A 252,046-nucleotide genomic window follows, 5' to 3' on the forward strand; every position below is an offset into this window, starting at 1 on the left:
TCAACCTTTATTCACCCAATCAAAAAGTCAGCCAAAAGTTGAATTTCCAATGTGTTATCACTATGCTTTCAAACATCTAAAAGCACAAGCAAATTCCAATGGAAAAACAATGTCTCATTTTTGGTTTAGTTGTCACTCAAATATCTATCACTGCGTTTTCAACCATTTAAAAGCACAGAAAAGTTCAAATGGGAATACAATGCCAGGTATTTTGTTAATTTACACAACAGATCACTGTGCTTCATCTGATAGCAGAACAACCCTGCCCTATGGGTCCTGGACTTTGACGGGCTGCCCCCAGATGGTGAAGGTAGGAAACAACATCTCCACTTCGCTGACCCTCAACACTGGGGCCCAAAAGGATGTGAGCTCAGCCGTCTCCTGTACTCCCTGTTCACCCACGACTGCGTGGCCATGCACACCTCCAACTCAATCATCAAAGTCTGCAGACAGCACACCAATAGTGGGCTTGATCACCAACAACAACGAGACAGCCTACAGGGAGGAGGTGAGGGCACTCAGAGTGTGGTGTCAGGAAAACAACCTCTCACTCAACGTCTACAAAACAAAGGAGATGATCATGGCCTTCAGGAAACAGCAGAGGGAGCACCCCCCTATCCACATCGAAGGGACAGCAGTAGAGAAGGTGGAATGTTTTAAGTTCCTGGGTGTACACATCACAGACTAACTGAAATGGTCTACCCACACAGTGTGGTGAAGAAGGCGCAACAGCGCCTCTTCAACCTCAGGAGGCTGAAGAAATTTGGCTTGTCACCAAAAAACCCTGACAAAAACACAATCGAGAGCATCCTGTCAGGCTGTATCACAGCCTGGTACAGCAACTGCACCGCCCTCAACCGCAAGGCTCTCCAGATGGTGGTGCAGTCTGCACAACACATCACCGGGGGCAAACTACCTGCCCTCCATGACACCTACCGCACCCGATGTCACATGAAGGCCAAAAAGATCATCAAGGACAACAACCACCTGAGCCACTGCCTGTTCAAACGCTATCATCCAGAAGGCGAAGTCAGTACAAGTGCATCAAAGCTGGGACCTAGAGACTGAAAAACAGCTTCTATCTCAAGGCCATCAGACTGTTAAACAGCCACCACTAACATTGAGTGGCTTCTGCCAACATACAGACTCTAATCTCCAGCCACTTTAATAATTAAAAATTGGATGTAATAAATGTGTCAGTAGCCACTTTAAACAATGCCACTTCATATAATGTTTACATACCCTACCTTACTCATCTCATATGTATATACTGTACTCTATACCATCTACTGCATCTTGCCTATGCCGCACGGCCATCGCACATCCATATGTTTATATGTACATATTCTTATTCATTCCTTTACACTTTTGTGTATAAGGTGTTAGTGTAATTTAATTATGCCAATGTGCTTTCATCAATTGAAAACCCTTAATCTATTTTATGAGAATTTCTAAGATTCTTGTTTGCATAAAATAGACGCAGACCAGTCTTTCAATAATAGATAACAGAAGTAAGTTCATTCTAACTTACCAACACACTCCCAGGTAACTTTTGACCCCTCAACGTTATCAATCACCACTCAACTGACAGTTTTAATTAACAGAAAACCTAGGAATGCACTCACTGCCTTATCTAAAAACCCCAGAGCTAAGTTTCTGTAGGTTAAACGTTAGGTTAACGACCTTATTTGTTTACACAGTCCCCAACCCATTCATTTCTTCCTAGTTGGAATGGTGTTCATTAACTTTAATTACTCCTTGTCCGTGTCACACAATCCCTTCTTATGAACTCATATTGTTAATCAGATATAATAAAACAGAGTATAAGTTTTACTTAGTTACAGTTCCATTTAAAATGATTTGTTCAGTCATTTAATCATCATTTTCCCAACAAAGGTAGTTGTTGTGAAATTGTTAGATTACTTGTTAGATATTAGTGCATGGTCGGAACTAGAAGCACAAGCATTTCACTACACTCGCATTAACATCTGCTAACCATGTGTATGTGACAAATAAAATGTGATAAGTGTCTGCTAGAAAAAAGTGCAATTAAAGTGGCACTTCAATCTCCTTTTCATCTCATTTAACGACCAGTTTAACTCAACAAAGGGCACATCTCAATAGGTGGTTCAGGTACAGTAAGTCACAAGTGGGGGGGGCTTTCCTCTTTTGTTCTCTATGATTCCTCTATTGTTCCTCAAGCAAGGGGGAGGCCGATGAAATCACGACTTCCCAACAAACCAACTGCTTGAGTGCTGTCCTACTTGAAGTTTGCAGATGTGTCTATAAAACACTATTTTGCTCCCACATTTTTTTTGTTAAGCTTTAGCGTGTGTACATTATTGTATTTATACTTAGGGTATCGCTTTTCAACAGGAAAAGTTCCAAAATCACTGGAGGACAAACTGGAGGAAAAATCAAGCCCAAAAAGCAACTTTATTACTGACAGAATTATGTTTACTTGAGGCCATACAATGTGACTGACTGAGGCACTTGAAATTCCATGACATCAAAAATATTCTACGTTAATGTTTTGAAAAAAAATAGAGCTGTTCGAACAGCCTGATCTCACCTCAGAATATCCCTATTGTCCTGGACATACTGCATTATACAAGAAATACACACCTTTCCTCTCTGGTCATCATGGAATTCCATTTTGTCATCATAAAATAAAAATAAAACAATACCTATGACTGCTCTACCAGAAAACTTAGTCACACATTGTGGAAGTGAGGTTGTTGTGACCTTAGAACCAGAGCCAAAAGAAGAGATGTCTTCCTCGTTGGTTAGGATGATAAAAAGACTATCACAAAGAAGGAAGGATGGGATGACTGCATGACTCCAACACCATCATTAAATTTGCAGAAGACACAACTGTGGTAGGCCTGATCACCAACAACAACGAGACAGCCTATAGGGAGAAGGTCAGAGACCTGGCCGTGTAGTTCCAGGACAACAACCTCTCCCTCAATGTGATCAAGACGAAGGAGATTGTGGACTACTGGAAAAAGAGGACCGAGCACGCCCCCATTCTCATCGACGGGGCTGCAGTGGAGCACATTGAGAGCTTCAAGTTCCTTGGTGTCCACATCACCAACAAACTAACATGGTCCAAGCACACCAAGACAATAATGACCAAACCTATTCTCCCTCAGGAGACTAAAAAGATTTGGCATGGGTCCTCAGATCCGCAAAAGGTTCTACAGCTGCACCATCGAGAGCATCCTGACTGGTTGCATCACTGCCTGATATGGTAACTCCTCGGCCTCCGATCGCAATGCACTACAGATGGTGGTGCGAACGGCCCAGTACATCACTGGGGCCACGCTTCCTGCCATCCAGGACCTCTATACCAGGCGGTGTCAGAGGAAGGCCATGAAAATTGTCAAAGACTCCAGCCACCCTAGTCATAGACTGTCCTCTACCACACGGCAAGCTGTATCGGAGCGCCAAGTCTAGGTCCAAGAGGCTTCTAAACAGCTTCTACCCCCAAGCCATAAGACTCCTGAACATCTAGTCAAATGGCTACCCACTATTCACCCCTCCCCCCAACTGTCACTCTGTTGTAATCTATGCATAGTCACTTTAATTAACTCTACCTGCATGCACTGTACATACTAGATCAACTAACCGGTGACCCCACACATTGATTCTGTACCGGTACCCCCCTGTATATATATATATATATATATATATAGTTATTTTTTTACTGCTCCTCTTTAATTACTTGTTACTTTTATCTCTTATTCTTCTGTATTTTTTTAAAACTGCACTGTCAGTTAGGGGCTCGTAAGTAAGCATTTCACTGTAAGGTTGTATTCGGCGCATGTGACAAATAACATTTTATTTGACGGCATGGGGGAAGGAAGGGGGGGGGGGGGGGGGCGTGGAGGATGAATCACACTCCATGACTCAAATTATACGGTCTGAAAGAAAAGGAATTTCCTGCTTCCTTGAATGCCTGTCAGATCTCTATGGGGAAGAAGGCATGGGGTGTGGTGGAAGATGAATCATTCTCCTTACTTTGAATTTAATGGTCTGAAAATAAGTTCAGTGTGAAGCTACTTCCTTGAACGCCTACCGTCCTCAAGAAACTGTTGAACTTTTCCTGTTGAAAAGTGATATCAAGTATAAATACAGTAAAGTATGGTTGAGCAAAACAGTTTCTTAGAAAACTGGAAACTTCAAGTGAGATGCATTCAAGGAGTTGGTCTGTTGGGAATCTGGATGTCATCGGCCTCCCCCTTGCTTGAGGAACAATAGAGAACAAAATAGGAAAGGCCCACCCTCCAGCATTATGCAAAGAATGGTTACAATTACTAGAAATATTAATCCACTCTACACACACAATGTTAAGCAGTGAACTTGAAAAAAAGACAGGTTTCAATGTACACTGAAAAAAAATAAACGCAACAATTTCAACCAAAATAATATTGCCGTATTGTTCAGTCTGCAGAAATGTCCTTCTTTCATGTTGTCATGTTCGTTGTATGGAGGAGACCAAGGCGCAGCGTGGGAAGCGTACATACTTCTTTTATTAAAGAAAGACCACTGAACAAACTATCAAAATGAACCGTGACGCTAATATGCATCGTGCAGACAGACAACTAAACATAGACCAAGAACTCACAAAATACCCAAGGAATATGGCTACCTAAATATGGTCCCCAATCAGAGACAACGATAAACAGCTGCCTCTGATTGCGAACCAATCTAGGCAACCATAGACATATAAACACCTAGACTTACAAAAACCCCTAGACATACAAAAAACAAAAACTAAACAAACCACCCTCGTCACACCCTGACCTAACCAAAATAGTAAAGAAAACAAAGATAACTAAGGTCAGGGCGTGACAGTTTTATTGTTCAGTCTGCAGAAATGTCCTTCTTTCATGTTGTCTTATTGTTCCGACTGTAGAAATGTCCTTCTTTCATGTTGTCTTATTGTTCAGTCTGTAGAAATGTCCTTCTTTCATGTTGTCTTATTGTTCAGTCTGCAGAAATGTCCTTCTTTCATGTTGTCTTATTGTTCAGTCTGTAGAAATGTCCTTCTATCATGTTGTCTTATTGTTCAGTCTGTAGAAATGTCCTTCTTTCATGTTGTTTTATTGTTCAGTCTGTAGAAATGTCCTTCTATCATGTTGTTTTATTGTTCAGTCTGCAGAAATGTCCTTCTTTCATGTTGTCTTATTGTTCAGTCTGCAGAAATGTCCTTCTTTCATGTTGTCTTATTGTTCAGTCTGCAGAAATGTCCTTCTTTCATGTTGTCTTATTGTTCAGTCTGCAGAAATGTCCTTCTTTCATGTTGTCTTATTGTTCAGACTGCAGAAATGTCCTTCTTTCATGTTGTCTTATTGTTCAGTCTGCAGAAATGTCCTTCTTTCATGTTGTCTTATTGTTCAGTCTGTAGAAATGTCCTTCTTTCATGTTGTTTTATTGTTCAGTGCCTGACCACATTCACACATTATGTGTAACTCTGTACAGTCTTTGCATCCTTACTAGCTTTCTGACATTAGTGTGTTCCCACTGGCACTGTTTAAAAATATTGTGTCCATATTAATTAGCATGTGCCTCAATCCCACTGAACTCTGCTGTCACCTGTCAATGTGTCTGCTAGAAAATGGTGCATTTAAAGTGGTACTCCAGTCTCCTTTTCACCTCATAGAGCTGTCCTAACAGCCTGATATCACATCAGAATATCCCTATTGTACTGGACATACTGCATTATACAAGAAATACACACCTTTCCTCTCTGGTCATCAGGAAATTCCATGTTGTCATCATAATAATTTAAAAAACAATACCTCTGACTGCTCTGCCAGAAACCTTAGTCACACATTGTGGATGTGAGGTTGTTGTGATCCTTAGAGACAGAGCCAAAATAAAAGAGATCTTCCTTGTTGGTCAGGATGATAAAAAGACTATCACAAAGAAGGAAGGATGGGATGGCTTGGGGGAAGGAGGGGTGGGGTGTGGGGTGTGGAGGGAGAGGATGAATCAGTCTCACTAACTTGAATGTTATGGTCTGAAAATAAGGAATTGCCAGTTTGATGATACTTCCTTGAATACCTGACAGTTCTCTACGGGGAAGAAGACATGGTGGAAGAGGATGAATCATTCTCCTTACCTCAAATTTAATGGTCTGAAAATAAGTTTCCAGTATGAAGCTACTTCCTTGAACGCCTACCGTCCTCAAGAAACTGTTGAACTTTCCTGTTGAAAAGTGATATCCCAAGTCTAAATACAGTAAAGCATGTTTGAGCAAAACAGTGTTTTTTAGACGACTGGAAACTTCAAGTGAGATGCATTCAAGGAGTTGGTCTGATGGGAATCCGCATGTCATCGGCCTCCCCCTTGCTTGAGGAACAATACATTAACAATAGAGAACAACCTCAAACCTTTTTGCTCTGTGAACTGTGGCCTCTGGCGAAGGGCGGGCGGGGGAAAGGAGGGCAACCTCCCCAACTCCGCCTAGCCACTAGCCTCTGCGTAAAACAAAAAAACAAAAGAGTAAAACTCTTAACAGTGGATCACTTGGCTTGTGCGTCGATGAAGAACGCAGCTAGCTGTGAGAACTTGTGAATTGCAGGACACATTGATCATCGATACTTCGAATGCTTTGCCATCAATCGGAACCCCTGGATTTCCGCGACTGGGCCTTCGTCCCCCTAAGTGCAGACCAGGACGGCTCGGTGGGAGTGTTGAGGAGGGACCTCGGCTCTCTCTCCCTGGTGCGCCCCTCCTTTCCCTTCCCGCCTCGACGGGAGGCGCCCACGTTCCCCGCATGGTCGACCCTAAGAGGGTTTTATATATACCGGTGGACTCTGTCTCAAAAGAGGAAAGGCCCACCCCCCACTTGTACTATGCAGAGGTGACACCACAGGTTCAGAAGTGGTGTGGCAAAATGTATATTTTATTTTCTGAGGGCTTGAGTTTTTCCTGATCTCATGTTTAATTTTTGATTTATTTAACTAGGCAAGTCGGTTAAGAACAATAACTCTTATTTACATCCTACGGGATGGGGCTGGGATTAAAAATAAAAATATATATAAAATATAAATATAGGACAAAACACACATCAAGACAAGAGAGACAACACAACCCTACATAAAGAGAGACCTAAGACAACATAGCAAGGAAGCAACACAACATGACAACAACATGGTAGCAACACAACATGGTAGCAGCACAAAACATGGTACAAACATTATTGGGCACAGACAACAGCACAAAGGGCAAGAAGGTAGAGACAACAATACATCACACAAAGCAGCCACAACTCTCAGTAAGAGTGTCAATGACTGAGTCTTTGAATTAAGAGATTGAGATAAAACTGTCCAGTTTTAGTGTTTGTTGCAGCTTGTTCCAGTCGCTAGCTGCAGTGAACTGAAAAGGTGAGCGACCCAGGGATGTGTGTGCTTTGGGGACCTTTAACAGAATGTGACTGGCAGAACTGGTGTTGTATGTGGAGGATGAGGGCTGCAGTAGATATCTCAGGTAGGGGTGGAGTGAGGCCTAAGAGGGTTTTATAAATAAGCATCATCCAGTGGGTCTTGCTGTGGGTATACATAGATGACCAGTTTACAGAAGAGTATATGGGTGCAGTGATGTGTCCTATAAGGAGCATGGCCTCATGACCTGGTCAGGTAAAACTCTGGGTCCTATTCATAGGCTATGACAAAATATTATTACCTGTGCTATGATTATAGGGCTGGGGTTTTTCTTGTCGGGTCATGTGAATTGGAAACACTCCTGGCCTAAGGTGGATCAGACCATTTCAAACGACCACAAATGTTATTATTCATTCTGAAAATATATTTTTTTAAAGCCAACTTCAATGGACAACATACTCTGTAGTTTAGTGAACTACTATAGCAGGGCTGAACATTATGCAAAGAACGGTTACAATGTCTTTAAATATTAATTTCACTCTATACACACACAATGTTAAGCAGTGGACTAAAAAAGACAGGCAGGTTTCAATGTAAACTGAACAGAAATATATAAATGTAACATGCAACAATTTCAAAGATGTTACTGAGTTGCTGTTCATGTAAGGAAATCAGTGAATTTAAATACATTTGATCAGAAAACCAGTCAGTATCTGGTGGGACCACCATTTGCCTCATGCATTGCGACACATCTCCTTTGCATAGAGTTGATCAGGCTGTTGAATGTGGAATGTTGTCCCACTCTTTTTCAATGGCTGTGTGAAGTTCCTGGATATTGGCGGGAAAAGGAACATGCTGACACATCGATCCAGAGCATCTCAAAGGGTGGTGACATGTCTGGTGAACATGCAGGCCATGAAAGAAGTTGAAAAATGTTCAGCTTTGTTTCAGAACATTCAATTTGGCAATAGCTCTTGTGGAAATTCCTGCAGTCAGCATGCCAATTGCATGCTCCCTCAACTTGAGACATCTGTGACATTGTGTTGTGTGACAAAACCACACATTTTAGAGTGGCCTTTTATTGTCCCCCAGCACAAGGTGCACCTGTGTAATGTGCATTCTGTTAAATCAGCCTCTTGATATGCCACACCTGTTAGGTGGATGGATTATATTTGCAAGGGATAAATGCTCACTAACAGAGATATAAACTAATTTGTGCACAATTTTAGAGAAATAAGCTTTTTGTGCATATGGAACATTTCTGGGATCTTTTATTTCAGGTCATGAAACATGGGACCAACACTTTACATGTTGAGTTTATAGTTTTGTTCAGTATAGCTGTTATTGGCAGAGAATTCTGGAACTCTTTCTTATTGGTCTATTAGTTAATTTACCACCTGGCAGGCCAAAACTCCATCCCACCAAAAAAGGCTGAAATAGATGGTTGCGGTGGCACCTGCCTGTAATCCAAGTCACTGGGAGGCTGCGGTTGGTTTAATTAAATTGAGATGTGGGTCGAGGTTATATTAGAGTTTAGAATGTTGAGATGTGGGTAGAAGTCATGTTGGAATTTAAACTAGGATTGTTTCAAAGTATGTATTGTAGGTATGCCGTGAATGGCCTCACGGTTGGTGAAAGGAAGGTGAGCACATGGCTAATTGCGCTGTTTGAGCTAATCAATTAGATAAACAAGAAGCAGGTAACTGATGTGGGTAGAGATTGTTAGTTTAGACTGTTGAGATGTGGGAAGAGGTTACGTTAGAATTTATACAGGTATCATATCGACTAATGTAATATAGGTAGGCCATGAATGGCCTCATACCAGTACAGTAGGTGTCAGTGTATGCACCTAAAAGTTTGATGCAATCCGCCAACCAGATCAAGAAGAATAAGCTGAAATTTCAGGCCTTTCAAACACCTCTTACACTCAAAAGGCATTATCATAATTTTCTCAGTATTATTCCTAACTTGTAGTGTGGAAATATATATGCTGTATATATAAAACACATAAAAAATATAGTTTGACTGAACTGGGACTTTGAGAATGACATTTGCACCACAAACATTTGTGAACAATCACCAGCAGTGGAAATAAAAATAATATGCCTGTCACGCCCTGATCTGTTTTCTTTATTATTTTGGTTAGGTTGGACTAGGGTGGATATGTTAGTTTTGTCTTGTCTAGGGTTTTTGTATACCTAGGGGTTTTGTAAGTCTAGGTTTATGTATGTCTATGGTGGCCTGAATTGGTTACCAATCAGAGGCAGCTGTTTATCGTTGTCTCTGATTGGGGACCGTATTTAGGTAGCCATTTCCGTAGGTTATTTGTGGGTTCTTATTCTATATTTCGTTGCATGTCTGCACTATTCATATTAGCTTCACGGTTTGTTTTTGTTAGTTTGTTCAGTGTATAATTTGTTTAATAAAGAACAATGTACGTATACCACGCTGCACCTTGGTCTCCTTACGACGAACATAACAATGCCAACATTACTTGGCCTCCCTTAGCCTCAGCAGATCGTTTTAATCTTTATCCTGTGCTAAATATATTTATTCAGTGAGTCTAAATGTTTAACGTTAGCTAGCTAGGCTACTACAACTAACGCTAATAGTTTTGTTAACTAGTTATAAAATGGCTCCTTCTAGCTAGTTTTAGAGGACAACTAAACTGCTTTTATTAACACACAATCTTGTTTTCCATGAAAATGTGTCTCTCACGAGGCAAGCAATCAGGAGAGGGTTGTCACTAGTAACCACAGTCAGTGCAAAATTGGTTAACTTAAAATTGCTTCTGTCTTAATTCAAGGTTAGCAGTGTGGTTAGGGTCAGGTTTTAATCTGATTTTAAGAGCAATTGCCATAATTATGAAGTTGTGGCTGTGGTAACTAGTGACGACCGGAGAGGAGCCTGAATGAAGAAAGAAACCAAGTTCAGAGTTAATGGGAGAGGGGATATCTAATCAGTTGCACAACTGAATCAAAGAGTTTTTATAACTAATGCATTCAACCGAAATGTGTCTTCAGCATTTAACTCAACCGCTTTGATTAACCCAACCACTCTGATTAACCCAACTGCTCTGAATCAGAGAGGTACAGGGGGCTACCTTAATGGACGTTAAACAATGATGTGCTGGTTGTTGAGAGACGTGGTTGATTAGGCTCTGTAGGCTTTAGCTAGGAGACCAATAACGTGAAATCAACATTTCACCATGTCATTGGATTCAGGTTAAAAGTTGACTCTGCAAATCCAACCAGTTTTACACCCTGATTGTTGTTGAAATGTGGAAACAATGTTCAAGCAGTTTTTGCCCAGGGGGCAGTCTCAACCTGCCCGGGTGCCATAAATTGTCCATCTTTCACTTAAACAATGGGAATGAACCAGAATGATCCATTTTAGGCAACACCTACTGGAATTCCTTACAGTTTTGTTTTCAGTGAAAAACCTTTAGAACAGGCTCAACTTGCCTAACTGCTCAGGTCACTTTCCCCAGGCAATAGGGCAACCTTTAGTCCGTGCTACAACTAAGTTCAGCTACCTCTGCCATAGAAATAGAAGGAACAGAGCGGGCTTGCAACCTCTAACCCTGGCACTTTGACTGGTAAAGTCATGGGTGCACACGCAATGGTGCCCGTGCAATCATTTCCATGGTAATGTAGAATGTTCATTAAAATTATGTTAACTGATGTGACTCGTGGAATATAATGTATTTTTTCTAATGTCAGTTGAGTTTAATCAACAAATCACATTACATATTGATGGGTACACTTTCTGCTTTTACTTCCTGCTTTGCTTCAATGGCAGCGTTTCCCAAACTCCGTCCTCACAACCCCAAGGGGTGGAAATGTTGGTTTTTGCCCTAACATCACACAGCTGATTCAAATTACCAAAGCTTGATGATTAGTTGATTATTTGAATCAGCTGTGTAGCGCTAGGGCAAAAACCAAAACGTGCACCCCTTGTACCGAGGGCCGAGTTTGAGAAACCTGTCCTATAGGTACATTTGCAATTATGCCATCATTTGATTAATTATCTTTATATGGCCTCTGCTTTATGAATACAGGGCATTCCTGGCCTCCTCCCCTACTGGCGGCAGGTAGCCTAGTGGTTACGCCTCGAACCCACCTACAGTGTCATTGCACCAAACGCTATCCAGCACAGTGGAGGCTGCTGAGTGGAGGACGACTTCTAATAACAGGCTGGAATGGAGTGTTATGATCCGTCCTCCCCTCAGCAGCCTCCACTGACACAGCATCATCTGGATATGTGTTTTCAACAAAAGTTCAACCTTCACCTTCTGCTACCATTTCTGTCAGGCCGTCTTCACATACAGTTTGATGTAATCGTTGGATAAATCCAAGGTTTTCACCACACGGAACGCACTGCAGCGTTCCAGGGGAAATGAATGTACCTCTGGTGTGCCAAATTGCAAAGATAGTGTCGTGTGATCGAGGCATTAGAGCATTGGGCAAGTAACCGAAAGTTGCTAGTTTGAGTTGCTAAGCCAAATAGGTGAAAAATCTATCAATCTGTCCTTGAGCAAAGCACGTAACCCTAATTGCTCCAGTGTTGCCGTCAATAATGGCTGATCCCTGGCTGTGACCCCATTCTCTGTAGGATATGCAAAAAAGCATTTCCATTTCACACCGGGTTAATAAGGAATGGGCACAACATGAATCAATGTAATCCCTGGGATATGAGTCCAAAGGTTGACCCAGCATGGGCAGGGAAGAAATGAGGTTCCAAAAACAGGCAGTTAAAGGCAGAACTGTTTTTCTGCTGTGCTTATTTTATATGGCTGTTGTAGCTGTTTCACTGAATAGAGAAGAGGTGGGCCTGTCTACTGTAGTAAAACGACTACTACTTTATCACAAGTAATAAAATGACATGTCATCAAAGCTCAGTAAAAGCAATAAATGCAATATCTCCAGAGAGATGCTGAGTGTGCCTGCAGGCTGCAGGTAGGCATATGTGTTGCAACCAATGTTCCCTAAAAAAATGTCAAATTTCAGGTCTGCTGAGTGCAAACTTCAACACTGTGAAAATGCAGCTGTACCCGCTTTAAGATCAGTTTTAACAATGGCCAAGTTACTATGGCTATTTGATCATAATGTAGGCCTTCTAGATTGGCCTACCATCAAAAACAATGGAGAAAATGCCTCCCATAACATTTTGACATGGAAATAGCTGTTCTATCATTCAGCCTACAGTAACAGACAATGTGTGTTGTTCAATGTAGGCCTACATTCTGAGACTTTTGAAAAAAACATGCAGGGCTTGACATTAACCTGTTTATCCATTTGTCCTTCAGACAAGGTGACTGTTGTTATTGTTGTTTGATGCAAGAAACCACTTTACAAAATAAAATGCATTATTATACCCATACCATTGTTACAGAAAATCAGACAAATTACCTGGCTATCAGCGGAGCCTTGTCTGGCAGCAAAACAGATAATTTAGCCTCATTTACTGCCTTAAAAAAACATAGCTGATATGGCTGACTTACTTAAACAAATGTGGTTTCTACTGACAATTGAGATGTACAAACTATGGCATTGAGATGTACAAACTATGGCATAAGGGGTACAAACTATGGCATAAGGGGATGACGAGCGGATAAGAGGCAATCCGTAATTTTGATTAAGACTTTAATCGAAACAGGGTCTTCCCCGCCTGCCCTGAATGATGGTTCGCCACTGAAATTATGATACACTGGTTGCAACAGTGTAGTTCCCACACTTGCGCCACTACAGCGGGAGCTGCTCACGTGACGCAAATATTGTCCTCCTATTTGTTTGCTTACGTGCCTCTACTGCCACACCTTCTTACTCGGAGAGATATATTAATCTGTTGGCCATTTGAGCTCCAGTCAGTTAGTTAGGAATACACATCTCCATAGGACTTTACGCATCTAGGCTTTTTAATGACTAACATGGAGGAGCAACGGTATCCGGTTAATATCCGACTGATTGGAGTAATGCACAAGGAGAAAAGCAAAGTATGGATACTTGATGCATGTAATACTACTGCTGCTGTTATGGGATATTTCTCCAGATTTCTGCATGAGATGTTCAACTATTGTTTATGCCTGTTAATTAATCATTTCCCGAAAATTGTTGATTCTTTTTTGCTGTATTTTGTGAGTGCAATTAACTAAAACCTTTATTTTTGAATTTGACAGCAATGATTTATACCAAAGATTTAATTGATATTTATAACTTATTTCAAATGTCCAGATGTACATGACATCGGTGCTTTGGTCAGATCAGAATGACATCATTGTTTACAGAACCTTCAAGGACTTCAAGACACTTAATGTAAGTTACATCATCAACTACAATTCAAATTGTCTGATCTAATGTAGGCTACATAAATGCAAAATATAATATGGAGCCATGCTTTTCTTACTTAGGCCAAACTTTTTATCCAAAACAGGAACAAATGAAGAAGAAATTCCCACCTGCGAACCCACTTAAAAAATCGGACAGAATTATTCCTAGATTTCGAGGTAGGCCTATGTTTTACTTTTAATATCACGTTGCCGGTTGATGTCTATCATTTGTATCCTTTATATAACTAATAAGTCATTAATTAGTAATCGTCGTATATTCCTTCGTCAGACTGGAGGATGAAGATTAACACAAAGAATAATGGTCCAAGCAAGTCGGTGGTCCAGCTCAAGTTTTTGGAGAAATACTGCAGCGAGCTCCTCAGCTGTGACCCGCGCGTCTCACAATGTCCTGAACTCATCCGGTACTTCCACCCCAAGGACCAAGATCTACAGCCAGAGTTTGCCAAGAATAGGTAGATTATAGTGAGAATTATGCACATTGCTTAGGGAATACCACTGTGTCCTGAGTATTACGCGCAGTATTACGCACAAGTGGATCAACTTCAAATCCAGTGTCCCGTTATGTTTTGGTGATTTAATTCAGTACAATAAATAGTCATACATTTACAATGTGACTTCCTTCCTCAGTATCATGATCATGCCTTCAGAGGATTCCGCTGGACATGACAAGAGTGTCAACATTGGAAACGTTACGCAGCCGTTCGTAACAGAGGCATACCGGTGCATGGCACCTTATGAGACCAAAGACACCAAGAACCGGCCGTTCAAAGTGGCCGTGGACGAAAACTTGGACGTGCTCATCAAAGACAAAGCAGGTGAGAGAACGTCTGCTGTGATTTGCCTTCCATAAAGTATAATGAACATGTATTTTCCTTTGTAATGAACATGTAAAATCGCATCACTTTTAATCACGAATGTATTGATTCTGTGACATGTAATGGGTTTGAGAGAGCTGATCATAAATGTCCATCACCAGTCTAACCCCTCTTCCTCTGCTCCCAGGCTGGTGGCTGGTGGAGAATGAGGACAAGCGTATGGCCTGGTTCCCTGCTCCATACCTGGAGAAGGTAGAGGGGAATGAGGATGACGATAGTGACGAGTCCTATGGAGAAAGTAAGAGACCATCATCTCTTATCCCTGACACATATGTATTTATGTTTTCTATAGCCTGGGAAGGGATCATCAGGGGATCATCTGCAAAAATGTTCACATCAACAAATCTATAAAACATTCACCTATAGCTGATGCACCAGCGTCGAGACATATACACTGCAAATACTGTACTGTGCATGTACTGCAAGGTGTGGACCCCCACTGACAGTATATTGCCATATATTGATGTTGCACCCATCCTAACATTCTGAATCGCCCACAAATAGGTGTGCTGTACAGTGCTGTCAGAAGCTACAAAGCCACAAATAGAGACGAGGTGTCTATGGACATTGGCTCAGTGGTGGAAGTCCTGCAGAAGTCTGACAATGGCTGGTGGCTGATCAGGTATGTTACTGAACAACACCTGTCTGACTAAACAGGAAGAATACAGTAGCTATAGCTGTAAAAGAGAAGCATGACTTCCAGACTGTCGGAACCATGGAATCAAAATTATTAGAACTCATACTAATTCTATGGTCAGATGACAGCAAATGCATTGAGAGAATGGAAATTGAATTGGAATTGAAAGTCATGGTGCAGACAGACATGCAGAGTATCATCGCCCGTCCATCAGATATCATGCGGAAACAACAACGCTGTAATTATCTCACTACATTACAAGTTATCATTAGTTGATTCTGAAGAACCCAATACCAGAGATAGCTGAGCCATTGTCTGCTCAATGCTCTTTTGAGACAACCTCTCAGCGTGTTCTGCCCCTATCATTAGAAAACAGTTGGTAGCTTCCCCTTGGAAGTTGACGTGACTGAATTACTTAGCTGTTATCTTTTCACTGAATCAAATCCAAAGATTCTCTTGACAATGGCCGTGTCCAAATACTCCAAAATATTATTCGATAATTGGCTTTAACGTTCCGAACCCTCATTGATTTGAATAGTATCAGAGATTTTTTTTTAAAATCTTGTATTCTTTTGAACTTCACAACATGAATTGGGGTATTTAGAGTACTATATAGGTAGAGAACATTGAACAGAACAAGGACATGTCAATAACCTCATTTTGACAAAAATGCAGATATAACCTCCCAGACGTCAGTTCAACATCTAGTTTTGATTTACATTTGGTTGATTTGTCATCTAATGTGAATTCACCAAAAAATGGTTAAACGTTGGGTGAAAAAAATGCTAAATTCCCTCATGTTGACTTTTTTCAAATCCAATCAGTTTTCCATGTTGATTGAACGTCATCACATGGAATTACGTGGAAGCAACACTGATTCAATCAGTTTTTGCCCAGTGGGTTATAATCTCAAATTCTCAATTTGTTTCTTACTGCATACCTTTTTACTAAACAGTACGTTCAAAATAGTATGTAGTAAGATTAGTACACAGTATGCAGTTTAAGTAAGTAGTAGCCAAGCCAGATTTCGGACACGGCCATTGACTTGTCAATTTAAGTGAAAGCTAGACAGACAAAGGCCACAGACTTGTCGTCTATCATTACCTAGGATAACATATTGTACCAAGGCTTTGACAACATTGTGATTTCTGATATGAAATCCAAACTCATGTCAGTTTCCAATTTCTTCTTTCTCCTCTTGACAGATACAACGGCAAGAGCGGCTTCGTACCTGCCATGTACCTGCAGCCCTACAACAACCCCCGTGTCCGCCTGGCGGCTCTCAACCTGGCCCAGCTACAGGTCCACAGCTCCAGCTCTGACCACACGCTGGCCGGACACTCCCACGAGCGCAGCCATTCCCAAGGCAACATCCTGCAGCCGCCCAGCTCCCAACCTTCCACACCAAATCAGCTCAAGCCTACCGACAAGCTCAAGTCTCATTCTTTTAATGTTCTAACTGTGCCTCGGCTTAGCCCTTCACCTGTGATGGTCACCACCCCCGCCCCGGCATACCCTAGCAAGGGCACTCCAATGCCTACTATCATGGTGGAGGTGGATGGGGAGATGGATAGACGCAAGCGCAGCCTCGCCGGCAGCATGGGAAGCGAGGGCAGCATGGGAAGCGAGGGCAGTGACTTCAGCGACGACCTCAGTTCGTCATCCTGCAGCTCGTCCCTCAACCTGAGCCGCGCCGACATGGACGAGCGTCTCCGGCGCGCCCGCACACCGCCGCCCATGGTGGCCGACCGTCTCAACCCCGACAGCGGCGTGTTGGAGGGGAGGATGGTCCACGGAAGATCTGACCCAAACATGTTCAAGATGGCCCCAACCACCCCCAAGGTGCCCCCCAGGCCCAGGGTGCAGGAGATCCTGACACGCTGCACTACAGTCACGCGCAAGAACGCCTCCAAAGCCAAGCTGTCGCCAGCGCCTGCTGTGATACTGAGCCGCTAAATTGGAGCAGTGTTGACCCAAAATGGTGGTGGGTCCACTGATCCCACTGATGAGTCATGGGTAGCCAGTTCCTCCTTAGCCTTTTAAAACCGAGGGTGAAGACTGGGTTGTGGCCAGGACATGTGGTGTGGTGTCTTGATGGATTCCAGGAAGAATCTAAAGGCTTTAGCACAGAAAGTCACTGTACTAGAAGCCGGACTGTGGGACTTATCCGTTATGAAGTTACCTGAACATGATTACACTGTGTTTTAAAGTGTTTAACTGCCTTGGGGCTGGTCATGTAACCATGAGTTGTGATATGGGAGGAAGAATCATACGTTACTGTAATACTCTGAGTCACATATTGAGTCTTTATTTTTTTAATGTGGAAGTTTACTTCTTGCTCTGTTCGTCAGGCCTACTTCCATGCACCTGGAGATGGATACTGATAGCTGCATTGTAAACATTATTTTAATGCTGTCTATTAATTCAGGATTTATTTTGTGGATGAACAAATATTACGGTTAGGGGTTTACTGTCATTTGTCTACATTCCTGTTTTAATGAATAATTTCTCTTCACTTAATGTGAAGTCAGGTCATATACTGGTATAATTAAAATATACACTTTTGTGAATAAACATTCAGTAGCAATTTAGATAGAAAAAAATAACATTTTCTGTGATTGTCATGAATCTTCTAATAGAATCTTCTGTCTTCTATTAAATCCTAAAATGTGTTTTCATAGTTTCCACTGTATAGTCTTTTAATCTATAGATCTCTATTTTTCCATACTGGAAAACTGTTATTAGCAACTATGGTTGATTCCATATCATATTGTACTGCAAACTGCAACAAATTGTAATACATTATTATACTAAAATAACATCTTGTACTGCAAAAAGCAATAAATTCTAATACTAAAATAACTTGTCCGCCTCTTTGAATGGAGAAAATATCCTGATTTAAACTTAACAGGATGTTGTGTGTGTGGCATGCCGAGTGGTTCCATCTCTTTTCCTCCATAGCAAAGCACCCAATTTCTCTCTCTTGGAGTCACCATTTCTATCCACCGCTAGCTTACTATGAATTGTACTCTCATACTGTTAGAGCTCTGAGTCCACTGGTTTATACTGTTAGAGCTCTTTGAGTCCACTGGTTTATACTGTCAGAGCTCTCCCTGAGTCCCACTGGTTTATACTGTTAGAGCTCTCTGAGTCCACTGGTTTATACTGTTAAGAGCTCTCTGAGTCCACTGGTTTATACTGTCAGAGCTCTCCCTGAGTCCCACTGGTTTATACTGTTAGAGCTCTCCCTGAGTCATACCAGAGATCCCAGACTTTAATCAAATGTGACAGACAGATAACAGGGTGACAATATGCTGGACCAGTCTAATAATGTGGCAAAGGAATGAAGGCTTGACCTTTTCACCCTTTCCTGTGTCGTGGTTTATGCTCCTATGGGAATTTTATGTTAAATAAGTTAAGTCTTCAAACACTCTTTTACATGAACATATTGGTTGATGTTTAAAATGAATACAAACTTGTTAAAAAAAAGGAGCACAATAAATACAAGGCATACATTTTATTCCAGATGCATTTGTAATCATGACAAACAAAATGTGTTGTTTATGTGGAAGAGCAGGACTGCACAACAACATACAAATATAAAAATTCACAAGCACTGGTTTCTGTTGAAGAATGGGGAAGAAGTTACAGGTAGAGCCTCGACAATTTCTGACCTCTAGTAGCAGGCTTCCACTAGGTACCAGTAGCAGGCTTCCACTAGGTACCAGTAGCAGGCTTCCACTAGGTACCAGTAGCAGGCTTCCACTAGGTACCATTAGCAGGCTTCCAATAGCACCCAGAGTTTTTCCCGATGAGCTAACATGGTCAAGAAAAACTTGTGGCACTATTTATGAAAAATTACACGGTTTTCCAAAATGGCTGCCAGCCAGGCCTATCAACCTCAAAACCAGTTTATTATAAAAGGTCGTTCAGGACCTGCTTCTCTGTCCGTCAGTGTCTATAAAGCCACACTGTTGCTCCAGGCAGTGGTCCATGCTGAAGGAGACTCCCGCGGGTTCACACTCATGGAATCCTTAGTGGGCTTGATGTCAGACAGTCTGCCATCAGCTGATGATTGCCTGGAGGGGTGGAAGGGACGCTGCAGACAGGAGGATCTCAGCCTCTGTTTGGTCTCCTCGGTCCTTCTCTCTTGAACTCTCCTCACTGCCAGAGTGATGGTTGCCATTTTTTTTCCCGTTCTGTCCATTTTCTTCCCTTTGTCCCCTGACTGAGGCTTTCCTGGTGATACTGACTTCATCATCATCATCATCATCCTCCATGTTGGCCGGGCAGTTGGTATCTTCCTCGAGACCATCGTCCTCCTCCGCCTCTCCCTCATTCCATCTCTCCTCTCCATCCCTCTGTTCCTTAGTCCCATCTCCACCCTCACCTGGTCGCTTGTCAATCATGAACAGGGGGTGTGGCACCTGAAGAGAGGCGGTGTCCATCTCCTCATCCTGCGAGTCCATACTGTAAAAGGATATGACATCACACATCAGCAACAAACAAAGGAGGTCAAATATCCATATAATTCACGTGTCCCACAGACCCATGTTTGCTCTGCCGTATTTCCTGAAGCTGGACTCTAGCTGGATTCTTATTGGGTCTTAAGACCATGTTGAAGAATTAGGCTCTGCTGCATACTTCCTATCACATCATACATTAGGGTACTGCAGAAGACATCTTTATGCTTGACCCATGACAATGACTTAAAATAATAATTCTTCAAACCTGACCTACAGCCTCATTCTTCCAGATGTTTCAGTGTTGATTTATTGGAATTTACTCTCCATGGTACAGTATGTGATTGTACAGCCTCTGATTGATCTCCTGCTGATTCCAGTACCTGGTTATCGCTGTTAACATTCCTCAATCAGTTTGTTATTCATCATTACAGTGCTGACAAAGCTTATAAACTTTGTCCCAAATGGCACCATATTCCCTATGTAGTGCACTACTTTAGACCAGAGCCCTAGTGAAAAGCAGTGCACTTGTATATAGGCAATAGGGTGCCATTTGTGAAGCAGCCATAGAGAGGGAATGTGGTTTCAGAATGAAGTCTACTACAGTACTTACAGTAAAAACATCAGTTTGGTTACACAGGTATTGGTCTCAAACCACAGATATGTGAAAGTCATCTCTCTTGCCCAGATACATTCCTATGAACGACAACAGCCATTGTTCTAGACTCAGATTAGATCTAGAGCAACCTTCGCGTGGCATACTGTCAACGCTGATAGGTCGGATGACTGCGTCTTGCTACGAAGTTACTTAGAAGGCTACAAGGAAACATGAAATCAAACAATTGAACATGTCTTTCACTTCAGAGAAGCGAATCCTAACAATTGCTTAAGTCGAATTTCCACTTCAGTCAAAGCAATGATATTGATGGAAGACTAAGTGAAACACACTTAAGTGTATGTTAGAATCTGTTTTAGGGCGAATCCTGTCATCGCTATCAATCCCTATTAAAAGAAACTCGAAACAATGAAATGTATGTGTTTTTTATTCTGAATCTTTCTAAAAGCAATGTATTTGAAAAAACATTTGAAAGTCATTAGGCAAGGCTGTGTAGTGTTAGTATAAGCCCTGGATTGTGATTGGTGGGTGTTGTGTTTAAGGCCCTCCCCTGGTCACCCTCACCTGGCTGGAGCTCCTGTCACTCTCATCTTCTGCCACATGTAGTCCAGGAACATGGAGGCTTGCAGCAGACGGCCTATCCTTTGCATGTGCCTCTCTGCGGGGACAAAGTGTCAAATCAAACAAGGGAACTGTATCAACAAACACGTAAAGATGCGCACACACAATCAGCAGACACCATCACACACACAATCAGCAGACACCATCACTAACACACAATCAGCAGACACCATCACTAACACACAATCAGCAGACACCAACACACACACAATCAGCAGAAACCAACACACACACAATCAGCAGACACCATCACACACACAATCAGCAGACACCATCACACAATCAGCAGACACCAACACTAACACACAATCAGCAGACACCATCACACACACAATCAGCAGACACCATCACACACACAATCAGCAGACACCATCACACACACAATCAGCAGACACCATCACACACACAATCAGCAGACACCATCACACACACAATCAGCAGACACCATCACACACACAATCAGCAGACACCAACACACACACAATCAGCAGACACCATCACACACACAATCAGCAGACACCATCACACACACAATCAGCAGACACCATCACACACACAATCAGCAGACTCCAACACACACACAATCAGCAGACACCAACACACACAATCAGCAGACACCAACACACACAATCAGCAGACACCATCACACACACAATCAGCAGACACCAACACACAATCAGCAAACACCAACACACAATCAGCAGAAACCAACACACACACAATCAGCAGACACCATCACTAACACACAATCAACAGACACCATCACTAACACACAATCAGCAGACACCATCACTAACACACAATCAGCAGACACCATCACTAACACACACAATTAGCGGACACCATCATTAACATACACAATCAGCAGACACCATCACTAACACACAATCAGCAGAGACCATCACTAACACACACAATCAGCAGACACCATCACTAACACACACGATCAGCAGACACCATCACACACAATCAGCAGACACCATCACACACACAATCAGCAGACACCAACACACACAATCAGCAGACACCATCACACACACAATCAGCAGAAACCAACACACACACAATCAGCAGACACCATCACTAACACACAATCAACAGACACCATCACTAACACACAATCAGCAGACACCATCACTAACACACACAATCAGCAGACACCATCACTAACACACACAATCAGCGGACACCATCATTAACACACACAATCAGCAGACACCATCACTAACACACAATCAGCAGACACCATCACTAACACACAATCTGCAGACACCATCACTAACACACACAATCAGCAGACACCATCACTAACACACACGATCAGCAGACACCATCACTAACACACAATCAGCAGACACCATCCCTAACACACACAATCAGCGGACACTTTCTCTGGCATCAGTGGTTTGATTCCTTCACTATTATTCAGAAATTAAAACATCATACATCATCTGCACAGAGGTAGTTGTCACGTCTGGCGTGAGTCTATACATCAATGTGACTAACACACACACCCCACCTCACCAGTGTAAGGTATGAGTCCCTCCAGGTGTGCACGTGCTCCTTGGTACTGGAGCAGCTCTTCAGGGGAGAGGTGTGTGAGCATCACCTGGATCACAGCCTGGGCGTCCAGACAGCTCCGGGCATTGGTGTTCCACACAGCACAGTAGCGCAGCATAGACTCTGGGGGGGAGGGGGAGTAGAGAGAGTCAAGGTTAGGATTACACGGACCATTACCATACCCGTGACTTTATCACGGGCCATTACCATACACAGACCTTTATCACGGGCCATTACCATACACAGACCTTTATCACGGGCCATTACCATACACAGACCTTTATCACGGGCCATTACCAAACACAGACCTTTATCACGGGCCATTACCAAACACAGACCTTTATCACGGACCATTACCAAACACAGACCTTTATCACGGGCCATTACCATACACGGACCGTTACCATACACAGACCTTTATCAGGGGCCATTACCATACACAGACCTTTATCACGGGCCATTACCATACACAGACCTTTATCACGGGCCATTACCATACACGGACCTTTATCACGGGCCATTGCCATACACAGAGCTGTATCACGGGCCATTACCAAACACAGACCTTTATCACGGGCCATTACCATACACAGAGCTTTATCACGGGCCGTTACCATACACAGACCTTTATCACGGGCCATTACCATACACAGACCTTTATCACGGGCCATTACCATACACAGACCTTTATCACGGGCCATTACCATACACAGACCATTACCAAACACAGACCTTTATCACGGGCCATTACCATACACAGACCTTTATCACGGGCCATTACCATACACAGACCTTTATCACGGGCCATTACCATACACAGACCTTTATCACGGGCCATTACCATACACGGACCTTTATCACGGGCCATTGCCATACACAGAGCTGTATCACGGGCCATTACCAAACACAGACCTTTATCACGGGCCATTACCATACACAGAGCTTTATCACGGGCCGTTACCATACACAGACCTTTATCACGGGCCATTACCATACACAGACCTTTATCACGGGCCATTACCATACACAGACCTTTATCACGGGCCATTACCATACACAGACCTTTATCACGGGCCATTACCATACACAGACCATTACCAAACACAGACCTTTATCACGGGCCATTACCATACACAGAGCTGTATCACGGGCCATTACCATACACAGACCTTTATCACGGGCCATTACCATACACAGACCTTTATCAGGGGCCATTACCATACACAGACGTTTATCACGGGCCATTACCATACACAGACCTTTATCACGGGCCATTACCATACACAGACCTTTATCACGGGCCATTACCATACACAGACCTTTATCACGGGCCATTACCAAACACAGACCTTTATCACGGACCATTACCATACACAGACCTTTATCACGGGCCATTACCATACACGGACCATTACCAAACACAGACCTTTATCACGGGCCATTACCATACACAGACCTTTATCACGGGCCATTACCATACACAGACCTTTATCACGGGCCATTACCATACACGGACCATTACCAAACACAGACCTTTATCACGGGCCATTACCATACACGGACCATTACCAAACACAGACCTTTATCACGGGCCATTACCATACACAGACCTTTATCACAGGCCATTACCAAACACAGACCTTTATCACGGGCCATTACCATACACAGACCTTTATCACGGGCCATTGCCATACACAGAGCTGTATCACGGGCCATTACCATACACAGACCTTTATCACGGACCATTACCAAACACAGACCTTTATCACGGGCCATTACCATACACAGACCTTTATCACGGGCTATTGCCATACACAGAGCTGTATCACGGGCCATTACCATACACAGACCTTTATCACGGACCATTACCAAACACAGACCTTTATCACGGACCATTACCATACACAGACCTTTATCACGGACCATTACCATACACAGACCTTTATCACGGACCATTACCATACACAGACCTTTATCACAGGCCATTACCAAACACAGACCTTTATCACGGACCATTACCATACACAGACCTTTATCACGGACCATTACCATACACAGACCTTTATCACGGACCATTACCATACACAGACCTTTATCACAGGCCATTACCAAACACAGACCTTTATCACGGGCCATTACCATACACAGACCTTTATCACGGACCATTACCATACACAGACCTTTATCAGGGGCCATTACCATACACAGACCTTTATCACGGACCATTACCATACACAGACCTTTATCACAGGCCATTACCATACACAGACCTTTATCACGGGCCATTACCATACACAGAGCTTTATCACGGGCCATTACCATACACGGAGCTTTATCACGGGCCGTTATCATTTGGCTCCATCACTATATTGGATACCCACCAAGCACAAAACGTTTTCAGAATGTTCTGCAACGTAGTAAAAACAGTGTTTTTTTTGGACCAGCTTAGTATATCCCAATCCTTTCTGACCTCACCTTTCTGGTCCTGACGCAGCTTCAGCACAGTCTTCTCCAGCTGCTTAGCACCATCTTCCCCCTGGCGGATCGCTAGAGGCCACACAGGAAAGTCACGAGGTCACAGACAGTACACACAGAGTAACCCACATCAGATATAGAAGCCTATGATCCTGGCACACATAACCTAAGTTCAATGGCCAGTCTATTAAAGACTTACATAACTGCAACTTTCCCTACAAACTGCATTACTTTTGACCAGAGGTCTATGGTGAGCAAAAGTAGTGCACTAGATAGTAAATAGGGTTCTATTTGGGATGCAGCCTTGTACGCATCATCATGACCTAAGTGACCCATCCTGTCTACAACCCCATTCTAGACCCTCTAGTGTCAGTATGACGGTCCATTGTTATGCCAATACAATGACCTCTGACCAATCCTTCACGGTCAAACATGGAACCCTAGTCACTCCCATACAGTTATTTTAATGGATTTTAACACTAGAAGTGCCGAGGCAGTCATTTTAACTACATATGAATTTAAAGTGTGTATATACATATGCCATTTTTAAAGCCATTACCCTTCAGTTCTTGACCTGTCCTAAATAAGTATTTTTAACACACGTATGTTATATGTTGTTAGAGTTTCAATATGTTAAACAGAATGTGTTCGAAGTAGTTATAAGAGGACATGTTGTTTTGGAGCTGCACTAGTGTGTTGACTATATACACATGATGTTCCCAACACCAAAATGCCTAAACACTGAGTACGTGAACACTCCTGTGTTTATAAACTGTACCTTCATTTAGCTCAGAACCTGATCTCTCTCAGGCCATGTTCAATAGGCACGAGACGGAAGGAAACGGTCCGAAATCGGAACTTGTAAAATGAGAAATATAATTATTGTTGTGCAACGTTTTGCCCTAATGAACACCACCCAGTCTCTCTCATCCATGATCAATACAAGGAATGTCTAAAACAAGTATATCTTCTTTGTTTCGATAAACAAACACTAAAGTGTACCTATGCACAACTATATATGTTTTGGCTCAGAAGAAGGTAGGGAACATAAAGGCCTGGAATGTGGGCAGAGTGATTTGCTCCATTTAGTCTATTTGCCTCGAAGGCCTTGGTGTCAGACTGTCAGTGGACCTGTCTGTATGCAGGTCACGTCATCCATTAACTTAATGACAGAGAGGTTTAGAGAGTCTGAACTGGTTACTGAGTAATGTTTTTATTTTTTATTTAACCTCTATTTAATTTATTCTAGGCAAGTCAGTTAAGAACAAATTCTTATTTTCAATGGCGGCCTAGGAACGGTGGGTTAGGGGCAGAACGACAGATTTGTACCTTGTCAGCTCGGGGGTTTGAACTTGCAACCTTCCGGTTACTAGTCCAAAGCTCTAACCACTAGGCTACCCTCGTTATGTAGAGTTTCTACACTAGTGCCTGGAGGACTGAGGGAGTACTACAGAGGAAACAGTAGGATAATAGGTAGTGACAGGGTGGAAGGTGAGTGACAACATTAGCAATGTGGAATCCAGCAGCTATTTCTGGAGATGTGAGGAAGAATCTGGATGATCAACATGCTGTATGTACAGTGTGGAGAAAACATGTGAGAGACTAGAGACAGAGGGTAGAGAAATGTACCTTTGATGACGTGGAAACGGTGTGTGTGTGGATGTGTAGTAGGATATAGAAGAAGCGAGAGTGGACAGAATTATACCTTTAATGACTTTGAGCACAGTGTGTGGCTGGTCCAGGGAGATGGCCAGGCCCAGAGCCTTCAGGTACTTCTTCTCATGAAGCAGGTTAGACAGCTCCTGTTTCCTGCACAACACAACAACACACCACTACATCTGAAAGTAGAAAAAGAACGGGGCTGCGTTCATTACGCACAAAACAGGACTGGGACAGTGAGGGACCACCTGGATCTGTCCAATAAGAAACGCACATCTTTGTTTCCCACAGCAAAACGTCTTAAAACGTTAACGTGCCCTAATAAACACGACCCAGAAAAGACGCACAAACACACGCATGCAACTCCTATGGTCATTGTCATATTATTTCTCTCTCTGGCATCAGTGGTTTGATTCCTTCACTATTATTCAGAAATTAAAACATCATACATCATCTGCACAGAGGTCAGTCCATAGGAGTTGCTGTCTTCTGCTAAATGTAAAGGAATCAGATGAAGTGGCGGCGTGTATAGTGTATGAGAAACCAGTGGTGGGTGGACAGTCTTATCAATCCCCGTGGTTATCCTTACATATGGTTCCAGACAACAGGTCGTAACTTTTAAAAGGAACACTAACAGGGGGACCAAAGGGAAGACAACATTTCTATGTCTGGACCTCCACCACCGTGTGTGTGTGTGTGAGAGTGAGTGTGAGTGTGAGTGTGAGTGTGTGTGTGTGTGTGAGATTAGAAGTATGTAAATAGGACATGTTATCCACCTGGACTTCTGACCTCTAGTGTGGTTAGGCAGTGGGCAAACATTGGTCTAACAAACCCTTGATCTGTAGATATTTATCAGCTGTTGGAAGAAAGAAAATGGGTCATAGTGGTTAAACTCAGAATACTAACCCCCTCACCAACCATGACCCTAAACTAAACCAATGACCCTAGTTTAACCACTGACCCTAAAGTGAACCACTGATATTAAAATTAACCAATGACCCTAGTTTAACCACTGACCCTAAAGTGAACTGCTGACACTAAAATGAACCACTTACCCTAAACTGACCACTGAAAGTAAACCTAATTCCAGTTCCAAATTGTCCTCATTGAAAAGCATTGAACAATTGGAATTTCAGTGCATTTGCTGAACCACCTACATTTAAAACCTATATGCCCTGTATGTCCCAATAAAAAATCAAACCCTGAACCTTTGTCTGTCAGCACAATGCTCCAACCAACTGAACCATCTGTACTAAAGGTTGTTTTAATGCCCAGTTGATATCTGTATTGAAGGTGAAGGATGTTTTAATGCCCAGTTGATATCTGTATCGAAGGTGAAGGATGTTTTAATGCCCAGTTGATATCTGTACTAAATGATGTTTTAATGCCCAGTTGATATCTGTATTGAAGGTGAAGGATGTTTTAATGCCCAGTTGATATCTGTATCGAAGGTGAAGGATGTTTTAATGCCCAGTTGATATCTGTACTAAAGGATGTTTTAATGCCCAGTTGATATCTGTATCGAAGGTGAAGGATGTTTTAATGCCCAGTTGATATCTGTATCGAAGGTGAAGGATGTTTTAATGCCCAGTTGATATCTGTACTAAATGATGTTTTAATGCCCAGTTGATATCTGTACTAAAGGATGTTTTAATGCCCAGTTGATATCTGTACTAAAGGATGTTTTAATGCCCAGTTGATATCTGTACTAAAGGATGTTTTAATGCCCAGTTGATATCTGTACTAAAGGATGTTTTAATGCCCAGTTGATATCTGTATTGAAGGTGAAGGATGTTTTAATGCCCAGTTGATATCTGTATTGAAGGCGAAGGATGTTTTAATGCCCAGTTGATATCTGTATTGAAGGTGAAGGATGTTTTAATGCCCAGTTGATATCTGTATCGAAGGTGAAGGATGTTTTAATGCCCAGTTGATATCTGTATCGAAGGTGAAGGATGTTTTAATGCCCAGTTGATATCTGTATTGAAGGTGAAGGATGTTTTAATGCCCAGTTGATATCTGTATCAAAGGTGAAGGATGTTTTAATGCCCAGTTGATATCTGTATTGAAGGTGAAGGATGTTTTAATGCCCAGTTGATATCTGTATTGAAGGTGAAGGATGTTTTAATGCCCAGTTGATATCTGTATTGAAGGTGAAGGATGTTTTAATGCCCAGTTGATATCTGTATCGAAGGTGAAGGATGTTTTAATGCCCAGTTGATATCTGTATCAAAGGTGAAGGATGTTTTAATGCCCAGTTGATATCTGTATCAAAGGTGAAGGATGTTTTAATGCCCAGTTGATATCTGTATCAAAGGATGTTTAATGCCCAGTTGATATCTGTATCAAAGGATGTTTAATGCCCAGTTGATATCTGTATCGAAGGTGAACTCACTTGAGTATCTGGTCTTCCTGCTTCGCCTGCTCCTCTGCCTGCTCCACCTCGGTCACATCCTACAGGGGAAAGGCACACACAATACATTTATCATCTCACTCATTCAATTTATACAACAACATAACTGTCTGGCTAAGTAACAGTTCTAGATTTGCCCTACAAATATACCCCCAGTTTTAAAGACATATAGCATCTAGTTTAAAACTTAACCTGAATCACTAGAAGACCTAGGATGGGTGTGACAATAGTTGGAATAGTTAGAGTACCAAGACACTCACTAAGCAATTTACATTAACTCAGTATTCACACCTTTCATTAATCCTTTTCATAAAGATCTGAAACGCAATGGATATCACGGCCAAGTTCAAATTCCATTCTGGTGTCATTTCTGAATCGTTCTTGGCATGAAGTGGCACACGAGGCGTTGCCTGGTTTCATTAGCTTCGAGGAACACTTATGTAACAGGCTGAGTTCCCATCTTTCATAATACAGGCAGGTATGCAGCATACAAGAGGATGGGTGACCATCTCCATGACTAGTATTTACCACTGCATCCTGGCAGATGGAGGTGTTATACAGACCGCATGAAGACCTTTATTTACCACTGCATCCTGGCAGATGGAGGTGTTATATAGACCACATGAAGACCTTTATTTACCACTGCATCCTGGCAGATGGAGGTGTTATATAAACCGCATGAAGACCTTTATTTACCACTGCATCCTGGCAGATGGAGGCGTTATACAGACCGCATGAAGACCTTTATTTACCACTGCATCCTGGCAGATGGAGGCGTTATACAGACCGCATGAAGACCTTTATTTACCACTGCATCCTGGCATATGGAGGTGTTATACAGACCGCATGAAGACCTTTATTTACCACTGCATCCTGGCAGATGGAGGTGTTATATAGACCGCATGAAGACCTTTATTTACCACTGCATCCTGGCAGATGGAGGTGTTATATAGACCACATGAAGACCTTTATTTACCACTGCATCCTGGCAGATGGAGGTGTTATATAGACCGCATGAAGACCTTTATTTACCACTGCATCCTGGCAGATGGATGTGTTATATAGACCGCATGAAGACCTTTATTTACCACTGCATCCTGGCAGATGGAGGTGTTATACAGACCGCATGAAGACCTTTATTTACCACTGCATCCTGGCAGATGGAGGTGTTATATAGACCTTTATTTACCACTGCATCCTGGCAGATGGAGGTGTTATACAGACCGCATGAAGACCTTTATTTACCACTGCATCCTGGCAGATGGAGGTGTTATATAGACCTTTATTTACCACTGCATCCTGGCAGATGGAGGTGTTATATAGACCACATGAAGACCTTTATTTACCACTGCATCCTGGCAGATGGAGGCGTTATACAGACCGCATGAAGACCTTTATTTACCACTGCATCCTGGCAGATGGAGGCGTTATATAGACCGCATGAAGACCTTTATTTACCACTGCATCCTGGCAGATGGAGGCGTTATACAGACCGCATGAAGACCTTTATTTACCACTGCATCCTGGCAGATGGAGGTGTTATACAGACCGCATGAAGACCTTTATTTACCACTGCATCCTGGCAGATGGAGGTGTTATATAGACCACATGAAGACCTTTATTTACCACTGCATCCTGGCAGACATCATCTGCACAGAGATAGCGGTCACGTCTGGAGTTACTATGACAATAGGAGTTGTCTTCTCCTAAACATCAAGGAATCAGATGAAGTGGTGGTAACATACAGCACATGATACAGGACACACTCATTACCACATCAGCTTTTCAGTTGATGTTTCCTTAAGGTACAATTTCTGTAGAATAACCACAGCCATGAGGTCAGCAATGCTTCCAAATCATCATCATGAAACCTGTCACCAATGCCTAGGGGAGTTATACCCGGAAATGACATTCAATTTCTGTAGAATAACCACAGCCATGAGGTCAGCTGGGTGGCAATGCTTCCAAATCATCATCATGAAACCTGTCACCAATGCCTAGGGGAGTTATACCCGGAAATGACATGGTACTCACTGAGGTTAACAGGAAGTAATGCAATGGTATGAGCTCTTTCCATGACATAGACTGAAGTGAAGGTTAGTGTTTGATAAGATTAAAGACTCTCTCAGGGAACCACTTCACTCCCTGCTGGCTTCAATGCTTCCTCTCTCTGTGCATCTCCTCTTCCTCCTTCATTACAGCCTGACTCACCACCGTCTCACTACAAAGAACATTTATTTTGTTATGAGAACTTATAGTAGCCAATCTTTTGATTATAGCTAGGTTCATTTCAGTCAACTACTCCTGCTGGGGGTCAGGCTCTGTTCAACATTAGCTTCTAACTTCATCCTTCTAGCCAGCTAGCTACCTGGCTAATAACCAGAGCCCTTGCGCTACATAGCAGGCTAGACATCTGACTGAAGTATCAGTGACTATTTACCAGTTGTACACTCATTCTCTGAGAGGCAGCGAGGGGTTGTTTGGCAGGTGTCTGTTGACACGGCAGGAGTTGAGGGATGATAAAATAATTTCCACTGTCAGCAGTCTCTCCGCTACGTGCCACTGTAGGTCTGGGCTGAGGTAGTTGATTTCACCTCTCAGCCCATGCTATGTCGTGGGTAGTGTTTCCCGTTGGACAGAGTAGTGAATGAATGCACTGCTAACAAGGCAAATCTGGGGGAGCAGGCGAACATAACGAGCATAATGCATCATTCATGATTCCAGTCGTTCTCCCGATAATGACATTTTTTAAAAAGGTTATCAAACGCTATTTCACAAATGAAAAGGTGCGTAAACAGTGTTTGGATCCCTGGTTGGATCTGGCAAAACCCAGTCAATATCTTGCCAGGCAGGGTTGAATCGACTTTTGCCTGGCATTTTAGCTATGTGACGTTTGGTGGCGTCTAATCAGTCAGCTCTGTACCTGCCTGGCTAAGTGGCAGTGTTCATTTTACCTTTATTTAACTAGGCAAGTCAGTTAAGAACAAATTCTTATTTTCAATGACGGCCTAGGAACAGTGGGTTAACTGCCTTGTTCAGGGGCTAACAGAGTTGAACCATGTCAGCTCGGAGATTCGATCTTGCAACCTTTCGGTTACTGGCCCAGTGTGGGTGTAATGACAGAGCTCACCTGGCAACCAGAGCACGAGACACGTATGGAAATAAAACTCGGTAGTCTGCCTGGAAATTAATTTGCAAGACCAATACATTTTTCCAATATGTCATATTTTCAAGGTATTCCAGTACTTCAATTTCAGAGTGCCAAATTCATGTACTTTAAGCACCTTGTGTGAACCTTGTCGGACTCAGCCAGGACACAGGAAATGGAGCTGGCAATGCTCCTATCACAGGTTTTTATAGGGGCAATACAGCTGGTTATCTACTAATTTACAGGTTAGAGTCTGACTAATAGCATTTCTAGTAATTATATTTCTATGGTGTCGGTATAGGCAGATACGTCTCATTCTAAGGCCTTGTCCCTCATGGATCTACCCCAGGCAGATACGTCTCATTCTAAGGCCTTGTCCCTCATGGATCTACCCCAGGCAGATACGTCTCATTCTAAGGCCTTGTCCCTCATGGATCTACCTATCTAGACTTTGAAGCACTTTGTAACAACTGCTGATGAAAAAAGGGCTTTTGAAATAGATTTGACTGACTGACTGGTTGGTTGGTGGATTAATTGACTTACAGTATATGTACTATATTAACCAGGTCATAACGTGGTTTCCAACTGGACGAGCTTTACATGCATTTCTAATTATTCAAACTCAAGGGCCAGTACTAACCGTCCACACAGTGATGTTGGAGTCGGCCGAGGCGGTGACAACACGGTCGTCCTTCCTGGTGGCGTGGAGACCCCACACCTTGTCCTGGTGGGCATCCAGCGTCTTTACACACTCGTTGGTCTTGATGGTCCACAGCTTGACCAGCCCATCTGACCCACTGGAGAAAGAGAGACAGAGAGGAGGGAAGAGAGAGAGAGAGAGAGAGGAGGGAAGAGAGAGAGAGAGAGAGGAGGGAAGAGAGAGAGAGAGAGAGAGAGAGGAGGGAAGAGAGAGAGAGAGGGAAGAGAGAGAGAGAGGAGGGAAGAGAGAGAGAGGGGAGGGAAGAGAGAGAGAGAGGAGGGAAGAGAGAGAGAGAGGAGGGAAGAGAGAGAGACAGAGAGGAGGGAAGAGAGATAGAGACAGAGAGGAGGGAAGAGAGAGAGAGACAGAGGAGGGAAGAGAGAGAGAGAGACAGAGAGGAGGGAAGAGAGAGAGAGACAGAGAGGAGGGAAGAGAGAGAGAGAGAGACAGAGGGAAGAGAGAGAGAGACAGAGGGAAGAGAGAGAGAGACAGAGAGGAGGGAAGAGAGAGAGAGAGAGAGAGGAGGGAAGAGAGAGAGAGAGAGGAGGGAAGAGAGAGAGAGAGACAGAGAGGAGGGAAGAGAGAGAGAGAGGAGGGGAGACAGAGAGGGGGGAAGAGAGAGAGAGAGGAGGGAAGAGAGAGAGAGGAGGGAAGAGAGAGAGAGGAGGGAAGAGAGAGAGAGACAGAGAGGAGGGAAGAGAGAGAGAGACAGAGAGGAGGGAAGAGAGAGAGACAGAGAGGAGGGAAGAGAGAGAGAGGAGGGAAGAGAGAGAGAGAGGAGGGAAGAGAGAGAGAGACAGAGAGGAGGGAAGAGAGAGAGAGACAGAGAGGAGGGAAGAGAGAGAGAGACAGAGAGGAGGGAAGAGAGAGAGAGACAGAGAGGAGGGAAGAGAGAGAGAGACAGAGAGGAGGGAAGAGAGAGAGAGACAGAGAGGAGGGAAGAGAGAGAGAGACAGGGAGGAGGGAAGAGGGAGAGAGACAGGGAGGAGGGAAGAGAGAGAGAGACAGGGAGGAGGGAAGAGAGAGAGAGAGAGACAGAGGGGAGGGAAGAGAGAGAGAGAGAGACAGAGGGGGAAGAGAGAGAGAGACAGAGAGGAGGGAAGAGAGAGAGAGAGAGAGAGAGGAGGGAAGAGAGAGACAGAGGAGGGAAGAGAGATGGAGAGGAGGGGAGACAGAGAGGGGGGGAAGAGAGAGAGAGACAGAGAGGAGGGAAGAGAGAGAGAGGAGGGAAGAGAGAGAGAGGAGGGAAGAGAGAGAGAGGAGGGAAGAGAGAGAGAGGAGGGAAGAGAGAGAGAGGAGGGAAGAGAGAGAGAGGAGGGAAGAGAGAGAGAGAGGAGGGAAGAGAGAGAGAGAGGAGGGAAGAGAGAGGAGGGAAGAGAGAGAGAGAGAGAGGAGGGAAGAGAGAGAGAGAGGAGGGAAGAGAGACAGAGACAGAGAGGAGGGAAGAGAGAGAGAGACAGAGAGGAGGGAAGAGAGACAGAGACAGAGAGGAGGGGGAGAGACAGAGAGGAGGGAAGAGAGAGAGAGAGAGAGAGGAGGGAAGAGAGAGAGAGAGACAGAGGAGGGAAGAGAGACAGAGAGGAGGGGAGAGAGAGAGAGAGAGAGAGAGGAGGGAAGAGAGAGAGAGAGAGGAGGGAAGAGAGAGAGAGAGAGGAGGGAAGAGAGAGAGAGAGACAGAAAGGAGGGAAGAGAGAGAGAGACAGAGAGGGGGGAAAAGAGACAGAGAGGAGGGAAGAGAGACAGAGAGGAGGGAAGAGAGAGAGAAACAGGGAGGAGGGAAGAGAGAGAGAGACAGAGAGGAGGGAAGAGAGAGAGAGACAGAGAGGAGGGAAGAGAGAGAGAGACAGAGAGGAGGGAAGAGAGAGAGAGACAGAGAGGAGGGAAGAGAGAGAGAGAGAGACAGAGAGAGAGAGAGACAGAGAGAGAGAGAGAGAGAGACAGATAGGAGGGAAGAGAGAGAGAGAGAGACAGAGACAGAGAGGAGGGAAGAGAGAGAGAGAGACAGAGAGGAGGGAAGAGAGAGAGAGAGAGACAGAGAGGAGGGAAGAGAGAGAGAGAGAGACAGAGAGGAGGGAAGAGAGAGAGAGAGACAGAGAGGAGGGAAGAGAGAGAGAGAGACAGAGAGGAGGGAAGAGAGAGAGAGAGGAGGGAAGAGAGAGAGAGAGGAGGGAAGAGAGAGAGAGAGGAGGGAAGAGAGAGAGAGAGGAGGGAAGAGAGAGAGAGAGGAGGGAAGAGAGAGAGAGAGGAGGGAAGAGAGAGAGAGAGGAGGGAAGAGAGAGAGAGAGGAGGGAAGAGAGAGAGAGAGGAGGGAAGAGAGAGAGAGAGGAGGGAAGAGAGAGAGAGACAGAGAGGAGGGAAGAGAGAGAGAGACAGAGAGGAGGGAAGAGAGAGAGAGAGAGAGAGAGAGGAGGGAAGAGAGAGAGAGACAGAGAGGAGGGAAGAGAGAGAGAGACAGAGAGGAGGGAAGAGAGATGTGGTTTAAGGGAAAAAACAGTATAACCAACACTTGGGATGTGATATTGGCATGCTACCATGAGAATTATGGAAGGATAAAAAACACAAAATAGTGTGTGTCGTACCTTGTGAGAAGCTGAGTCCCTCTGCTCACAAAGATGAGCTTCAGCACAGAGGCATCGTGGCCTTCAAATGTCTACAAGACACAACATGTCACACCAGTTTCACCGTCAGAGAATGCCCAGATATAACTTAAATTGCTTCCACCAGGGCACGTATTCAAAATGTGTCAGTGAGTAGGAGTGCTGATCTAAGATCCTCACTGTCCATATCTTATTCATTACGATCTAAAAGGCAAACCTGATCCCAGATCAGCACCATGAATACGGGCCCACGCCACACGTGCACTTTGAGGAGGTTGGCATTTATTGTGATGACTCATGTACTGGGCAGCTCTGCGGGGTAGTCACTAGCTGGCACCGCCACAGACAAATCAGATTTTAAACCTAACCTTTTTACAATATAGCCAATTTTTACTTTTACCGCTGGCCCATCTAGCGGAAATCACTCTGTTCTGCCTCCAGGACAAGACTGATGACAATAAACGTCAACCTGCGAACTTTGAGGCCATTCATTTGTGACAGAGCAAAAGGCTATATTGGATTTCCGGTGAGAGGTTAATTAAAAAGACTAACGGTTGTTTTAGATAACATTTGAGGATACTGTACATAACAAACCAAGGCACGTCATTTCATCAGGTTCTGTTGTTCCTGTGTTCCAGAACAGTTCCATACAGGAGACCATGACTGTTCAAAGAATGTGTCACCCACAAAGGGCAGAAAGGATATCGTGGGAGGGAGCCACAAGTTGAACACAACCTCCCTCCATGAGCCATTATATTAGTGCATAAAACTACTATGTAGTGATAACGTCATCGACTAACAATTGTCACGATCACTCACAACTAACATTCAATACATATTTCATTTGGTTTTAAATGGTTTGACGAGTGTTCGGGAGTGCCAAGGTAATGGAGGAACTAAAATGGGGATAATTATCTCATACCTACTGTACGAGGGAAATGAGCAACTGATGAGCAACGTAAAACATGTCCATTCTTACAAATAAAATAATTACTAACACGTCACAAAAACACACACACACGCAAACTAGCAATCATACACGCAAACTAGCAATCATACACGCAAACTAGCAATCATACACGCAAACCAGCAATCATACACGCAAACTAGCAATCATACACGCACACCGCTACCTCCACCCTCACCACCCCTAACCCACCTTGAGGCAGCTGAAGTCCTGGAGGCTCCAGAGCTTGACGGAGCCGTCGGCTGAGGAGGATGCCAGCACCTGGTCCATGGGAGAGAACTGGACACACCAGACCCCCCGGCGGTGGCCCCGGAACACCCCCAGGAGGGCCAGGTCAGCCCCGGGGGCCCCCAGGGACCAGAGCTTGGCCAGGCGGTCCTGGGAACCAGACACCAAGAGCTTGTCGTTGGGGGACACTGCCACGCTGTTCACATCCTGGGGCGGGAGGGGGAGAGACAGAATGAGAGAGAGATGGAAGGTTATGGGGTCAGTGGGACAGAGCAGAGATGAAAACAAAGGTGAAATTACAAAGTGACAGATGACAAATAGAAAGTGGGGTTAAAAGAAGTAGAGAGGGGTTGGAGAGGAAGGGGGTGGGCAGGGGGAGAGGATGGGGAATAGGAGGGTGAGAGACAGGGAGGAACAAGACCCACCAAACACATAGTCCTTACTTCCTTCTCAAGTATACATTTCACAGAACAGGCACCCACGTTATACATAGAAACCTCAAACCATCTGTGTTGTGAGTGCATTTGTATGACAACAATAGTTCATACAGACAAAGGAGCCCACAACAGGGGACTTTGACATCCTTATGAGGAAAGCCTTATATTCCCATCACAGTGAACAAATCAAGCACCTGAGTCACCAGACAAACAGTCTTCTCACTACAGCGTATCTGTCTGTTTACCGACCAGTATGGTGCACCTGTGGACGTGCTTCTAGACACGCGTTAGTGTGTGTACATGCTTGTGTGTCCTTGTGTTTGTGCGGGTTGGTATTTGTCTGTACAGGTATATGTCCTTGTGTACATGCTTGAATGCATGTATGTATGTATGTATGTATGTATGTGTGTACAGTTGAAGTCGGAAGTTTACATATACTTAGGTTGGAGTCATTAAAACTTGTTTTTCAACCACTCCACAAATGTATTGTCAACAAACTATAGTTTTGGCAAGTCGGTTAGGACATCAACTTTGTGCATGACACAAGTAATTTTTCCAACAATTGTTTAGACAGATTATTTCACTGTATCCCAATTCCAGTGGGTCAGAAGTTTACCTGTGGATGTCTTTAAACAGCTTAGACAATTCCAGAAAATTATGTCATGGCTTTAGAAGCTTCTGATAGGCTAATTGACATAATTTGAGTCAATTGGAGGTGTACCTGTGGATGTATTTTAAGGCCTATCTTCAAACTCAGTGCCTCTTTGATTGACATTATGAGAAGATCATAAGAAATCAGCCTAGACCTCAGAAAAAAATGGTAGAGCTCCACAAGTCTGGTTCATCCTTGGGAGCAATTTCCAAAAGCCTGAAGGTACCACATTCATCTGTACAAACAATAGTACGCAAGTATAAACACCATGGGACCACGCAGCCATCATACTGATCAGGAATGAGACGCGTTCTGTCTCCTAGAGATGAATGTTCTTTGGTGCGAAAAGTGCAAATCAATCCCAGAACAACGGCAAAGGAGCTTGTGAAGATGCTGGAGGAAACAGGTACAAAAGTATCTATCTCCACAGTCAAATTAGTCCTATATCGACATAACCTGAAAGGCCGCTCAGCAAGGAAGAAGCCACTGCTCCAAAACCACCATAAAAAAGCCAGACTACGGTTTGCAACTGCACATGGGACAAACATCGTACTTTTTGGAGAAACGTCCTCTGGTCTGATGAAACAAAAATAGAACTGTTTAGCCATAATGACCATTGTTATGTTTGGAGGAAAATGGGGGAGGCTTGCAAGCCGAAGAACACCATCCCAACCGTGAAGCACGGGGGTGGCAGCATCATGCTGTGGGGGTGCTTTGTTGCAGGAGGGACTGGTGCACTTCACAAAATAGATGGCATCATGAGGGAGGGAAATGATGTGGATATATTGAAGCAGCATCTCAAGACATCAGTCAGAAAGTTAAAGCTTGGTTGCAAATGGGTCTTCCAAATGGACAATGACCCCAAACATACTTCCAAAGTTGTGGCAAAATGGCTTAAAAGACAACAAAGTCAAAGTATTGGAGTGGCCATCACAAAGCCCTGACCTCAATACTATAGACAATTTGTGGGCAGAACTGAAAAAGCGTATGCGACCAAGGAGGCCTACAAACATGATTCAGTTACACCAGCTCTGTCAGGAGGAATGGGCCAACATTCACCCAACTTATTGTAGGAAGCTTGTGGAAGGCTACCCGAAACATCTGACCCAAGTTAAACAATTTAAAGGCAATACACTCAATTAGTATTTGGTAGCATGTAAACTTCTGACCCACTGGGAATGTGATGAAAGAAATAAAAGCTCAAATAAATCACTCTACTATTATTCTGACATTTCACATTCTTAAAATAAAGTGGTGATCCTATCTGACCTAAGACAGGACATTTTTACTAGGTATGAATGTCAGGAATTGTGAAAAACTGAGTTTAAATGTATTAGGCGAAGGTGTATGTAAACTTCCGTCTTCAACTGTATGTATAATGCTTGAATGTATGTGTGTGCGCGCGCGCGTCATACTTTGTCGTGTGCCTTCTCTGTGACCCGGGCGGTCAGCTGGAACATGTCTCCGTCTGTTTCCGGGATGGTCTCTGGGAGATCCCACACCTTGATGGTGCAGTCCTGACTACCAGACACCACAAACGACTCCTTCATCCTGAAAGAGAGAGAGAGAGAGAAAGACCGATGTAGGATAAGAATGAAGAATTAGAATGTGCACAAGCATGAGTGTATGGATGATTAACACATTGGATATTGGCATTCCCAATACAGGAGAAACGTGCATCCACTGTGGGCCTCCAGGGTCAGAACTGAGGAGACCCTGGTGTGTAGTGGTTTACCTGGAGCAGGTGATGGAGCCCACAGCGTTAGCATGGCTGCAGCCCTGGGCCACACAACACACCTGACCACTGTCTGGATCCTGTCTCCACACACGCACTGACTTATCCTGGGGGGAAAGAAAGTACAAAATATATTATATGTGAGAGAGAGAAAGCGAGAGAGAGGGACTTATCCTGTACAGAGAGAGAGGGGACTCTGGTTAGAAGGAGTGTGTGTATTATGTGTGTGTTTGTGCTGTTTTGCCAACTGGCATCAGTGGTTTGATTCCATCACTATTATACAGAAATTAAAACATCATACATCATCTGCAGAGGTCATTGTCACATTTGGCATAACTATGACCATTGGAGTTGGCAAAACGGCACAAACAGATCTGGGACCAGGCTAGGGTTCAATAGTATTGATTATATGATACTGGTTAGTAGGGTGTGTGTGTAGGTATGCATGAAGGTGTTTGTGTAAGTGTGGATTTCATCCAACTCTGTGGTTAACTCATGTTGACGAAAGGTTGAGGAGAGGATTCCATTCGTAAATGAGGAATGGTGAACATTCCTGATGAAACAAGGAAACCGTCAAGCTGTAGCCTCACCTTTGCACAGCTCACAAACAGGGACCCTTTCTTGAACACGTCGAGTGACAGGACGGTATCTGTGGAGGAGAAAGGAAAGGTCAACCCTTCTGAAAGGTCGAGCCAGGTGATAAAAGAGCAACTCAACGTCAGTCAAACCAGACCGACCAGTTACCAAGCTATCACGGTCTCTAATCCTGAATGGCAGAAACTGTGTCTGACTGCTCAGTTTATCAGGCTTCTTAAGCATCTTGTAAATACCTTCACAACTACAATTGAATTAGAATCCCTCCAATCGCCATGGTTTAGAAAGACTTCCATGGTTTACATACTGTATATGTTACATGCTTGCAGGGTGCAGATATTCTACAGACCGGCTGCAGGGTGCAGATATTCTACAGACCGGCTGCAGGGTGTAGATATTCTACAGACCGGCTGCAGATATTCTACAGACCGGCTGCAGATATTCTACAGACCGGCTGCAGATATTCTACAGACCGGCTGCAGATATTCTACAGACCGGCTGCAGATATTCTACAGACCGGCTGCAGATATTCTACAGACCGGCTGCAGATATTCTACAGACCCACTTCAGGGTGGAGATATTCTACAGACCCACTTCAGGGTGGAGATATTCTACAGACCCACTGCAGGGTGGAGATATTCTACAGACCCGCTGCAGGGTGTAGATATTCTACAGACCGGCTGCAGGGTGTAGATATTCTACAGACCCACTTCAGGGTGGAGATATTCTACAGACCCACTGCAGGGTGGAGATATTCTACAGACCCTCTGCAGGGTGGAGATATTCTACAGACCCACTGCAGGGTGGAGATATTCTACAGACCCTCTTCAGGGTGGAGATATTCTACAGACCCACTTCAGGGTGGAGATATTCTACAGACCCACTGCAGGGTGGAGATATTCTACAGACCCACTGCAGGGTGGAGATATTCTACAGACCCACTGCAGGGTGGAGATATTCTACAGACCCACTCCAGGGTGGAGATATTCTACAGACCCACTGCAGGGTGGAGATATTCTACAGACCCACTGCAGGGTGGAGATATTCTACAGACCCACTTCAGGGTGGAGATATTCTACAGACCGGCTGCAGGGTGGAGATATTCTACAGACCCACTTCAGGGTGGAGATATTCTACAGACCGGCTGCAGGGTGGAGATATTCTACAGACCCACTGCAGGGTGGAGATATTCTACAGACCCACTGCAGGGTGTAGATATTCTACAGACCCACTGCAGGGTGGAGATATTCTACAGACCCACTGCAGGGTGGAGATATTCTACAGACCCACTGCAGGGTGTAGATATTCTACAGACCCTCTGCAGGGTGGAGATATTCTACAGACCGGCTGCAGGGTGGAGATATTCTACAGACCCGCTGCATGGTGGAGATATTCTACAGACCCACTTCAGGGTGGAGATATTCTACAGACCCACTTCAGGGTGGAGATATTCTACAGACCCACTGCAGGGTGGAGATATTCTACAGACCCACTTCAGGGTGGAGATATTCTACAGACCCACTGCAGGGTGGAGATATTCTACAGACCCACTTCAGGGTGGAGATATTCTACAGACCCACTGCAGGGTGGAGATATTCTACAGACCCACTGCAGGGTGGAGATATTCTACAGACCGGCTGCAGGGTGGAGATATTCTACAGACCCACTGCAGGGTGGAGATATTCTACAGACCGGCTGCAGGGTGGAGATATTCTACAGACCCACTTCAGGGTGGAGATATTCTACAGACCCGCTGCATGGTGGAGATATTCTACAGACCCACTTCAGGGTGGAGATATTCTACAGACCCGCTGCAGGGTGGAGATATTCTACAGACCCACTTCAGGGTGGAGATATTCTACAGACCCACTTCAGGGTGGAGATATTCTACAGACCCACTGCAGGGTGGAGATATTCTACAGACCCACTGCAGGGTGTAGATATTCTACAGACCCACTGCAGGGTGTAGATATTCTACAGACCCACTTCAGGGTGGAGATATTCTACAGACCCACTGCAGGGTGGAGATATTCTACAGACCCACTTCAGGGTGGAGATATTCTACAGACCCACTGCAGGGTGGAGATATTCTACAGACCCACTGCAGGGTGGAGATATTCTACAGACCCACTTCAGGGTGTAGATATTCTACAGACCCACTGCAGGGTGGAGATATTCTACAGACCCACTGCAGGGTGCAGATATTCTACAGACCGGCTGCAGGGTGTAGATATTCTACAGACCCACTGCAGGGTGGAGATATTCTACAGACCCACTTCAGGGTGTAGATATTCTACAGACCCACTGCAGGGTGGAGATATTCTACAGACCCACTTCAGGGTGGAGATATTCTACAGACCCGCTGCAGGGTGTAGATATTCTACAGACCCACTTCAGGGTGGAGATATTCTACAGACCCACTTCAGGGTGGAGATATTCTACAGACCCGCTGCAGGGTGGAGATATTCTACAGACCCACTTCAGGGTGGAGATATTCTACAGCTGCATTGCAAGGTGCCGTTTGTGGATCAGCGTTTCACACAGCAACTCTGCCTCCTGCTGGTCAATCTTCAGAACTTCTATTCAGTGATGTACTAGATCATTTGGGTGAAATATTAACTATATGTTGTTGGCATTAATGTTACAACTGGGCTAAAGGGAGCTGCCAGATTCAAAAGAACAGAACCAGACACTGAGAACGTTTATTCTCAGTTTCTAACCTTTTAAAAATGTGAATTAGGTTTCCATTCCATCTTCCTACCTGGTGACCACCCCATACAGACAAGCAGAGAGGTGCTGCCCTCTGTTGGTCAGAGGACTCACCTGTGTGTCCGTAGAGGATCTTACAGCTGCTGGTGGCCAGGTCAAACACCTTGAGCTGGGAGCTGTTGGTCGCCACGACAATGTGAGTGTCACCCTTGCCCAGAAACTTCACATCCAGGACCTCATCGTTGAAGCCAACAAACTGGAGGTGGAGAGAGAACATTAGAGAATAACACCAGCAACACAAAATCAAGGCTCTTGATCAAAATAAACGATTGGTAATAAACGGTGAAACCATCTGAATAATAAGAACAATCCTAACGTCCCTTCCCCCCACCCCCACTCCTCCTGTTGCTGTGTGGTGAAGGAGGGCAGCTGGCAGAGACCTTGTTATCAGTGACCCACCTGTTGCTGTGTGGTGAAGGAGGGCAGCTGGTAGAGCAGTATGTTATGTTCTGCTGTGACTGTGGCCAGCCTTAGGGAGGAGGGCAGGGGGAGGCAGTAGGTGAGGCTCCGGGGGTCTCCATACTCCTCTCCCCCCTCTTCGGAGCCCCCCGCGGAGGGAGCGGAGGGGAGCGTCTGGGCGAACACACAGCGGGCCGAGCTGGCATCCCACACCCTCAGCACACCTGGAGAGAGAGAATCCCTTTAGTGAGGGTCTTTGATTGGGCTTGCTCCCTGTGTTGTTTTGGCTCTCTGATTGGCTGCTAAAACTATACACTAGTCTTATTCAGTATTATCTAGCTATATTGGTGGGCAGTGGGCCGACTCCTCCACATGCATCCACCATCTAGCCTGGGGATTGGTGGAGTAAGAGAAGACACTGATCTGAGTCAGCTTTGCATTTTCCCCCACTAATGGTTAAGGTTAGCGAAGCTGATCCTAGATCTGTACCTAGGGGCAACTTCACACAGGAGTGGGCCTGTAAGCATATACCTTTGCTGCCTGCTGTGATGAAGTGGATCTCTTTAGTTTTCACCCCGATCTCAGAGAAATCTTCGTCCTCAGGGAGCAGCACAACACTCTCCACAGCCTGGCGAGGGAAGCAACGCATTTCATGCAATTAGGCTGATGATACACCAATCAACTTTTAGTTGCAAAAGCCATTCTAAAACAACTCTGGAAGAAAGTAGAGTATGAGAGTTTACCTCATAGACGGGCACTGTCCTCCTGGCAGTCCTGCTCTTCAGATCCCACACTGTGCAGATCTTATCCCTGCCAGAGCTGCAATCAAACAACCATCCAACATTCAGCTAGCTCGCAATGAACTGATCATCTGTGATGAGGTCTAAAGCTATGGTTTTTAACCTGTGGTCTGTGGGGGTACTGCAGGTGAGACGCAAAATAAATGTTCAAAAATAAAATCTGCGACTCCACGAACGGTGGTCCTCAAGAGCTTAGATGGTGGTTTGATGGTCCCCGGAATGGAAAAGGTTTGGAACCTCTGGTCTAGAGTAGTTCCAAACACTAAATTGATGCATGAATTGAATATCTTGGACAACACTACACCAATAGCTCACAATGTTGTTTTGGCTATGATAGGTAGGTACTAGGTATAGCCTGGTACCAGATCTGCAAGTGCCGTTTTGCCAAATGGCATCAGTGGTTTCTTTCAGCACGATTTTTCAGAAATGAAAACACAAACAGATCTGAGACCAGGGTATGATAGGTGTCAGAAGGCAGGTTTCCATTGACTCAGGTTTATTCAACAATAGCAATGTGGCAAAACATATATATTATTGCGACATGTATAATGGAAAGGGCAGATATGAGACATTCTCTGAAGATGAACCAAAACAAATATCAGTTTGACTGGGATAGATTGTTCTTTATTGCAACAAATTATGGAAACGGTGTTTTTTAAATAAAAGAAGATTGACGAATAATTCCGAAGGTACTTTTTTGGTTTGACGTCATTACGTCCAGTTGTTTTTAAATCGACACAAGATAGTTAAATGGAAACGCACCCTAGCAGGCAATCATCGCATCTATTTTCTATGTAAACTTTCTAAATGTCAACAACAAAAAGGTGAATGGAAACCTAGCCAGAGAGTGGTAGGAGCTGTCAGCTCAGCTGTCCTACAGTAATAGCAGGTTTAGATCTAGGTCTGCTCTACTGTAAAGCTCTTTCTAACAACTGTTGATGTAAAAAGAGATTGACTGATTGTTACAGTACCTGACCATGGAGGCTCCATCAGGAGTGAAGGCAAGAGAGGTGACAGGGCTGTAGTGGCTCTGCAGCACGCACAGACACTGGCTGGAGCGCAGGTCCCACATCCTGATGCCACAGTCTGACGCAGAGGAGAAGAGCTGCAGTAGACTTATGTCTGGGTGGAACTCCACCAGGCTGCAGGGCAGGAGGAGGACAACGTGAGTGTTTGAGACCATTGCCGTCAGACTGCGCTTAATCACTGATCTACAAACCACATTGCATCCATAATAACTACTCATTATATAATTAAGAATAACAATTATGTGGCTTGCCTTGATTAAACTGATCCCCTCAAACATGCTGAATCATAATATCAAATATTAATTTCCACACGTCAAACTAGCAACTAGATTTAAGTCATGTCTTGTTGTCAATGTATCAACTTATCGAAGGCACCTACATCTACAAGGGTTTGTCCAGTTTCTGAGGAATAGATCTAATTTATAAACCATGTGATAAATTGACCCGCAAATTCATAAAGCGTCTCAGAGTAGGAGTGCTGATCTAGGATCAGGTCCCACCCCTATTGATGTGATCTTATTCATGATCTGAAAGGCTAAACTGATCCTAGATCAGCAGTTCAGAGTAAAGAGGTAACTTACTGTACGACCCCAGAGGAGCCCTTCAGGTTGTGCGTACAGTACTGCTTCACCACATCCCACAGCTTTATGGTGCCATCACAGCCTCCTACACACCAACAAGATGACAGACTCATATTACAGACAGGAAGTACAAGGTGAAATCTCAGAGTACCCATTTAAAGTGGGAGCATTTGATTGATTGCACTCAATGTTGTTTTGGGTATAACAGGTAGGTACTAGGCAGTGTTAATTTCGTCAACAAAAATAGTGACTAAAATATTCCTCAAACACCTATTTTTCAGTGGCAATTGGCGAGACTAACTGACTAAATAGATCCAGAAAAAAATATAACTCAACGAAAATGATTTATCATCTCAGTTGACTAAAACGAGACAAGACTAAATTCTCTCTGTGACTAAGATCGGACTACTAAGATAACTGGACAAGAGCTTTAGAAAGATTGTGCTTATCACTGAAAAGCTCTCAATCAATTTTAGCTAGATGTTGCTACTCTTTGGCTCTCTGCGCTTATGTGTCTGATTGCACATGACATACAAAACAATAGCTATGTAGGCTAAATTAGGAATTTACATGGCCAAATAATTGTTATACAGCACATTCGGCAAGTGACCTTTTCCACATGTTATAGTCTTATTCTAAAAATGACTAAATAAAACATCTCAACAATCTACACACATTACCCTATAATGACAAAGCGAAAAGGGTTTAGAACTGCTTGCTAATATTTACATAAGTACTCAGACCATTTGCAATGAGACTCGAAATTGCACGTAGGTGCATCCTGTTTCCATTGATCATCCTTGAGATGTTTCTACAACTTGGAGTCCACCTGTGGTAAATTCAATTGATTGGACATGATTTGGAAAGGCACACACCTGTCAACATAAGGTCCTACTGTTGACAGTGCATGTCAGAGCAAAAACCAAGCCATGAGGTCGAAGGAATTGTCCATAGAGCTCCAAGACAGGATTGTGTCGAGGCACAGATCTGGGGAAGTGTACCAAAATATTTCTGCAGCATTGAAGGTCCTCAATAACACAGTGGCCTCAATCATTCTTAAATGGAAGAAGTTTGGAACCCCCTAGACTCTTCCTAGAGCTGGCCGCCCAGCCAAACTGAGCAATCGGGGGAGAAGGACCTTGGTCAGGGAGGTGACTAAGAACCCAGTGATCACTCTGACAGAGCTCCAGAGTTCCTCTGTGGAGATGAAAGAACCTTCCAGAAGGACAACCATCTCTGCAGCACTCCACCAATCAGGCCATTATTGTAATGTCCAAACGGAAGCCACTCCTCAGTAAAAGGCACACAACAGCCTGCTTGGAGTTTGCCAAAAGGCACCTAAAGGACTCTGACCATGAGAAACAAGATTCTCTGGTCTGATGAAACAAGGGTCAACTCTTTGGCCTGAATGCCAAGCGTCAACACTGGAGGAAACCTGGCACCATCCCTACGGTGAAGCATGGTGGTGGCAGCATCATGCTGTGGGGATGTTTTTCAGTGGCAGGGACTGGAAGACTAGTCAGGATCGAGGGCAAGATGAACGGAGCAAAGTACAGAGAGATCCTTGATGAAAACCTGCTCCAGTGTGCTCAGGACCTCAGACTGGGGCAAAGGTTCACCTTCCAACAGGACAACGATCCTTAGTGCACAGCCAAGACAACACAATGTCTGAATGTCCTTGAGTGGCCCAACCAGAGCCCAGACTTGAAACCGATCTAACATCTCTGAAGAGACCTGAAAATAGCTGTGCAGCAACACTCCCCACCCCAACCTGACCGAGCTTGAGAGGACCTGCAGAGAACAATGGGAGAAACTCCCCAAATACAGGTGTGCCACGCTTGTAGCGTCATACCCAAAAAGACCAGACGCTGTAATCGCTGCCAAAAGTGCTATAACAAAATACTGAGTAAAGGGTCTGAATACTTATGAATATGGAATGGTTCAGTTTTGTATTTTTAATACATTTGCAAAAATTTCTAAACCTGTTTTTGCTTTGTCATTATGTGGTTTTGTGTGTAGATTGAGGAATAAAAACGATTTAATCAATTTTAGGATAAGGCTGTATCGTAAAAAGTATTTTTCTGAATACTTTCCGAAGGCACTGTCTACTTATGTTTGTCATTTTTCTGCTGTTGGGAAGAGAATGACGTCATACAGAAAAATGTTGGTAGGACAAGGCTGTGTTTGTTTGTTCACATGGAAGTCAGTGATTTATGTTTACTGTAGGTTTGAGGCAATACAAATGTGATGTGACAAAATGAAAGGGCATTTAGTGGACTAAAATGGCCCACTGTTTTAGTTCTTTTGACAATAATTAGACTACAACATTATTCAAATGGTAAAATGTAACTAAGACAATTATATTTTAGTCAAAATGACTAAGACTAAAATACTCTAAAAGATTGCCAAAATGAACACTGTTACTAGATATAGCCTGGTACCAGATCTGTAAGCGCTTTCTTGCCAACTGGCATCAGTGGTTTCTTTCAGCACGATTATTCTGAAATTATAACGATATACATCATCTGCATAGACCAGGCTAGGGTTTGATGGGTGTGGGACAGATCTGGGACCAGGCTAGGGTATGATGGGTGTGGGAAGTTATCCTATGAGGTCGATCCGCTCACCTGTGGCCAGGAGCGTGGCGGTGGGGTCAAAGGTCATGCTGGCAATGGGCACATTGTGGATGGCCCTCCAGGAGCGTGTGCACTGGGCTTGCTTCCAGTCCCATTGCTTCAGCAGCAGAGCCTTGCTGGCTGTTACCAGGATCTGGGGAGGGAAGGAGGAATGGATGGAGAGAAAGGGTGAGGGGGGAGGAAAGGGGAATAAAGATGTCCCCATGCTTCCCAGCTGAAACAGTTTGGTAGAGTTTGTGCATATATTATGACAACATTTTTGTGACGTTTTTGTTCATTTTGCACTTCAGTAGTCTTTTTTTGGGGCTGTTCGGGCACACAACATTTTTTCTGGAGGCAAGCTGAAGTTCGGAGGTGAAGTCTTCAGCCCTTCGTCGATGATCAGTCAAGAGTAGGGATTCTTCAAGAAAGTCTAGTCATTCAAGGAGTGACGACTTGTTTTCATGAAAAAGGCGACAGCCGAACTGAAGCACGCTGATGCCTTAAGGTAGTCAAACTAAGTACCGAGTGTGACACTAAGGCTGTGTTTTCACGGGCAGCACAATTCTGATATTTTTTAAGAGTAAATTGGTTTCTTGACCAATCTGATCAGATCTTTTTAGACCAATTGGGCAAAAGATCAGAACTGGGCTGCCTGTGTAAATGCAGCCGTAGGTCTGGAACAGACCATCATATTATGTCAAATGTTTTACCTCATCATCAAGGCTGAGGGCGAATGATGTAATGTCCTCCTGATCATCCTGCAATTACAACAGTGATGGAAATGAAAATCTGTACAGACATTAAATGAATGTCTGAACTAGCTGCACACAAGTGTTGAGAGAGAGAGAGAGACAGTCTCACCTGTTCAATACTGTGAACAATCTTCCCTGTAACGATTTGCAAGACGTTGACACGTGTGCCACACGTACAAAATATGAATTTCTCATCTTTACTGATCTGTAACGTAGGAAAACATATTGAAATACCATAACATATCTGTCAACGGTATAGCTAGTTAATTATTGCTACAGTAACGTTAGTTGGCTAGCTAACTGTTTTACAGATGGAGGTAACTATCAGTGATAAATAACTTACCTGTACTTTTCCTCCCTTGTAGAATGGTTCGATAGTGCTGGAAACAGCATAGCTACATGAAGAAGAAAAAAAAACAACGGCAATTTAGCAAGAAGATAGCTAACGCCGGGCAAATCTGAGCTATCTAGCTAGCTGGCTATCCACGTGAAGTGCGTTCGACTTACTTGGTCTTGAACTGGAGATTGCTTTTTGCCATCTTGCTTTGGAAGACGTGAGTAAACCCCCACAATTTGCAGTTTAAGGACAGCTGAACTGATTTAGATCACTTGTTGTTAGAATTCATTAGCTTCGATCAACAAAATCCCCACATGTGTTGTTCAAGAGGTGGCTTTCGGTCTCTCACATTGTACGTCATATGACAGCGAGCGTGGAAAAAAAACGCACGACAGGGTGATTGGCTAGAATGCACAGCCGAACGTTTTGGGCTTCTTTGCAGTAAGAAGTTCACCGAGGAAAAAACTCGATACATGTTAAACCATTTTATATTCTATGTGTTTTCTGCACCATACACAGAAAGATAAAATTATACTGAATATAAATGTATACAAATATACATAGGGTGCATTTCATTGATGTAATACAAATAAAATGATGAACAAACTGCCAAATGTCCCACACCTGTAACCGTTGACAATACAATCGAGAAGAGATGATAATAGAGAGTAAACACCTATTGAAAACGACAAAAAAGTTATTATTCACAGCTAGGGGACTGACGACTGGTGCTAGAACAGGAGGGAAACGACACGGTCTATTACAATTTAGCCCAGTTCCGTGCTTTATATAATTTAGAGGTTTTTGAATATGTCAGTGCGCATGGTCACTCCTTTTTGTTACGACAGGAATGTTCATCTGTGTGTGTGTTCTCTGACTTGCCTCCATGAGTGTGTATGATACGTTAATAGACAACAGGAATGGATACTTGCTGAACAGAGGTGATTATTATGGTGAGTAAATAACTTAATAACTATATTTGTAACTTGAGCAATCAAAGGTTTAGTATGTTATTGACAATAGGTGTAAATTATTTATCAAATATTTCTGTTATAATATAAAATGTTTGTATTATTTCATGGCTATGTTGTTTTACTATTCGTTTTGATTTATAACTCTTTACAAAGATTGAACGGCATTTGTCAAACTGTGATGTTTGCGGGGCAGACATTCCCTTTTCCTTATGTTTAAAAACAGAGCCACTACCAAAATATACTTGTGCTCTGAAAGCCACTACCAAAATATACTTGTGCTCTGAAAGCCACTACCAAAATATACTTGTGCTCTGAAAGCCACTACCAAAATATACTTGTGCTCTGAAAGCCACTACAGAAAAGATTGCAAGGGGTGGGGGTTAAAAACACACTTTTTTTTTTAATCAGTCATGACATGCTGAACATTTAAAACGTTCTTAATTATTTCATGTCATTCCTAGTTATGAGAATAAACAGAACTGGGTTTTTTTTAGTCACATGGTCTGTCTCATATTATGACGTTCCAGAAGAAGTCTATTGTCACTGCTCATGGGTGACACTGAATTGTTGACATTATTATGGGCTGGTGGTGGCCCTTTCTTTAGGCTAAATATTCATTATTACAAACCAGAATTATATACTTTCTCAGATTGTAACATACATACTTCTGTATTCTGCTCTAGTCTCAGTGCACTTTTGTGCTCTGGATAAAATAATCTGTGAAATGCATTTTGCGTTAAAAAAAGAGAGAAGAAGAACCTATCAATATAAAGTATAAATAAAGTAAAGACACTTTTCTGTAACTGTTGTGTTCAGGCCGACCCGGACATGTCTTCGCAGAGTGGAGGTCATGATGTGGAGCTGTTCGTAGAGACCCCAGACTATGACCTGATCTGCACCATTTGCCAGGGGGTCCTCAGGTGCCCAGTAAGAGCTGCATGCCACCACATCTTCTGCAAGAAATGCATTTTACAATGGCTGAAGAGGTACTGCCTGTGCCTCATCACAAGAAAACATTATTGCGTCCACAGATCATGGTTGGATGAAGAGACAGTTTCCCAGACAGTTTCTCCATTGAAATAGCTTCATAGTCCCACTGTCCCAAAATGTCTAAAATTCACATTGTCGTAGTATAGGCCTATAGTAATAGTTATTAGTATATTTGTTACTACTGTAGCCTAAATTTAAACCGATGATGACAATTTGTGAGTGAAGATGATTCATTATTGTTCTTGAGGTGCAGACAGCAGACCTGCCCCTGCTGCAGAAAGCCTGTCAACCAGAGCTTGATATTTGTGATGTTCAAGCTAAGCAAGGTGATCGGTCGCCTAAAGATCAAGGTAAGTAAATGTTTTGATAGAGAAAAAACACACACTTGGAGCAACCTAATCTCTTGCAGCAAACTTCTGCTTACTTGCCCCATGGGTGTGTTCATGCTTAATCTCATAGAGCCAGATGCGTGTGCCTCTGAATATTGCATATACTCCGACAGACTGGCACACAAGATTAGCACATGCTAACTTGGTAAGTAAGTATTAATGGATCATCAGATACTCTTGTTAAAAGCTGGCATTAAATATGTAACAATCGCTTTGTTAAATAAAAAGTTACTGAAAAGTCACCAGATTACTCTTTGACCAAATTGAGATCAGGAGCATCCTGTTTCCATTGATCATCCTTGAGATGTTTCTACAATGTGATTGGATTCCACCTGTGGTAAATTCAATTGATTGGACATGATTTGGAAAGGCACACACCTGTCTATATAAGTTCCCACAGTTGACAGTGCATGTCAGAGCAAAAACCAAGCCATGAGGTTGAAGGAATTGTCCGTAGAGCTCCAAGACAGGATTGTGTCGAGGCACAGATCTGGGGAAGGGTACCAAAAAAATTCTGCAGCATTGAAGGTCCCCAAGAACACAGTGGCCTAGATCATTCTTAAATGGAAGAAGTTTGGAACCCCCTAGACTCTTCCTAGAGCTGCCCGCCCAGTCAAACTGAGTAATCAGGGGAGAAGGGCCTTGTTCAGGGAGGTGACCAAGAACCCGATGGTCACTCTGACAGAGCTCTAGAGTTCCTCTGTGGAGATGGGAGAACCTTACAGAAGGACAACCATCTCTGCAGCACTCCACCAATCATACCTTTATGGTAGTGGCCAGACAGAAGCCACTCCTCAGAAAAGGGCACATGATAGCCCGCTTGGAGTTTGCTCAAAGGCACCTAAAGGTAATGAGAAACAAGATACCATGGTCTGATTAAACGAAGATGGAACTCTTTGGCCTGAATGCCAAGCTTCACATCTGAAGGTAACCTGGCACCATCCCTATGGTGAAGCATGGTGGTGGCAGCATCATGCTGTGGGTATGTTTTTCAGCGGCAGGGACTAGGAGACTAGTCAGGAAAGATGAACGGAGCAAAGTGCAGAGATACCTGATGACAACCTCTTCCAGAGCGCTCAGGACCTCAGAGTGGGGAGCAGGTTCACCTTCCAACAGGATAACGACCCTAGGCACACAGCCAAGAAAACATAGAAGTGGCTTTGGGACAAGTCTCTGAATGTCCTTGAGTGGCCCAGCTAGAGCCCGGACTTGAAAACGATCAAAGATCTCTGGAGAGACTGGAAAATAGCTGTGCAGCGATGCTCCCCATCCAACCTGACAGAGCTTGAAAGGATCTGCAGAGAAGAATGGGAGAAACTCCCCAAATACAGGTGTGCCAAGCTTGTAGTGTCCTACCCAAGAAGACTTGATGCTGTAATCGCTACCAAAGGTGCTTCAACTAAGTAAAGGGTCTGAATACTTATGTAGATGTGATATTTATTTATTTTTATTATAAATGTGCAAAAATTTTGAAAAAACAGTTTTTGCTTTGTCATTATGGGGTATTGTGTGTAGCTTGATGAGGGGGGGGGGGGAAACAATTTAATCAATTTAGAATAAGGCTGTAATGTAACAAAATGTGGAAAATGCCAAGGGGTCTGAATACTTTCCGAATGCACTGTACTCCTTACCCTTTGACCTCTGCCCTTCTCTCCCCCATCTTTTCCCCCAGTGTAAAAACAAGGTCCGTGGCTGCCCGCATACCTTAGCCCTGTCAGAGCAGTACTGCCACAGCATGAGCTGCCTGTTCGAGCTCATTCCCTGCCCCTACCAGGGCTGCCGTGCCCAGCTCCTCCGCAGGGACCTGGATGCCCACGCCAGGCACTGTGAGCACTGGAGCCAACCCTGCCACATGGGCTGTGGCACTGTGCTGTCCCACCGCACCCAGGCCAAGCACAACTGCTACAGGCAGCTGAGGCATGAGTACGAGGCCAGGCAGAGGAACCACCGGGCCATCGCAGCAGCCCTCCAAAGGAAGATGAGGAGGATGCAGAGCACCATGGCCGACATGAAGAGGCAGATCGGCCTGATCTGTGAGAGCCTGGAGGTCATGGACGAACTGGAGGAGGTGGAAGAGGAGGACCTGGGTGAAACCAGTGGGAGTTTCAGTAGCAGTAACAGCAGCTCCTGAGTCCTGATGCAATGTATTTATAAAAATGACTCCCACACACAATTATCTCTGACACTTGAACTGTTTAGGACTATGCAGATTTTAATTTTATTCCTAGCACTAAGTATGAAAGACCTGTGGAAATTGAATTTTCAGGGATGGACTGCTTCAAATAGCACATTTAGTCATAATTGCTTTGAGGGTGTGTTGATATTGAAACTTCATATTTCATTTGAAAATGTATAAAGTTAGAACAATTTTGTACGGCGTCCTTTAACATTTTGATTTGTAAAGGATGATATATTTTACAAATAAAGTCAGCAACCTTTAACCTGTGTGATTTGTTGTGTTATATCATTATGTATATGCACATTCTACATGTGACAATAAAAACAAATGTTTCACCTGTTTGCATGAAATGTTACTTCCAGGAGGTCCAATGTTGGCCCTTTCTGGCTATAATAAACCACCGCAACTATTTATATATTCCATATGGAACAAAGCTCACCAACCACAGCAACATGCAATTCCATAATAAGACATACAACTCCGATTTTTGTATGCATAGAAGTCAGTATATTTTAAAAATATTAAATAGAATCCAGAAGTTTAATCATACAGATTACAGGGTGTAGAAAATATCGCGATGTTTGCCCTCATATAAATCCAAACGGAACCAGGCTAGGGCCTTCTTCCTGTTATACAGAACACGTAAGTAACATGTCGAACAATTCTTTATTCAATGAAATCCACAAGCATCTCTGTGATCTCATTACAGACTTCACTGTTTGATGGCAGAAATCCTTAATTGTACTGTTAACAGTTGATTTAGAACCAAATTGAAAAATGTTTAGGCAATTAATGATAGTTGTGAATGACTGAAGGTAACACAAGTTCCTAGTTAGCGCACATGGCTACAATACAAAATATCGATGTGGTACTTGTTATGTTTACTGTACAATATGTAAATGTAACGTTCATAACCCCTAACGATGCGACGCCGTTCATTACGTGCATGTTTATCATATAATATTTCATTCGCTAGCCAGTGCGCTAAGCAATTCCACGAGCCATGATGTTGATTGGGCCTTGGTGACGTGAATTTAGGTAGCTCATCGTTACTTATTCTGCCGTTTAATCCTTATTCAACAGCAAATGGCGGACAACGCCGGTGGAGAACGTGGAGGTTTCCGTGGAGGGTTTGGCAGTGGCGACCGGGGTCGTGGTCGTGGACGCGGTAGAGGCCGTGGTCGCGGTCGTGGACGCGGTGCCAGGGGCGGCAAGTCCGAGGACAAGGAAGTAAGTTGACATCCTTGAGCCCTTGTTTTTCTTTCTGGTCACAATGAAGGCGATTACGAATGAAGACTAAACTGGCCTGAGTGACGTTGCATGTGCAATATGTTGGGTTTTATATTAATTCAAGTGATGCTTAGTCTGACTTTGAAACCCTACATAAGTTGATTCTGCAGACCTTTGTCAGCAAGGCTTGGCCTGGAGTGGCTTAGTTCTTTCCTGTAGTGTCTGCTAGAGAGAACTGAGATGGTTTGAGGCCCTGCTGTGTCTCTTCCATGGCAAGGTTATAGGTATATCTCAGACAACTAATAGTTGGTGGTCCTGTGGCTCAGTAGTTGAGAGCATGGAGTTTGCAGGGTTGGGTTTGATTCCCACTTGTGTGAGAAAAAACCCTTCTCATGTGCCACATGTGTCGCTTTGTTTACTCTACTAAATGTTTAAAAATATATATTTTTGAAATTCATATGAATGTTTCTCTATCAGTGGGTGCCAGTGACAAAGCTGGGCCGCCTTGTTAAGGACATGAAGATCAAGTCTCTGGAGGAGATCTATCTCTACTCCCTGCCCATAAAGGTAAATGACAACTTAATGGTTTCCATAGCTGTACATGTTATTAAACTAAAAGCACTATGAGCAGTTCACTCATATGGTGTGTTTATAATAGCTTTGTTTCCATCCTGCCTCTTCTGAAAGTGTTTTATCATGTTATAGGAGTCTGAGATCATTGACTTCTTCCTGGGGTCCTCGTTGAAAGATGAGGTGCTGAAGATTATGCCTGTCCAGAAGCAGACCAGGGCTGGCCAGCGCACCAGGTTCAAGGCCTTTGTTGCCATTGGTGACTACAACGGCCATGTGGGCCTGGGGGTGAAGTGCTCCAAGGAGGTGGCCACTGCCATTCGAGGAGCCATCATCCTGGCAAAGCTGTCCATCGTGCCTGTGAGGAGGGGATACTGGGGGAACAAAATCGGCAAGCCCCACACCGTGCCATGCAAGGTGACTGGTCGTTGTGGCTCCGTCCTGGTGCGTCTGATCCCTGCGCCCCGTGGTACTGGCATCGTGTCTGCCCCTGTGCCCAAGAAGCTGCTCACAATGGCTGGTATCGATGATTGCTACACCTCGGCCAGGGGCTGCACTGCCACTCTAGGCAACTTCGGTAAGAAACCTACACTGTGTGGCTAATTTTCAATGGTGTTTTAATGGGTATTATCAGTGCTGCCGCAACCCCCTCCTAGCTCTGCTCAGCTTCACCCATAAGTGGTATAGTTGTCGTTAATCAGGAGGTAAACTAACGAGTATGGTAATGCACGGCAGAAAGACTTCCTAATAGTCTCTTCTGTTCCCCCTTTCTGTGCTCAACATCTAGCCCCAGTCACTACAGTAGCCTAGTTGGGTACATAAAAGTGAATTGATACTAAGTGTTTGTCTTTACAGCCAAGGCTACCTTTGATGCCATCTCCAAGACCTACAGCTACCTGACCCCTGATCTGTGGAAGGAGACGGTCTTCACCAAGTCTCCTTACCAGGTCAGTTCTAACGCCTTGATGCCCTTCACATTCATGATATCGGGTTTATAAAGCCCTTTTCCGTGTCTCATTGGAAGGATGTGAACAAAGTAAATGTTGCCTTTGTATTGCCCGTTCATCGTCTCAAAAGTGGATGGGTTACTGAAGGAGGCATACAGTAATTATTGTGGTTGTCTTTGAGGGGTGCGCACCGAATCCTTTCAATTCGATTAACTGCAACACAACTGTAGCGAGACATGATAGATCTAATATACAAATGGGCAGTCTAGATCTGTGTTACTGTGGTATGTGATATATTAAACACTAACAGACCTGGTTCTTATTACAAATCAAAACTTAGTTAAGTATGTTGACATTAAGGAACTTGGATGTGTGAAAGTGTCAATTTTGTGTCCTGCAGGAGTTCACTGATCACCTGGCCAAGACCCACACCAGGGTGTCTGTGCAGAGGACGGCCGCAGCTGTCCCGGCATCCTCCTAAACACTTTTGTACAGTGGATTAAATAAAGGGTTTAACACCATTACTGTCTCCTAAAACTGATGTGCTGTAATGTGGCTATAATATGAATCAAGATGTAAGATGCTGATGGCTAGCTAGATCATGTGACAGCAATAAGATCAAACTCTATTTTGGGCATTTTGACACCATGGTTAATTATTACTTCAGGTAATGAGGACTTCAAGGGGTTAGCCCCCTCCAAATCTGGATTTAACCAGCACTGCTGTTAACCCCCAGTCTTCCCTAAAAATCAGATTGATTTAGACCTTGGAGACAAGGTCAGCATGGACTTGAGTGCAGTAAGTGTTTAGGACAACCTTATTGCTGTATCCCACAAGTTTTGTAAGTTAAAGTGGTGAAATTTCAAGCAAATAAACAAAGACCAGGGAGATTTTCCATGATATGGAGCAATGAAGTTGTTCCATAATACTAATTTTTTTATTTATTTTTTTACCCCTATTTCTCCCCAATTTCATGGTATCCAATTGTTTAGTAGCTACTCTCTTGTCTCATCGCTACAACTCCCGTACGGGCTCGAGACGAAGGTTGAAAGTCATGCGTCCTCTGATACACACCCCGAACCAAGCCGCACTGCTTCTTAACACAGCGCGCATCCAACCCGGAAGCCAGCCGCACCAATGTGTCGGAGGAAACGCCGTGCACCTGGCAACCTTGGTTAGTGTGCCCGGCCCGCCACAGGGGTCGCTGGTGCGCGATGAGACAAGGATATCCCTACTGGCCAAGCCCTCCCTAACCCGGACGACGCTAGGCCAATTGTGAGTCGCCCCACGGACCTGAGTTAAATCTCTGGCAAGACTTGACAATGGCCATCTAGCAATGATCAATAAACTTGACAGGGCTTGAATAATTTTTTGCATATATTGTGCAAAGCACTTATCCAGAAAGACTCACTGCTGAAGTGGATTTTAGCGTACTATAAAAACTGGTTATATCTGAATGCTGACAGCTGTGGTAAATCGTAGCGTATACCATGGTTGGTAACCAGTTTAAGAGTAAGACACCTTGGGGGGGTTTGATATATCCAATATACCACAGATAAGGGCTGTATCCAGGCACTGACTTAGTCCACATGAATACTTTCTGAAGGCACTGTGGCAACAGCGCCAATGCTCCTGCATCTCATTACAAGCTTTGGTCTTTCCATTTAAGGTTGAGCATCACCACATCTCTTTAGCACATACACACTGATTGGTGTCACCTCATTAGCATGTTCCACCTGTGCTAGTTGCCATCACATTAGTGGGAAGGTGTTACACTTCTGCTGGCTCAGGTGCTATTTAAGAGTGACTGGCCCAGTGGTCTTGATAATGGAAAAATAATCAAACCATTTTGAATTAATTGAAAAACTCTTTTAGAATCAAACTATGAACATCTGAGATGTGCTATCATGTAGATTTAATCATGGCTGCATATTTCACATTGCTGGACTTGAATTCAACCAAGATGAATCCCAAATGTGTCATTTCTTGTATTCAAGACTTTTCCACTCAGACCCCAATGCGTTTTGATCAAGTGAGAAGCAGGGACGGGCAATCAAATACTTTGAGATTCAGTACTACTTGTGGCAGTGTACTTGCAGCCCAGCGGGACTAGACCTCAACAGTTCCTATTCAAGAATGGTTTGAGTTCTGGAGATGGCTAAAAACTGCTGGAGTCAAGGGTAAATGCAGCTCATTCAAAAAAGTTGTCTGTTACTACAGCTAAACAATACAATGAGGACAATTATTTTTTCGCAATAAACATTTACTCTACATTTCATACATAGGAGAGAGACTTGGAACATAGGGGTTATATTGTTTAAGCTTTTGCCTCGGCCGCCATCATCCTGTCTTTCTGCTTCATCAGACATTTCCTTGAGCTGGCGTAGGCTCCCAGATCCCCATCTACAACAGAGGAAGGACAACAGTTTGACAATGCAATGGAACAGTAGCCTCACAGCCTTAACATTTCTGCATTCCACTGCAGGAAATTCTTCCCTGGAGGTGTCATGAAATGATTTATATTGAAAAACATTCGGGCAGCAGCACTTAAGTTTCGAAATGTTTACTACTGAACACAACTGACACTTGAAGTTATGTTTCACTATATTGGATCACTCCGCGGCGGAGGGATACATCTGAGGTGAGGATTTACAGATTTACTCCCGTGTACACCTGTGTCATGGCTGGGGTCCACCCCTATATATAGACCCCATGACCGCAACACTTTATTGCTGAGGTTGCACTGTCACTCCTTTCTCTCAGGTGGGGTGGAGATGCTAAGGATGTGCCGCTGGGAGCTGGTCAGCACAGACGCCTCCCAATTCGGCTGGGGGGGTGTGACTAAGGGCAGGGTGGCCAGCGGCTGTTGGCTACACCCTTGGAGCACCCTAGAGCTGTACTGCTGGCCCTTCCACATCTGAAGGGAAGACATGTCCTGGTGAGAATGGACAACACCACAGTGGTGGCTTTCATCAACCATCAGGGTGGACTGAGGTCGCACTGCCCCTCTCTTATGGCACGGGAACTCCTTCTCTGGGCATCCTGAATGTGGCAGAGGATATGCTCACAAGGGAGGGCCCACCACCTTGGGACTAGAGCCTACATCCCCAGGTGGTGCAGCACCTGTGGCACAAGTTCGGGAGGGCGCAGGTGGACCCGTTTGCCTCCCTGGACAATGCGCACAGCCCCCTGTGGTACTCCATGTCGGAGCCACCTGGGCCTCTGTGCTTGGATTCTCTGGCTCACAATTGGCCAGGGCTGGAGCTTTATGCATTCCCTCCCGTTTCCCCTGATCCAGGCTGTGCTGGACAGGACCAGGAGCATCATCTGCTTCTGGTGGCCCCATACTGGCCCAGACTTCTCCTGTCGCTGTTGTCTGGGACACCATGGCAACTTCCCGAGACCAGACCTGCTGTCTCAGGCCGGTGAACTCTGTGGCATCGGAGGCCGCACCGCCTCAGTCTGTGGGATTGGCCACTGAACGGCACCAATGGTCCACGTTAAGACTACAAGAGGGTGTAATGAACACCATGCAGAACGCTAGGGCGCCTGCTATAACCGCGGCATACCAGTTGCGCTGGCGGTTGTTCTGCTCTTGGTGCACTAGTATTGAGATTTGGCCCAAGTCATGCGGGGTGCACTATGTCCTCCAATACCTGCAGTCTCGCTTGGATGAGGGCTTCACAGCCTCTACACTGAGAGGGTATTTGGCTGCTATATCTGCCTGTCATGTGGGGTGGATGGACAGGTCAGTGGGGCGCCAGCCCTTGGTCTCCAGGTTTATGAAGGGGGTTTGTCCCCTGCTAGGACCCCAGCTAGGACCCACTCAATGGCGAGCTGGGATCTGGATGTGGTCTTGGCAGCTTTGGCAGAGCCGCCTTTAGAAACGTTGGAGTCTGCTTCCCTGAAACACCTCTCTATGAAGGTGGCTTTCTTGGTAGCGATTATTTCATGAAGAGGGTGGCTGAGCTCCATCCTCTTTCGGTAAGTTCTGAGTGCTACCGGATGGACCCCGGGGGGAGGAGTACATATCTCCGTCCCAACCCTTCATTCCTCCTGAAGGTTCTGTCAGACAGGCATGTGAACATCCCTTTTATCCTGTCTGCTTATGACCCTCCTCTCCGGCATGCTGTGGCTGCCTATGTGGAGCGGACACAGTCAGTGAGAACAGACCAGATCTTTGTCTGCTATGACGAGAGTCCTGGGGGCTGGGCTATCAAAGTGGAGGCTCTCTCACTGGATCGAGGAAACGATTACGACAGCATATCGCCTAGCTGGGATCTGTGGTGGCACATTCAACACGAGGTGTTGGTGTGTCCTGGGCTCTACTGCGAGGAGTGCCCTCACTGATATCTGTGCTGCGGCCAGCTGGGCTTCCTCGTGGACCTTTGCTAGGTACTATCGGGTAAATGTGGCACCTCCCTCTGCGGTTGGTTCAGTGGTCCTGGGCGTCGCCTCCCCTTCCGGGGATGTGCCGGGACCCCTCTTCCACAATGACGGCCCCTGCGTCTTGGTCCCACGCTGGGACTTCGCCGCTGGCTGGCCAGGTCCCTCTAGCACTGACTAATCTGGTACACCAAAATATTTGAGTGATCCAATATAGTGAAACATAACGAAGGTTACGTATGTAACCACGGTTATGTGAGCTATATGGATCACTCCAATCTTTTACGGTGCTAGAGGGGCCTCAAATTATGTAGATAACATGTCACGGCCATGGGGTCTATATATGGGGGCGGACCCTAGCCGTTACACAGGTTTACACGGGAGTAAATCTGTAAATCCTCACCTGGGATGTATCCCTCCGCTGCGAAGTGATACCAATATATTGGCGTGATCCATATAGCTCCCATAACCGTGGTTACATATGTAACCTTCATTTTTCCAGGTTTGGGTCTGTTGATCTTCTCTCTCTGGCAAGTTTTTTTTTCCCATCAGTGTTATTCAGAAATTAAAACATACATCTGCAGACTCAATAACGGGTGCTGTCAGTGGTTGGAGGTTCGAGCGACGCATAGGCCTAGCTGTCATTCTTGGAACATGGAACATGCTATCAACAGTGTTACTGCCATATTTACAACCCTGAATTGTAATTGAGGCATGACTGGAGTGAGTGGTACTTACAGCGTGACTGGTAGGCCTTGGCCACGTCTGCAAACTGCTGCAGCTCCTTGGAACAGTTCTGATGGTAGCTGGTACCCTCCCTCTGCTGGCAGGCCCTCAGACGCTCCTGGACCACCTTCACAATCTCCTGGTCCACCTTACTGGGCGGGCGGGGGAGGGACACACACACAACAGACAGCTGTTAGGGACAAGGGTAGGGTGGTTGTGAATTCACTAAACAGGACAAGCCGATGAATGGTTAAAAGCAGTGGGTAACACGGAACCCAAACCGGCTGTGCGCGTGCGCCATCGTGCACAAATGTATTTTGTCCCCCCACACCAAATGCAGGTTAAAATATCAAAAACTCTGAACCAATTATATTAATTTGGGGATAGGTCGAAAAACATTAAACATTTATGGCAATTTAGCTAGTTAGCTTGCACTTGCTAGCTAATTTGTCCTGGGATATAAACATTGAGTTGTTATTTTGTCTGAAATGCACAAGGTCCTCTACTCCGCCAATTAATCCACACATAAAACGGTCAACCGAATCGTTTCTAATCATCTCTCTTCCTTCCAGGCTTTTTCTTCTCTTGACTTTATATTGCAATTGGCAACTTTCATAAATTAGGTGCAAGACCTCGTTCGTCTTTCAGTCACCCACGTGGGTATAACCAGTGATGAGATGGCACGTGGGTACCTGCTTCTATAAACCAATGAGGAGATGGGAGAGGCAGGACTTCTGATCTGTGTCAGAACTTAATTTCTATTTTAGCCCTTGGCAACGCAGACACTCGTTGGCGCAATAATTGAATAACGGATTTCTAAATCTATTTTGCAACGCACGCAAAGCGAGCGGTGTAGTCAGCCTGTAACTGTCCTATCATATCTGACCACAGAACATTAATCTCTTGGACAAACTATGTAAGGTCAACTTCCCGGTAACCAATTGATGCGGATCAGACTTTTCATACAACAGATGTGGAAAGCCTTTCGTGAACTTGCACTTGACTTTTCCCCCTCTTACTAGCGGACTTTGCTGATAGGTACTTTGAGGGAAAATGACTTAATATGACTGGTTGTCCCACCTAGCCATTTGAAGATGAATGCACTAACTAAGTCGCTCTGGATAAGATGGTCTACTTTTTTTTACAGTATGTCTTGTCATTTAATCCAGTCAATGGGTTTTTCCTCATGATGAGAGTTGGTGTAGAGGGGTGTCAAACTTCTGGAGGACCAGTGTCTGCTGGTTTTCACACAATACTTTATTTCAGACTGGAAAACCATGACTATGTCCTTAACGACCTTCATTGGGAGGAAAGTAAAGCCAGAGGCACTGTGGCCCTCGAGCTTGAAAGAGGAATACATACTGATCTCTCCTCCACTGCATCTCAGCCTCATAGTAACAGGTGTAGTCTCCCTCTGTGCACTCGGTCAGCTCTGGGACACGGCGGAACTTCTGGTGGTAGTAGTTGTACTTGTTGCCAGAGTGGATACCCTCCACAAGTTCTGTTGAGAGATGAGGGGAACATGTCAACATTTACTTCTTGTTGATCATGTGGTACAAAGTACTTAAGGAGTCGTATTGCTGACTGATTTCACATGAAAGGATTGGTGAAAGCTATGTGGAACTTCCAGTCCAATGTTAGATCAGTGATATTACTGGAAAGAGGTGAAGGATGCATTTCTAGACCCTGAATTACAGTAATATGATATTTAATGAGTAGTATCTAGCTAGTGTCAAGTGCATTGCGCTGCATGCAACATTATGCACTACACCTGAATAAACTAAAACTGCAACACACATAGCTACCGAGCTAGGTAGAAAGCATAACCGCAACACTTGCTAGTTTTGACAGCTAACCCTATCTAGTAAGCTAACTGAAACAATTTCTCTGAACTCCACATCTGTCATTTGAAATCCTCTATCATTATAAATGTTTAATGCCATGGTCTGTCTCCATGTATCTCGCTAGATATCCAACATTAGCTAGTGTTAGCAACCCCACAGATGGGTTAGTTCAAAATATTTGCCAAAACGTTAGCTTAGCTAGCTAGCTCACCTCTGAATGTGGTGACAGGGAGGTCCACGGAATAATAGAAGAGTTTAGTCAAAATCAGGGCTGGGTTGGGAAGGGTCGTCTGCTTGTCCACGATGGGAGTCTGGCGGGGAGGCTCTGGATACGCATCTTTATCATAGTCCGATGGCATTTTGCTGTCTTTTGTTAAAGAACAAAAATAAACTTATTGAATTCGACCTCTTCTACGCTTCTGCGCATGCGTAGGAGGAACAACATGGCGTTGGAGGTCAGAAGTAAGTATAACATGTAATATGGTGAACATAAATAACATTTCAGTAAGATTACCAAAAAACGATGTATACATTTTATTTACACCCTTTATCTCGAATATTACATTTACATTTCTTTCATTTTTCAAGCAGAGGTCGAAGGTAAAAGTTCAGCGCAGAGAAAATGTGTGGTCAGAGAGGAAGAGGCGACCCTGAACCCAAATATGTCCAAAACAAGACCAAAGCGTTTCTATGGGTTTGTTTTGGACCTAAACTTGGCGTCTGCCTTCCCGCCTTTGGGATCTCGTCATTATATACTGATCTCTGGTGTGTTCTAATTCAATGAACTTCCAGTCCACAAGGTGGCATATAAAACATCAAATTACGAAAAAACGCCCAGAAAGTCATCAGTGTGCGCAAATCTAGTTGAGGGTGGTGAGCTGAAGAGAATGAGTTGTTACAGTAAGTTGTATAAATGAAACGTGTTACGATTATCAAATTGAGGTATTTTCCCGTGACTAGATCAGGTAGTTAGTTAGCTATCTAAAGTAGTAAAGAGTTCGACTAAAACAATAGAAATGCCATGAAAACGCTACGCATGTGCCACGTGGGGGTGATAATTTTAGCTAGATCCAGAATCTCCTCGTTGCCGCCAATCCAAATTAGCCTACATTAAGACTATTTTTGTGTATTTGACACTCATGTTTGGGTAAAAATGGAAGTAATATCGTCACCAAAAAAACTATTTCTATATGACTAACGTTAGCTATGCTACCAGTTTCTAAGAACTGGGGTTAGCATTTAGCCCAATTATTTTCTAACCCAGAGAAGGAGAACTTGAAATATTATGCAGCGAAAATAGTCAATTATATCAGGCTCGGATTTTAGTTACCTGTTGGAACACACAAATTATGATGGATTTGATCAATATCCACTTTGTTGGTTCAGATTTTGAATTGGGGCCAAAGAATGTGTCCTTTGTTCTGTCCCACACGTTTTGCGTTCCATGAATATTTTTACTGCATGTAGCTAGCGCGTTCCTTAGATATGTCGTATTGTACTCTGCGGTGACCGACAGTTCTGTCTCAAAATTGGTAAATAGTTGTCAGGAAAACAATTGCATTATGAAGTAATTTAGCGGTTTGAATAGCTATTGTTATTATCCTATATTTTTGCTATTTTGAGCTTAAAAACAATCATGTGTTTTGCGCTGGGGAAACATGTCATGTTTATTAGCTCGTAAAAGTGACTAATAAATACCCTTGAACCTTGTCATGCATTCAATCTTCATAAGAGCATTTAAGCCTACATATACTAAGTCCTCCTCCCAATCATGTTATGAATTTGTACAGTAACAGTAGATAAACAGTAGATGTCTCTCTCTCCCCACAGATGTCTGCAGCCAGTTGTCTGGGCACCCCACCACATGACCCACCACCAGAGGCCCACCATGAGCCAGTGCTGGCAGCCCTGGTCTTGTTTGAAAATGAATACGGCTCCTTAACTGGGCCAGCCACCAAATTAGAGCCCTTGCACAGAGTAACATCTTGAGTATGACTCTGACATCAGCACTTGTTCCTATCTCTTTCTGTCCCTTGCCTGGACGGCACACACAGACATGGTCAGTGGTCCTGCTGTCTTTTCTATATTTCTAACCTGAAGGGCACCTTGGGGTCTACTAACTTCGGTCAGGGGCTCTGTTTGTGTGTTTGTTTGTGTGTATGGTTTGATTGTAAGTTTCTGTTGTGTTTTGTTGAGTATTAAGACAACTTGTTGAACACGTTGCGTGCTCGCTGTTCTTTCTCAGTATGCCATGTGCAAGAGGGCAATGGCGTTGTGCTTTTTGCACATGGCCTCAACATCGATAATATCCTGGCTGTTGTTTCTCGGCTACCTCAGAATCATTGCAGTCACGATGACTTTTTAGACGTTTTCTTTATTTGAGTTTCTCAACTATTAATTTGTAATGAATGCTGTATAGGAAATATTTCCCATTAGTTGTGCTACTAACTTGGTTTGAATAATGAAGGATTTGTTTCATGTGGACAGAAATTAATCTATTGACCTCAATGCAACACCTTTTCCCCAGGTTTTTGTCTCTTTCAAATCCTTCTACAGAAATGTACAATGCTTGCATTATTGGTCCATTTGCAAGAATATTCTTAATTTTTTTGCTGTCACAGAAATGGATTAGTCTGTTCAGTCAGCTTATGAAGGCATATTTCTAGTGTGGGTATGTTGATCCCTGTAAAATTAATGTTCCACTATTACTCTGCATGTGTTCTGATGGCTAATGAATCTTGATCGTCACTAAATTTCTCAAGACCGTCTCTTTGCCTGTATTAGTCAGTGTATAGGCTGTTCAGCACACAGACGCTTGTCTTGAGCAGCCGTTACTGAAGCTCCGAGGTTGACAGGGCACACAACATGGCCATTCATTGTCAGAATGCAGCCATTAGGCCTCTTCCTGACACCTGTTCTTGTCACCGAGCTAATCCAGACAAGACGTCTGTCATAAACACGTAGGATGTGTGGGTTACTGACGGTACGAATGGGGAGGAGGTGATTTTGGGGATTCTTCAGGGCTATTACCCCTGGTTCTTCAACTTGGTCCCCGAGCATTTCATTTTATTCTGTACGTAAATTCCGAGACACTCCATTTAGTGTAATATTTTACATTTCATATGGTAGGTATTAATTTGTTGTCATCACCCATTTCGTGTAATATGTTACAAATTCGGAACATGTGAATTTTAAATTGTAAAACATATGATAGGTTACGAATTCTAGCTAGGTGGCTAAAGTTAGATAGGCAAAGGGTTAAGATATTAGGAATTGGGTTATTTCTATTAACATTTTATTTCACCTTTATTTAACCAGGTAGACCAGTTGAGAACAAGTTCTCATTTACAACTGCGACCTGGCCAAGATAAAGCAAAGCAGTGCGACACAAACAACAACACAGAGTTAGTTACACATGGAATAAACAAACGTACAGTCAATAACACAATAGAAAAATCTATATACAATGTGTGCAAATGAGGTAAGATTAGGGAGGTAAGGCAAAAAATAGGCCGTAGTGGTGAAGTAATTACAATTTAGCAATTAAACACTGGAATAATAGATGTGCAGAAGATGAATGTGCAAGTAGAGATACCGGGGTGCAAAGGAGCAAAAAAAAGAATATTTTATTTATATATATATATATATATATCAATAGGGTTAGCTAACATGTTAAGTAGTTGCAGGGTAGTTAAAAAGTTGCTAATTAGCTGAAATGTAAAAGTTGTTCGTGAGATTTGTACTCGCCACCTTTAGTTTGCTAGACGTTGGCGTTATACACCTAACCCGACCAACCACCCTACTTTCCTGTTTGCCCTCTGTCATTATGTAACCATACCAAATGTATCATATTGGAGTGTCCTGGATTTACATTTTAATGTGTTATGTCTAGTCTGGGACCAGCCTGTGCTTTGTTTTCTCTGTTATTGATAAGTTATTAGTTTATATTGTACTTGTTTTCACTAATCCTTGTAGGTTATTATATTACTAGTTCTAGTTCTGTTTAGAGCCAAGATCTAGTAACCCATGTTTGACACCTCAGAGAAGGGTGATATGAATTCAACTGAAATGTAAAAAGTAGACATCAAAATCAACTTTATCAAGGGTAAAGCCCAGCAATAACCTGGGGTTTTAGAGCCCTTGAAGCATTATCAGAAGTTAATTGACGTGAACATCTGTTTCGCTCCCTCCCAGTCTCACCGTAAATTCCACGCGCCCCGCCATGGGCACATGGGCTTCCTGCCCTGCAAGCGCAGCAAGAAGCACCGGGGGAAGCCCCGCAGCTGGCCCCAGGACGACCCCAGCCAGCCCGTCCACCTCACCGCCTTCATGGGCTACAAGGCCGGCATGACCCACATCCTGCGTGAGGTGCACCGCACTGGCCTGAGTATGTACAGTGTGGGATGATGTAAGATTTGGATAGAACAATGTATATGTGAACCAGGAGTAAGAGCCATGAGAGAATTAGACCTGGTCCCAGATCTGTTTGTCCTGTCTAGACAAGGATCTCTGAGAAGATGCTGTATGATTTCATTTCTGAATAATGGTGATGGAATCAAACCGCTGATGCCAGAGAGAAAACATGTGGCATTGACCATAGAGCCCAGCTCTGTTTTCAATCCTCTATTCTGCTCTGACATTGATATGACACTTTGTCGTTCCTCCTGTAGGCTACACACAGGCCATTTGTCTTTATTATTTTTGTGGCAACTGACCCATATCTCCTCTCCCAACAGAGCAAGCCAAACGTGAGTCTGTGGAGGCGGTCACTATCATCGAGACTCCGCCTGTGATGGTGGTGGGGGTTGTTGGGTACATCGACACAGTCCGTGGCCTGAGGTCCTTCAAGACCATCTTCGCCGAGCACCTCAGTGACGAGTGCAAGCGCAGATTCTACAAAAGCTGGTGGGGCACATTGAAGTAGAGACTGTGACTGACCTCTGTGCAGATGATGTTTGATGTTTTAATTTCTGAATAATAGTGTTGAAATCAAACCGCTGATGCCAGAGAAGGAGGGGGAAGTAACATATGACAAGAGATTATTTTTCAATCTCTACCCTGTATGTAAACTCTTCCAGGTACAAGAGCAAGAAGAAGGCATTCACCAAGTATGCCAAGAAGTGGACAGACGAGAGTGGCAAGAAGCAGCTGGAGAAGGACTTTAATAACATGAAGAAATACTGCTCATCCATCCGGGTCCTCATCCACACTCAGGTACATAGAACCCTCCTATCAATCATGTGATCCAACAGAAATCCTCCACTCCTATCCTCGGTGAGTTTCTATTGGCTGGTGGTATCCCTGGGGTTCATCTGTCTCCACCCCAAGGACCTCCCTTCAGAATGGGCACGGCTGTCTGACTTATAGCCTACCCAGCTCCTACCAGTCACATGGCAACTGAAAGGGGGGAAAACCTTCCCTAATCTCAAGGCCCGCGTTGCGAACAAATGTCTTCTCTCTCTCGCACGCACACATGCAGAGGAGTACTAGAGTATGGAGTTTCAAATTACAGTTTAAAAATACTCCTGTGAGGAGCAGTACCTCGACTGCACTTGAGGAAAGTTTGTGTTGGCAACAAACATTACTCAATGTTACTGATTGAATTCAGGGTATTGTCTGTTTGTCGAAGCAGTGATATGATTACTGTAAGATGTGGGGATAGAGCAATGTGAATCATGTCTCCAGTGAGAGTATTCGCCTGGTTCCAGATCTGTTCTAGCGGTCTTGATAATTCTTATCATATTTGGCAGATGTTTTTTTCTCTTTCTGCAGATGATGTATGATGTTTTAATTTCTGAATAATAGTGAAGGAATCAAACCACTGATGCCAGAGAGAAAAACATGACCATATGAGTCAAGGCCGCACAAATAGACGAGGCAATCGGAGACCTGACTGATGACTCACAGGACTGTAGGGTGAAGTTGCCTCTACACCAGGGCTGTCAAACATACAGCCCGTGGGTGTATAGATATATAAAACAATAATGTTGTATATATCATTTTAGATTTGTGTGTAGGAAAACAAACTTTAAAAGCTTTAAAATGACTAAAACCAAATCTAAACTGTAGAAATAATAGACCTACATTCATAGTTTCTTGAAGTTGTCTAGCTCGTTAATAATCTCCCAAATGAAAGCTAGACAGAGTGAGCATTGGAGGGGCTGGATAGAGGATGCATTTTTGCAAATTGGTGGCAAGTAAATATTTTACAAAATTCAGTGCGGCCTTCCGGATGTCGTTGTAGACTGACTGCGGCTCCCGGGGCAAAATGAGTTTGACAACCCTGCCCCAGGCGCTGATCTTGACATTTCCCCCAATAATGGGTAGGATTGGGGAAAGGGAAGCTAATCCTGGATCAGACTGAATCCTAAAATAAATAATATTTAGTCAGTGTGGAAGTGATGGGAGTGGAGGCACTAAAGTTGTGTGTGAATCTTGCTGGCTTCTGTACATTTATAATTGTGTCTCTCTAGATTCGCCTGCTGCCCCTCAAAGCTAAGAAGGCCCATATCATGGAGGTGCAGCTGAACGGCGGCACCATCTCCGAGAAGGTGGACTGGGTCAAGGAGAAGCTGGAGCAGCCCGTCCCTGTGTCCTCAGTCTTCTACCAGGACGAGATGATAGACGTCATCGGGGTCACCAAAGGTCATGGGATGAAAGGTAAGAGGTTTTGAGGTACTCGGTCGTCGAGGTAAAAGGGTCACCGTAGAAGATAGTCCTAGGTACAGATCTCCCACTCATCCATTTGTTCTGTCTTGCTACCAAACGTGACAATGTCCTCTGTGCAGATGATGTATGATGTTTTAATTTCTGAATAATAGTGAAGGAATCAAACCACTGATGCCAGAGATTTTTGTTGTTGAGAATGACCATATGAGTTGTCACTCAGCCTGGGGATGAGTGGGAGAAATCTATATGGACATTAATGACATGGCAGTACCATTGGTTATAATATCTCCAAAGTTGAGACATCTCTAGATCTAACAGAATGGCCCAAAGACCCAGAGTTTTTCTACTTGCGAATAATAATCTAATTAGTAAAAGATGCATGTCAATGTCTGCTGACTGACGGTATATTACTATTCAGCTATTCTATTGGCTGGTCCTGCGGTGTAACCCATTTCCTACTGGTTTTCCTATTGGTTGTCAGGTGTGACCAGTCGTTGGGGAGTGAAGAAACTGCCCAGGAAGACTCACAAAGGCCTCCGTAAGGTGGCCTGTATCGGAGCCTGGCACCCTTCCCGTGTGGGCTACACCATCGCCCGTGCCGGCCAGAAGGGCTACCACCACCGCACAGAGCTCAACAAGAAGGTCCGCAGCACCAAGGCTCTAGTTGAGATGGGCATGTGAAATTCATTAGTTGAGATGGGCATGTGAAATTCATTAGTTGAGATGGGCATGTGAAATTCATTAGTTGAGATGGGCATGTGACATTCATTAGATGAGATGGGCATGTGAAATTCATTTAGTTGAGATGGGCATGTGAAATTCATTTAGTTGAGATGGGCATGTGAAATTCATTAGTTGAGATGGGCATGTGAAATTCATTAGTTGAGATGGGCATGTGAAATTCATTAGTTGAGATGGGCATGTGAAATTCATTAGTTGAGATGGGCATGTGAAATTCATTAGTTGAGATGGGCATGTGAAATTCATTAGTTGAGATGGGCATGTGAAATTCATTAGATGAGATGGGCATGTGAAATTCATTAGATGAGATGGGCATGTGAAATTCATTAGATGAGATGGGCATGTGAAATTCATTAGTTGAGATGGGCATGTGAAATTCATTAGTTGAGATGGGCATGTGAAATTCATTAGTTGAGATGGGCATGTGAAATTCATTAGTTGAGATGGGCATGTGACATTCATTAGATGAGATGGGCATGTGAAATTCATTTAGTTGAGATGGGCATGTGAAATTCATTTAGTTGAGATGGGCATGTGAAATTCATTTAGTTGAGATGGGCATGTGAAATTCATTAGTTGAGATGGGCATGTGAAATTCATTAGTTGAGATGGGCATGTGAAATTCATTAGTTGAGATGGGCATGTGAAATTCATTAGTTGAGATGGGCATGTGAAATTCATTAGTTGAGATGGGCATGTGAAATTCATTAGTTGAGATGGGCATGTGAAATTCATTAGATGAGATGGGCATGTGAAATTCATTAGATGAGATGGGCATGTGAAATTCATTAGATGAGATGGGCATGTGAAATTCATTTAGTTGAGATGGGCGTGTGACATTCATTAGTTGAGATGGGCATGTGAAATTCATTAGTTGAGATGGGCATGTGAAATTCATTAGATGAGATGGGCATGTGAAATTCATTAGATGAGATGGGCATGTGAAATTCATTTAGTTGAGATGGGCGTGTGACATTCATTAGTTGAGATGGGCATGTGAAATTCATTAGTTGAAATGGGCATGTGAAATTCATTTAGTTGAGATGGGCGTGTGACATTCATTAGTTGAGATGGGCATGTGAAATTCATTAGTTGAGATGGGCATGTGAAATTCATTAGTTGAGATGTGAAATTCATTAGTTGAGATGGGCATGTGAAATTCATTAGATGAGATGGGCATGTGAAATTCATTTAGTTGAGATGGGCGTGTGACATTCATTAGTTGAGATGGGCATGTGAAATTCATTAGTTGAGATGGGCATGTGAAATTCATTAGTTGAGATGTGAAATTCATTAGTTGAGATGGGCATGTGAAATTCATTAGTTGAGATGGGCATGTGAAATTCATTAGTTGAGATGGGCATGTGAAATTCATTAGTTGAGATGGGCATGTGAAATTCATTAGTTGAGATGGGCATGTGAAATTCATTAGTTGAGATGGGCATGTGACATTCATTAGATGAGATGGGCATGTGACATTCATTAGATGAGATGGGCATGTGACATTCATTAGATGAGATGGGCATGTGACATTCATTAGATGAGATGGGCATGTGACATTCATTAGATGAGATGGGCATGTGACATTCATTAGATGAGATGGGCATGTGAAATGCATTAGTTGAGATGGGCATGTGACATTCATTAGATGAGATGGGCATGTGACATTCATTAGATGAGATGGGCATGTGACATTCATTAGATGAGATGGGCATGTGACATTCATCAGTTGACCAAGTGTTCCTTGAAAAATAGGTGTTTTGACCTCAAAGGGACTGACTACTTTGTAAAATAGTTTTCTAAATATATTATACTTTGTTAATGAACGATCTGTGTGGATGTTTGAGTTGCGTATTCAACTGGAATTAGTTTGGGTTCTGTTGTGACTGTAATTACGTAGAGGTTCATACTGTACTGCTTAGACTGAGGTTCACCACCATCATGCTGTTTCAGTGTTTTACTCTGGTCTACAGATCTACCGTATTGGCAAAGGGATCCATGTCCAGGATGGCAAAGTGATCAAGAACAACGCTTCCACTAACTACGACACCACCCAGAAGACTATCACGCCCATGGTAATATAATGTTATTGACATGGTACTGAGCCTGGAAATGATGTGCTATAACATGGTAACCATTCTAATTTTTACGGTTGGTTCAAACTTCTTCGGGATCGTCTCCCATCCACAGGACTGTTGGGCTAACGTGGGCTAACGTAGGCTAATGTGATTAGCATGAGGTTGTAATTAACATTTCCCAGGACATAGACATCTTATATGGGCAGAAAGCTTAAAGTCTTGTTAAGCTAACTGCACTGTCCAATTTACAGTAGCTATTACAGTGAAATAATACCATGCTGTTTGAGAGTGCACAGTTTTGAACTTAAAGTTATTAATAAACAAATTAGGCACATTTGGGTAGTCTTGAAACAACATTTTGAACATTAATGCAATGGTTCATTGGATCAGCCTAAAACATTGAAAATGCACTGCTGCCATCTAGTGGCCAAAATTGAAATTCCACCTCAGCTGGAATAATACATTATGGCCTTTCTCTTGCATTTCAAAGATGTTTTGTTTTTTTGTATTATCTTTTACCAGATCTATGTTATATTCTCCTACATTCCTTTCACATTTCCACAAACTTCAAAGTGTTTCCTTTCAAATGGTATCAAGAATATGCATATCCTTGCTTCAGGTCCTGAGCTACAGGCAGTTAGATATGGGTATATCATTTTAGTTGAAAATTGGGGGGGGTGGATCCTTAGGAGGTTTTAATGAAGTGATGCATCCTCTCGTTTGAACACCAGCTTTGTCTGACGTCACACTGTAAAGCCAAACGTAGAGGCCTGACATGCAAGATGGGTATATGGCCAGTATTTGCACTATAATAGAGTATGTATTGCAGGTTGTGGCCATTAATGTGGTGTACTACTCATTTAACCTGTAATTATTCATCCATCCTCTCCTGTTGTCTGTCTGTAGGGAGGGTTCCCCCACTATGGTGACGTGAAAAATGACTTCTTGATGCTGAAGGGCTGTGTGATCGGCTGTAAGAAACGTGTCCTCACCCTGAGAAAGGTACAGTGCCCATGTGTTAGTGACAACTACCTCTGTGCAGATGATGTATGATGTTTTAATTTCTGAATAATAGTGAAGGAATCAAACCACTGATGCCAGAGAGGAAAACATGACCATAGGAGTTGGATGTAAAAGCATGAGATATATTTGACCTTGTGTTGAACTCTAACTACGTGTGTGTGTGGTCATGTACTTCTCTCTCACAGTCCATGCTAGTGCACACATCACGGAAGTCCAAGGAGACCATCGACCTCAAGTTCATCGACACCACATCCAAGTTTGGCTACGGTCACTTCCAGACCCCCCAGGAGAAGAGGGCCTTCATGGTGGGTACCGGCTGGGTTTGGGCCTGGGTGGAAGGGCCCGCTGGCTGTAGATGGATGTGGGAGTGAGCTGAATCATTGTAGAGGGGAGTGGGACTGACGGACAATGTTAGTGATGGAGGAGTGGGACTGATGGTCCATGTTAGTGATGGAGGAGTGGGTCTGACGGACAATGTTAGTGATGGAGGGAGGAGTGGGACTGACGCACAATGTTAGTGATGGAGGGAGGAGTGGGACTGAATGACAATGTTAGTGAGGGAGGGAGGAGTGGGACTGACGGACAATGTTAGTGAGGGAGGGAGGAGTGGGACTGACGGACAATGTTAGTGAGGGAGGGAGGAGTGGGACTGATAGACAATGTTAGTGATGGAGGGAGGAGTGGGACTGATGGACAATGTTAGTGATGGAGGGAGGAGTGGGACTGACGCACAATGTTAGTGATGGAGGGAGAAATGGGACTGATGGACAATGTTAGTGAGGGAGGGAGGAGTGGGACTGACGGACAATGTTAGTGATGGAGGGAGAAATGGGACTGATGGACAATGTTAGTGATGGAGGGAGGAGTGGGACTGATGGACAATGTTAGTGATGGAGGGAGGAGTGGGACTGATGGACAATGTTAGTGATGGAGGGAGGAGTGGGACTGACGGACAATGTTAGTGATGGAGGAGTGGGACTGATGGTCCATGTTAGTGATGGAGGAGTGGGTCTGACGGACAATGTTAGTGATGGAGGGAGGAGTGGGACTGACGCACAATGTTAGTGATGGAGGGAGGAGTGGGACTGAATGACAATGTTAGTGAGGGAGGGAGGAGTGGGACTGACGGACAATGTTAGTGAGGGAGGGAGGAGTGGGACTGACGGACAATGTTAGTGAGGGAGGGAGGAGTGGGACTGACGGACAATGTTAGTGAGGGAGGGAGGAGTGGGACTGATAGACAATGTTAGTGATGGAGGGAGGAGTGGGACTGATGGACAATGTTAGTGATGGAGGGAGGAGTGGGACTGACGCACAATGTTAGTGATGGAGGGAGAAATGGGACTGATGGACAATGTTAGTGAGGGAGGGAGGAGTGGGACTGACGGACAATGTTAGTGATGGAGGGAGAAATGGGACTGATGGACAATGTTAGTGATGGAGGGAGGAGTGGGACTGATGGACAATGTTAGTGATGGAGGGAGGAGTGGGACTGATGGACAATGTTAGTGATGGAGGGAGGAGTGGGACTGATGGACAATGTTAGTGATGGAGGGAGGAGTGGGACTGATGGACAATGTTAGTGATGGAGGGAGGAGTGGGACTGATGGACAATGTTAGTGATGGAGGGAGGAGTGGGACTGATGGACAATGTTAGTGATGGAGGGAGGAGTGGGACTGATGGACAATGTTAGTGATGGAGGGAGGAGTGGGACTGATGGACCATGTTAGTGATGGAGGGAGGAGTGGGACTGATGGACAATGTTAGTGACGAAGGGAGGAGTGGGACTGATGGACAATGTTAGTGATGGAGGGAGGAGTGGGACTGATGGACAATGTTAGTGATGGAGGGAGGAGTGGGACTGACGGACCATGTTAGTGATGGAGGGAGGAGTGGGACTGACGGACCATGTTAGTGATGGAGGGAGGAGTGGGACTGACGCACCATGTTAGTGATGGAGGGAGGAGTGTGGGTAAGTAAAGGGGAAGGCTGTAGGGTTATGTAGGGACAGCGTAGGTTGGGGTGGAGGCACTGAAGCGTTTGTGTGAAGGCGGACACCCTGTATCGAAAGTGACTACGGCATGACTGTTGTCCTAGTCATTGATAGTACAGGAATAGTGATGAAAGATTTTCCCGTGTTTGTTGGAATACCTGTTCCTGTCAAACCCTGTATCTTTCCAACATCTTCAACAATCAATACTTTTTTATTTTGCTTGACCCCCTGGTGTGATCTAATGCTATGACAATTGTGTAATTGGCTGTGTATTAGCTGGATTCTGAATAGTGCTCAGAAAAATAAGGTAAAGGGAATTGAGATGTGGAATTAAAGGGATGTGGACTAGAGCATGATGGGGAACGAGGTGGAGTGGTGCTCTCCCTAACGCGTTCCAAATGGCACCCATAGTGCTCTGGTAAAACGTAGTGCACTATATAGTGTGCCATTTGGGATATTACCCTCGCTCTCAGCTGACATGACCCATGTCTGGGTGAACCTGTTCCTTTAATACTGGACTTCTGTTGACCCTGCTGTGACTTTTGACCTCCAGGGCCCACTGAAGAAGGACGTGCTGAATAAACTGCCCGCCGAACCATTGCCAGAGGATGTTTAGAAGTGATGGTGGTCCACCGTTCTAACTAGCTCAACAGAGAAACAAGTTCTTATAGTAACAGTGTCCTAATAAAACAGTCTTATCTATCCAGGTGGTGTTTGGCTATTCTTTTCAAATAAGCTTCAGCCTAGTTTAGACTGCCTATGTCCCAAATGGCACCTATTCCCCATCTAGTCTACTACTTTTGTTCAGGGCCCAAATGACACCCTATTTTCTGTAGAAATATAGAATGGGCTGCCATTTGGGGGACCAATTTGGATAAGTGACTAATGGTGGCACGGTGATGTATTGGTAAATAAAATTGGTGTGTAAACTGGTCGTGGGGAAGAAGTAACTCTCCCTATACTTTCAATGTATCACCTCTTCCCCCCCCCCCCCCCCCCCCCACACACACACAACAAATTATGGTTAAACAAGAGCACTTGTGGCTTCCCTCCACTATACCACTGGTGGCTCACGGTTAAAAACGGAAGTCAAATTTTGGTTGGACCTTGTATGCAATTGACCAAGAAGATGCACTAGAAATCTTAATCATGTATTTGTACTGTATTTTTATGAAGTTTTATTTTCCCCACATTATCTTGATAGCCTGTCCATTTCTACATGCTTTATTGTCGGTTAGTTGATGAATGAAGAGGGGGTACGCTGTCCAAAAATCCACTCGGAGCCATTTGATGATGAAAGTTTTAGAGAACCAATAATCTCCTAGGAATCTTCTCTGGGCTACAATCACTTAAAATAGGAATTGTTCAGGGAGTCCATTTTGTCAGGCCAGTAACACACCAATGTTCTGGCCAGCCCACTGGACAACATGAGTACAACGCTCACCTTCAAGAGTTGAGGACAAACGGATTCAGTATATCACAGCATAGTCATCGTACAGTGACAGTTCATACCAGTAATGCCCATATTCACTTTCCTTCAAGTGACCATATCTACCTATTGCTGTTTTATTCAAAATGGCACCCTATTCCATATGTAGTGCACTACCATAGCAGGGCCCTGGTCAAAAGCAGTGTACCATATAGCACAGGGGATTGGTGGCACCTTAATTGCGGAGAATGGGCTTGTGTTAACGACGAGTGGAATTGGTGGAATGTTATCACACACACATGGTTGCAACCTCCTATGATATATCTATATATGGTGCCAACTGGGACTCACTGTCTTCATTACACAGTTTAGTGTATTTTGTTCTGGAGGAAGCTATGCAGAGTGGTCACTTACTGGCACTGCCACAAAGTCATAAAATCTCATTTGAAAACCTATCCTTAACCCTAAACTTAAATTAAGACCAAAAAGCCAATTTTTGTGTGAATTTTTACAATACAGCCCATTTAGAATTTTTGCTGTTCCATCTAATGGAAATCGTTCAGTTCTGCCTCACGGAGAAGACTCATCCCAATAAACATCAGCCTGGTTCATTACAGGACTATCGCAGGTCACTTCTCTATTGCAAAGTGCTGTTTAAGTTCAGTCAGTAGGGCTGGGCGCTATACCAGGCTCTATGCGATTATACCAGTCCCTCTTGCTGCTCAGAACATAGCCATGCCACTATCTCCTGCATGCCACTGTCTCCTGCATGCCACTATCCAGTCATGCCATGTTGTACGTGCCCGCCACAGGCTTCGCTATGACCATCCCTCACAAGCTAGGACTGAACCAAGCCCTATCTGCTCAGATTCCACTGTGGATCCATGCCCACTCGTTTTCCATTGATTTTCTTCTCCATCCACTGCCACAGTGAGGCGCTATTCAGACACGTAGTACTGGGAGTCGTTGGAGGAGCGGCGTGAGGAGTGGGCTGGAGAATGCTGGGCTGCTGGAGGGTTGTCCAGCACGGAGGACATGAGAGGAAGATAGAGGTCATCCATGTTGGGCATCACAAACTCCTTCTGCAGTGGACGCAAGAACAACAAGCAATGCTAAACAAATATACATAGATAACAATACAGAAGATGAAGTCCTAGCAACTTGCAGGATCAACATAACACTGTATGGTGCACCTTAACACTGATATAGTACCAGATGGCTGGGATTGGATTTATAGTAGTACACATCATTTGGGACAACTGTATTAGTCAAGCTATGTGTAGATATGAGAATAGCTGATGCAAACACTTCTGCCCCTTACCTATGAGTACAGTAAGTCCAGACAGGAATCAAACAACCATTCTGTTACTACAGGATCATCATGCTTGGACCTACGCTAACCTTGACCACAGCACTATATCATGATGATAGCCTCGTGTACGATGTCATGTTCAGGTACCACCTCACAGGTGGAGGACAGACTGACCTGAAACTCTCGACTCAGCTTCTTCTCAATCCACTCTGTGACGTGTGTGAAGGTGACCTCCCTCTCTCCTAGCATGGGACGCACACGCAGGTCCAGCCTGGGAGGCACACGGAAACTGTACCTGTGGGGGGAGACAGAAAGAGAGAGGGAGAGTCAGGGAGACAAAAATAAAGACAGTAAGAAAGACCTGCTTGAGACATAAACACAAAAACAAGAGCCAATGTACCTTTCAGTTCAGTGTATCTATAGAATGATATAAAAACACAGATCTAGAATGATTCTATTCATATGGTTAAAGCTAGCAGGTTTGTAGTACCATATCCTGTCAGTAGGGGGAGGTGGAATGTTGACAGCCAGAGTCCCTGAGAGTTCTAGAACTTCCACAGTGAGCATCAGTGGCATGTTGGAGACCTCAGCGATCTTCTTCTTGATGTACTCGTTCTCCGTGGCCTTCTGGAAGTACTTGGACGAGGCGATCTTGTCCACGAACCTCAGGAACCGTCTGCCGGTGCTCCCACCACTCCCACTGAGAGGAGTCATGAAACGCAGCTCAGTAAAAACACTCTTTCAAAAACACTTAAACTTTAAAAAAATGCTCAACTGTGGAACTCACTTTAAAGTGACAACAACAGTCTCTCATCCAGTGAACAAAACAGTACAAGGGTTAACAACTTGTCATTAAAGAATGTCAAAAATAAATGTCATGACCTGTGTCCCAAATGAAGCGTTATTCCTTCTATGGTGCACTACTTCTGACCATGCCCATAGGGAATAGGGTGCCGTTTGGGACACTATCAATTTACCCATCAGTCGCTGGTGGTGGTGGCGTGCCTGTGCTCTTATCTCCCAGAGTTCCCTGGGGTTCAGTAGGCGGCACCTCCTCCTCATCAGACGAGTCGGCACTGGAGGACTCCTCATCACTGTCAGCTAATACACACAGCCTGGGCTTGGAGCTGAGACACACACACACACACAAAATACTTTAAATACTGCATTTGGATCCAAATGATTGTGAGTCATCATGAGTCATGGGACAACTTCTATCTTCTTTCTAATCCGTAATCAGGGTTACAAAACTGTCTTCTTTATACAGACAACAAACACATGAACATACACACACACACACAGCATGAGCCAAAACAGTGTATCTGAGATGCAGGCTGATCTGTGGTGTACGAGGACATAGGGATCAGGTCTTACCCTACTTGGCTGGTCTCTGGGATGTGTCCGTCAGCATCCACCCCAATGGACTTCTCCTTCCCCAGTTTACACAGGTTCAACTTCGTCTCCAGGGTCATCTGTAGGCAGCCTGTATACACCACCTCCAACTCCAACCACAGGCCTGGGGGGAGGGGTAGAGAGAGAGAGGTCTTTATGAAGGTGATACAGAAGTGAGAGATTTGCACACACACACACACACATACATTTTGGATCAAATCATGATTTCCTATTCGAGACAACCATTATTGTTGTCATGTTATCATAAAGGGAAAGGGAGGTGGCAGATGTAGTGTTGTCATTCAGTGTCATATGGCAAATTGAGACTAATGACAATAGTAGCCTGATGGGAAGTAGCATTAGCTTGTTATTGTGTGTGTAGGTAGATCAATGTTAAGTGGATTGCTAATCCTGCGGAGGAAGACAATAGGAAGGAGCTTAAGGATAAGTGGCACCCCATTCCCTTTATAGTGACAGACCTGGTCAGAAGTAGTGAACTCTAAAGGGAATAGGGTGCCATTTGGGACTCAGTCTTAGAGTAGGACACAAATTGGATAAAGTCAGCACTGGGTCTGGTCTGAGAAAGTAATGTGTGTGCGTGCTGGATGTCAATCTGAGCAGGGGAAAGATGCAGATGCAACACACACACACACACACACACACACACACACACACACACACACACACACACACCCCTACCTCTGTGGTCCAGTGAGGGTTTGGAGATGCTGAGCGCCTGAGGTATGCAGGTACCCATGTCCAGATCAGCCAACTTCAGTTCATTCACAAAGTACGGCAACTGTAGGACAACATACAATGATGGTGTTCATAAAATGTAGGACGTGTGTGTGTGTGTGTGTGTGGTGGGGAGTGTGTGTACATGTGTGTGTGTACATGCATGCATGTGTGAGCGTGCAAGTGTGTATGCATGTGTGAGTGTGTGTGATCGGGAGAAAAGCAAGTGATGGGGAGCTGCAGCACATGACAGTCCATGATAGAGTGAGCTGACAAGGCCATCCAATGTTGATGGCCTGCTGCCCTCATCTGACCTTGTGCTCAACAGTATGACTGATGTACAGTGGGGAGAACAAGTACTTGATACACTGCCGATTTTGCAGGTTTTCCTACTTTCAAAGCATGTAGTGGTCTGTCATTTTTATCATGGCTAAACTTCAACTGTGAGAGACGGAATCTAAAACAAAAATCCAGAAAATCACATTGTATGATTTTTAAGTAATTAATTTGCATTTTATTGCATGTCATAAGTATTTGATACATCAGAAAAGCAGAACTTAATATTTGGTACAGAAACCTTTCCTGTAGTTCTTGACCAGGTTTGCACACACTGCAGCAGGGATTTTGGCCCACTCCTCCAAACAGACCTTCTCCAGATCCTTCAGGTTTCGGGGCTGTTGCTGGGCAATACGGACTTTCAGCTCCCTCCAAAGATGTTCTATTGGGTTCAGGTCTGGAGACTGGCTAGGCCACTCCAGGACCTTGAGATGCTTCTTACGGAGCCACTCCTTAGTTGCCCTGGCTGTGTGATTCGGGTCGTTGTCATGCTGGAAGACCCAGCCACGACCCATCTTCAATGCTCTTACTGAGGGAAGGAGGTTGTTGGCCAAGATCTCGCGATACATGACCCCATCCATCCTCCCCTCAATACGGTGCAGTCGTCCTCTCCCCTTTGCAGAAAAGCATCCCCAAATAATGATGTTTCCACCTCCATGCTTCACGGTTGGGATGATGTTCTTGGGGTTGTACTCATCCTTCTTCTTCCTCCAAACACGGCGAGTGGAGTTTAGACCAAAAAGCTCTATTTTTGTCTCATCAGACCACATGACCTTCTCCCATTCCTCCTCTGGATCATCCAGATGGTCATTGGCAAACTTCAGACGGGCCTGGACATGCGCTGGCTTGAGCAGGGGGACCTTGCGTGCGCTGCAGGATTTTAATCCATGACGGCGTAGTGTGTTACTAATGGTTTTCTTTGAGACTGTGGTCCCAGCTCTCTTCAGGTCATTGACCAGGTCCTGCCGTGTAGTTCTGGGCTGATCCCTCACCTTCCTCATGATCATTGATGCCCCACAAGGTGAGATCTTGCATGGAGCCCCAGACTGAGGGTGATTGACCGTCATCTTGAACTTCTTCCATTTTCTAATAATTGCGCCAACAGTTGTTGCCTTCTCACCAAGCTGCTTGCCTATTGTCCTGTAGCCCATCCCAGCCTTGTGCAGGTCTACAATTTTATCCCTGATGTCCTTACACAGCTCTCTGGTCTTGGCCATTGTGGAGAGGTTGGAGTCTGTTTTATTGAGTGTGTGGACAGGTGTCTTTTATACAGGTAACGAGTTCAAACAGGTGCAGTTAATACAGGTAATGGAGAACAGGAGGGCTTCTTAAACAGGTCTGTGAGAGCTGTAATTCTTACTGGTTGGTAGGTGATCAAATACTTATGTCATTCAATAAAATGCAAATTAATTCATAAAAAATAATTCAATGTGATTTTCTGCATTTTTGTTTTAGATTCCGTCTCTCACACTTGAAGTGTACCTATGATAAAAATTACAGACCTCTACAAGCTTTGTAAGTAGGAAAACCTGCAAAAAACCTGCAAATACTTGTTCTCCCCACTGTATAAGTAACAAGCACAGAGCAGTACCCCAGTGCCCGAGTACCTTAGAACCCTAGTGCCCCAGTACCTTAGAACCCTAGTGCCCCAGTACCTTAGAACCCTAGTGCCCCAGTGCCCCAGTACCCCAGTGCCCCAGTACCCAGTGCCTCAGTGCCCCAGTGCCCCCGTACCCAGTACCCCAGTGCCCCCCAGTACCCCAGTGCCCCCCCAGTATCCCAGTGCCCCAGTATCCCAGTGCCCCAGTACCCAGTGCCCCAGTGAGAGTGAGAGGATCATGCACTGTAGTTGGATTCTATAGGACTTACCATGTAGTGCAGAGACATGGAGGATATTTATATTATTTTCTTTACATACAGACATTTCCTCCATCTTTCCATTCATCCATCCACCCACCTACCTACCCACCCAACCACTGACCCACGAACCCATCCATCCATCCATCCATCCATCCATCTACCAACACTCCCACCCACCCACCCACCCACCTACTTATACACCCCCATCCCCTTCCCCAACTCTCAGACTCACCCTGATCTTACTCAGCTTCTTCTGGATCTTGTGGGCCACCAGGTCCACCCAGTACTTCTCCCGGAGGAAGTCCCAGAAGATCCTCCCCACCAGGGCATTGACCCAGGCCGGTTGGCCCTCTGCTGGGCAGCCCCCCTCTGCTGATGCCTCCTCACTGGGGAACTGGATAGAGGAGAGAACAGAACAGAGCCGGTTTACAAAAAACAAATCACAGTAGGCGTGCTGATCTAGGATCAGGCCCCATCTCACTACTACCTACTCTACAACAGATGCTCACCACACAGGACATCAGAACAGAACACACAGCCAAGCCAGGGTCATATTCTTTAGTGCAGACCGCAGCAAACAAGTCACAACAAATCGGTCAAATTCAGGTAGGTCCCTCCCCGTTTTGGTTGTTTGCTTCCGTGCCCAATGAATACGACACAGCCAGGTACACTGCTCCTATTAATATCCCAGCCAGGTGATATCTGATCCATTTGGTCCACTCAGCATGTATACAGCATCTTGCTGAGTCAGTCAGTATCTATCCTCCTCTCACCAAGGCCAAAGACTGACTGGACTGTAACTGTAACTGTGGCTGTATTGATGTATTCTAATCAGTGTGAGTTATGTTAAGGATTTTAACGATGGTTAAGGGTTCAGAGGTTAAGAACTCAGATACTGTATGTAGTGTGGTACTTTTGACCAGAGCTGTATGGGGAAGAATAAACGTCTTGGTATTGAAACACCATTGAACCACCAGGTTAATAGTCCAGTCTTATAGCGTACCCTCATCCTGGCTGTGGGGCTTCCCTGGTCACTGTGGCAGGGGCTGGGGCTGGGACTGGGACTGCTACCCTCTAAGCCAATGAGGCGGCTCATGTAGGAGCTGTAGTCCACCAGATCACGCAGACCAATCAGAGAGGGCAGGTGCTCCGTACTGTCCATACTGGAGCTCCCACTGCATAACACCTCTGGGGAAGAGAGAGATGGAGAGAGAGAAAGAAAGAGAGAGAGAAGGAAGGAAGGAAGTGGGGAGAGATGGAGGAAGATAGAGTGAGGGAGAGAGTCAAGAAAACAGGCGGTGGGAGGTGGTTAAAATAGCATTACACTCAATTCAATACTAATTATATATGAAAAATGACAAACCACCGATTCCTGTCCAGGGTGTGCACCCGATTCCCTATATTTTGCACTACTTTTGACCAGGACCCACAGGGAATAGGGTGCCATTTGGATGTAACCAACCATATCAGTAGGGGGCAGCACGGTTTCTTACCAGACTTGGGCACGTCTCTGATCGGGCTGCTCTTGAACTCTGACTTCGAGGCTAACAGGAAGTGCTGGAACCAATCCTCCTTCTCTCTTCCTGTACGACCAAAAAGGTAGAGAGTGTCGGGGAGGCCCTGTGTCTGTGTGTCTGGGAGTGTCTGCTTGTCTGTCCTCTCCTCCTCCTCCTCCTCCTCTTGCCCCTCTTCCACTCTCTCCTCCTCCTCCTCTCTCCCCACCTCTCCCTCGGCCAGTATGATACAGATAGGGTACTTCTTATTCCAAACTCTCTTCCGTGCCAAGGCAGCAGGCAACAGGGAGACCTGGTTTGAAATAAGAAACAAGAAATAATGAACAACTTACTGTAACAAAGCCTTTATAAACCCTTTATAAAGCCTAGATGCTTCAGAAATCCGTAGGTAAATGTCTATATGGACACACTGACCTTGCAGTTGGCCAGCTGGTAGCAGCGCGAGCGCAGGAACACGACTTCATGGGGCGGTTCGTCGAAGGCTGCCTGTCGGGGGATGTTGGTGTGGGGGTAGGCCAGGCGTAGACGGCTGCCCTCCAGGGTGGCATACACAGAGTGGGTGAGCGACGGGTGGTAGGTCTCTGGGTCGTACACGGGCATCTCGTTCATCCAGCCCTAGAATGCATGGAGGATGTTATAGTACAGGTTTGGGTTGTGTCTGGAATGGCACCCTATTCCCTATATAGTGCACTCCTTTTGACCAGGGCCCATAGGGGCTTATCTTGAACAACAGCATTTCACCCAACACTTTCCCTAAGAGGAAGAATGGGGTTTCCGTGCTCCAACAGCAGGAGAAGAGGTGGACACCATAAGAGGTAGAGGCGCAACACTCTCTTTATTTTATTGAATACTTCTGTGCTGTTTTTACTTCTGTTTTTTTTGTTTTAATACATTTGCAAACATTTATAAAAAACTGTTTTCTCTTTGTCATTATGGAGTATTGTGTGTAGATTGATGAGGACATTGTTTAATTTAATCCATTTTAGAATAAGGCGGTAACTTGACAAGATTTTTCAAAAGTCAAGGGGTCTGAATACTTTTCAAATGCATTGTATCTATCACAGGAGACTGGCGCTATACATGTCTTATCTATAACAGGAGACTGGCTCTATACATGTCTTATCTATCACAGGGGACTGGCTCTATACATGTCTTATCTATCGCAGAAGACTGGCTCTATACATGTCTTATCACAGGAGACTGGCTCTATACATGTCTTATCTATCACAGGAGACTGGCTCTATACATGTCTTATTTATCACAGGAGACTGGCTCTATACATGTCTTATCTATCACAGGAGACTGGCGCTATACATGTCTTATCTATCACAGGAGACTGTCTCTATACATGTCTTATCTATCACAGGAGACTGGCTCTATACATGTCTTATCTATCACAGGAGACTGGCTCTATACATGTCTTATCTATCACAGGAGACTGTCTCTATACATGTCTTATCTATCACAGGACACTGGCTCTATACATGTCTTATCTATCACAGGAGACTGGCTCTATACATGTCTTATCTATCACATGAGACTGGCTCTATACATGTCTTATCTATCACAGGAGACTGGCTCTATATATGTCTTATCTATCACAGGAGACTGGCTCTATACATGTCTTATTTATCACAGGAGACTGGCTCTATACATGTCTTATCTATCACAGGAGACTGGCGCTATACATGTCTTATCTATCACAGGAGACTGTCTCTATACATGTCTTATCTATCACAGGAGACTGGCTCTATACATGTCTTATCTATCACAGGAGACTGGCTCTATACATGTCTTATCTATCACAGGAGACTGTCTCTATACATGTCTTATCTATCACAGGACACTGGCTCTATACATGTCTTATCTATCACAGGAGACTGGCTCTATACATGTCTTATCTATCACAGGAGACTGGCGCTATACATGTCTTATCTATCACAGGAGACTGGCGCTATACATGTCTTATCTATCACATGAGACTGGCTCTATACATGTCTTATCTATCACAGGAGACTGGCTCTATACATGTCTTATCTATCACAGGAGACTGGCGCTATACATGTCTTATCTATCACAGGAGACTGTCTCTATACATGTCTTATCTATCACAGGACACTGGCTCTATACATGTCTTATCTATCACATGAGACTGGCTCTATACATGTCTTATCTATCACAGGGGACTGGCTCTATACATGTCTTATCTATCACAGGAGACTGGCGCTATACATGTCTTATCTATCACAGGAGACTGCCTCTATACATGTCTTATCTATCACAGGAGACTGGCTCTATACATGTCTTATCTATCACAGGGGACTGGCTCTATACATGTCTTATCTATCACAGGAGACTGGCTCTATACATGTCTTATCTATCACAGGAGACTGTCTCTATACATGTCTTATCTATCACAGGAGACTGCCTCTATACATGTCTTATCTATCACAGGAGACTGGCTCTATACATGTCTTATCTATCACATGAGACTGGCTCTATACATGTCTTATCTATCACAGGAGACTGGCTCTATATATGTCTTATCTATCACAGGAGACTGGCTCTATACATGTCTTATCTATCACAGGAGACTGTCTCTATACATGTCTTATCTATCACAGGAGACTGCCTCTATACATGTCTTATCTATCACAGGAGACTGGCGCTATACATGTCTTATCTATCACAGGAGACTGTCTCTATACATGTCTTATCTATCACAGGAGACTGCCTCTATACATGTCTTATCTATCACAGGAGACTGTCTCTATACATGTCTTATCTATCACAGGAGACTGGCTCTATACATGTCTTATCTATCACAGGACACTGGCTCTATACATGTCTTATCTATCACAGGACACTGGCTCTATACATGTCTTATCTATCACAGGAGACTGGCTCTATACATGTCTTATCTATCACAGGAGACTGTCTCTATACATGTCTTATCTATCACAGGAGACTGCCTCTATACATGTCTTATCTATCACAGGAGACTGTCTCTATACATGTCTTATCTATCACAGGAGACTGCCTCTATACATGTCTTATCTATCACAGGAGACTGTCTCTATACATGTCTTATCTATCACAGGAGACTGGCTCTATACATGTCTTATCTATCACAGGAGACTGGCTCTATACATGTCTTATCTATCACAGGAGACTGTCTCTATACATGTCTTATCTATCACAGGAGACTGCCTCTATACATGTCTTATCTATCACAGGAGACTGTCTCTATACATGTCTTATCTATCACAGGAGACTGTCTCTATACATGTCTTATCTATCACAGGAGACTGCCTCTATACATGTCTTATCTATCACAGGAGACTGTCTCTATACATGTCTTATCTATCACAGGAGACTGGCTCTATACATGTCTTATCTATCACAGGACACTGGCTCTATACATGTCTTATCTATCACAGGAGACTGGCTCTATACATGTCTTATCTATCACAGGAGACTGTCTCTATACATGTCTTATCTATCACAGGAGACTGCCTCTAGCGCTCTGGGTTATTGCCTGGTGAGCTTTTTTTGTTTGTTAGTGTTTTTCTCTCACTAATAAACTCACCTTATTTTCACTTTCTTACATTGTGTTCACTTGGGCAGTCACAGCTGTTCACTGATGTTTACTTTTGCTGTTGTTGTTTGCAGTTGCTTAGCATGAATTTCTCTTAAAGGGGATATGTACATTGACATTCTTTTGTTGTCAGATATTGTGGCAGTTAACTTTCACAGTCAGCAAATCTGTCTCAAATCTGTCTTCCTTCCCTGCTGTAATTGTTCTAGTATAACCCTTCCTAGTATTACCTGAATACTCATTGGTTATTGAGCGCCGTGATTTACCTGTAGTCAAATCTATGGCAGTGAAACCAGAGCTAGGGGCAGCTCTCTACTACCATTTTAAACTACTGAGCCAAGTGGAGCTGTACTGGACAGGCATGGTTACACCTCCATCACAGTTGCTGCAACCACACTGGAAAGAACAATATGAAAATAAAATATTCAAGCCAGACCAGTACAGGTTGGGTCGGCCCTACAGTGTGAATCAGGTACGTTTCTGTTCCTCTGAGGCAGAACTCGGGCTTAGAGTTTAGGTAACGTAGTCACGCTGTGACATTAATCTGCTTGTTTGGCATGTCTGATTGTTCACCTACTGGACTTGGAAGACACACAGAAATTGATAATAAAAAGATTGTGGGGGCTGTTTTGTTAGACTTCAGTGCGGCCTTTGAAATTATCGATCATAGTCTGCTGCTGGCAAAACGTATGTGTTATGGCTTTACAGCCCCTGCTATATTGTGGATAAAGAGTTACCTGTCTAACAGAATATAGAGGGTGTTCTTTAATGGAAGCCTCTCCAACATAATCCAGTAGAATCAGGAATTCTCCAAGGCAGCTGTCAAGGCCCTTACCTTTTTTCAATCTTTACTAATGACTTGCCATTGGCTTTGAGGAAAGCCAGAGTGTCTATGTATGCGGATGACTCAACATTATACATGTCAGCTACTACAGCGACTGAAATGACTGCAACACTTAACAAAGAGTGTGTGGTAGGAATAAGTTAGTCCTCAATATTTCTAAAACTTAAAGCATTGTATTTGGGACAAATCATTTACTAAACCATAAACCTCAACTAAATCTTGTAATAAATCATGTGGAAATTGAGCAAGTTGAGGTGACTAAACTGCTTGGAGTAACCCTGGATTGTAAACGGTCATGGTCAAAACATATTGATACAACAGTAACTAAGATGGGGAGAAGTATGTCCATGATAAAGCGCTGCTCTACCTTCTTGACAGCACTGTCAACAAGGCAGGTCCTACAGGCCCTAGTTTCTACCTTCTTAACAGCACTGTCAACCAGGCAGGTCCTACAGGCCCTAGTTTCTACCTTCTTAACAGCACTGTCAACAAGGCAGGTCCTACAGGCCTAGTTTCTACCTTCTTAACAGCACTGTCAACAAGGCAGGTCCTACAGGCCTAGTTTCTACCTTCTTAACAGCACTGTCAACAAGGCAGGTCCTACAGGCCTAGTTTCTACCTTCTTAACAGCACTGTCAACAAGGCAGGTCCTACAGGCCTAGTTTCTACCTTCTTAACAGCACTGTCAACAAGGCAGGTCTTACAGGCCCTAGTTTCTACCTTCTTAACAGCACTGTCAACAAGGCAGGTCCTAGTTTTGTCGCACCTGTTCAGTCGTGTGGTCAGGTGCCACAAAAAAGGATTTAGGAAAATTGCAATTAGTTCAGAACAGGGCAGCACGGCTGGAGAGCTAATATTAATAATATGCATGTCAATCTCTCCTGTCTCAAAGAGGAAGAGAGATTGACTTCAGCACTGCTTGTATTTATTTATGTCGAATGCACCAAGCTGTCTGTTTGAACTACTGGCGCACAGCTCGGACACCCATGCATACCTCACAAGACATGCCACAAGAGGTCTCTTCACAGTCCCCAAGTCCAGAACAGACTACATAGAGCCATGACTACATGGAACTCTATTCCACATCAAGTAACTCATGCAAGCAGTAAAATGAGATAAAAAAACAGATTAAAATACACCTTATGGAACAGCGGGGACTGTGAAGCAACACAAACATAGGCACAGACACACACACACACACACACACACACACACACACACACACACACACACACACACACACACACACACACACACACACACACACACACACATACACACACAAACACACACACACACAGACACACACACACACAGACACACACACACACACACACACACACACACACACACACACACACACACACACACACACACACACACACACACACACACACACAAACACACACGATAGCATACACACTATACACACACATGTACACATGGATTTTGTACTGTAAATATGTGGTAGTGGTGGAGTAGGGGCCTGAGGGCACACAGTCTGTGAATGTATTGTAATGTCTTTAAATTTGCATAAATAATGAATGATAAATACAAATACAGATACTTGCATCTTATGTACTAAGTTGTATACATGCATACTGTAAACTGAAATACAACACTGAATGCAGCATGCAACATTGTATTGGCTTATAGCCTTAAAAGCTTCAATCTAATTTGACTGTTTTGCAGTGTTCTACTGAGCTAATTTGTGTTTCTTATGTGTTGGGTTCAGCTTAGAGCCAACTGAATTAATCAAGACAGAAATATCACAGCTGCTACAGCTAATGGACTGGGAGATGGGACACACGCACACACACACACACACACACACACACACACACACACACACACACACACGCACGCACGCATTTGACCAACATTTAAGAAAAACGATACAAAGCACAGAGTGACAACATAGGTGGAAGTCTGTCACGAGGATAGACAGACGTTAAACCACAACCAATCCACAATCAATCCATCAGACTAGCAAGTCAACTGGCCTAGATACAGAGGGTTTTAAACTGGGCTCTGGGGGTTATTAGCACTGCGTAGCTCCAGCTCTAGAAGGCCAAGGGCCAGAGGGAACACAGGGACTTCCTGGGCTACAGTAGACTGACATGGGATCTATCTGGACCGGACGGCTATAAGCCCCTCATTCCTCACTAATCAAAGGCCAAGGGGCAGAGGATGTACAGGAACTACATGGGCTACAACTGAGGGAGATGGTATGCATCCCAAATGACATCCTATCCCCTATGTGGTGCACCACCTTTTAACAGGGCCCTGGTCAAAAGTAGTGCACTACAAAGGGAATAGGCTGCTATTGCGGAAGCAACCCCATGGCAGTAAGCCCCTCAGTTCTCACTATCCTCTCTAATCAGCACCTGGCCTCATTCACTAACCCATTCACAGAAACAAAAGTCTCTACTCCTCCACTCTATAGAGACCAAGACAGTAGTAATGATTGTTACCATAGATACAGTATGTGGCTCGTGCTTTGGTTCATGAGACAGAAATGTATCAACTATAAAAATAAATAAAAAATTGATGTGAAAGCCTGTTTTCTTTGTATTTTTAAGGGCTGACCATCTGCCTGCCTGCCTGCCTGCCTGTCTGTCTGTCTGTCTGTCTGTCTGTCTGTCTGTCTGTCTGTCTGTCTGTCTGTCTGTCTGTCTGCCTGCCTGCCTGCCTGCCTGTCTGTCTGTCTGTCTGTCTGTCTGTCTGTCTGTCTGTCTGTCTGTCTGTCTGTCTGTCTGTCTGCCTGCCTGCCTGCCTGCCTGCCTGCCTGCCTGCCTGCCTGTCTGTCTGTCTGTCTGTCTGTCTGTCTGTCTGTCTGTTTGCCTGCCTGCCTGCCTGCCTGCCTGCCTGCCTGCCTGCCTGCCTGCCTGCCTGCCTGCCTGTCTGTCTGTCTGTCTGTCTGTCTGTCTGTTTGTCTGTCTGCCTATGTATATGTCTGTCTCTCTGTGACAATCTGTCTGTCCGTCCGTCTGCCTGTGTTGCCCTACTGTAACTCTGTAAATCTATGTTACTTGTGTGTGACCACTCCCATATCCTCAAACTCACCTCCAGGACTTCTGCATCTGTGCGCGGCCCACCAACAGGGTCCGAGGGCAGCAGGCTGTTGTCTTGGGACCACCGGGCCCCTGTAGTGCCCCAGGGGGGCAAAGCTCTGGAGCGCGGACGTGGCGTTAACACCAGGACCACCACCAACCCTAACAGGAACCCACATGCTAGCCCCAGGGACAGCCCAGTCACATAGGAGGGCAGAGGGAGCACAAAGAACCCATAGGCAAGTACGCCCACAAACAAGAGCCAGCGGACAGGCACAGAGGCTACAGGAACCCCAGGAATCCTGCCTCGAGCCTGGGGATGGGTTCCTCGATGCTGACCTCTGGTACCAGCTCCACTGGTTCCGACCCCCTGGACCTCTACCACCTGGATGAGGTCTCCGTTGGTGCAGATCTCGTAGAGGCTATCCCCCAGCTGGCTATGGTGCTCTGGGGAAAGTGAGGGCTTCAGAAGGCCCTTCCTGGGTCTCCTTAGTGGGGTTTCACACACACCCAGTTCACTGTCTGTTCCACGTCTGTATCTTACTTGTGTCTCTGTGCTCCCATCTTCAATGTTCAATGGCGTCCCACTCCCACCACCTCCACAGCTACCAAAGGAGGCAGGTGAGTCCCCGACCCCCCCAGACACCTTCTGTTTGGGGCTCCCCAAGCTCGACTCGTCCCCCATCATTTTACCCCACATGCTCATGGGGTCCTGTATGGCCTCCGAGAACTTCCTCCGCGTGTCCTCGAACTCGGTCATCAGGGAACTTCCTTTGGGCTCCGTGGGGGAAATGGGGGACGGGGGTGCCATCCAGCTATCATTCCCAAAACCAGCCTCCTGGAGCTTGGGTTGGGTCTGGGTGAACTGCTTCCAGGGGTGCATGTGGAGCTTGGAGTCCGACTTGGAGAGGTAGACCTCAGGCTCGAGGTGGGAGATCTCGGTGGAGAGGGACTTGACCAGGCTGAGGAGGGGTTTGGAGCTTCTCAAGGAACCAGTCTCTTTGGTCTGCAGCTCTGTGGAGGAGGACTTCACCAGGCAGGGGGGTGGCGACGAAGCGATTGCCAGGTCAGCCAGGGAGCCCGGAGAGGAGGGGGAGAGGGGGATGTGGAAGCCCGAGGAGCGGCGTCCCTGGCCTGGCTCCAGCCCCAAACCTAGCCCCAGGCCTGAGTCGGGCCTACTGTCTCTGGCCTCCATGACTCCAGTCTTGTCTTTGGAGAAGACCACTGTAGGGCCCTCCCTGACTCCAGGCTTGTCTTTGGAGAAGGCCACGGTAGGGCCCTCCATGACTCCAGGCTTGTCTTTGGTGAAGGCCACGGTAGGGCCCTCCATGACTCCAGGCTTGTCTTTGGAGAAGGCCACGGTAGGGCCCTCCATGACTCCAGGCTTGTCTTTGGAGAAGGCCACGGTAGGGCCCGTGCCCTCATCATGGCGCTCCAGAAAGATAAGCTCACTGTCCTCCATGCTGTTCTTCTCTCTGCCTCTGACAGTTTGTAAGACTGTGTTTGTTACTTAATATCCACAGTACTCACATTCAATCTGAAATATGGTTCCATCGCTCTCTCAGTTTTCATGTATTGAAGATGTGTATATTTAGCTGCTGTAGCTATGGAGACGTGGTCCCCCAAACATAGTGGTTGGCTGTAGGGTAGTAAGACATGGTGCTGGGGTAGTGCTGGGGATCAGTGGGTGCTGCACGGTGAGTAGCATTCTCTTCCCCAGTCTGAGTCATCACTCAACCACAGGACTCTGGAGACATGGGAAGAAAGAAAGGCGACATTGAGTGATATTTTCCTATTCATCAAACATCAATCAAAAATGTTATATAACATAAGAATACACTCATATTAGTAACATCACTCTGATTGAAGATGATGGATGTCAATCATACACACACACACATCCCTGAAGTAGGACAGTAGAGGTTGTGTCCCAAGTGGAACCATATTCCCTACAGGATGCCATTTGGGACATAGCATCAGTGTCTGGGACATAGCGCCCTGCACGTTTCTTCATCCTGGGTATCTGACACTGTCCCCCCCCCACACCCCACACCGTACAGCACTAGACAGACTGTTCCCCCCACACCATCCAACACTAGACAGACTGTTCCCCCCACACCATCCAACACTAGACAGACTGTTCCCCCCACACCATCCAACACTAGACAGACTGTTCCCCACAACACCATCCAACACTAGACAGACTGTTCCCCACAACACCATCCAACACCAGACAGACTGTTCCCCACAACACCATCCAACACTAGACAGACTGTTCCCCCCACACCATCCAACACTAGACAGACTGTTCCCCCCATACCATCCAACACTACACAGACTGTTCCCCCCACACCATCCAACACTAGACAGACTGTTCCCCACAACACCATCCAACACCAGACAGACTGTTCCCCACAACACCATCCAACACCAGACAGACTGTTCCCCACAACACCATCCAGCACTACACAGACTGTTCCCCCCACACCATCCAACACTAGACAGACTGTTCCCCACAACACCATCCAACACTAGACAGACTGTTCCCCCCACACCATCCAACACTAGACAGACTGTTCCCCACAACACCATCCAACACCAGACAGACTGTTCCCCCCCCACACCATCCAACACTTCTTCCTTCTCACCCTCTCTTCCCTTTCCCTCTCACCATCTCCTCTCTTCCCATCGCTCTCCTCCCTTTCCTTTTCACCCTCTCCTCTCCTCTATCCTTTCCTTTCCTCCTTCCCTCTAGGTGAAGAGGGGAACTGCACTGGTCTGTCAGGCAGCATCAGCCCTGACTGTGGATGTAAATATAAATAGAATAGGGGTGGGTGGTAGGCGGCATGGTGGGCTGTTCCCTTCTGAAGCATGTGTGTGTGTGTGTGTGTGTGTGTGTGTGTGTGTGTGTGTGTGTGTGTGTGTGTGTGTGTGTGTGTGTGCGCTTGTGCATGTCTGCGTGCATGCTTGCGCGTGTGTGAGTGTGTGAGTGTGTGTGTGTGTGTGTGTCTTACAGAGAGAGGAAGAGAGAAATTCCAACACTGGTGAGTCCCTTTACTTTCTGGATTCATCTGAGAAGTAGGACAGTGAACAAATTTAGGGTTTAATCCCACTGTTGTCCAAGGGCGGACACTCCTAATCTCTCATTATGGACCATTACCCCAGTCAGATTACATGTTTACACACGGATTGTGTGTCGTGTGTATGTATGTGTGTGTGTCTTAGAGAGAGAGAGGAAAATAGACATTCCAAACACTGCGGAGGATGACGAGTGCCTCTAGACACATATTGACAGCCCGCTATGATAGAACACCATGTTTATTGAAAGCACACACACACATCAAACAGTTTGTTACGCTGCTGACACATTGCAGCAGAGGAAAGAGCCTCGTACATTTTGCCATAATGAGTCAAAGATGAATTGAACCAGTCAGCTATGGTTATGCAAATTCTAGAGAGGGGCGGGTGGTCATTAAACAGAGCTGGTTTCCTTCCAGAACGCTGAGTGCTGCAGTGTGTCCTAAATGGTGCCCTTTTCCCTATATAGTGCACTACTTTTGACCAGGGCCTATAGGGCTCTGGTCAAAAGTAGTGCACTGTATAAGGAAAAGGGTGCCATTTGACACACCCCTGGTGCACTGCTGACATGCACTGCTGACATATAGGCCTAATCAACTCAATGGACTCTCCCCTAGGGAAATCAGGGAGTCCTGTCGGAGTGGAAAATCTGTAAAAGTGAAACAAGCTTTCACCTACTTGTCTCCACGTGTCAATCATTGTCTTATAGGGAGATTAGAAATAGAAGGTGATGCTAATGCTATGCTAATGCTAACTCAAGAGCTGAACCTCATCTGAGTCCCAAACGTAGTACTATTCCCAACCTAGTACACAACTTTTGACCAGGGCTCATAGGGCTCATAGGGCTCTGGGGAAAAAGAATGCACTTTGTAGGAAATAGGGTGCGATGAGGGACGCAGCTACCATCATCACCATGAGTCACATGCCAACGAGATAGTTACCATCATCGCCGTGAGTCACATGCCAACGAGGACAAAGTTGCCAACAAGGACAAAGTTACCATCATCGCCGTGAGTCACATGCCAACGAGGACAAAGTTGCCAACAAGGACAAAGTTACCATCATCGCCGTGAGTCACATGCCAACGAGGACAAAGTTGCCAACAAGGACAAAGTTACCATCATCGCCATGTGTCACATGCCAACGAGGACAAAGTTGCCAACAAGGACAAAGTTACCATCATCGCCGTGAGTCACATGCCAACGAGGACAAAGTTGCCAACAAGGACAAAGTTACCATCATCGCCGTGAGTCACATGCCAACGAGGACAAAGTTGCCAACGAGGACAAAGTTACCATCATCGCCGTGAGTCACATGCCAACGAGGACAAAGTTGCCAACAAGGACAAAGTTACCATCATCGCCGTGAGTCACATGCCAACGAGGACAAAGTTGCCAACGAGGACAAAGTTACCATTATCACCATGAGTCACATGCCAACGAGGACAAAGTTACCATCATTCACCGTGAGTCACGTCAACGAGACAGTTACCATCATTCACCGTGAGTCACATGCCAACGAGGACAAAGTTACCATCATTCACCGTGAGTCACATGTCAACGAGACAGTTACCATCATCACCATGAGTCACATGCCAACGAGGACAAAGTTACCATCATCGCCGTGAGTCACATGACAACGAGGACAAAGTTACCATCATTCACCGTGAGTCACATGTCAACGAAACAGTTACCATCATCACCATGAGTCACATGTCAGACTGGATTATCTTTAATCCTCCATATTAAAAGAGCTGTATGTCACTTAGGATGTGAATCACAGGGAATACACACTGCCAGACACACATAGCCAGACAGACACACATACACATTGCATGCTTACACACACATACATAGGCTTACACAGTGACTGACTGGCTGAACACACACACATAAAGTAAATGCACACACTGTCATAGCACACCGTGGCACAGTTGTGACAGTTGACAGCGTGCGTTCCAATGAGTAACCATGCTGAGTGAGGGCTCAGAATATAATAACTGACAAATGAATATCAGGCAAAGCTCTACTTAGCTCGCATAATCCAGACCCAGGGTATTTGGAAGAATCATTCCTATTTCTATTTCTGTTAAACATGTCAAGTCTGGGCCAGTGACACTCCTGAGTACAGGGACAGTGATCCTCTCCTTTAAATCTGAAACATTGACTGTTCTACCATAGAGATAGGACAACTGGTTTATGTATGTGGTTCTAACCTTGTAATTAGAATGAGTAGAATGATATACCAGTCAAATTGCCAAGATCAGCGCGGTTCCAAGCCCGTTCTCTTCATTCTCTTTCTACGGACCAACCACCCTTTTCACTGCTTCTCAGACTACATCAGATAAATCCAAACAAATGTCCCACATTCAAAGCTGAATGGAAACCAATTATAGTGCCATAATACATATCAAAGTGGCTATGAATGTGCTCCATATATTGTAGCTATATCAGATGTCCTCAGTCCTAGACCACAGTTCTTGCTGCTCCGCTGATGGGATCATTTGGGTTCTGTCTCTTTTACTTTTGATATTGGCAGTGGGTGAGTCTCAATTATGTCTTTGTTTCCTCGGGTCCCTCTCCTTACCTCCTTTGCAAAACCCATTGGAGGATAAGATTTAAGGAGAGGAACATAAGATCTTCTGCTTGAATTGTTATGTTTTTCACCTAGTTCTCCAACTATGGGGGAGGGGCATAATAATAATAATAAATACAATATACACTACCGTTATACATTTTTTGGGTCACTTAGAAATGTCCTTGTTTTTGAAAGAAAAGCCATTTTTTTGTCCATTAAAATAACATCAAATTGATCAGAAATGCAGTGTAGACATTGTTAATGTTGTAAATGACTATTGTAGCTGGAAACGGCAGATTGTTTATGGAATATCTACATAGGCGTACAGAGACCCATTATCAGCAACCATCACTCCTGTGTTCCAATGGCACGTTGTGTTAACTAATCCAAGTTCATCATTTTAGAAGGCTAATTGATCATTAGAAAACCCTTTTGCAAATATGTTAGCACAGCTGAAAACTGTTGTTCTGATTAAAGAAGCAATAAAACTGGCCTTCTTTACACTAGTTGAGTATCTGGAGCATCAACATTTGTGAGTTTGATTACAGGTTCAAAATGGCCAGAAACAAAGACCTTTCTTCTGAAACTCGTCAGTCTATTAAATGTTCTGAGAAATGAAGGCTATTCCATGTGAGAATAGCTTTCATGAAACTGAAGATCTCTTACAACGCTGTGTACTACTCCCTTCACAGAACAGCACAAACTGGCACTAACCAGAATAGAACGAGGAGTGGGAGGCCCCAGTGCACAACTGAGCAAGAGGACAAGTACATTAGAGTGTCTAGTTTGAGAAACAGACGCCTCACAAGTCCTCAACTGGCAGCTTCATTAAATAGTACCCGCAAAACACCAGTCTCAACGTCAACAGTGAAGAGGTGACTCCGGGATGCTGGCCTTCTAGGCAGAGTTGCAAAACAAATTTACATTTACAACATTAACAATGTCTACACTGTATTTCTTATCAATGTGATGTTATTTTAATGGACATAACATGTGCTTTTCTTTAAAAAACAAGGACATTTCTAAGTGACCCCAAACTTTTGAACGGTAGTCTATATATCTAAAAAGGGGATTGGAAATGATAGCTGACATATCCCCTTGAAAAAATACATATATCCTGCTCTAATGTGCTTTGAGAAGGAGACTAGGACAGAGGAAAAGAGGAATCAAGATAGAACCAATTGAGATTGACCCAGTGTTATTACTTACTAGCATATATGGGCTTCCTCTAGCCTTTCATACTGAACCACTGTATACAATCAGGCTGATGTGAGAGCCTAGACATGGGTCTAATCTATAACAGATACCAATGGCATTATCTTAATCAATTTTGACTTCACAGTCAATCTAGATCAATCCACACCGACAGGGATAGTAAAAACTCTCTTCCTTCGAAATCCTTGAGTCAGCAAACGTTTGGCAGCATTTCAGACACACTCCTTGGTGGACAGGTTTAGTAGAAACTGAAACTGCAGCCACAGGCGCTGATATGGGTCCATATCAGGATCAATGAAGCTAACATCTTTTGAAGGTCCTTTTTCCATGGCCCAGTTGAGACAGTTGTGGAATTCTGTGGGTAGTGAGTTAGCCATACTGACTAAAAAGAATGCATGCTTCAATTCTTTATTCATCATTATAAGAAGATACATAATTAATACATTAACGAAAACATGTACTATTTTTAGTCGGTATGAGTAGTATTACGATTGTGTACAGGCTGGATCTATAGGCCTACTGCAGCTCTCTAACAGCCATCGTCTGTCAGGGTTATCTGCAATTCTCACCTACTCCTGGTTAGCCACAGTCAATGTGTAACAGCACTGTTTCTGCAGTATCGTGTGAGAAAATGGTCATATGGATTAGAACGCTATGCATACTGTATCGATGTGGTGTGTTGAACGAAGACAGGAGACCAGGGTGAATAGTTGACTACTGTCCTCTATGGGTGACTGTCCATGGGAAGAGATAGGAGACTAAGGTGAATAGTTGACTACTGTCCTCTATGGGTGACTGTCCATGGGAAGAGATAGGAGACCAGGGTGAATAGTTGACTACTGTCCTCTATGGGTGACTGTCCATGGGAAGAGATAGGAGACCAAGGTGAATAGTTGACTACTGTCCTCTATGGGTGACTGTCCATGGGAAGAGATAGGAGACCAAGGTGAATAGTTGACTACTGTCCTCTATGGGTGACTGTCCATGGGAAGAGATAGGAGACCAAGGTGAATAGTTGACTACTGTCCTCTATGGGTGACTGTCTATGGGAAGAGATAGGAGACCAAGGTGAATAGTTGACTACTGTCCTCTATGGGTGACTGTCCATGGGAAGAGATAGGAGACCAAGGTGAATAGTTGACTACTATTCTCTATGGGTGACTGTCCATGGGAAGAGATAGGAGACCAAGGTGAATAGTTGATTTCAGGAGAAGTAATGTAAGAGGACTGACTTCGATGAGTTTACAGAGACCAAAGCAGCTAGGCCACCTCTGGCATACTTACTGGGCAGCTTGCTCCCCTCCTCTCCTCCCCTCAACCCTGTGTCCAGATGTTTCAGATTAAACCTATTACAAAATCTTGATGAGTTCCACCCATCCTCCTGTTACTACTGGGTCAAACACATTGATCGTCTCATCTTGGAACATCATTGGCACAGAGATTGATGATGAGGTCATTCTAGGGACACGTTTACCAATCAAATTGTCTGCAGAGGGTATTATGTTGTCAGAAAGGGGATGAATGAAAATAGGACGATTTGCTGAAAAGGTCTGCTGGTCATTATGTCTGTTATTATTATGTGTCCAGGGCTGTATCTATTCCTATTGTTTGCTGGACCTTATATCTACTTTGCTGCAATAAACACAAATCCATTCCAGCCTACCTTCAGAGAGAATTATTACAAACATATCGGGACTCCATCCCTGACTGCTCTGCTGTGGCTTCCATTGGGAGACCGATACAATATGTCAGTTTTACAGTATATTATCTCTGATGTATTATCCTGTCTTCTCACCAACACTCAGAGCCATGTCATCGTGGAATACTCTGCCATCAGAGGTTACTCATCAAAAAGCAAGTATAGCTTTAAAAAACAGATTAAAAAAAATTATATATATATTGTATCACAGCGTCCTCTCCTCTTTCTAAATATCTAATTGAACTGTATATAAGAATATGAGTATGTAATAATAGTGTGTAAATAGTATTTTTGTTGTGTATATACTGTATATACAATGTTATTTCATGTCCTCGTCTATCTGTTCTGTACTTTGTCATGTACAGAGCCTTCAGAAAGTATTCACACACCTTGCCTTCTTCTACATTGTGATGTGTTACAGCCTGAATTCAAAATGGATTATATTGAGATTGTTTTGTCGCTGGCCTACCTACACACAATACCCCATAATGTCCAAATGGAATTATATTTTATAAACATTTACAAAGTAATTAAACATTTAAATCTGAAATGTCTTGAGTCAATAAGTATTCAAGCCCTTTGTTATGGTAAGCCTAAATAAATTCAGGAGTAAAAATATGCTTAACAAGTCACATAATAAGTTGCATGGACTCACTCTGTGTGCAATAATGTTTGACGTGATTTTTTTATGACTATCTCATCTCTGTACCCCACACTTAAAATGATCTGTAAGGTCCCTCAGTTGAGCATTGAATTTCAAACACATATTCAACCACAAAGACCTGGGTGGTTTTCCAATGCCTGGCAAAGAAGGGCACGTATTGGCAGAGGGGAAGAAGAAGAAAAAAAGCTGAAATGTAATATTTATTTGAGCATGGGGAAGTTACACTTTGGATGGTGTACTACTACACCCACTCACTACAAAGATACGGCGTCTTTCTGAACTCAGTTGCCGGAGAGGAAGAAAACCGCTCAGGGATTTCACCATGAGGCCAATGGTGACTTTAAAACCATTACAGTTTAATGGCTTTGATAGGAGAAAACTGAGGATGGATCAGCAACATTGTAGTTACTCCACAAAACTAACCTAAATGACAGAGTGAAAAGAAAGAAGCCTGTACAGAATAAAAATATTTTAAAACATGCATTCTCTTTGCAATAAGGCTCCAAAGTAAAACTGCCAAAAAATATGGCAAAGAAATGTACTTTATGTCCTGAATACAAAGCGTTATGTTTGGGGAAAATCCAATACAACACATCACTGAGTACCACTCTTCATATTTTCAAGCATGATGGTGGCTGCATCATGTTATGGGTATACTTGTCATTGGCAAGAACTTTTTGTCATTTGGCAAGAATTTTTTTAGGATAAAAAACAACAACAGAATAGAGCTAAGCACAGGCAAAATCCCAGAGGAAAACCTGGTTCAGTCTGCTTTCCACCAGACACTGGAAGACAAATTCACCTTTCAGCAGGACAATAACCGAAAACCCAAGGCCAAATATACACTGGAGCTTCTTACCAAGACGACATTGAATGTTTCTGAGTGGCCTAGTTACAGTTTTGACCTTAAATCGTCTTGAAAATCTATGGCTGTCTAGCAATGATCAACAACCAATTTAACAGAGCTTGAAGAACTTTTTAAAGAATAATGTGCACAAATATTGTACACAAATATTGTACAATCCTGGTTTGCAAAGATTTAATCGCTGCTAAATGGGATTCTAACATGTATTGACAGTATTTATGTATTTCTTCATCAAAAAATGTGCCCAGAAAATGTAAAACATGTTTTTACTTTGTAATTATGGGGGAGTGTGTAGATGGGTGAGAGAGAAAAAATAGATGTAATTCATTTTGAATTCAGGCTGTAACACAACAAAATACGTATGAATACTTTCTGAAGGCACTGTATTTGTATGTTTTATGTGGATCCCAGGAAGAGTAGCGGCTGCATGTTTAGTAGTTTATGGGGATCCTGATAAACTAAACTAAACACTACTGTCCTTACCTGACCTGTGCATGCCTGTGTAGGCCTCTTAATGTGGGGCCCTGTCAGGAGGGCAGGCAGGCAGAGAAATCTAACTAGTCTGGATTAAACGAATTATGTCTAATTGATGGGCATCCTATTCCTACATCAGACAAATAATCTGATGGGATTATCATGGAGAACAATAAAGCTGTCCTGACATTAGGGCATAAGGCTACACGCACAAGTGGTTGATGAGTGTTTATCCACCGGTTGCATCAGAGGTATTGTGTTTTGGTTTTGGTTATTATTCCCATGACACCCATAGGTATAAATGTAATTTCTACTTAGTTTTTGTTATTCAAACGTCTACAGGCCTACATGGAAAATGTAAACATGATCAAACTTCAATATGGGCTAATTCAAGTCCAATTTCAGGGCTCAGCCATGTAGGCTAAATAACTGCTAAACACAGGCCTATATTTTGTTGATAAAACATATATTCATTTCAATATCTTTGGCAATGTCAAGACATAGCCTACCCACTCAAATTTAGGGCTACTCACCTGAACACCATCAAAACGACAATGAAGGACCCATAATGTAGGCTATAGTCGATACCGCTATCCCCGTTGATTGACAGGTATGGAAAAAGACCCAAGTCACTCTCATTAAATTCAGTCGTCTTTCGATTTCGCTCTCAAAACTCTGTCAAAGCCGCAGTCTGACTGCAGAGCAGAGCGCAGCATTCTATATGTCCGAATACTGCACAGGGATGCACTGCAGTGAACTGACTAGAATAGAAACCCTGTTAAAATAACTTTGCTCACGTTTTGCATAGGGACGCGTTCGACTTGCCTTGCATGGCGTAGGAAAAAACTTCCAATCGATTTAATAGCACGGATAGCCTCTCGTAGCCTCACTTCGGAAGTGCAGATCGCCTGAACCAGCATGAACAGTAACGGTATGCGCCGAGACACCGCCATATAACCGAGGAGCCCTTGTTTCGCGTCTCCATCATCTTCTCCCCCTTGAAAAAGCGCCAAGCGAACTCTGAATAATCGGATTATTAGAGTCCTGGCTAGAGAGAGAAACACTAATCCAGATTAAAACAGTCGTACAGCAGCACCTATGTTGTTCTCGGCTCAGTATTAAAATACTGTCACACTTGTCTACAGGATAGGATCTTCACTCACACGTGTTTTGGTCAGCCTCTCAAACCATCACTTCTAAAAACGCATCCAGGTCTTTCTAGCAGTGCAATGAAGTAGAGTTATGTAAATGCATGGATTAAACTGAAGGTAAAACCAATGTAGAATAACATTTTAACCCCTCTGTGAATACTGTACACCACATCAAAAGAAATCCAATATCACCATGGGATATTTTCATTTCAGACTCATACTGGTTAAAAATGTCCATCGAGGATACTGATTTATCCAACTGATGAACCTACTAATGGTAGTTTTCCTTGGACAGGTGAAGTTGAATGCTAAACCACAACCAATGTATTCTCCATTACAGGAGCAATCTGGAATTGGTACATACATTTTTTAAACTTTTACATTAATAATATATAGCCATTGTTTCTAGTAAAATATAACTTCACCACTATTTTTCAACAGTCTTGCTGCTGCTTAATTCATCCCTCTGTTTTTATCCATCTACATCCAGTGGGGCTTTTGTTCATCTGCCTCCCCATCCATCATGCCTCAGTGTGTGTGTGTGAGCACAGCTGGGGCCTGGCAGGATGTGTGTATATGTGTTTGGTTGTGCTTGCTTGAGTGTATGTATGTATGTATGTATGTATGTATGTATGTATATGTGTGTGTGCAGCCAGGTCGCTCATGATCCACTTTGACATCTGACATCCGTCCAGGTACCCAAAACTGTCCATTAAGGGCAACAGTGAGCGTTGTGGACCGGGGTGGCAGATGGGTGTAAACTGCCAGATCCAGCTCTGAAGGTCGTATGTTCAGTCCCAGTGACAGAACTTGTTTTAAATGTTTTTGTTTTAAGCCTTTCCCAAACCTTAACCATTCAGATTGAAGGCCTAAACTTAACCGTGGAATTGTTTTTGTTTTAACCCTTTCCCATACCTTAACCATTCAGAATGAAGGCCTAAACTTAACCGTGGAGTTGTTTTTGTTTTAACCCTTTCCCATACCTTAACCATTCAGAATGAAGGCCTAAACTTAACCGTGGAATTGTTTTTGTTTTAACCCTTTCCCATACCTTAACCATTCAGAATGAAGGCCTAAACTTAACCGTGGAATTGTTTTTGTTTTAACCCTTTCCCATACCTTAACCATTCAGAATGAAGGCCTAAACTTAACCGTGGAATTGTTTTTGTTTTAACCCTTTCCCAAACCTTAACCATTCAGAATGAAGGCCTAAACATAACCGTGGAGTTGTTTTTGTTTTAACCCTTTCCCAAACCTTAACCATTCAGAATGAAGGCCTAAACTTAACCGTGGAATTGTTTTTGTTTTAACCCTTTCCCATACCTTAACCATTCAGAATGAAGGCCTAAACTTAACCGTGGAATTGTTTTTTTTTAAGCCTTTCCCAAACCTTAACCATTCAGATTGAAGGCCTAAACTTAACCGTGGAATTGTTTTTGTTTTAACCCTTTCCCATACCTTAACCATTCAGAATGAAGGCCTAAACTTAACCGTGGAATTGTTTTTGTTTTAACCCTTTCCCATACCTTAACCATTCAGAATGAAGGCCTAAACTTAACCGTGGAATTGTTTTTGTTTTAACCCTTTCCCAAACCTTAACCATTCAGAATGAAGGCCTAAACTTAACCGTGGAGTTGTTTTTGTTTTAAGCCTTTCCCATACCTTAACCATTCAGAATGAAGGCCTAAACTTAACCGTGGAGTTGTTTTTGTTTTAACCCTTTCCCAAACCTTAACCATTCAGAATGAAGGCCTAAACTTAACCGTGGAGTTGTTTTTGTTTTAACCCTTTCCCAAACCTTAACCATTCAGAATGAAGGCCTAAACTTAACCGTGGAGTTGTTTTTGTTTTAAGCCTTTCCCATACCTTAACCATTCAGAATGAAGGCCTAAACTTAACCGTGGAATTGTTTTTGTTTTAACCCTTTCCCAAACCTTAACCATTCAGAATGAAGGCCTAAACTTAACCGTGGAGTTGTTTTTGTTTTAAGCCTTCAGCTCCGAGGGTGTGTTCAAAGCCAGGTATAGACACCTCTTTGATGTTTTTTAAACCCTTTCCCAAACCTTAACCATTCAGAATGAAGGCCTAAACTTAACCGTGGAGTTGTTTTTGTTTTAAGCCTTCAGCTCCGAGGGTGTGTTCAAAGCCAGGTATAGACACCTCTTTGATGTTTTTTAAACCCTATTCCAAACCTTAACCCTTCATTTAACCATTCAAAATGAATGCCTAAACTTGTGACAGCAGGGGTTCAACCTGTGGTGTCCAAAACACCTTGAAATTTGACATTTGGAGCAACTTCAAAATGTTTGACGTTTGGAGAAATGTGGACAAACGGCAGAATCAGGAGTCAAATTGGTCAAACTATGAGGTCTTGTGTGTGTGTGTGTGTGTGTGTGTGTGTGTGTGTGTGTGTGTGTGTGTGTGTGTGTGCACAGCTGGGACCAGGCTGGACATGAACTTTGGGACACAATGGATTACACGAGTTCCTGCTTATCTTATCTTGGACACTGCAGGGGGCAAGAAGAACAAACCAAACACTGGCACAGACACAATACACTGACCTTCAGCATTTAACAGGACAATAAATTATCATCAACATGGCATTATGTTCATATAGAGTCTACAGTATATGTAGTATTATAGACTATGGTTATATTGCCAAGAGGTGTTTTTCATGTCTAAATGGTCCTGGACTTGCACATACAGTGGGGAGAACAAGTATTTGATACACTGCCGAATTTGCAGGTTTTCCCACTTACAAAGCATGTAGAGGTCTGTAATTTTTATCATAGGTACACTTCAACTATGAGAGACGGAATCTAAAACAAAAATCCAGAAAATCACATTGTATGATCTTTAAGTAATTAATTTGCATTTTATTGCATGACATAAGTATTTGATCACCTACCAACTAGTAAGAATTCCAGCTCTCACAGACCTGTTAGTTTTTCTTTAAGAAGCCCTCCTGTTCTCCACTCATTACCTGTATTAACTGCACCTGTTTGAACTCATTACCTGTATAAAAGACACCTGTCCACACACTCAATCAAACAGACTCCAACCTCTCCACAATGGCCAAGACCAGAGAGCTGTGTAAGGACATCAAGGATAAAATTGTAGACCTGCACAAGGCTGGGATGGGCTACAGGACAATAGGCAAGCAGCTTGGTGAGAAGGCAACTACTGTTGGCGCAATTATTGGAAAATGGAAGAAGTTCAAGATGACGGTCAATCACCCTCGGTCTGGGGCTCCATGCAAGATCTCACCTTGTGGAGCATCAATGATCATGAGGACGGTGAGGGATCAGCCCAGAACTACATGGCAGGACCTGGTCAATGACCTGAAGAGAGCTGGGACCACAGTCTCAAAGAAAACCATTAGTAACACACTACGCCGTCATGGATTAAAATCCTGCAGCGCACGCAAGGTCCCCCTGCTCAAGCCAGCGCATGTCCAGGCCTGTCTGAAGTTTGCCAATGACCATCTGGATGATCCAGAGGAGGAATGGAAGAAGGTCATGTGGTCTGATGAGACAAAAATAGAGCTTTTTGGTCTAAACTCCACTCACCGTGTTTGGAGGAAGAAGGATGAGTACAACCCCAAGAACACCATCCCAACCGTGAAGCATGGAGGTGGAAACATCATTATTTGGGGATGCTTTTCTGCAAAGGGGACAGGATGACTGCACCGTATTGAGGGGAGGATGGATGGGGCCCATGTATCGTGAGATCTTGGCCAACAACCTCCTTCCCTCAGTAAGAGCATTGAAGATGGGTCGTGGCTGGGTCTTCCAGCATGACAACGACCCGAAACACACAGCCAGGGCAACTAAGGAGTGGCTCCGTAAGAAGCATCTCAAGGTCCTGGAGTGGCCTAGCCAGTCTCCAGACCTGAACCCAATAGAAAATCTTTGGAGGGAGCTGAAAGTCCGTATTGCCCAGCGACAGCCCCGAAACCTGAAGGGTCTGGAAAAGGTCTGTATGGAGGAGTGGGCCAAAATCCCTGCTGCAGTGTGTGCAAACCTGGTCAAGAACTATAGGAAATGTATGACCTCTGTAATTGCAAACAAAGGTTTCTGTACCAAATACCAAGTTCTGCTTTTCTGATGTATCAAATACTTATGTCATGCAATAAAATGCAAATTAATTACTTAAAAATCATACAATGTGATTTCTGGATTTTTGTTTTAGATTCCGTCTCTCACAGTTGAAGTGTACCTATGATAGAAATGACAGACCTCTACATGCTTTGTAAGTAGGAAAACCTGCAAAATCGGCAGTGTATCAAATACTTGTTCTCCCCACTGTATGTGTGAGCGACCAGGTATTCAACCAGGTTCATCTGCATGACTCAATACCACCTTAGCTCACTGATCTAAAGGCACTCTGGGAAATAACATAAGTCTTCAGGTCTCAACCACCTCCTTCCACACTATATTGAGACAGAGCCAACAAAGTAGACATTGTTCTTTCTCACCAGCGTTGACTCTGTAATGATTATAATAAACGTCACATCTATATGACCTTTGGATTCAAACAGACTTTCAGCTCTGATTTTATTGTCCTGCTGTACTTTATCATAATGTGATTGTTACAATATAATGAGTCTTGGTCACAGACTGTTTAAATTTCTCTTTTCTACAGTCAATAAAATGGAAAATTGTGCAGTAAATCAATGTTATTGGACCTTTAACAATATTGTTGTAGAGCATCAACCTTAGGCTGTCTTGTTTTTATTTATTTGATGACTTTTGTACAATATACTTTTCCTGAAACTATGCAGACGTTGTGATACAGTACTGAATGTTGAGACTGGTCACTTAACAACAGTGACATCTTGTGTCATAAGGGGAACACATGTAGTGCAACTGGGATTGCAGGGTCACGTGATCCATCCCTCCATGCGGATTGGTTCGATTTGCACCATTCTCCAGTCTCCAGATTGGTTTGAGTAAGCTAAATTGTATGAAAAGAAGAAGTACATGTAACCTTATCAGTCCTTCACCAACTATTCTTTCACACATTTCCATGGAAGAGCAGCACATAAAAGTGAGTCGACAGTTCTACACATTTTAGCTATAAATTGCGAGCTAGATTGAAGTAAACCAGATTGAGTGGCTACGCTAGCTAACCTCATAGTTATGCCAAGGTCCTGTCCTCTATGGTATTTTTTGAAGAACGTTAATACCTACTGTATTTACTATGAATAATCACTGCAACTAATGTACCGAAGAATAGGACGTGATCATCAATTGCAGTCAACGTGTGTGTGATCTCCACATGTGTCTGATTAGGAGGAAGGGCTGATCAATAACTTGATAGTTAGTTAGCTAGTTAGGCAACTCAACAACAGTTACTGTAGCTGTCAGCTAGATGCAGGTGTCATGTCAACATCAGCAGAGTCAACTTCCATCACACATGATTGATCAGTGGAATTTGCCTGATGACTCTTTTATACAGCTACTAACTATCTCTAGTGGCAGTGATGCACAAATAAGTGATACAGAATTGGCTTCCAATAAAAAATAGCAACATACTGAATCGTGAATCACAATAGCCTATCCATATTTACAGTGACTCTCTCAAAGAAACTACTAGTCACCCTGTATACAGTAGAGGCTGCTGAGGGGAGGACGGCTCATAATAATTTCTGGAATGCCGCAAATGGAATGCCACAAATGGAATGCCACAAATGGAATGCCACAAATGGAACGGCATCAAACCATGTGTTTGATGTATTGAATACCATTCCACTGACTTCGCTCCAGCCATTACCACAAGCCCGTCCTCCCCAATTAAGGTGCCACCAACCTCCTGTGCTGTATAACATGTTCTCTCCCCAGACCTGAGGTCCTCTGGTGAGGCTGCTGTGGAGTCATCATGGTGGGCTATGACCCAGGGTCTAAGGGCACTGCTCCAGCCCCAGAAGATGCAGCCCTGTCTGGGTCAGCCGCAGGCATGGTGACCCGAGCCCTGATCAGCCCCCTGGATGTCATCAAGATAAGATTCCAGGTACAGTAAGCATCAGATGGATATTATTGTGGTGCATGTTTTAGTTGCATGGCCACTTTGGACCCTAATCTACTACACAATTAAATGAAACATAATGTAAGTTGGAACTACAGTGCCTTCAGAAAGTATTCAGACCCCATTACGTATTCCACATTTTGTAACATTACAGCCTTATTCTAAAATGTATTATATAGTTGTTTCCCTTAATCTACACACAATACCCATAAAGACAAAGCAAAAACAGATTTTTAGACGTTAGCTAATTTATAAAATACAAAACTGCAATATGACATTTACATAAGTATTCAGACCCTTTACTCAGTACTTTGTTGAAGCACCCTTGGCAGCGATTACAGCCTTGCGTCTTCTTGGAAATGATGCTACAAGCTTGGCACACCTGTATTTGGGAGAGTTTCTCCCTTCTCTGCAGATCCGCTCAAGAGTTGTCAGGTTGGATGGGGAGTGTTGCTGCACAGCTATTTCCAGGTCTCTCCAGATATGTTCTATCGGGTTCATGTCCGGGTTCTGGCTGGGCCACTCAAGGACATTCAGAGACTTGTCCCGAAGCCACTCCTGTGTTGTCTTGGCTGTGTGTTTAGGGTCGTTGTCCTTTTGGAAGGTGAACCTTCGCCCCAGTCTGAGGTCCTGAGCGCTTTGGAGCAGGTTTTCATCAAGGATCTCTCTGTACTTTGTTACGTTCATCGTTTCCTTGATCCTGACTAGTCTCCCAGTCCCTGCCGCTGAAAAACATCCCCACAGCATGATGCTGCCACCACCATGCTTCACCGTACGGATGGTGCCAGGTTTCCTCCAGATGTGACGCTTGGCATTCATGCCAAAGAGTTGAATCTTGGTTTCATCAGACCAGAGAATATTGTTTCTCATGGTCCGAGTGTCTTTAGGTGCCTTTTGGCAAATTCCTTTATGCCTTTTACTGAGGAGTGGCTTCCGTCTGGCCAATCTACTGTAAAGCCTGATTGGTGGAGTGCTGCAGAGATGGTTTTCCTTCTTGAACGCTCTCTCATCTCCACAGAGGAACTCGAGAACTTTGTCAGAGTGACCATCGGGTCCAACAAGGTCCTTCTCCCCCTATTGCTCAGTTTGGCTGGGCGGCCAGCTCTAGGAAGAGTCTTGGTGGTTTCAAACTTCTTCCATTTAAGAATGATTGAGGCCACTGTGTTATTGAGGACCTTCAATGCTGCAGAAATATTTTGGTACACTTCCCCAGATCTGTGCCTCGACACAATCCTGTCTCGGCGCTCTATGGCCAATTCCTTCAACCTCATGGCTTGGTTTTTGCTCTGACATGCACTGTCAACTGTGGGACCTTATTTAGGCACAGGTGTGTGCCTTTCCAAATCATGTCCAATCAATTGAATCTACCACAGGTGGACTCCAAGTTGTAGAAACATCTCAAGGATGATCAATGGAAACAGGAGGCACCTGAGCTCAATTTCAAGTCTCATAGCAAAGGGGTCTGAATACATTCCGAATGCACTGTTTTTGTGGCCAAACCCTAGTGGTACTGGTAAACATACAACTCGGTTATTTGTGCATGATAACCGCTGCCCAGGCTTTTATGACTTGAACCAAAAAGCTCAGTGTTGTGAGACTCACTGAAATCAAGCTTTTTTTGTCCTGAAGAAGTTTGTTTCATTGCTACTAACCATTGTTTGGTTGTGCTGCATTCTTTTGATGTGAGTCACAGCACCACACCCAGACCCTCAGACACCACTGGGCATGCCCAGTTTCTCACAACACACTGGTGGCCATGGCAACACACACTGATGATGTGCTCAGCATTTGCTAGGGAATGACTTACAACTGTGTGTGTGTGCATGTGCATATGTGTATTTAGTTCTACACAAGAATGTCTATAGCAGAATGTCCTCTTTCCCGTCTACACACCCCTCCTTGCGTACACAGTTGCAGATAGAGCGCGTATCGTCAAGGCACCCTGAAGGGAAGTACTGGGGTCTGTTCCAGGCATCACGTTGTATCCTGGCAGAGGAGGGGCTGCCTGCCTTCTGGAAAGGACATGTCCCCGCCCAGCTCCTCTCTGTCTGCTTCGGGGCAGTACAGGTAGGGAACATACACTGGGGCATTTTTCCTGTCAGAATGCCCTGTTGTATGTCACACAGTGTTGTGGTTGAATGAGTTGTTTTCTGACTCAACTCTTTGTCACTAGCTAGCCGTTGCCCTGTAACGCCTCAATAGCATCTCTCACATGGTAGTGGGTTGATAGATTATAATATATAGTCATGTGCCTCACTTTTTTTTTCTCTCTCTTGTTTTTATCCCTGTGGTCTCCATTCATGGCTGTGCTGTATAACTTGGCACTGTTGTCTGCATTTTGTGTTTTCATCTGTGCTTTAAGGTTGTGTTTTAAGGCTGTGTTTTCATCCCTCCATAGTTTGCCAGCTTTGAGTTCCTGACTGAGATGACCCACAAGAGCACCGCATATGACAGCCAGACAGCAGGGGTGCACTTTGTGTGTGGCGGTCTGGCCGCCTGCTCTGCCACTGTAGCCTGCCAGCCACTAGACACACTGCGAACACGCTTCGCAGCTCAGGGAGAGCCCAAGGTGAGAGACAAAGAAAAACATACAGTATGAATCTATCGAAAAGCATTAGCTTTATTGTACCATTATCAAAAGCAGTAATAGTCCATTAACTCTGCAACCCATAATTTGCCAAGCACCAAAACGACAACCACACAATTTCAACCAGTAATTTATTATTTATAAACTAAATATAAATTTATAGCAAACTAGGTATAATAATTAACTGTCAAACTACTTAACCCCTTAAAAGGATCATTTAGAAAAATTTAACATCTTTATTTAGATATTTGTTTCCTTACCTTGAAGGCAGTCTATGGACAAGGAGTGACTGTAATCCACACTTTGGCTTTGTTAAAGTGTTATCATTGTATCTTTGGCTTGTGCTACTGATAGCTATTAGCTAACCACAGGCATCATCTGTAACATAGGTGTATGGCAGCCTGAGACATGCTGTGTCCACCATGTACCGCACTGAGGGGGCCCTGGGGTTCTACCGTGGCCTGGGTCCAACACTGGTGGCAGTGTTCCCCTACGCAGGCCTGCAGTTCTTCTTCTACAAGGTCCTCAAGAACCTCATGGGACCACCGCCCAAGGACAGCAACGTCGGAGGTCAGTGGCCAGTGTAGGGATGGTCATGCCTTTGACCACATGACACTGTTTAAATACACAACACTGTACACATAGCAATGACTGTTAAGGGTATAGGGCCTAGAAACTAGAATATAACCTCGGCTTGGCTAGCAAACAGGAAACTCACTATGTAACTAGGGCCTGGATAGTGCCCAGTACCACTGACTGAACACAAATACATGACTTTGAAGGATAGTGGCCTAGAAACTACCTGAACATTACTGCTTGTTTCCTTTCTATTGTAGGCAACCTCAGAAGCTTGGTATGTGGAAGCTGTGCTGGAGTCATCAGCAAGACAATGACCTACCCCTTTGACCTCATCAAAAAGAGACTGCAGGTGGGAGGGTTTGAAGAAGCCAGAGTCCACTTTGGACAGGTACGATAGACATCTTATTACTTTGTCTCATTCAGTCATGTGCCTGACAGCAGGTCTTATATTAGAGCGAAGATGGCTGTCATACGGGGCATCCATCTACATGACATTGAAGTGTGTTGTTTCTGCTTACTGTGTGCAGGTGCGGAAGTATGGTGGCTTTGTAGACTGTGTGTCCCAGATCGCCAGAGAGGAGGGTCTCCGGGGCTTTCTCAAAGGCCTATCTCCCAGCCTAGTGAAAGCAGCTGTCTCCACGGGCTTCACCTTCTTCTGGTATGAGTTCTTCCTTAATGCCATACAGAACCTGAAGGGCAGCCAGTGAGCAGAGGAGCTCTGGGTAGAAGTTGCTTTTAGGCACAGATCTAGGATCAGCTCAACCGCTCCAAATTCTAATCTCAACCAATATGGGGAAAATGTGAAAATGGACCATAGATCAGTGTCTAGGGCAGCATTTCCCTAACTCGGTCCTCGGGACCCCAGGGGGTACACATTTTATTTTTTGCCCTAGCACTACACAGCTGATTCAAATGATCAAGGCTTGATGATTAGTTGATTATTTGAATCAGCTGTGTAGTGCTAGGGTAAAAACCAAAACGTCCACCCGGGGGCCAGAATCGAGTTTAGGAAACCCTGGCTTAGGGGCAACTGAAGAAGCAGAGGAACTCAAAGCACTGGAAAAGAAAGGAGGGAATGGCAGAATCACGCACATCTACATCGTACATGCCATATCCCCCTCCCACTGGTGATAGGAGTCAACATTGCTGGGAAGAAGAAAAAAAGTCTCTCCTTATTGCTGTTTACCTATAGTGTATCTTATAAGTTGGGAAAGTCAAGGTGTGGTGCTGCTCTGGACCTTCCACATAAGGAATGATGTCACCTCACCTTACCGTGTGTTTGTTGTCAGTGTCCAAACACCTTGATGTTAGTATGTCTATACTGGAACTCTTTGCTGTTATTTTTACACTATACTCATGGTTTGTGGTGCACAGTCTATATTGAGGACAGGAAGCCTGTTACTTTTAAAGACTTTTGTAATTGACCAAAAATTGCCATATTTGTAACCGCTATTGTAACAATGTGTTCTGTTTCAACTACCTGCAGAATTGCCTTATTTGATGGGCAGCATAAGGAGGATATAGCCATTGTCTTAGATCATGTACTGAGAATATACCTCTGGAAGTGTTATTCTGTGTTTTGACAGCTGCGGAAGGGGGGGAAATCACTTAAATTCTCCATTTCAATGTTTTGTATGTTAAATTGATAAGCTCAGATGGTTGCTCTTGAAACCGATAGATACCATGGAGCGAAGGGAAAGAGATGCTTGATCTAGGCTAAAATAAATAGTCAGAACCTGGTCAAAGTTGATCCTATCACGGAATGCTCTTTTAATAGGGACGATTCAATACATTTCAACTAAAAGTTGTGGTGTTAACTAATGTGTTAGCATAGACTCAGTTATCATGCATTCTAAATGAGGTGCAAGGGTTTGTTGCTTTCCGAGTGGAATGTGTTTCAATATTTATAACCATTTCTATATGGTTGGTAATGCTTATTTAATAACAGAAGTACATTTACCATCTATGCTGTTTTCAGTTTCCTTTTCTTTGATGTTCTGTACATTCATTTTCAGTGACCTGTTGTAACAGCTTTTATGGCTCAGCATTGGATTGTTTTGCTAAATTCTCAAACTGGCACTTGCTCAGTGCTAAATTAAGACTAAAGAAGCATGACGGTGTATGTTACTTTTAAATATATGACCAACTGAATAAGAGCGTCTGCTAAATGATTAAAATGTAAACGTCTAAACACAGCATATCTAACACTGTATTTAAAATTGAATATTTATTCTATGTATGTTTAATGCTGGAAAGATTGCACTTGGTGGGACAATTTCTTGTACTATGTGTAACATTGTGTCGGCTACTGATGCACGGTACAAAGTGGTGGCAGGTGTGTCAGTCTATATTTGGGTTTTTATTTAAAACGCATTGTATCGTACAATGCTTTGTTATTTTTGAACTGTTTTTGAATAAAGAAAATGCATGCAAATGAACCTGTCATTGGAATGATATAGTCAGAATAGAACAGATTGTAATAATGTGGGTTTCGTCTATGGGTAAACAGTTTATTTAACGTCACTGGACACTTCTCCCTAGGCGTCAGTGCGCATTTTGTCCAATACTGTTGGAACACAGCGCGTGCGCAGAAAGCACTCAGGAAGTGAGGAACAAACAGCACAGCACAGCACAGTGGAGGGTGTATGTACAATGTAATCACTGCTTCAAACTCAACTTTAGGAAAGTAAGTCTTGATTTAAGTTTATATTTAGAAACCTGAACGAACATAATTTGAGCTCTTGTAAATCAGACTTGGCAAGTCAGTTAGTTTAGCTAGTTAGCCACTCAACAACTCCAACCTTTTCAAACATATTCGCTTGGTAACTAACGTTATCTGTGTAACAAGTCGTTAACTAGCTAGCTAGTTGTTTCGTTACTAATTTTAGCAGCTAGTTAGATAGCTAGCTAAATTGTACCGACTTTTTGCATTAATTGCGTGCATGTTTAGTAGCAGCCAATTTTTTTTTTTCGGTAGCTCGATCCAATCTCTTATGGTGAAATATTAATACCGCAAACTGTTACCGGTATTTATTGCTGGGTTGGCATGTAGTGCAGTTTGATGCAACGGGACAGGTTGCTGCTAGTCTCGTGCACCAGACTTGCTGCCCTTCCATATCCTGGGAACGAGGTTAGGCTGCTGCAAAGGTTTCGTTTGTTTGAAAATGCAACTCCTGACCCAGTAGAAGTCATGCAATTTCATTGTGACTTTTTACAATGGATGGGTGGACAATGCATCCTCTAACATACAAATGGCAATTAACTATTGGTATTTGAAGATATGATAAATCTGTTTCTACATTGCTTGTATGCAAACTACCTTTTTATTTGGGCAATATTAGAGGAACTGCTTATGTTGGCTTAATCCCCCATATCCCCCTATGAAAGAGGCCTGGGGGGCAGCCAGATTGATGACAACAGCGTTAGACAGCTTTGTGCTGAGACATAGTTCTGTCTAATGAATTTCGCTTGAAATGATGTTTGAAAACATAGTCTGTCTGTATCCATGGTCTTTTTCAGTATCACTTGTAAAAAATGGAAAACTGTAAAGAGGACTACAAGATTCAGTCTTTCGACTTGGAGACCCAGAATCTGCTGAAAACGGCCCTGAAAGGTCAGTCCCTAATGTAGTGATTCTGTGAAGATGTACAGTGCCTTGCGAAAGTATTCGGCCCCCTTGAACTTTGCGACCTTTTGCCACATTTCAGGCTTCAGACATAAAGATATAAAACTGTATTTTTTTTGTGAAGAATCAACAACAAGTGGGACACAATCATGAAGTGGAACGACATTTATTGGATATTTCAAACTTTTTTAACAAATCAAAAACTGAAAAATTGGGCGTGCAAAATTATTCAGGCCCTTTACTTTCAGTGCAGAAAACTCTCTCCATAAGTTCAGTGAGGATCTCTGAATGATCCAATGTTGACCTAAATGACTAATGATGATAAATACAATCCACCTGTGTGTAATCAAGTCTCCGTATGAATGCACCTGCACTGTGATAGTCTCAGATGTCCGTTAAAAGCGCAGAGAGCATCATGAAGAACAAGGAACACACCAGGCAGGTCCGAGATACTGTTGTGAAGAAGTTTAAAGCCGGATTTGGATACAAAAAGATTTCCCAAGCTTTAAACATCCCAAGGAGCACTGTGCAAGCGATAATATTGAAATGGAAGGAGTATCAGACCACTGCAAATCTACCAAGACCTGGCCGTCCCTCTAAACTTTCAGCTCATACAAGGAAAAGACTGATCAGAGATGCAGCCAAGAGGCCCATGATCACTCTGGATGAACTGCAGAGGTGAGTACAGCTGAGGTGGGAGACTCTGTCCATAGGACAACAATCAGTCGTATATTGCACAAATCTGGCCTTTATGGAAGAGTGGCAAGAAGAAAGCCATTTCTTAAAGATATGCATAAAAAGTGTTGTTTAAAATTTGCCACAAGCCACCTGGGAGACACACCAAACATGTGGAAGAAGGTGCTCTGGTCAGATGAAACCAAAATTGAACTTTTTGGCAACAATGCAAAACGTTATGTTTGGCGTAAAAGCAACACAGCTGAACACACCATCCCCACTGTCAAACATGGTGGTGGCAGCATCATGGTTTGGGCCTGCTTTTCTTCAGCAGGGACAGGGAAGATGGTTAAAATTGATGGGAAGATGGATGGAGCCAAATACAGGACCATTCTGGAAGAAAACCTGATGGAGTCTGCAAAAGACCTGAGACTGGGACGGAGATTTGTCTTCCAACAAGACAATGATCCAAAACATAAAGCAAAATCTACAATGGAATGGTTCAAAAATAAACATATCCAGGTGTTAGAATGGCCAAGTCAAAGTCCAGACCTGAATCCAATCGAGAATCTGTGGAAAGAACTGAAAACTGCTGTTCACATATGCTCTCCATCCAACCTCACTGAGCTTGAGCTGTTTTACAAGGAGGAATGGGAGAAAATTTCAGTCTCTCGATGTGCAAAACTGATAGAGACATACCCCAAGCGACTTACAGCTGTAATCGCAGCAAAAGGGGGTACTACAAAGTATTAACTTAAGGGGGCTGAATAATTTTGCACGCCCAATTTTTCAGTTTTTGATTTGTTAAAAAAGTTTGAAATATCCAATAAATGTCGTTCCACTTCATGATTGTGTCCCACTTGTTGTTGATTCTTCACAAAAAAATACAGTTTTATATCTTTGTTTGAAGCCTGAAATGTGGCAAAAGGTCGCAAAGTTCAAGGGGGGCGAATACTTGTGCAAGGCACTGTATATAAAGGTCTGTGTGAAAAATCAACACAGTCAGATTGATAATGTTTTGTTTTTACAATTAAGTACATAGTACAGTGTCATGTTCATTAGTGCAAACCGTAGCAATAGATTTCAACAATTTTGCAACAGAAAAAGAAAACAACTTTGTTATGGGGCATGCTCAGATGCAACCTTGCCGATTCAGAGCGTTATTGTCAAATGTTGTGCCTATTGAACGTGACCCAGTAGCAAGTGTAAGTGTGGCTGTCTTTGGATTAGCCCTCTCTCTGCCCTCAGAGCCCAGCACGGTGGACCTGGAGAAGGTGTCCAATGTCATCGTGGACCAGTCTTTGAAGGACCAGGTCTTCAGCAAAGAGGCAGGACGCATTTGCTACACTATCGTTCAGGTAGGGTAATAATCACCTTAAAACTACTTGCCTTTCTGGCTGATAGTAATGGTGGTAATTCCCCTTACTGTTGTTATCTTTGACTAGGGCTTCACACCTAGGCCTAGAACATGGTGTGAACTAAAGCTGGAGTTTGACTGTAAACAAGGTCAAATGAGCTCCTCTCTAGAAGCTCAGATCTAAGATCAGCTTACCGTCTTCAAATCCTAACCATTTGGTGGGTGGGCAGCTTAGTGGTGGTGGGGATCAAGGGGTTTATCATTGTCAAATGGCAACTCAATCCTACTCAACCCAATCCTACTATTTTGCTCCCCGGGATCAGTGCTTTAACTTCCTAGTTGTATATATCCATAGACTGGAACCATACAGATGCTTATGGCTGTGTGTGTTCTTTTTCTCTACCACACCTTGCAGGCTGAGGCCAAGCACAACAACGGAAACGTGTTCCGGCGGAATCTGCTCAACCGGCTGCAGCTGGAGTTCGTGGCCCGGGAGGACACACGGCTTCGCTCGCTGCAGGAGTGGGTCTGCTTCGTCACCTTCATCTGCAACGTCTTCGACTACCTCAAGGTATGAGCCAAAACATTCCAGAATCCCTATTCATATTCTAACTGGAGATATCTAACAATCTATTCACAATTTAAAATGAGCCAAGCTGTGCTGGGCATCCATCATAATTGCTGGAACCGTGCTGGAAAGAACATTGTACAAGGACAATATCCAAAACCTGCGCAGTACGGTTCATCCCTATAGTGTGAATCGGGCATCGTATCTCCAGTTTTATTTGAGCTATTTCTTCATGGAATTTTTTATTTTTTAATCTTTATTTAACTAGGCAAATCAGTTAAGAACTAAATATTATTTTCAATGACGGCCTAGGAACAGTGGGTTAACTGTCTTGTTCAGGGGCAGAACGACAGATTTGTACCTAGTCAGCTAGGAGATTCAAACTTGCAACCTTTAGGTTAGTAGCCCAACGCTCTAACCACTAGGCTACCCTGCCGCCCCAAAATATATACGCATAGAAGCTTTTCTTATCAATTAAATGTTAATAGGTCCTTGTGTTTTCCCCTCCCCAGGTGAACAACATGCCTATGGTGGCTCTGGTGCATCCTGTGTTTGACTGCATGTTAAGGCTGGCTCAGCCTGACTCATTGAACAATGAGGAAGAGGTGGGTCAAATATGGCACAGCACCTTTTTTAGTATTTCAACTGAGGACATATTTCAATTGTCTCTCACTTCTTTTTGTGCAATATGTTGGTTATTTACCAAACATACATTTCAGATTAAAGGGAGAACCAAATTTAAATGTTTTTGCTAAAATGTCCGGCTTTATATGGTGGCTACTGTTTGAAATCTGAAAACAAATGTACATGCTATAGCCGGAGTACATCTCTGAATGTGATTTCCCCTTCTCTGATAATGATATGCTTTGTTTAATATTGGTGCTCCTTTGCTTCTCCTTCCCCCAGGTAGACTGCCTGGTGCTCCAGCTGCACCGCATTGGGGACCAGCTGGAGAAGATGGACGGACAGAAGATGGACGAGCTCTTCTACCTGCTGCGGGACGGCTTCCTACTGCAGGAGGGCCTGAGCTCCATGGCCCGTCTTCTGCTACTGGAGATCCTGGAGTTCAGAGCCGGGGGCTGGATGCTCAGCGACACGGCCCAGAAATACTACTACAGCGAAGTCACCGACTAGACTGAGGCCAGGCCAGGCTACAGTAGGTGGATGGTGTTCTATAGGAACAACATGGGATTGGACGAGCTCGGGTTGGAATCTCCCGTTTCGTGTCTACTGAATGTGACCCTGAATGATAGTATTGGGAGAGGGGCTGCATCGTGGATGATTCCAGAAAGGACACTTTTTTTTTTTGCTGAGCTTTGCCATGGGGTAGCCACTAGTCAGTGTGGTTAGCAGCAGGGATATTTCCACTAGCCAGATAGTCGGTTTGAAATGTGCAATTGTAAATGGTTGTTAAAAGGTTTTTTTTTTGGCGAGAGGTGTATTTGAATTGGATTGGTTTGAAGCAAGTTTGACTGATATTTTGTGGGTTTTGAATTGCAGTTTTTACTCCAGTCAAAAGATTTATTATTAATCCCTTTGCTTTCTGACATTCCAATGTTATGAGACATTTCACTATTCTACATAAGTAGTTCAGATACACATTCCAGTCACGTGGGCTTGACCATGATTGAGTTAATCTTATAGATCCTCTGCCAGTCGTTACCGATACTGTTTTCAAAGGTGATGATCTTCGTAAATGTTTCTACAAAGAATCTTGAGAGGTCTGCAGAACTTTTCGAGAGCTTAGACAGTCATTATGCCCAAGTGAATGTATGAATCAAATTATGATCTTACAATCAATGCTTTACAAAATAGGCTGCTTTTACACAGACAGACCAATTCTGGTCTTTATTTTGTTTTACCAGTAATTTGTATTTTTACCAATCAGATTAACTATTTTGCCAATAATTAGGTGAAATATCAGAATTGGGCTGCCTGTCTAAATACAGCCATATGGTTTAAATCAATTGGACAAAATACTTTACAGTCAACTTTAGTTTTAAAAGCACCTGTTGTTTGAGTGGTAGATTAAAATGACTGAAAAGCATTTTGACAAAATCAATCAAACAAAAGATAAACACAACGCATGTAACTCCACGTGGGTCCACCCTGCTGCCAATGACTCTTAAGCCTCTTCGTTTCCCCTGAGGTCAAAAAGCACATGACAAGAGAGGGTGACAATTTGGTATTATTAGGATTTGGGACCAAGAGATTTGTCATAAGTAATTTGTAATATTTCCTTTCTGAAAATATCAATATATTTAACTTTTTATGGTCTGAATCCTAGTTTCTGAATTGTTAATATCACAAGTTTATCTGAAAAATAGTTTTGTAGTACATGTGATGCCAGTATAGACAGCAATATCGTCAAAGCTGGACGTTCTAGTCAGTTTTTGCTGATTCTAATAAGAACTAGTTTTGCAGATGTTTTTGTATTCACAAGTCTCTAAGAGGTACTGTACCTCTTTTAAACGACATAGTCCACACTTTGGTGCTACAAAATGGATGCTGGCTTTTTGCTTTCGGCTTGGGAAAACTGTGCACCACAATGCAAACATTTATTCAGTTTGGAAGCTGAGAATATTACTGACTGCATTATAGTGACTTTATAAGTTCTGTCTGGCTGTTCACTACTCGTTACTGTTAGATTTTCAAAACAGTAGTACGTCTGAGATTCATTCCACCAGCACTAAGCTTTTACCAGCTTCACTTTATTGAAGAAGTCCACATCTACTAGTTTTTGTAGTTCAGAATATGTATGTTTTATAATGTTTACACTGTGTGCTGACCGAGTGCTTTAATACGCTCACAGAACCAAACACGGTGTCTTGGAAAAACCACTGACCACAATCAAGCAGCATACTATTTCTAGGTCCTGTTCCAATATCTTTAACATTCATCTATCCTTCCTTCCTCATAGTAATCACTGATCCATTGCAGATATTTTTCCTACCCTAGTTATGTCAGCTCAGTGATTACTGGAAGAAAGTGAGGGAGGCATGGGGAATCGTTGATAATTCCAGCAGGGACATTGACTGAATGAAACTCTTTGAAGAGGGAAGAACCATATAATTTTTTTGAAGATATGATCACAAATATTGTGTTAGTTAGTAGGCTATTTTAGTAACCTCTGTTGGCCCTAGTGGACAGTTGTCGAATAGATTGAAAAGTTTATTTGGTAATAGTAGTTGTGGAATCGGAATAGTAACACTTGGGTGACTGACATAACTTTTCTATTGTTTTACATTTAGTTCACTAGATCAGTGTTTCTCAACAGTTTATTCAAAACTGTGGTTCTCAGTGTACATTAAGCAAGCACTAAAATAAACTTTTTGGTCATCCGCTAGTTTGAGCATATTTGATAGGGCCATGATGTTGAAAGAAGATTATTGAAGTAAATGTGTATATGCTATAGGGCCTATTTATTGCTACATAAAGACCAAGTATTCAAAGTAGTCATTCAGTAGAAACCTAATTTGAACAGGAAGTGCAGCACTCACAATTTGCCTACTAGTGGTTTGCGTACATGCCATTTGTTTTACACAGAATTACCAAATAAGTTTGAGCATTTTGTACATTTATCTACCCAAGTAGATATATAGAAAGTTTGAGTTTACTGCGTGAAGACAGAGCTCAGTGTATATTTTCCTATAAATATTTCCATTACTGTAGTTGGGTATCTGTTCAAATGTCAGAAGTACCAACATTGGTCAATTTCATTTTTGCTACTGCTGTACATTGACTGAAGATGAATAAAATAAAATCGACCTGGGTTTTACCTAAGCTTTTATTTATTTGAAGATGTCACTGAATGCACCTATATTGTAAATACAGTATGTGATCATGTCATTTAATGTTTTCACAATCATTCTTTATTGAACCATAATACAATGTTAGTAAAAAGCCACATTTACAGTAACTGTATTTGTGGTCAGTATACTTGGATACACACCATTCCAAATATTTCACAATGGAGTCCAAGAGATGTATATTTACATAGCCTGTCAATGCCCTACATTGAAGACAATCTCCCATGATGTGTTGCACAAATGTCCATTATGTTTTTTTTTTCCCAACAAGGAACTCCATCTCAAGTTTGACCAAAGGGACAATGGATTGAATTCCTTCCAGTCCAAAAGGTCCCATTTTGAATGCTGCACTCAGACTACCACCAGCGATAGTGGGCGTAGGCTCTGTTGGATTCAGCCATCTTGTGCAGTTCGTGTTTCCGTTTGACCACGTTGCCCTCCTTGGAGAAGGCGGCCAGCAGTTCCTGGGATAGTTTTTCGTACATTAGTGTGCGTCTGTGCTTGTTGTCCCGGCACTCTGTGATCATCCACTTCATGGCCAGGAAGCGCCGTCTGTTGTCTGTCAGAGGTATGGGCACCTGCAGAGTGGAGAGGGACAATACAGGATGTCATTACACATACTGTATGAGACTAAAGATAAATGACATTTGTCATGTCTATTGTGGAGAATAAAGAGTTGATGTATATTTTTCTACAAACTATCACCCCATGGTTGTGTTCATTAGGCACCAAAGACAAGAAAATAGACAAACAGGGAGGGACTACCAGAACCCCTGTTTTCATTACGTTGCATAACGTTTTGCTACGTTGTGAACTAATGAATAAGACACTGTAGAAATGGTGAGAGTACTGACCTGATAGAACTTGCCCCCTTTCTGAATGCTGGCCAGGCCAATGACAGGCTTGCAGTTCTCCAGAGCCTGGTGGAAGATGGCGTATGGATTACACTCGATCTCTGCCTTCTTTCCCTCGGGGGCTTTGTGGTACTTCTCCACCTGTTTTCTCTTCATGTTCTCCAATGTCTGAAAAGAGAAGGATGGGCATTAGTGTATATTTACATTACATGGCAAACTATATCAAACAGTCCAAGAATCCCACTATACCTGTGTGATGATACCTTTGGCAATAATCTTGTCACCATCTTTCATCATCATGTTGACAAACTTGCTGTGAAGAGAAAGAATAGTGATCAGCTGTAATTCAGACTATTGACAGGGTAAACATACAACCACATGACTGAGCTACATGTATTTCAGTGTTTTGTAGGGTTATGCATTAATGTGTGTTGGGGTTAGGTACCTCAACACAGGGTCGTTGAAAACAGAGCTGGTAACAGAGTTGGTGGCTGCCTTTATGGGCCTGACAGATTTCAGCTCCCTCTCCTCTTTCTGCTCAGGTGTGAGCTCAGTCTCTGGGATGTGGTACACCTCTTTCCGAGGCTCAGGCTCCAGGTAGTAAGGGTTGTACCTGCTCCATCTCACCAGGAGTACCCTAGAGAAGCATGAGCAACAGAAGATTATGACACTTCATGTTTAATAGTCAAATACAATGCAATGGTTATAGCATATCATGGACAATATCTATACATGATCATTTAACCATCTAATGTTGCTTGCAGAAACATATGGGGTAACTAGTGTTTCTTAACTCTGGTACTGTCACCTCGCGCCCTGGATCAGAGATAGTGTTTGTGCTTGTTAAAATCTACATGAACAAATCGTGACCAACCACACTCACTCACACTGATTCACAAACTTGTTCTTACAGGACGGGTGATTTTCTATTTTGCTACAATCAATACAGTGGGTGGCATGTCTCTAAATACTACAACGTTTAATGTAAATGTAGCTGAATTAGCTAACGTAGTTGTAATAAACTTATGCAATGATAAGTGTCATACTAGTGCAGTATCACAGTGTTAAGATACACATCCATAGCGTCGTTAATCAGCAAAATTATAATTACCTTGGTGTCCAAGGTTTTAGTAAACCTGTGAGGGAGGCAGCCATCTTGGAAAGTGTGGTGCGAAGACCACTGGTAGATGCCATAAAGCAAAACTAATTTCTATGATTTATTTTCCAAAATAAAGCATTATTCAGCTAAATGTTTGAATTTCTAAATTTCACACCAAACAATAAATGCATATTTTTCTAGGTTTTATTGAAAACGCAGACTGCGTGATTCTCGCGCATAGTTGCACACATTGGTGATGTCATTACGCGATGTTTCCAATGCTATGGCGTACCAGGAAGGGGAGACGCTAGAATCCTGGCTCAGTGAGTGAATTAACCTATGTATCCAGTCAATTCATTTATATTATTAGCATATTGCATTGCATTGAATAAATGGAGTGAATGTATGAATGAAGTAATGAAGAGTGCGATCTTTTGAACTGTCTGCAATCCTCCAGGACTACTGCCTTCGAGGCATCCCCGTTATAAGATCTGTGTTAGCGTTGTCGTTCTTAGCAGCCGTTTCAGGAAAGCTGTGCACTGAATCTGGATCAGTTGTGGGAGGCGGACATTCAAGCATAAACCCAGGGGATGTGGCCACTGCACCTCAGCTGAGCTTCCTTTTGATATCGAGAGTTAAGACAGCTAAATTGAGGATTGTGATTTTGATATCAAGCGCCTATCTTGTGTTGGTTGACGCCTATCTTATAATTGATAGCCTTTCGAGGAACTGGGGGCTAACGAGGAACTGGTGGTACAGATAAAACATCTTTGGTGGTGGCTTCACTGCATGTATGCGCTTTGTGGTATAGTAGCCAGTGCAATGTGGATGATGACCGAGGATGGATGACAGTGTCCGGTTGCTCACATGTGTTGTCCTTTCAACAAGTCGGTCAACTCTCAACTGTAAAGACATGTGTTAAACATATTTTCTTTTTATTTGATCTCACTATAGATAAAGCCACCCATCCAACAAACAGACAGGAGGATTGGGAGTACATAATCGGTTTCTGTGACCAGATCAATAAGGAATTGGAAGGGTATGTTATTTCCTGATTCACCTGATACCATTCAGTATGTATTAGCTAATACATAAATTCAGTATGTATTAGCTACATTTGACCCATTGCTATAGTATGGGTTAAATTGGCCCATTTCCTATACAATCTCGTTGTGCAGTCCCCAGATATCTGTCAGGTTGCTGGTTCATAAAATCCAATCGCCGCAAGAATGGGAGGCGCTTCAGGCTTTAACAGTGAGTATTGTTTGTTTGTACTATTTAATTTCATCCAATATTCTGTTCTAGTCCTGAGGCATAGCTGTATGTACTCATATGGTGTATACAGCCTTGTCTCAGGGCTACCTATGTGTCCATGTGTTTGACACAATGTCCACGTGTAATTCTCCAAGGTATTAGAAGCATGTATGAAGAACTGCGGGAGAAGGTTTCATAATGAAATCGGGAAATATCGGTTTCTGAACGAGCTGATCAAAGTTGTTTCTCCTAAGGTGAGTGGACTTGGTATCCTGAATGCGTTATTCTATTCTTCTTCTATTTTCCTTGTGTTCTGTGTGTGAATACATCACTGACAAAGATCTGGTACACTTCTATCTAGTACATGGGAGACAGAGTACCAGAGAAGGTAAAGACAAAGATTATTGAGATGCTGTACAGCTGGACAGTGGCTTTCCCCAACGAGGCCAAAATCAACGAAGCATACCAGACACTAAGGAGACAGGGTAAGACCTGGTTTCCACTAGTTACCACAGCCACTATGGCTGGGAATTACCAGGGACCTCACGATACTTAGCTGCCGATACGATATGTATTGCAATTCTCGCGATTAAATACTGTGATTTTATTGCGTTTCCATGTTCTGAACATATTGCTCACCGTATGTCTGCTGCAGAGGAACAAGAAAGCCATGAGAACACGTTTTGATCAGTCATGGAAATAAAATTGCTCATAACAAATTGACTCCCTATTTAAAAAGAAGATGGAGAACAAGCTATGAAGGAAAAATATGGGAGTTTTGGTTTTAGCTACAGTAAACTTGCGCAAAAAGAATATTTGGATATTGTCAATACGATACGATATATCTTCAAATTATATCCTGATACCCGTACGGGAGTTGTAGCGATGAGACAAGATAGTAGCTACTAAACAATTGGATACCACGAAAACGGGGTCAGTAAGAATAATTATATCCTGATATGTCACTGTATCAATCCCCCCCCCCCCCCCCCGCCTTTTTTCCTCCAATCAGGACTAGTATGAGCATACCCTCTACTATTTCTTTGTGTGTGATTGGACTCGGGCTCAATACCATTTTAGTGAAAGGTTATTCTTCCTCAATTTTCCTCATTGCTTTTAAATGGAACACTGTTTCCAATCAGGAAATAATAACAACTAGGTGGGTGCTTATATTTGTCCTGTTTCAGACATGTACACGTGTGTATTATACTCATGTGTGAATTGGAAATGTGTTTTTTGCATATCCCAACTCCCGGAAAGTGGGTTCACAGCCAGGGTCTTCCATTATCAACGGCAACCCTTGAGCAATTAGGCATAATTGCTCAAGGGCACATTAACCAATTTTTCACCTTGTCGGCTTTCGGTTGCTTGCCCAATGCTCTAACCGCTAGGTTACCTGCTTAATACCATTTCAATTCAGGAAGTAAACTGATATTCTTCCTCAATTTTCCTCATTGATTTGAAATTGAACTTTGTTTGTGATGAATAGTCTCATAGAGTTATTTTGAGTTATTAAAAAAAAAAAATGTATCTGTGAACTACCTTCTGTTCTTCAGGCCTTGTAACTATGGACCCTGAGCTCCCAGTGGACAAGACTCTGATTCCTTCACCCCCCACACGTCCCAAGAACCCTGTGTTTGACAATGAGGACATGGGCAAGGTGAGACACTGGGTTCAGACTGAGTGTATCCACAGTACTGGTCTTTAACCCTGGTCCTGGATCCTGGTCCTAGAGAACTACTGTATATGTGGTGTGCAGTCTTTTGTTTCAGCCTAGCACTAACACACCTACTTACAACAAATCACTGAAACCTTGATTTGCTAAAACAGGGGTTATCAGACTGGAACAAACGCCTGCATTCCTTCTAGGTCTCTAGGACCAGCATTGCTGACCACTGATGTACAGATGGAGTCAAACCAGCAGATGTCAGTGTCACCATGGTGATTTGACAGAGACATGCCTTCATGTGTGTTTAGCTACTAGCAGAGCTTCTGAGGAGCAAAAACCCAGAGGACCTGCAGGAAGCCAACAGGCTCATCAAGAACATGGTGAAGGAGGTGAGAGACAACGACATGCCCTTTAAGTGCTTATAAAGGCGGTTGTAAAGAGCCATAAGCTGTTGTGAATGCTCATACTCAGCCTGTGACATACCACCTGTGTGTTTATAGTCATAATGGGTTCATAAGACTGTTCTAACTAGCTTTGAGTGGTAATAAATGCTTATAGAGTATTTTATCAGCCCTGAATGCTGATTGGCTGAAAGCCATGGTATGTGAGACCACAGGTATGAGGAAACATTTATTTTTACTGTTCTTATAGATGTTTGAAAACGGTTTATAATAGCAATAGGTCACAGAGGGGGTTGTGGTATATGGCCAATATACCACGGCTAAGGGCTGTATCCAGGCACTCCGCGTTGAATTGTGCATAAGAACAGTCCTTAGCAGTGGTATATTGGCCATATACCACAAACCCCCGAGGTGACCTATTGCTTTAATAATTCATCATGGGATAATAAATACACTGTAGAATTACACACAGATGGAGCTTAGAAAATGTGATCATAGCCGATCATGCGTCCATGTTAGTAGTTTTCTATAACACTTGTATTGTTCTGTTTCCCAGGACGGCTGAATGCATTTACAATATAACTGTTGCGCATGCATATAAGGCTTTTATAGCAATGTGTAACAAGTCTTGAACATCTTATTAACCCTCATTCTCCCAGGACGATGTCAGGGTTCAGAAAGTGACCAAACGCATCCACACCCTGGAAGAGGTGGGCATCAACGTCAAGCTGCTGAGTGAGATGCTGTCCCACTACGACAAGGACAGGTCCTCCCAGTCAGACAGAGAGATCATCAAGGTGTGTGTTCCGTTCAGACTCCACACACATCACACTTAGCACTAGTTCAAACACCGCTCTATCGCCGCACCGAACAAAAGCATTTAACTTTCTCTTTGGGAGAGCAGGGATAGAGTACCTTGTGAAGCCATAGTGCGCCTCGTCTGTCTTTTGACAATAGTTGGTCAGCCTCTGCTGCTCTTTCGGCGCGGGTGAGGCACGCCTCTGTTTCATGCAGTTCTGCCAGAGCAGTTCTTCCACTGTCAGGAAAAATGGTCATGCATATTAATATATGTTAATTGCGTGCAAATAAAGGTTGCTTGGCTACCACACCCACAACGGAAGCACAGTCATGGCTGATACGCAGGTGGAGGACGTCTGAGAGCTGACTGTTATGCCTGAATTCAACCCAAAAGCAACGAGTATGTCTGCAGTGTTGAGAGAGCGGTTGTATGAAACCAATTGGTATGTCACCAGAGTTCTCAGCCATGCCAGCCCGCTCTTCAGGTCTATTCAGTTCTACTCGCCAAAAGTTTGGCGTCTGAACTGTGTGTTACTTAGATACTTGTCCTCTTTGCTTGCTGTGAGGCATTAAGGACCTTATGTATCACCTCAGACTATAGCCAGTCCTTAACACAATTTTACAGCTAGTCCCAATTTGTTCCCTACCACGTCTGGATAGGTATAAGCAGTTTAGTGGTGGAGCTTCTATCATATTGCTAACTCCTTACCTATCTGCAAACACCAAAGTGTTAGGACCAATGGGTAGGGGATGGGAAAGGGGTAGGGAGCGAATTAGGAATGGCTGCTAGAATGATACGAGCGTGGTAGACTTTGATGTTATGTGAAATTAATTAGAATTGTAAACTGTCAGTGGCTGATTGAAGCATGTCGTCGTACATTTCCTGTAATACCAGGAACTATACGACCGCTGCGACAAGTTGAGACGCGCTGCTTTCAAAATGGCCACAGAGACTGAAGATAACGACACAAGTTTAGGTGAGGAAATACATTTGTTATTTGAATGTTTTTCAACCTCTTAGATTGTTATTTGTTGTTCCATCTCTTAACCTCTGAACTTTGCCCCCTAGGTGACATCCTGCAGGCCAGCGATGACCTCTCACGGGTCATCAACTCCTACAAGAAGATTGTCAAGGGACAGACCGTGAATGGAGACATCGAGGATCCTAGATCTGCAGCTGGTGAAGGTGAGTGATGGCACGTAATGTATACACACACACACACACACACACTTTCACATCTTTTCATATCACTTTCAGAGCAAACTGTTTCCTTTCTACCTCCTTCGATTTCAATTCCTCTCTTTGCTTCCTTCTACCTCTCTCCACCTCTCCTTCTTTCCCTCTCTATTCTACAGAGACCACAGGGAACAGTGACAACACAGAGACCTTGATTGACCTGGCTGGCATTGACGTTCCAAACTCCACCTCTCCTCCGCCTGCCCCTCTCCCATTGGTCTCCGATCCCACTTCAGCCAATCACCTGGGGTTCCCAATCCCTGTCTTGCCTCCTCCTCCAAAAAAGTTGGCCGGGTTGCATGCCAGTCAGAACAGCAGCCCCAGCCACCCAGCCACCGACAAGGCCCTCAACGCTCTCTCTCTCCTTGACGATGAGCTGCTATCCTTAGGTACCTCACTGACCTTGCATTTTATGGAAGTTATGTGTAAATGTATTCTTGTTAAATATAGGCCATATTTCCTATTTGGTTTGTATTCTAAATGTATTCATCACCAATGTTCAGACAATGTCCCATGGTACTTAATTTCATTATGCCAGCAGCATCCCCCTGCTGGCTTGCCTCTGAAGCTAAGCAGATCCTTGGATGGGAGACCAGATGCTCCTGGAAGGGGTGTTGGAGGGCCAATAGGGGGTACTCTTCCCTCTGGTATAAGGGGATCACAATGCCCCAGGGCAGTAAAGGGAACATTGCCCTGCATCTGGTGCAGTCTTTCGGATGGGACGTTAAACTAAAGATCCCATGGCACTTATTGTAAGAGTAGAGCTGTTAACCCCGGTGTCCTGGCTAAATTCCCAATTTAGTCCTCATACCATCATGGCCACCTAATCATCCCCAGCTTCCAATTGTCTCATTCGTCCCGCTCTTCCCCCCTGTAACTATTCTCCAAGTCGTTGCTGTATAAGATATGTTCTCAGTCAATTTACCTGGTAAAAGAAGGGTCAATACTCATGTCCCTTGTGTGTTTTTTCAGGCCTGAACGATCCAGTTCCTTCTCTGAACAGCCAATCAAAACCAACGCTGAATGAAATAGCGAATCCGTGGACCACCTTACAGGTAGTTCTTCCTGATGAGGACCACAATGGTCAGAGCATTAAAAAGCATGACTTTTTTTCTACTGTCATTTCCTGTGTCTTTACCAGTGAGGAGTTTTGAACAACTCTTGTGATACATTGGGTAGATTTGTAAGTGTCTCCTCCCTTCTATCCATCTCCAGGCTCCTGACCCTGGCCTGGACTTGTTTGGCACTATAGCAGCGCCAGGCCCAGTATTTCCCCCAGTCCAGCCAGCGCCAGCCCCCGCCACGGCCCCTGCCACCCACAGCCTCCAGGACCTCCAAGACCTGGCCATGCTGGACTTTGGAGAGCCAAAGAGGTGCTCAACTAACCTTACTCCCTTCACTTCACTGGAAATATTGTAGATCACTTCAAGGTATTATATTACCCACATTGAATTAGATCAGGTGCTTCAGCGCATGGCTAAAGTGAAGCAACACTTCTGAGGTAATCCGAAGTCTCAGGGTTGTCATTAATAGTGTGTCACATCATTACATTACTAGATGCTACTCAACATGATCCTGAATATGGTACAAATCAACATGCTCTTGATTGCACACTTGCTTGTTTGATTTAGTTATGTTTCCAGAGAGAGCTCATGTTGTTTTTCTGTCATTTCCAGTTTGCGTGTTGGCGGCGGATTCGGGATGGCAGCCTCTATGGGGGCCGTAGTACCACCCTCCTTGGGGGCCATGGTACCCCAGGTCCCCCTCTCCTCGACCTCCCTCCTCCCTGGCCCCATGCCTGGCTCCCCTGCGTTGTCCCACACCAAAGCCCAGACGCTGAGCTCTGCCCCAGGCAGCCCCCTGTTCAGCTCCCTCTCCCCCTTCCACCACTCCTCCTTCCAGGGGGGCAGCCCAGCCAGGGGGCTAGGACCGGAGGCCTCCCTGGGCAACGTGCACGTCCCCCTGGAGGCCATCAGACCCAGTGAGTACTGGAGATAGGGGAGGGAGGTAGAGAGAGGGAAGTGTGCAAAGGGAAATGGGACATGCTATATATCCTCCTGTGAAATTGAACGTTGTTAGTCTTTTTTAACCATTTGATGTCCACAGTACACTGTCTGGATAACATTGATATAGCCTCTCACTTCCTCTGTCCCCTCCAGGTAAAGGGCTCCCTGTAACGGCCTATGATAAGGATGGGGTGCGTGTGCTGTTGAACTTTGCCTCAGACTGTCCCCCTTGCAGACCAGACGTGCTGGTGTTAGTGGTGTCCATGCTGAACACTGCACCACTGCCCGTTCAGAACGTGGTCCTTCAGGCCGCCGTGCCCAAGGTAACACACAGGTGCAATATACACATGGTACACACACACACTTTGTTCACACTTGCTCTGTCTAGGTGCCATAGGAGCCTACAGCCATGTCTCAGGGCAATGTGTACACATACACTCGTATAATACTTACACATGTGTCCACTCCTGTATACTCACTCACTCAAACATTATATCATTTCATCCAAACAAAAGGTGATGGGGTCCTCACTCAAAAATATGTTGCATAAAGCTTCATTTTTGTATTTATTTGTATTATTTTCACTGCATCAGGGATCGAGTACGCCGGCTTTGCAGCCATCTTCAGTGTGTAACTTTCACACACTCCTTAACCCCTCCTCTCCTTGTCCTCCAGTCCATGAAGGTGAAGCTGCAGCCTCCGTCAGGAACAGAGCTGCCTCCCTTTAACCCCACCCTTCCCCCGGCCTCCATCACACAGGTCATGCTGCTGGCCAATCCCCTGAAGGTAAGAGCAGGGCCACGAGTATTTCATGGTAAGGTCACATGGTCAGGGAACAGTCATATGATCTTCCTAGGGCCCAGAGGTTTTCTGATTAAGGTCACATGGTTAGGGAGCAGCCCACTTCGCTAATACACTGTCCAGAGTCACTGTAGGACTAGGGCTCTATCTTTCATCTTTCCATGGTTCCTTATAACCTATCTCCTCATCTTTTCAACCGTATTGGAGGTTCAAGGTCTCTCCTCTCTGACTTTCTTATCCAATGCGGTTTGGGGAGACGAAGAGAGAGGATTTGAGGAATTAAGGAAAGATTCATTGAGAGGCTAGGTCTTTTTGGACCTGATGGGCTTCCATCCTCTTTGTAGTCTTTGTGAAACCACTTGCTGACCCTCTTCCAACATTTGCCTCTTGCAGGAGAAGGTGCGTCTGCGCTACAAGCTGGCGTTCACTCTCGGAAACAGGCAGTGCTCAGAGGTGGGCGAGGTGGACCAGTTCCCCCCGCCAGACAGATGGGGTCACCTATAGCCACCCCCATACACCACAGAGCCGAGCCAGGACGGGCCAAACCAACACTCCATGATGGGGGTGTTAACCACACATACCCCAGAGAGAGAGAGATGAGGATAGGGTGGGAGAACTGTGCTGCAATGTTACAGTACCAACATAGTGCTACCTACCAGCCAACCATTCTGTTTCTTTCAGATTGTTTTGATATTTACCGTCTTTGTATTTGCCCAGTTGCTATTGAGACAATTGTAACTTTGTAAGCATAATATAGCATACATGGCATACACTGAAGTTCAAGACAGTTTTACAATAGCTTCCAGAGCTTGTATTGAATATTATTGCAGGGACAGCATCTCAACTGAAGGGATACAAGTGCTTTTTCCATGTTTCAGAAATTGATACAAAGATGTGAAGAAGTGTCACTCTTTATTTGTTATTAAGTGTGTTTATTAACTGAGAACATCTACAAGGTATTTTAGCAGGCCAGCCAGTCGTCCCTTATATACAGCACTGCAGGACATTTCCTAACAAACGTAGTCCCGCCCACAAGACTTGCTGGCAAAGGAAATATAACTAACACTACATCCATTATTATGACGAGATACATACATACAGTGTATATACTGTGTGTGTGTGTGTGTACATATATATACACAGTATATATGTCAATGTTTATACCACAGCATTGTTGAATGCTTGTTTCTAATGGGGTAGAAGGGCATTCTAGAAAGGACATTATTATTCAGAGCTTATAACTAGGGAAAAATGATTGATTAATCCTATAACTGGAATATAATTTGGTGAAATCCGGTAATCTTATCCGGAGGACTTGCTAGCTAGCATGTTAGCTCAGAGTAGCTCATACTTAACTTGAGTCAAGATACAGAAAGTTATGTTGATTAGATGTGGGTGCTAGCTGGCTGTTGACAAAGGCCTCAAACATGATTCCATGAGGTGTTTCAATATTTCTTCAGTGCATATCCAGTGATCATGCTTATTAGACATAATTGTGGCAATTATTATTATGACATTGTTTTAAAGTGATGTATATTGTATTTCTCAATGATATTAGTTAATGGGTTTTCTGGACCTTCTAGGTCTTACTACAGACTAATATACAGCTACTATTTTGATGACTGGGTTTCCTAGCAACACTGTAATCAATATTGTGGTTACTTCTGGTGTGCTTCTGTAAGTTATCATAAATGCATATCGTAGCTGGTTTTTATTCTTTGGTTTAATGTACGGGTTCTTCTTATGCTCCCTCTGATGCTCGCCATCTGGTTTAACTATGGTGTTTAAGCTTTCAAAGTGGTCTGTCAACCAGAGTTAAGATATCCATTAGTACTGAGTTTTAGGATGTATTATTTTCTCCATTGTCAGTATTGAAATTGTATTTTTTTTATTTATTTCAGTTGTATTTCAGTGCATCACTGAATTGACCAAGCTTAACACTGGCTGAAAGTGTCATCTGACACAAGTTGGAACTAACATGGAGGAAGGTGAAGAAACAATGAGGTCAAAATCATCCAGTAATATTGAGCCCACAATAAGGCAGTGATTTCATACTTCGATGGTGAAAGGTTGATTCGCTAACCTTCATCCTAACATTCAAAGGAATGGACGGATATGAGAATATGGTGGAAACGTCTTACCCATGCTTGCACTAATACATTGCTTTTAAATCCACACTTCAGGGAGGTTAGGGAATTGGGAAAACAGCCAGTTTCCTCCCCATGTCCTCTCTCTGGTTGTCCCTGACTTGTAGCATTGTGAGAGGCACAATAGCTCTGTACATAGGTGTACTTATCGTCTGTAGTCAGGAGATGTGTAGAGGTCAATGTGATGTGTAAATGTCTTGAAAGATGTTTTACGATTGTACATACTGTGCTATTTGTTTGTTGCATGAGGAATTAAAGGATTTTTGATCTGGTAATTTAGCTTATTGTACTCTTTGGTCTAACAAGTTGTTAGGGCATTGCTTCTCTATTCATACCTTACGCTAGTAAATCAAGTTGACTTAAAAGGTCATACTTCTGCCGACATCCACAGCGTTTACTGTGAATTTGATTTGAGCGAATGTCAAGGAAATTGTTGACAGTGCAGTGTGCTTGTCGACAATGCACATTTGAATCCAGGCCAGTGTTCATGTCAAGCATTTCCACAGAATCAAATTCAAATAATGAAAACATTTCTTTATTATCAAATAGCACATTTTGATCAGACTTGATTTGTTTTATGTACAGTATAAAAAGATAAGTGTTGGTCAAATTTCCACTGTCCCCTCCTTCACTATGGCCATGGCCAGGTTACGAGCTAGCGCTAGCCGCAGGAGCTCAATCTTTGTCGTCTCGATGTCCTCATCCTGAAAACGCACAGGGAAACACATTTAATGGATCATCCTCATCAGAATGTTTTTAGTGATTCCATATTCAATATGGTGCAACTGGGTCTTCACGCTTCAGCAAACAGGAAAGGAGGGCTGGTAAACAACAATGACAAATCATGACAAGAGCTTACCAAGAAGAAGGACTAATTCCAAGTAGAAAGGAGCACTCAAGAGAAAACAGCTAAAATAAATCAGTTTTTTTTTGTTGAGTGCTCCAACTACTACTTTCTACCTTGAATTAATCCTTTTGGAAAATGTTCTTGGTAAGCCCTTCTCATAATTATATAATACTTAATGTTAATGATGTTAATGAAACCAACAGTCACTTTTCTGGAATACAATATTCAAATTAGGTGACAATGGAACTGTGCGATTGGCTAGCTATGAAAAGTCTGTGCTAACCCCTCTCTGGAGCAGGGCCAGTTTAGCCCTGGGCTAAGGTTGGTGTTAAACCATTTTAGAATGTGCAAGTGTGAATAGTCGATTAGCCGTGGGCTAAGGAAGCTTTTAGTGCAGTGTGAACAGTTGCTTAACCCGGGCTAAGGAAGCTTTTAGTGCAGTGTGAACAGTTGCTTAACCCGGGCTAAGGAGGCTCTTAGTGCAGTGTGAACAGTTGCTTAACCCGGGTTGAGGAGGCTCTTAGTGCAGTGTGAACAGTTGCTTAACCCAGGCTAAGGAGGCTCTTAGTGCAGTGTGAACAGTTGCTTAACCCGGGCTAAGGAAGCTCTTAGTGCAGTGTGAACAGTTGCTTAACCCGGGTTGAAGAGGCTCTTAGTGCAGTGTGAACAGTTGCTTAACCCGGGCTAAGGAGGCTCTTAGTGCAGTGTGAACAGTTGCTTAACCCGGGCTAAGGAGGCTCTTAGTGCAGTGTGAACAGTTGCTTAACCCGGGCTAAGGAGGCTCTTAGTGCAGTGTGAACAGTTGCTTAACCCAGGCTAAGGAGGCTCTTAGTGCAGTGTGAACAGTTGCTTAACCCGGGCTAAGGAAGCTCTTAGTGCAGTGTGAACAGTTGCTTAACCCGGGTTGAGGAGGCTCTTAGTGCAGTGTGAACAGTTGCTTAACCCGGGCTAAGGAGGCTCTTAGTGCAGTGTGAACAGTTGCTTAAGCTGGGCTAACGAGGCTCTAGTGCAGTGTGAACAGTTGCTAACCCCGGGCTAAGCAACTGTAGAGATTAGAGCATATTATAAAACAGTGTATTAGGAGATTGAAAGGGAAACAGACATTAGATAGAGGGTAAGGGGGTGTGTAACCCAGTACCTGCATGGGTTTGTCTGGGGTGGGAACACTCTTCCCTGAGGTCAGCTCCTCCAGACAGAACATCAGCTCATGAGTTTGATCAGCAGAGAAGATCACCTGCAAGAGGACAAGCCCAGAGATTAGCCAACTGACTGCAACAAAAGGCTATTAGCCTAAAGAGGCACCATCTACAAAACTACGAGCATATATTCAGACCTACAGATCCGATAGGAATCAATAAGGTAAGGAGATCTCTTAATTTAAATATTATATTTTGACAATAATATTTATTATATAATCTATTTTCTTTAAGATTACAAAAGATGTTTCGCAGTTCATATTTAGTTAGTAAACCAAAAAAAGGAAATTCAATCTATGGAATATGCTACACACTAGGTAAGTAGAAAGAAGTTCATTTCAACGTTAAGTCAAGGATGGAAGTTAATGTTGTGGGCCAGTTGACCTCTTTCTGCTCCAGCAGGGGCAGGGCGTCGGTCAGCAGAGTCATCCAGAAGGAATGTGGGGCGATCTTGGCCGTCATCAGGGAGAGGAGGAGCTTGGCGGCATCCGAGAAACGCTTCTCGCCGTACAGCCGATGGAACTCACGGTACTTCCCTGCAGACAACAGGATCACAACCATCAAGGCAAAGCGTAGCAAAAACAGTTTCTCTACAGAAAGCGGTAACGTGCATTTCTTATTGGACAAGTTCAGGTAGTCCATCCTGTTTCCTTCTGTAAATGGTGCCTAATGAATATGACCCAGGATAGGAGGGGAACAGAATGAACTAATGGATACAATCACATGATGCTCTCTCATTGGTTACACAGACACAGTATCAATCACATGATGCTCTCTCATTGGTTACACAGACACAGTATCAATCACATGATGCTCTCTCATTGGTTACACAGACACGGTATCAATCACATGATGCTCTCTCATTGGTTACACAGACACAGTATCAATGACATAGTATGGTGTAAAATGTATTTGCCACAGTTTTAAGTATAGAACTGAGAAGTGCACCGAATTCCCAGAAATTATGTGAGAACCATCTGTCAGTCACACAGGATGCCAGTTGGGACACCCAATATGGTCACTGTAGAATTGTTTAGAAATTGAATTCTCGTTCTACTCGCTACAGCACTGGTAGAACTTGTATGGCCTAAATGTAAATACACTGTGGTTCCACTTGATTGTTTAAGAACAAGATAACATTATATACATCATAGTCACTGAACAGTTAGTTCTGCCTTCATGAGTGACTAATTGTAAAGTGAGACATTACACTCACGTTACATTTTCCCCAGCTGTAGGTTATCATCAGCTGTTACAACAGCATTAGGCCACAGACTGCAGCCTTATATGGACCACTTTTCTCCTACGTGAGAGTAAATCATTTAATAGATAGGCCAAAATATATCATGCGTCTGATCCAGTGTGTGTGTGTGAGTGATATGTGGCTGACTGAATGTCAAGTTAACATGCAAGACCAAGCAGGGCTCTACAGTGCGACCATTTTACTAGCATATGCACCTAAATATTTTGCTGTGCGACCTGGAATTTTTATTTAGGAGCACCAGTGTGCCTAGAAAAACGTACGATTCTAACTTTATTACCTCAAATATATCTAGATTTGTGCTCCTGAATTTCTTTGTGTGCACCTATATTTTTCAACTTAGCACACATGCTCCTTGTATAACAGGACAGCTTAGAGCCCTGCCAAGGAGTGTTGGCTTGTGTGTGTTTGTGTGTTCACAGTCCTTCATGTCTGTGTATGTACACGTTTGCACCCCATACCTAGAAAAGTAAGCCTGTCACTGAGCAGCATGGCTGGACCCAGGTTGTCAATCAGGTCCAGATCAGAGAAGGTCCCTTTGGCACAGTAGTCCTGGAGAAACCTGAGATACAGACCATAGAGATACATCTATAGACCAGAGAGACACAGTATATCTAGGATACAGACCATAGAGATACATCTATAGACCAGAGAGACACAGTATATCTAGGATACAGACCATAGAGATACATCTATAGACCAGAGAGACACAGTATATCTAGGATACAGACAGGGTTAAACCCTCGGGGGGTGGGGAGCGAGAGAGTGAGCGACTACAGGGTGGTCTGGTAGCTAGTGGTGTGGAAGCAGATGTCATGGGGGGACATCTTTGTAGCCCTTCTTGAAGTAATTCCAGATCTAACGTGGTGACTCCACTACGTAGCTTTCATAAACCCCCTCATGTTAGATCAGTGGTTACATCAAGGAAAGGAGGAAGAAAGAAGGAATTTTCTAAGTATTGAAAACAGGCCAACGACTGTCCAACAAATAAAAACAGCATTCCTGAACAGGTCACATGGTCAGGATCAGTAAAACCTCCTGTAGACATACAGCACCTCTCTGATATGAGGGTGGCGAAGGCAGCATCTTTGGCTCTGATGCTCCAGGAGAGAGCAGAGCCCAGTCTGTTGTTCCTCAGGGCCTTCTTGGCCATGATCTTACAGATGCTCCTCACTGCAACACAGAGAGACACATTATACCAAAGAGTTAGGGGGTGATATCCACAACAGGCATGACAGAAATCAGGGGGAGTTTGAATATATGTTCCACGTGTGTTTTAGTAAGTGTCCATGTTGCGATTGAGGGAGTGAGACAGAATGTGGGTCTCAGTGAGAGCTTCATGCATGAGAGTAAGATGGACAACTGTTTTGGATAAGAGCGCGTGAGTATGCGTATGTACGTGTATGCATCATATCTACCTTGTTCAGTCATCTGCCTCTGCTCACAGATCCTGATCACCTTCAGGGCCTTGCGCTCCGTGTCCAGAGGAACACGCTCTATCTGTAGCTCCAGGTACACACGGCCAAACTCTGGACAGTGGTCAAAGTAGTCCACAGCCAGCTGCCACAGGCTGAGGACCAGAGAGAAATAGCTGATTAATCATACACAGCTTAATCATCCAATAGGAGCAGCACTGGAGCAGGTCAAACAGGGGAAGAGGCCTACACGTGTAGCCGACAACACTCTCTAGAAAAGATAACTACTGAACACAGTGGACCTCAGCATGTGTAGTTTTGCAGACGTGACTATATATGTGACAGTTATCTATTAGAAAAACCGACATGTTGGCACTGGGAGTTATGCATATAGTCCAATCTATTACTAACCAGACTAGTGGGTCTGTCTCACCTGTGATGGGTGAAGAGTCCTGAGGCGTACTCCAGCAGTAGAAACTCTCTCAGGTTGGAGCCAAAACTACATCAACACAGAGAACACATGTTATTATGGTCAACGGTGACGAAGGCTGCCACCGAAACACCTCCGTTTGTTCTGACCTCGGCTGCTAAAAAAACACAATATTTCATTGAGTGTGGGTTCTTCCTTTATTTCAAGTGTATGCCCTTTGAATCCAGCACCCAAATACTTCCTGTTATCACAAACATTTGAGCTGAGCACGCCAACTTCACTTTCTATGATTCTGATCAATGTTACCATGAGAACAATATTGGCAGTTAATGTCAACCCTTTGTGGGACAGAAGTGTCCTTAACTTACTGTAGGTTGTGAGACTGGAGCAGTTTACAGTGGTCCAGCAGGTCAGTCAGATGCCCCACAAACCACCAGTTGTTGAGAGCAATGCTGGAAAGCACAAATAACATGTCATAAATATCACAACATAGGAAACTGAACAGTAGTTTACATGAGTGACAGAGGGGAAATCACATTGTGTGTCTAGCCCCCACATTTATTTCATCTTATCCACATTAACAGTTACTGTTACCTTAGCAACAACACAGCTACTCTCCCTGGGTTCTATACCATAGAAATAGAATTCCTTTGGTTTCTGTATTTCTATGGTCGATAGACACTCCTCCTCACCTGCAGTCCTTGATGACCTGGTGGATGTCAAACTCAAAGGCTGCCAGCAGGATGCTGTCCAGGGGTTCTGGGACACTCCTCGTGTCCAGGAACATGTGCATGCTAGACTGGAACACACACACATAGGACAGGACACTTACTCATCGTGTTGTGGTAAGTCCCAGGGCATACTAGTGCAACTCTGTATCATGTATAGTGTAGTAGTAAGTACCTGTGCGTAGTAGTGCAGCTCTGTGGGCTTGACAGTGGGGTGGGAGAACAGCAGTCTGGTGACCAGGAAGTGATACCAGGTACTCAGCAGCTCCTTGTACTCCAGGAGAACATCCTCATCACCAACCAGGATCTACATGGATAATTAGGAGGGTATGGATAAACCATGGATGGATACTTATTTAGGAGGGTATGGATAAACCATGGATGGATACTTATTTAGGAGGGTATGGATAAACCATGGATGGATACTTATTTAGGAGGGTATGGATGAACCATGGATGGATACTTATTTAGGAGGGTATGGATAAACCATGGATGGATGAATGTATCAACAGGTGGAACATATGGATAGTAGTTGGAAGAGACAGACAGCACCAACAAGAGATTATTTTAGCTCCTAAACAGTTCACGCTCACACAGATGCAGGTACAGAGCCAATGGACTCTACATGTACAGAGAGAGTTCCTTTTGGCTAAGGTATACGTTGTATACTACAGGTAGCTACACTGACGACAAAACATTTAGCTCTTTCTATGACAGACTGACCAGGTGAAAGCTATGATCCCTTATTGAGGTCACCTGGTTTGCCAGCAGCATACCACTGCTGGCTTGCTTCTGAAGCGAAGCAGGGTTGGTCCTGGTCAGTTCCTGGATGGGAGACCAGATGCTGCTGGAAGTGGTGTTGGAGGGCCAGTAGGAGGCACTCTTTCCTCTGGTATAAAAAAATATCCCAATGACCCAGGGCAGCGATTGGGGACACTGCCCTGTGCCGTCTTTCGGATGGGACGTTAAACGGGTGTCCTTACTCTCTGAGGTCATTAAAGATCCCATGGCACTTATCGTAAGAGTACGGGTGTTAACCCCGGTGTCCTGGCTAAATTCCCAATCTGGCCCTCAAAAAACCATCACGGTCACCTAATAATCCCCAGTTTACAATTGGCTCATTCATCCCCCTCCTCTCCCCTGTAACTATTCCCCAGGTCGTTGCTGTAAATGAGAACGTGTTCTCAGTCAACTTACCTGGTAAAATAACAGATAAATAAAACAAATAAAAAAACTTAAATCAGTGTAGATGAAGGGGAGGAGAGGTTAAAGAAGGATTTTTAAGCCTTGAAACAATTGAGACATGGATTGTGTATGTCTGTCACTCAGAGGGTGAATGGGCAAGACAAAACATTGAAGTGCCTTTGAACAGGGTATGGTAGTAGGTGCCAGGCGCACTTTGAGTGTGTCAAGAACTGCAACGCTGTTGAGTTTCACACTCAACAGTTTCCTGTGTGTGTCAAGAATGGTCCACCACCCAAAGAACATCATGACAACTGTGGGAAGCATTGGAGTCAACATGGGCCAGCATCGCTGTGGAATGTTTGACACCTTGTAGAGTCCATGCCCCAATGAATTTAGACTGTTCTGAGGGCAAAAGGGGGTGCAACTCAATATTATGACAGTGTTCCTAATGTTTTGTACACTCTGTGTGTACCTGTCACCACACAGATGCAGGTAAAGTGTGCCAGGGCAGGTATTGGGCAGTTCCACTGACCTTACAGATGTCCTCCAGGTGGCGGTTGCTGGCAAAGGACTGGTCCTGGAGACAGTGGTCCACCTCCTCGCGCCAGTGTCTCCACTTTACATCAAACTCTGTCAGGGTCTGAGTCTCACCAGGCTACAGTAAGATGTCATAGAGGAGAGAGCGCTAGAGTTACAACCATAGAGATACATATAATATACGTCTTCTACTTGATTCTGTGGTTAAAACTGGGTGCTGTTCAGGGGGTTGAAACGTTCAGATAGAAATGCACTATGTACATTGAAGATGGGCATCTTCATGAGCAGGTTGTCCAGCAGCTTGAACATGACCCTGGCTGCAGGCTGCAAAGCTGCCTGTTTCACCAGAACCTGCCTGGCCTCGTCCATCCGGCCCTGCAGCACGTAGCTGATCACCTGGAGACACAGAGGAGGGTTCAATAGGGGACAAAGAATATCTGCATACAGACTAGTGCACAAATAAACATGAATAGCAGATTACACAGACATAAGTTAAAGGAGTTAAACTGGGCAAAGAAAGTCTGCACAGATAAAATACATAGTATATCAACGAGTTTATTTCAACCACATTGGAAGTAATCATGGAGAACCATTTAAAAAGGCAAATTCACTGGAGGTCTTGAGGATCCACTAAATTAGTTTTGATCAAACAGGGCTCTACGCTGACAGTTTAAAAAAATTTACAAGGAGCACATGTGCTCGTAAATTTAAAAATGTAGGAGCACACAAAGAAATTAAGGAGCACAGTGAAAGTATTTGAGCAAGTGTTTTTATGATAAGAAATTAATAAAAGTTTAAGAATAAAAGTTTGTTGGAGTGTTCCATACTCAATCAATTACAATGTACTAGAGGTAGACCGAATAATTAGGGCTGATTTCAAGTTTTCATAACAATCGAAAATCGGTAGTTTTGGATAATCTGTATTTTTTTTTTACACCTTTATCTTTATTTAACTTGGCAAGTCAGTTAAGAACACATTCTTATTTTCAATGACGGCCTAGGAATGGTGGGTTAACTGCCTTGTTCAGGGGCAGAACGACAGATTTTCACCTTGTCAGCTCGGGGATCCAATCTTGCAACCTTACAGTTAACTAGTCCAACGCTATAACCACATGCCTCTCGTTGCACTCCACACGGAGACGGCCTGTTACGCAAATGCAGTAAACCAAGGTAAGTTGCTAGCTAGCATTAAACTTATCTTATAAAAACAATCAATCATAATCACTAGTTAACTACACATGGTTGATGATATTACTAGATATTATCTAGCGTGTCCTGCATTGCATATAATCTGACTGAGCATACAAGCATACAAGTATCTGACTGAGCGGTGGTAGGCAGAAGCAGGCGTGCGTAAACATTCATTCCAACAGCACTTTCTCGCGTTTTCCAGCAGCTCTTCGTTGTGCGTCAAGCATTGCGCTGTTTATGACTTCAAGCCTATCAACTCCCGAGATGAGGCTGGTGTAACCGAAGTGAAATGGCTAGCTAGTTAGTGCGCTCTAATACTATTTCAAACGTCACTCGCTCTGAGCCTGTGGTTGTTTCCCTTGCTCTGCATGGGTAACGCGGCTTCGAGGGTGGCTGTTGTCGATGTGTTCCTGGTTCGAGCCCAGGGAGGAGCGAGGAGAGGGACGGAAGCTATACTGTTACACTGGCAATACTAAAGTTCCTATAAGAACATCCAATAGTCAAAGGTTAATGAAATACAAATGGTATAGAGGGAAATAGTCCTATAATTCCTATAATAACTACAACCTAAAACTTCTTACCTGGGAATATTGAAGACTCATGTTAAAAGGAACCACCAGCTTTCATATGTTCTCATGTTCTGAGCAAGGAACTGAAACGTTAGCTTTCTCACTTTTAATTTCTTCTCCAACACTTAGTTTTTGCATTATTTAAACCAAATTGAACATGTTTCATTATTTACTTGAGGCTAAATTGATTTTATTGATGTATTATATTAAGTTAATATAAGTGTTCATTCAGTATTGTTGTAATTGTCATTATTACAAATAAAAAAAATTAAAAAATGTTTAAAAAAAATTGGCCGATTAATCGGTATCAGCTTTTTTTGGTCCTCCAATAATCGGTATCGGTGATGAAAAATCATAATCGGTCGACCTCTACAATGTACCCTCCAATAGGAGTCATTTAGGCAAGACAATGTTCAGCTGCCCCTTTGAGTTCCACGACATCTCTTTGCTAGCAGTTGAGCAAGCTCAAACTAACATTGAAAAACCACATAGCATGTGAACAAAACAATGTAAATAGCCAAGAAATATGAGAAGAAATTCACACTAGTAGACTTTCAGGTGAAATCAACCAACTTCTACGCTGTGCGCTTCTAAAAATGTATTTTTCAGCACTTCACTCACAGTGCTGCTCGAGGTGGGAAAGCTAAACTCAGCAAAAATAATACTCTCTGTCAACTGCATTTATTTTCAGCAAACTTAACATGTGTAAATATTTGTATGAACACAACAAGATTCAAAAACAGACAAACTGAACAAGTTCCAAAGACATGTGACTAACAGAAATGGAATAAATGTGTCCCTGAAAAAAGGGGAGCGGGGGGGGGGAAATCAAAAGTTACAGTCAGTATCTGGTGTAGCCACCAGCTGCATTAAGTACTGCAGTGCATCGCCTTCTCATGCTTCTCATGGACTGCACCAGATTTGCAAGTTCTTGCTGTGAGATGTTACCCCACTCCTCCACCAAGACACCTGTAAGTTCCCGGACATTTCTGGGGGGGGATGGCCCTAGCCCTCACCCTCTGATCCAACAGGTCCCAGGCGTGCTCAATGGGATTGAGATCCGGGCTCTTCGCTGGCCATGGCAGAACACTGACCGTCCTGTCTTGAAGGAAATCAGCCATACTGCTTGTTCTGTGCGTGGTGGCATTGTCATGCTGGAGGGTCATGTCAGGATGAGCCTGCAGGAAGGGTACCACATGAGGGAGCTGATGTCTTCCCTGTAACGCACAGCGATTCAACGATAAAGGCGAATCTGACCATCACTCCTGGTGAGACAAAACTGCGACTCGTCAGTGAAGAGCACTTTTTGCCAGTCCTGTCTGGTCCAGCGACGGTGGGTTTGTGCCCACAGGCGAAATTGTTGCCAGTGATGTCTGGTGAGGACCTGCCTTACAACAGGCCTACAAGCCCTCAGTCCAGCCTCTTTCAGCCTACTGTGAACAGTCTGAGCATTAATGGAGGGATTGTGCATTCCTGGTGTAACCCGGGCAGTTGTTGTTGCCATCCTGTACCTGTTCCGTAGGTGTGATGTTCAGATGTACCAATCCTGTGCAGGTGTTGTTACACGTGGTCTGCCACTGTGAGGACGATCAGCTCTCCGTCCTGTCTCCCTGTAGCGCTGTCACAGTACGGACATTGCAATTTATTGCCCTGGCCTCATCTGCAGTCCTCATGCCTCCTTGCAGCATGCCTAAGGCACGTTCACACAGATGAGCAGGGACCCTGGGCATCTTTCTTTTTGTGTTTTTCAGAGTCAGTAGAAAGGCATCTTTAGTGTCCTAAGTTTTCATAACTGTGACCTTATTTGCCTACCATCTGTAAGCTGTTAGTGTTTTAACGAACATTCCACAGGTGCATGTTCATTAATTGTTTATGGTTCATTGAACAAGCATGGGAAACAGAGATAAACCCCTTACAATTAAGATCTGTGAAGTTATTTGGATTTTTACAAATGATCTTTGAAAGACAGGGTCCTGGAAAAAGGGACGTTTCTTTTTTTGCTGAGTTTATATGGTATTTGTAGTGCTGTGTGTGATTAGCTACCAGCTATGAAACAAAAACAGAAGGTTTACTTTGAAAATAGCTACGGCAGACTCTTTTGTGTTACTATGAATCACATGCTCGCTCATACATGACTTTTTCAGTTCGCACACATCTATTTTTAGGCACATATGAGTAAAATGGTCACGCTGTAGAGCCAAAAATCGCTCTGACGTATGTACGCACTGTGCCAATAGCGTTTTAAAAATGCAGAGCGAGACAGGAGAGGGGTGTATGTGTACGTACCACGTCCCAGTAGGCCTGGTGCTCTGCGGGGCTCTCACTCGCCAGCACCTCCCTGGCCTTCTCATCCACGTCAGCCTTGTGCAGCCTCACCCAGTCGAGCAGGTGGAGCACCAGGGAGCCAGCTAGAGGGTCACATACAAAAAAACAGGGTGCAGAAAATATCAAAGTTCTGTTCACACCATAGAGATAGATGACTCATCATGGATATAACCCCTTTAAGCGTGGACAATGAGGGCTTCCACCATTTTAAAGTTGTCAACTGAGTGGGGATTTATACGAGTTTGGACAGGGGTCGCTTTCAGAAATCAGCATTTTCAAAACTCAGACCATAAAAAAATCTGCATTTTTAACCATTTAACCTGCGTTTCATATTGAAAGTAAACCGTGCTTTTTGGCTTCACTAGAGTGATCAGGGGCTTGCAACTATTGTTTCTTTACACAAAATACATTAGTGCAAAATCGTTTTCATCAGCTGACAGAGGTGCAACGCTATTTGGCTAACAGCCAGACATAAGTAAATTAGCCTACAATAAAAAAGGTATTTTTGCAAAGACGATGCATGGCCATCATATTTCCAATGTTTCGCTTGAAGTTAATACTGGATTTTAACTTGCTACTGGAGAAAAACTTCACTGGAAGAAAGTACCGGAGAAAAGTAGCCTACACATCAGCCAGGGCACTGATGATCCAATGACAAGAGCAAATATATTTCATCCAAGTGGAGAAGTGGAACTGAAGCACAAAATTAGTAATTTTACAAATCATGATTATTTGAGCAAACTGAAGCCTAGCAGAATTTACAATAAGAAGCATTTTAGATCTGTGTGAAAAATGCAGAATCCTACGTTAACGCGACCCCTGTGGGAGCAATCAGCCAATCAAAAATAAGAAAATGGATTACATTAAAATGGAGATAGCATGGGCAGCACAATTGAGGCTATCACAGACACAGTAATGGCACAGATACAAAGATGAGTCTTCTATCTAGCTCTATGGTTCACACCTAGATGATGCTTGTGTGTCCAAAGCAACATCAAGATTGACACACAAAATATAAACTCTACCTGGAGCTGCATCGATGAACAACACTTCACAAAGATTCCAGATCAGCTCTACTGCCAGCAGGATTGACACCTATCATGAAAAACAGGAGAGAAGAGTGTTGCCAAGGGAATCATTATGATACACTAAAACAGTCTGAGTTGTATAACATTACAACGGTGTTCATCTTCATCATTGATGCAAGATCATTTTCTCACGTTTGCTGATTCAATGTTATATTACTTGGGTTATGTTCCCTTGACATAGGGGTAAGAGGTTAGTCGAACTGAATAGGCACAGACAGGTACTCTACCTGATTTCCATACTGTGTAGCCATTGCTGCATCTTGTGTAGAAACTGCAAAGTGAGAGGAAATAGCATGTTACTTAAGTCTGTCTATGAACTGCATTGACAAACATATGATTGTTGAAATGTTGCCATATACTATACCTGCGACTTGCTGGAGTTCCTCCATGCATGCTCGAATCACAGACCTGTAGTTCTTGCTAATACTGACGAACCTGAATAAATAAGTGAAATTGATAAACGAGTACACCCATTACAATGCAAAACATTTAGATTACTATGAGATTAAGTCACACACATCACCACTGTTTGGTTATATTTAGAACCAGGAGTTTTTCCCTGACCTCATGACAAAGGAAAACTCAGAGCCCTAGTTTGAATTACAAGAGAAAGTAGTCTATCCCATCCTTACTGGGGTTTCTTGTTCTTGCTGGGCAGATCCTCTCTGATCCTCTGCAGACCAACAAAGATGTGATGGGACTCATTGAAGAGTTTACGCAAAATAGGGGAATAGATGTCCTCATCTTTCCTGACCTCATGGACAAAGGGACAACCCCCTGCAGATCCACCTGAAGAGACGCACAGGGAGAGTGGGTTAGAGAGGATGCTTTGTACTTTGACATGATTTGAGTCATGACTTTACTACCAAGTTATACATTCAACTCTCCTATCTACCTGATGCTTTGTAAATGGTCTCATAAACCAGGATATCTCCAGGACCCCACACAAATCCCAAGTGTTTTTGGTTGCTGTCGAACCCAGGGATAGGCTGAAAGAGAGAAACGTCTCGTTAGTTTATTTATGTGGACATAGCTAGGTGATTAACCGTCTAGACATTCTGCCTTGCTGCCAGTATCTTTCAACCCACTGAAACGAGTCATCACAAATGACAAATAAACATTGTGCAGTGCTGCCAGTATTATTGTGGACACTTGAGCTCAGAGACGTTTGAATGAAGTGTTAGCAAGTTGCATTGCCTGCCCTGGACACATTTTGATTCCACAACAACAGAGCACGAGCGGTACTTACAGTAGTTGTTGGCTCCACATCTACTTCCTCCATTACCACCCACTTTAATAAAATCAATAAGGTGAATCAATAAATATAACTTAATCCACGAGCGATACAAATACTGACATTTCAAATAATATAATACAGAAATTAGGCGCTTCAACCATTCCGCTGAAGGACCCCAAAGCGTGCGTATGTCTGATGTCATAGGAATTCTGTGTCGTGCCTGACTAGAAATGCAAGCTTGCACTAAAGGGGACACAATTACTCAGTTGTCAATTTAACAAGTAATGTCACCATGAGAATATATTATTCCAATGAATGAAATCAATTTATACCAATATCTACCAATTATAATGTTTTGGTACTAATTTGCTCAAAGTGGTAAGAACTAATGGCCACCAGATGCAAACAGTTATTTATTTACCCTAATGTGCAGATTTTAGTCATAATTAATTGTCGAATGAAATGCTCCTCATAACATTTAGGCTATTTTCAATGGCATAATAGGGAAATATGCCATTTTTACAATGATGCACCATTCTGGACTTTATCAGCATCCATCCAATACTGTGTGGACAACATTAGTTTCTTGCTGGATCATGTCTATTTTGGTACAAGTATTGTACAACCAAATATTTCATTGTTCCATCTGTGGTACAACTGCATAATTTTTGAGCTGAATGTTATGGTCTATAAAAACAAGATGGCTACTGAGGATCAGTCCTCTCTTCCATGACAAAATTCCAGAATGGTTTAAATTCCCAAACATTGAGCTTTCAGTACACTTTCTTAAATAACCTGATTTTTATTGCGCAAATGTACAGCAATGGCACGGTTAACATCAAAGCATTAGGACGTTTTCGGTGAATATTTTCATAAAACAAAACAAAAGGGAACGTGTTATAAATGCGCGTGCACGTGGTACAGAAACGCGCATTACGACATTCCCGCCCTCTGCCAGCGCTCAACATCTTACCCTGTGACCAAGGTTGACCAATGAATGTGAAGTACAGGGCACGAGCATGTGTTTGTGATCGCGCACGTAAGGCCGGTATTTTAATCGGGAGCGGGTACGTGCGCGTACACGTCTATTCGTTGTGTGGCGGCGTAGAGAAGCGCAAATAGAGTAACCATGGCTGACGAGAAACCCAAGGTGAGTTGCTTGAAAATATGCTTACATCTCATCACCTTTTTTTTTACATACATAACTCAAATAGAACTAAGGAAAAATGTACATGTAATATTTCCTTACTTGAGATCTTAGTAGACTCAAGTTTTGAAAATGCAAGTACTCCATTGGAGACACCGGAAGACCTGTGCACGCGCCTGCATGGGCGCGTGGCTTGCTGCTTGAATCGCAGCCAACTAGCGTTTGCTAGCTGAACATGACAGTAAGCAATGCATGCACTCTCTTCAGTTCTTAATCTTTTGTATTTGCAAATGTAATCTGACAAACTCAGTTCAGATCCAAGTGGTTGTATCAGTCATCACTTTGTCAATTTCTTCAGTTACAAACTTGTTACATTCATTCATGGCTACAGCAAGGGTCCCTCTCATCTGTTTATGGAGCCAGCTATCACAGCATGTTACAAATGAGTGAAATGGTGTGACTGAGACAGGAGTAAAACATGGTTTTTAACACTATGTGTTTTCATGTGTAAAAGTATGATCAATATTTTGAAATGCATCCATCGTGTGTGTGTGTGTGTGTGTGTGTGTGTGTGTGTGTGTGTGTGTGTGTGTGTGTGTGTGTGTGTGTGTGTGTGTGGACCAATGATCAGATGTTTGACACATACATGTTTAATATGTGTCCTCATTTGGATGAATTCCAGAATGTGTAGAGCACCTATCCTGTAGTCAAGCATGATACATTCCACTCTGTAGACTAAACATTGTCCAAAAACACTTCTTGTCTCATTACATTGCCACAGCGCCATGACTTTTAGAACAAGTAAATAATAGTCAAGACAGATGAACTTGTATGTCACTGCTGAACTATCCAAGGCCCTTGTAAGTGTTCTATGCAACTTTAAATATTTGGTCTGTTTTCACTGTTCAGAAACTGCTTATATTCAGATAGTACACTGCTGACAAAAACTCTGTGTAAATGTTTCTGCTGGCCTAAAATCAATGATGGTCATATCAATGTTGCCATTAGCCTGGGACCTGACTGATAATTTGATTTGCATCAACTGTATCAGCCAAGCAACATTTGTATCTGATCGTCCCAGGCAAGGTTAACATTAGCTGCTTTTATCAACGCTAGTATTCACACACTAGTATTCACACACTAGTATTCACACACTAGTATTCACACACTAGTATTCACACACTAGTATTCACACACTAGTATTCACACTAGTATTCACACACTAGTATTCACACTAGTATTCACACACTAGTATTCACACACTAGTATTCACACACTAGTATTCACACACTAGTATTCACACTAGTATTCACACACTAGTATTCACACACTAGTATTCACACACTAGTATTCACACACTAGTATTCACACACTAGTATTCACACTAGTATTCACACACTAGTATTCACACACTAGTATTCACACACTAGTATTCACACTAGTATTCACACACCAGTATTCACACACTAGTATTCACACACTAGTATTCACACACTAGTATTCACACACTAGTATTCACACACTAGTATTCACACACTAGTATTCACACTAGTATTCACACACTAGCGTTACTAGGAATTACCTTGCAAAAAAATGGAATAGTCTGCAAGAATACAGAAGTTAAATAAAATTCCATTTCAACTTACTCTGTTGATTGTCTGTAGGGCTGGTCTTTATGCAGAGGGGACATTGAGGAAAAAACATCTAATAGAACATTCAGAATTTCCAAACGTGGGTCTATTGTAGACCCAATTACTCTCCCCTTACCTCGTGTCAAAATAAAAGTCCTGCATGGCCCCATACCCTCACAAAAGATAGCAAGAACTTTTATTTTGACATGAGGTAAGCAGAGAAGAACTGACCTCGCTGAGGAACTGCATGGGTCGACAACAGATCCACGTTTGGAAAGTGTTTAATTATACGTTCCATTAGATGTTTGTTTTTTCTCAAATTCCCCCCAACATAAGGTCGAAGCCTACAGACAATCGGCAGAGTAAGATGAAAGTTTATTTTATTTAACTTCTGGCTTTTGGCGGACTATTCTGTTTTTTGCAAGCGAATTCCCAGCAACCCTAGTGTGTAAATACTAGCGTTTCTAAAAGCAGCTAGGTTACCTTATATTGTATTCAGTGTTTGTCTATATGAGCTAGCCATGTTTAAAGCTGCAATATGTAACTTTTTGGGTGACCTGACAAAATGTACATAGAAATGTGAGTTATAGATATGTCATTCTCATTGAAAGCAAGTCTAAGAAGTGTTAAATCTGTTATGTGTGCTATTTCTATGCTTCCCATTCTTCAATTTAGTTTTTAGTCTTTTACTTTTTTACTTTTGTACACCAGCTTCAAACAACTGAAAATACTATATTTTGGGTTATGGAAAAGATATTTCACAGCGGTTTAAATGGTACAATGATTCTCTACACTATTCTTGCTTTTGTTGTCACTTAAACTGAAATTAGGTGGACTATTCGACTTTTAACAGACTTGATTATTTGTCACATGTAATAGTGGGTATCATGGTAATTCTAAACATTATATTTATACAGTATCTGCGTTTCATCTCACTGAATACACCCCCAATGATTGTTGTGTCCATCAGGAGGGAGTGAAAACAGAAAACAACGACCACATAAACCTGAAGGTGGCGGGACAGGATGGGTCGGTGGTGCAGTTCAAGATCAAGAGACACACGCCGCTCAGCAAACTCATGAAGGCGTACTGTGAGAGACAGGTGAGTCTGACATGGCAACCATGATGATGCCACTGAGTGCACAACATCAGCAGCGGTATCAGAGGGCAAGGTTGAGCTACTACCATATTGGTTATACCTATCAAGTCCTTTTGAATCTGCATAATGTGCCGAGGGGGTAGAGGTGGTTTCTGGACAGAGGCCAAGCCATAAGCAACTAGCAGCACCTCTACCCTATACATAGGGCCAGGGCCAGTATTCATAAAGTGTCTCAGAGTGGGAGTGCTGATCAAGGATCAGGTCCCGCTCTGTCCATGTCGTTTATTCATTGTGATCTAAACGGGCCAAGTCAAAACTGGTCCTATGTCATCATTCTCCTCCAGAGAGGAAGAGGAATGATGAATATTCCTGCAAAATGTCTATTTAGAATTTATTATCGCACACTGTATTGCACAATTCCCTGGCACATTTGTAAATATCCTACTTCAATTCGTTTGAGTGCCTCCTTGTATCTTAGGAACATTTTAATCCTCGTTCTTATTCATTGAGTTTTCTTTTTAGTAGTCTTTTATTTACTTAATTACTTTCCTATTGTCGAGAGGTGAACCTGTAATTAAGCATGTATTTGCACTGTGTACTCCACGTATGTGTAAAGGTATATTACTAATACACTTGAACTCTGAGATGCTTTATGACTATGGGCCCAAAAACTTTTCCCTAATGACCTGACCTGAAAAAAGTCCTGACCCTAACTATGGGAATACAGGGGTTGATGAAAGATGACAGCTCATATTATCCAGTGAGGACAAGGAAACTCATTGAAGAGAGAACACAATACATGCACCCTTTTATACACTTGTATCTCTTTGATCTGTTCACTGTCAGATGTAGTCGACATTGTCTGTGACAGGAGACGAGCGCTATGGGCTGTGTTGTCTTCATCATATTATCATCTTCCTTTTCATCGTCCTCATTATTCCAGTGTCCAGCTCTATGTGTGGTTAAGACCGTTGGGCCAGTAACTGGAAGGTCGCTGGTTCGAATCCCTGAGCTGAATAGGTGAAATATATTTTTGGTGTCTTTGAACAAGGCTCTTAACCCTAATTGCTCCTGTAAGTCGCTCTGGATAAAAGCGTCTGCTAAATTACTAAAATGTCATTTAGTAATGACTCTGTACTGTCCACTCTTCTGATTTTAGTTCTTGAATCACTTTTTATTTGGTCAAATACCCTTTATTTTAATATGCACCAAATGTACTTGTCATATTCAATGCAATGTGCATTAGTAAGGCTTAAGCTTAACTTGCCTATCTCTCTGGCTGTAGGCTGATTAGTAAATACTAAGCCTTACTGCTGAATCATTATGGCCAATCTGATCTGTGCAATTTATGAGCTTACAGGCTAATTGAGGGGATTTACACTGCATTACCTAATAAGTACTTTTAAAATAGGGTTCTTGGCTTTGGATTCTCCCAACATATCAAAGGTCTTTTTGTTCTCTTCCCTAGTGCACTTGGAGCTGTTCTGTTTTACATGTCTTTTTGAATGATTGTGTTCATGCTGCTTGCACTGGCAAGTACAGAGATGTAGAGATGGAGGCAGAGATGTAGCAACTGAGCCTTTGCTCTCTAGTGCTAGGCCTGTCTTATCCAGGCTTGCCCAGGCCTAATCTCAATGCAGTGTGTGCGTGCCCACCCATAATGGATCTTGTGTGTCTCTTTAGACCAGTGAAGTCATGGAAGTAGGCCAGGCTCTACAGGCTTTGTTGAGTAGAAGCCACTTCCCTCCCTATCCTGTTGTTTCTTCCTTTATCTGATAAAAATGAGGTCGGCCAACGTGGATATGGAGTGGCAATATAGTAACGCCCTTCCCTATCTCCTTATCCCTTCCTCTCTGCAGTGTTTTCATTCACAAAGTAGAGAAGCGACAGGAGTTTTTAAAGGAATGGCCAACCTTGCTTCCTCAGTGCCGTACACTATTAATGGATTGCTTGGCAAGGGTTGGGCAAACGTTGTTTTCTTTGGACATTTTACTTGGAGAGATTGTTTTGTGCCAGACAGTTTAATGGAATTTAGTATCTGTGTGTCTGTGTCTGTAGGGGTTGACAATTAGGCAAATCCGGTTCCGGTTCGATGGACAGCCTATAAACGAGACAGACACACCTGCACAGGTAAGCCTGGAGTCTTATGGGAGGAACTGATTTATTATGTCAATTCACTCTATTTCGCTTGAACAACACCATTCCAGCAATAATACATTAGACATTTCTCCCTGTTTTGAGAATACCAATGAACATTTGTGCATATCAAAAGAATGTTAAATGCAAAATGTCTTCTAATGAAAGTTTTCCATTCACGGCTAATTAATGTACATTTTTGTCATGAATGCCATGTCATCTAATGAAATCGGGTTTTTATATCAAATTGACTTAATTTCCTTCCTTTTTCCTTTCAGTTGGAAATGGAGGATGAAGATACGATCGACGTTTTCCAGCAACAGACAGGAGGCCTCTACTAGCATGTGAAGTACTCCCCCACATCTTCCTCCACCCCCCAGACGGCTGCTTTGCAGCTTGTCCCATTTTCCACCACAGAACCAATACCATGCGGAAGACGTCCTGCTCACAGTTATACATAACTGTTGATGTCTAGTGTTTTCATTCTTGCCTTTGTTTCCTTCCTGTTTTGTACATAAACAACCTCCGCTAAAACAACTCAGATTTGAGTAACATTCATACAAGGTGTGCTGCGAATAAACGCTGTAACATCCAGCTCTTAAAAAGTCCATTGTTTTGGTGACTTGTTGGTTCACCTATTCAGAGATCAAGAAAAGCTATTTTCCACCCATTCACTGTTTGAGAATAAGACTGGTTTGTTATTCAACTTAATTTTCTGTTGTCGGTTTCAGAAAATTGGTTTTATATCTTTTTTATATAGTAGTGGTTGTGTAGAATGAAACATGTCTTGAACATAGTTTGACTAGGCCATGCTTGTAATAAGGAAACCCTGAAGAGATGTTTTAGTCCAGGTAAACATCTGTATTGTCTCATAAATGTCTTGTTAAAATAAAGTTATTCTCTCTTTTTAACCAAACTCAATTTATTTTGTCTCTGTTTCGTGGGTGACTGGGTCATTAAAACTGGTGAAAATATTTGTAATCATTCATTTTAAGAGTGCGTCCTTGTGCGTACAACAGCTCATGCTCACCAATCCCCCTTTTCAGTATGAAAACATAATTATGGAGATTTTATCAGTGAAAAACCACCACAGTGATTGAACTGTAAAGCTTGATGATCTCCACTGACTGTATAAAATACAACGTAGCAATGTTGGCACTGTCAGTGTAAAGAGTCACTCAAAATGGGGAAAGAGGATGTTAGGACAGTGGGACTATTGTATGAAGACAAGCCAAACAAGTATAGTAACTCTTGAGTAACATTGTGTCCATACTCATCATCATTGGATAACATATTGATTCTGTAAAGATACTGACAGCATTTTTATCTAAATCAATAACTAATATAAGAAACAGAATGGGAATGAAACTGGTAGTAAATAGCACTTCATATGATTTAAGGTGACTTTTTGAGACAATTGCTTCGCACAGGGGGGAGAATGTTGCCTTTCAAAGAAAAACGATTGACGTCGACTGGTGGTATGTGCCACCAACCAGAAAGAGGGTCGGTAAGGGTCCGTCCAACCAGAGCGAGTGGAACTGTGGTGGGCTGGGACTTATGGGCTGGGATAACTTGTCGCTGCGCTCTTCCTTCTGGTCTCTCGGGCGCTCAGTCGGGTGGAGTCAGTATTTCAGTTTCTGTGTGTGTCCTGCGGAGGATTTAGAAAATCACATTTTTGTAGTTTATCGTGTTACATATCGAAATACGAAAGTAGCGAATTAGACAGTCGAAATGACGACGACAAAAACATTTCAAGGGATGGATCCCGGTGCGAAAAGCAGTTCCAGGTAAAAATGAAATCCGAAAAATCTTCATGGACAAACAAAAGAAAATGGGATCCACTTACCAGCCAGTATTGGAAGCTAACCGTCCAGTTGTTGGGCGGGTGATTTTTCCTGATTTAGCTAAATTGTATTAATGGCACAATTTGTCTTTGTAATTAGCTGATATGATGGTGTGAAGAGGGCATTTGGGCTAGTAGCGGCATCAGCGACCTGGTTACTGCTGCCAGCGATTCCATCTACCACACCAGAGGCCCGTGGCGTTAGTGGAAGTTGAGATTTAGCTTTGAAAATGAGCTGTTTAGTGTAAAGGACTCGGCATCAGGACACATTTAAACAGAATGGACAATTTGAGGACAACTTAGCTAATCACATAGCTATCTATAGTAGTTGTCTGTCTGGATTGCAACTTGTTTTGTTAACTTGTCTACTTCGCTAGCTAGTGACTGGTATGGATTGCTAGCTCACATTCTGGCTAGCAGCAAGCTCAGCTGTCGCGTAACACTTATTTGCAGAAACAAGCACTTGCTCTTCGTTTGCAAGCTCCAAACCCTATAGTCTGTAGGCCTCTGGTGCCCCAAAACTGGGTAACTTGTTAGTTAGGGAGCTAGATTTGCCTACATGCCAAGTTGAGCTGTAACACCGTTTTTGGCTGGATAGTTTTGCTACAAGTAGTCCAACTGTGAAATCATAACCCTTCTTTCCGGTATTTGTATTCCAGCTAGCTACGTTGTCGACTAATTGGTGGCTAATGCGGGTTTTACTTGGGTGGGGGGGCTTAGCTAAGCCTGCAAATCTTTGCTCGGTTCATCTTTGCTTTAGCCATCTTGGTCGGTCCTACTGCTGACCAGTCTAGAAATGCAAGCTTTCCCGACAGCAGCAATCCAACTTTGGCAGCCTTTGGTAATAGCAGATAAGGTCATCAAAGGCTTTCAATATATGTGACAGCATCAGGGTCGCTATCTTTTCAATCAATCTAACGTTACTGTTGAACAACTGTCGAGTTGTCCCACTTTTCTAACCACAGTGCCTCTCACAGGAAATATTTTCCGTTTCATTGTTGGGTGGGGTCTCAAATAGCCTTTTCTCTTTTCAGCCTAGTGGAAAGCATGAGCTCATCTTAGCTATCACACAAGGGTTAACAAGTCTGCTTTGGACATTACATGAACTAATCGTGGCATACATACAGCACCAGCAATAACCAAATCCAGTTCTTTCATCTCGGCCACTGTCTTGTTTTTTACCCCATGGTGGGAGGGAAGTTGATTTTTGTATCCTGTCTGCCTTTGGACAGCTGCCTGGTGTCAGCTGGTGCATTCAGCAGTCTGGAGCTGAATAGAGGGGAGGAGGGGTCGGGGAATGGCTCTGCAAACGCATCAATTCCTCCACCCGACTCTCCTTAGTCAAGGGGGAAAAAGGCTTTCCTTCTCATTCTTGTGACCCTTCTGTTCGCTAGGAGGAAAGAATGTCGGTTTGGAAGTGGACTTTGTGGGCTGTGGTTATCCTCTCTTGCCTTTTTGCTATTCAGATCACATATTAAGTCTATCTGATGTTTTCTTTTACCTTGACATTGTTCCATGTGCTTAAGCGCAGGCCATGTCCAGCCATGATCTAGCTTAGATTTCTCCAATCAAATGTTGGAACGGCTATGCTGTCTGGAATGATAGCCATCCCATGTGTAACTGCTGCGGAATTTCTGCCGAGCTCAAATCAGCGACTGGCTAGCCTGGCAGATTGCAGGCGCGTGGAGTCAGCTGTAGCCAGGAGAGATTGGGAGTATCCCTCGGTCTGACAGCTGGGGCTTAGGGAGTGGACCCTACTGTGAATGGAGAGAAAGAGGGGACTGGAGCAATGAGGTGTCTGTGTGGCCTCAGAGCAATATGTTTGGATTTGTCGTGTAATGATTTCAGCAGTGCTGCCGCTGATCACTAGTGTGTGACATGGTCTTGTGTATTTAGCATGTCCTGGGAGAGGGGGTGTCAGTTCAATAGTGTGTGTGGCAGTCAGTCAAATGACAGTCCTGACCCTCCCTTTGTTGTCCTGCAGGGTGCTGCGGCCGCCGGGCGGGGCCTCCAACATATCGTTCGGCACAGACGAAACCCCCCCTGTACGCAAGAACAAAATGGGCTCCAACATTTTCCTAGAGCCCGACGATCCCCACGCCCATCGGAGGAGCAACCCACCCGGTACTTCCTAGCTACTCACATTGGTTCAAAGCCAGTGAACGCACACATCCAAAAAACATCCACTGGGGCAGGGTACAAAAATGTGGCATGGCAAAAGAATACCCACACACATTGAGGGCTCGAACAATGGGCCCAACATGGGAATCATGCTGACAAAGACCCTTTGGTGTAAAACTATGTGGGCATTCATTCAATCAGTGTCCAGACTCCAGTCAATCATATTGGATAATGTGCATAGTGTACTGTTTTTCCACCTGACCTACATAGACTGACTTGTAGTACAGCAGGGCCTTGATGTGGGAGCCACCTCTGTCTGTCAGGCTGGATCTGGCTGACCCTCCCTGGCTCTAGTAGTGTACAGCTACACATGTAAAAGAAGGGTGTGGTAGGAACTGATCTCACATGGCACAGGATCACATGTTTTCACAATCGCATCACCTCTATGTAGTAATCCATTTACTGTTGTAGTGGCGTATCTCTGCCCACGCGTGAAGTGTGGAGAATGTGGTGTGCATGTGTGTGTTAACTGTAACCTCTGACCTTCGGAGCCGACAGCTGCATGCAGTGTTCACACTCTGCCTTCCTGCTATTCCACATTGTCTCAGGCTAGGTTCAAGTTCAGTTCAGACAAACGACCGGTGTCATGGTATGCACATTTCAATGGATACACCTGGATTATTTGGTTAGGTTGGCTTCAGTGCCGTCTCGTCTGGAAGTTGAGTACTTGGTCTAGGCTAGCCTATATTTAATTAAAATTGCATTAGTCGATATATTTCCATGAATATACATGGATTTTCTGGTGTGTTTAGGTCGGGATATTCTTGGATTGCATCCACTGTTTTCTCTGTTAGTAGGCTATAGGATGTTGTTTTAGGCTGCTGTTTGCCTAATGACATCACAATCTGGAAATGTAGCCAAAGAGATTTCTCTTGGCTCCGTGAATGTAGAAGATAGCCAACAATGTATCGTTGTTTCTTTGGTCTTCAACTTCAAGGATAGTCACGGGAGGTCACTAACCTTGAGGTTAGAATGCATGACCATGCATGAATATACACTTAAAGGAGTCGTTCACTATTTTACAACTTTGTTAGATGGTTCCTCACCCTGAAAGTAGCCTGGGCCAAGACAAAAACGTTAATCTGTTGTTCAGTTTTCTTTAAACCGCCACTACAAACTTCAGCTAACCTCAGCCACTACAAAATGTTAAAATCACCTGAATTAAATTCAAATCAACTCCATATTTTGTTTGTTACCTAAAGGTGATTTGGCCTTTAAAAAAAATAGAATTATAGAAACATGCTCGCATGCCCCCATCACTTCCATTGCTTGTGTCTGTCTAAAGAACTGAACCATGAATTAGTTTCTCCTGGCTCATAGACTACTTTCAGAGTGAGGAACCATCTAACGTCAAGGTGTAAAATGGTGACCACGTCCTCAACATGTATGATCATACTTACTTTACACAACCATAATGACATATTTGGTTGTGAAGTTCCTCCCACTTGGTGTAGTAGAATATATGCCGCGATGTAGCATTGTGGTATTTAAATTCAGCCGTTGGCCTGTGCTTACATTGCTTTTGCCATAGCCTTTTCTGGTGATGCCCGGTTAAACTCACCATGGCCTTGAGATGATCCTTAGTGGGTTTTATTCAAGGGCCAACTCCCAGCCCCACACAAGCCATTCTGCAGTCAGAGCAGTACCGTAGGCCATCATTGTAAATAAGAATTTGTTCTTAACTGACTTGCCTAGTTAAATAAAAAAAGTACTGAGCTTCATAACAAGCCACTGAACCAGTGTGACTTATCTCTGCCTGTTTATCTTTTAGCCTCAGAAATGGGAACTGTGACGCACATGTTGGAATTACACTCCATAAAAAATAATCCAGGTGAAGATTTGGTCATGAAGTACCTCCTACATAATGGCCAAAAATCCAGATGTTTCAGCTTAACATTGTACAGCTAGATCTAGGTCTATATCAATCTCAATGTTTAATTTAAATGTAATGGCACTATAGTCAATTAAAGCATCACTTATTGGCCATGTCCAAGGTTTATGTCCCATTGCCAAAGCTAATGTAAAAGCATTAAAGCAGTCATTCAGCAGGGCCTGATAAACAGATGCAGAGCCATAATAAAGGAGACCTTGTTGAGTCACTGTGCCATTACTTCACAATGCCTACTCCTCTCACTTCATTAACAAGCAGTGATATATTGAACAAGAATCATCCCCTTGTCTGGCTTTGTTCCTTCTAGTCATAGATGGCAGGTAGACCAATCTGTTGACTTCCCATTGTTTCTGCTCTACAGTTGTTGCTCAGTGGGAGTTTGTATGGGACTGTAGCCTAGCTTAAATGTTGGCCAAAATGCCCTTTCGCTGAGTGGGGTATGTGGGTTAGCCTATGAGTTTTGGCTCAGCATTTGTCTGGATTAGCCTACATCCACTGGCTGCTTTGCTGCTTGGTCTGTTGGTATCTGTCTGAGACTGATAGGTAGGCCATCGGATTTGTTTGCATTAGTGGTTTTCCGCATTTTCTCATGTCATCTTGGCAAATAGTTCCTAGCAGTATTATGCTCAGTAAAAACATTGCCATACTGCATGTTAGTCACTCAGTTCCACTTAAATAGGAATGCACCACAAATCAAGATGGTAAAGCAAACTGTTGGGGTTTGGCCTTCCACACCAGTCTTTAATCCATTTAGACCCATTCAACCAAATTGTAAAATCCGGCCAGTGAATACGTTTGTTTTGATCAATGAAATGTTTAGTGGAAACAAACCGTAAAGAAACTCATGTTTTTATTAGCACTTCTAGCATTGACACTCCATTAACTATCATTAGGCCTAACACTAGTCCCTATCACTGACCTAAACCCTTCTCTTAGAGAGCTACCGTGTACGCAGGCTACTACTCCGACCCTGTTGTGTTACTCACCCGAGTCAGTTCATCAAGGTCCTGGTCAGCAGCTAATTAGTAGAATCAGGTGTGCTGGAAAACCTACAGGAGGTAGCTCTCCCGGAGGAGGTCTGCTTTACAGAACTCTAGTAGTGAGGTCATCTCCTCTGACTCATTTGTGAAGTCTGAGTCATCACTTATTAACTGGGTGTTGTTTCTCTCCGTAGGCGGGACGGCCAAGGGTACTCTGTGCGGAGAACCGTCCGCCCCCCTTAGACGGTGCCAGCAGCCGCTCCTCTTCCCCAAAAACAATGAGACAGACGAGGTCATCACCTCCATCAACGTTCCTTTAGGGGTAAGGGTGAGGGGTCACTGACATTGACTTGTGTCGGCCATTGTTTTATTCATAGATGTAATGTGTGTGTTTTCCACTGGTAAGACACTTGACTTGGTTTCTACAAGTCTGCTGTCATGGATGGTTTTCAGTGATTCTCAGTCCTGTGTTTTTGAACTGACTTAACTTGATGTAGTAAAATGATTCAGCCAAAATAAAGTAAAATGCTGACTGTTATTATTCTCCATCTGACAGGTTGAGGAGTGCCAGCAGGCAAACAATGGTAAGTATCTCTGGTTCCATTTTGAATGGCAGTATTTTAATATATGGTATTTATGTACAGTACCAGTCAAAAGTTTGGACACCTATTCATTCAAGGGTTTTCTTTATTTGTACTATTTTCTACATTGTAGAATAATAAAGAACACGTCAAAACTATGAAATAACACATATGGAGTCATGTAGTAACCAAAAATGTGTTACACAAATCAAAATATATTTGAGATTCTTCAAAATAGCCACCCTTTGCCTTGACAGCTTTGCACACTCTTGGCATTCTCTCAACCAGCTTCATGAGGTAGTCACCTGGAATGCATTTCAATTAACAGGTGTATCTTTCTAAAAGTTATTTTGTGGAATTGCTTTTCTTTATGTGTTTGAGCCAATCAGTTGTGTTGTGACAAGGTAGGGGTGGTATACAGAAGATGGTCCTATTTGGTAAAATACCAAGTCCATATTATGACCAGAACAGCTCAAATAAGCAAAGAGAAACGACAGTCCATTACTTTGACGGACCTTCATGTGTTAATCTGGAAAATTAAGAGCTTTTAAAGTTTATTCAAGTGCAGTCACAAAAACAATGAAATGCTATGATGAAACTGTCTCATGAGAACCGCCACAGGAAAGGAAGACCCAGAGTTACCTCTGCTACAGAGGATAAGTTCATAAGAGTTACCAGCCTCAGAAATTGCAGCCGGAATAAATGCTTCAGAGTTCGAGTAACAGAGTAACAGACACATCTCAACATCAACTGTTCAGAGGAGACTGCGGTCGAATTGCTGCATAGAAACCACTACTAAATGACACCAATAAGAGAGTTGCTTGGGCCAAGAATCAGGAGCAATGGACATTGGACCAGTGGAAGTCTGTCCTTTGGTCTGATGAGTCTAGATTTGAGATTTTTGGTTCCAACCACCGTGCCTTTGTGAGACGCAGACTAGGTGAACAGAGTATCTCCGCATGTGTGGTTCACAGCATGAAGCGTGGAGGCGCTTTGCTGCTGACACTGTCTGATTTATTTAAAATTCAAGGCACACTTAATCAGCATGGCTACCACAGAATTCTACAGCAATACGCCATCCCATCTGGTTTGTGCTTAGTGGGACTATCATTTGTTTTTCAACAGGACAATAACCCAACACACCTCCAGGCTTTGTAAGGGCTATTTGACCAAGAAGGAGAGTGATGGAGTGTTGCATCAGATGACCTGGCCTCCACAATCACTTGACCTCAACCCTATTGAGATGGTTTGGGATGAGTTGGACTGCGGAGTGAAGGAAAAGCAGCCTACAAGTGCTGAGCAGATGTGGGAACTCCTTCAAGACTTTTGGGAAAAGCATACCGGGTGAAGCTGGTTGAGAGAATGTCAAGTGTGCAAAGCTGTCATCAAGGCAAAGGGTTGCTACTTTGAAGTATCTAAAACGAATCGTCCTCGCTGTCAACGCGTTTTATTTTCAGCAAGCTTAACATGTAAATATGTGTATGAACATAAGATTCAACATCTGAGACACAAACTGAACAAGTTCCACAGACATGTGACTAACCTAAATTGAATAATGTGTCCCTGAAATCAAGGGGGCGTCAAAAGTAACTGTCAGAATCTGGTGTGGCCACCAGCTGCATTAAGTACTGCAGTGCATCTCATGGACTGCATCAGATTTGCCAGTTCTTGCTGTGAGATGTTACCCCACTCTTCCACCAAGGCACCTGCAAATTCCTGGACATTTCTGGGGGGAATGGCCCTAGCCCTCACCCTCCGATCCAATAGGTCCCAGACGTGCTCAATGGGATTGAGATCCGGGCTCTTCGCTGGCCATGGCAGGACACTAACATTCCGGTCTTGCAGGAAATAACACACAGAATGAGCAGTATGGCTGGTGGCATTGTCATGCTTGGGGGTCATGTCAGGATGAGCCTGCAGGAAGGGTACCACGTGAGGGAGGAGGATGTCTTCCCTGTAATGCACAACGTTGAGATTGCCTGCAATGACGACAAGCTCAGTCCGATGGTGCTGTGACACACCGCCCCAGACTATGACGGACTCTCCACCTCCAAATCGATCCCGCTCCAGAGTACAGGCCTCGGTGTAATGCTCAGTCCTTCGACGATAAACGCAAATCCGACCATCACCCCTGGTGAGACAAAACCGCAGCTCGTCAGTGAAGAGCGCTTTTTGCCAGTCCTGTCTGGTCCAGCGACGGTGGGTTTGTGCCCATAGGTGACATTGTTGCCGGTGATGTCTGGTGAGGACCTGCCTTACAACAGGCCTACAAGCGCTCAGTCCAGCCTCTCTCAGCCTATTGAGGACAGTCTGAGCACTGATGGAGGGATTATGCATTCCTGGTGTAACTTGGGCAGTTGTTGTTGCCATCCTGTACCTGTCCCGTAGGTGTGATGTTGGATTTACTGATCCTGTGCAGGTGTTACACGTGGTCTGCCACTGCGAGGACATTCAGCTGTCCGTCCGTCTCCCTGTAGTGCTGTCTTAGGTGTATCACAGTACTGACATTGCAATTTATTACCCTGGCCACATCTGCAGTCCTCATGCCTCCTTGCAGCATGACTACGGCACTATCACGCAGATGAGCAGTGACCCTGGCCATCTTTCTTTTGGTGTTTTTCCAGAATCAGTAGAAAGGCCTCTTTAGTGTCCTAAGCTTTCATAACTGTGACCTTAATTTTCTTCCGTCTGTAAGCTGTTAGTGTTTTAACAAACGTTCCACAAGTGCATGTTCATGAATTATTAATGGTTCATTGAACAAGCATGGGAAAGTGTTGTAACCATTTACAATTAAGATCTGTGAAGTTATTTTGGATTTTTACAAATTATTTTTGAAAGACAGGGTCCTGAAAAATATACTTTTTAACTACATGATTTCATATGCCATTTAATAGTTTGTCTTTACCATTACTATTTACTTTACTATAGTGAAAATAAAGGAACCTTTGAATGAGTAGGTGTTCAAACCTGATTGCTACTAAAATCATTTAGTTTCCAATGATGAATCTCATTGAAGTCTTTTGAAGAGACACCACTTAAAAGAAGTCCCTACCAGACTGGAAGGAAAGATTCCACATTCCTCGTTCTCTCAGCTGTCTGTAAACAGCAGTGCACGACTCCCATTAGTTACGAAAGGCCACAATGAATAGCATCATGGTCGACCGTGGCAGCTCTGATAATTCCACCCTTTTTTAAACGTGGTCATGTCTCTCCTTTTGTTTTCAACAATGACATTTGTCATACCTGGGAAGTTTGTCCTGACCTTGTTGATCTAACCAGGAGAAACTCTGGTGTCCCAGTTATACAACACATGACTCATAGAGGGCTTTTATTAAGGCTTTTTATTTTTAGGGAACACCTTGTAGTCACAACTCAGATTCTCTTTGATCCAGTTGTGCCCTTTCATAATGTCTGTGGTCAGTCATCTGTTCTGTAATGATATAATGCTGTTCCTATGAGGAGCAAGGATATTTATTAACTTCCAGGTGCTGCAAACATTAGTGATAGTGTGTTCTTTGGATAATGGAGGGTTAAGGCATTCCACTGTTATGGTCTTGTCTAAGCACTGTAGACGGGGGCTTGAAATGGTACTGGACTGGCAGCGGACCCTGGGAGGATCTTGTCTGATCCCTCCAAGTGTTTGACTGACACTGATGTTGTACAATTTTCAGGTGTAAAATGTAAGCCAAGCAGTTTTCTGAAGGAAAAAACACAGCTTTATGTTCCTTGATACCAAAATAGGCTTAGAAACACTGTCTTAACACACACTTTGTCTACGTGCTGCTGTAAGCCCCTACCGACGCCATACTGTAATGGCTCTCAGGAAATTTGACTTTGAGATTCTACTTCACTAATGGGCAATTGACAGCCTGTTTCTCCACCAGTGTGATTTCATTCCAGATGAGATTTGCCTCATGGAGGACTGTTGAGTTCAATTTATTGCATCTGCTTTGATTTGAGTTATGCTAGTACATTTATGCACATTTTACTGAATCTATCCCTTGCTATTGTTGATCTATCATTTGGAAAGTGGTAGCAGGACCCATCAGGTTATCCTTGCTACAACCAAAGTGCTACTGTTATCAGACATCCTATCAATTCAAGGTTTGGATGATATTTACACTGAACATAAATATAAATGCAACATGTCAAGTGTTTGTTTCATGACCTGAAATATAAAATCCCAGAAGTGTTCCATATGAAGAAATGTCTTCTCTCATTGTGAACAACTTTGTTTACATCCCTTGTGAGCATTTCTCCTTTGATGAGAACCCATCCACCTGACAGGTGTAGCATATCAAGAAGCTGATTTAAACAGCCTGCTCATTACACAGGTGCACCTTGTGCTGGGGGCAGTAAAAGGCCAGTTTTGTCACTATGCCTCAGATGTCTCAAGTTGAGGAAATCTCCACTAGAGCTGTAGCCAGATAATTTAATGGTCATTTCTCTACCATAAGCTGCCTCCAATGTCGTTTTAGGGAATGTGGCAGTGTCCAACCGCTGAGCATGTGTATGGTGTCTTGTGGGCAAGTGGTTTGCTGATGTCAATGTTGTGAACAATGTGCCCCATTTGTGGCGGCGAGGTTATGTTTTAGGCAGATAAGCTAAGGACAACGAACACAATTGTAATGCTTAGACGGCGAGATCCCAAGGCCCATTTCTTTTGAAGGTATCTGTGACCAACAGATGCATATCTGTATTCCCAGATTAGGGCCTAAATAATATATTTAAATTGACTGATTTTAGGTCATATGAAATGTAACTCAGTATATTCTTTACAATTGTTTCATGCAGCATTTTATATTTTTGTTCAAGATATGTGTTTGTAGTGAGGAAGTGCTGTGCCTCTCTCCAGTCTAGCATTGCTAGATCATAGGCTGTGTTTACACAGGCAGCCCAAGACTGATTTTATTCATTTTTTTATTACCACAATTGACCTTTTGGGCAATCAGATCCGCTCTCTTGCCAATAATTGGGCCAAAGATCAGTTCGGTTGCCTGTGTGAACTCAGCCTGAGTCATATCAGATCTCTGATCAGTGGGCCAGGTAGTTATGACCCTGATAGTGTCGTCTCCTCTGTGTTGTGTGGTAAAGTAGACTGCCCCGAGGAACCTGAAGAGAAGGAGCAGAAGGAGGAGGCACCACAGCCCTCTGCCCCCTCGGGAGTTGCCGCCAACGCAGCCGCCCCCTCCGGCCGAAGAAACCCCCCAGGGGGCATGTCCAGCCTCATCCTGGGTTGAGGTCTGGTTTTGTTGGAACGTTTTTATTTTTGAAAGAATTGCCCCCATTTCCCCCTTCCCCACCTCAGTCCCACTGTTCTTCCCCACTGTCTGATACAATCCACCACGTCCCCTCTGAGCCATGGAATTTCCCCCCTACCTGCCAACCCCCTCATGTTTTTACTTTTTTCCTAATTAAAGAGAACCGTTGACAGAAGCACTTTATGTATCTCTTTTTCCCCTCCCCCCATTTCAGTCCATTCTGTAGTGTGCCTATATTGCGCCTGATGGAAAGGGCATGTTTTTGCTTGTCTCATTCTCGCCCTGTTGTAAATGGTAAAGAAAAGTATTCAAAAACGATTTGATGCGTGAATTTCTAAATACAATAAAGATTGATATGAATTTGTTCATTTTGCTCCTGGTTTAATTTTTATCGGAGGAAATATGTATTTTGTGGCTCTCAAATGTTTTTAGTTATGCATGTTATACCCCATGGATAATTTACTGTAAGCCAACTATTTGAAGCCATAAGTGAAAGATCTGAGTAACAATTTGGTCAGCCTGTTTTTTACAGATAAATCCCATTTTACATGTTAAGACACTTCCAAAGCACTTTTATAATAATGTCCACATGGGGGGGCTGATACCGTCTGGAACACATTCGGCGTGGAATGAGTTACCCCCTCCTTCCCACTGCTGGGAACAGTCAAAACTAGGCTGAACCACAAAGTGAAAGTATTTTCTTAGCTCGTAAGATTTGCCACGAGGACTGGACTATAGGGAGATTGGAATCAAATTGTAAGTATTATTTTGCTGCGTAACTTTTGGTCGTAACTGAACAGTCTAGAAAAACGCATGACACCTACATGTTTGTAGAGGTGTTGACTAACAGTAAAATCACACTATATGCTCCCAACAATTGAATGGGTCAACCCAAGAACAATAATTTCGGCAATGCAGTGATTTTATTTATTTTTTTATCTCACTGTATTGCCATTCTTATCTAGTACTCTAATTTCGTTTTCTGCATTGTTGATTAGTGCCCGTAAGTAAGATTTTCACTGTTAGTCGACAAGTATTATTTGACAAATTTAGATTTTTGCCAAAACGTTGGTTGTTAGGTTTACTCTTTAAATTGTTGGGAGTGTATATAGTGTGAGACTTTATTTTTTGTACATTGACCCTGCTCGCTTTTAGTAAGCGAGCAAAAAAAGGCAATGCTTGTATTAGTCAATGCATATTAATCAGGCTATCCACTGTTGCTCTCAGATTTTAATTTGGCTCAACCACTGATTGTCAGGTGTGAACCCTTTCCTGTGGAGAGACCACTGTTTCACAGAACCCCTGTTTGTTTTTCTACTAAGGAGAAAGGCCTTAACATGGCATTAGTCTTCAGCTTGTCCACTCATGTTTCTCCTCATCACTGGGATGGAGACATCCAAAAGTAAGTCATTATGCATGCACAATTTGTAATACTTTTGCCAACACCACAACTTCCAAAATGCTCACAACGAATGGTCCAGGAGTTTTGTTTTATCCAAACTACACTGTCAGATGTAACATTTTCTGTACCACAGTCCTGTTTAATTTTGTTTTTCTATCTACTGCTTAAACAGGTCTAAGTCAGGGCCCAGAGTTGAAGCAGGTCGTCCAGGTGGACTCTGGGAAAGATGCAGTCCTAGAGTGCTCTGTGAACATCAGTGAGAAATCCCCTGGTAATGTAAACATAGAGAAGGTCGTGTGGTGGAGGCTGGACCAGAATGGTCTTCACAAAGGTGGACCTGTGTTCATATGCAACATATTCAATCAACAATCCTCCAATCCCAGGTTGCAGCTGAACCCAAAATATCAGCTTCCCATGCCACCTGCCAATGAGAAAGACAAAGTTGTGTCCCTGTTGGTCAAAGAAACCCAGCCTGAAGACGAGGGTCCGTATGAGTGTGTGGTGAACACTGACAGTGGAATCACACATTGTAACTTCATGCTGAAGGTCACAGGTAAGCTCACAGGTAACCTCACAGGTCAGCTCAAAGCTTTTGGACTCAAATGTTTATAGGTAGGGCCCTGAGTATTTCCCAGTCAGGAAAAACTAAGGACTTTACACAGTTTTGAATTCAAAGTGCCTTCCTCACACCCTAACACTGACCATTTAGTATTCTCCTTTTTGCATCATGATTTCCACTGTGCAGAGGATCCATCAAGAATTCTTGCTTTTCTCACATTAACCTCTGTTAGTATCCAATATAAATTGACTTACCCTACAAACATGACCTAATTGATTGCATACCTGAATGTGACGTGATTTTCATTTATAATGATTCTGATTTTGTGTGTTAGTGTTACAGTACGAGCCCAGCACTGAAAAGGAGATTCCAAAGAACAGTTACATGAGTGTGGCTGCTGTATTTGTGGTAGTAGGCTCTCTTGCCATTGGACTGCTGCTTCTCAAGCTGTTTCAAGCCAGAAGACTCAGACAAGGTGAGCACACAGGGTCATGTCCATTAGGGCACACTGTTGCAAAATGCTTCAAGAAGTTATTAAGATAGTTCCTCCCCATTTCAGACTGCTTCTTTCCATGTCATGCCTAGTGAACATGACCCTGCTTTTCACAGTCTCCACAGAAAGAATGTGGAGGTCTGGGAAGATTAGTTAAGTACTTCCTGTCCTAGCTAAATACCATGATATTTTTATTTGACTAGGCAAGTCAGTTAAGAACAAATTCAAATTTTCAATAACGGCCTAGGAACAGTGGGTTAACTGCCTGTTCAGGTGCAGAACAACAGATTTGTACCTTGTCAGCTTGGGGATTCGATCTTGCAACCTTTCAGTTATTAGTCCAACACTCTAACCCCTGTAAAAGGTTACTTCTGGTTTCTCTTTCCAGATGAACCCTTGATACAAGAGGACTCTGTTGTGCCAGAAGGTATGTTTGAGTATGTTATTTGTCTACCTAATGGAAGAGGATTCCTGTCCAAACTATCAAAGTGTATCAAATGTCTGTAAAATGCACTTTATAAAATGTCTCACCAACCACCAGGCTACCCTGCCGCCCCAGGGTAGCCTGGTGGTTGGTGAAACATTTTATAAAGTGCATTTTACAGACATTTGATACACTTTGATAGTTTGGACAGGAATCCTCTTCCATTAGAGCGTTGGACTAGTAACCGGAAGGTTGCAAGTTCAAAACCCCCGAGCTGACAAGGTACAAATCTGTCGTTCTGCCCCTGAACAGGGGCACTGTTCCTAGGCCGTTATTGAAAATAAGAATTTGTTGACTTGCCTAGTTAAATAAAGGTTAAACATTTTTAAAATTCCGGGCATTCTCGTGGTTGGCAGGCTGCATCACATCCGGCTGTGATTGGTAGTCCCATAGGGCGGCGCACAATTGGCCCAGCGTCGTCCGGGGTAGGCCATCATTGTAAATACGAATTTGTTCTTAACTGACTTGCCTAGTTAAATTGAAAAAATAACAGTGTTCCTATTGTCCCCTGTGGAACCAGAGCCTCAGGATACAGCAGTCCCAGCAGAGCACAACCCCAGCACCAGGACAGGACCGTTTTCATAGCGACAGATGTATTATCAGGGGTGCCATGGGCTCTCTTCTCTGTCGATGTCATGTCTGCTCTGTCTCTCACATCACATCGCTAACTGAATGTGAATGCTTTGCCTGGAGGAGGGAGCAATCTGGCTCAACACTATTCTGTTCCCCCTCTGCAGGAGAAATGGAGTGCACGCATTGTCCTGCTACCAAGCTAATTGTTAGCAGCATTGTCTGTAGTTGTTAATCACACCAGACTATTCTTTCATAATTGTTTTATATATTGTAACTAAAACCTGATATAAAACAAATGCACATATTTAGTGGACATTGATTTGACAGTGAAGACACTAGTGTGATACAGTAGCAGTGTGTGAAATTGATCTTGACAGAACACCTTTACTTTGTGCATCACAATTTGAAGAAGTCATTTATTCAGAAGCCAATATTGTGTTTTAGTTCATTTGAGTTGACAAATGCCATGTTTTTTATTGTTACAAAGTGGGATTCAAATGTATTTAATTGTCATTTTTTTGTAAACAATCTACATAAAATACTCTGTCAAAGTGGAAGAAAAAATAACATAAAAATACTGTAGCGACCCAAACAGCTGTGTTATGTATTATGCTGTTGGTGTTGTTGTACTTACCAGTACGCAGTGTTCGCGGGGTCCAACATGCCAGTCAATCTGCTATCTGCCAACCACGGGAATGCCTGGAATGTTCTTGTGCCGGGCATCCTGGTGGCTGGTGGAGCAGCAGGGGGGTGGAGCATCGCAGGTTTAAGGCCATGTTTAGCCATTGTTCTCTCTTACTTCTGGTCTTCACAAGAGATGGTCACGGTTGTTTATATGGATATCCTTCATTTATTTGGCGTGGGCTATGGCCGAACAGTAGCCTGTGTGGAGTTGGGTTAATAAACCGTGAATTCGTCAACTCAACCCTCTGTCTGGACAATTGTATCTTTATGATCTAGCCAGGTCATTACAATACCTTTAAGTATTCAAACCCCTGAGTCGATACATAGTAGAAACACCAGCTGTGGGTCTTCCTGGGTAAATAAGAGCTTTGCACACCTGTATTGTGCAATATTGGTCCCTTATTATTTTCATAATTCTTCAGGTTTTTGGGATCTTGGCTAAACAGCAATTTTCAAGTCTTGCCATAGATTTTCAAGCTAATTTAAGTACAAAACTGTAACTTGGCCAGTCAGGAACGTTCACTGTCTTCTAGGTAAGCTACTCCAGTGTAGATTTGGCCTTGTGTTTTAGGTTATTGTCCTGCTGAAAGGAGAATTCCTCTCCCAGTGTCTGGTGTAAAGCAGACAGGTTTTCCTCCAGGATTGTACCTGTGCCGAGCTCCATCCCGTTTCTTTTTAACTAGTATTTGCCGATGTCAAGCATACCCGTACCATGAACCAGCCACCTACATGCTTGAAAATAAGTTTTTTTTTTTTGCAGTATTACTTTAACGCCTTGTTGCATACACAATGCATGTTTTGGAATATATTTTATTCATATTTTCGCTGTCAATTAGGTTATTTATGTGGAGTCACTCCATTGTTGTCGATCCATCCTCAGTTTTCTCCCATCACAGCCATTGAACTCTGTAGCTGTGTTATAAAAACACCAATGGGCTCATGGTATTTGTATTTAATAAAGATCCCCATTAGTTCCTGCCAAGGCAGCAGCTGCTCTTCCTGGGGTCCAGGAACATTAAGGCAGTTATATACAATTTAAAATATTACATTTCATACCACTTTTCACAACACATTAAGTGTGTTCCCTCAGGCCACTACTCACTACCACATATCTACAATACAAAATCTATGTGTACGTGTGTGCAGAGTGCGTGTCTTATCATGTGTACAGTATGTGTGTCTGTGCCTGTGTATCTTCACACTCCACTGTTCCATCAGGTGTATTTTTATCTGATTTCTACTGCTTGCATCAGTTACCGGATGTGGAATAGAGTTCCATGTAGTCATGGCTCCATGAAGTACTGTGCGGCTCCCATAGTCTGTTCTGGATTGTAAAAAGACCCTTGGTGGCATGTCTTGTGGGGTATGCATGGGTGTCCGAGCTGTGTCTCAGTACTTTAAACAGACACCTCGGTGCATTCAGCATGTCAACACTTCTTACTGAAACAAGCACAACAAATCTCTCCTCCACTTTGTGCCACGAGAGATTTACATGCATATTGTTGTGTCTTTACTATGAATTATATGATATGACATGCTATTTTATCAAATTAATTCTCTAATTAATATTACCTGATTAAACTAATCATGTACAGTGCCTTGCGAAAGTATTCGGCCCCCTTGAACTTTGCGACCTTTTGCCACATTTCAGGTTTCAAACATAAAGATATAAAACTGTATTTTTTTGTGAAGAATCAACAACAAGTGGGACACAATCATGAAGTGGAACGACATTTATTGGATATTTCAAACTTTTTTAACAAATCAAAAACTGAAAAAATTGGGCGTGCAAAATTATTCAGCCCCCTTAAGTTAATACTTTGTAGCGCCACCTTTTGCTGCGATTACAGCTGTAAGTCGCTTGGGGTATGTCTATCAGTTTTGCACATCGAGAGACTGAATTTTTTTCCCATTCCTCCTTGCAAAACAGCTCGAGCTCAGTGAGGTTGGATGGAGAGCATTTGTGAACAGCAGTTTTCAGTTCTTTCCACAGATTCTCGATTGGATTCAGGTCTGGACTTTGACTTGGCCATTCTAACACCTGGATATGTTTATTTTTGAACCATTCCATTGTAGATTTTGCTTTATGTTTTGGATCATTGTCTTGTTGGAAGACAAATCTCCATCCCAGTCTCAGGTCTTTTGCAGACTCCATCAGGTTTTCTTCCAGAATGGTCCTGTATTTGGCTCCATCCATCTTCCCATTAATTTTAACCATCTTCCCTGTCCCTGCTGAAGAAAAGCAGGCCCAAACCATGATGCTGCCACCACCATGTTTGACAGTGGGGATGGTGTGTTCAGCTGGGTTGCTTTTACGCCAAACATAACGTTTTGCATTGTTGCCAAAAAGTTCAATTTTGGTTTCATCTGACCAGAGCACCTTCTTCCACATGTTTGTGGTGTCTCCCAGGTGGCTTGTGGCAAACTTTAAATGACACTTTTTATGGATATCTTTGAGAAATGGCTTTCTTCTTGCCACTCTTCCATAAAGGCCAGATTTGTGCAATATACGACTGATTGTTGTCCTATGGACAGAGTCTCCCACCTCAGCTGTAGATCTCTGCAGTTCATCCAGAGTGATCATGGGCCTCTTGGCTGCATCTCTGATCAGTCTTCTCCTTGTATGAGCTGAAAGTTTAGAGGGACGGCCAGGTCTTGGTAGATTTGCAGTGGTCTGATACTCCTTCCATTTCAATATTATCGCTTGCACAGAGCTCCTTGGGATGTTTAAAGCTTGGGAAATCTTTTTGTATCCAAATCCGGCTTTAAACTTCTTCACAACAGTATCTCGGACCTGCCTGGTGTGTTCCTTGTTCTTCATGATGCTCTCTGCGCTTTTGACGGACCTCTGAGACTATCACAGTGCAGGTGCATTTATACGGAGACTTGATTACACACAGGTGGATTGTATTTATCATCATTAGTCATTTAGGTCAACATTGGATCATTCAGAGATCCTCACTGAACTTCTGGAGAGAGTTTGCTGCACTGAAAGTAAAGGGGCTGAATAATTTTGCACGCCCAATTTTTCAGTTTTTGATTTGTTAAAAAAGTTTGAAATATCCAATAAATGTCGTTCCACTTCATGATTGTGTCCCACTTGTTGTTGATTCTTCACAAAAAAATACAGTTTTATATCTTTATGTTTGAAGCCTGAAATGTGGCAAAAGGTCGCAAAGTTCAAGGGGGCCGAATACTTTCGCAAGGCACTGTAAATGTCATTAAGTCGGGGGAACCCCGGAAGAATGTTTATAGAGCTGTTGTCTTCCGAATAAACACTTAAAGATCTGTTAATCTTTTATATCAATAGCAGTCAATTATTAATTGTCACCTTATTCAGTCTCATCTGAACGTCGTAAAATTCTTGGTTATCGTCACAAACCCTGGCTAACAAGTTGAATCAGCAATACAACATTTGGTTTAATTATTTATTTACTAAATACCTAAATAAATCACACAGAATTACATATGCACAGGATGAATCTGAGGAACAAAAGGATTGGTTCTCTATCGGACCTTATGAAGCTATGCTATCGTAAATTTGGAATCTTATGCATTCTTAATAACCACCCATTCGGAAAAAGGAAAATGCAAGAAACATTTTTACTCTGAGCTGCGTTTCGATAGATTGGTCGAAGATGGAAGGCTGGGTTGACCAGCAGAGATCTCCCTTGTCCTTTGAAGAATATTTCTGGGCGGATACGTTGTAGTCTGTCGTCGTGTGGTAGAATGGATACGTTGTAGTACCCTGTCGTTCTGAAGAGTTTGTCCGTCATTTCCTAGGCTACGCACGTTTACAGTTGCTGCTGATAATTCGACATCTAGGATGTATCACTTCTTTAGTGAATAAGAGTTCAAAGTTCATACCAAGTTGCCATACTCAGCTCATGCTATATTCTGGCTGGTGTAGTCAATTCATCTTTCCAGCGTGGTGATCGTCACCTTCACGTTGAAATTAGCCCTTTTGAACATATGGACACCAGTCCTACGTCGTCGGGAACTAAAGTTAATTTTGATAGGTTGTAGTTGATAAACGTATGAGTCCTCACGTATAAGTCCTCACGTCATCGGGAACCCAAGGTTGACTTTCGTCAACGGGCTTTTGTAGCGGGGGATTGAAGGGTGTTTCAAATTTCTCAACCAATGTCTGTTCACTTGGGCGTGGCCACTGAGTGATCATAGTTTACTTTAAGAAAACAATTATTTCATTTAGAAGCTAAAATTACATTTCAAATTTTCACAAATAGTTTCATATTTAAAAATGAAAATTGCACAAGAATTCCATGTGAATCTGATAACTAGAATGTGTAGACTTTCCAAGATACAATTTATGTCGTCCTATCATCAGATATAATATCCTGGCTCCACAATGCCTTGAACTGTCTGTGTATAAGATCAATTCAGGATTTTCCAACTAATGACTCTATAAAGCTATCAGAGAGCTGATCCAAATCCAACTCACAACAGTTGTGTTCAAGTAATGTGGTATCTGTAGGATACATCAGAGTAGCTGGATTTCATGGTGTGCCACGTTGTATGGTGATGTTAGGAGCCTCCACTACTTTAGTAGCGTCCGTAGCTTCTTTGTTAATGGGATATTGTTTTGTCTGAGTTGGGACAACACCTGTCAAGCACACTGGTTCCATTTCCACAGTCATTTTTCTTCGTAGTCCAGATAGCATGGTTCTGAACTATAGATTCCTGGAGTTGTCTAATTTGTAATGTCACTTTTCCTTCAGAAATGTTCAGTATAGAGTCAAGTTGCATAATAACATCAAGGCCTAAAATAGGTTGTTCAAATGAGCCTATCCACACCCATGCATCAATCTTCCTTGGACCAATAGAAATTGATAATGGTTTGGTCTGTTTCATATCTGTCTTCCCCTCCACTCCTGTTGCTCCCATCTTCTTGCCCGAATACTGAGGACATATATGTTTTGCATAAGATGTGGGCAATACAATGACTTCAGCACCCGTATCTACCAAAAAATCTACTGCAAAGTTATTAACCATCATGTTCACATATATTCCATCCGATTTCAGCTGAGATGGTACGTAAGAGGGAGTCTATTAGTTTCCCTCCACAGCATCCAGCAAACTCTGCTGCTGAGCCGGAGAAAGCTTCTTCAATTTCTGCATCAGCATTGTGTCGTTGGGGCTGTTGTCTTTCACTCGGAACCTGCACAACTCTGATAACAGACGGTTTATTATGTTGATTGATGTCTCTGTCCAGTCGTGACAACCTGTCGGTGATGTCGCCGTAGTTTTGCCTCTCCCAGTCATTAGTTGTGGAAACAAGTTTTTTGCTAATCATCATGTATGGATTGGATCAGCTGATGAGTGATTGCCCATTTTTGGAGGAATTGAGTGTATCTTCATCTCCCATTTCAGGTAAGCCACTGAGTCTGACCACCTCTGATCTAAACCTTCCTTCAATTCAACAAACGCTTCTTTTGGTTTTTGAACACATTTGGTTCTCTCTCCCCAGTTGGTGGTTGCATTGGTCAGACCCTTAAGGAAAACATGTATGGCTCTCCATCCATCAACCACATCTTGCTCTTCACCACCCACAGCTCTATAAACCTTTTCTTCAACTACACCATCTTCACGCTTGTTAAAAACAAAGGCTAATAACTGGAACCCATCATAAGGATGTTGATAGTTGAGTTTCTTATAACGCTTCAAATGGTCCCATGTTTTCATACCCATTTCTCAGGGATGTTTCAAAGTTTCGACCATTCATCCAACTGTTTTGTAAATGCTGATTTATGTGTGATTACTGTCAATGGAGGTTTCTCTTTACTACCTTTTACAGCCTGGTTGGCCTAAGACATTGTTCGTCACCGCTGTCACTATCTGTTGACTCAAAGCCAGGCAGTGCTGACCAGATGCTTGAAACCCGATCATCCTTGCGCAACTCAGCCTGAGGGTGGATTGAAGGAACAAAGGGTCCTCCACATGTTGGAGCCAAGTCTGGTTTTATGACCCTTGTCTTCAAGGTTTAGATTTGTCCACCAAGAGCTTTCACACTTCTTTTTTTTTCTCTGCAATGTCCTATCCATGATTCTCCAGAAATGATTTCTCATCCCGCTTCCTTACTTCGGCTAATACAGTTAAAGACCATTGTGTCTTTATCAAGGAATTAGATATTTTCTGTATTTTTCCCCAAGCTTTTTGTATATCAGACAGATTCCATATTCCATCTTTGTCAACAATGACAAAATATTTATTTATTATCTCTTGCCTACACTCCTCTACTTTGAAATGGTTCTTCATATCACTAGACAGTGAATTTAAAATATTTTTCATGCTCACATCCGGAGGAGCTGTTCCGCCCTTTTCTAGAGTGGTTTTCTCACTTAACAATGGCATTATATTAACTTCAAAAGTTGTATAATATATATCTCTATGTTTATATATTTATTTAACCCCATACACATATGTATATAACCCATTTTCAGGACTCAAACCTCTGTTTTAGAACACAAATTGTTTTTGTAGGGTCTGGTTACCCATAAAGACTTGTGTTCACTTCAAACTGGATCAACACACAGTTGATAGGTTTTTCTTGTTGTTTTTGAGTCTAATTCATCCGTGTCACGGCACCAAATGTTAGCAGTTGATGTTATTAAGAATAACACAGACCCCAAGTAAATCAGGGGGAGGAAAATAGGTTTATTCGAGGAGAACAAATCATACGGGGAGGTAGATGGTCATTCTCCCCTGTCCTCAGTGATGCTCTCCCAGTGATTATCTCCTGTGGTTCTCCACAGAACAAAGGGACAGGGTGTAGTTTATAACCCAGCCCTATCCTGTGCTTGACCAATTAGAATTACTTGCAATAAAACGGTATCCTATTTCAGGTTGGACCAATGGGAACGTGCCACACCGTAAGTTCAGGACTCCTAACAGATGTTGAACTGAAAACCAACTATTTCCATAGATAATTCCCTATTACAGAAAAACCACTATTTCCATTGATCGTTGTTACTCTATTGACTTCTCGTCCTCTGTCTCTGCATTGTGTATTTATCTTCGAAATATTCTTATTGTTGGTAACAGGCTGATTGGTCAGCTATTTGAGCGGTAAAGAGGGCTTTACTATTCTTGAGTAGGGGAATGACTTTTGCTTCCCTCCAGACCTGAGGGCACACACTTTCTAGTAAGCTTAGATTGAAGATATGACAAATAGGAGTGGCAATATGGTCCGCTATTATTTTCAGTCATTTTCCATCCAAGTTGTCAGACCCCCGTGGCTTGTCACTGTTGATGGTGACATCCCTAAGCAGTTCCCTCCCTATCCTCTAGTTCAGAAGGACGACTGTATCTTTGGTGTGTCTGGGCCAGTAAAGACTGCAGAGGGGACCATTTCTTTGATGTGTTTGATACCATTCCATTTACTCCATTCCAGACATTACTATGAGTCATCCTCCCCTCATCAGCCTCCACTGGTCTGGGTGGTTTAATACATCATCCACAGCATTTATTAACTTGACCATGCTTAACGAGATATTAAACGTCTGATTTGTTATTGTTAGCCATCTACCAATCACTGCCCTTTATGAGGCTTTAGAAACCCTCGTGGTCGTTCTAGTTGAATCTCTGCTTGAAACTCCCTACTTGACTGAGGGATCTTACAGATATGGACAGAGGAAAGGGTAGTCATTCAAACATGATGTCAACCAGTGGAGACCCGTCATTCAGGGCAGGTGGGGCAGGGCCCACACTTTTTTGGGGGGGGTGGGGGTCTTGCCTGTTTTGTATGTTATTTGGGCATTAATACGTGACACATATCAGTTTGCAAACAATGTAAAAAAAAAAGTAATTGAGTTAATAAATCCGCATAAAAACATGATCTCTTTTTTGCTTTCTTGAGTAAGGCAGCTCCAAAATGCAGGTGTTTCAGCCTAGCTCAGTGCTTTCTGTGGTGGTGGGGCAGCCAGTGGAAAATACAGAGCGTTGCGCCTGATTGGCTCAGTTTTCTGTCATGATTGGCTCAGTTTTCTGTCACTCAAAGGACAGTACGTCATCCCCAATTCTAAGGCTGGAGCTCCTTGTTACCTCATATCCCAGCGATTATGCCTTGCATTACGCCTGGGAAGAAACATTTGCTCAACTTGCCATTGGTTCAACCATTGGCTCAACTTACCCCATGGCCATTGGCTCAACTTACTCAAGGCAAACATGTTGACTAAATTAGCCCACACAGCTACATGGATGCACTTTCATGCTAGGTTTACGACCTCATATTGAAGCTTATAGAGACCTCAACAGATGTGTAGAACAATCTTAAAATGATCTACTTTGGTTTAGAAACCAGCATCATGAAACCTCTAGTGTTTTAGATGTTATATACGTGTTATCAGAACTATTGCATTTGTGGTTTCTATCTGATTTAACTTGAGATGAATGAAATTATAACTTTACATTCTGACCTGGACACATGGTGGCCTCGCGCTATTAGACTTTCGCGTGCACCAATGACAGTGGGCATTCATGCTGGGATTGTAGGCCAATTTGGAACTCTAGAATGACTTACATTACCAGTCATGCTATATTATGTAAGATGAATTTAGTTCTTATGTGTTAATTAACCAATTCAATTTAAAACACTCTGTCCGTTTCTGAGAATTTGTAAGATCCTTATTTGCATAAAATAGACAGAGACCAGTCAACCAAAATTAGCCAATAGCGTTTATTCCCGAGAGCTCTGGTCATAATACCATGTACCTTGGTTTATGTACCTCATATTTTGTCCAATAGCTTTTTAGATGTCCCTCCTCTTCTCCGACAAAGAAAAAGCAGCTTCAAAAGTCCATTCCAACCCCTTAACGCACATACATTACACACTAAATCTGGATTATCTCCTGAAGTCTCATCACAGTTTATTACCACTTAGCTGACAGTTCCAGTCCCCCCCAGATACGGAAAACCTGGAGGGGTTCTCGCTCTCTTATTTTATATCCACAGAGTTATAGCTGAGTCGGTTCAAACATAGTTTAAGGATCCTCTTTGTTTTTGTTAGGCACACACATGCATTCCTCTCGTCCCCCCTCCAACCCAGTTGGAGCTGTGTTTATTATTTTGAATTACTCCTTGTTCATGCTACATAACCTCTAATCCTAATGGTTAAGTTTCTGGGTAGAATTATTTAATCATTTATCTTAAACCTTGATAAAATATCTTAACAATTATCCAATCTGCTGGCATGGAATTTTGTGATACTGTATCGTATTGCATCTCATAAAGCAAAGAGTTCCAGAGGAGAAGTGCTGATATGAATAAGATTATATGGACTGAACGGCTACTCTTAGACTCTTTGATTGCAAAATTCTGGTAACTTGACCAAATTCTCCAGCTTTTATAGGAATCACAATATGGGCAATGGAAAATGATGGGGACCCCTGTAAATAATTAGCAATGGAGCAAGGTTCGACTTTAGTACATTTCAATAGTCATGGGGTGCTGAATGTTTCATTGCTGAATCATAGAGCTCTAATCTGGCTCACTTTCCTCTATCATAGATCACAGGAGCAGGGACACATTCCATCAAAGCTCGCAGGGACACATCCCATCAGAGCTCGCAGGGACCCATCCTGTCAGAGCTCACAGGGACCCATCCCATCAGAGCTCATAGGAGCAGGAACACGTCCCATCAGAGCTCACAGGAGCAGGAACACTTCCCGTCAGAGCTCACAGGAGCAGGAACACGTCCCATCAGAGCTCACAGGAGCAGGAACACGTCCCGTCAGAGCTCACAGGAGCAGGGACACATCCCATCAGAGCTCACAGGAGCAGGAACACGTCCCATCAGAGCTCACAGGAGCAGGAACACGTTCCGTCAGAGCTCACAGGAGCAGGAACAAGTCCCATCAGAGCTCACAGGAGCAGGAACACATCCCGTCAGAGCTCACAGGAGCAGGAACACGTCCCATCAGAGCTCACAGGAGCAGGAACACATCCCATCAGAGCTCACAGGAGCAGGAACACGTCCCATCAGAGCTCATAGGAGCAGGAACACGTCCCATCAGAGCTCACAGGAGCAGGAACACATCCCGTCAGAGCTCACAGGAGCAGGAACACGTCCCATCAGAGCTCACAGGAGCAGGAACACATCCCATCAGAGCTCACAGGAGCAGGAACACGTCCCATCAGAGCTCATAGGAGCAGGAACACATCCCGTCAGAGCTCACAGGAGCAGGAACACGTCCCATCAGAGCTCACAGGAGCAGGAACACTTCCCATCAGAGGTCACAGGAGCAGGAACACGTCCCATCAGAGCTCACAGGAGCAGGAACACGTCCCATCAGAGCTCACAGGAGCAGGGACATGTCCCGTCAGTCATGAAGCATCTCACAAGGTAAGGTTTGTCCTTATGAAATTGGAGTTGGGTGAGAAAGAATCCTAAAGATGGTCCAATGGGCATGGTGTGAAGCCTCTCTCTTTGTGTCAGTCTGCTAAATCTCCTGATGTCCTCTAGGGTGAGATTCAGGTCCTGCTGAACAACTTGCAGCAGGAGATGAAGTACATGCAGGGGTAGCTCAATACCAGGATATCATCCCTGCGCAGAGGGTGGGCATCCCTACCACCCTCCCAACAGTCAGCGTCCCTGCGACCAATGCAATGCTCCAACACCATCTCCAATCACCACCATGGTGGGACCAACGTGGAATGATGGAGTGAATACCACATGTGGAGATTTCTACTGCAAGAGAAAGGGTAATTTAAGCTTTCTTTTATGAGTAAGGAAATTGCTACTCCCGAGTGGTGAAGCGGTCTAAGGCACTGCATCTCAGTGCTAGAGGCGTCACTACAGACACCCTGGTTCGAATCCAGGCTGTATCACAACCGGCCGTGATTGGGAGTCCCATAGGGCGGCGCACAATTGGCCCAGTGTCGTCCGGGTTTGGCCGGTGTAGGCCGTCATCGTAAATGAGAATTTGTTCTTAACTGACTTGCCTAGTTAAATAAAGGTTAAATAAAAATACATAAAAAATGTAATTAGTGGTTGTTCTGTATGGTGACATGAGTAGAGTGGACTGACTTCTCCCACTTGTCACAGATACCTGGAGTAGATGTGGTGCATTGTTCCATAATGACCATCACCGAGGCCAACCCTCAGAGCCAGACTGGCAGCCGGCCGGGGGCTGAGCCTGAGACACCTGCTGTAGCGCTTCAGAACAGTGGATGATGGATCTTCAGGAGAGGGAAGTAGATTCATCTATCTGATGAGAAAGACCACTCCTTAAGGAACCTGTTTAAATATTCTTTGTAGACACAAAACTGACCCCAAGGCTGAGGTATTCACTTTAAATCATGTCAGTTAAAAATAGCGCCTGATCATTGTATTTTAACTGTGAGAATGGTACTAATCATTTGGAGAATTTGTTGATGTGGTTTACAGAACAAGCCTGTACCACCACCTCCCCCGATGGGAATGTATCTGGGGAACTCTGGTCTTCCCAAAGGGGGGAATCCTTACTTCAGGAAAGCAGGTGAATATGGTTTAATTGAAATGCTGTGCCAGCCAATTATCGCTTTCTCTGGTGATCTCCTGCCTGCTAACATCTTTCCTCTAGTCTAACAGCAGGTCTATGGGAAAAATATCCCAGGATGCTCTACTCTGATGGGACCACCTCAACACCATCAAGCCAGCTCCGTTGACAGTTCCCTGCCCAACACTCCACCTTCGTGGCACAGATGACAGAAACTTGCCCCTGGAACTCTACCCTACTTTGGTATGAATCCTTCCAAAGTTAATTGATTTCATAAACGGAGCTTTTTACAGTTGCATAGCAAGTGGTTGAAGTAGCAGCACTGTTTTTCATTTAGTCTCACAGGCCATTTGCCCAGAGGGACCATATCCACACATGAATATTTCAGACTTCAGCATAGAAAAACGATTGAAAAAAGTATCCCTCTCTACTTCATGTCTTGATGTTCACATTAATTTAATATGCTGTATGTTCTATCATCATTTATAGTTGCTATATGTTACATACTGTACAGATGTACAATATGTAAATCAATATTTTATTAATATATGAACGTGCATTACAAAAAATATAGAAAAGCATTTTTAATGTACCACCATATACAGCATCTCAATATACAACTTTTATGTATGGGTACCTCACTTGAGATCAGTGATGAACTGTTTTCTAATAGGATATTTCCTGTATCAGGTTTAGCTCCAGTGTTTGGCCCAGAAATGTTTCCTTTTGTGTTTCCAGCTCTCTGAGGCCTGGCCCTCAAAAGTACCCAAATTGTTGGCTTTATGCAGACACCTCTCCCCCCCACTAGAGAGAGTTGTTCTCACACCCTGACTTGAAGTTTACCAACAGTAGGTGCTGTGTGCACTGTCTTTAGTTCCAGACCCATTCTAACCTGATTCAATAAGCAATTGACCAGACACACTCTAACCTGATTCAATAAGCAATTGACCAGACCCACTCCAACCTGATTCAACAAGCAATTGACCAGACCCACACTAACCTGATTCAACAAGCAATTTACCATGGTCTTCAATTTAGACCATAATTATTGAATCAGGTGTGTATACACACTTCCTCCACAGTGTAGCTTTCTAAGGGAGATGTCATGTTATATAATTTGCTGTTAAATATGTTGTGGTGAGGTTATGTTATGTGGTGAACCATTCACCTCTATGTCTGGGAGTAGAAGATATGTTATGTAGTGAACAGTGGTGGAACAAATACCCAACTGTCATACTTGAGTAAAAGTAAAGATACCCTAATAGAAAATGACTCAAGTCAAGGTGAAAGCCAACCAGTAAAATACTATTTGAGTAAAAGTCTAAAAGTATTTTGTTTTAAGTATACTTATTTATCAAAGGTAAATGTAATTGCTAAAATATAAGTAATTTTACATTCCTTATATTAAGCAAACCAGATGGTACGATTTAAGTACTTTTGGGTGTCAGGGAAAATGTATGGAGTAAAAAGTACATTATTTTCTTTAGGAATGTAGTGAAGTAAAAGTAATCAAAAATATAAAGAGTAAAGTACAAATAACTAAAAATAACTACTTAAGTAGTACTTTAAAGTATGTTTACTTAAGCACTTTACACCACTGGTAGAGAACCATTAAAAAAAACATTAAAAAAACAAGAAAATGGTGCCATCTGGTTTGCTTAATATAAGGAATTTTAAATGATTTCTACTTTTATTTTTCATACTTAAGTATATTTTAAACCAAATACTTTTAGACTTTTATTAAAGTAGAACTTTTTCTGGGTGACTACTTTTACTTGAGTCATTTTCTATTAAGGTATCTTTACTTTTACTCAAGTATGACCACACAGATAATTTACTGTAAGACAACTATTTGAAGCCATAGGTAAAAGATCTGAGTAACGATTTGGTCAGCCTGTTTTTTACAGATAAATCCCATTTTACATGTTAAGACACTTCCAAAGCACTTTTAATAATGTCCACATGGTGGGGCTGATACCGTCTGGAACACATTCGGCGTGGGAATGAGTTACCCCCTCCTTCCCACTGCTGGGAACAGTCAAACGAGGCTGAACCTCGAAGTGAAAGTATTTTCTTAGCTCGTAAGATTTGCCACGAGGACTGGACTATAGCGAGATTGGAATCAAATTGTAAGTATTTTGTTTATTGCTGCTGTAACTTTTGGTCGTAACTGAACAGTCTAGAAAAACGCATGACACCTACATGTTTGTAGAGGTGTTGACTAACAGTAAAATCACACTATATGCTCCCAACAATTGAATGGGTCAACCCAAGAACAATAATTTCTGCAATGCAGTGGGGTTTTTTTTAAACTCACTTTATTGCCTGTCTTAATTTGTTCTGTAATTTCGTTTTCTGCATTGTTGATTAGTGCCCGTAAGTAAGCGTTTCACTGTTAGTCGACAAGTATTATTTGACAAATAAAATTAGATTTTTGCCAAAACGTTGGTTGTTAGGTTTACTCTTTAAATTGTTGGGAGTGTATATAGTGTGAGACTTTATTTTTTGTACATTGACCTTTGCTAGCTTAGTAAGCAAAAATAGCATGTTGAGTCAATGCTTGAGTCACTGTTGCTCTCATATTTTAATTTGGCTCAACCACTGATTGTCAGGTGTGAACCCTTTCCTGTGGAGAGACCATTGTTTCACAGAACCCCTGTTTTTTTCTACTAAGGAGAAAGGCCTTAACATGGTGTTGGTCTTCAGCTTGTCCACTCTCATGTTTCTCCTCATCACTGGGATGGAGACATCCAAAAGTAAGGCATTCTGCAGGCACAATTTGTAGTACTTCTACCAACATAACTTCCAAAATGCTCACACCGAATGGTCTAGGAGTTTTGTTTTATCCAAACTACACTTGTCAGTTGTAACATTTTCTGTACTACAGTCCTGTTTAATTTTGTTTTTCTATCTACTGCTTAAACAGGTCTAAGTCAGGGCCCAGAGTTGAAGCAGGTCGTCCAGGTGGACTCTGGGAAAGATGCAGTCCTAGAGTGCTCTGTGAACATCAGTGAGAAATCCCCTGGTAATGTAAACATAGAGAAGGTCGTGTGGTGGAGGCTGGACCAGAATGGTCTTCACAAAGGTGGACCTGTGTTCATATGCAACATATTCAATCAACAATCCTCCAATCCCAGGTTGCAGCTGAACCCAAAATATCAGCTTCCCATGCCACCTGCCAATGAGAAAGACAAAGTTGTGTCCCTGTTGGTCAAAGAAACCCAGCCTGAAGACGAGGGTCCGTATGAGTGTGTGGTGAACACTGACAGTGGAATCACACATTGTAACTTCATGCTGAAGGTCACAGGTGAGCTCACAGGTCAGCTCACAGGTCAGCTCACAGGTAACCTCACAGGTCAGCTCACAGGTAACCTCACAGGTCAGCTCACAGGTAACCTCACAGGTCAGCTCAAAGCTTTTGGAATCAAATGTTTATAGGTAGGGCCCTGAGTATTTCCCAGTCAGGAAAAACTAAGGGCTTTACACAGTTTTGAATTCAAAGTGCCTTCCTCACACCCTAACACTGACCATTTAGTATTCTCCTTTTTGCATCATGATTTCCACTGTGCAGAGGATCCATCAAGAATTTGTGCTTTCGTCACATTAACCTCTGTTAGTATCCAATATAAATTGACTTACCCTACAAACATGACCTAATTGATTGCATACCTGAATGCGATGTGCTTTTCATTTATAATGATTCTGATTTTGTGTGTTAGTGTTACAGTACGAGCCCAGCACTGAAAAGGAGATTCCAAAGAACAGTTACATGAGTGTGGCTGCTGTATGTGTGGTAGTAGGCTCTCTTGCCATTGGACTGCTGCTTCTCAAGCTGTTTCAAGCCAGAAGACTCAGACAAGGTGAGCACCCAGGGTCATGTCCATTAGGGCACACTGTTGCAAAATGCTTCAAGAAGTTATTCAGATAGTTCTTCCCCATTTCAGACTGCTTCTTTCCATGTCATGCCTAGTGAACATGACCCTGCTTTTCACAGTCTCCACAGAAAGAATGTGGAGGTCTGGGAAGATTAGTTAAGTACTTCCTGTCCTAGCTAAATGCCATGATATTTTTTTATTTTATTTGACTAGGCAAGTCAGTTAAGAACAAATTGGAGATTTGTTGGAGATGCTTGGAGGAGTGTTGAGTTCAATTTATTGCATCTGCTTTGATTTGAGTTATGCTAGTACATTTATGCACATTTTACTGAAAGCAGCACATTTTTCTGAATCTATCCCTTGCTATTGGTTCTGTTTAGCTGTCATTTGGAAAGTGGTAGCAGGACCCATCAGGTTGTCCTTGCTACAACCAAAGTGCTACTGTTATCAGATATCCTATCAATTCAAGGTTTGGATGATATTTACACTGAACATAAATATAAATGCAACATGTCAAGTGTTTGTTTCATGACCTGAAATATAAAATCCCAGAAGTGTTCCATATGCAGAAATATCTTCTCTCATTGTGAACAACTTTGTTTACATCCCTTGTGAGCATTTCTCCTTTGACGAGAACCCATCCACCTGACAGGTGTAGCATATCAAGAAGCTGATTTAAACAGCATGCTCATTACACAGGTGCACCTTGTGCTGGGGACAGTAAAAGGCCAGTTTTGTCACTATGCCTCAGATGTCTCAAGTTGAGGAAATCTCCACTAGAGCTGTAGCCAGATAATTTAATGGTCATTTCTCTACCATAAGCTGCCTCCAATGTTGTTTTAGGGAATGTGGCAGTGTCCAACCGCTGAGCATGTGTATGGTGTCTTGTGGGCAAGTGGTTTTCTGATGTCAATGTTGTGAACAATGTGCCCTGTTTGTGGCTGCGAGGTTATGTTTTAGGCAGATAAGCTAAGGACAACGAACACAATTGTAATGCTTAGATGGCAAGATCTCAAGGCCCATTTCTTTTGAAGGTATCTGTGACCAACAGATGCATATCTGTATTCCCAGATTAGGGCCTAAATAATATATTTAAATTGACTGATTTTAGGTCATATGAAATGTAACTCAGTATATTCTTTACAATTGTTTCATGCAGCATTTTATATTTTTGTTGAAGATATGTGTTTGTAGTGAGGAAGTGCTGTGCCTCTCTCCAGTCTAGCATTGCTAGATCATAGGCTGTGTTTACACAGGCAGCCCAAGACTGATTTTATTCATTTTTTTATTACCACAATTGACCTTTTGGGCAATCAGATCCGCTCTCTTGCCAATAAATGGGCCAAAGATCAGTTCGGTTGCCTGTGTGAACTCAGCCTGAGTCATATCAGATCTCTGATCAGTGGGCCAGGTAGTTATGACCCTGATAGTGTCGTCTCCTCTGTGTTGTGTGGTAAAGTAGACTGCCCCGAGGAACCTGAAGAGAAGGAGCAGAAGGAGGAGGCACCACAGCCCTCTGCCCCCTCGGGAGTTGCCGCCAACGCAGCCGCCCCCTCCGGCCGAAGAAACCCCCCAGGGGGCATGTCCAGCCTCATCCTGGGTTGAGGTCTGGTTTTGTTGGAACGTTTTTATTTTTGAAAGAATTGCCCCCATTTCCCCCTTCCCCACCTCAGTCCCACTGTTCTTCCCCACTGTCTGATACAATCCACCACGTCCCCTCTGAGCCATGGAATTTCCCCCCTACCTGCCAACCCCCTCATGTTTTTACTTTTTTCCTAATTAAAGAGAACCGTTGACAGAAGCACTTTATGTATCTCTTTTTCCCCTCCCCCCATTTCAGTCCATTCTGTAGTGTGCCTATATTGCGCCTGATGGAAAGGGCATGTTTTTGCTTGTCTCATTCTCGCCCTGTTGTAAATGGTAAAGAAAAGTATTCAAAAACGATTTGATGCGTGAATTTCTAAATACAATAAAGATTGATATGAATTTGTTCATTTTGCTCCTGGTTTAATTTTTATCGGAGGAAATATGTATTTTGTGGCTCTCAAATGTTTTTAGTTATGCATGTTATACCCCATGGATAATTTACTGTAAGCCAACTATTTGAAGCCATAAGTGAAAGATCTGAGTAACAATTTGGTCAGCCTGTTTTTTACAGATAAATCCCATTTTACATGTTAAGACACTTCCAAAGCACTTTTATAATAATGTCCACATGGGGGGGCTGATACCGTCTGAAACACATTCGGCGTGGAATGAGTTACCCCCTCCTTCCCACTGCTGGGAACAGTCAAAACTAGGCTGAACCACAAAGTGAAAGTAATTTCTTAGCTCGTAAGATTTGCCACGAGGACTGGACTATAGGGAGATTGGAATCAAATTGTAAGTATTATTTTGCTGCGTAACTTTTGGTCGTAACTGAACAGTCTAGAAAAACGCATGACACCCACATGTTTGTAGAGGTGTTGACTAACAGTAAAATCACACTATATGCTCCCAACAATTGAATGCGTCAACCCAAGAACAATAATTTCTGCAATGCCAATGCAGTGGGTTTTTCTTTTTAAACTCACTGTATTGCCTGTCTTAATTTGTTCTGTAATTTCGTTTTCTGCATTGTTGATTAGTGCCCGTAAGTAAGCGTGTCACTGTTAGTCGACAAGTATTATTTGACAAATAAAATGTGATTTTTGCCAAAACGTTGGTTGTTAGGTTTACTCTTTAAATTGTTGGGAGTGTATATAGTGTGAGACTTTATTTTTTGTACATTGACCCTGCTCGCTTTTAGTAAGCGAGCAAAAAAAGGCAATGCTTGTATTAGTCAATGCATATTATTCAGGCTATCCACTGTTGCTCTCAGATTTTAATTTGGCTCAACCACTGATTGTCAGGTGTGAACCCTTTCCTGTGGAGAGACCACTGTTTCACAGAACCCCTGTTTGTTTTTCTACTAAGGAGAAAGGCCTTAACATGGCATTAGTCTTCAGCTTGTCCACTCATGTTTCTCCTCATCACTGGGATGGAGACATCCAAAAGTAAGTCATTATGCATGCACAATTTGTAATACTTTTGCCAACACCACAACTTCCAAAATGCTCACAACGAATGGTCCAGGAGTTTTGTTTTATCCAAACTACACTGTCAGATGTAACATTTTCTGTACCACAGTCCTGTTTAATTGTGTTTTTCTATCTAGTGCTTAAACAGGTCTAAGTCAGGGCCCAGAGTTGAAGCAGGTCATCCAGGTGGACTCTGGGAAGGATGCAGTCCTGGAGTGCTCTTTGAACTTCAATGGGATATCTCCTGGTATTGTAAACATAGAGCTGGTCGTGTGGCGGAGGCTGGACCAGAATGATCTTCACAAAGGTGGACCTGTGTTCATATGCAACATATTCAATCAACAATCCTCCAATCCCAGGTTGCAGCTGAACCCAAAATATCAGCTTCCCATGCCACCTGCCAATGAGAAAGACAAAGTTGTGTCCCTGTTGGTCAAAGAAACCCAGCCTGAAGACGAGGGTCCGTATGAGTGTGTGGTGAACACTGACAGTGGAATCACACATTGTAACTTCATGCTGAAGGTCACAGGTAAGCTCACAGGTAACCTCACAGGTCAGCTCAAAGCTTTTGGAGTCCCAACGTTTATAGGTCGGGCCCTGAGTATTTCCCAGTCAGGAAAAACGAAGGGCTTTACACATACGCTGCTCAAAAAAATAAAGGGAACGCTAAAATAACACATCCTAGATCTGAATGAATGAAATATTCTTATAAAATTATTTTTTCTTTACATAGTTGAATGTGCTGACAACCAACATCACACATTGTCAATGGAAATCAAATTTATCAACCCATGGAGCTCTGGATTTGGAGTCACACTCAACATTAAAGTGGAAACCCACACTACAGGCTGATCCAACTTTGATTTAATGTCCTTAAAACAAGTAAAAATGAGGCTCAGTAGTGTGTGTGGCCTCCACGTGCCTGTATGACCTCCCTACAACCCCTGGGCATGCTCCTGATGAGGTGGCGGATGGTCTCCTGAGGGATCTCCTCCCAGACTGGGACTAAAGCATCCGCCAACTACTGGACAGTCTGTGGTGCAACGTGGCGTTGGTGGATGGAGCGAGACATGATGTCCCAGATGTGCTCAATTGGATTCAGGTCTGGGGAACGGGCGGGCCAGTCCATAGCATCAATGCCTTCCTCTTGCAGGAACTGCTGACACACTCCAGCCACATGAGGTCTACAATTTTCTTGCATTAGGAGGAACCCAGGGCCAACCGCACCAGCATATGGTCTCACAAGGGGTCTGAGGATCTCATCTCGGTACCTAATAGCAGTCAGGCTACCTCTGGCGAGCACATGGAGGCCCCCCAAAGAAATGCCACCCCACACCATGACTGACCCACCGCCAAACCGGTCATGCTGGAGGATGTTGCAGGCAGCAGAAAGTTCTCCACGGCGTCTCCAGACTGTCATGTCTGTCACATGTGCTCAGTGTGAACCTGATTTCATCTGTGAAGAGCACAGGGCGCCAGTGGCGAATTTGCCAATCTTGGTGTTCTCTGGCAAATGCCAAACGTCCTGCACAGTGTTGGGCTGTAAGCACAACCCCCTCCTGTGGACGTCGGGCCCTCATACCACCCTCATGGAGTCTGTTTCTGACCGTTTGAGCAGACACATGCACATTTGTGGCCTGCTGGAGGTCATTTTGCAGGGCTCTGGCAGTGCTCCTCCTTGCACAAAGGCGGAGGTAGCGGTCCTGCTGCTGGGTTGTTGCCCTCCTACGGCCTCCTCCACGTCTCCTGATGTACTGGCCTGTCTCCTGGTAGCGCCTCCATGCTCTGGACACTACTCTGACAGACACAGCAAACCTTCTTGCCACAGCTCGCATTGATGTGCCATCCTGGATGAGCTGCACTACCTGAGCCACTTGTGTGGGTTGTAGACTCCGTCTCATGCTACCACTAGAGTGAAATCACCGCCAGCATTCAAAAGTGACCAAAACATCAGCCAGGAAGCATAGGAACTGAGAAATGGTCTGTGGTCACGACCTGCAGAACCACTCCTTTGTTGGGGGTGTCTTGCTAATTGCCTATAATTTCCACCTGTTGTCTATTCCATTTGCACAACAGCATGTGAAATGTATTGTCAATCAGTGTTGCTTCCTAAGTGGACAGTTTGATTTCACAGAAGTGTGATTCACTTGGAGTTACATTGTTGTTTAAGTGTTCCCTTTATTTTTTTGAGCAGTGTAGTTTTGAATTCAAAGTGCCTTCCTCACACCCTAACACTGACCATTTAGTATTCTCCTTTTTGCATCATGATTTCCACTGTGCAGAGGATCCATCAAGAATTTGTGCTTTTTTTTTTCTCACATTAACCTCTGTTAGTATCCAATATAAATTGACATACCCTACAAACATGACCTAATTGATTGCATACCTGAATGTGACGTGATTTTCATTTATAATGATTCTGATTTTGTGTGTTAGTGTTACAGTACGAGACCAGCACTGAAAAGGAGATTCCAAAGAACAGTTACATGAGTGTGGCTGCTGTATGTGTGGTAGTAGGCTCTCTTGCCGTTGGACTGCTGCTTCTCAAGCTGTTTCAAGCCAGAAGACTCAGACAAGGTGAGCACCCAGGGTCATGTCCATTAGGGCACACTGTTGCAAAAATGCTTCAAGAAGTTATTCAGATAGTTCTTCCCCATTTCAGACTGCTTCTTTCCATTTCATGCCTAGTGAACATGACCCTGCTTTTCAGTCTCCGCAGAGAGGAATGCAGAGTACTGGGAAGATTAGTAGAGTACTTTCTGTTCTGGCTAAATGCCAGGATGTTGCTGTAGAATAAGTGGAATGGAGAACTAACTCAGACAAGATGACTTAGTTTAGTTTTTATTGTTTTAGTTTCTCTATTGCTCTCCTTCTCCTCCCCAGATGGGAATTCAGGATTTGTTATTCTATTGTCTCTGTAACAAATCACCAACCATGATAGAGCACACAGTATCAACCCCTGTAAAAGGTTGCTTCTGGTTTCCCTTTCCAGATGAACCAGTGACACAGGAAGACTCTGTTTGAGTATATTATATTTGTCTACCTAATGGAAGAGGATTCCTGTCCAAACAATCAAATTCATAGTCAAATGCAGTTTATAAAATGTGTATGGTAAAATAGTGTATAACAGTGTTGGTATTCCTGTTGTCCCCCATGGAACCAGAGCCTGAGGATACAGCAGTCCCAGCAGAGCACCAGGACAGGACTGTTTCCGTAGCGTCGGAGTGTTACCAGGAGTGTTACCAGGAGTGTTACCAGGAGTGTTACCAGGAGTGTTACCAGGAGTGTTATGATTCTGGCACTGTAATTAAAAGTATTCAACCCCTGTAGATTTCTTCACATTTTGTTACAATGAGGAATACAAATTGATTTAACTGTTATTCTGGAGATGGGATTTTGTCCTGGGTTTTGGTGGTGGGGAGTGCAGACAGGGCTGGAGAGAGCTGGCTGGGGTTTTGTTCTGTGTTTTGGTGGTGGGGAGTGCAGGCAGGGCTGGAGAGAGCTGGCTGGGGTTTTGTCCTGTGTTTTGGTGGTGGGGAGTGCAGGCAGGGCTGGAGAGAGCTGGCTGTGGTTTTGTCCTGTGTTTTGGTGGTGGGGAGTGCAGGCAGGGCTTGAGAGAGCTGGCTGGGGTTTTGTCCTGTGTTTTGGTGGTGGGGAGTGCAGGCAGGGCTGGAGAGAGCTGGCTGGGGTTTTGTCCTGTGTTTTGGTGGTGGGGAGTGCAGACAGGGCTGGAGAGAGCTGGCTGGGGTTTTGTCCTGTGTTTTGGTGGTGGGGAGTGCAGGCAGGGCTGGAGAGAGCTGGCTGGGGTTTTGTCCTGGGTTTTGGTGGTGGGGAGTGCAGGCAGGGCTGGAGAGAGCTGGCTGGGGTTTTGTCCTGTGTTTTGGTGGTGGGGAGTGCAGGTAGGGCTGGAGAGAGCTGGCTGGGGTTTTGTCCTGTGTTTTGGTGGTGGGGAGTGCAGGCAGGGCTGGAGAGAGCTGGCTGGGGTTTTGTCCTGTGTTTTGGTGGTGGGGAGTGCAGGCAGAGCTGGAGAGAGCTGGCTGGGGTTTTGTCCTGTGTTTTGGTGGTGGGGAGTGCAGGCAGGGCTGGAGAGAGCTGGCTGGGGTTTTGTCCTGTGTTTTGGTGGTGGGGAGTGCAGGCAGGGCTGGAGAGAGCTGGCCGGGGTTTTGGTGGTGGGGAGTGCAGGCAGGGCTGGAGAGAGCTGGCTGGGGTTTTGTCCTGTGTTTTGGTGGTGGGGAGTGCAGGCAGGGCTGGAGACAGCTGGCTGGGGTTTTGTCCTGTGTTTTGGTGGTGGGGAGTGCAGGCAGGGCTGGAGAGAGCTGGCTGGGGTTTTGTCCTGTGTTTTGGTGGTGGGGAGTGCAGGCAGGGCTGGAGAGAGCTGGCTGTGGTTTTGTTCTGTGTTTTGGTGGTGGGGAGTGCAGGCAGGGCTGGAGAGAGCTGGCTGTGGTTTTGTTCTGTGTTTTGGTGGTGGGGAGTGCAGGCAGGGCTGGAGAGAGCTGGCTGGGGTTTTGTCCTGTGTTTTGGTGGTGGGGAGTGCAGGCAGGGCTGGAGAGAGCTGGCTGGGGTTTTGTCCTGTGTTTTGGTGGTGGGGAGTGCAGGCAGGGCTGGAGAGAGCTGGCTGTGGTTTTGTCCTGTGTTTTGGTGGTGGGGAGTGCAGGCAGGGCTGGAGAGAGCTGGCTGGGGTTTTGTCCTGTGTTTTGGTGGTGGGGAGTGCAGGCAGGGCTGGAGAGAGCTGGCTGTGGTTTTGTTCTGTGTTTTGGTGGTGGGGAGTGCAGGCAGGGCTGGAGAGAGCTGGCTGTGGTTTTGTCCTGTGTTTTGGTGGTGGGGAGTGCAGGCAGGGCTGGAGAGAGCTGGCTGGGGTTTTGTCCTGTGTTTTGGTGGTGGGGAGTGCAGGCAGGGCTGGAGAGAGCTGGCTGTGGTTTTGTCCTGTGTTTTGGTGGTGGGGAGTGCAGGCAGGGCTGGAGAGAGCTGGCTGGGGTTTTGTCCTGTGTGTCGGTATCATTACATAAAATACTCTGTCAAAGTGGGTAAAAAATTATATTGTTTTTAAAGATTAATGAAAAATTAATCACTAAAATACTGTTACTTATTCTTGGGTAAGTTTCATAAGAGCTTTGCACACCTGTTTTGTGCAATATTTGTCCATATTTTCACATTTCTTCAATCTCTGTGACGGTGTTGGGTATCTTTGCTAGACAGCAATTTAAGTCTTGCCATAGATTTAAGCAGATCTAAGTACAGAACTGTAACTTGGCCACTCAGGAACTTCACTGTCTTCTAGGTAAGGAACAACAGTTTATATTAGGCTTTGTGTTTTAGATTATTGTCTGGCGGAACAGTGAATTCCTCTACCGGTGTCTGGTGTGAAGCAGGTTTTCCTCTAGGATTTTACCTGTGCTTTGCTCTACCCTGCTTCTTTTTATCCCCAAAAACTCCCCAGTATGTGCTGATGTCAAGCATACACATACCATGAATCAGCCACCTCTATGCTTGAAAATAAGGAGTCAGTTACTCTGATGTGTTGGGTTTGTCCCAAAGTCTAAAAATGTATTTGATATTTTTTTGTTGCAGTATTACTTCAGCACCTTGTGCAAACACAATGCAATAATTGTTGTAATATTTTCGCTGTCAATTAGGTTATTTATGTGGAGTCACTCCAATGTTGTCGATCCATCCTCAGTTTTCTCCCATCACAGCCATTGAACTCTGTAGCTGTGTTATAAAAACACCAATGGGCTGATGGTATTTGTATTTAATAAAGATCTCCTTTAGTTCCTGCCAAGGCAGCAGCTGCTCTTCCTGGGGCCAGGAACATTAAGGCAGTTATATACAATTTCAAAAATTACATTTCATACCACTTTTCACAACACATTGTGTTCCCTCAGGCCACTTTTATCTACAACACAAAATCCATGTGTACGTGTGTGTCTGTGCCTCTACTTTTCCATAATGTGGATTTTTACCTGTTTTTGAAATCTGATTCTACGGCTTGCATCAGTTACCTGATGTGGAATAGAGCCATGTAGCCATGGTTCTATGTAGTACTGTGTGCTTCCCATAGTCTATTCTGGATTGTAAAGAGACCTTTGGTGGCATGTCTTGTGGGGTATGGATGGGTGTCCGAGCTGTGTGCCAGTAGTATAAACAGACGCCTTGGTGCATTCAGCATGTCAACACTTCTTACAAAAACAAGTAGTGATGAAGTCGATCTCTCCTCCACTTAGCGCCACGAGAGATTTACATTATTTATGTTAACTCTCCATGTACATTTAAGGGCTTGTCGTGCTGCCCTGTTCTGTGCCAATTGTCATTTTCCAAGGTCCCTCTTTGTGGCAACTGACCACACGACTGAACACTAGTCCAGGTGTGACAACTAGGGCCTGTAGGACCTGCCTTGTTGATAGTTTTAACAAGGCAGAGCTTTATTATGGATAGACTTCTCCCCATCTTAGCTACTATTGTATCAACATGTTTTGACCATGGACAGTTTACAATCCAGGATTACTCCAAGCAGATTAGTCACCTCAACTTGCTCAATTTCCACATTTATTACAAGATTTAAATACAATGCTTTTAGTTTTTGAAATATTTAGGACTAACTTATTCCTTGCCACCCGTTCTGAAACTAACTGCAGCTCTTTGTTGAGTGTTGCAGTAATTTCACTCGCTGTAGTAACTGACGTGTTTGTGGTGAGTCATCCTCATACATAGACACACTGGCTTTGAAAAAAATGGAATTCCTGATTCTACTGGATTATGTTGGAGAGGCTTCCATTAAATAACACTCTCTGTGTTCTGTTGTCAGGTAACTCTTTATCCACAATATAGCAGGGGCTGTAAAGCCATAACACATACGTTTTGCCAGCAGCAGACTATGATTGATAATGTCAAAAGCTGCACTGAAGTCTAACAAAACAGCGCCCACATCTTTTTTTATCATACATTTTTCTCAGCTAATCAAAAGTAATTTGTAAGTGCCGTGTTTGTTGAATGTCCTTTCCTATAAGCGTGCTGAAAGTCTGTTGTCAATATGTTTACAGTAAACTAGCATTATATTTGGTCAAACACATTTTTTTCCAAATGTTTACTAAGGGTTGGTAACAGGCTGATTGATCGGCTATTTGAGCCAGTAAAGGGTTCTTTACTATTCTTTGGTAACGGAATGACTTTAGCTTTCCTCCAGACCTGATGGCACACACTTTCTAGAAGGCTTAGATTGAAGATGTGGCAAAAAGTGTCAATATCGTCAGCTATTATTTTCAGTAATTTTCCATCCAAGTTGTCAGACCCCTAAGTAGTTCCCTCCCTATCCTGCAGCTCAGTTCGGAAGGACTGTATCTTTGGTGTGTCTGAGCCAGTAAAAGCTGCGGAGGGGAGAATGGCTCATAATAATGGCTGAAATTTAGTCAATGGAGTGGTATCAACCACTTGGAAACCACGTCTTCAATGTGTTTGATACCATTCCATTTACTCCATTCCAGACATTACTATGAGTCATCCTCCCCTCAGCAGCCTCCACTGGTCTGGGGGGTTAATGCATCATCCACAGCATTTATTAACTTGACCATGCTTAACAAGATATTCAATGTCTGACAACTCCCACCTGTTTTGAGCACCACACTTTTAGCTAAAAATTATATTTATATATATATATATATTTATTTATATATATATATATATATATATATATATATATATATATATATATTTATATTGGTGGGGGGCTTTGAGGCGGCAGTGGTTAGAGCGTTGGGCCAGTAACCGAAAGGTTGCTGGATCGAATCCCCGAGCTTGACAAGGTAAAAATCTGTCATTCTGCCCCTGAACAAGGCAGTTAACCCCCTGTTCCCCGGTAGACCGTCTTTGTAAATAAGAATTTGTTCTTAACTGAATTGCCTAGTTAAATAAAAGGTTTTAAAAAATTGTTTTGCTTGTTATTTTGGCATCAATTAATTTTGGCATCAGTTTGCAAAAAATATGGGGAAAACATTTAATTGCGTTAATAAAGCCGCATACCAACATGGTATTAGGTCCAAACACTTAACAGACACCCTCGCCTTATGCCCTTAACGGAATCCCCGTCGCCATTTTGGCGGGCGGTTGAAATTATTAGCCAAGCTAAGAAAGTTTGCAACATAAGCCCCTCAACCCTCGTTTTTAGTCAGCTTTTCGAGTGTACTCCGGGGCCTGAAACTCCCCATAATTCAATTTGCGATGATTGTACATCCGCTAATAAAAGTCATTCTACAGTCTTCTATAATGTAGGACAGAGGGCTATACTTTTATTGAAGATATTTAAGAATGATTAGCCTAGATTCAGCCACAATTACATTATCTGAGAACAAACAATCTAATTGCTGTGTTAATACAACTAAAGGTGTGTAGGACATGCTCCAACTACATGTGTGGATTAGCCTTTTTTGTCATTTGTCTCCGCAATATATTGTAGAAAATATATATTTATTGTCATGCTTTTGAATCTAAAGTCAAACAAACATTGTTCAGTGAGCCACATCCATCCACCTTTGTATCAGCAAAGGATCTTGTTTGCTGACTGACATTTCCACCACATTTGCACTGTCTGTGTCTACTGGGCGTTATCTCACCATCACAGTTGCCTTTCTCTCTCTCTCCCGCTGCCCTTGAGCCATGATAATCTGCCTATCACATGATCTTCTTCCCCTGTCCCCATGCAGCAGGCAGAACAGTTCTAGGTCCTGTTCCATCTTGGCGGGCGGTCCAAATTATTAGCCAAGCAAGGAAAGTTTGCAACATAAACCCCTCAGCCCTCGTTTTGAGTCAACTTTGCGAGTGTACTCCGGGGCCTGAAACTCCCCATAATTCAATTCGCGACGATTGTACATCCGCTAATAAAAGTCAGCGAAAACATAAAACAACATCAATGGAGAAGTTTTACGTACAAGTGTAACTAAAAACAAATGGAAAAAAAGCTAGAAATGGTGCTACTAATGCACATGACTGCACAAACACATATAGTACATATGTTTTTGTTGGGTTACCTTTTGGAAATTGTAGAAATAAAACATCTTACTTCTTCAGAATGTCCAGCTAGGCAGGCTAACGTTAGTTAGCTAATTCATTCTCTAGCTAGGCATATATACTGTAGCGGCCCTGGGTTTATAAGCGCGGAGCCGCTAGAGCATGCTTTTGCGGCACAGTCGATAGCGCGCCGGACCTCCGGCTAGAAGGTTGAGGGTTTGAGACCTGCTCCCTGCTGTTTCATTACATTGGTGTCAGAAGTGATCGGACCTTGCATCCACGACAGTGCGTGTGCTTGGCCGGTCAGAGGCTGCGTCTTTCGAATCCGGTATCAGGAAGAATGAAAGTCAGAATCTGTCTTTAATTAAATTCAAGCAATAAAGGGCAAATGCAATTTTCGTATATACGGGTTCACTGTAACACCACGCAGGGTAGAACAGAGAACTGACTGGCAAGTATAGAACAATAGTGTTTATACCGTGATAGAAATAGTTCCAACCCCTCCATTGTCCTATCACAGTAAAGGCTGAGCGTGGTTTAAACTTGCTCAGCCTATCGCAGGCACTCAGGCTGGTCCCAGCCTCTTGGTGCTCCTTGGAGTCCGACATCTGCTGTTGTGTAGATTAACTATGTGTTGGTACCACACTCTAGTTGTAACAGTTTCTCAGTTCCTGCTATTGTGTTGTTCAGTATTTTTCCATCTCAGTTAAGCCTCGTGATGAGCTATGCCTGATTAACCACAACTTTGTAACATGCAGCAAGTCATACCATGTTGCTCAATATTGTCACACACACAAACAGGCAAAGCAGATGTAGCAAGCAGTTGTTCAATCTCATGATGATGCTCAAGTGCACAAATGCAGATACCTCACACAGCCAACATCCGATAATATTTAATCATATATATGGTAATGGCTATAATGTAAAACACAGAATCCCACACCGGTGAGCGAGTTCCTGTAAGACGTAGAGTCGCAAGCTAGCGCGAAGACGAGTTCTTTGAAAGGAGGGAGTAGTGTAATGACCCTGGGTTTATAAGCACGGAAATCGACTGTGCTTCGCGCGGATTCTGGTGGGCGGACTGAAGGGGTTGACGGACAGGCGGTACGAAACACACGCCCTGGTCCCAGGGTCCTATGTGAGCCCGGGCCTCGCCCCCCCCCCCCCCCCCCCAGCCCAGCTACCCCAGATGGGAGAGGAGAGGACACTGTCTGCAGTTAGGGAGATATGGGGGAGGAACTGTGTTGGTCTTGACCCAGAGCAGCAGGAACGGTTGTGGCAGTTGCTGTTTGAATTCAGAGACAGCTTTGTGCTGAGTGAGGAAGAGGTGGGTCAGACTCATCTGGTGCAGCATGAGATCGACACAGGTGATGCTCGGCACATCAAGATGCTTCCCCGCCGTATCCCGCTGGCACGCCAGGAGGCGGCAGACAAGGCTGTGTGGGAGATGCAGCAGGCAGACTTCATCGAGCCCTCAGACAGCCCCTGGGTGGCGCCAGTCATCATGTTTCTGAAGAAGGGGGGCAAGCTGAGGTTCTGTGAATGAGGTAACCAGGAAGGACTCATACCCCATACCACGTATCGATGAGTCACTGGACCTGGTTAGGGGGTCCTCCTGGTTCTCCTCACTAGACCTCCGCAGTGGCTACTGGCAGGTGCCCCTCTCCTGCTAAGCATTCAAAATTTAACAAGTACTTTTGGGTGTGTGGTAGACATTCTATGGGAAGAGAGACTGCAGATTCTTTCAAACAACTATTATAAGATTTGCAAAAATGAAGCAATAAATGACAATCACTCAACAGTGCGTAATCAGAAAGCCCAACGAATAGCATTGGCTCTCAGCTTTTATAGAAAATGCAACCTCTATCTTCGTGGCAGTTTAGCAGATGGGTGGAAATGGGCGGAGCATAGTGTCTAAAAGGAGATAGCCTGAGGTTGATAGCACAAGGGCTCAACCATATACTGTAACTGCGTTCGTCACAGTTCACACTATAATGTGCTCCTTCCTGCAACTTCCCATACAGCTGAGTTCCTGCAAAAAAAAACGGGATGTGTCACATGCTGCGGTCGCACCCAAACGGATCTTACGAAATCACCCAGTCTTATGACCAAGTCACAAAGACAACTTTGTATCAGGTTAGAAAAAATACAAGCATTTAACAATGGACAAACTTTAAGTAAAAAACTGAATTCTATGTCTAATTAAACAGTATAGTCGTGGCCAAACGTTTTGAGAATGACACAAATGTCTTTAGATATTTTTGTCAGATGTTACTATGGAATTATGAAATCTAATTACAAGCATTTCATAAGTGTCAAAGGCTTTTATTGACAATTACATGAAGTTGATGCAAAGAGTCAGTGCAGTGTTGAACCTTCTTTTTCCAAGACCTCTGCAATCCGCCCTGGCATGCTGTCAATTAACTTCTGGGCCACATCCTGACTGATGGCAGCCCATTCTTGCATAATCAATGCTTGGAGTTTGTCAGATATATGTATTTTTTGTCCACCCGCCTCTTGAGGATTGACCACAAGTTCTCAATGGGATTAAGGTCTGGGGAGTTTCCTGGCCATGGACCCAAAATATATATGTTTTGTTCCCCAAGCCACTTAGTTATCACTTCTGCCTTATGGCAAAGTGCTCCTTCGTGCTGGAAAAGGCATTGTTCGTCACTGTTATGCACGCCTCTATGAAGAGGGAACGCAATACCCTGCTACAACTCAAATCCCAGTGAAGTGAAAGAGGTATGGGACTGTAGGTGCGAGTAAGGATGACAAAGGCAGAGAGTGGTACCGTTTACAAGAAATGTATTCCGTCACACGGTAATATGGGGAAAAGTGGCTGGACGGAACCAAAGCAAAGAAAGTTAGTTAATCTCAAAGCCTCCTCTTCTATCTTACCTGCCTAAACACTATTTACCTAATATGGCACCACCTGGTGCCCTAACCAAAATACAGGGGGTGGTCCTCCCAGGTCTTACCTAGTGTGCCTAGACAGTGAATATACTACGGGAATATGTATGCCCGTGGGCCTCTTGCCTAAGCACTCCCAAGGTGCCTTCCCCTTTCCCCCTGGAAACAAATGAAACAGAATAACACAAACAATTTCAATAACCAAAACACTGCGTCCTATTGACACACAGATATAACCAATCAGCTCTCTCACTCAACCAATACAGGACAGACTAATCATCTCCCTCTGAGAACAACCAACACAGTATATCACCCTCAGCCATCAGCCTCCTCTCTCAGTAATGATCTTTCTGCAATCTATATCTCTGCAATGATCTCCCTTCTGAACAGAACACTGGCTTTTTTATAGCTTCCGAAGGAGTGTAATCGGATACAGCTGTAACTTGACGAGGGGGCTGGGTCAGCTCCAATTAGCCGTGGAGTCGACCAATCAGCTGCTTGGAGGATTCATCAGAGAAAAGGACCCCAGTCCTCAGCAGTCCATTCATTGTACCTTTTCCAGAATATCAGTCTGTCCCTGATGTTTTTCCTGGAGAGAAGTGGCTTCTTTGCTGCCCTTCTTGACACCAGACCATCCTCCAAAAGTATTCGCCTCACTGTGCGTGCAGATGCACTCTCACCTGCCTGCTGTCATTCCTGCGCAAGCTCTGTAGTGGTGGTGACACGATCCCACAGCTAAATCAACTTTAGGAGACGGTCCTGGAGCTTGCTGTACTTTCTTGTGCGCCCTGAAGCCTTCTTCACAACAATTGAACTGCTCTCCTTAAAGTTCTTGATGATCTGATAAATGGTGGATTTAGGTGCAATCTTACTGGCAGCAATATCCTTGGCTGTGAAGTCCTTTTTGTGCAAAGCAATGATGACGGCACGTGTTTCCTTGCAGGTAACCATGGTTGACAGAGGAAGAACAATGATTCCAAGCACCACCCTTCTTTTGAAGCTTCAAATCTGTCATACAAACTCAATCAGCATGACAGAGGGATCTCCAGGCTTGACCTCGTCAACACTCACACCTGTGTTAACGAGAGAATCACTGACATGATGTCAGCTGGTCCTTTTGTGGCAGGGCTGAAATGCAGTGGAAATGTTTTTGGGGATTCAGTTCATTTGCATGGAAAAGAGGGACTTTGCAGTTAATTGCAATTCATCTGATCACTCTTCATAACATTCTGGAGTATATGCAAATTGCCATCATACAAACTGAGGCAGCAGACTTTGTGAAAATTAATATTTGTCATTCTCAAAACTTTTGGCCACGACTGTAGTATGTCATGAATATTAATTGCCTCCACAGGTGTCAGGGAAAATGTATGGAGTAAAACATACATATTTTGATTTCGATTGTAGTGACGTAAAAGTTAGTCAAATAATTGTGTTTTGTTGTTTAACCTAATTTATTCCTAACCTATGATTCTGTCACATACTGACACCCATAATTGCACCTGAAATAAGTTCAGGTCTTGATTCTCTGTATGTTATTTTGTCATTTTATTTTGGTTTATTAGGCCTACCTCATTTGTTCAGAACCTAAGCGTAAAGTCGGCCTACTTCGTGTTCCTATTGGTGGAGAGGTTCTAGAGCAGACACCACTGTGGTATAGACATACTATATATTTCCTGTTATTTGAAGGCTCAGTTTAGTTGTGATGTGAAGCTCATGTTGTTTCAGCACGATGTCTGCATTCTGTCTGTGTTGTGCAATCTTCCTCTGTCTCCTTTGCAGCACCCTGGCTGAGAAAGGTGAGTGGTGTTTATTTAAATTTTCCATTGGGAGGTGATGGAAAGTTTTTGATTTAATCTAGTCAGTTTTACACTTTAAAATATATTATGTACATTCGACTCTTGATAAGTGCTCTTTGAATAAATGTGAATTCTTTAAGTACAATACAGTTTTCCAGTCACATTTCAATGACATGATTTTCAATAGCTTGTTCCTGATAACTGCATGCTCTGGCATGACAGTCCCAAGACATTGCCTTTTTCAGGAGTCCACTGTAATCTATAGAGTTGCAATATCATAGATGTACAAAAGAGGTTGTTTAAGTAATTTATTTTTCAAGTGCAATATTCAAATGAGGGTAGAGTAGTATATGGTTCCTTGTATTCATAATCCCAAAATAGACCCAGACTTGTGTGAAACTAGTTTTAGGTAGTGAAGATCTCCTTAACTGATTGGTGTTGGTTTATCTTTAAAGAACAAACATCTGACACATACAGGACCAGTCAAAAGTTTGGACACACCTACTCATTCCAGGGTTTTTCTTTATTTTTTATTATTTTCAACATTGTAGAATAATAGTGAAGACATCAAAACTATGAAATAACACGTACTTTGAAGATTCTCACATATAAAATATATTTTGAATTGTTTAACACTTTTTTGGTTACTACATGATTCCATATGTGTTATTTCATAGTTTTGATGTCTTCACTATTATTCTACAATGTAGAAAATAGTAAAAATAAAGAAAAACCCTGGAATAAGTAGGTGTGTCAACTTTTGACTGGTACTGTATGGTGTTTTTTTTTTTCCATTCTCCCATCTGCTCATGAAAGGCAGCAAGGGACTGCTGGTCCGAAAGCAGGAGGGAGACACTATGACCATCCACTGCAGCACCTCTCTGCCAGACCAAGAAAACCTGGGTGTGTACATGCGCCTAACAAAAGAGATTCCAGTCCTCTACTTTCACCAGGAAACAAAAAAATTAATCCTCCACGAGAGGTTCAAACTCAGATTGAAGACTAACGGAAGACTCAACAAAATGGACATCACCATCACAAACCTGACCATAGAAGACTCTGGGGCCTTCTGGTGTGTGTACAGTGTTTATAAGAAAAACAAGATTGAGAAGACTGAGGGGGAAGGAGCTGTTTTGCTGGTGTTGAATGGTGAGTGTCTCAGCCAGTCCTGATTCGTTCCCTAACCTTCCATTTGGCACTTACTGCACCCTTCAATGTTCAAGTTTTTTGTGGTCATATGCTCAAGCACAGTGAAATGCTTAACTTGCCAGCCTTACCCTACAATGCAGCATTCAATATCAAAATAGTATAACTAATAAGAAAATGTAAAAACATGAGAATTAAGATAGGAAGCTACAGTAAATACAGGGTCAGTACCAGTTGTACAATGTACAGGGATACAGGAGTATTGAGGTAGATATGTACACAGGCAGAGATTAGGAGAAAGTGACTGGTAGCAGGATAAAAAAATAATAATAATGGTAAACAGTATGGCGGCAGCAGCATAAGTGGTGAGTGTGTGTGTGTAAGTGTCAGTTTAGATGTGATAGGTGGATATACATGTAAACAGGGCTGGTTGCAGAAATATATAAATACTTATAGTAAAATATACAGATCTGTATGTTGGAAGCTCCTCTCCGGGTAATACCTATCCAGATCCTTCAGATCTGCAAATATTGAAGGGTAATAGGGTCAATGTTCCTTTATTTTTTTCTGGCACTGAGTAAATTTCAGATATGCCTGGCGCAGATTTGAACATTGTAAAAATGATGTGCAACCCGAGTGGCGCGGTGGTCTAAGGCACTGTATCTCGAATCCAGGCTGCATCACATCCGGCTGTGATTGGGAGTCCCATAGGGCGGTGCACAATTGGCCTAGCGTGTTCCGAGTTTGGATGGGGTAGGCCGTCATTGTAAATAAGAATTTATTCTTAATTGACTTGCCTAGTTAAATAAAGGTTAAAAAAAAAGATTCTGGCTCGCGTTTACTGTGATCACTGAGGCTGTACCCACTTTAAGGTACAGTTTTAACAGTGGCCAAGTAGGCTACTGTGGCTATTTAATTATAATGTAGGCCTACCATCAAAAACAATGGAGAAAAATGCATCCCATAACATTTCATATGGAAATAGCTGTTCTATCATTCAGCCTACAGTAACAGCAAATGTGTGGTGTTCAATGTAGGCCTACATTCTATGAGACTTTTGAATTAAAAAACATGCAGGGCTTGACATTAACCTGTATTCACTTGTCCTTCAGACATGGAGGTGACTAAGTATGTTGTGTTTGATGCAAGAAACCATTTTACAAAATACAATTCATTATTATTCCTATACCATTACTACAGAGAATCAGACAAATGCTACCCTCTGCCTATTGGCTACTTAGCTTATTCAACACTGTCTCAAAATACAACACTGCCACCAAAGATATTTATTTAACCAAGATGGACCACAGCCAATCGTTTCCATTGGGAAGAAATGAGTCATAGTGGGCAGAACAGACACGGAGGTGGGCAGAGCCAAGCACAAGCTAGAGAGATCCTATTGGTGCGTTCTAGCATAAATCTGCATATTTCCGTTAGGGAACGGCTACTCTGTAAAGTGCGCGTGTGCAGTAACTCAATTCACCTATGCACTCCTTCTAAACAAAGCAATTTAAAAATAAACACTTTTGCAAAGGGTAAGGTCTACAAAACTTAGTCCGCTCTGTTTAAAACATTCTAGTTTTGGGAATTGAAAACTGTATTGAAATCAAATGTTTCATCGATAAGAGAATGTGCAGCATGTCAGCCAAAATCCATCTTTACCCACTGCGGGCCAGTTGGCTTCCTCTCACTACCATATTTGGTAGTGAGTGGAAACGCCAAGGGAATGCTTTAAATATCTGTATCATTGTTCTATCTATGCTGCCCCTTTAAGACATAAAAAAAGCTCTTTACCTGACTTGTTTTTCAAAGATGTAGCACACATTTTGTGCTCTTGTAGGAAGCAACCACTCCCCCATTGTTGACTAGAAATTAGCCATAACTAGGCTAATAACTCACTAGCAAAGAATATGAACAAATGTGCACAGGTGGCTGGCTACATGCAGCTCTCGCTTTGATCTCAAAACAAGTGCATCTACTCAGGACTGCTCATGCTGTCCTGTTCAAAGTGAATGGCACAGATCCGTATATAGCAATGGCTATTTGCATATAGGCCTACTGCAACTCTGATTGGTTATGGCGCACCGTTCTATGTAGACTACAGGCCTGAGTCGTGCATGTCAATTCAATAGAATCCTACTTCGATGTGCACTGCCTACAATAAACTCTTTTTAATTTTTTTATTTAACCTTTATTTAACCAGGTAGGCTAGTTAAGAACAAGTTCTCATTTAAAACTGCGACCTGGCCAAGATAAAGCATAGCAGTGTGAACAAGACAACAACAGAGTTACACATGGAGTAAACAATAAACAAGTCAATAATACAGTAGAAAAAAGAAAAAGAGTCTATATACATTGTGTGCAAAAGGCATGAGGAGGTAGGCGAATAATTACAATTTAGCAGATTAACACTGGAGTGATAAATGATCAAATGGTCATGTGCAGGTAGAGATACTGGTGTGCAAAAGAGCAGAAAAATAAATAAATAAAACAGTATGGGGATGAGGTAGGTAAATTGGGTGGGCTATTTACCGATGGACTATGTACAGCTGCAGCGATCGGTTAGCTGCTCAGATAGCAGATGTTTGAAGTTGGTGAGGGAGATAAAAGTCTCCAACTTCAGCGATTTTTGCAATTCGTTCCAGTCACAGGCAGCAGAGAACTGGAAGGAAAGGCGGCCAAATGAGGTGTTGGCTTTAGGGATGATCAGTGAGATACACCTGCTGGAGCGCGTGCTACGGGTGGGTGTTGCCATCGTGATCAGTGAACTGGGATAAGGCGGAGCTTTACCTAGCATGGACTTGTAGATGACCTGGAGCCAGTGGGTCTGGCGACGAATATGTAGCGAGGACCAGCCGACTAGAGCATACAGGTCGCAGTGGTGGGTGGTATAAGGTGCTTTAGTAACAAAACGGATGGCACTGATAAACTGCATCCAGTTTGCTGAGTAGAGTATTGGAAGCTATTTTGTAGATGACATCGCCGAAGTCGAGGATCGGTAGGCTAGTCAGTTTTACTAGGGTAAGTTTAGCGGCGTTAGTTTTGCATTCAAAGTCTTGCATAGTTAATTTTGTTTCAAATCATTGAAAGTGGCTAAAATTGCGTTGATTCGAGCACAATTACCACAGTAGAGCGAAGCGTTGTTAGTGTTAACTTAAGGGGAAAACTCTAGAAAGTTGAATGAAGTTCAATCTTGTGCTTCTCTGTGTGTGCTGATATTTAATCTGTGTGGCAGTCCGACGGGAGCTCAGGGGGAACATTGGTTAGGGAACGATTCAGGACCATTGTCTTAATGTGAGCTCTGAGTGGCGCAGTCTCATAGGAACTAATCCTAATTTGAGCTACCAGGCTGTAACTTCTAAACACGTTTAAATTGGTCAGTTTGTTGAGTTGTATTGGATTCTTCAACATCTCTTTTATAACGAATTGCACCTGGGGATATTTTGTTGATATGTACTGAACTGAATTGAAAAATGTGTGCTACCCTGGTGTGTTGCTGTGCCACAGATGAGGAGTGTGACCAGAATGATGCATCCTCAGGGCTAGGAATGTCCTGGTATCTGGTCCTGGTCTCAGCTGTCACTGCTGGCTCTGTGCTTCTCCTGAGTCTGCTCATCCTCTTCATCTGGGTCATCCCCAGGGTAAGTACTACAGTAAAGTGTGTGTGCCCACATGAAAAATAATGAAGTTTATTATAGAATACTACAGTACTTAGTATAGAATTCTGTAGTAAACTGTAATATACTATACTACACATTGTAGTATTCCTCAATCATGTGTAGTACTTACTATATAATGTTGTAGAATACTATAGTAAATTCTAAAGTATTATCATCACAAAACAAACACTTAAATACTACAGAATAGTCCTCAAATACACTACAGTCCGCAAACACGCCAGACTTTAACTATAGTAAATACTACAGTATTTAATTTGCATATACCCCACCCATTCCCTTCCCCCAGATCCCAATTTGTGCCAGGTTTTTGAAAAGACCAGAACTATCTGTTCGAGTGTCTCCTTGTAATATATGTTAGCAACGTTTTTATCCTCGTTCTTATTCATCAAGCTTTTCTTTTTGTACTCTTATTTTCTATTGTCGAGAGGTGAACCTGTAATTAAGCATGTATTTGCACTGTGTACTCCACGTATGTCATGTGTAAAGGTATATTACTAATAAACTTGAACTCTGAGATGCTTTATGACTATGGCTATGGGCCCTAATGACCTGACCTGAAAAAAGTCCTGACCCTAACTATGGGAATACAGGGGTTGATGAAAGATGACAGCTCATATTATCCATTGAGGACAAGGAAACTCATTGAAGAGAAAACACAACACTTGTATCTCTTTGATCTGTTCACTGTCAGATGTAGTCTACATTGTCTGTGACAGGAGACGAGCGCTATGGGCTGTGTTGTCTTCATCATATTATCATCTTCCTTTTCATCTTCCTCATTATTCCAGTGTCCCAGCTGTCTGGCATATAGCCTAGTGGTTACGAGCGTTGGGCCAGTAACCGAAAGGTTGCTGGTTTGACTCCCCGAGCCAACTAGGTGAACAATCTGTTGGTGCCCTAACCCTAATTGCTATGGATAAAAGCTCATGCTAAATGAGTAAAATGTTATGATTCTGTACTGTCCACTCTTCTAGTGCTTGAAACTATTTTTATTTAGGAAAGAGTAGCCTAATCTCAATGCTGTGTGTGCTTGTGTGCATGCCCACCCATAATGGATCTTGTGTGTCTCTTTAGACCAGTGAAGTCATGGAAGTAGGCCAGGCTCTACAGGCTTTGTTGAGTAGAAGCCACTTCCCTCCCTATACTGTTGTTTCTTCCTTTATCTGATAAAAATGATGTCGGCCAACGTGGATATGGAGTGGAAATATTGTAATGCCCTTCCCTATCTCCTCATCCCTTCCTTTCTGCAGTGTTTTCATTCACAAAGTAGAGAAGTGACAGTAGTCAAGTTCGATGGACAGCTAATAAACGAGACACACACCTGCACAGGTAATCCTGGAGTCTTATGGGAGGAACTGATTTATTATGTCAATTCACTCTATTTTGCTTGAACAACACCATTCCAGCAATAATACATTTAAGTGATAATGCCAGAGGAGCTGATGTTTGGAGGATATAATGGCACGGGTGTTGTTAGGGCCGAGAAGAACTCGAGGGTCGGCAAACCGTGCCAATATCTCCTCCAAACACCGGCTTAGAGGGCATTATCGCTTTTATACGGATTACCAACATATTCAAATAATGATTGACATATTTGCATTAAAAACATTATTTTAATGTATTTATTCATACTATTTCATCCTTCCACAAAATATAGTCCCGACACATCTAGGGTTGCTACCCAAGCTGACTGGTTGTTCGTTCGGTTGCCAGAGACACGACCCAGTCGTTCTGTATCTATGGACATAACCCAGTTTTTCTTTCTAAATGTACCATTGCCATACTGGCTGGCAACGTTCTTATCCCTTGGTTGCTAGCTAGACATCTACGGCTAACTTACAGTCCCGTCAAACAGTGCAGACAGAATAACAACAGTAGCTGCGTTTACATTTTTTAAGCTGTATGGGGGGTTTAACGTGCCATAATTAAGCCTCGTGAAGCTACTGATACCTCTTACGAGGTCAGCTAACGTCTTCCTAGCACCATAAAATACCGCCATGAATAAACGGACTGTTTAATGGAGGCAAGTTTTTTTGAAGGCGTCAAACTGCCGTCGAGTTCACGGCACGTTCATGTCACCTGACAGCTCTCAAATGCCGTGCCCGTCTCTTACTCTATGAATGGTCACTGCTATCCGGATTCCTTAGGATGTCCCTACCCTGAACCCTAAACCCTTAACTAACACTAAATTTAACAATTTGGGAAAGCCTATGAACTCTATTTGACTGAAAGCCACGAACACAACTCTTGTTTTTTGGTTGTCTGTTGTAGGCTACAGGGAACTGGTAACAACACAGTCTGTGATTGGTTAACAACATTTAGATCTGTATATAGCAAGATAACATACCATGCCATGAGGTGTTGAGGGAAAGACAGATTACCTATAGATTGGACATAATCTTTTCTAGGCCGTGAGCGATAACATGAAATACACAAGCCTTAGGCTATACTCGGAGGCTACTTTGGAATGTCGGCTTGCACGGTCAAAACTGAACGTTTCTAACATTTTATGGTTGAGATTTAATATAAACATAAACTATGCACCTTATGACTTTCATTAACATGCAGGCTTCACGCAGATGTTAGTAACACGGAACCCAAACCGGCTGCGCGCATGCATAAATTTATTTTGTCCCCCCCACACCAAACGCGTTCACAACACGCAGGTTAAAATATCAAACAAACTCTGAACCTATTACATTAATTTGGGGAACGGTCGAAAAGCATGAAACATTTATGGCAATTTAGCTAGTTAGCTTGCACTTGCTAGCTAATTTGTCCTATTTAGCTAGCTAGCTGTTGCTAGCTAATTTGTCCTGGGATATAAACATTGAGTTGTTATTTACCTGAAATGCACAAGGTCCTCTAATCTGAAAATTAATCCACACATAAAACCGTCAACCGAATCGTTTCTAGTCATCTCTCCTTCCATGCTTTTGCTTCTCTGGACTTTATATTGCGATTGGCAACTTTCATAAATTAGGTGCATTTCCACCACCGACCTTGTTCGTCTTTCAGTCACCCACATGGGATTAACCAATGACGAAATGGCACATGGGTACCTGCTTCTATTAACCAATGAGGAGATGGGAGAGGCAGGACTTGCAGCGCAATCTGCATCACAAATAGAACTGACTTCTATTTTAGAGCTTGACAACGCAGACGCTCGCAAGCAGTGTGGGTGCAATAATTTAATAATATAGTTTTCTAAATTTATTTTCCAATGCGAGCTGTGTGGGTGTAAGGCATTGGTATGACGACATGCTAGTTACACGCAGGTGTCTTGCAGGCATTATTAACCTGTTTTCTAGTGACATTTATTTGGATACATCCATAACAATGAGCTAATGAGGCGAGATTTCGCCTGGGATAGAAAATGTGCTCTCTCGTTAGGGCACTGTTGTGGTGCTCAGAGGAGCTAGCCAACAACACAGTGTTGTCTTTACTATCATTAAATTGAAGACTTAGTTTTTATCAAAGATTCTCTGTAATTAGTATTACGCGATCAAACTGATTAATCATGTAACTGTAATTAACTAGGAAGTCGGGGGCACCAAGGAAAATATTCAGATTCCAAAGTTATAATTTCCTAATATAATTCACATTAATTAATTATTTACTTTACCTCACGTTAGTCTCATTCCAAACGTAGTAAATTGTTGGTTATCTGCACGAACCCAGTTTTCTCTATGAGTCATCCATACATCAATGGTCTTAAATCATTTATTTACTAACTAAGTAATTCACAGAAATGCATAAACACAAGAAATGATAACGGAGTTTCCCTAGTGGGATAAACCGGTATCGCGGCTTGGTGGACAAAAGGGGAAGTGGGGGTAAACTGAGATGAGACACTACAAAGTTGCTAATTATAACAATTGAAATGCTAATACTTTGCACATGAACGCTCACTCATTTGGGAACAATTGCAATCAAAATATATATTTACGCTCAGTGTGTCATCGGGATCTTTCTTGAAAAGTTAGTTTCTGTTGGAGAGTTTTCTTCCTCTCCCTCGCTTTCTCTCTCTCTGTCGTGGTTAGAGGGGATAGTTCAGAGCAACATTCATTCATGTTGTCGGCGGTTGTCATTCTTCGCGTTCAATGATACCGAATTCCTAGCTGCAGACTAGTAGTTAATATCAAAGACTTGTTCTTATTCTGTCGGTATCGATAGTCTAAGAGTTTAACCACGTGGTATGGTTAAAAGATTCAGCAATGGTCTGCCACCTTTGTACTCCCGTGATTGAGATAAACATGGTCTGGTGATGATTTCTAAAAGTTGGGTTTTATTCAGAATGGCAGACGAGGGCTGTCCCAGGATGTCTGACCCTAACTGGGCTCAGGGGCTGTCCCAGGATGTCTGACCCTAACTGGGCTCAGGGGCTGTCCCAGGATGTCTGACCCTAACTGGGCTCAGGGGCGGTCCAGGATGTCTGACCCTAACTGGGCTCAGGGGCGGTCCAGGATGTCTGACCCTAACTGGGCTCAGGGGCGGTCCCAGGATGTCTGACCCTAACTGGGCTCAGGGGCGGTCCAGGATGTCTGACCCTAACTGGGCTCATGGGCGGTCCTCTGATTTAGTTCAAATCAAAAGGGAATTGTATTTTTCTTCATTAAACAGTCCACAATCATATTACACCATTATTCAAACAGTATCATCCTCACTCATTCATCTTATACAACAATTAGATGTAAACCTCATATCTGAGGCTATTATCGAAACAGCGTTATGGTAATGTGGCCACACCGTCTCTCTTGATCTTCCCAAGTTGTAACAAACGGACCAGTTCGTAGCTGGATTCTTCACCGATCTTTTATACCTTCTCCGGAACGTAAATGTTGTTCGGACCTCAAGTTCTGTGAGGTGGAAGAAATTCCTTTGTTCTCTATGAAACTCCACTCTATCTCTATACTGTGTGGCCATGAGGAGATCCTCTCCTCAGGAATTTACGACCTCTCTCTGACCACGGCAGCCTAGTTGTAGGAGGCAGGGAGAGGCAGGGAGAGGGGGATGGGGCTTGCTGTACCCAAAAAGGGCAACGTCATGACAACAGCTAACACAATAACTTCAAACTGAAGCTGGAAAGACTGCAAACTAGCTGCACTTCATTTCGTTTGACCTTTTTTCAATTTATTTTTCTTTGTATATATCCCAATATTCATAATTTCGACTGGCTGAGAAACACTGCCTGCCTCGCTCTCTCGTTTGACTCCTGACCCCTACACGTACATCAAGGTTTATACAAATCTCCGCTGTTGAAAAAGAAATGTGAGATAATGTCCGGATGCTTTTTATAGTGGAGATCAAGTTTATGGCTGGGCTGATGAGACTGTGGATTGCGCAGTCAGATGAAACAGAGTAAATAGGAATTGTGGAATAGACACCGGCTGGAATACGCTTTTAACCAATCAACATTCAGGATTAGACCCACCCGTTGTATAATATGCATTCCTCCCTGTTTTGAGAATACCAATGAACATTTGTGCATGCCGAAAGAATGTTAAATGCAAAATGGCTTCTAACGAAAGCTTTCCATTCACAGCTAATAGCTACATAAAATTGCTATATAAAATTGTCTTAATTTCCTCCCTTTTTCCTGACAGTTGGAAATGGAGGATGAAGATACGATCAACGTTTTCCAGCAACAGACAGGAGGCCTCTACTAGCATGTCAAGTACTCCCCCACATCTTCCTCCACCCCCCAGACGGCTGCTTTGCAGCTTGTCCCATTTTCCACCACAGAACCAATACCATGCGGAAGACGTCCTGCTCACAGTTCTACATAACTGTTGATGTCTAGTGTTTTCATTCTTGCCTTTGTTTCCTTCCTGTTTTGTACATAAACAACCTCCACTAAAACAACTCAGATTTGAGTAACATTCATACAAGGTGTGCTGCGAATAAACGCAACAAGATCCAGCTCTTAAAAAGTCCATTGTTTTGGTGACTTGTTGGTTCACTTATTCAGAGATCAAGAAAAGCTATTTTCCACCCGTTCACTGTTTGAGAATAAGACTGGTTTGTTATTCAACTTAATTTTCTGTTGTCGGTTTCAGAAAATTGGTTTTATATCTTTTTTATATAGTAGTGGTTGTGTAGAATGAAACATGTCTTGAACATAGTTTGACTAGGCCATGCTTGTAATAAGGAAACCCTGAAGAGATGTTTTAGTCCAGGTAAACATCTGTATTGTCTCATAAATGTCTTGTTAAAATAAATCCATTCCAATAAGGCATGACATAAGGTATCCTGCTGAAACAAGGTTCGTATCGCGCTGTTGTTGAATGGACCAAAAGAGAAACACATCTTTCCTACTGATGAGTCAACAGGGTCAATAGAAGGTCGGCTCTGAGGGTCAGGTCTTGACACGTTCACCTGAGGGAATGGCATCTAAAACAATTGCAAAATCTTTAGGTGTTACAGGGACCTTGTAAAGTGATAAGAATTCCTTATAACTGAGTAAAAGACCCTCTGCATTTACCAGTTGGCTCACCAATAGGATATTATTTCGGAACCAATATTCTAAAAACAAAGTATTTTTATACAATATATCCCGATTATTCCATATATAATATCTGTGTGGAGAAGAATTGTGTTTATAAATTAAGGACCATGACAAGAACCTGCCGATGAAAAGCAGAAAGTTTCACTGGAACTTTGTCAATATTATAATTCCAAACCAATATGAAGTTAAGGCCACCAAAAGTAGAGAAGACATGATGAGGAATACAATTCCAGATAGAAGTGGGTCTTCTTAGGAATTGTTTTATCCAATTGATCTTAAAAGTATTATTTAAAGTAGTAAAGTCCAGAAAATTCAGTCCACCATTCTCATAAGTGTTCATTACAACAGTTTTCCTAATGTAATGGGTACGGTTTCTCCACAGAAAGTTGCTAAGCATCTGGTCTATCTCCTTATTTTACTGTCTAGATATAAAGATAGAGCACCATATGTTAGTCTAGAGATACCTTCAGCCTTGGTTATTAGGACTCTACCTTTTAAAGCTAAGTCCGTCTGTAGCCATTGATTTAGTTTCTTCTGGAGTTTTTTTAATAAGAAGGTTACAATTTAGTAAGCCTCTATACTTCTGATCCTTTGTAATGGTTCTGCCTAAATATGTAAGTTCTTCTTTTACTGCAATACCATACTATGAAGGTGTCACACAATCTTTGACGGCCATGAGTTCACATTTATTAATGTTAAGATATAGACCAGATGCTTTGGAAAAGGATTGTATCACATTGATCGATATGGGAATTTGGTTAGTGTCTTTCAGAAAAAGTAGTATCATCAGCCAGCTGGCTTATAATCATTTCTTTACCAGCTATGGAAATACCTTGTACAGGACTATTATTTAAAGAATTTGCAAGAAGTTGGGTGATTTAATAAAAACAGGTACGGAGAGATGAACGAGTGACCCATTACCCGCCAAGGGTGGTCATGATACGTCATCAGAAGTGTCCACTTAATTTGATGGCTGAGGGGAAGGGTGTGTCTTGGACTGTAACCATGGTCTCTTTAAAAAAATTCAAATAAAATGTCTTTCTTTTGGCAGCTCCAAAATGCAGGTGTTTCAGCTTAGCTCAGTGCTTTCAGTGGTGGTGGTGGGGCTAGCCACCAGAAAATACAGAGCGTTGCACTTGATTGGCTCAGTTTTCTGTCACTCATTGGACAGTACGTCATCCCCAATTCCAAGGTTAGAGCTCAAATTTTGCCATAGAGTTATGTTAGAAGTGCCCATTACATCAAATCACGTTACATCTACAGTAGCTTTGATTGGACTGATCATGGCAACATCTTACTTTCCAAGTCTTAGCTAGCAGTCATTAGTTGTCGACAATCTACTGGCAAATCCTTTTTAATCCTTTTCATACGAAGAGAAATAATGAAGATAAATTCTAGATAAATTGTATCGGTGCTCATCGGCCATTCTACATAAAGATTGCACAATGTTAAATTCAACAATGAGTCATTTTTAAGGAATAAGTGGCAAACTGCAAGCGTTGCAAAGAAACCACCAACGTTAGCCTGCTATTCAATGGAGCGGCAGTGACCCCCCCCCCCCCCCCCCCCCGCAAAAGACTGCTGCGCCACCTGAGTCCAAAAATGCATTGTATGCTGCTGCATAAATTATGTAATATGCCAGGGAGATATGTATACTGTAGCTAAGAAAGTAATACTAAGTGTATGTTGTGTCGTAAGCTGTTAGCAGCCCATGTGCCTCACCCTAATAATTTGGTCTATTTTCACCAACACAGTATTGTAAAAACATCATAGTTGTGGTGCTTGGCTTGGACGTGCAAATTCAGCACACACAACATTCTAAAATAGAGTTGTGTTATTTGACGGGTCACATTAAAAGCTTATTTAACGCGTCAAATAGTGTTATATAACTTGTCTTTTCTGACACGCAAAGACCCAAACGGCGTTCAAGGTGCCTCACAGGGAGTACACTAAGAACGGCCCATGTTCTGAATTCTGTCGCTGTACATTTCAAAAGTGCTGAACAAATAGTTATATTGACTACGTCTGTTGTCGCTCGCTCATTAATGTCTTAATCGAAATTACGGATCGCTTTTTATCCACTTGTTGTCCCCTTATGCCATAGTTTGTACATCTCAATTGTCAGTAGAAACAACATTTGTTTAAGCATGTCTGCCATATCAGCAGTAAATGAGGTGGTAGTAAACTTAATTTTGGCAGTAAGTATTCCTCTTGTCCAGATTAGCCAATACCGATTATTGGAGGACCAAAAAAGCCAATACCGATTAATCTGCCGATTTAAAAAAAATATATATAGATATAATAATAATAATAATAATAATATTTGTAATAATGACAATTACAACAATACTGAATGAACACTTATTTTAACTTAATATAATACATCAATAAAATAAATGTAGCCTCAAATAAATAATGAAACATGTTCAATTTGGTTTAAATAATGCAAAAACAAAGTGTTGGAGAAGAAATTAAAAGTGAGAAAGCTAACGTTTCAGTTCCTTGCTCAGAACATGAGAACATATGAAAGCTGGTGGTTCCTTTTAAGAAGTTTTAGGTTGTAGTTACTATAGGAATTATAGGACTATTTCCCTCTATACCATTTGTATTTCATTAACCTTTGACTATTGGATGTTCTTATAGGCACTTTAGTATTGCCAGTGTAACAGAATAGCTTCCGTCCCTCTCCTCGCCCCCTACCTGGGCTCGAACCAGGAACACATCGACAACAGCCACACTCGAAGCAGCGTTACCTATGCAGAGCAAGGGAAACAATCACAGGCTCAGAGCGAGTGACGTTTGAAACGCTATTAGCGCGCGCTAACTAGCTAGCCATTTCACATCGGTTACACCAGCCTCATCTCAGGAGTTGATAGGCATAAACAGCGAAATGCTTGACGCACAACGAAGAGCTGCTGGCAAAACGCACAAAAGTGCTGTTTGAATTAATGTTTACACGCCTGCTTCTGCCTACCGCCGCTCAGTCAGATACTTAGATACTTGTATGCTCAGTCAGATTATATGCAACACAGGACACGCTAGATAATATCTAGTAGTATCATCAACCATGTGTAGTTAACTAGTGATTATGATTGATTGTTTTTTATAAGATAAGTTTAATGCTAGCTAGCAACTTACCTTGGCTTACTGCATTTGCGTAACAGGCAGTCTCCTTGTGTAGTTCAACGAGAGAGAGGCAGGTCGTTATTGCGTTGTTATTGACTTTTTAACTGTAAGGTTGCAAGTTTGGATCCCCCGAGCTGACAAGGTGAAAATCTGTCATTCTGCCCCTGAACGAGGCAGCTAACCCACCGTTCCTAGGCCATCATTAAAAATCAGAATGTGTTCTTAACTGACTTGTCTAGTTAAATAAAGGTATAAAAATTTTAAAAAACGGCAAATCGGTGCCCAAAAATACCGATTTCCGATTGTTATGAACACTTGAAATCGGCCATTCCGATTAATCGGTTGACCTCTAGTCCAGATGGGATAGGGCAGTGTGATGGAGATTGCATCGTCTGTGGACCTGTTGGGGCGGTATGCAAACTGAAGTGGGTCTAGGGTGGCAGGTTAGGTGGAGGTGATGTGATCCTTGAAGAGTCTCTCAAAGCACTTCATGATGACAGAAGTGAGTGCTACGTGGCAGTAGTCATTTAGTTCAGTTATCTTTGTCTTCTTGGGTACTGGAACAATGGTGGCCATCTTGAAGCATATGGGGACAGCAGACTGGGAGCAATTAAATATGTCCGCAAACACACCAGCCAGCTGGTCTGCGCATGCTCTGAGGATGCGGCTAGGGATGCCATCTGGGCCAGCAGCCTTGCGACGGGTAACACGTTACTCACGTCAGCCACGGAGAGGGGGAGGGTCCGCAGTCCTTGTTAGCAGGCCGCGACAGTGGCACCGTATTATCCTCAATGCGGGCAAAGAAGGTGTTTAGTTTGAAAGCGAGACGTCGATGTCCGTGGCGTGGCTGGTTTTCTTTTTGTAGTCACCCCTGTAGTCACCCCTTTATGTAGTAATCAAATCAAATTAAATTTATTTATATAGCCCTTCGTACATCAGCTGATATCTCAAAGTGCTGTACAGAAACCCAGCCTAAAACCCCAAACAGCAAGCAATGCAGGTGTAGAAGCACGGTGGCTAGGAAAAACTCCCTAGAAATGCCAAAACCTAGGAAGAAACCTAGAGAGGAACCAGGCTATGTGGGGTGGCCAGTCCTCTTCTGGCTGTGCCGGGTGGAGATTATAACAACATGGCCAAGATGTTCAAATGTTCATAAATGACCAGCATGGTCGAATAATAATAAGGCAGAACAGTTGAAACTGGAGCAGCAGCACGGTCAGGTGGACTGGGGACAGCAAGGAGTCATCATGTCAGGTATTCCTGGGGCATGGTCCTAGGGCTCAGGTCAGTTGAAACTGGAGCAGCAGCACGGTCAGGTGGACTGGGGACAGCAAGGAGTCATCATGTCAGGTAGTCCTGGGGCATGGTCCTAGGGCTCAGGTCAGTTGAAACTGGAGCAGCAGCACGGCCAGGTGGACTGGGGACAGCAAGGAGTCATCATGTCAGGTAGTCCTGGGGCATGGTCCTAATCCATTTACTGGTGTAGTGGCGTATCCGTGCCCACGCATGAAGTGTGGAGAATGTGGTGTGCATGTGTTAACTGTAACCTCTGACCTTCGGAGCCGACAGCTGCATGCAGTGTTCACACTCTGCCTTCCTGCTATTCCACATTGTCTAAAGCTAGGTTCAAATTAGAGGTCAACCGATTATGATTTTTCAACGGCAATACTGATAATTGGAGGACCAAAAAAAGACGCTAACATTATTCGGATGATTTTTATTTATATATATATATATATATATATATATATATATATATATATATATATATATATATATATATATATATATATAAATAAAAATATATATATATATATATATATATACTGAATGAACAATTAACCCTTTTATTTTTGCATAATATAATACATTAAATGTATTTACTCTCAAATAAATAATGAAACAGGTTCAATTTTGTTTAAATAATGCAGAAAAAGTGTTGGAGAAGAAAGGTAAAGTGCAATCTGTGTCATGTAAAAAACCTAATGTTTAAGTTCCTGGCTCAGAACATATGAAAGCTGGAGGTTCAATATTCCCAGTTCTTCAATATTCCCAGTTAAGAAGTTTTAGGTTGAAGTTATTATAGGAATTATGACGTGTCGACTATTTCTCTCTATGCCATTTGTATTTCATATACCTTTGACAATTGGATGTTCTAATTGGCACTTCAGTATTGCCAGCCTAATCTCAGGAGTTGATATGCTTGAAGTCAAACAGTGCTGTGCCTCAAGCATTGCTAAGAGCTGCTGGCAAACGCAGTAAAGTTTGAATGAATGCTTACGAGCCTGCTGCTGCCTACCACCGCTCAGTCAGACTGCTCTATCAAATAGTAGACTTAATTATAATATAATAAACACAGAAATATGAGCCTTAGGTCATAAACAAAACGTTTATTCTTTAAGTGAAATACGGAACCGTTCCGTATTTTATCGAACGGGTGGCAACCCTAAGTCTAAATATTGCTGTTACATTGCACAACCTTCAATGTTATGTCATAATTATGTAAAACTCTGGCAAATTAGTTCGCAACGAGCCAGGCGGCCCAAACTGTTGCATATACTGTACCCTGACTCTGCGTGCTATGAATGCAAGAGAAGTGACACAATTTCCTTAGTAAATATTGCCTGCTAACATTAATTTATTTTAACTAAATATGCATGTTTAAAAATATTTACTTCTGTGTATTGACTTTAAGAAAGGCATTGATGTTTATGGTTAGGTACATTTGTGCTTTTTTCGCAAGTACAATTTTGTTAAATCATCCACCATTTGACGAAGTAGGCTGTGATTCAATGATAAATGAACAGGCACTGCATTGATTATATGCAAAGCAGGACAAGCTAGTTAACCTAGTAATATCATCAACCATGTGTAGTTAACTAGTGATTATGTGAAGATTTGATTGTTTTTTATAAGATAAGTTTAATGCTAGCTAGCAACTTACCTTGGCTCCTTGCTGCACTCACGTAACAGGTGATCAGCCTGCCACACAGTGTCCTCGTGGAGTGCAATGCAATGTAATCGGTCAACCGATTGTTATGAAAACTTGAAATCGGCTCTAATTAATCGGCCATGCCGGTCGACCTCTAGTTCAAATTCAGTTCAGACGAGCAAACGGTGTAATGGTATGCACAATTCACCGGATACACCTGGATTATTTAATTAGTTTGGCTTCGGTGCCATCTCGTCTGGAAGTTGAGTACTTGGTCTAGGCTAGCCTATATTTAATTAAAATTGCATTAGTCTTGATATATTTCCATGAATACACCTGGATTATTTGCCTGTGTTTAGGTCTGGATATTCATGAATTGCTCGTACTGTTTTCTGTGTTAAGACTTCAGGATGTTTACTTAGGCTGCTGTTTACCTAATGACATCACAATCTGGAAATTTGGTTGAGAAGTACCTCCTACATAATGGCCAAAAATCCAGTTGTTTTCAGCTTAACATTGATATAGACCTACATCTTGATCTTGCAGTACTATCTGAATGTTTAATTTAAATGTAATGGCACTATAGTCAATTAAAGCATCACTTATTGGCCATGTCCAAGGTTTATGTCCCATTGCCAAAGCTAATGTAAAAGCATTAAAGCAGTCATTCAGCAGGGCCTGATAAACAGATGCAGAGCCATAATAAAGGAGACCTTGTTGAATCACTGTGCCATTACTTCACAATGCCTCCTCTCACTTCATTAACAAGCAGTGATATATTGACCAAGAATCATCCCTTTGTCTGGCTTTGTTCCTTCTAGTCATAGATGGCAGGTAGACCAATCTGTTGACTTCCCATTGTTTCTGCTCTACAGTTGTTGCTCAGTGGGAGTTTGTATGGGACTGTAGCCTAGCTTAAATGTTGGCCAAAATGCCCTTTCGCTGAGTGGGGTATGTGGGTTAGCCTATGCGTTTTGGCTCAGCATTTGTCTGGATTAGCCTACATCCACTGGCTGCTTTGCTGCTTGGTCTGTTGGTATCTGTCTGAGACTGATAGGTAGGCCATCAGATTTGTTTGCATTAGTGGTTTTCTGCATTTTCTCATGTCATCTTGGCAAATAGTTCCTAGCAGTATTATGCTCAGTAAAAACATTGCCATACTGCATGTTAGTCACTCAGTTCCACTTAAACAGGAATGCACCACAAATCAAGATGGTAAAGCAAACTGTTACCAGCCTTCCACACCAGTCTTTAATCCATTTAGACCCATTCAACCAAATTGTAAAATCCGGCCAGTGAATCAATGAAATGTAAAGTGGAAACAACCCGTAAAGAAACTCATGTTTTTATTAGCACTTCTAGCATTGACACTCCATTAACTATCATTAGGCCTAACACTAGTCCCTATCACTGGTCTGCTTTACAGAACTCTAGTAGTGAGGTCATCTCCTCTGACTCATTTGTGAAGTCTGAGTCATCACTTATTAACTGGGTGTTGTTTCTCTCCGTAGGCGGGACGGCCAAGGGTACTCTGTGCGGAGAACCATCCGCCCCCCTTAGACGGTGCCAGCAGCTCCTCTTCCCCAAAAACAATGAGACAGACGAGGTCATCACCTCCATCAACGTTCCTTTAGGGGTAAGGGTGAGGGGTCACTGACATTGACTTGTGTCGGCCATTGTTTTATTCATAGATGTAATGTGTGTGTTTTCCACTGGTAAGACACTTGACTTGGTTTCTACAAGTCTGCTGTCATGGATGGTTTTCAGTGATTCTCAGTCCTGTGTTTTTGAACTGACTTAAATGTCGTTGATGTAGTAAAATGACTCAGCCAAAATAAAGTAAAATGCTGACTGTTATTATTCTCCATCTGACAGGTTGAGGAGTGCCAGCAGGCAAACAATGGTAAGTATCTCTGGTTCCATTTTGAATGGCAGTATTTTAATATATGGTATTTATGTACAGTACCAGTCAAAAGTTTGGACACACCTATTCATTCAAAGGTTTTTCTTTATTTGTACTATTTTCTACATTGTAGAATAATAAAGAACACATCAAAACTATGAAATAACACATATGGAAACATGTAGTAACCAAAAATATGTTAAACAAATCCAAATATATTTAATATTTGAGATTCTTCAAAGTAGCCACCCTTTGCCTTGAAAGCTTTGCACACTCTTGGCATTCTCTCAATCAGCGTCATGCGGTAGTCACCTGGAATGCATTTCAATTAACAGGTGTGCCTTTCTAAAAGTTATTTTGTGGAATTTCTTTCCTTTATGTGTTTGAGCCAATCAGTTGTGTTGTGACAAGGTAGGGGTGGTATACAGAAGATGGTCCTATTTGGTAAAATACCAAGTCCATATTGTGACCAGAACAGCTCAAATAAGCAAAGAGAAACGACAGTCCATTCCTTTGACGGACCTTCATGTGTTAATCTGGAAAATTAAGAGCTTTTAAAGTTTATTCAAGTGCAGTCACAAAAACAATGAAATGCTATGATGAAACTCTCTCATGAGAACCGCCACAGGAAAGGAAGACCCAGAGTTACCTCTGCTACAGAGGATACGTTCATAAGAGTTACCAGCCTCAGAAATTGCAGCCGGAATAAATGCTTCAGAGTTCGAGTAACAGACACATCTCAACATCAACTGTTCAGAGGAGACTGTGTGAATAAGGCCTTCATGGTCGAATTGCTGCATGGAAACCACTACTAAAGGACACCAATAAGAGACTTGCTTGGGCCAAGAATCAGGAGCAATGGACATTGGACCAGTGGAAGTCTGTCCTTTGGTCTGATGAGTCTAGATTTTAGATTTTTGGTTCCAACCACCGTGCCTTTGTGAGACGCAGAGTAGGTGAACAGAGCATCTCCGCATGTGTGGTTCACAGCATGAAGCGTGGAGGCGCTTTGCTGCTGACACTGTCTGATTTATTTCAAATTCAAGGCACACTTAATCAGCATGGCTACCACAGAATTCTACAGCAATACGCCATCCCATCTGGTTTGTGCTTAGTGGGACTATCATTTGTTTTTCAACAGGTCAATAACCCAACACACCTCCAGCTGTGTAAGGGCTATTTGACCAAGAAGGAGAGTGATGGAGTATTGCATCAGATGACCTGGCCTCCACAATCACTTGACCTCAACCCAATTGAGATGGTTTGGGATGAGTTGGACTGCGGAGTGAAGGAAAAGCAGCCTACAAGTGCTGAGCAGATGTGGGAACTCCTTCAAGACTATTGGGAAAAGCATACCGGGTGAAGCTGGTTGAGAGAATGTCAAGTGTGCAAAGCTGTCATCAAGGCAAAGGGTTGCTACTTTGAAGTATCTAAAACTCAGCAAAAAAAGAATCGTCCTCTCACTGTCAACGCATTTTTATTTTCAGCAAGCTTAACATGTAAATATTTGTATGAACAAAGATTCAACAACTGAGACACAAACTGAACAAGTTCCACAGACATGTGACTAACCTAAATTGAATAATGTGTCTCTGAAATAAAGTCAGTATCTGGTGTGGCCACCAGCTGCATAAAGTACTGCAGTGCATCTCCTCATGGACTGCATCAGATTTGCCAGTTCTTGCTGTGAGATGTTACCCCACTCTTCCACCAAGGCACCTGCAAGTTCCTGGACATTTCTGGGGGGAATGGCCCTAGCCCTCACCCTCCGATCCAATAGGTCCCAGACGTGCTCAATGGGATTGAGATCCGGGCTCTTCGCTGGCCATGGCAGGACACTAACATTCCGGTCTTGCAGGAAATAACGCACAGAATGAGCAGTATGTCTGGTGGCCTTGTCATGCTGGAGGGTCATGTCAGGATGAGCCTGCAGGAAGGGTACCACATGAGGGAGGAGGATGTCTTCTCTGTAATGCACAGCGTAGAGATTGCCTGCAATGACGACAAGCTCAGTCCGATGATGCTGTGACACACCGTCCCAGACCATGACGGACTCTCCACCTCCAAATCGATCCCGCTCCAGAGTACAGGCCTTGGTGTAGTGCTCATTCCTTCGACGATAAACGGAAATCCGACCATCACCCCATGTGAGACAAAACCGCAGCTCGTCAGTGAAGAGCGCTTTTTGCCAGTCCTGTCTGGTCCAGCGACGGTGGGTTTGTGCCCATAGGTGACATTGTTGCCGGTGATGTCTGGTGAGGACCTGCCTTACAACAGGCTTACAAGCGCTCAGTCCAGCCTCTCAGCCTATTGAGGACAGTCTGAGCACTGATAGAGGGATTGTGCGTTCCTGGTGTAACTCGGGCAGTTGTTGTTGCCATCCTGTACCTGTCCCGCAGGTGTGATGTTCAGATTTACCGATCCTGTGCAGGTGTTGTTACACGTGGTCTGCCACTGCGAGGACGTTCAGCTGTCCGTCCTGTCTCCCTGTCGCGCTGTCTTAGGCGTCACAGTATGGACATTGCAATTTATTGCCCTGGCCACATCTGCAGGCCACATGCCTCCTTGCAGCATGCCTACGGCACTATCACGCAGATGAGCAGTGACCCTGGCCATCTTTCTTTTGGTGTTTTTCCAGAATCAGTAGAAAGGCCTCTTTAGTGTCCTAAGCTTTCATAACTGTGACCTTAATTTTCTTCCGTCTGTAAGCTGTTAGTGTTTTAACAAACGTTCCACAAGTGCATGTTCATGAATTATTAATGGTTCATTGAACAAGCATGGGAAAGTGTTGTAACCATTTACAATTAAGATCTGTGAAGTTATTTTGGATTTTTACAAATTATTTTTGAAAGACAGGGTCCTGAAAAATATACTTTTTAACTACATGATTTCATATGCCATTTAATAGTTTGTCTTTACCATTACTATTTACTTTACTATAGTGAAAATAAAGGAACCTTTGAATGAGTAGGTGTTCAAACCTGATTGCTACTAAAATCATTTAGTTTCCAATGATGAATCTCATTGAAGTCTTTTGAAGAGACACCACTTAAAAGAAGTCCCTACCAGACTGGAAGGAAAGATTCCACATTCCTCGTTCTCTCAGCTGTCTGTAAACAGCAGTGCATGACTCCCATTAGTTACGAAAGGCCACAATGAATAGCATCATGGTCGACCGTGGCAGCTCTGATAATTCCACCCTTTTTTAAACGTGGTCATGTCTCTCCTTTTGTTTTCAACAATGACATTTGTCATACCTGGGAAGTTTGTCCTGACCTTGTTGATCTAACCAGGAGAAACTCTGGTGTCCCAGTTATACAACACATGACTCATAGAGGGCTTTTATTAAGGCTTTTTTATTTTTAGGGAACACCTTGTAGTCACAACTCAGATTCTCTTTGATCCAGTTGTGCCCTTTCATAATGTTTGTGGTCAGTCATCTGTTCTGTAATGATATAATGCTGTTCCTATGAGGAGCAAGGATATTTATTAACTTCCAGGTGCTGCAAACATTAGTGATAGTGTGTTCTTTGGATAATGGAGGGTTAAGGCATTCCACTGTTATGGTCTTGTCTAAGCACTGTAGACGGGGGCTTGAAATGGTACTGGACTGGCAGCGGACCCTGGGAGGATCTTGTCTGATCCCTCCAAGTGTTTGACTGACACTGATGTTGTACAATTTTCAGGTGTAAAATGTAAGCCAAGCAGTTTTCTGAAGGAAAAAACACAGCTTTATGTTCCTTGATACCAAAATAGGCTTAGAAACACTGTCTTAACACACACTTTGTCTACGTGCTGCTGTAAGCCCCTACCGACGCCATACTGTAATGGCTCTCAGGAAATTTGACTTTGAGATTCTACTTCACTAATGGGCAATTGACAGCCTGTTTCTCCAGCAGCGTGATTTCATTCCAGATGAGATTTGCCTCATGGAGGACTGTTGAGTTCAATTTATTGCATCTGCTTTGATTTGAGTTATGCTAGTACATTTATGCACATTTTACTGAATCTATCCCTTGCTATTGTTGATCTATCATTTGGAAAGTGGTAGCAGGACCCATCAGGTTATCCTTGCTACAACCAAAGTGCTACTGTTATCAGACATCCTATCAATTCAAGGTTTGGATGATATTTACACTGAACATAAATATAAATGCAACATGTCAAGTGTTTGTTTCATGACCTGAAATATAAAATCCCAGAAGTGTTCCATATGAAGAAATGTCTTCTCTCATTGTGAACAACTTTGTTTACATCCCTTGTGAGCATTTCTCCTTTGATGAGAACCCATCCACCTGACAGGTGTAGCATATCAAGAAGCTGATTTAAACAGCCTGCTCATTACACAGGTGCACCTTGTGCTGGGGGCAGTAAAAGGCCAGTTTTGTCACTATGCCTCAGATGTCTCAAGTTGAGGAAATCTCCACTAGAGTTGTAGCCAGATAATTTAATGGTCATTTCTCTACCATAAGCTGCCTCCAATGTCGTTTTAGGGAATGTGGCAGTGTCCAACCGCTGAGCATGTGTATGGTGTCTTGTGGGCAAGTGGTTTGCTGATGTCAATGTTGTGAACAATGTGCCCCATTTGTGGCGGCGAGGTTATGTTTTAGGCAGATAAGCTAAGGACAACGAACACAATTGTAATGCTTAGACGGCGAGATCCCAAGGCCCATTTCTTTTGAAGGTATCTGTGACCAACAGATGCATATCTGTATTCCCAGATTAGGGCCTAAATAATATATTTAAATTGACTGATTTTAGGTCATATGAAATGTAACTCAGTATATTCTTTACAATTGTTTCATGCAGCATTTTATATTTTTGTTCAAGATATGTGTTTGTAGTGAGGAAGTGCTGTGCCTCTCTCCAGTCTAGCATGGCTAGATCATAGGCTGTGTTTACACAGGCAGCCCAAGACTGATTTTATTCATTTTTTTATTACCACAATTGACCTTTTGGGCAATCAGATCCGCTCTCTTGCCAATAATTGGGCCAAAGATCAGTTCGGTTGCCTGTGTGAACTCAACCTGAGTCATATCAGATCTCTGATCAGTGGGCCAGGTAGTTATGACCCTGATAGTGTCGTCTCCTCTGTGTTGTGTGGTAAAGTAGACTGCCCCGAGGAACCTGAAGAGAAGGAGCAGAAGGAGGAGGCACCACAGCCCTCTGCCCCCTCGGGAGTTGCCGCCAACGCAGCCGCCCCCTCCTGCCGAAGAAACCCCCCAGGGGGCATGTCCAGCCTCATCCTGGGTTGAGGTCTGGTTTTGTTGGAACATTTTTATTTTTGAAAGAATTGCCCCCATTTCCCCCTTCCCCACCTCAGTCCCACTGTTCTTCCCCACTGTCTGATACAATCCACCACGTCCCCTCTGAGCCATGGAATTTCCCCCCTACCTGCCAACCCCCTCATGTTTTTACTTTTTTCCTAATTAAAGAGAACCGTTGACAGAAGCACTTTATGTATCTCTTTTTCCCCTCCCCCCATTTCAGTCCATTCTGTAGTGTGCCTATATTGCGCCTGATGGAAAGGGCATGTTTTTGCTTGTCTCATTCTCGCCCTGTTGTAAATGGTAAAGAAAAGTATTCAAAAAAGATTTGATGCGTGAATTTCTAAATACAATAAAGATTGATATGAATTTGTTCATTTTGCTCCTGGTTTAATTTTTATCGGAGGAAATATGTATTTTATGTGGCTCTCAAATGTTTTTAGTTATGCATGTTATACCACACAGATAATTTATTGTAAGCCAACTATTTGAAGCCATAGGTGAAAGATCTGAGTAACGATTTGGTCAGCCTGTTTTTTACAGATAAATCCCATTTTACATGTTAAGACACTTCCAAAGCACTTTTAATAATGTCCACATGGTGGGGCTGATACCGTCTGGAACACATTGGGCTTGGGAATGACTTGCCCCCTCCTTCCCACTGCTGGGAACAGTCAAACGAGGCTGAACCTCGAAGTGAAAGTATTTTCTTAGCTCGTAAGATTTGCCACGAGGACTGGACTATAGCGAGATTGGAATCAAATTGTAAGTATTTTGTTTATTGCTGCTGTAACTTTTGGTCGTAACTGAACAGTCTAGAAAAACGCATGACACACCCACATGTTTGTAGAGGTGTTGACTAACAGTAAAATCACACTATATGCTCCCAACAATTGAATGGGTCAACCCAAGAACAATAATTTCGGCAATGCAGTGATTTTTTTTTAAACTCACTTTATTGCCTGTCTTAATTTGTTCTCTAATTTCGTTTTCTGCATTGTTGATTAGTGCCCGTAAGTAAGCGTTTCACTGTTAGTCGACAAGTATTATTTGACAAATAAATTTAGATTTTTGCCAAAACGTTGGTTGTTAGGTTTACTCTTTAAATTGTTGGGAGTGTATATAGTGTGAGACTTTATTTTTTGTACATTGACCCTGCTCGCTTTTAGTAAGCAAAAATAGCATGTTGAGTCAATGCTTGTATTAGTCAATGCATATTATTCAGGCTATCCACTGTTGCTCTCAGATTTTAATTTGGCTCAACCACTGATTGTCAGGTGTGAACCCTTTCCTGTGGAGAGACCACTGTTTCACAGAACCCCTGTTTTTTTCTACTAAGGAGAAAGGCCTTAACATGGTGTTGGTCTTCAGCTTGTCCACTCTCATGTTTCTCCTCATCACTGGGATGAAGACATCCAAAAGTAAGGCATTCTGCAGGCACAATTTGTAGTACTTCTACCAACATAACTTCCAAAATTCTCACACCGAATGGTCTAGGAGTTTTGTTTTATCCAAACTACACTTGTCAGTTGTAACATTTTCTGTACTACAGTCCTGTTTAATTTTGTTTTTCTATCTACTGCTTAAACAGGTCTAAGTCAGGGCCCAGAGTTGAAGCAGGTCGTCCAGGTGGACTCTGGGAAGGATGCAGTCCTAGAGTGCTCTGTGAACATCAGTGAGAAATCCACTGGTAATGTAAACATAGAGAAGGTCGTGTGGTGGAGGCTGGACCAGAATGGTCTTCACAAAGGTGGACCTGTGTTCAAATGCAACATATTCAATCAACAATCCTCCAATCCCAGGTTGCAGCTGAACCCAAAATATCAGCTTCCCATGCCACCTGCCAATGAGAAAGACAAAGTTGTGTCCCTGTTGGTCAAAGAAACCCAGCCTGAAGACGAGGGTCCGTATGAGTGTGTGGTGAACACTGACAGTGGAATCACACATTGTAACTTCATGCTGAAGGTCACAGGTAAGCTCACAGGTAACCTCACAGGTCAGCTCAAAGCTTTTGGACTCAAATGTTTATAGGTAGGGCCCTGAGTATTTCCCAGTCAGGAAAAACTAAGGGCTTTACACAGTTTTGAATTCAAAGTGCCTTCCTCACACCCTAACACTGACCATTTAGTATTCTCCTTTTTGCATCATGATTTCCACTGTGCAGAGGATCCATCAAGAATTCTTGCTTTTCTCACATTAACCTCTGTTAGTATCCAATATAAATTGACATACCCTACAAACATGACCTAATTGATTGCATACCTGAATGTGACGTGATTTTCATTTATAATGATTCTGATTTTGTGTGTTAGTGTTACAGTACGAGCCCAGCACTGAAAAGGAGATTCCAAAGAACAGTTACATGAGTGTGGCTGCTGTATGTGTGGTAGTAGGCTCTCTTGCCATTGGACTGCTGCTTCTCAAGCTGTTTCAAGCCAGAAGACTCAGACAAGGTGAGCACCCAGGGTCATGTCCATTAGGGCACACTGTTGCAAAACGCTTCAAGAAGTTATTAAGATAGTTCCTCCCCATTTCAGACTGCTTCTTTCCAGTTCATGCCTAGTGAACATGACCCTGCTTTTCACAGTCTCCACAGAAAGAATGTGGAGGTCTGGGAAGATTAGTTAAGTACTTCCTGTCCTAGCTAAATGCCATGATATTTTTATTTGACTAGGCAAGTCAGTTAAGAACAAATTCTAACTGAAATTCTAACAAATAATAACTGAAAGGTTGCAAGATCGAATCCCCAAGCTGACAAGGTACAAATCTGTTGTTCTGCACCTGAACAGGCAGTTAACCCACTGTTCCTAGGCCGTTATTGAAAATAAGAATTTGTTGACTTGCCTAGTTAAATAAAGGTTAAACATTTTTAAAATTCCGGGCATTCTCGTGGTTGGCAGGCTGCATCACATCCGGCTGTGATTGGTAGTCCCATAGGGCGGCGCACAATTGGCCCAGCGTCGTCCGGGGTAGGCCATCATTGTAAATACGAATTTGTTCTTAACTGACTTGCCTAGTTAAATTGAAAAAATAACAGTGTTCCTATTGTCCCCTGTGGAACCAGAGCCTCAGGATACAGCAGTCCCAGCAGAGCACAACCCCAGCACCAGGACAGGACCGTTTCCGTAGCGACAGATGTATTATCAGGGGTGCCATGGGCTCTCTTCTCTGTCGATGTCATGTCTGCTCTGTCTCTCACGTCACATCGCTAACTGAATGTGAATGCTTTGCCTGGAGGAGGGAGCAATCTGGCTCAACACTATTCTGTTCCCCCTCTGCAGGAGAAATGGAGTGCACGCATTGTCCTGCTACCAAGCTAATTGTTAGCAGCATTGTCTGTAGTTGTTAATCACACCAGACTATTCTTTCATAATTGTTTTATATATTGTAACTAAAACCTGATATGAAACAAATGCACATATTTAGTGGACATTGATTTGACAGTGAAGACACTAGTGTGATACAGTAGCAGTGTGTGAAATTGATCTTGACAGAACACCTTTACTTTGTGCATCACAATTTGAAGAAGTCATTTATTCAGAAGCCAATATTGTGTTTTAGTTCATTTGAGTTGACAAATGCCATGTTTTTTATTGTTACAAAGTGGGATTCAAATTTATTTAATTGTCATTTTTTTGTAAACAATCTACATAAAATACTCTGTCAAAGTGGAAGAAAAAATAACACAAAAATACTGTAGCGACCCAAACAGCTGTGTTATGTATTATGCTGTTGGTTTTGTTGTACTTACCAATACGCAGTGTTCGCGGGGTCCGACATGCCAGTCAATCTGCTATCTGCCAACCACTGCCTGGAATGTTCTTGTGCCGGGCATCCTGGTGGCTGGTGGAGCAGCAGGGGGGTGGAGCATCGCAGGTTTAAGGCCATGTTTAGCCATTGTTCTCTCTTACTTCTGGTCTTCACAAGAGATGGTCACGGTTGTTCATATGGATATCCTTAATTTATTTGGCGTGGGCTATGGCCGAACAGTAGCCTGTGTGGAGTTGGGTTAATAAACCGTGAATTCGTCAACTCAACCCTCTGTCTGGACAATTGTATCTTTATGATCTAGCCAGGTCATTACAATACCTTTAAGTATTCAAACCCCTGAGTCGATACATAGTAGAAACACCAGCTGTGGGTCTTCCTGGGTAAGTAAGAGCTTTGTACACCTGTATTGTGCAATATTATTTCCTTATTATTTTCATAATTTTTCAGGTTTTTGGGATCTTGGCTAAACAGCAATTTTCAAGTCTTGCCATAGATTTTCAAGCAGATTTAAGTACAAAACTGTAACTTGGCCAGTCAGGAACGTTCACTGTCTTCTAGGTAAGCTACTCCAGTGTAGATTTGGCCTTGTGTTTTAGGTTATTGTCCTGCTGAAAGGTGAATTCCTTGACCAGTGTCTGGTGTAAAGCAGACAGGTTTTCCTCCAGGATTGTACCTGTGCCGAGCTCCATCCCGTTTCTTTTTATCCAGTATTTGCCGACGTCAAGCCTACCCGTACCATATTTCATATTTTCGCTGTCAATTAGGTTATTATTTTGGAATCACTTCATTGTTGTCGATCCATCCTCAGTTTTCTCCCATCACAGCCATTGAACTCGGTAGCTGTATTATAAAAACACCAATGGGCTGATGGTATTTGTATTTAATAAAGATTGCCAAGGCAGCAGCTGCTCTTCCTGGGGTCCAGGAACATTAAGGCAGTTATATACCATTTTAAAATATTACATGACATTACATTTCATAACACTTTTCACAACACATTAAGTGTGTTCCCTCAGGCCACTACTCTACTATCACATATCTACAATACAAAATCTATGTGTACGTGTGTGCAGAGTGCGTGTCTTATCATGTGTACAGTATGTGTGTCTGTGCCTGTGTATCTTCACACTCCACTGTTCCATCAGGTGTATTTTTATCTGATTTCTACTGCTTGCATCAGTTACCGGATGTGGAATAGAGTTCCATGTAGTCATGGCTCCATGAAGTACTGTGCGGCTCCCATAGTCTGTTCTGGATTGTAAAAAGACCCTTGGTGGCATGTCTTGTGGGGTATGCATGGGTGTCCGAGCTGTGTCTCAGTACTTTAAACAGACACCTCGGTGCATTCAGCATGTCAACACTTCTTACTGAAACAAGCACAACAAATCTCTCCTCCACTTTGTGCCACGAGAGATTTACATGCATATTGTTGTGTCTTTACTATGAATTATATGATATGACATGCTATTTTATCAAATTAATTCTCTAATTAATATTACCTGATTACCTGTGTACTGTTAGACAGGTAACTCTTTATCCACAATATAGCAAGTGTAAAGCCAGCAGCTGACTATGATCGATAATGTCAAAAGCCGTACTGAAGTCTAGCAAAACAGCTCCCACAATCTTTTTATCATCAATTTCAGTCAGCCAATCGTCAGTCATTTGTGTAAGTGCCGTGCATGTTGAATGCTCTTCCCTATAAGCATGCTGAAAGTCTTTTGTCAATTTGTTAACTGTAAAACAGCATTGTATCTGGTCAAAAACACATGTTTCTAAAAGTTTATTAAGGGTTGTGTTAGCAGTTGATGTTATTCTTTATTAACACAGACCCCAAGTAAATCAGGGGGAGGAAAATAGGTTTATTCGAAGAGAACAAATCATACGGGGAGGTAGATGGTCATTCTCCCCTGTCCTCAGTGATGCTCTCCCAGTGATTCTCCCCTGTCCTCAGTGATGCTCTCCCAGTGATTCTCCCCTGTCCTCAGTGATGCTCTCCCAGTGATTCTCCCCTGTCCTCAGTGATGCTCTCCCAGTGATTCTCCCCTGTCCTCAGTGATGCTCTCCCAGTGATTCTCCCCTGTCCTCAGTGATGCTCTCCCAGTGATTCTCCCCTGTCCTCAGTGATGCTCTCCCAGTGATTCTCCCCTGTCCTCAGTGATGCTCTCCCAGTGATTCTCCCCTGTCCTCAGTGATGCTCTCCCAGTGATTCTCCCCTGTCCTCAGTGATTCTCTCCCAGTGATTCTCCCCTGTCCTCAGTGATGCTCTCCCAGTGATTCTCCCCTGTCCTCAGTGATGCTCTCCCAGTGATTCTCCCCTGTCCTCAGTGATGCTCTCCCAGTGATTCTCCCCTGTCCTCAGTGATGCTCTCCCAGTGATTCTCCCCTGTCCTCAGTGATGCTCTCCCAGTGATTCTCCCCTGTCCTCAGTGATGCTCTCCCAGTGATTCTCCCCTGTCCTCAGTGATGCTCTCCCAGTGATTCCCCCTGTCCTCAGTGATGCTCTCCCAGTGATTCTCCCCTGTCCTCAGTGATGCTCTCCCAGTGATTCTCCCCTGTCCTCAGTGATGCTCTCCCAGTGACTCTCTTCTGTGGTTCTCCACAGAACAAAGGGACAGGGTGTAGTTTATAACTCAGCCCTATCCTGTGGTTGACCAATTAGAATTCCTTGCAATAAAACTGTATCCTATTTCAGGTTGGACCAATGGGAACGTGCCACACCGTAAGTTCAGGACTGACATTCCTAACAGATGTTGAACTGAAAACCAACTATTTCCATAGATAATTCCCTATTACAGAAAAACCACTATTTCCATTGATCGTTGTTACTCTATTGACTTCTCGTCCTCTGTCTCTGCATTGTGTATTTATCTTCGAAATATTCTTATTGTTGGTAACAGGCTGATTGGTCAGCTATTTGAGCGGTAAAGAGGGCTTTACTATTCTTGAGTAGGGGAATTACTTTTGCTTCCCTCCAGACCTGAGGGCACACACTTTCTAGTAAGCTTAGATTGAAGATATGACAAATAGGAGTGGCAATATGGTCTGCTATTATTTTCAGTCATTTTCCATCCAAGTTGTCAGACCCCCGTGGCTTGTCACTGTTGATGGTGACATCCCTAAGCAGTTCCCTCCCTATCCTCCAGTTCAGAAGGACGACTGTATCTTTGGTGTGTCTGGGCCAGTAAAGACTGCTGAGGGGACCATGTCTTTGATGTGTTTGATACCATTCCATTTACTCCATTCCAGACATTACTATGAGTCATCCTCCCCTCATCAGCCTCCACTGGTCTGGGTGGTTTAATACATCATCCACAGCATTTATTAACTTGACCATGCTTAACGAGATATTAAACGTCTGATTTGTTATTGTTAGCCATCTACCAATCACTGCCCTTTATGAGGCTTTAGAAACCCTCGTGGTCGTTCTAGTTGAATCTCTGCTTGAAACTCCCTACTTGACTGAGGGATCTTACAGATATGGACAGAGGAAAGGGTAGTCATTCAAACATGATGTCAACCAGTGGAGACCCGTCATTCAGGGCAGGTGGGGCAGGGCCCACACTTTTTTTGGGGGGGTGGGGGTCTTGCCTGTTTTGTATGTTATTTGGGCATTAATACGTGACACATATCAGTTTGCAAACAATGTAAAAAAAAAAAGTAATTGAGTTAATAAATCCGCATAAAAACATGATCTCTTTTTTGCTTTCTTGAGTAAGGCAGCTCCAAAATGCAGGTGTTTCAGCCTAGCTCAGTGCTTTCTGTGGTGGTGGGGCAGCCAGTGGAAAATACAGAGCGTTGTGCCTGATTGGCTCAGTTTTCTGTCATGATTGGCTCAGTTTTCTGTCACTCAAAGGACAGTACGTCATCCCCAATTCTAAGGCTGGAGCTCCTTGTTACCTCATATCCCAGCGATTATGCCTTGCATTACGCCTGGGAAGAAACATTTGCTCAACTTGCCATTGGTTCAACCATTGGCTCAACTTACCCCATGGCCATTGGCTCAACTTACCCCATGGCCATTGGCTCAACTTACTCAAGGCAAACATGTTGACTAAATTAGCCCACACAGCTACAAGGATGCACTTTCATGCTAGGTTTACGACCTCATATTGAAGCTTATAGAGACCTCAACAGATGTGTAGAACAATCTTAAAATGATCTACTTTGGTTTAGAAACCAGCATCATGAAACCTCTAGTGTTTTAAATGGTATATACGTGTTATCAGAACTATTGCATTTGTGGTTTCTATCTGATTTAACTTGAGATGAATGAAATTATAACTTTACATTCTGACCTGGACACATGGTGGCCTCGCGCTATTAGACTTTCGCGTGCACCAATGACAGTGAGCATTCATGCTGGGATTGTAGGCCAATTTGGAACTCTAGAATGACTTACATTACCAGTCATGCAATTCAATTTAAAACACTCTGTCCGTTTCTGAGAATTTGTAAGATCCTTATTTGCATAAAATAGACAGAGACCAGTCAACCAAAATTAGCCAATAGCGTTTATTCCCGAGAGCTCTGGTCATAATACCATGTACATTGGTTTATGTACCTCACATTTTGTCCAATAGCTTTTTAGATGTCCCTCCTCTTCTCCGACAAAGAAAAAGCAGCTTCAAAAGTCCATTCCAACCCCTTAACGCACATACATTACACACTAAATCTGGATTATCTCCTGAAGTCTCATCACAGTTTATTACCACTTAGCTGACAGTTCCAGTCCCCCCCAGATACGGAAAACCTGGAGGGGTTCTCGCTCTCTTATTTTATATCCACAGAGTTATAGCTGAGTCGGTTCAAACATAGTTTAAGGATCCTCTTTGTTTTTGTTAGGCACACACATGCATTCCTCTCGTCCCCCCTCCAACCCAGTTGGAGCTGTGTTTATTATTTTTAATTACTCCTTGTTCATGCTACATAACCTCTAATCCTAATGGTTAAGTTTCTGGGTAGAATTATTTAATCATTTATCTTAAACCTTGATGAAATATCTTAACAATTATCCAATCTGCTGGCATGGAATTTTGTGATACTGTATCGTATTGCATCTCATAAAGCAAAGAGTTCCAGAGGAGAAGTGCTGATATGAATAAGATTATATGGACAGAACGGCTACTCTTAGACTCTTTGATTGCAAAATTCTGGTAACTTGACCAAATTCTCCAGCTTTTATAGGAATCACAATATGGGCAATGGAAAATGATGGGGACCCCTGTAAATAATTAGCAATGGAGCAAGGTTCGACTTTAGTACATTTCAATAGTCATGGGGTGCTGAATGTTTAATTGCTGAATCATAGAGCTCTAATCTGGCTCACTTTCCTCTATCATAGATCACAGGAGCAGGGACACATCCCATCAAAGCTCGCAGGGACACATCCCATCAGAGCTCGCAGGGACCCATCCTGTCAGAGCTCACAGGGACCCATCCCATCAGAGCTCATAGGAGCAGGAACACGTCCCATCAGAGCTCACAGGAGCAGGAACACTTCCCGTCAGAGCTCACAGGAGCAGGAACACGTCCCATCAGAGCTCACAGGAGCAGGAACACGTCCCGTCAGAGCTCACAGGAGCAGGGACACATCCCATCAGAGCTCACAGGAGCAGGAACACGTCCCATCAGAGCTCACAGGAGCAGGAACACGTTCCGTCAGAGCTCACAGGAGCAGGAACAAGTCCCATCAGAGCTCACAGGAGCAGGAACACATCCCGTCAGAGCTCACAGGAGCAGGAACACGTCCCATCAGAGCTCACAGGAGCAGGAACACATCCCATCAGAGCTCACAGGAGCAGGAACACGTCCCATCAGAGCTCATAGGAGCAGGAACACGTCCCATCAGAGCTCACAGGAGCAGGAACACATCCCGTCAGAGCTCACAGGAGCAGGAACACGTCCCATCAGAGCTCACAGGAGCAGGAACACATCCCATCAGAGCTCACAGGAGCAGGAACACGTCCCATCAGAGCTCATAGGAGCAGGAACACATCCCGTCAGAGCTCACAGGAGCAGGAACACGTCCCATCAGAGCTCACAGGAGCAGGAACACGTCCCATCAGAGCTCACAGGAGCAGGGACATGTCCCGTCAGTCATGAAGCATCTCACAAGGTAAGGTTTGTCCTTATGAAATTGGAGTTGGGTGAGAAAGAATCCTAAAGATGGTCCAATGGGCATGGTGTGAAGCCTCTCTCTTTGTGTCAGTCTGCTAAATCTCCTGATGTCCTCTAGGGTGAGATTCAGGTCCTGCTGAACAACTTGCAGCAGGAGATGAAGTACATGCAGGGGTAGCTCAATACCAGGATATCATCCCTGCGCAGAGGGTGGGCATCCCTACCACCCTCCCAACAGTCAGCGTCCCTGCGACCAATGCAATGCTCCAACACCATCTCCAATCACCACCATGGTGGGACCAACGTGGAATGATGGAGTGAATACCACCATGTGGAGATTTCTACTGCAAGAGAAAGGGTAATTTAAGCTTTCTTTTATGAGTAAGGAAATTGCTACTCCCGAGTGGTGAAGCGGTCTAAGGCACTGCATCTCAGTGCTAGAGGCGTCACTACAGACACCCTGGTTCGAATCCAGGCTGTATCACAACCGGCCGTGATTGGGAGTCCCATAGGGCGGCGCACAATTGGCCCAGTGTCGTCCGGGTTTGGCCGGTGTAGGCCGTCATCGTAAATGAGAATTTGTTCTTAACTGACTTGCCTAGTTAAATAAAGGTTAAATAAAAATACATAAAAAATGTAATTAGTGGTTGTTCTGTATGGTGACATGAGTAGAGTGGACTGACTTCTCCCACTTGTCACAGATACCTGGAGTAGATGTGGTGCATTGTTCCATAATGACCATCACCGAGGCCAACCCTCAGAGCCAGACTGGCAGCCGGCCGGGGGCTGAGCCTGAGACACCTGCTGTAGCGCTTCAGAACAGTGGATGATGGATCTTCAGGAGAGGGAAGTAGATTCATCTATCTGATGAGAAAGACCACTCCTTAAGGAACCTGTTTAAATATTCTTTGTAGACACAAAACTGACCCCAAGGCTGAGGTATTCAGTTTAAATCATGTCAGTTAAAAATAGCGCCTGATCATTGTATTTTAACTGTGAGAATGGTACTAATCATTTGGAGAATTTGTTGATGTGGTTTACAGAACAAGCCTGTACCACCACCTCCCCCGATGGGAATGTATCTGGGGAACTCTGGTCTTCCCAAAGGGGGGAATCCTTACTTCAGGAAAGCAGGTGAATATGGTTTAATTGAAATGCTGTGCCAGCCAATTATCGCTTTCTCTGGTGATCTCCTGCCTGCTAACATCTTTCCTCTAGTCTAACAGCAGGTCTATGGGAAAAATATCCCAGGATGCTCTACTCTGATGGGACCACCTCAACACCATCAAGCCAGCTCCGTTGACAGTTCCCTGCCCAACACTCCACCTTCGTGGCACAGATGACAGAAACTTGCCCCTGGAACTCTACCCTACTTTGGTATGAATCCTTCCAAAGTTAATTGATTTCATAAACTGAGCTTTTTACAGTTGCATAGCAAGTGGTTGAAGTAGCAGCACTGTTTTTCATTTAGTCTCACAGGCCATTTGCCCAGAGGGACCATATCCACACATGAATATTTCAGACTTCAGCATAGAAAAACGACTGAAAAAAGTATCCCTCTCTACTTCATGTCTTGATGTTCACATTCATCTAATATGCTGTATGTTCTATCATCATTTATAGTTGCTATATGTTGCATACTGTACAGATGTACAATATGTAAATCAATATTTTATTAATATATGAACGTGCATTACAAAAAATATAGAAAAGCATTTTTAATGTACCACCATATACAGCATCTCAATATACAACTTGTATGTATGGGTACCTCACTTGAGATCAGTGATGAACTGTTTTCTAATAGGATATTTCCTGTATCAGGTTTAGCTCCAGTGTTTGGCCCAGAAATGTTTCCTTTTGTGTTTCCAGCTCTCTGAGGCCTGGCCCTCAAAAGTACCCAAATTGTTGGCTTTATGCAGACACCTCTCCCCCCCACTAGAGAGAGTTGTTCTCACACCCTGACTTGAAGTTTACCAACAGTAGGTGCTGTGTGCACTGTATTTAGTTCCAGACCCATTCTAACCTGATTCAATAAGCAATTGACCAGACCCACTCTAACCTGATTCAATAAGCAACTGACCAGATACACTCTAACCTGATTCAATAAGCAATTGACCAGACCCACTCCAACCTGATTCAACAAGCAATTGACCAGACCCACACTAACCTGATTCAACAAGCAATTGACCAGACCCACACTAACCTGATTCAACAAGCAACTGACCAGAACCACACTAACCTGAATCAACAAGCAACTGACCAGACCCACTCTAACCTGATTCAACAAGCAACTGACCAGACCCACTCTAACCTGATTCAACAAGCAACTGACCAGACCCACACTAACCTGATTCAACAAGCAACTGACCAGACCCACTCTAACCTGATTCAATAAGCAATTGACCAGACCCACTCTAACCTGATTCAACAAGCAACTGACCAGACCCACTCTAACCTGATTCAACAAGCAACTGACCAGACCCACTCTAACCTGATTCAACAAGCAACTGACCAGACCCACTCTAACCTGATTCAATAAGCAATTGACCAGACCCACTCCAACCTGATTCAATAAGCAATTGACCAGACACACTCTAACCTCATTCAACAAGCAACTGACCAGACCCACTCTAACCTGATTCAATAAGCAATTGACCAGACCCACTCTAACCTGATTCAATAAGCAAATGACCAGACCCACTCTAACCTGATTCAACAAGCAATTGACCAGACCCACTCTAACCTGATTCAATAAGCAATTGACCAGACCCACTCTAACCTGATTCAATAAGCAATTTACCATGGTCTTCAATTTAGACCATAATTATTGAATCAGGTGTGTATACACACTTCCTCCACAGTGTAGCTTTCTAAGGGAGATGTCATGCTATATAATTTGCTGTTAAATATGTTGTGGTGAGGTTATGTTATGTGGTGAACCATTCACCTCTATGTCTGGGAGTAGAGGATATGTTATGTGGTGAACCATTCACCTCTATGTCTGGGAGTAGAGGATATGTTATGTAGTGAACAGTGGTGGAACAAATACCCAACTGTCATACTTGAGTAAAAGTAAAGATACCCTAATAGAAAATGACTCAAGTCAAGGTGAAAGCCAACCAGTAAAATACTATTTGAGTAAAAGTCTAAAAGTATTTTGTTTTAAGTATACTTATTTATCAAAGGTAAATGTAATTGCTAAAATATAAGTAATTTCACATTCCTTATATTAAGAAAACCAGACGGTACAATTGAAGTACTTTTGGGTGTCAGGGAAAATGTATGGAGTAAAAAGTACATTATTTTCTTTAGGAATGTAGTGAAGTAAAAGTAATCAAAAATATAAAGAGTAAAGTACAAATAACTAAAAATAACTACTGAAGTAGTACTTTAAAATATGTTTACTTAAGCACTTTACACCACTGGTAGAGAACCATTAAAAAAAACATTAAAAAAACAAGAAAATGGTGCCATCTGGTTTGCTTAATATAAGGAATTTTAAATGATTTCTACTTTTATTTTTCATACTTAAGTATATTTTAAACCAAATACTTTTAGACTTTTATTAAAGTAGAACTTTACTGGGTGACTACTTTTACTTGAGTCATTTTCTATTAAGGTATCTTTACTTTTACTCAAGTATGACAGTTGGGTACTTTTTCCGCCACTGTATACTGTTTCCACTGTATGTTGTGAACCGTTCACCTCTATCATGTCTGAGAGTAGAGGATATGTTATGTAGTGAACCATTCACCTCTATCATGTCTGAGAGTAGAGGATATGTTATGTAGTGAACCATTCACCTCTATCATGTCTGAGAGTAGAGGATAGGTTATGTAGTGAACCATTCACCTCTATCAATTCTGAGAGTAGAGGATATGTTATGTAGTGAACCATTCACCTCTATCATGTCTGAGAGTAGAGGATATGTTATGTAGTGAACCATTCACCTCTATCATGTCTGAGAGTAGAGGATATGTTATGTAGTGAACCATTCACCTCTATCATGTCTGAGAGTAGAGGATATGTTATGTAGTGAACCATTCACCTCTATTATGTCTGAGAGTAGAGGATATGTTATGTAGTGAACCATTCACCTCTATCATGTCTGAGAGTAGAGGATATGTTATGTAGTGAACCATTCACCTCTATCATGTCTGAGAGTAGAGGATATGTTATGTAGTGAACCATCCCCATCTATTATGTCTGAGAGTAGAGGATATGTTATGTAGTGAACCATTCACCTCTATCATGTCTGAGAGTAGAGGATATGTTATGTAGTGAACCATTCACCTCTATCATGTCTGAGAGTAGAGGATATGTTATGTAGTGAACCATTCACCTCTATTATGTCTGAGAGTAGAGGATATGTTATGTAGTGAACCATTCACCTCTATCATGTCTGAGAGTAGAGGATATGTTATGTAGTGAACCATTCACCTCTATCATGTCTGAGAGTAGAGGATATGTTATGTAGTGAACCATTCACCTCTATTATGTCTGAGAGTAGAGGATATGTTATGTAGTGAACCATTCACCTCTATCATGTCTGGGAGTAGAGGATATGTTATGTAGTGAACCATTCACCTCCATCATGTCTGAGAGTAGAGGATATGTTATGTAGTGAACCATTCACCTCTATCATGTCTGAGAGTAGAGGATATGTTATGTAGTGAACCATTCACCTCTATCATGTCTGAGAGTAGAGGATATGTTATGTAGTGAACCATTCACCTCTATCATGTCTGAGAGTAGAGGATATGTTATGTAGTGAACCATTCACCTCTATCATGTCTGAGAGTAGAGGATATGTTATGTATGTATGTCGTGAACCATTCTGGGAGTAGGGAGTCTAGTGTTACGCACATCACCTGAACCCAGGTTGCACATAGAAAGCATCAGTAGAGTTAGAAGTCATTGTTGTCACACACTCTGGTTTGTTATATTTACCTGCCTATAGTCTCTCTAATAACAGGTCACAACAGTGTGAAGTAACTTTGAAAAGTTGATGGCGTGTGTCCATTTGAAGTGGTTGTTGTAGCGTACCATTCCAGTTGTACTTGAAGTGACTGTCTTTGAATGACAAACCCACAAATTAATGCTCTGAAAATAATTGTGTTTTGTTGTTTAACCTCATTTATCCCTAACCTATGACTCTATCACACACAATTAGGCCTACTTCGTGTTCCTATTGGTGGAGAGGTTCTAGAGCAGACACCACTGTGGTAAAGACATTCTGTATATTTCCTGTTATTTGAAGGCTCAGTTTAGTTGTGATGTGAAGGTCTTGTATTAGCAGGATGTCTGCACTCTGTCTCTGTTGTGCAATCTTCCTCTGCCTTCTTTGCTGCACCTTGGCTGAGAAAGGTGAGTGGTGTTTATTTTAGTTTTCTATTGGGAGGTGGACATCCTTTTGAGTTCATGGAAAGGGGTGGTTTTTGATTTAACATTTCATCTAGTCAGTTTTACACTTTAAAATATATTATGTACATTCGACTCCTGAATAAGTACAATACAGTTTCCAGTCTCATTTCAATGACATGATTTTCAATAGCTTGCTCCTGATAACTGCATATCTGGCACAACAGTCCCAAGACATTGCCTTTTTCAGGAGTCCACTGTAATCTAGAGTCCACTGTAATCTAGAGTCCACTGTAATCTAGAGTCCACTGTAATCTAGAGTCCACTGTAATCTAGAGTTGCAATATCATAGATATACAGATGCTGTTTTCAAGTCATTTACTTTTCAAGCGTAATATTCAAATGAGAGTAGTAGATGGTTCCTTGTATTCATAATCCATTTCCAAAAATAGACCCAGACTTGTGTGAAACTAGTTTTGGGTAGTAAAGATCTCCTTAACTGGTTGGTATTGGCTTATCCTTAAAACAAAAGATCTGACACATATGTTGTGTGTGTTTTTCTTCCATTCTCCCATCTGCTCATGAAAGGGAGCAAGGGACTGCTGGTACGAAAGCAGGAGGGAGACACTATGACCATCCACTGCAGCACCTCTCTGCCAGACCAAGAAAACCTGAGTGTGTACATGCGCCTAACAAAAGAGATTCTAGTCCTCTACTTTCACCAGGAAACAAAAAAATTAACCCTCCACGAGAGGTTCAAACTCAGATTGACGACTAACGGAAGTCTCAACAAAATGGACATCACCATCACAAACCTGACCATAGAAGACTCTGGGGCCTTCTGGTGTGTGTACAGTGTTTATAAGAAAAACAAGATTGAGAAGACTGAGGGGGAAGGAGCTGTTTTGCTGGTGGTGAATGGTGAGTGTCTCAGCCAGTCCTGATTCGTTCCCTAACCTTCCATTTGGCACTTACTGCACCCTTCAATGTTCAAGTTTTTTGTGGTCATTTTTTGTGGTCATATGCTCAAGCACAGTGAAATGCTTAACTTGCAAGCCTTACCCTACAGTGCAGCATTCAATATCAAAATAGTATAACTAATAAGCAATTAAATAGAAAACAACATGAGAAATAAGATAAGGAGCTGGATAAATGGATATGAATGGTAATCAGTAATCCATGAACAGCAGTGTAGTGGTAGTGATACATCTAATACAAAGGGGGAGCAGTAGTTATGAACCATTTAACAGTCTTATGGTCAGGGGACAGAAGCTCTTTAGGAGCCTGTTGGTCTGAGCCTTTATGGACCGGTACCGTCTGCTGGACGGCAATTTTTCTGGCCTTTCACAGCCTGGCATGTATGTCCTGGATACAGATCTGTACGTTGGAAGCTGCTCCACTGGTTATAGCTATCCAGATCCTTCAGATCTGCAAATATTGAATGTTAATGGGGTCAAGAGGAGGGTTAGGGAATGATTCAGGACCATTGTCTTAATGTGATCTCTGAGCAGCACAGTCTCATAGGAACTAATCCTAATTTGAGCTACCAGGCTGTAACTTCTAAACAAGTTCAGACTGGTCAGTTTGTTGAGTTGTATTGGACTGAACTGAATTAAAATGTGTGCTACCCTGGTGTGTTGCTGTGCCACAGATGAGGAGTGTGACCAGAATGACGCATCCTCAGGGCTAGGAATGTCCTGGTATCTAGTCCTGGTCTCAGCTGTCACTGCTGGCTCTGTGCTTCTCCTGAGTCTGCTCATCCTCTTCATCTGGGTCATCCCCAGGGTAAGTACTACAGTAAAGTGTGTGTGTGTGTGCCCACATTAAAAAATACTGCAGTTTACTATAGAATACTACAGTAGTGACTATAGAATTCTGTAGTAAATTGTAGTATACTGTACAATACTATACACTGTAGTATCCCTCGATCATGTGTAGTACTTAATGTTGTAGTATACTGCAGTATTATATGAAAAAAACCTGAGTAAATTCTACAGTATTGTCCCCAAAAACACTACAGTCTGCAAAAACACTAGACTTTAATGATAGTAAATACTACAGTATTTAATTTGCATAACCCCTAACCATTCCCCTCCCCATATCCACATTTGTGCTAGGTTAGTTCAGAGCTTCTGCTTTTTTCTATATCTTCTCAGACCCCAGTCCTACCTACCCAACTACAGGTTATGGAAAATGTTCTCTTTTAGTATTTCCCCAGTAGGTTTCCTCAAGGAAAAAGCCTCCACTTCTATGTCAAAGATAATAAAACTAAAATACTATAGTAAATACTACAGTAATGTCCGCAATGGCACAACAATAAATACTACAGTATATTACAGTCCGCAAAAACAGGACAGTAAATACTACAGTATACAATCCGCAAGCACACTGCAGTAAATACTACAGTATACTACAGTAAATACTACACTCTGCAAAAACACTTAATTAAATACTTGATTATATAATACAGTTAATTTACATCATTATTTTTACTATAGTTAACTGCAGATACTAAAGTATAATACAGTAAATACTACTTTAGTACGCAGAAACACTACTGTATATACTACAGTATATTACAGTCCGCAAAAACACTACAGTAAATACTATAGTATAAAATACAGTTTTCTTTTACTACAGTATTTATACTATAGTTAACTGTAAATACTACAGTAAATACTACTTTACTCCACAAAAACACTACAGTGAATACCACAGTATTTATATCATAGTATACTATAGTATTTTTTGTGTGTGTGTGTGTGTAGGTGTTGAAGCTTGTGAATCTGTGTGTAGGTGTTTAAGCTTGTGAATCTGTGTGTAGGTGTTTAAACTTGTGAATCTGTGTGTAGATGTTTGAGTGTGTGTGTCGGGTGGCAAGATTGCCACCTCAGCACTGTCTCCACTGACCTGTCTTTGGTAGGGAAATGCACAGTTTTTAACTTCAGCCTTTTGCTTTGACTGATGGAATCTGTTGGGGAAGTTCTATTATCAGTACTGTCACAACATATTTGACAGGATATAGCTCCGTATACTAGACATGTTCAGTGGTATTGTTTGATTTCATCTACATTGATCGTATTTCATGAGTTATGACCTGCTTCTGGGGAATTGCGCAAATTCTGCCCCTGCATATTCCGTCTCATCTATCTCGCGTGTGCGTGTGTGTGTGTGTGCGTGCGTGCGTGCGTGCGTGTGTGTGTACAGTATACATGCACATTTTTGACATTTGCAATGTGTTGATGATAATGTTAGTTCAATTAATTTCAATTCCATACACAAGGTATTTACTGAAACACACGACCCCTTCTGATCCCCCCCCCCCTTCTAAAGACACGGCGACAGGAAGCCTAGAGGTTAAGAGCGTTGAGCCAGTAACAGAAAAGGCGCTGGTTAGAATCCCCGAGCAGACTTGGTGAAAAATGTGTTGCTGTGCTTTTGAGCAAGGCACTTAACCCTAATTGCTCCTGTAAGTCGCTCTGGATAAGAGTGTCAGTTAAATGTTAATAACATAGCGTACTAATAGTACCTTTTCTGACCAAGATCTCTTGTCTTCCCAGTTAAAGGCATGGCGTGCAACGATTAGACCAACACAGAGCAAGAGTAGCGATGTCTATGAAGACATGCGCACCACCATTAGACGTGCACACCTCCCCCAGATGGGTTATTAGTGATGTTGCACGGCAGCCATCTTTACTTTGGGCACCAACCTAAGACAGGTTGCTACGGGTGTTGCACAGCAGCCATCTTTACTTTGGGCACGACCTTCGGACAGCTTGTTACTGATGATGTACGGCAGCCATCTTTAATTTGGGTCCAAATGGAAGCTCATGTCAGCTGACTAAGAGACAATTATGTAAACATACTGTAATACATGATGTCAAAGAAGGACTTTGAAAGATATATTCTCAGGTTGTGTTAAGTAGCAAGGGTTTGCATCAATGATGTACTCTTATGTCAGTCATTCAACCTCAAGGTAAGCTACCTATATACTGTAGCTACTTAAGTACACAGCATTGTATGTGACTGACATCACACATTGTAAATGGTTGTTCATACAGAGGTTCGTTATAGTCCTTGACCCTGACGTATCAGGGAGAATTTGAGTCTTGTAATTACAACCACAATTTAACTTGAAAATAGCACTGATTGCTGTGCATTGAATTTCATTGTCTTTAGCTGTACATTCTATTTTTCTTTATAGATTGACAATATATATTTTTGAACAACTTTTAAATGTTGAATTGATTCTCTATTGTATATATATTGTTTTTACATATTTGATGGCATTGGGCCTATGCCTATTTTTCAGGCGCCAGGCAACTTTTACTGCTATTTTATTGTAATACTTTTGCATTCTTAAGTTCCTGTACTGATCATGTTGTTCCTGTAATGATAGTCTATTTTTTATAATAAATGAGTCATAAGACTTCCAGTTCCGTTTCTGTGGTCATTGTGCCATCTCATGTTTTTCACAACAGTTTTGTGATGTTTTTATTTGAAGAACCCACATCAGCAGGGCTCGTCTCTCTAAAGGAAAACTAGTGTATTTTTTATATTTGCTGGACAGGCTGGGGTTGGTCGGTCCTGCTGTCACCTTACAGCACTTACTGTATGGCCCACTAACTAGCTGGGATCCAATCACAGGTCTACTGTGTTCCCCTTCCATTTACTCCTGTCTCTCTCATTAAATCACCTGCTGTCACCTTACAGCACTTACTGTATGGCCCACTAACTAGCTGGGATCCAATCACAGGTCTACTGTGTTCCCCTTTCATTTACTCCTGTCTCTCTCATTAAATCACCTGCTGTCACCTTACAGCACTTACTGTATGGCCCACTAACTAGCTGGGATCCAATCACAGGTCTACTGTGTTCCCCTTCCATTTACTCCTGTCTCTCTCATTAAATCACCTGCTGTCACCTTACAGCACTTACTGTATGGCCCACTAACTAGCTGGGATCCAATCACAGGTCTACTGTGTTCCCCTTCCATTTACTCCTGTCTCTCTCATTAAATCACACAAATATGAAAAGGAGTGGAAACACACTCTCCTTAAAAAAACAGTATTCTGAAAGCCTGAAGGACTATCAGTTAATAAGTCCACCTACTGACTCATTTACACAAGTGTTATACTGCATTCCGATTATACTAATGTGTGTTGATGCAGAATCATTTTCCAGTGGAGTGTCATTCTACAACAACTTAATAGCTGTGTTCAGGGTTTCCAATAGAGCAGTGGTCCTCAACCCCTGGTCTGTGGACCACCACTGTTCCCTGAGATGTTAGTGACTGGTCCCTCAGATGGTTGGCTGACACAAATTAAGTTTGACCTAGTTTGTGTTAATCAAAGCATTTTTGGATGGGGAGAGGAGCCATTGCTTGCTCAGTCTCTGAGGCAAAAAGGTTCAGAATCGTTACATCTAGAGATTCGTTATATCTAAAGCCTTGCAAGGCAGTCTTTCCATGAGTAAAAAGGCAAGGGCCTAAATGTCACACTGTTTGTCACTAAAGCATGCACAACACCAGACCACAGTGGAGGTGCATGTTGTTTTCATTGCGCACATCACTTACGTGTGGTGAAAGTTTGGTTAAAGCTGTGACTTTCTTCTCCCGCTGTGGACCCGGGTATTTGTATATAGTGCAGCAAGGGTACAGTGTATGTACAGAGGTGTGTGTGTCTTTGTGTGATGGTAGTGTTGTGTTTGTGTGTGTGTGTGTGTGTGTGTGCCTTTGTGTGATGGTAGTGGTATGGGTGTGTTTGTGTGTGTGTATGTGTGTGTGTGTGTGTCTTTGTGTGATGGTAGTGGTATGTGTGTGTTTGTGTGTGTGTTTGTGTGGTGGTATGTGTGTGTGTGTCTTTGTGTGATGGTAGTGGTATGGGTGTGTTTGTGTGTGTGTGTGTGTCTTTGTGTGATGGTAGTGGTATGTGTGTGTGTGTGTGTGTTTGTGTGGTGGTATGTGTGTGTGTGTGTGTGTGTGTGTGTCTTTGTGTGATGGTAGTGGTATGTGTGTGTGTCTTTGTGTGATGGTAGTGGTGTGTGTGTGTGTCTTTGTGTGATGCTAGTGATATGTGTGTGTTTGTGTGCGCATTGAGATGGCATAGAGACGAGACTTCCTGTCTTTGTGCACGTGAGTTGGTGCAGCGGGTGGTCGAAACTGCAAGCAGAGAGGAAGTCAAGACCCCCGTTTACAGGAATACAACATGGGTTACGCTTACTTACCCACACGACCATGATGTTGACTAGCTTGATTAAAGGTCAATAGTCATAACCTTCACCACAAACTGGCCAAGTAGTTTTCACTCAGTCCCTGCTGATGTTTACAGTGATTTCAATCCATCATATTTCTCAGGACATTTTCACATACTTCAATTTCTGAAAAAACAAACATACTTTATGTTATGTGTTACACTCACAGCCAGTCATTTCCTGTTTAGCTGTAACATTGCTGATTCTGAAGTATGGGCCTGTACGTCAATTCAAAAGAAGTTCCATATGACTTCAATCACTTTCTGCCTGCACTCCTTTCATTTGAACACAACTTTCCATGTTTGCCCATAGAGTAAGGGCTCAGAAAGGGACTTTTTGGACCTGAATGCCAAAACATTAAAAGTTGACCCATTTTGCATTCCCACACCCTACCATGAGACATCCATGTCTTCATCACTGAACGGTTGAGTTTGACATCATTTGAAAGCTTACGAACAGGCTTGTCAAACTGTAAAAAAATGGGTCTACTTTGAGCACCTCTATCATGAATGTTTTGGCATTCAGGTCCAAACTGTCCCATTCTGACCACTTCCACCATGGCCAAAACGTTGTGTTCAAAGGGGTGCAGACAGAAAGGGATTGAAATCATATGGAACGACCCAGAAGACTTTCTCAGGAGGACAAAACACGGGTGTGCGAGATACTGTGAAATAAGAACGTGCTTTGTCGAGACATTGTCACAGCTCATCGTGGAAACGTTGTTTCAACGAGGCTGCAGCACCCACAACATTTCACCTACTTTCTTGTGATGTCTCATAGAACCTTAACCCTGGACTGATGGAAGAAAAGTCCCAAAGATTCCTCAATGTAAAGTACTCTACATTATTATTACACTGTAGTTGTCCTCCAATGTGTCAAGATGACCTTCAATGATTCCTTCCGATATCTGGTCTGGGTCTCAACATGGCCATTATGTAATGTTTTTCTCCTTTCTCCTGTCCATTGGCTCTCTTGGGGTCCACATTGAACTGGCACATACAGAATGAATAGCTTGGCTGACAACACTAGTCAGTTGATGTGTCAGTCTGACACTGAAAGGGGGAAGGCTGAGCTGAACTACTGTATACTGAACAAAAATATAAACGCAACATGTAAAGTGTTGGTCCTGTTTTTCATGACCTGAAATAAAAAAGGAGTATATCTGTCTGTAGTAAAGCCCTTTTGTGGGGAAAAACTCATTCTGATTGGCTGTGCCTGGCTCCCCAGTGGGTGGGCCTATGCTCTCCCATGCCCACTCATGGCTGCACCTCTGCCCAGTCATGTGAAATCCATAGATTAGGGCATTATTTATTTATTTAAATTGACTGATTTACTTATATGAAGTGTAACTCAGAAACATCTTTGAAATGTGTGCATGTTGCGTTTATATTTTGAATCAGTATACATGGTGCTGCATCTGACTGAGAGGATGTGGTCATAACAGCCTACATT

At 43.1% G+C, this 252,046-nt stretch overlaps 21 protein-coding genes, 2 non-coding genes and 1 pseudogene across 43 annotated transcripts; 19 read left to right on the top strand and 5 right to left on the bottom strand.

Moving 5' to 3' along the window:
• The first annotated feature begins 6,517 nt into the window (after window positions 1–6,517).
• On the top strand, window positions 6,518–6,665 carry LOC149978969 (5.8S ribosomal RNA; annotated as a pseudogene).
• A 6,533-nt stretch (window positions 6,666–13,198) lies between these two features.
• Window positions 13,199–18,114, top strand: LOC110486862 (NADPH oxidase organizer 1). Of its 2 annotated transcripts, none has more exons than XM_036941603.2 (8): window positions 13,199–13,389; window positions 13,628–13,708; window positions 13,804–13,899; window positions 14,012–14,195; window positions 14,371–14,558; window positions 14,746–14,856; window positions 15,123–15,240; window positions 16,461–18,114. In XM_036941603.2, the coding sequence occupies exons 3-8, from the start codon at window positions 13,833–13,835 to the stop codon at window positions 17,209–17,211; spliced, it is 1,419 nt and encodes a 472-aa protein (XP_036797498.1). In that variant the 5' UTR covers window positions 13,199–13,389; window positions 13,628–13,708; window positions 13,804–13,832; the 3' UTR covers window positions 17,212–18,114. The 2 variants fall into 2 exon arrangements, with proteins under 2 accessions (XP_036797498.1, XP_021414364.2); XM_021558689.3 differs by having other exon boundaries at window positions 13,203–13,389; window positions 13,827–13,899.
• A 643-nt stretch (window positions 18,115–18,757) lies between these two features.
• LOC110486894 (transducin beta-like protein 3) lies at window positions 18,758–50,843 on the bottom strand. The gene is made up of 23 exons (XM_036941604.2): window positions 49,575–50,843; window positions 49,411–49,462; window positions 49,177–49,272; window positions 49,026–49,073; window positions 48,325–48,466; window positions 45,698–45,782; window positions 45,060–45,230; window positions 44,032–44,107; window positions 43,820–43,916; window positions 43,289–43,512; window positions 42,944–43,085; window positions 40,117–40,175; window positions 39,527–39,633; window positions 39,207–39,342; window positions 36,667–36,909; window positions 35,490–35,560; window positions 32,851–33,007; window positions 29,045–29,103; window positions 26,696–26,799; window positions 24,991–25,062; window positions 22,480–22,638; window positions 20,899–20,992; window positions 18,758–19,725 (listed from the first exon to the last, which is right to left on the bottom strand). Exons 1-23 carry the CDS (start codon window positions 49,604–49,606, stop codon window positions 19,320–19,322), a joined length of 2,832 nt encoding a protein of 943 aa, XP_036797499.1. The 5' UTR covers window positions 49,607–50,843; the 3' UTR covers window positions 18,758–19,319.
• LOC110486876 (RING finger protein 151) lies at window positions 49,791–54,198 on the top strand. Of its 7 annotated transcripts, none has more exons than XM_036941606.2 (5): window positions 49,843–50,357; window positions 51,195–51,364; window positions 51,616–51,718; window positions 51,828–51,902; window positions 53,430–54,198. In XM_036941606.2, the coding sequence occupies exons 1-5, from the start codon at window positions 50,355–50,357 to the stop codon at window positions 53,886–53,888; spliced, it is 810 nt and encodes a 269-aa protein (XP_036797501.1). In that variant the 5' UTR covers window positions 49,843–50,354; the 3' UTR covers window positions 53,889–54,198. The 7 variants fall into 7 exon arrangements, with proteins under 7 accessions (XP_036797503.1, XP_036797504.1, XP_036797501.1 ...); XM_036941607.2 differs by having other exon boundaries at window positions 49,876–50,357; window positions 51,622–51,718; XM_036941608.2 differs by lacking the exon at window positions 51,828–51,902 and having other exon boundaries at window positions 49,791–50,357.
• A 353-nt stretch (window positions 54,199–54,551) lies between these two features.
• On the top strand, window positions 54,552–57,204 carry LOC110515850 (small ribosomal subunit protein uS5). The gene is made up of 6 exons (XM_036941612.2): window positions 54,552–54,578; window positions 55,020–55,166; window positions 55,644–55,733; window positions 55,872–56,313; window positions 56,592–56,683; window positions 57,084–57,204. The coding sequence occupies exons 2-6, from the start codon at window positions 55,023–55,025 to the stop codon at window positions 57,162–57,164; spliced, it is 849 nt and encodes a 282-aa protein (XP_036797507.1). The 5' UTR covers window positions 54,552–54,578; window positions 55,020–55,022; the 3' UTR covers window positions 57,165–57,204.
• Window positions 55,331–55,467, top strand: LOC118938613 (small nucleolar RNA SNORA9). Its single transcript, XR_005035820.1, has one exon. It is a non-coding gene; the product is annotated as a small nucleolar RNA SNORA9 (small nucleolar RNA).
• A 1,380-nt stretch (window positions 57,205–58,584) lies between the features above and the next one.
• On the bottom strand, window positions 58,585–64,051 carry nduba (NADH dehydrogenase 1 beta subcomplex subunit 10). Its single transcript, NM_001160603.2, is given in 4 exon segments — window positions 58,585–59,086; window positions 61,808–61,947; window positions 63,158–63,296; window positions 63,851–64,051. Coding segments are annotated over 4 exon segments (513 nt in total). The 5' UTR covers window positions 63,999–64,051; the 3' UTR covers window positions 58,585–59,000.
• A 220-nt stretch (window positions 64,052–64,271) lies between these two features.
• LOC110486871 (large ribosomal subunit protein uL3) lies at window positions 64,272–76,846 on the top strand. Of its 2 annotated transcripts, none has more exons than XM_036941610.2 (11): window positions 64,272–64,539; window positions 65,470–65,698; window positions 67,834–68,026; window positions 68,376–68,544; window positions 68,718–68,853; window positions 70,113–70,299; window positions 70,790–70,950; window positions 73,023–73,124; window positions 74,034–74,129; window positions 74,336–74,455; window positions 76,698–76,846. In XM_036941610.2, the coding sequence occupies exons 2-11, from the start codon at window positions 65,696–65,698 to the stop codon at window positions 76,758–76,760; spliced, it is 1,230 nt and encodes a 409-aa protein (XP_036797505.1). In that variant the 5' UTR covers window positions 64,272–64,539; window positions 65,470–65,695; the 3' UTR covers window positions 76,761–76,846. The 2 variants fall into 2 exon arrangements, with proteins under 2 accessions (XP_036797505.1, XP_090053313.1); XM_090197187.1 differs by having other exon boundaries at window positions 64,451–64,539; window positions 65,470–65,705.
• Window positions 76,209–76,334, top strand: LOC149978970 (small nucleolar RNA SNORA71). The gene has a single exon (XR_016486155.1). It is a non-coding gene; the product is annotated as a small nucleolar RNA SNORA71 (small nucleolar RNA).
• Window positions 76,847–77,292: 446 nt separating the features above from the next.
• On the bottom strand, window positions 77,293–103,981 carry LOC110485244 (testis-expressed protein 2). Its single transcript, XM_090197179.1, has 12 exons — window positions 103,323–103,981; window positions 92,231–93,964; window positions 85,137–85,337; window positions 84,702–85,014; window positions 84,212–84,396; window positions 83,441–83,602; window positions 80,977–81,076; window positions 80,260–80,401; window positions 79,863–80,012; window positions 79,376–79,585; window positions 79,060–79,180; window positions 77,293–78,655 (listed from the first exon to the last, which is right to left on the bottom strand). Exons 2-12 carry the CDS (start codon window positions 93,677–93,679, stop codon window positions 78,512–78,514), a joined length of 3,177 nt encoding a protein of 1,058 aa, XP_090053305.1. The 5' UTR covers window positions 93,680–93,964; window positions 103,323–103,981; the 3' UTR covers window positions 77,293–78,511.
• Window positions 103,982–108,826: 4,845 nt separating this feature from the next.
• LOC110486874 (mitochondrial thiamine pyrophosphate carrier) lies at window positions 108,827–115,567 on the top strand. The gene is made up of 7 exons (XM_021558706.3): window positions 108,827–108,989; window positions 109,784–109,952; window positions 111,879–112,034; window positions 112,366–112,536; window positions 112,944–113,124; window positions 113,391–113,521; window positions 113,661–115,567. The coding sequence occupies exons 2-7, from the start codon at window positions 109,821–109,823 to the stop codon at window positions 113,838–113,840; spliced, it is 951 nt and encodes a 316-aa protein (XP_021414381.3). The 5' UTR covers window positions 108,827–108,989; window positions 109,784–109,820; the 3' UTR covers window positions 113,841–115,567.
• Window positions 115,568–115,701: 134 nt separating this feature from the next.
• On the top strand, window positions 115,702–123,122 carry LOC110486882 (MIF4G domain-containing protein B). Of its 2 annotated transcripts, none has more exons than XM_021558722.3 (6): window positions 115,702–115,819; window positions 116,653–116,746; window positions 118,682–118,791; window positions 119,206–119,361; window positions 119,871–119,963; window positions 120,265–123,122. In XM_021558722.3, exons 2-6 carry the CDS (start codon window positions 116,668–116,670, stop codon window positions 120,490–120,492), a joined length of 666 nt encoding a protein of 221 aa, XP_021414397.2. In that variant the 5' UTR covers window positions 115,702–115,819; window positions 116,653–116,667; the 3' UTR covers window positions 120,493–123,122. The 2 variants fall into 2 exon arrangements, with proteins under 2 accessions (XP_021414397.2, XP_021414396.2); XM_021558721.3 differs by having other exon boundaries at window positions 115,711–115,819; window positions 118,664–118,791.
• A 5-nt stretch (window positions 123,123–123,127) lies between these two features.
• Window positions 123,128–125,296, bottom strand: LOC110486881 (small ribosomal subunit protein uS7m). Its single transcript, XM_036941617.2, has 5 exons — window positions 125,133–125,296; window positions 124,467–124,658; window positions 124,271–124,334; window positions 124,022–124,189; window positions 123,128–123,745 (listed from the first exon to the last, which is right to left on the bottom strand). Exons 1-5 carry the CDS (start codon window positions 125,213–125,215, stop codon window positions 123,524–123,526), a joined length of 729 nt encoding a protein of 242 aa, XP_036797512.1. The 5' UTR covers window positions 125,216–125,296; the 3' UTR covers window positions 123,128–123,523.
• A 57-nt stretch (window positions 125,297–125,353) lies between these two features.
• LOC110486869 (ADP-ribosylation factor-binding protein GGA3) lies at window positions 125,354–135,708 on the top strand. The gene is made up of 17 exons (XM_090197181.1): window positions 125,354–125,443; window positions 126,075–126,159; window positions 126,299–126,374; window positions 126,530–126,628; window positions 126,736–126,859; window positions 127,931–128,034; window positions 128,352–128,432; window positions 129,104–129,241; window positions 130,138–130,219; window positions 130,312–130,428; window positions 130,599–130,868; window positions 131,452–131,534; window positions 131,695–131,852; window positions 132,156–132,460; window positions 132,639–132,808; window positions 133,161–133,271; window positions 133,680–135,708. Exons 1-17 carry the CDS (start codon window positions 125,377–125,379, stop codon window positions 133,788–133,790), a joined length of 2,181 nt encoding a protein of 726 aa, XP_090053307.1. The 5' UTR covers window positions 125,354–125,376; the 3' UTR covers window positions 133,791–135,708.
• A 238-nt stretch (window positions 135,709–135,946) lies between these two features.
• On the bottom strand, window positions 135,947–149,629 carry LOC110516439 (nuclear pore complex protein Nup85). The gene is made up of 19 exons (XM_090197182.1): window positions 149,455–149,629; window positions 149,101–149,194; window positions 148,838–148,994; window positions 148,570–148,640; window positions 148,433–148,476; window positions 148,143–148,212; window positions 147,079–147,200; window positions 143,294–143,428; window positions 143,028–143,150; window positions 141,486–141,617; window positions 141,275–141,381; window positions 140,951–141,034; window positions 140,586–140,651; window positions 140,156–140,307; window positions 139,793–139,910; window positions 139,199–139,299; window positions 137,861–138,012; window positions 137,419–137,514; window positions 135,947–136,137 (listed from the first exon to the last, which is right to left on the bottom strand). Exons 1-19 carry the CDS (start codon window positions 149,485–149,487, stop codon window positions 136,039–136,041), a joined length of 1,956 nt encoding a protein of 651 aa, XP_090053308.1. The 5' UTR covers window positions 149,488–149,629; the 3' UTR covers window positions 135,947–136,038.
• Window positions 149,630–150,523: 894 nt separating this feature from the next.
• sumo2 (SMT3 suppressor of mif two 3 homolog 2 (S. cerevisiae)) lies at window positions 150,524–156,374 on the top strand. The gene is made up of 4 exons (NM_001165057.2): window positions 150,524–150,592; window positions 153,191–153,322; window positions 155,378–155,449; window positions 155,734–156,374. The coding sequence occupies exons 1-4, from the start codon at window positions 150,572–150,574 to the stop codon at window positions 155,794–155,796; spliced, it is 288 nt and encodes a 95-aa protein (NP_001158529.1). The 5' UTR covers window positions 150,524–150,571; the 3' UTR covers window positions 155,797–156,374.
• Window positions 156,375–156,930: 556 nt separating this feature from the next.
• LOC110486890 (jupiter microtubule associated homolog 1) lies at window positions 156,931–168,558 on the top strand. Of its 2 annotated transcripts, none has more exons than XM_036938969.2 (5): window positions 156,931–157,242; window positions 159,283–159,422; window positions 162,545–162,672; window positions 162,907–162,934; window positions 168,026–168,558. In XM_036938969.2, the coding sequence occupies exons 1-5, from the start codon at window positions 157,187–157,189 to the stop codon at window positions 168,169–168,171; spliced, it is 498 nt and encodes a 165-aa protein (XP_036794864.2). In that variant the 5' UTR covers window positions 156,931–157,186; the 3' UTR covers window positions 168,172–168,558. The 2 variants fall into 2 exon arrangements, with proteins under 2 accessions (XP_036794864.2, XP_036794865.2); XM_036938970.2 differs by having other exon boundaries at window positions 168,029–168,558.
• Window positions 168,559–168,781: 223 nt separating this feature from the next.
• On the top strand, window positions 168,782–184,939 carry LOC110486901 (uncharacterized). Of its 8 annotated transcripts, XM_090197194.1 has the most exons (11): window positions 168,820–168,948; window positions 169,515–169,594; window positions 169,767–170,147; window positions 170,488–170,628; window positions 171,035–171,073; window positions 181,912–182,747; window positions 182,868–183,106; window positions 183,450–183,687; window positions 183,792–183,882; window positions 183,967–184,125; window positions 184,228–184,460. In XM_090197194.1, the coding sequence occupies exons 2-6, from the start codon at window positions 169,558–169,560 to the stop codon at window positions 182,022–182,024; spliced, it is 711 nt and encodes a 236-aa protein (XP_090053320.1). In that variant the 5' UTR covers window positions 168,820–168,948; window positions 169,515–169,557; the 3' UTR covers window positions 182,025–182,747; window positions 182,868–183,106; window positions 183,450–183,687; window positions 183,792–183,882; window positions 183,967–184,125; window positions 184,228–184,460. The 8 variants fall into 8 exon arrangements, with proteins under 8 accessions (XP_090053322.1, XP_090053320.1, XP_090053319.1 ...); XM_090197193.1 differs by lacking the exon at window positions 184,228–184,460 and adding an exon at window positions 184,621–184,939 and having other exon boundaries at window positions 183,450–183,882; XM_090197192.1 differs by having other exon boundaries at window positions 183,450–183,882; window positions 184,228–184,519.
• Window positions 184,940–185,917: 978 nt separating this feature from the next.
• On the top strand, window positions 185,918–189,747 carry LOC149978971 (uncharacterized). The gene is made up of 5 exons (XM_090197191.1): window positions 185,918–186,011; window positions 186,495–186,638; window positions 186,809–187,189; window positions 187,602–187,742; window positions 189,217–189,747. Exons 2-5 carry the CDS (start codon window positions 186,572–186,574, stop codon window positions 189,360–189,362), a joined length of 735 nt encoding a protein of 244 aa, XP_090053317.1. The 5' UTR covers window positions 185,918–186,011; window positions 186,495–186,571; the 3' UTR covers window positions 189,363–189,747.
• Window positions 189,748–190,039: 292 nt separating this feature from the next.
• On the top strand, window positions 190,040–193,840 carry LOC110486895 (uncharacterized). The gene is made up of 5 exons (XM_090194538.1): window positions 190,040–190,139; window positions 190,649–190,792; window positions 190,965–191,345; window positions 193,253–193,393; window positions 193,809–193,840. Exons 2-5 carry the CDS (start codon window positions 190,756–190,758, stop codon window positions 193,838–193,840), a joined length of 591 nt encoding a protein of 196 aa, XP_090050664.1. The 5' UTR covers window positions 190,040–190,139; window positions 190,649–190,755.
• A 9,455-nt stretch (window positions 193,841–203,295) lies between these two features.
• Window positions 203,296–215,589, top strand: LOC110486896 (uncharacterized). Of its 4 annotated transcripts, none has more exons than XM_090197203.1 (5): window positions 203,296–204,525; window positions 205,346–205,674; window positions 209,179–209,312; window positions 210,602–210,680; window positions 214,958–215,589. In XM_090197203.1, exons 2-5 carry the CDS (start codon window positions 205,383–205,385, stop codon window positions 214,972–214,974), a joined length of 522 nt encoding a protein of 173 aa, XP_090053329.1. In that variant the 5' UTR covers window positions 203,296–204,525; window positions 205,346–205,382; the 3' UTR covers window positions 214,975–215,589. The 4 variants fall into 4 exon arrangements, with proteins under 4 accessions (XP_090053329.1, XP_090053327.1, XP_036794862.2 ...); XM_090197201.1 differs by having other exon boundaries at window positions 203,670–204,525; window positions 205,342–205,674; XM_036938967.2 differs by lacking the exon at window positions 210,602–210,680 and having other exon boundaries at window positions 204,325–204,525; window positions 205,342–205,674.
• A 7,155-nt stretch (window positions 215,590–222,744) lies between these two features.
• Window positions 222,745–229,464, top strand: LOC149978972 (uncharacterized). Its single transcript, XM_090194539.1, has 4 exons — window positions 222,745–222,751; window positions 223,429–223,553; window positions 223,793–223,820; window positions 228,933–229,464. Exons 1-4 carry the CDS (start codon window positions 222,745–222,747, stop codon window positions 229,073–229,075), a joined length of 303 nt encoding a protein of 100 aa, XP_090050665.1. The 3' UTR covers window positions 229,076–229,464.
• A 977-nt stretch (window positions 229,465–230,441) lies between these two features.
• Window positions 230,442–242,185, top strand: LOC110486898 (uncharacterized). The gene is made up of 8 exons (XM_090194540.1): window positions 230,442–230,508; window positions 230,679–231,052; window positions 231,481–231,540; window positions 238,203–238,976; window positions 239,097–239,336; window positions 239,680–240,112; window positions 240,197–240,355; window positions 240,458–242,185. Exons 1-5 carry the CDS (start codon window positions 230,442–230,444, stop codon window positions 239,154–239,156), a joined length of 1,335 nt encoding a protein of 444 aa, XP_090050666.1. The 3' UTR covers window positions 239,157–239,336; window positions 239,680–240,112; window positions 240,197–240,355; window positions 240,458–242,185.
• Window positions 242,186–243,359: 1,174 nt separating this feature from the next.
• Window positions 243,360–248,777, top strand: LOC110486905 (uncharacterized). The gene is made up of 4 exons (XM_090197200.1): window positions 243,360–244,348; window positions 244,931–245,263; window positions 245,994–246,127; window positions 247,903–248,777. Exons 1-4 carry the CDS (start codon window positions 244,282–244,284, stop codon window positions 248,011–248,013), a joined length of 645 nt encoding a protein of 214 aa, XP_090053326.1. The 5' UTR covers window positions 243,360–244,281; the 3' UTR covers window positions 248,014–248,777.
• The last annotated feature ends 3,269 nt before the right edge of the window (window positions 248,778–252,046 follow it).

This window comes from Oncorhynchus mykiss, chromosome 13 (genome assembly GCF_057628025.1).
Source record: "Oncorhynchus mykiss isolate SJ-2025 chromosome 13, ASM5762802v1, whole genome shotgun sequence".
Lineage (NCBI taxonomy): Eukaryota > Metazoa > Chordata > Actinopteri > Salmoniformes > Salmonidae > Oncorhynchus > Oncorhynchus mykiss.

Excerpts from the sequence above, each read along its gene's own strand:
- LOC110486890 (XM_036938969.2), top strand. The coding sequence starts at position 157,187 with ATGACGACGACAAAAACATTTCAAGGGATGGATCCCGGTGCGAAAAGC. Across the intron at positions 157,243-159,282 it reads GGTGCGAAAAGCAGTTCCAG|GGTGCTGCGGCCGCCGGGCG; the intron begins GTAAAAATGAAA and ends GTTGTCCTGCAG. Across the intron at positions 162,935-168,025 it reads GTGCCAGCAGGCAAACAATG|TAGACTGCCCCGAGGAACCT; the intron begins GTAAGTATCTCT and ends TGTGTGGTAAAG.
- LOC110486901 (XM_090197193.1), top strand. The coding sequence starts at position 169,558 with ATGTTTCTCCTCATCACTGGGATGGAGACATCCAAAA. Across the intron at positions 170,148-170,487 it reads CTTCATGCTGAAGGTCACAG|TGTTACAGTACGAGCCCAGC; the intron begins GTAAGCTCACAG and ends TTTGTGTGTTAG. Across the intron at positions 170,629-171,034 it reads AGCCAGAAGACTCAGACAAG|ATGAACCCTTGATACAAGAG; the intron begins GTGAGCACACAG and ends TTCTCTTTCCAG.
- sumo2 (NM_001165057.2), top strand. The coding sequence starts at position 150,572 with ATGGCTGACGAGAAACCCAAG. Across the intron at positions 150,593-153,190 it reads TGGCTGACGAGAAACCCAAG|GAGGGAGTGAAAACAGAAAA; the intron begins GTGAGTTGCTTG and ends TGTGTCCATCAG. Across the intron at positions 155,450-155,733 it reads AGACAGACACACCTGCACAG|TTGGAAATGGAGGATGAAGA; the intron begins GTAAGCCTGGAG and ends TTTTCCTTTCAG.
- LOC110486896 (XM_090197201.1), top strand. The coding sequence starts at position 204,459 with ATGTCTGCATTCTGTCTGTGTTGTGCAATCTTCCTCTGTCTCCTTTGC. Across the intron at positions 204,526-205,341 it reads CAGCACCCTGGCTGAGAAAG|GCAGCAAGGGACTGCTGGTC; the intron begins GTGAGTGGTGTT and ends TGCTCATGAAAG. Across the intron at positions 209,313-210,601 it reads TCATCTGGGTCATCCCCAGG|TGTTTTCATTCACAAAGTAG; the intron begins GTAAGTACTACA and ends TCCTTTCTGCAG.
- LOC110516439 (XM_090197182.1), bottom strand. The coding sequence starts at position 149,487 with ATGGAGGAAGTAGATGTGGAGCCAACAACTACT. Across the intron at positions 148,213-148,432 it reads CTACACAGTATGGAAATCAG|GTGTCAATCCTGCTGGCAGT; the intron begins GTAGAGTACCTG and ends TTTTCATGATAG. Across the intron at positions 140,652-140,950 it reads CTCCAGTCTCACAACCTACA|TTTTGGCTCCAACCTGAGAG; the intron begins GTAAGTTAAGGA and ends GTGTTGATGTAG.
- LOC110486862 (XM_021558689.3), top strand. The coding sequence starts at position 13,315 with ATGACTAACATGGAGGAGCAACGGTATCCGGTTAATATCCGACTGATT. Across the intron at positions 14,196-14,370 it reads CCAGAGTTTGCCAAGAATAG|TATCATGATCATGCCTTCAG; the intron begins GTAGATTATAGT and ends TTCCTTCCTCAG. Across the intron at positions 15,241-16,460 it reads AATGGCTGGTGGCTGATCAG|ATACAACGGCAAGAGCGGCT; the intron begins GTATGTTACTGA and ends TCCTCTTGACAG.
- LOC149978972 (XM_090194539.1), top strand. Across the intron at positions 223,554-223,792 it reads CCATCAACGTTCCTTTAGGG|GTTGAGGAGTGCCAGCAGGC; the intron begins GTAAGGGTGAGG and ends TCCATCTGACAG. Across the intron at positions 223,821-228,932 it reads GTGCCAGCAGGCAAACAATG|ACTGCCCCGAGGAACCTGAA; the intron begins GTAAGTATCTCT and ends GTGGTAAAGTAG.
- LOC149978971 (XM_090197191.1), top strand. The coding sequence starts at position 186,572 with ATGGTGTTGGTCTTCAGCTTGTCCACTCTCATGTTTCTCCTCATCACT. Across the intron at positions 186,639-186,808 it reads TGGGATGGAGACATCCAAAA|GTCTAAGTCAGGGCCCAGAG; the intron begins GTAAGGCATTCT and ends CTGCTTAAACAG. Across the intron at positions 187,190-187,601 it reads CTTCATGCTGAAGGTCACAG|TGTTACAGTACGAGCCCAGC; the intron begins GTGAGCTCACAG and ends TTTGTGTGTTAG.
- LOC110486898 (XM_090194540.1), top strand. The coding sequence starts at position 230,442 with ATGGTGTTGGTCTTCAGCTTGTCCACTCTCATGTTTCTCCTCATCACT. Across the intron at positions 230,509-230,678 it reads TGGGATGAAGACATCCAAAA|GTCTAAGTCAGGGCCCAGAG; the intron begins GTAAGGCATTCT and ends CTGCTTAAACAG. Across the intron at positions 231,541-238,202 it reads AGCCAGAAGACTCAGACAAG|ATCACAGGAGCAGGGACACA; the intron begins GTGAGCACCCAG and ends CCTCTATCATAG.
- LOC110486869 (XM_090197181.1), top strand. The coding sequence starts at position 125,377 with ATGTCATTACGCGATGTTTCCAATGCTATGGCGTACCAGGAAGGGGAG. Across the intron at positions 126,860-127,930 it reads CCAGACACTAAGGAGACAGG|GCCTTGTAACTATGGACCCT; the intron begins GTAAGACCTGGT and ends TCTGTTCTTCAG. Across the intron at positions 131,535-131,694 it reads ATCCGTGGACCACCTTACAG|GCTCCTGACCCTGGCCTGGA; the intron begins GTAGTTCTTCCT and ends ATCCATCTCCAG.
- LOC110486895 (XM_090194538.1), top strand. The coding sequence starts at position 190,756 with ATGTTTCTCCTCATCACTGGGATGGAGACATCCAAAA. Across the intron at positions 191,346-193,252 it reads CTTCATGCTGAAGGTCACAG|TGTTACAGTACGAGACCAGC; the intron begins GTAAGCTCACAG and ends TTTGTGTGTTAG. Across the intron at positions 193,394-193,808 it reads AGCCAGAAGACTCAGACAAG|ATGAACCAGTGACACAGGAA; the intron begins GTGAGCACCCAG and ends TTCCCTTTCCAG.
- LOC110486882 (XM_021558721.3), top strand. The coding sequence starts at position 116,668 with ATGGAAAACTGTAAAGAGGACTACAAGATTCAGTCTTTCGACTTGGAG. Across the intron at positions 118,792-119,205 it reads TTTGCTACACTATCGTTCAG|GCTGAGGCCAAGCACAACAA; the intron begins GTAGGGTAATAA and ends CACACCTTGCAG. Across the intron at positions 119,964-120,264 it reads CATTGAACAATGAGGAAGAG|GTAGACTGCCTGGTGCTCCA; the intron begins GTGGGTCAAATA and ends TCCTTCCCCCAG.
- LOC110486881 (XM_036941617.2), bottom strand. The coding sequence starts at position 125,215 with ATGGCATCTACCAGTGGTCTTCGCACCACACTTTCCAAGATGGCTGCC. Across the intron at positions 124,659-125,132 it reads CTAAAACCTTGGACACCAAG|GGTACTCCTGGTGAGATGGA; the intron begins GTAATTATAATT and ends ATGCTTCTCTAG. Across the intron at positions 124,190-124,270 it reads CCAAAGGTATCATCACACAG|ACATTGGAGAACATGAAGAG; the intron begins GTATAGTGGGAT and ends TTCTCTTTTCAG.
- LOC110515850 (XM_036941612.2), top strand. The coding sequence starts at position 55,023 with ATGGCGGACAACGCCGGTGGAGAACGTGGAGGTTTCCGTGGAGGGTTT. Across the intron at positions 56,314-56,591 it reads TGCCACTCTAGGCAACTTCG|CCAAGGCTACCTTTGATGCC; the intron begins GTAAGAAACCTA and ends TTGTCTTTACAG. Across the intron at positions 56,684-57,083 it reads TCACCAAGTCTCCTTACCAG|GAGTTCACTGATCACCTGGC; the intron begins GTCAGTTCTAAC and ends TGTGTCCTGCAG.
- LOC110486894 (XM_036941604.2), bottom strand. The coding sequence starts at position 49,606 with ATGGCAAAAAGCAATCTCCAGTTCAAGACCAA. Across the intron at positions 45,231-45,697 it reads GGCTCCTCTGGGGTCGTACA|CCTGGTGGAGTTCCACCCAG; the intron begins GTAAGTTACCTC and ends CCTGCCCTGCAG. Across the intron at positions 33,008-35,489 it reads GGGACTCAGCTTCTCACAAG|TGGGTCAGATGGGCTGGTCA; the intron begins GTACGACACACA and ends CTCTTTCTCCAG.
- LOC110486874 (XM_021558706.3), top strand. The coding sequence starts at position 109,821 with ATGGTGGGCTATGACCCAGGGTCTAAGGGCACTGCTCCAGCCCCAGAA. Across the intron at positions 112,035-112,365 it reads TCTGCTTCGGGGCAGTACAG|TTTGCCAGCTTTGAGTTCCT; the intron begins GTAGGGAACATA and ends ATCCCTCCATAG. Across the intron at positions 113,125-113,390 it reads CAAGGACAGCAACGTCGGAG|GCAACCTCAGAAGCTTGGTA; the intron begins GTCAGTGGCCAG and ends TTTCTATTGTAG.
- LOC110486905 (XM_090197200.1), top strand. The coding sequence starts at position 244,282 with ATGTCTGCACTCTGTCTCTGTTGTGCAATCTTCCTCTGCCTTCTTTGC. Across the intron at positions 244,349-244,930 it reads CTGCACCTTGGCTGAGAAAG|GGAGCAAGGGACTGCTGGTA; the intron begins GTGAGTGGTGTT and ends TGCTCATGAAAG. Across the intron at positions 245,264-245,993 it reads TGTTTTGCTGGTGGTGAATG|ATGAGGAGTGTGACCAGAAT; the intron begins GTGAGTGTCTCA and ends GCTGTGCCACAG.
- LOC110486876 (XM_036941606.2), top strand. Across the intron at positions 51,365-51,615 it reads ATTTTACAATGGCTGAAGAG|GTGCAGACAGCAGACCTGCC; the intron begins GTACTGCCTGTG and ends ATTGTTCTTGAG. Across the intron at positions 51,719-51,827 it reads TCGGTCGCCTAAAGATCAAG|AGCCAGATGCGTGTGCCTCT; the intron begins GTAAGTAAATGT and ends TTAATCTCATAG.
- LOC110485244 (XM_090197179.1), bottom strand. The coding sequence starts at position 93,679 with ATGGAGGACAGTGAGCTTATCTTTCTGGAGCGCCATGATGAGGGCACG. Across the intron at positions 81,077-83,440 it reads AGAAGCTGAGTAAGATCAGG|TTGCCGTACTTTGTGAATGA; the intron begins GTGAGTCTGAGA and ends GTTGTCCTACAG. Across the intron at positions 80,013-80,259 it reads CCAGAGACCAGCCAAGTAGG|CTCCAAGCCCAGGCTGTGTG; the intron begins GTAAGACCTGAT and ends TGTGTGTCTCAG.
- LOC110486871 (XM_090197187.1), top strand. The coding sequence starts at position 65,631 with ATGACTCTGACATCAGCACTTGTTCCTATCTCTTTCTGTCCCTTGCCT. Across the intron at positions 65,706-67,833 it reads ACACACAGACATGGTCAGTG|TCTCACCGTAAATTCCACGC; the intron begins GTCCTGCTGTCT and ends GCTCCCTCCCAG. Across the intron at positions 73,125-74,033 it reads AGAAGACTATCACGCCCATG|GGAGGGTTCCCCCACTATGG; the intron begins GTAATATAATGT and ends GTCTGTCTGTAG.